Source organism: Pezoporus occidentalis, unplaced genomic scaffold (genome assembly GCF_034315485.1).
Source record: "Pezoporus occidentalis ecotype Australia unplaced genomic scaffold, CSIRO_AGI_Poc_V1 ctg128, whole genome shotgun sequence".
NCBI lineage: Eukaryota > Metazoa > Chordata > Aves > Psittaciformes > Psittacidae > Pezoporus > Pezoporus occidentalis.
Window position 1 is genome coordinate 1,193,960 of NW_026913082.1, and position 288,358 is coordinate 1,482,317.

At 40.6% G+C, this 288,358-nt stretch overlaps 2 long non-coding RNA genes across 5 annotated transcripts; one reads left to right on the forward strand and one right to left on the reverse strand.

The window, feature by feature from the left end:
* Positions 1–31,402: 31,402 nt before the first annotated feature.
* LOC134158248 (uncharacterized) lies at positions 31,403–45,752 on the forward strand. 2 transcript variants are annotated; one of them, XR_009962674.1, is made up of 3 exons: positions 31,403–32,133; positions 44,527–44,861; positions 45,369–45,752. It is a non-coding gene; the product is annotated as an uncharacterized LOC134158248 (long non-coding RNA). The 2 variants fall into 2 exon arrangements; XR_009962675.1 differs by lacking the exon at positions 31,403–32,133 and adding an exon at positions 40,051–40,331.
* Positions 45,753–52,372: 6,620 nt separating this feature from the next.
* On the reverse strand, positions 52,373–231,408 carry LOC134158249 (uncharacterized). Of its 3 annotated transcripts, none has more exons than XR_009962678.1 (10): positions 231,090–231,408; positions 93,085–93,202; positions 85,199–85,313; positions 75,427–75,473; positions 74,384–74,533; positions 60,273–60,328; positions 59,797–59,895; positions 55,985–57,717; positions 55,340–55,511; positions 52,373–53,755 (listed from the first exon to the last, which is right to left on the reverse strand). It is a non-coding gene; the product is annotated as an uncharacterized LOC134158249 (long non-coding RNA). The 3 variants fall into 3 exon arrangements; XR_009962677.1 differs by lacking the exon at positions 52,373–53,755 and adding an exon at positions 71,744–71,886 and having other exon boundaries at positions 53,764–55,511; XR_009962676.1 differs by lacking the exon at positions 52,373–53,755 and having other exon boundaries at positions 53,764–55,511.
* Positions 231,409–288,358: the final 56,950 nt, after the last annotated feature.

Here is a 288,358-nt window from a genome sequence, read left to right on the forward strand (position 1 = left end):
GTCCTAAAAACCATTAAAGTAACAAGCTATACTTTGCAAAAATGACAAATAACTTTGTCCTAGCACAACATGGAAACAACTTTACAAGCAAAGCAATAAAAAAAAATGCATTGTTATTGCTTGAGTATATTATAACCCTCATTTGAAAAGAATCTCAGTCTGGTTTGAAATAGCTCTGTGCATATGTTACAGAAAGTCTAGAGACATCTTGTTCTTTATTAATGAAGCATGAAGAAAATGGTACTGAGAGTGTTTTGTTAGAAGTTTCAGCTTTCTTATGCATGCTATACATTAAGTCTTCCTAATTAGACTTTTGTAAATTAAAAGGCTTAAGGGGACGATGGCACCTCTTGACTGTTATAAGCTGTTTCTATAACCGCATTGCTTTTTCCCTGAAAAAATATTCTCTGTTGTCTGGCACACTTTATCTTGAGATCATCCTTCTGGCAGCTGAATGGAGACAGGAGAAGGCTTGTGAAACAAATTGATCTATTTGCTTGCAAATATGGAAAGCATATTGGAAAGCATGCCATGTTCTGGGACTGAAAAGAGTGGTTTCTTGCTTAGCCCTATTTGCAAATACGTGATGTGAGTGAAAAGGAGTCTAGGATCTCTTAGTGCACGTTTGGCCAGTGTTGTGTGTCAATGAAGATGCTTGAGAAGCTCTCCTCCACCCTCATGCAAGCCAGCCCAGTTTCCTTTTGATGGCAGGCAGAACTCGTCATGCTGGGGAGTCTCTGTTGCTGTTCCTTTTTTCCCAAACTATCAGTTCTTCAAGATCATCTCTGTGCTCTTTGATAAGGGTTCATATTGTACTGCTGAGTCCCTTGAGATCTCTCCTTTGCTGAAATGACCCACAACTCAATACCGAGGATTTGGCCTTAAGACAAAAACCTAGCTCATTAGAAAGCTAGTGGCTTTGCCCCTGAAGAAGCCAGTGCATTTCTACTGTTACTCCTAATGTTTTCTCATGGTAAAATAATGAGAGCTTTGACATGATGCAGGTCAGGCTCAGCGTTATAGCCAGCAGCTATAATTTGGCAAAAAGAAAGCCCTATAGTGCAGTAGTTCAGGGCCCAGTTTCAAGCCCTTAGAAACATTTGGGGGTGAAAAGGTCTAATTTAATCTCCTCAAGAAGGAGAAACTTTTCCGCTGCACAAGCACCAGGACCGTGAACTCAGTGCAATGACAGAAACCAGAGCGTTGCATGGGCAGGTTTCCAGCTTTCAGGGTTTGAGGCACTGGATAAACATCAGATAGCTCACAAAGGCAGAACTCCACAGAGGAATGGCAGCAGCAGCGTTATCTGTAGAGGAGACAAAGTCACTTGTTTTCCAGTTGGAGAAATGGTAACTGAAGGATTTGCAGAGTCCAGTGAGCTGAGGAGCAGGAGAGGAAGTGACCGGCTGTTTTGGGGCTGCTGGCTGATCTCTGCTCCAGCGGCACTGTCCCCAGTCTCTGTGCATTCACAAGTTGGGAATTGCCACATATCATTTGTGTGCCTTTCTGTTTAGCATGTAATCCCCAGAAGCTTCTGCCTGTGTTTATTATTCAAACTATAATGAAAAAGGATATGAAATTCTTTTTAATTTATCGAAAGAATAAAAATTACATTGAGAAAGAGCAGAGAGGACGCTTTTTTCACTCTTTTGGGATTTGAGAAAATTAGTCCTGCATTATTTTTTCCTGAAGAAAAGGAATATTAGATATCGTAACTTCATTCTTTTGTTCTTTCCTCTTTAATGTTCTAAATTCTTTGCATGTAGGAAAAAATAGGTGCTATCCAACTATTAATCTGATACTGTATTTCTTATTCTGTAGCTTTTATAGTATTTTAATGCATATTTCATTTGCTCTGCAGAATATTATTCTCAATAAGAAAAGCAGGACTATTATAAATAAAAATAGTTGTTCTATAAAAAGCAACAGAAGTAACACACAACTAACCTGTGTGAAAAAACTTCACGTGAGTGAGAAGGGGGCAAATGCATGTGTGTATGTTTTCATCCATGAGCTACATTTTAACATTCTAGTTAAGCCAGTGCTTAATGGTTGTAGCTGCAAACATTTTTCAAATGTTGTTGGCTGATAAAAATGGCAAATGAATCCCTGAAAAGTGTGAAAGTTGAGATTTCTGAGTGTTCGGCGGTTAAGCACACAAGAAAATTTTAGAACTGTGGGGTTTTAAATTTGTTATTCCTCTCCCTTGTATGTTTTCTAACTCATTAATTCAGACAACTTTTATTGTTTATTATACAGACAATATGGGAATGCAACATTTGGCTTTGCAAGAGTGCGATGCTAGTGCTCCTGAGGCATCAGGGCTGCTGCTGCCCCTGGCTCAGGCACCTCTGTGTGCAATGATCCTAAGAAGCCAAAACTGCATGTACAAGGGGGTGGGAAAAGCAATTGTTATCCCTATTCAGCTATCAGCAAACTGAGACACTGACAAATTAAATGGCTTGCCTAAAAGAAATCTGTAGGAAAACTGAAGCTAGAAGGAAAACTGAAGCTAGAAGTCAAACTGAAGCTAGAAGTCAGTTTTCCTGAGGCCAGAACTGATGTGTCTGCCACAGGGACTGTCGGTGACTCTCAGGGACTAGTGTGATGTGTGAATAATTCTTGGTATTTACTTCCTCAGTGAGCTGGACCTGGGGAAGGAGAGACCTTCCTCCCCAGGTACTCAAATGTGCTTTGTATTTGTTATGCTGGGATTTTTGGAAGGTGAGGAGTGAGGAAGGGCAGTTCAGCAGTTGCATCAGCCATTGGTAGAGATGTTAAGGGGGCTGGGAGAATTAATGACCTTAATAAAACAATAGAAAGAACACAAAGATGGTGAAATGTCTGTCTTAGTGGTCCCGTAGCCAGCCTCTAACAACTTTTTGTGGGTGACCTCTACATTATGACTGCTGAAGGAGATGATAGTGGCTGCTAGTACCCCCAGCAACAGAGGGGACATTACTGGAGGAGAACTGGGCACTAAATAAAAAGGACATGACCTGCTGGAGAAGAACTTGGCTCTTTGATATGGCAACAGGGTGGTTTGAGGCAGAATGGGGTCAGGACATTGAGCTGGGTGCTGCTGCAGGTCTTATCACAGGAAGGTATGTGCCAAATTAACACGTCTTGGAGATAATGCGCAAGACATTTTTACGAGGCAGTTTTCAGGAAGCAGAGTCCAGTGGTTGGAAAGAGATGAAAAGTATCATAGAAATTTAGTGCATATAATCAAACCTTTTATTTCCTCATTTTGGAGCTCTCAATTTATGATCAGAACTGCCAGGAGGATGACAGAAGCTCTGCACATGAAGTAACCTTTTCAAACCTGGCTTTGAAAGTTTGCCTTCAGAGGGTACAGAAGAAATTCCCTTTTTTTACTCCTTGGAACTCTCTGATTGATGCTACTTCATCAAGGAGCTCCTTTCCTTAGTGTGATATTAGTATTCAGCAATTTGGTTCTCTGGTCTGTCTTACCACAGGGCAGCAGAAGTGGCTGGGCAGGAGAGGGACCAAAGAGTGGGGCTGGCACCCCTTGGTCAACAAGAGCAGGACTGTTGCAGGTCCTCTGATAACTGCCTACTATACTTGCAGGGGTTTAGTTTCCTGCAGATTTGGGTTGCTAAACTTACTTCAAAGCTCAGTTATTTCCCCCAAAACACAAGTTCTGAGTGGGCAGAAATTATACTCAGATTTGTGCTGAAATAAGTGGAAAGCAACAGCTAGAAGAAAATGTGAATGAAAGCATGATGGCTCATTTCAAACTGAAGCACTTTGAACTTTCCTTTTGAGGAAATACTGAGAGTAAAGTAAAATGAGATCAAATAAAAAATCACATTAGAAATAGAGGTTTCATTTTGGGTTCAATGTGAAAGTATTTTTAAGATCTCGTGAAAAGGTACGATTTGCTTCAGGTCAGCCCAAAATCTACAGTGATCCTCCCCCATTGTCTTGATCTAGCCACTGCATTAAGAAACCAGCTAACGACATCAACATTAAGTAGAAGTCCCTCTACTAGTTACTGTCAAGTCCACTTGTTCACGTGCAAAAAATACCTAAAGATAGCTATTTCAAACAGACATTCAGGCTTGCTTCAAAGGATCATAAATAGGCATTTTGCAAGAGCCTTCATGACACTTGCATATAAATGCTGGGTCTTTTCTTCATGCTCCGAGGGCTGTTTGTAACCTTTGGCCGCTTGCCTTCTGCTCACTTCCATTAGCAAAAAAACATGGAAGTCAAAAAGCACAGCGTTACCTGAAGCTGTCCAAATCTCAAAGGCAAAATTCCAGGTCAAGGCCAACTGCTCCACCATACTTGGATTTGAGAAGTCAGAAGGGACTAGGCCTTTTATATATCTGAAAACCAAGCCCAAGATTCAAAACCTGGGAAGAAGATCTCTGATCCATTTGAACCAGCTGGGATTTATCCCCGATTTCCTCAGATTAAGGCTCTTGTTCTTTGCATTTATGTTGTGTTCTTTTCCACAGGCCAATATTTCACCAGGCTTTGAGTCATTTCAAGCACAAGCTTAAAATTGAACATATACATTCTCTATCTGAAATAATTCTGTTCTGGTGGCAGGAACTCTTTTGAGTTCCTTTGAGTTCCTTTTGAGTCTTCTTTACTCTTTTGAGTAAAGAAGAATCAACAAAGATGAAAGAATAATGCTTTTTTATGACCTGAAACATTTAGTGCTTATACCGTTTTTTAGACCACCTTCTAAGATGTACACATGTCTCTGTATCTATGTGTCAGTCCTTCAGTAATTTAAACCCAATAGCTGATTTCAGCTGCATTTGGCAATAGAACTATGAGAAGTTCCTACAGCTTTTGTGGAAATAGGCAGCTGGCTTTAGGGAAGAAATTTGATTAATAACCAAGAGAGGAAATAGTTAATAAATTCACTTTTTCCAGCTATCAGAGGACCCACACATTGAAACTGGAGGACTTTAGCTTCATTGCTCTCAGAACTACTTCATATAGTGAATGAGACTGGATGCCTGGACTCATTATTCCTGATTTTGATCTTCCACAGCTTGTGTAAATCAGCCATGTCCTTTGCTTCTAGTAAAACTACAATGATGTCCACCAGCTGAGGATCCAGCCCTACTATTGTGGTGGTCAGCAAATATAGTTTCCCTTCTGCTTCCACCCAGCCAGCGTTGAGGGAAAACATTGGGACTCTCTCCCCATTTGGGGCCTATAGTGATATAGTGATAGGCTATATAGTGATGCAGATTTCCCAGCAGCTTTTGCATCGGTGCTTTCTCCTTTTGAATGGTAGTGTAACTCTTTCAGTTTTGGCTTTGCAGAGAGCTTATGTACTTGAGGCACTGTGCAAACCTGCAACAGCAGTACCTGCAGACAGAGAGTTTGGATAGTGCAAGCTCCTAAAAGCATTGTAAGCAAGAGCAGGCAGCTGTGCAAGATGATGGGAATCATCTGCTTTTGATAGCCTCAGTCTCAGTGCTAGTATTCTGCTTTCAAATGCTTGCTGCTTCTGTATAGAGCACAAAAGAAAAAACAGTACCACCAACAAAAAAAAGCACAAACTGTGGAAACACTTGGACCTTTCCTTGAAAACCTCTGTCTCAACATGCCCAGGGAGAAACCATAGCAAGCATGCCAGTGTGTGTGCCTGAGCTGTAGTGTGTTATCTGAATCCTGAGAACAGGGCACAGCACGGCAGGTATTACCTGTGTCCCTGTAGGAGATGCACATGTAGATGTAGTAGATGAGAGTGAGTGCACTGAGTCAAAATGCACCTGCAGGGATAAAAACATCTGAATAAAGCTGTTAACTTACAAATAAATGGAACAGTGAACTACCCTAAAAATGACATAATAAAGAAACAGTCAGGGACCACATTGCATTCAAGTAACTATTTTTAGCTTGTATTTACTAATTGCATAGGAGTACAAAAAGCAATTGTAATTATGAAGACAAATGTTCTTGGTAAATGGAATAAGCATTTTCTGCACTGTGTCTCCTTCAGAGGAATCCATATATTTATATCTAGGAGTTTTCAAAGAACAGAAGGGTAAGCTTACAGAATAGGCAGTAATTAGCATGAAATGGGCAGCCAGTTAAAGCTGAAAGCACTTGCACCCACTTCCCCCTTCATTATACTTTTTGTGTAATGTAGATCACAGAAGTGCAATAGCCTGACAATTTACTTGATTAAAAGTGACATTGTAAATATAGTCAAAGGCAATTTGTATTAGAAACTATTTTTGGTAAGAAGGTTGTCATCTGTAATGTTATTAGGCTTTATGAGATGAAAGACAATGAAACCCTAATTTGCATATAATTCAGCTTATTTTTTTTTAATAAGGTCTTGGGTATTATCCAGCCATGGGGTTTGACTTGCACAGATGGAACCGAGAGCTAGAACTTTTTCAAAGAATGGAAATGTAAGGTTTGTACTTTGGGCCAGTTTCACTTCTCATTTCAAGCACACTCACGCAGGCAGAGAAGAAGTAAAGAAGAGGTCAAGAAAAAAATATCCATGGGCTATATAATGCCCTCATACCATGCTCAGGTCTCCAACTGATTTCACTGTCTCTCTCCTGGCACAGGAGTTATTGAGCCAAGATGCACAATCTATATTGCTGTCCCTAAGGCTGTGTTCACATCACATCAATCTTTTTTATTTGTTTTTTTTTCTTAAAAAAAAAAAGAAGAAAGAAAAAAGGCAAACCAAACCCCACTCCCCCCCCCTCCCCAAAAATCATCAAAACTGAACAACCTGAAAAAAACCCTCAGGTGCTCACTTCAGAGACTCAGCTATTCCAAACTGCAGTCCAGGTTAGTAGCATCATCACGAAGAACTAAATATTAATCATATTCCATGTACTATTATGGAGACTGAAACAAGCAATATCATCGTCTCTGAGAGTGGTACTTGTGAGGCTGTGCAGCAAGTGCCTTTCTGTTGCTCCCTTATCAAATTTGCTGTGGTTATTAGCCCAAGGACATTTTTTCCCAACTGCTAGCACTTCTAATCAAATTGGGAAATATGAAAATCAGGCTAATGGACCTGACATTGGTTCTCATGGCTTGAGAAAGGCACTGCAAAATCCCTCTCTTTCTCCTGGGTTGTCTTGGTAGAGGTAAAAGGCATAAAATCTTCCTCCTGCCAGGAATATCAGATAATTCTGTTCCAGTTTTGCACTCTGGAAGTGCACAGCATATGTATATATACTCAAGACTTCAGACTTCCACATCAGTAAAGAAAGAACAGATCCAGCTTTCCATGGCGTAGCAGGTTACTTACTCTTGAACAATTTATTGACTTGACTCATGTTGTTTCTCTGCTCCCTGCAAAACCAGTCTGGGAAATTAATTGTATATAAATACATAAGAAAAACACAAGAAAAACAACAAACAAAATAGCTCAGTTCTCAATGTTTGAATAGATAAGCCAACGTCTAAAAGATACTCAAGGAACAGGTTTACAGAGTAAGTGAGGGCCGCTGTTACACTTTTCCTGGCTTTAATCATGCTTTAGGAAAGGCTGTTGCTATTCCCTTTGCTGTGTTTTTTAAAGGATGCCTTTCTCTTACAACTGGGATTGTGACATGGATATCCCGCTTAAGCACAACCACAGGACAGGTTTGAATGTTCACACTATTGGCTGTATCAGCTCTTCTGGCCTGTGCAGGCACTCAAATCCGAATCCAGCTCTTCATATGATTCCTACAATGCATAGGATTTGCATGGGGAGCTCTTCCAGTGCTCAGGAAAAATGTTTTGGTTTCTCAGCAGGGCTACAGCCTGAAGAAGCTGCTTTGGAGATGGACATGGAGGGGAGGACTCCAACCTTTCCACAGAGAGATAAACTGATTATTCCTGGAATGTGTAAGTACTCAAATGTGCCTATAGAAATTGGTTTGGAAAGATTTCCCATTACACAGATTTGTCATCAGCTGCCATTCTCATTTCTTCTATTCTTCTGCCCTTTGACACTCTGTGAACCTAGCCAGCAACTTCAGCAATGCAACTGACCCATGACCCATCATTATTTGCATGCTTAGAAGGAAAAAATAAATGAGACAGAAACTTTCTCATCATTTTCCTTGTCCCTATACTCTCTATATGCTCCTTTCATGGCAGCATTGTTCTATGCAAGTGACAGTGTTTAGAGGAGGAATCAGGCACAAGCGTGTGCAAATTTAGGTATGAGTTTGGTAGGACACAGGGGAATGGTCAATTCAGCAGTGCAGTATTAAGCAAATTAAAAAATGAGCAAATGTAGAAGACACTGAAAGGAGAACAATGCCTTGTGCTAAATATGCACTTAAAATGAATGGGGAAAATATATATAGTACTAAACATCTGCTGCTGGACTACAAATACAACGTCCTGTGAGAACAGCAATGAGCACCTCTTCAGTACACGATTCCAAAATCACCACCTGTTGTGGTCAGAGAGGTTGAATTAAAACCTGAACAAGAGGGAAAATGAATCTTTAGTATGCCTGGATTTCAAGGCATTGAGGAAGGATAATATCCAAGTCATGTCTGTTTGGCAGAGACTAGGAAAGAGAGACTGTTGGCAAGAGAGCATTGGTTCCTCAATTACCGTCCCAAGGGAGATGCCTCCAGCCTTTTGGTTGAGCAGAGCAGCCTCAAAATGTCTTTGCCCATGATTGCTAAAAGCTGCATCCCCTGAATTTCTGCTCTACTTTTTTAATCCTGGGCTGGTTGCTTCGTATCCCTGATATGAATATTGAAACTCAGTGATAACAGTGTGAGCTGGAATATATGTTGGGAATCTTGAAAGGGGTGAAAGAGGGTTAGGAACTTGGTTGGGGGAATGGGGGGGGAACTGTGAGAAGCAGCATGATGAGAAGTAACTGGGAGTGCAGATGGTGGTGCAAAGAAAACCAAAGAGGAAATTCAGGCTGTTCATACCCAGAAACGCTGATTGACAGCAAAGAGGATGGCATGGGGAGAATTCATAACAGAAGACCACTGAAAGACTGGATTCATGGCTGGACAAGGCGGTTCATTTTGGAGTTGTCGCAAACACAAGATGGTTAGATCATGGAAATATTTGTCAGTCAATGCATTATTTTGGGAAATTGTGAGGGAAGATGACAGACTGTGGGAAGATAATTGTTTAGAGGGGGTTGTAAAAGAGGAGGAATTGGGGTGGAAGATGCTAAATGTCAGAATCCACCAAGCAGTCAAAGTAAGAGTTGGAAGGAGGTGGAATAAGAGGAAGGTATCAGAGATATGGAAGCAGCACAGGCAGACAAACAGAAGAGGAGTATTTGTGAGAAAAAAAAAAGGATAGAATATGGATGAAAGAAGAAACTTTATGTTAAGAAAATACCATGCCCTTGTAAGGGTATTTGGAGAAATCTCAAAGGGACTTACATTGTATAGGACAGTCCTTATGGAGGAGAAAAAACCTCTTCATCTTAAAATATGGAATTCAAAAATGAGATGCTGGCCCAGATTTCTTACAGTACCTCCACACTGCAGTGTAATATCTACCTTAAGAATAGCTGAAAAGGTTTATTCAAGGGTTATGAAAGTTATGTTCCATTTAAAGCTCTTTAAACACTCAAAAATCATTAGTCACTTTAAAAAATCTTGGCTACTTTTTTTATACTACGTTCTTCTCTGAGTACTTGTGTATTACGCAAAATACACAGTGTTTCTGAGCCAAAGGCTTTTGGTATAAATTGAGTGGGTTCTAAACTAAAACAGAAGTATAAATAAATGTCATTTATTGCACATCTTATGCTTTCTCTCTTCCCTTCCAAACCTTAGTCAAAAAAATCTAGAACACTGAGGATTGTGTGCTCCAGGGCTTGACAGAGGAGGAATCTTGACTCCTGTGTGAAAAGATTTCTTGCGTTTCCACAATTCCCAATTTGTATTTGCAGGCAATGGTACTGGGCATCTGGATCTCTGGTCTTTGTGGAGACAGAAACTTTGAAGGCAGTGAATGACTTCCTATCTGCTGGAAAATCATGTCCATTCTCACTTCATGAATCTGCAACAGACAGTGAGTTCCTTCATGGCATTTCTGTTTATTCCATGTATAATAAGGCTCTGTTGACTTTTGAAGCTCCTGTTTATGAAGCCAGAGCATAACAAGATCTTTCTTGTAGCTTAGATCCTCCCTCTCAAAAGAGCATGTTGTTTGTGCAGGAAACTCAGCAAAAAGAAAATAAGGTCTCCCAAATTAGTACCTGTGGACGAAGAAATGCTAATCCTCTCCATTAGCTCTGCAGCCTCCAGCCAAACTTACAAAGTGTGTGTGATATGGACATGAAGGTGGTTTGGGTTGATGGGCATGTTTTCGTGGTTTAGGGTATTTTCTCTGTCAGCTGAACTATCCTCCCATGTCACAGGCTATGAAGAGGCACAGAGTAAATATTATCCAGTAGTATTAGACAAGAAATAGAACAAGAATAAAAATCAAGGAACATACCCATTTACAACACATACCAGGGTAAACACATGCTTGTAACACAGCTGCATGGTGGATATGTACCTTTAGGCCTTCTTAGCCGTTAAAAACAGCCTCTTTCTCCTCATAGTGAAGGTTCAATTTTGAGAGTTAATGTACAGCTCATGCATGCACCCAGATGGAAATACAATATGTTTTGATAACCATATGGTGCAACATGAAAGATAGTCAAGGATAAAGATTATAACAACCCTGAAATTAATTTAGTGTTGAGCCTGATCTAGATCCCACTAAAACCCAGTGTAAGCCTTTTCAGTGGCATTTGGGTCAGGTCTTTCTGTGCTCTTTGTGTGTAATTTAAGATTATTTTTCAAAGGTCAGCATAGCTGAGCATGAATAATAGATGGCCTTGAAGCATTCTCTCCCTTTAGGTCTGCCTCCAAAGTACCTTTTGGGATTTCAAGGGGTTTTCTACTGGTTGACTCTCCCTAAAACAATAATTAGATAATGCTCCACTTGTAATTTGTGCTGGCAGATAATGAATGGAGAAGTGCTCTTCTGTGAATGACCAGGTGAGGCTGATAATAGTATCTGCTGAAGTGAAAATATGGCATTTAAATATAAAATAAAATACAGCAGATTATAGACTGGGTATGATTCTAGGGCAGTCTGTATTCTTTGCAACAAGGAAAATAGCTCTGTTTATCTAGGAAGTGGATAATTTTTCCATAGGTTTTGGAATACCAGTCACTTTCAGATGACTTTGGATCCTTCCTAGGAGCAAGGTGGGGTGATAAAAACACAGGCCTTTAAACACAAAAGACAGACATGTTGCACAAGTGAAAGCAATTGCCAATAAAGAGGTATTAGCTGAGTACATATCACCACCCAGCTCCACTTAATTAAATGCTTTGCTAAACACATGCAAGTACTTTTATAGACACTAAATATTCAGGGAAATGCCAACTGACTGGATTTTTATTTAGTATTTCCTGTTTTCTGAGCTGAAGTGTGTGAACAGAGCTGCTTTGTTGCACTTTCTTGAGCTCTGTTGAATGCTAACGTTCACGGACCACAGCGTTGCTACCAAGCAGGCGCATGAAAAGCATAGCAAGGGTTGAGCAAAATGTGGTTTTGCGCTCCACAAGGCCCTCAGCAGCACCTTCTATGGACTTTTACAGATGGAATCACACTTTCTGTGCTTCTGCATTAGTCTGAGGTCAAGGCTATGGATGTCTGCCAATTCCTCTGTTTCTAATGCAACAGCTTCTGCTAATAGTCTGTATCTCTCTACTTACCAGTTCACTCCCTCCGAGTGTTTCAGAGCAGCAGCCTTTTTCTTGGAGAGGAGCATGCAGATGGTTGTGGTTTGGTTCTGCCATGCCATGCCTGGGGACCAGTGTGCCTGTGTTGCTTGCAATGACCTTGGCATTGCCTTTTACCTGGAGTACCTCTCAGACACGAGTTCCTTCTTTGTTTTTGCCTCCTGTCTGTTTTTAGCTTGTCTCACTCTGTCTGCCCAGCTTCCTCTGACCAGTGCAGCAGGTCAGGCATTCATAAGCCATTGCCTTGGATAGGAGCCAACTTTTTGACTAAGAAAGATCAATTTAAATGGATGTTCATCAGAGTTTAATGATGCTTGTTAGCTGTGTGCCACGGGCAAGACCGTCTCCTGACACCTCTGCGGGTATTATCACTCTGTGGAGGTAAAAGACAGCAGGAAAGATTCACATCCAAAATGCAGTTTGCAGCCTGACACATAGTCCCTGTTATTAATCACAGTTCACCCGTTTGCATGCAGATAGATTGCCACTCTTCACATACTTCTAACATGAGGCGTTCAGAAGGTCATTGGTTATTCTTTTCCCTAAAGGGAATTAAAGTTTTATTATGGGCATTTATTGTTTCTTAGGATTTCTAGTTTTTATTATGGATGCTTGTAATCAACCTGCATGCTCTCTGCTAGCTCAGTAACTAGCAGAGTTTGCTCAGGCTGCCTATTTTGGGAGAGCAGGCAGAATCTAGCACCCAAAACACACAAACAAACTTGTTCCCAGCAGGATCACAACCTGCAGCTTGGGGAGTCATTTTTTCTGCAGTAACTTCAGTGTTCCGTGGCGCCTCATTAATGCACATTTCGAAACTCTGCACAGATGCCTGAAGAGGCATTAGGAACCTGAGAAAATCCAACCTTTACTTTTGTACTCTGTGTGACTTGACTTTTTTGTGGCATACGATAAGGTGGTGAGACTAATTGCTGTCAGAGCTGAATTCATGGGAGCTCTGCAAAAACAGAGATTTGCGTGTGCTGTGGCAGTGGAAAATGCTATGCTCTGTGTGCAAACGCCTGCACATTCAAGTCTCATCAAATGTGTCACGGAATTGGTGGTCCTCTTGAACCTGAAAACTTTTCAAAGCTATTAAGTTTTTTCTGTTTTACATATCCATACACCAAGGTCATGTTCCCTAGTGCTCGCCTTTCTGCATCGGGGGTACGTTCAAAAGGGCGTAAGTACAGAAACGGGCCATAGGATTTGAGCACCAAAATTAGTTCCTTTGAAATCTTTACCTCCCACCTTCTCTTTTTTTTTTTGTGTTTTTTTTTTTTTTGTAAATCTTGGTAAAAGAAAGAAGCTGTAACAGTCCTTTTTTCCTCCTATCTTTTTTTTTTTTCAAATCAACAGTTGAACGTGATTTGCTCTGATTAGGCTCACAAGAGTGCTCTGTGTTACAAGATTGCTGGGTTTAAAACAGCAGATGAATTTTCTGTGCCTCTTAATCCCATCAGAGTTCACATTTTGCTTTCTAATCCTGAAAGACCCTTTCTCCCTCCCAATTCTCTGCTGTTGTCCCTGCTGCTGTGATGGCGATCTAAGCATTGGGTGGGAACTACTGGGACTTTGCAGGACTGCAGGTGGTATTTTTGGAAAGTTAAGTCAAGCCTTCATTCTTCTGAGATGAATGCATCCAAATTCCCCATAATTAATGGTGGATGGGATTTTCAGCTCTAATCTTAAAAGCGGAGAGGATCAGGGAGGGCCCTCCTGTTGCATGACTGCCCATCAGCTGCATGCTGCCTTTCTTACAGGAAGCATGCCTGTGTGAAGGGCAGAGGAGAGAGCAGAAGTCCCTGAGTAAACTGCCTGTAACAGGAGAATTGAGAAGCAAGAGGCAGTTTCCTCTGGGGTTTGCAGGTTTGTGATGGCGGTTCTCTTAGTACTGGGACAGTCTTGAGATAGTCATTTTTTACCCTGCTCTCCAGCAGGCTCAGATGAAGCCTGTGGCTTCTGTGTGGTCTTTTAATTCAAAGGGAAAGCGATACCTCAGACTTGCAGCCTGTAAAGTCCTTTATGATGTGACAACTGACAGCATGCGACTGCGTGCATTGCTGTCCTGAAGGTTGACAGTGCTGTCCTTTGCACCCAGACTGCTCCAGGGAGGTTTAATTTCTTCTGATAAATGAAAGGCATTAAGAAATGTCTCCTGCCCTTTGAAGATACAACCAGGAAATTTCACTTAGCTTAAGCACAATATAATGGGGTTGTTATTCCCAAAGATTACCCTCAAAATATGCCTTTTAAATGGCTTGAAAGTGCACTGCAGAAAGTCACCAAAATGGCTTGGTAATAAACAGACATTTCTCATCATCCACCAGAACAGAGAGGCTTAATTTCTCGGTGGTTAAATAGTAACATTAGAGATGAGCTACTCTGTGATTTCTGTTTTCAGGGTGAATGAATTTCCAAATATATTTTCACTGAGGACGAGCTATCTCACCATTACTGATAAATAAATGCAAATGTTAGAGTCATAATCTTCTTTAACCAAATAATGCACAACAATTAAGTTTTAAATTATTAATGTTATAAAAGGGAAAACAGCCTCTAGGCACAGGAGTTTCCATGACTTCAGTACCGAATAATGAAAACTCCTTTTTCCCTCATTTTGGTTGAGTGCATTATTAAAATGCAATTCTTCATGTTTTTTGTCTTTTGAACTTTGAATTCTATTTAAGCAAGGACACTGGGGAAAAGTTAATTAAAGTGGGAAAGTTAGCTGACATATTTACCATTTCAGGGGGCATACTGTATTTTTGCAGTGAGAGGTGAATTGAGTTTGCATTCAGAAGAATAACCTGTACAAAGTCAGTCCTGAACAGCAGCAAACCAGAGGGGCAAAATTTGGTTATTAAAAAATAGGTGGATGGCTGGAAAGGTTCATATTTTAATTTCATCTTTAAGACTGCTCAGTCTTTTTGTATATTGATAAATAGCGAGGAGAAGCCCTCTTGGGATTGCTTCTGTGGGACAGCACTTCCTGTACAAAGAAAAACAAGAAAGTCTGAGGTATAGTAGGAGGGGTTTTTAGCATAGAAAAACTGTAACAAGGTTCAAGAACTGGAAGCTGAAAGCTCACAAATTCAGACCAAAATAGATGCTTTAATTATGCAACCGAGTGCTGAGGAAAGGTCCAGATTCTCCATCTCTGTGTCTTCATGTCTGTAACACCAGACTGGGTGATCAAACCCCCCCCTAGTATGTGACCTGGACATGTGTGGGATGGGAGGGATGTGGGGCATCCAGGGAGGAATAGTATTTTAAGTTCTATGGTGCAAAGCTATACTTCGTAGCAGCTTGAGAAGGTGGGATCTGATTCAAAGCGTGATGGCATAAGCATAACCTTGCCTTTACAGGATCAGGCCATCAGTATTAACATGGCTTTTGGATGGTGAAAAGACTCAATGCCTAGAGGTACTGGGCACAGCTATGCATCTCTCACTAGAAATAAGTAACTTGTTGGGAATCTTTGACAAGTTTAACTTAGTAACTGTGCCACAACCTCGATGGGGGTTTTGCATGTTAGAAACTTGGTTTGGTTTTTTTAATTTATTTTTTTTCCATAAGTCTGCTAAATTATTTAGGGGCTGAATTTTAAAATTAGAAGATGTAGCATTAAAAAAAAAAAAAAAAAAGAGCTATGAATATTTTATGAAAGGTTCTGGGATTTCATGGTATCAAAATACATGTTGCAGCCTTGGAGACTCCAGTATGGAGCCACATGAGCCATTCGCTCCCTTCTGTCTGACCTGCAGTGCCCATAGCAGCCACAGAGGAGAGCAGAGGGGTCCCTGTGTCCCCCAGTGCAGGAGAGAGCCCTGTGTCACCCAGGGAGCCCAACTGATGATCCACCTTCCATCACGTTCCAGTAGTTTCCTTTTTTGGTGGTAAATAGAAAAACACTATTTTGTATCAGTGGAGTTCCTGCACACTTTGAGAGTGATTTGAGAGTGATATATAAAACAAGTGGGTCTTGTTTTATATATACAAAGGGAGAGGTGAGGGAACTCGCAAAAGCCATTTGATACTGTTCCCGGCAGCACTATTGGGTCAGCTGCTCCAGAGTACAGGGGATGCTGGAGAAGCAGGAGCCTTTGCAGAGACCACAGAAATGGGATGCACAGTCTGGTAGGGGCAGAGTCTCGGGAGGTTTCTCTGCAAAGAGAAGAGCAGCAGGAGTAAAATACACGAGCCGTTCTGGAGGATGACCTGAAGGTATCCCAGAGGGGTATGTCTGTGCCGGCTGCTGTGCACCAAGGTCTGTCTGTGCCTCGGTGGATCCCTTAGCAACCTTTCAAGTCAGACAAGATCTGTGGCAAGTACTAACAGCTACAGTCAGGCTTTCTCCAGCGTAATTTACCCGTGTCTAAACGTATGTAAAATAAGTCCCGATGACACTTTTCCTTATGAATTAGCAGGTCTTGCTGACACAAATCAGGAGCTCAATACAATATTCAGCAAGCACATTAAATCTCCTTCTAACATGTGGCATGCTGAGACACTCTTCATTATTACCTTAAAGTATTAGAAGCTGGAGAAATGCCAGTTCTCCCCTCTGATGGCAACAACAATGACATAGGCAGAAATAATTAGCTTTCTGCTACACAACTGGCATGGATGATGCTGTTCTTCAAAGTGCATTTCTCTCCTTTTAGCTGCTGTGCAGAAATCCTTGATAATTAATCAGCTCTTGGTGACACTGCAACATTAATAAATCCTCGAGAGTTGCATTAAATGTGCTGTGCAGATACACAGACCTCAGTATTGGCAAGAGGGTTGTGCTGCAGATTGAGTCTGAGCTGGGGTAACAGCGTAGCCCCACTGAGGTCAAAGGAGTTCCGAGGATTTAACAACACTGACATCCGGCCTTTGCTTGCAATGTCAGAGCAAGTCCTTACCCTTAAAATCTGAGAAAACAGGAGCCCTTTGGGTTTCATGCAGTCTTTGACTACAACAGTTAGGAAGAAAATATTTTCTGGCAAAGCAACCTCTTCTGATTCAGTGGATTTTTGAAGGAGCTAAGTTATCACCCCAAAATAAATAAAAGCTGAAACATTTTCTCTTCAAGTTTATAAAATCCAATATTTTGTTCATTTCCTGTTCATTATTACGCACGTCTACTTTTCCTGCTTTGTTTTCCAAAGCAGGACACCCTCAGCTTTGTGCAGGGCTGATCTTGGTGGGATGCTGTGGCAAGAAGTTCTGGCAGTTGTCTGGGGCACTCACCTGCAAGACTGCGTTACCCTTTGCTATCAAAGAGGCACCGAGGGCAGACTGCACACCTTTTCTTCTTCTTTTTGTTCTTTTCAGGAATGGATCCTTAACAAGACTAATGCAAGTTCTGCTCTGAAGGTTTGATTCTAGATAAAAAAAACATTTCTTGCTGAGAGGTGACTTCACTGAGTGCATGTCCTAGGACAGGTAAGCTAGTAAACTCGTAAGCTTGGGGTGAGAGAGCACCTCGCACTTTCCCAAGCGTGTCTTCATTATAGCTAAGGGTCTTCATGTGAATCCTTCATTACTTAATGCCACAAATCGAAGCATTATTTCATAGCACCACAGAACAATTCCCTTGACCATATCAGAAGAAGGAGTTAATTTTTTCTCACCAAACTACATTACAATTATAATCTGCACCAGAGAATAATTTATTCCTCCATTCCAATGCTGGCAATGCTTTCTCACTTTCACAGAATCAATTTCTCCTGCTATTGGCAAATACTGTAACAAAGAGCAGGAAATGGTATCAAATGTGTCCATTCTACTGACATGGATTGTAATGAGAGTAGAAAGCAGGCCAGCATCAGCACTCATAGTGTCAGTAGCATAAGCCTAAGTGCCAAGCCATTTTAATTAATTATGTGCTAATAGTCTCTGGGCTGATGCAGCATTCAACATACTCTGTGTGTACAAGTTATGCTCAGTTCTAGTTTTCCTTTTTGAATAAAAATTAGCAGTAATCCTTCAGTTCTGTGGAAGCCTTCTGTTGCAATCCAAAAGTCAGTGCAGCATTCAGGCTTCATATGTACTCTACCATTCCCTTAGGCCATTGTTTAGATGGCAGTTTTAGGAAAGTTAAACACCATTAGTATCCTGTTTTGCTTTGGCATGGCAAAGTCACTCCAGAGCTGCTATGGGTAAGGTTTACAACTACTTTGGGACACCAGGCAGCCGAAACAGCAGAAGGCAATGGCAAATAGGATCCTAATAGCCACAAATTCCTAGGGAAATGTTTTCTTTGGCAGATACTTTTTGGGGTTTGGGTGTTTTTTTAATGTCATCTCTTCCCCTATGGAGTGGCTGTCCTGGTCTCTCAGTCATAGGCTGATGGACGGTCCCTTATTGTTGTGAATAAAAGAATGTCCTCTGTGGACCTTTTTCACTGTGAAACTAAATATTTTAGAAGTGCCTGGACTGATCTGGAGAACTCTTACTGTGGTTAAATGACAAATCAGAGGGAACGCAAAATCTTCACATGGTGCTGTGGCGAAGTCCTGGAATTGATGGTGATTTCTCTGGTAGAAAACAGCCCTGGAGGAAGGCAGTTCACAATTCAAGGATGATTTGGAAGGGTTTGGGAATTTGCTGTTTGGCTCCTGATTTAATTGTTGTTTAGCTGTAAACACTCCCTCAACCCAGAGTGGATGGCAATTATCAAATTCAGAATAATTAAATGATTGTAAGTACTAATGAAGTTCCTAAATAACCAAAGATATTCTAATGCAATAGGCCTTAGAACCATGTCAGGTCTTTACATCTATGAGATTTCAGCTTAAAAATAAGAGATGCTTTTCTCCTAGCTTACCAAAGCACAGCTGTTTTCAGACTAAAATATCTCTTCTGTCCAGGCAAGAGAGAGCTGTAATATTCAGGGTATTTAGTAACATAACAAATGTACAATAGTTATGTTTATTTTGACTATTCTCTCTCCCAATTAGTATTTATTGTGAAAAGCCAGATCATAGCTTTCTGTGCAATTGCCAAAAGGTAATGTGTGCTATAGTCCCATTACTAGATCATATTCATAGTTTTCTCATGCCAGATCACATACATGCAACCCAAGAATAAATTCAAGCTCTTTTGGTGAGACTACTTTTGACTGTGAAGAACACAAAAAGGGCTCTGATTAAAAATCTGCCTTTCTGATTCCCATGTTATTCCATATAAAATAAAGTCTCTCTGATTTTAACTCACACCCTTGCCTCAAAGATCACACTTTGTCCTCTGGGTGTGCAAGGCCACAGTATTCTCATGAGCATATGGACCTTTCCGTAGAGGCAAGCATGGTATGTGCCAACGAGATCATGAGGAAATCACTGCCTAGCTCATTGATGGAGAGCTGTAATTTCAGTTAAAGCTGCTCTCTTTGCTGCTTGAAATGAAGATGAGTAGAGCATGAGGCTGACTTTGGAAGTTTCTAGTGGTAAATATCCGGAGTCTACTATCCCTGTCAAAAGGGATAGATGTTTCAACAGCTAGTCAGCCAATTTCACGCTAAAATTAAAGTTGTCAGTCATCAGGTGTCCTGCCTGGTAGATAAGTGATATTACAGTTTCACATACCCAATCTTTTTCCATTGGTCAGAATTTGATGCAGAATCCTTGCTGGCATGCCATTGACACATAAAATGTAGCAATTATTGCTAGCATTTTATTCTCAAGGTTTTTTGGCACATTGAGCTCAGATTCCCATTTGCTTGGTTTAATACATGTAAACAATCCAATTTTTCATCAGTTCTGCTCAAGAGCTCATCAGTGACTGCATATGGGCGTAATCAAGTAAGCATCGTTTACTAAATTCAAAGCTTAGTTCTTTCATTTCCATCAGTTCCCACTTCTTCTTAAATTTTCTAGAACAGCTCCACATTTTTAACCAGCGTTAGGCAGGATTCTTTTCTGTTTGTTTGTTTTACTCTTACCGATATAATTTCAGTTCTTTTTTTGCTGCTTGAAGTGTAATTCTACTTTCCCTGCATAATTCCTTTGCAAAGCCAGATGGACAGAAATGGTCCCATGCCATGCTGAAATCCTCTGTCTTATTTATACAAGAAAAATCTTGTTCCTAAACAATTCTGAAGAATGTGTTCATTATATAATATCTACTGAGTTTGTCATTCAACTCATTGTTATTTCATCTTTCATCATTCTGCCGTTCTCTATACACACATACTGGAAAGGGGAAAAAGATAAAAGCTGTAGAGGAGATGGTGACAGCAATCCTGTGAGATGGATGAATTTGTCTGTCACTGTTTTGCCTCCATGACAACAAGCAGATTTTTGCTCACCCTTTTCTCCTCTTTTCCCTAAAGTATACAGAGCTCCCTTGGTGCCACTGCTGGGGAGCAGAGTATAGGGCCTGTTGCTCAGTGTCAGAACTCCCTACTTGCTGATTTTCTGTGCTTGGGATTTCATGTGTCTGAATACTCCTGATGTGCATCTCTGGAAATGCATTCGTGGAAAAAATACATTTATTTAATTGGAAGTGTACACTGGACTCTTTAGGAACATGTATTTGTAGCAAGTTATCTGTGGTACATACCTTGCATCTTTATTCAGGTACAGCTCTTCAAAGCAGTCTTTCAAAGGGCAGAAATACCCAGTGTGGTGCTCAAAGACTGAGGTTTCATGGAAGAGAGAGTAAAACCCTCCCACTGCAGTTAGACATCTCAGGGACATCAGCATTTCTTCCTTCTTCCTCCAGTGCCTATTGCTGCACTGTTATGCTAATCGCACTTGTGGAGACAGCCTGTACATTTAATTTGGTACAATGGCAAAAAGCCATCAAGACGAAGACAGTGGCTGAGTTTTTACCCCTTTGCCTCCTTTGTCTGTCAGAGCTTTTTCGCTCACTCTGTTGTATTCTCCATGCCACCACCGATCTCAAAGACCAAGAGAAAAACCATTTGGGCTGTGCAGCACTAACAAAGCTGCACGGTCTTTCTGCTCACACTTCCATGCCAGCCCACGCGCCCAGGAGTGAGGCTGTAGACCAGAGCCTGTGCCCAAGCAGGAGGAGATGTGCTGGGGAATTTCCAGGAAATTTACTCTCTGGCACAGATATTTTCACGCATGCCTGGATTAGCACTGTCCTGAATTGAAATCATCCTGTCCTCAGTACGCTAATCCTACCCTTTGTGGGAGTTCCTTCCCCTCCTTGCCCTTTCTGCTTGCATGTTTGCAGCTGAGTGTCACTGTTACGGGAAGTGGCATGCTGTGTTCCAGCTTTTTTCTACCTCTTTGAACTGAAACAGTAAACCTTTTCCCCATAGGCCTTCCTATTTCTCCCTTTTCTTGCACAAATGCTTCATAAAGTGCTGAGATCTCCCTCATCTGGACCCAGGTACTTTGTGATGACTTTTAAATAACAAGTTCTCTCTCCTATTGCATAAAGTTTCTCTTTTTTTGCTTGCCTGGGACAGAGTGGCTCACCATTTTTACTAATCTTCCGGAGTTTAAGGTGCTTGAAATTCTGCTTCCAATAGCAGAAGTTAAAAATTGAGCTAGAAAAAGAACACCAGTTCCTCCTGTCCAGTAAGATCAGATTCTTTAGCTTACTTTGATCATTGTATGTTGATTTGTTTCACTACAACTCCTCATTTGATCTTACTATTCACGTTTTCCTTGCTGGGCTGTTGTGCAGGACTGCTGTTTCAAGGTTCACTTACAGTAGCAAGCAGGAAATTATGTTCTCTCTTCAATGGTCAGAGTTTCCAGCTCCAAAAGGTCATCTGTAGGAAAAGTCTGTGTGAGGAAGTACAGTAAAGGTGTGGAAATTCTTATCTAAACCAGTGCCACTGATTCACAGAGGGCACACAAGAATAGCCTTCCCTGTGGGTTTTAAGACGGAGGAGGAAAGACAGCGCCTAGCTCATGAGTTTCCCTATCAAGCAAGAACAGCGTTGTTTCAATTAGCAGAAGGACAAAACGAGCTTGTACTTTTCAAATTACTCATTTTCACCAGTCAGTCCTAAGGCCCTGATTCAGCAAAGTGATGAGGCTGAAATCATTCTCTCCCAGCAAACCTCGCCATCCCAGTTACAGCACAGGCACCTCAAAAGCACAGCTCTAACTCATGCCTTCATTTGCTACCATAAAGAAAATAACCTGATCCCTTTGGGTGCTTCTTAAATTAACTTCAAAGGGCTTTTTACATGGAGAATTTCTTGTGGGGGCACACTATAATGAAACAGCAATGAGTTTTAAGGTTCCTCATCTCAGAAATGTGGCCATGTTGCAGCATTATAGCAAAGGTAAAGTCTTTACTGTAATGGTCTAGAGGTCAGGTTGAAACCCCTGGTTTGCCTCTTAAATCCTACATTTATAACCCAATAAATAAGCATTTTTTAGCAATTTGATTTGCTACTTAAGTGACAAACCAGATAGTTAATTCAGCTTGAATGCTATATTAAGGAAAAAATCATATAGTCTACAGAGAAATACGTTTGAAAATGCTTTTGCAGTAAGACACTAACAGAGCGTTTATAATACTGGATGAGCTAGTCATGGAAAAATGGTGGCGTATTTGTAGAAAGCCACCAGTTTTGTGCTATTTCCTTCCCAGTCGTTATGTATACATCTTTTGTATTAGACTCGAGTTATTTCTTTAGTAACTGCATATGTTAGTAACTGAAGTTGTAAAGGTACCTTTGCCTTTAAGGATTGTTAGGTTTGGATTCAGTACAGAGTGAAACTAGAGCTTTTTCTGTTTATATGTTCTTACACCAATAGGTTAAGGCAGACTTTTTTTTGCCCTTCCTCATGTTTAGCTATGGAAAAAGGTTAATTAGTCACAAGAGGTGATGAACAACGCAGTGGAAAGTTTTTGTGAACAAACTCTTTGGAAAAAAATGTGACCTTAACAAAAAAGAAGCTGAAAGCATTAGGCATCTTGTAAACAGTTTGGTTTTACAGCTGCTAAAAGGGTAGAATAGATTGCAGTCCCTGAGCATTGCTCAGGAATGTAACAAGCGAAAGACATCTTAAACACCCTAACCAACATGTCAGGAGTCATTGGAGTAGGCAGGATAGTGCTATGGTTGCTTCCACACATGGCTATAAGTGTCTGTAAGCTGTAAGGCCAGTGTGCAGTGAGAATTGTTACAAGCAAATTCTATTAAAGTGCTAGGGACCAGAAGATGTTCTTGCACCATGGACAGTAGTTAATCAGTGTTAGAGTGTTAACACATTAATACAGTCTAGGTTTCTTCCCTGAGTTTCAAATATGACAGTGTAAGGTGGACCCTGTCTATGGTAAATAACACAAAGCAGTTGTGGCTGAGGTCTCTAAATGGGTAGGTCAAAATCCAGGAACTAGGTGTTAAGAACTGTGGCACTTCTGATCTTGCCAGGTGCCCATAAAAACCTGACCCCTTGCTGCGCAAAGGTTTGCATTGTTCATAGTCAAGCATGTGAGAAGGAAAGAGGCTGTTTATTTAATGGAGTTAAAAAATATGTTTGTTGTCAGGGCTTTGTTTAACAAAAAGTACAGAGAATTGTTTCCTAAGACTGTGCAAGAGCTGTGGTTTGATCCCGCTGATAATGGGTGCTTTAAAAGCCATTGGTATTAGCAATTACTTGTAGTTGCTAGGACCACTTGAAGAACTTCTCTCACGCAGTTTGTTGAGAAAGAAGGCTGTTTTCTTCTGGATCATTTGCCCCGAAAAGCTCTCCTCTCTTTTGAAATTTTCAAAATAATTATAAGTTGCAGATGCAAGAGGAAATAAAACAAGCAAAAAGGGGCAGTGATTTGTTGTCGTTGGGGTTTTTTAGTTGTTTTAAATTTCAAAATCAAGGAAATTTTGTACATTTTATGTTTAAAATGACACTTGTTGATAGCTATGGGCCAAGATTATTTTTACTGTTTTTTTTTCAGATTTCTTTTGTTATTTACCAAAGTGAGTTGATATTATGAAATTGCATTTTGACTTTGACAGAAATCTGATTCCTGCCCAAACCTGGCTATTCTCTCATATGATGATAAGGTTTTCATGTCGTTCCATTCTTTCAGAAACAAGGGTTAGCTCCCCAGTTTAGAGACAAGGATGTCGTGGGGGACAGTGTCGAATGCTTTACACAAGTCCACGTAGATGACATCAACTGCTCTACCCCTGTCCATCAGATCTGTAGCCCCATCATAGGAGGCCACCAAATTGGTCAGGCAGGATTTCCTCTTAGTGAAGCCATGCTGGCTGTCACCAAGCACCTTGTTGTTTTTCATGTGCCTTAGCATGCCTCCCAGGAGAATCTGCTCCAAGATTTTGCTAGGCACAGAGGTGAGACTGACTGGTCTGTAATTCCCCGGGTCATCCATTTTCCCCTTCTTGAAAATGGGGGTTATACTTCCCTTTTTCCAGTCTTCGGGAACTTCACCTGGTTGCCATGATTTCTCAAATATGATGGCCAGCGGCTTCACAACTTCATTTGCCAGCTCCTTCAGGACCCACAGCTGGGTTTCATCAGGACCCATGGACTTGTGCACATTCAGATTTTTAAGATGGTCTTGGACCAGTTCCTCTCCTACAGTGGGCCCAAGGTCTTCATTCTCACAGTCCCTGTGTCTGCCTTCCAGGACTTGGGTGGTGTGGTCAGAGCCTTTGCCAGTGAAGACCGAGGCAAAGAAGTCATTCAGAAGCTCAGCCTTCTCCAAATCCTGTGTAGCCAGTTCTCCTGATAGCTTCCTGAAGGGGCCCACGTTGTCCCTAGTCTGTCTTTTCTTTGCATTGTAACAATAGAATCCCTTCCTGTTATCCTTAATACCCCTAGCCAAGTTTAATTCTAGCTGGGCCTTAGCTTTCCTAACATGGTCCCTAGCTTCCCGGACAACATCCCTGTACTCTTCCCATGCCACCTGTCCTTGCTTCCACCTTTTATAAGCTCTTTTTTCATTTGAATTTTCCTCAGCAGCTCCTTATCCATCCAGGGAGGTCTCCTGGCCCTCCTGCTGCACTTCCTTCTGGTTGGGATGCAACAATCCTGAGCTTGCAGTAGGTGACCCTTGAATGCCAACCAATAGTCTTGGGCCCCTCTGCCCTCTAGGGCTATATCCCATGGAACCTTAGTGGGCAGGTTCCTGAAGAGGCCAAAGTCTGCTCTTTTGAAGTCCAGGGCAGTGAGCTTGCTGCAAGCTCTTTTCATTGTTCTGAGGATCTCAAATTCGACTATCTCATGATTGCTGCAACCAAGGCTGCCCTGGAGCATCACATTTCCAGCAAGCCCTTCCCTGTTGGTGAGCACGAGGTCAAGCGTGGCACCTCTCCTTGTCAGCTCCTCTATTACTTGCAGAAGGAAGTTGTCTTCCACACAATCTGGGAACCTCCTGGATTGCTTGTGCCGGGCTGTACCGGCGCTCCAACAGATGTCAGGGTGGTTGAAGTCACCCCTGAGAACGAGGGCCTGCGAGTGTGAGGCTGTTCCTATCTGTTTATAAAGCACTTCATCTACAGATTCCTCTTGATCAGGTGGTCTGTAACAGATCCCCACAGTAATGTCTCCCATTGCTGTTTTCCCTTTAACCCTGACCCACAAACTCTCTATTGACTGCTCAGAACAAAACAAGTGACAGCAGAATTGTGTCTATCAGGGCTGAGGTGGTGCTCTTCAGAAGGGAATGGTGTACGAAGAACGTCCCTGTGACTCACCAAGCCCATAACCAGCTGTGCAATCCAGAGCACAGAGAGCAGGGAAATCAGCTGGAACAGCTTACATACACTGAGTTGGACCTTGTACAAATTACTTTAGGGGGAAGATTCCTCCCATAAAAAAGATCAGCTTAGGCTGGAACACAACAAAAGCCTAATTTTTCAATGTTTTTAGTGGGTTTTGACAACAGAAACCTTGTGCTGGCTTGTTAAACTATGTCAGACAAAATCTGTATGGATTTTAAAGGAAAGATTCCTAGAGGCATTTACTGGATAACAACAAAACTCTCAAGGGGGTTTGAATATGCAGAAAAGAAATCAACTAAACCCCCCAAATTCATGGTTGGTTACTTACTGATCACAGCCCGCAGATGTTTCAGCCCTGCGGTAGCCTGGGAAGGTGGGAATGAAGGTGTGAATTTAATTTCTCTGACAATTTTGTTCCTGTCACAGTTTTTTCATAGCTGATGCAAATCTGAACTATAGGCCCTGTGATGGCAAGGGTGACTGAGCACTGGCATGGGCTGCCCAGGGAAGGAGATCAAAAGCCATCTGGACATGGTCCTGGACAGCTAACTCTAGGTGGCTCTGCTTGAGTAGAGTGGATAGACCAGATAATCTCCAGAGGTCACTCCCAACCTCAACCAGTCTGTGATTCTGTGGACTTGGAGTCACATCCAGTGCAGAACAGGCTCAGAAATCCCTGTTCACTCCTGCACTAATGATCTGCTCTGTGCACACATTTCCTGAAGTGAATCTGCTTTTAGATGGAAAGTCTTGGACATAAGTGACTATCATGATAGGAGGTAGATGGTTTTGGCACATACAAATGCATGTTGCTCAAAAGGAACGGAAAGGTCTTATTCTACTTTAACCTCTCTTCTTTCTCCCCATATGGGATGAGTGAGGGGTATCCAGCCAACTGGGTCACCTCTATGGATGTCAAGAGGAGGGTGAATAATTAGTAATTTTTATTTGATTCATTTTACATCTTTTCTCCCCCCTTGGCCACCTGTCCTGGGTTCAGCAGTAGCAGTCATTTTTCCCCTTCTTGGTAGCTGGTGCAGTGCAATGTTTTGACTTTCAGCTCGGGAACGGAGCTGATAACAAGCGATGTTTTGGTTTGGCCAAGGACTTTTTGAGCCTCATGCTCTGCCAGGGAGGAGGGGAAGCCGGGAGGAAGCAGAGACAGGACACCTGACCCAAACTGACCAAAGAAGTATTCCATACCACAGCACGTCATGCGCAGGATGCAACTGGGAGTTAGCCGGAAGGGCCGGGGACTGCAGGGTTGGAGGAGGTATCTGTCAGAGCTTGGTCGGGCTGGGGGGGCGAGTTATCGGTCGGCTGGTGGTGAGATGATGTATTCTCTTCCCTTGTTATTTCCTTTATCATTATTATCACTGGTGGTAGCAGTAGCGATTTGTGTTATACCTTAGTTACTAAACTGTTCTTATCTCAACCCGTGGGAGTTGCATTCTTTTCGATTCTCCTCTCCATCCCTCCGAGAGCGAGGGGAGGGCAAGAAAAGAGGGGGGGAAGTGAGCGAACGAATTACCTGACTGGGTTTAAACCACGACAGTTCTTCTTTTGGCGCCCAACGTGGGGCACGAAGGGTTGAGATAACGACAGATCTGACCGGATTAATAGTCACTCGTCACAATGCTGATTTATTGGCTCTCAGAGTTGTTTTGCTTGATCTCACAGCTTCAGAATGTTGTAACTTACGTAGAGCCGGTATTTGCTGTGATAGTGTTTATCAAGTATGGGGCCTGGGCTAAGGTTCTTGTCTCACTGTGCTTTATGGCAATGGCTTGTAATACGGGTGGGCTCCAGCAGCAGGGCGGGACGGACGTGGCCTTGGACTTGTACCTGGCCATCCGGCTGCTCTTCACCGTCCTGGCCCTCACCCTACTCTCCATCTTCGTGAGGCTGCGGGGAGCCGAGGGGGAGCGGCCTCGGGAGCCGGCGGCAGCCGAACCGGCCCGGGAGAGCGGCCCCGGGGACCAAGCGGCGGCGGGAGCGGGGCCGGAGGCCGCGAGGGGACGGCTGCCGGTGGAGGAGGTCGGGGCGGTCGAGGAGCAGAAGGAAGGGGCTGCCGAGCAGCGGGAGAAGGCGGCGGAGGAGCCGAGCCCCGCGGCCGAGCCGAGCCCCGCGACGGCCGAGAGCGTTTCCCGGAAGCCGCCCGCCGAGCCCCAGGAGGATGCAGGAGACCACGCAGCATTTCCCAGCAAGGCAGAGGGGGAAGAGCTGGACTCAGGAAAAGAGAAGCTGGCGGTGGGAGAGCCGGCAAGCACAGCAGCTACACCCGCCCCAGTGACAAGGCAGCAGCATCGTTTGAGAGTTCTGAAGGTTTTGAATGGCCTTTGGGTATCCTTGGGACCTGCCTGCTGATTGTGATGGGGATCAGCATGTTGGCACTCACACAGACTGTGTTCTACCCACAACCATTTTGTCTGATCTCAAAAGTTAAGCAGAGTGAGGTTTGGGTCTTGTCTGGGGTTAGACGACAATGCAGGGGGACCAAGAGATTTTCCCCAAGGCTGGACAGTGATGAGTGGCAGGGGGTGTGGGACAGTATGGGCAAGTATCTAGTCCACTGGGCCCCTCCAGTGCTTTGGAAGCATCGGAGATGGAAGGCAGCTGTATGGAGTCCCCAGCAACAAGCTGCAGAAACTGCTGAAGGGGACAGTGAATTATTTTGAGCCTGGTGGGCCCATGGCACTTCAGGCCATCAGAGCAGAGATGCAACATAGAGATGGACTCATGATCGAGGGGTGGACTTAGCAATGGACACTATTGCCCAGGTTATTCACGAGTGTGAACACTGCACACAGTCCTGCTCTGGAAGACTGTTACAAGAGATGAAGCCTGACATCATGGACCAGATGGACACAGAAGCTTTATAGGGACTGGTCCGTGCACTAAGTTAAGAGTGCACCGAGATAAGAGTGATGGTATATTGAAAATGTGGGATCTGAGCATGACGTGAATGGTATGGAATAAGGGGTGGATAATGTCCTGGGTTCAGCAGTAGCAGTCATTTTTCCCCTTCTTGGTAGCTGGTGCAGTGCAATGTTTTGACTTTCAGCTCGGGAACGGAGCTGATAACAAGCGATGTTTTGGTTTGGCCAAGGACTTTTTGAGCCTCATGCTCTGCCAGGGAGGAGGGGAAGCCGGGAGGAAGCAGAGACAGGACACCTGACCCAAACTGACCAAAGAAGTATTCCATACCACAGCACGTCATGCGCAGGATGCAACTGGGAGTTAGCCGGAAGGGCCGGGGACTGCAGGGTTGGAGGAGGTATCTGTCAGAGCTTGGTCGGGCTGGGGGGGCGAGTTATCGGTCGGCTGGTGGTGAGATGATGTATTCTCTTCCCTTGTTATTTCCTTTATCATTATTATCACTGGTGGTAGCAGTAGCGATTTGTGTTATACCTTAGTTACTAAACTGTTCTTATCTCAACCCGTGGGAGTTGCATTCTTTTCGATTCTCCTCTCCATCCCTCCGAGAGCGAGGGGAGGGCAAGAAAAGAGGGGGGGAAGTGAGCGAACGAATTACCTGACTGGGTTTAAACCACGACACCACCTTACTGAGCAGACAGTAACTTCCTCGGAAATGAGTCATCATAGCAAACCCTTCTGCAGTCAGTTTTTGGTACACAGATCATTTACAGCATTTATTGATCAAAATTATAATTGTTTCTATCAGACATTTCAGTCTTGGGCAATACTATAGCACGCTCACTAGAGGGACAGTAAATGCAGAAATCAGATGTTTACCATGATGAATCAACCATTATGACTTTTAAAACCTTTGTTTTCTGGAAGCTCTCTTTGCCTTAAACATATTATTCATGCCAACACATTTGCTAAGAAGTCTGAAAAAAAAAACAAAAAAGCCTGAAGACAAAACAGATAGAAAGGAGGAAACACATATGTTTAAAAATGGAAGACTCATTCTTCTAAAGACATTTGTATGTTTGTCTAAGTCTCCAAACATGAGCCATTTTTTCATTTTGCTGAGACAGACTTGCAGCTCAACTAGATTTGACATGAATTAGTGAGAAAGCCCTTCCAAAATCTGCTGCTACAGGCGAAACAACATGTTGCTGTATCCAAAACATCCAGAGAAGTATTATGCAAAGAGATTACTCATCACCGGAGCAAAGTCTTAATTTCAAGTTCCCGGCACTGATTTATGTCTGGGCCACAGCACCAACTTCTCTCCCTGTGTGTGTTCCCTTGTGCAATAGGAAAAGGCTTTTGCCTCTCCTGCAACTGGTGTTGGCCGGGACTCGACTCTGATCCAACCCATGATGAGTTTGCGTGCATCTGTGAATTGCAACAGCACAGAGCTGATCTGAGGGTGGTCCCATAACACCAGCCCAGGCTGGTGACCAGCAAAATATCAAGCCTTGATTCCAGAACCAAACTATACAATCACCTATCAGCTGTGATTTTAGTTTGCCACACTCCTAACAACACCTATTTTGCTGGATGGGTGTAAACTAAACACAGTCTGAATTCCTGCGTAAGTGGAGATGATTCAGGATAGCTCTGTCACAAACCTACTATGAACTTTCAAGTATGGACTGACAGCACCCATTTCTGGAGCACACAATAAAAACTGCAATTACACAAATGCTTTACCTTTGTGGTCTGAAGGTGTGACATGGGGGTACATGGAGAGCTGCGAAGCTGAGAAACAACAACAAAAAGTCAAAGGAACCAAAGGCTATCTGGTTCGTCTTAAAAACAATTCATGGCTTCAAGAGAAATTTGGGGATGGTCAAATTCTTGAAACAGAGGTCACTGACTCTGCTCATTTGCCTTTCTGGCAGTCGGTATTGACAACAAGCTCATGAAGTTGGACATAATTTTAGAAACACGACAAAAACATCATTGAGTACATTCCATAGCTTCTATTCATTATTTATGAGCTTGAAAACAACCTACAAAGAGTTAATGCAGTTGCTGCAGAGGTGAGTCCATTGTCTGTGCTTCCTGCTGCTGGAACCACTTCCTTGTTCCTCGATGTGACCGAGCTGACTCACGCTGTATCTAAAAAGCAGAGTTGCACATCATTATTGCCTCCCACCGTGGTTTAACTGTTGATGCACAGCACTGTAAGCTGCTCGGGGAATTCCCGTCCACCTCATGGTCCTGGCAGATGCCATGTCTCAGGCTTTGTGCTTCCTTTTCCCCCTGCTCTGCTCAATCCAGGGAGCAGCCTGGCATCCACAGGCATGGCATGGGGACACCTGCAGGCACAAAGTCACACACAACGACTGGCAAAGCAAAACACCAAGAGGGAATGGCAAGGGGATGCTCAACAGCCTGAACCCCCCAAGAGCTGGAAGAGAATTCATTAAGGAGGAAGAAATGGGAAACAAGAAACTAGATTTGGCTCTCATACTCCCCCAGCAGACTGGAAGGTGTTCCCAAGGGGACGTGCTGCTCCCTCGGGAAAAGGCTATTCTTTAAGGAGCAAAGAACTTGTCCCTGCATGTTGGGGAAGCAGGAGGGGTACCCTGGGGCAAGAACAGCAGCAAGGAGAAACGAGAAAAAAGGTGAAATATAGAAAAACAAAACTGAGAAAGGAAGCTTGAGAGGGAGAAACAATGGCAGCAGTGTGAGGAGAGGAGCTGGTGACCCAAAGACATCCATCTTCCCTGTGCAAGTGAGAGGGGATCAGGTAACACACAAGGTGGTTAAAAACAATGTCTTTGCACTCTCCTGTGTGTTCTAAGAGGTAACGAGAGATCTTAAACTCTACAGTTTAGATTTGGGGTTGTGAGCCCAAGGAGCTTTCACTTCCCATTCCTTACTGCCTAAGTGAGATGCTGGGAAGCCACAGAGCACAAAGCAATGCTGCTTATGCTGCCATCACTCCTATTTTCAGCTCCATGAGCTCCAGAGGAGTGAAACAATGTGAGGGGAGGATGGGAGAATCAGGCTGCCCGGACATCTTATCACAGCTGTGATTTGCTCTGCTCTAAGGCATCTGATGGAAGAGGTTATGGCTGGGTTGCTCTGCACAAGTACCATTTGGATGTGGAGAATTCACTGGCTTGGGTTTGTGTTTTATTGAGTAGCAAAAAATAACCCTTTGATTTTCTGCTGTGTTGTACAATCGTTTCTGAAAAGAGCTGTGGGGCTGGCAACAGACTGCAGAGTGAGAGACTGCACATACTCCATGTGGGATTGGGGTGGCACGTGCCTTTCGTGCATTGTTGCAATGGGCCATTTTACCTGCTTTTTGGGAAACAGCAGGGGGGGGTCTCTTCCCTGATTATGTGAATAATTAGATCTGTTTCAGTACTTAAGAGGGATTGTTATACAGTGCAATTTCAGGAAAGCCAGCTTGTTTGGAGTGGGGCACAGCCATACGGGTAGAAGAGAGATGCCATACTCTGTACCAGTAACCTCCTCAGCCTCCTTGAGGGGACTTAATCAGGCTCCTAGCTGCGCTCAGGTGGGCTCTGACAAATTCAGGCCCAGCTGCCTAAAGTCCTCCATTTGCAAAGGTATTTTGTTCTGAGACTGCCGTTTAGCTGGTCACTGTGTTCTGCCAGCCTCAAGGAGAGCAGTTGGTGGCAGCTGTGCAGGGTCAGGACCTCATAGAAAGTGTTTTCTACACCTAAATTAGGTGTCTGGACACTTTTGTGCTTCAGAGGTATGCTGCAAACTGAGTGGTGGTGGAGGCTGTGAAGTGTGATGGTGCATAAGGTAAGAGAGCTAATGCAGGTATATTTGGATGTATTTTGTTGCAGACTCTGCGTGTTGCTAAGGATGAACTGAGGAACAAAAAAAGCAATGATTTTTTTAAATTACTTCTGTGGAAATCACAGTGCATTTCTTGGTTTGGTCCTGCTCTTCTGAGGTTTTGTGTTGTGATGCTGAGTCCCTTGTCCTGCCTTGTGAGACAGAGCCATGGCTGTGCTTACAGACTTGTTGATGCAGTATGACCCACAGGGCTTAATTTTGAAGAGCCTTTATTGATTTGTTAGCTAAGAGAGAAGCGATAAACTGTCCTTCTTACCAGCTGAGATCTCTCTGGCTCCCTCAGCACAGCATCTGGGCAGTCGTGTCCTCTGCAGAAAGGCAGAAGTCGAATGTCTTCTTGGAGAAGTCTCAGGGTTCCCAGGCCAAAGCTCCTCTGCTCTTTTCAACAGGCAGTGAAAGCAAAATGTGAGCTCCTTAAGACTGGGATTTCCTTTGTTACTTGTCCAGGGCTGGGCACAGACCTCGGTATGCACTGGGGGCCCGATGCATCACTTAAATAACCAGGAGATCAGGGGCTGCAAGACTGATCCAGAGGTCAGCAATCATGCCTAATGGTCTGCTCAGCTGTATCTACACTGCTGTTTCTGTTATCTGTCCTCAGAAACATCCTCCAGCAGAGGCATTGCTTGTCCCCTTGGCGAGGGACATGACCCCCCAATCCCAGGTGCAGGGAGCGCTGAGCCAACCTCAGCAGCTTTTCAATATCAGCATCTGCTTCACTGGAGTGAAGTGTCTGGTGGAAATGCAGCCCTTATGGTGTATTTATGGTGTGATGCCAAAGGGAAAAAAGTCTGAGTTAAAGCAAAAGATTTTGTGATTGTTGGTTTTTTGCTTTTTGTTTTTTTTTTTATTTTTCTTTCAGACAAAAACTGTTTGAGGCAAATTTGTGAAACAGTTTCACACAAGAGAACTGGTCAAAACTTGGAAGAGAAAACAAAGTATTTTGAGTCCTTTTATTTCCAGTCCAAAACACACCATTTTTTTTAATTGTGTCCATGATATTTATTTTTTTTCCAGAGGATCAAAAACCAAAAAGTGTTCCAGCTTGGGGCTGAACAAGGAATCTCTGATTAGCCCCAAAGGATGTGTTGTGCTGCTCAGGATTTCATTTTCTTGAGGCCAGCAAGGCAATAATTTGGCATCAATAAAAACAAAAGAAAAAAGCTTTCAATTCTTTGGTCATTTGTGGTCTGATAGATCCCCTCTGCTCTCCTACCAGTTTGGTCTGTTGCACTGTGGGACCTCCATGTTTTCAGGGCTTGTGCCTCCAAGGCTACAACTGCTCTAGGAATAGGGAAGCCAGCGTTTCCAGATGCCTGAGGCAGTGGCTCAGTGCTGTCTGACCCTGATACCCAATTTGTTCTGACCATAGTTCCTCCATCACCCAGCATGAAGGAATCTCACCCACTAATACAATAGAAACATTTCTCTTTTCATCTCTGTAGGATGTAGTAACTTTATATATTAATAAAAAAGTATTTCTGAGAAGGAATTTGATCCATTGTTATTTGAAATAGTAGTAGCAATATTAATAATGATGAAAACAAATATTAATAATCAGACAAAGGCCAGTGCTAGGGGCAGGAAAAATTACTGCAACTGCTGAGAACAGCAAACTAGCTGTGACCCAGCTGGCTTCTGCCCTGGTTAGCAGATGCCTGCTTTGCCTGTGGAAGCTCTGGGAAGCCAACACTGCTGGGGCTGCTACTTCAGAGAGAAAGATGAAAGGCTGAGGAGCACCAGTGGCTGTGAAACCTCCTAGCCCTCTTGCCTAAGGGAAGTAAGAAACTGTTTTGTCTACTTGGCCGTGAAGCCTTGAGCTGCTTCCACTTATGCAGTGTTTTGCACTGGGGATGTTTATAGACTCGCATGATAATCGTCAGACATGAGAACAGTAAAACAGAGCATCCCTCATATGCATTTTGTAAATATATCTTTTTTAATCTTTCACTTTAACATAGGTAGTCATGTAAAAGAAGGGTTAACTGGCTGACCCAAATGAATCCACCAGGCCAGTGGCAAAGCTGGCTGTGACATTAGTCTTCATTTATAGAGCCATGAGAGCACCTATGAGTCAGTAACATTGTACATATTCCCATCTTACAGATAAGATACAGGACATCCAAAGTTTTTCTTTATTTGTATAGCAAATTAGAGGTGTAACTTATTTTTGGGTGGCATTTTCAGGGTGGGGGAAGAACTCATTTATCATCATCCAAATATTAGTGTGCTCAATGAAGAAGTAACTGGTCAATACACACAGAGGTCTTTGAGTAACCTAGAGCATGAGTGAAGAATGTCGTCATGCTACATGGTGGGGTGGAAGGGGAAGGGAGTTGTGCAATTAAGAGCAGTGTGTGATGTATAAGGGACTTTTCGGTTGTTGTTTTCTTGTTTGTGTTTTTCCTTTGGACATAGCAAAATCTCAATAGATGTCAGGCATGGGCAAGGCAAACAGCTGATGTCTATTTGAATTTTGGGTGTAGCTCTATATTTGCAGGGGAACACAAGTGCAGAAAGCTCCTGGGAGCTCAGCTGGACTATTTCACTCAGCTGGATAGACTTAACAAGATCAAATCCATGTGAACAGGATGAGAAATCACAGCCTTAAACTGCCTCTCAGGAAATCTTGGTTAAACATTAGGAAAAGCTTTAACAGTGAGAACCATTAAATATTAATAGAAATTGTCATGGGAGGCTGTGCACCTAATGTCATGAAGGTTATTAACAGCAGGTTAGAAAAACATCTGTCGGGAATGTTGTAGGCAGAGTTGGTCCTGAGTTGGGGAAGAAATATGAATCACATGGCCTTGCAAGTTCCCTTTTAGCCCAACTTCCTATGTTGTTGCAATGTTGCATAGTAGTGGTTGGCAGATAGATTATAATGTATAACATAAATACAGGGTTCAGACAGGAGATGTTCATGAGCAAGTAAATCTCAGAATTATTAAACAGGCAAGCAAGAGGAGCATCCTTTTTTTTATTTTTTTTTAATAAAGGCAATACATTTTCAAGGTGGGGAAATAGGGAGACAAAAATAGGCCCCAAAGAAGATGCATCAACTTGAAGATGTTCCTTGTTAAATTAAGGAATCTAAAATGAATGAAAAGTTCCTATCTTTAGGGAGAAAAGAGAGGCAAAGGAGAAGGGAAAGCACAGTTATCATTAGAACAAAACCTTAAAAGAGGAAAAGATCCTAAATAAATTAAATTATACATCTAATGAACACAAACAGACATCTACTTTCAAAAGAGATTTAACCCAATTCTTCAAAGAAAACCCAGCAGTAATTAGTAAGTGCTTTTATCTCCTCTGGATTAGAGTATCCAATAAAGCTGGATTCCTAGAGGTGATGTTCCTTCTCCCCAAATTATAAATCTTAGAAGATGTTGTGTAAGCCTTTTTCTGCTTTGGCCCAATAGGATACCCCTAATGTCTGACTGCTTGTGCTGTTCTTATTTTGCTTATCAGCAAATCAACTGTGACCAGACCCCAAATGTAAAGATGAGAAAAAGAACATGAGGAAACTGGGACTTCACCTTACATGTTCCTATGAGTTACAAATCAGCCCCCCACCTCCTGCTGGTCTCCAAGTGCTTTGAGACAATACTAAAGTGTTGTAATCCCTTCAGGAGAGTGACCTGGGATTGTAATGTGGGCAGGAAGTATGATAAGCAATAAAACTACTTTTCTGTCTCTGCTGGGGTGCATGTGCCCTGGCCACACAGAGTGAAACCAGTCCCTCACTTGTAAAGTGCACGTTGTGCAGCAGCCATGATGGGGAAAACCACGTGGCTGCAGAGTACAGATCTTTATTTCAGGTGACTTTAAATCCCGAGTACAGAGCTCTTGGGCAGAGCAGGATGCAGATCCCTGTTGTAACCCCAAGGCCTGGGGAAAGCCTTTATTTGCCTTTTGTGGGAAGTTTCACACTAGGGCTAATGCGCCAATGACTTCAGCCTGCCACTTGGGAGCTGTTTTTTATGATATGAATAAATATGCCATAAACCTGTAATGGAAAACTGAGCACATCTTGTGCTCTCATGCACTCACGCAACAAGTATTTCAGCGTGTATTTGATTCTTCTTTATGCCTTTGGGTTTTCTACAGCATCCCCTGACTCTGTAAGTGAAATGGGAGGCTGGTGGTCTAGGAGAGATTTGCCTGTGGGGTGAGATCATGGCATGGGGTGTGATCATGGTACATGGTGCTGCCTTTTTGCCATGTGGCAATAGCCAGCGAGGGTTGGAAAGCCCAGCTGGGGCAAAGCTTTTGCAGCCTGCTGCTCTTTGAGGGGACAAATAGAAAACAAAAATTACTCATCACTGGAAATATAGGTCAGGGTGAAAAAATACAACTCGGAAAAACTGAAGACCAGTTCACGTGCTGCTGCCTTTGCGTTTTCAGCCAGTAGACATTGTACTGGTAGCTCAGAGTCTGCTCACCGAGCTGGGTGGATGTTGAGCACCCAGATAAAGAGTGGCAAACATTGCCAGAAATTTTCTCCAGACAATTCCTTCAATCAGACATGCTCATCACTCTTCTATGGGTTTAGACATACCCAGTGGGTAGCTTCTTTTTCTTCAGTTCCTGTGTTTTGAAAGACTAAGTCTGTCTGTTTCAGCAGAGTTGCCCAGGCTCTGAGCTGTCAGCAAGGTTCATATTGGTAGCATTAATCATCTGGTAGTTGCTGTTCTTTCATTTCCTTTTGCTAACTTGTGTTCTCAGCTGCCTTTCTCTGCTTTAAAGGCAGAGGGCCCTCTGACTGACCTGTATGAGCAGGAAGAATAAGAGGCAGCCTTAGGCAGAGCGTGGGAAGAGAGACCTGCCCCTGCTGCCAGCGGTCCTGCTGGTCCCATTGGGGTTTTAGTTACACTTGAGATGTGGAGCAGCTCCAGCCATCACTAACTCCTCACAGAGTTTGGGTGTCTCTGTAGCAGACAGTCTAGCCGGTGGTGGGATGCTGCTTCTGAGCTGAAAACTTGTCACTTGCCCAAACTTACAGCCATGTAACCCCACTGATGTTCCATGGGGTTCCAGCCTACCCTCCACCAGCCCGGTAGCTCAGTTACTGACTACAAAGCCAAATACCCTCACCTTCCCAGTTTTTTAACTTGCATAAATACTTCATGTATAAGTTAGGGTTTGGTTTATGTTTTCATTTTTCCAGATGCATACCTGAGCAAGAAGGTACGTTTGTTTGTTCACCGCAGTTATCACAGAAGACATAGAGTTCTGTGATCCTTGTTGCACATCTTTCTTTTTCTGTATTTCTACTTCTAGTATCTTTCCTCTCATTATTGAGATAAATTCTTCAGATTATATGGGCTGAAGTTATCTTGGGAAAACTTATTATTATTCTTGAGATAAGTTCCTGTCATTAGTAACTGGGGTGGTTATTAGGAATAGAGTCATTGAATATTTATACAGTGTTGGGTGTGCACAGTACCTTCCAAACAGCAACAAACTATTGCTGTTATTTTATTGAGGAAAAAATCATGAAGTCAGCAGCTGTGATCACTGCCTGCTCTTTCAGGGTGAAATAAAGTTTGTTTAAACCAATATCCTCTTCCAAACTAAACCAAAGCATCATGCCACTTTCCAAGCCACAGGCACATGTAAGGCAATATAGGCTGTCCTGGAAGCACACTTAATCCCATGGTTTTTGAAAAGTATAAAGGAGGAAGAATGAATGAGTGAGAAAACATCACGGGAGGAGCAGGTTGGAGCTCAGTGCTGAGCCTGGACATGCAATGGGAACGTGCCTGCACATTTTTTCCTTTCCAAGTCAAAACGTGTAGCAGAACCAGCAGTAAATAATTAATTTCTTTCTATGCTTTCAACTCCATAGCCAAAGCAGTGAGAGTCACCGCATGGCCGTGTATGAAGGCTGTCTTAATGAAGCAGAGGGTTGTCTGCATTGGAAATGCAGAAACATGTCACAGCCCAGATGCACCCAGGCACAAGAAGCAGAGCCGGAAGCCCTGGGTCACCAGCCCACCGTTGGGCTGCTAGCACTGCTCCTCTCTCTCCTTCTCTCTCTTCAGGATGTACGTCCCTGTGATGCTGTGTCAGAGGTGACAGCCACCTGAGGAAAGGTGGGTGGTGATGTCCCAGTGACAAGCTGAGCAGCAAAATCAGAAGCAAGATTTAAAATGCCTGTCTGTTCTCTACAGCATGAGTACAACTAATGCTCTCTGCATATTGCAGGTATGTGTCTAAAGTAGGGCAGCATCCAGCTAGAGGAGCTCATATCCTTAAAAGCTATGTTCTCCCCTGTGACAAACTGTTGAGCTTGATACAGCCATTGATAGGGCTTGTTCCCTGCCATGGGTTATGTGTGGAGGCAGCCAGGACAGCCAGTGTTTGGTTTTGCAATTACAGTGTCTGGCATGGAGTGGTTGTCTCAAGTGGCTGGGATGTTTTTTTTTCATTTATTTATTTATATTTCTATTTTTATGTAAGCAATGTGGTAGCTCTCCCATGTATTTATCAGCGTAGTGCCAAAGTGGCACTATTTTTGCAACAAGAAAACTAGGTCTCATTTAACTTTGTTTGCAAGGTAAAACTGGGAAATAAAACTGTAACAGACTGAAAGCCATGAAGGTGAAGGCAGATTGTTGAGGTTTAGGGGTCAGATGTGTTTGCTGTAGCTACTTTAACTGCATGTCAAAAAAGTAGAAAGCCTAAGAATACATTCCTAAAAGTCTTATTCCTGGACCAGCTTCAGAGAAGCAGGACTTTAACCCAGCAAGAGGAAGTTCCACATTACTGACCTGCACCAGGAGCTCCCTTGTCCTGAGGCCACAGCTGGTCTCAGAAACACAGACCAACAGGGTTAAGCCTTCCCAAGACCAGCGTTTCTCTCAAACAACCTGAACTCCTCACAAGTGGTCAGCAGTCCTCGGCAATGAGATGCTGAGCAGTCGGACCACACGCTGCCTCTCTCTGCCACGTCCTTGCACTTATTATATCCTCTGCAGAAGGCAGCATTTCTGGCTCTGCTGCAGCATTAGATAATGCTCAGTGGCTGCTGTTGCTGCTTTCCCATAATTACCAGAAACATTGCTTTAAGAAGTTACAACTTCCTGGAATGATGTGAAAAATGAACCGTTTAGAACACCAGTGAGTAATAGGTAATTGCAGGCTGAGGCATCTTTAATCACTTTCAACCTTAAGTACATTTTTGAAGAGTGTAGCTCATTATTACCTTGCAGATCTTGATGGAGTTGTACATTTCTGGTAGCCTAGATTAGAAGTGAATAAAGGATTTTGCATACAGGGGGTACTGGTTGGCAATTAGAGCACAGTCTGACCTGCAGGGGCTCAATTCTCTGCTCTGCTGTGGGCTTTTGTATGGCCATAGAGAAGTCATGGATAGGTTTGTGTGTGGAGGGACTATAGTACTGCAGCACCTACTGTTTCAGGTCCCCTAAAACCCTGGTCCTGTGACATCTGATCGCTAAGGCATATAAATGTGGAATGAGGAAAAAGTGTGAGCCAGGACAGGCTGTGTAGACTCAGAATTATGGATGTTAGCCAGCAGAAAAGATTACACATCAGCTCCATTGCTGCCCAGAGAAAGGTGCTGCACTACTTCTGGCACTTCCAGCCAAAAACCCACTAAGCCCTGTTGTGATTGAGCTCTGCATTTCCTGCAGTACAATTTCTGATCTATAAAATTAAGAAGATCATCTTATGTACACAGGTAAGTGCATTGATACAAGTTCCTCAGCCCTCTCTTTCAAGTGGTGCATGTGTAGACATTATATAGATGTATAAAGAGTAAAATGAATGTTTTCTTTTTAATTAATATGCCGGTTTTCCAAGCTTGGGCACTCTCTGTCCCTGCACAATATGGAATCTAGGTGTAACCAGGATTAGTGACCGAGTTTCCTTTGCAGATGTTTCCCAGGCCCCCAGAGTAATGCCATTCCCATGCTTGTCCCAGTCTTGTCCCATCTGCTGGCTGCTCTTTCTCCCCCAGTATGACCATTGAACAGCATGTTCTCAGCTATAGCGATGCTTCTGCCTGTAACTTTGCAAGCAAAGAAACCACACCACCTGGCTGTGGTGAAGAGATGAAGCCATGCTCCAGCCACAGGCAAATACCATCATCCTTCATTGCATCTTCCTGAGAGGTATGTGTCAAGCAGCAGAGCATGCACAATCTGTATGCTGCATCCCAACTCACTGGCCTAACACCTCTGATGCTGTTCTATAATTCCCATTCCTGCCATCCATCTGCAAATGCCCTGAATTCATTACCAGCATTTTGATGAAAACTGGTTTTCTCCCACTTAAAGTATTTCCAAATACATTTTCCCACTGCATTCCTCCAGACATCTCCTGCCAGCAAATGGAGTTCTCTTTCCCCTCCTCTTGGGGTAGTGAAAGCCTGAACAGCAAGGACCTCTGCTGATAGCACGCTTCCCTGTGTATCACTACCTCACTGAGCATCTGAACCCCATATGCTGTTTCACAGTCACATTTTGGGGTAGCAAAGGGATGGACAGCATCCCAAGGGTTTGAGGATTTATATGTTTTTAATTTGGATTTATATTGCTGGAGCAGGGAAGGGCAGTGTTTAAAAGACTCCCTGCACCATCAGGAACCTGGCCACATCTATGACTGGCGTTTGCACTGCTAATGAGACCATTTCTATTGTAATGAACTCATTACTGGTTTTATTGCTATTGTATTTTGCATGTTTCACAAATCATGCAGGGAGCTGCTTTTTATTTCCACTTTCTCTGTCTACCTTGGAAACTCTCAGAGCAATCCCAGTGTCTGCATAAAACAGATGAATGGATTAACTCCTGTGGAGAGACCGAGGAGGGGTGGCTGCTCTTAACTGGTCATAGGGGGCAAAAGAGAGAAAGGGGAGGATTGAGTTGTGCCTGGAAACTGATAAAGTAAGGAGTTCTCGTGCTGCTCTGAAACCCAGTGACATTTTTATAAATGTATCTATCTCTTATTCAGGAATGTTTGCACCAAATTGGTCTGTTCCTAAGAGGGTGCTTGGCATATATATTATGCTCTTTGTCAACAGTGTCTTCCAAATATTGATTTGGATCAGACTTTGTTTCTCTGCCATTTTGCAGTATTTTGCTTTAATGAGCTTTGGATATGATAAGGCAAAGTTCTGGTTGTGCAGCAATGTTTAAGTTCCCAGAGTCACTCAGCTAGGCTGATTCATGGCCCTTGATCTACTCCTTTCCCTTTTTGTGCTCCAAATGTATGTGCAGTGGGGCAGTCCTCAGAGACAGCTCTTGCTGGCTTCCAGTGATCCTGTTGGCTTGCATTGCTTTGGCTTCAGCTCCTTATCATTACCTATTCCAGTTGGCTTCTCAGCAGCCACTGCATCAGCTTTAACTCTTAGTGAATAGCCAATATCCTGGAAATAATCCTCTGCTAACTTCAAGCCACTTAGCTTCAATAGTGCACCATGAGATGCATCTGAGAGAAGGAATCAAAATGGGTAACTCCACAAGGACCCTGTGGAAACTTCCAGAATCCTCTGGAGTGCAAATCACTGTGAATCAGCTGCTGGAAAATGATATTGCTAGACCGTATTACTGCCACTGATAGGTGTCACTGTACCAGTTTCTGATGGAGCAGAGAAGACATTAGGATGCATAGTTATGGTGGTGGTTGAGCCTCGCTCTGAGCTTGGGCTAAAGACTGCAATTCCATTGATCTGGTTAAGAGAGGGTGTACCTGAGGGTGTAACCTGGGATGTTCATGTGGGTATTTCTGTTCTAGAAAAGCATGCTTTATCCTCGGCAGAGGGAAGACGTATCCAATGTGGACATGGCTACCTGCCACACTGGATTCTTCATCAAAATAACAAATCTTTGTCCAGACCCATTTCTTTTCCTTGCCTACACAATTCGGATATTTTCAGCTAAGTCTTTTGCAAAGTCCAAGAATTGCTTAAGAAAATTAATTGCCGTGAAAGAACACAAACTACAAAAATGTAGGTGTGTACATCTGCTTGGTGTTGGAGCTACTAAGCAGTGTTTTGAATCTCAGGTTTGTTATTTTGTTAGTTTGAAGTTGTAACTCTTTGACAAGCTCCTTCTGTCTCACTTATTTCCTCTGCTGAGACATCATCACTCTTTCAAGCCCAGGGTTAAGGCTAGCCTGTTTAATACTCTGTAGACTTTGATGGCATCTGGCAGTAGTACTGCCAGCTGTTGCAGAGAACATAAAGAAGCAAGCAAGAAATCAGATTAAAATAAATAAATAAATAAACCCAGGTGACTGTGTTGTTCAAAGACTCGGTCCTCACAAATTCATATTGAAGGGAAATTTAGATGCAAAACTTCCATGCCTTTCAGATGAACCTTCTGCTACCTTGCTTAGATAGCTCACCAAGGGCACAGGAGACAGAAATAATAGATAGATGTAGAGGCACAGTACATACTGCTGCTCCTTCAGGATTTGAGTAATTATTTAAAGTGAACCTAAAGCCCTTCCCCCCCCCCCCAGCATCTTAGAAATGTCTCTGTGTTGTTGTTCTTTTATGAGCTTTGTGTTGTGCTGGTATTTTCTGTTTAATAATGTGTGGAGTGAAATAGGAGAATTAGCAAGAGTTTTGCTTCTGGCAAGATTATGCACACTACCCACCTCTGGCTGGCTGTAACAAGTGTCTTTTCTGCAGATGTCTGTGGGTGCTTTGGGGTTTGTGACAAGCTGCTGTGGGATTTGACTCCTGCTGCACAAACCAGCAGGAGTCAGCTGAAGTTGGTGCCTTCCTTAGGAACTTGTGAGAAGGGGAAAGAAAGAGAGTGGAGCAAACTGTCACCCTTTAAACTGGTTGTGTACAACCAAAATCTCAAGGGAATTCCCCCAGAATAATACAAATAGCTACTCATCAGTCTCTCCTTGGTGGAGCTGCTACAGGCTTCAAAAAGGAGCTCTTTCCTTCCACCTACTCTAATTCCACCTTCTCTCCATGAGTGTGATGCCTCTTGATGGGGTTCCCTCAACTCGTTAGTACTTTTGCAAGCAAGTAAGTGTTGGATACCAAGATCACTGTAAAATACACATATAATTTATCTCATGCTGCAGGTTAATAAAGGCTGCAATAGAAAAAATGCAAAGAAGAAACTTATCCAGGCTGTTTCTAGGGGGTGTTTTTGGTTTGATTTGGTTTGATTTTTCCAGGAACTGGCAAGTTTTCATATGTAGCTGCTGTACTGAGAACCTCAGTGTCTGATCCCAGCTGGAATCTAGGATGAGTTAAAATGTTGGGCATATCTTTTGCAAAATGCAAGAGGGTTTTGGTAAAGGGAATATCAAAGCAGGTTATGAGGATGGAAAACCCCTCATATTAGCACATGCTGGTTGAATCTTCCTTTTCAGAATTTCTTTGTATATTTATTGTAGCTATTACCAAAACTCCCTCAGTTATCCAGTCCCTGGGGTTCAATAGATCTCGCATTGCAACTTACCTGAAATGCTTGTATCCCACAGGGCACAGGGGTGATGCAGGGGATGACAGTGACAGGGTGGCCAGCGTATAAAACAGTCAAGAATTCCAATAATTTGATGACAGTTTAACTTCATTTTTAGGATGGGATGGACAGGTGATAATTGAGCAGTGCTGTGTCCAGTTAAACAATGGTGAAGACGCTGACAAACTGATATTGCTGACTGAAGACGATGTTCTGGTCCTGTATGGCGTTTCCGACATGCAGTGATCCAAGTGTCATCTTGTGCTCATTTTTTTTTTTTTATGGCTCATTTCTCTCTTTTCTGGTTCTTTTGCCTCTCTGCTCATGACAGAAGGAGGATAAAATGTCACCCCAGGTTACTTCTGTAATAGTTCCTATTGTGCTTTTCCTTTTCCTTTAAAAGAATTAAAGTGTTTAATAAATAGAACTAAGATATTACTCAGTAACTTCAGAAAGAGAAAGCTCCAAAACCAATCTAAGCACCAATATCTGTGAGTGCCAGTGGGACCTGATTCTAAACACTCCTACTGAAGGTGAGGGTGAAGATCAAGTCAAAAGAGGTTGACTGGAGCAACCATAGTTTTGCAAGGTCAGCAGCCCCTGTATTTTTGCAGTTTGTTTTCTTTCTTGTCCTTGCAAGTGGGGGAATGTTGTGCTTTCTCTATACCTCTGAATTACAGTCGAGAGTCAGCTGTGCTATCAGTTTGAATTTGGGGCAGTAGAAAATTACTGTGCATTAATGCTTATTGGACTTGACCTGATGACCCATTATCTTGCAGAAGATGGCTTACAGCTTTCATTTGTGACCTGGACTGGGCTAATTATTGCAATTCCAAGAGAAGCAGTAGTGTAGTTAGGGTCCTAGTTTTTATAGGTCCTCAGCAATGAAGAGGTACTGCAGTGCAGCATTTCCCTGGATTACTCTGCCACCCCTGTTGAACCAGAACATCAAAGGTACAAATCTTCTGCAAACTTTTGGCCTCATTTCAGCCAGTTTATGTGATATCTGAAGTACATTCAGCAGTAAATTGCACTGGAAGCTGTTCTTTTGGATTTTCTATTTATGCAATGCAAGTTGATGTGAATTTGAATTCAGATCAGTGATCTTGTCAGAGTTGCCATAGGTAACTATATGCAGACCTAGAATGTCTTCCTCTAGATCATATCTATGGATGGTCTGCACACAAAACTGAAGTTTAAATCCCACAGGTAAGTTTTGGTTTTTTTTTTTAAACATGGTCCTATGCTTATGGATTCTCCATTTTGCATGCTTAATTCAGCAATCAAAATCAAACGTGCCTTGAGCTCCCCCAGATAAAACCACCTCTCCAAATTGACTCATACTGTGATATTAAGTCACACTGGTGAATTTCCTAGCTAGCCGACTGTGTTGTTTAATTAGGGTGCCTTTCCAAATCACCTTCAATAGCATTGTTGTAACATATGGGCTGAGATTTAGCCATACGGTCCAAACACAGATACAAAGCACAGCACTAATTGTCTGAACACACAGAGAGCTGCAGCACACAGGCTGTGTGTTCAGATAGGCAGAGATGGGAAGACATGTCCTGCTTTGTAGGAACAGTGTATTTATTTATATTTTTTATATAATTTACAAGTTCATAATGAAATAGAATAAAATGAATAGAAAGAGATGTTCAGAGCTTCAAATCCACCTGCATTGCTCACTAATCTACTTGACTTGGGCTATCCTAGGAACTGTAGTGCTGCCTTTGAACTAAGCTCCAAAGTGCTGAAGGAAGGACGGACACACAGCAAAGGCTTTACTTTGGGTGGGCCATTTCTAAAATGCAGTTTCTTTCTACTTCAAAGTTTCAACTGAATCGGTGCTGCCAGGTTGCAAAGAATTATTGCCTTTTCCTGTATTCATGGCAGACCAAATCCTACAACTCTCTGAAAGCACAGGCTGCACTTGTAAATACACCTTAAAAGTGGACAGTTTATTCAACAAGGAATAAATAAGCCTCAAGCAGAACATTTTGTTTCCTTCTTCATGCAAAGGCAACCATTTATTTTCTTCCACTATGTAAGGCCAAGGGACTGCACTCCAGTCAGTCAATTTGATAGCATAACATAGCGAACAGGTAGCACTAGCAAAAGAGAAGAAGCTGCTACTTCAGATAAATTAATGATAGTTTTATAAAGAAGATGGAGCTGTATGAAGCACTAAGGTACATAGATCAAAAAAATACATTAATCTGAGTATGTACCAGTCTAGTTTCAGGGATGATTTGTGTGCCATACACAATCAGCTCTGAGGTTAAGAAAAACAGGTTAGTTATATGGGTTGTGGTTATCCAAGAAGTTGGAGGGTGTTTCTGTGAGACTGTCAGTAAATTCCTGGGAAAACCTATTCCTAATTTATTAATTCAAAGTAGTGTCCGTGGCAAGGACCATTTGTTCTTCAGTGTTTCCAGAGCTCCCTGGCAATGATGTTAATAACAAATACTTCTTTAACATTACTTATTTTTTACTAAAAGGCAACACAAACTGCTCGTCCCCAGACAGGAAGAGTTCATCAGAGTTTTAACATCAAAGAGTTAATCTTATCATCTCAGAGTTGCTTATTAGACTCCTTCACTTTAAACTTGTATTGGAAAGGGATACTGGATGCTTGCCATACTTCTCAGAATCAGACCCTGAGTAAAAATCTTGAATTGTGCATGCAACATTTGCTTTGGAAATCCCTGTGTATTCATCAGAGATTTTTCCCTGTTTTAATATTGATGTCCTTAAATGGATTAAGCTGAAGACAGTAAAGACATCCCAATTCAAATTCTTCAAGTAACTCCCTCTCTTTGTTTTCCCTTTGCTATTAAACACAGATACAAATAGGATAGGGACAAAGAAAGAAATTCAAGGTGGAAATTTTGGCCTTTCAAGGAAGATTAAATTTTGGTTGCCTGCTAACTGTCCCACATTCAAAGGACTGTGGGAACCACCAAGTTTTGGGGGCTGAAAATCTAAAATCCCCTTTTAGTAGGAAAATATATAGCACCACGTTCAGACCCCCTTTGCATGGGAAGTTTGCTCTAGCCTTCAGTCTCCTGAGACAGGTAAGCAAATGATTTTGCATGTGGCCCTGAGAAACAGAAAGCCCAGCAGGAAAAGAGACATCAGGGATGCCCTCCTGACGAGGTAAAAATTAATCTTTTGTACAGTTTTGGGTCATGGGAACCCTCTTTTCCTCTCCTTATTGCCCTGGAATGGAGAAACCAGAATTTTCCTACTCTTTTCTTAGGTAGTTTTTCAGATAAACAGTCTGTCTTTCTCCCTTTTGCAATCCCATTGGTGAGTTTCATTTGGCTAAGCAGGAGTTCAGGGTATAGCATGGGGCTCAGAGGGAGGAGAAGGGGGAGAAATCCTTCCAGGAAAAAGAAAGCAAGCAATAGGATTTCTTCCAAGGAGTTCCCTGAATCCAGAAAGCGTATGGTGATTTCAGTTCACCAACAGCTCAACTGAAGGACATCAATATTAACTTTTTTTCCCCAGGAAAATCTTTATGCCAATACTAGTGAATGTGAAGGTAGGATATAATGGATATTTTGATCAGCTAGTTACTTGTGATTCAATCCCAGGTCTTTCAAAAGTAACTAATGTGGAGTGCACAAGAAACCTTATTTGTTTCCTGCCATGTCACACTCTGGGCAAGATTTTCCTGCTTCAGTTCCTTGGCCATGGGAATCCTGCAGTTGTCAACAGATGGGGGTCTTAACTTCCCATTTCAGTCACTTCATTACCCTCCACCTGCCTTTCCAATCCATGCAAGCCAAGAAAGCCTTCCTGAATGTGACTAACATTTAAAACATAGCTGGATGTTTCACAAGATGTTTAGCTGTGAGCAGGATTTCGATTCAATTAATAACAGACCCCCTCCCACTGAGTTGTTTCCACTACCTAATTCAAATTTTAACCCTGTAATTCTGATGCTGTGAATTTTCTGACTCATTTTAGTTTGGTGGTTTTTTTTTTTTTGTGGTAATATATTCAAAAACAATAGATCTAATCTATAGATCCAAACTGGGATTACTGAAAAGGTCATGCACCCTCCCCTCAACTCTGCTCATCCTCACAGTATCTCATTTCTTTTCAACAGCAGCAAAGCCTGAATTTTCATGTTATTTGTTATATTTAGGGCAGATGACCTACCCAGCCAGAATCGGGGATTAGGAATTCATTTTCTAAGGCATTATGCAAAAACATAACTAAAATCTGACCCTGCCTCAAACTCTTTATGTCCACTTGTGTGTAATTGCAAAATCAAGACTAGAATGTGGAGAGAAGAAAATACAGTTGATGCTAGCACGCATTTGGGGGTTGTCATGATTTTTTAATGATTCTTCTTTTCTGCGTGAGAGCTTCTGTGCAGAGAAACCTTGAAATAGTGGACGGCTCCTTTGCAGATTCTGATATTTTGTACCAAACAAGATTACTCAGGAGTAACAAGAATGACCCCCAGCTGTTGTCTGCTGCTAGAAACCTTTTAAATGGATATGGACATAGAGCCACTCCGTAATTACAAGGAAGGAAGACCACATGGCTTAAAGTGACCCGTTAGTAATCAATTACTGCTGTGAAAATGTTCATCCTGGCTCTAGAGTAGGTGTGGGAAAATCAAAAGCATGTGTAAATCAAAAACCTCCAGCATTGTTTCCTATATGGAAAAAACAAAAGTTCACTCGGAAATGAATAGTGTAGCCAGCACATTCTGAAGTCCCTCTGTTTTAAAATACCTACCTTAATTGTATCAATCATTTAATATAATTAAGAATATGAGAGTAATCAATTTTCCTTTCATTGCAGAGCTTTTTGTGTGCATTTGGAACCATTTTTTAGCTGGTTTGCTTCCACAGCGTCAATTTTAAAGGTCGTCTTGTTTTATCAAGATATCATTTTGTGACAGCTTTTTTTAGTATTCTCAGTGGTACTAACAGCACGCAGCGGCTGATCTTTCTTCAGAAACGGTAAAGGAAGCAAGTGGTGTGTACATATAACCTAAAAATAATGGCTATTCCTTTCGCATTTGAATTTAGCACTAATTGGCTCGTATTTTTCATGTGTGTATTTAGAACACAAGGAACAGCTCTGGCTTTGGGTAGATTTTGTCACTGAGTTTGAGGAAATAAAACAACTCTCTAAACCTCAGAAAAAAAGGACAACTGAATGCCATAAATGCTGCAACAAATGAAATCATGATGTTAAAATTCAATGCTATAGAGTGATAATAGGACGAAACCATTTCTGAGATGTGAAAGAGCCCAGATAGTCCATTGATAGCTGCATACATGAAAAGACACAGAAACAAAATAGAACAATACTCATTTTCTGCATTAGTGGAAACAAATCACCCTTTGAGAAGAGGCAGGCAGCACTTAGTCATGTTCTCAATGGCTGCCCACTTGCTGTTGGAATTGGTGGCTGCAGAGCAGCATGCATTTTGCAGTGTTTTAAAAGGACATTGGTGCGAGGTCTTCTGCCTAAGTAGTAACAGATCTCCAGTTTCTCAGCAGTACTTCCAGCTGTGAAATTTATTTTTTTCCTTCTTTAAATTTACCTGCAATAGCGTTGTCCCTGCTTACAGACAATTCTTTCCATCCAATACCAATAAAATTGGCTGCAAGAAGGGTGGAAAGAGAATTAAGAAGATGGTGTCCCAGGGCATACTGTTGGTTTGCCTCTTTGAAGGTAAGAGAACAGGTCGGGAGTAAATGCTTTATAGCACTGGAAAAGTTACCAAAGCTATAGTTTGGAGACTTTAGCATAGTTACAGACCCAGGGTTGGACCTAGCTTTTGGGGAAAGAATGGCAGGACTGAATAGAGAATGTGGAAATCTTGAATCTGTTCCCAAAGCCAGCCAGGGCTCTGTGATTCACAGGGGAAAAACTCAGCCTCTCTCAGTTTCCCATGCATAAACCACATGAAACTCTTTGGAGTAGGAGTGGCCGCCCATGATTTCTCATTTTGTTTTTCTTAAGGGAGATTGCCCCTTGCTTCAGCTCCTATTATGACAGCAATATGAAATAGTTTGCTTCAGAGCAGTTCACTGACCCAAGTGCTTGTTTTTCCTTGTTCTTAAGACATTTTGAACATTTTACTTCAAAGCATTTTTTTTTTTATGAAGCCATTTGTTTAATGCTGCCATGATTTAAGCCCAGCCAACAACCCAGAACCATGCAGCCGCTTGCTCACTCTCCACCTTCTTCACTTTTTCCCGAAGGGATGGGGAGGAGAATCGAAAGAATGTAACTCCCATGGGCTGAGATAAGAACAGTCCAGTAACTAAGGTATAACACAAACCACTGCTGCTACCACCAATAATAATAAGTGAAATAACAAGGGAGGAGAATACAACCACTCACCACCAGCTGACTGATACCCAGCCTGACTCGAGCAGGGTGTCTGTCCCCAGTTTATATAGTGGGCATGACGTGCTGTGGTATGGAATACCTCTTTGGTCAGTTTGGGTCAGGTGTCCTGTCTCTGCTTCCTCCTGGCTTCCCCTCCTCCCTGGCAGAGCATGAGACTCACAAAGTCCTTGATCAGAGTAAACATTACTGAGCAGCAACTAAAAACGTCAATGTTACCAGCGCTGTTCCCAGGCTGAAAGTCAAAAACACAGCCCTGCACCAGCTACTAAGAAGGAGAGAAATGACTGCTACTGCTGAACCCAGGACAAATGTCTAAGAGCATTTCATATCCTCTGTTTTTTCCCCAAAAAGGCTCTCACTAAGAGTCATGATATAAATATGGTTTGTAAACAAACCATAGGCCTGGATCAACACCCTTCACCTTGCTGCCAGGTAGCATAATAACTGAAAGATGTTCTCATAATTGTAATGAGAACATAAATGTTTCATTTATGCAAGTGAGATGCATTGTTAAGTCATCTGATAAGATGAGCTTTCTGTACTTGTGGCAAAATGTGACTATTCCTAAAGCATCTTACAGTCAGCAGTTTCAGAGGACAGGTTATTTGCGAAATACCCTCCACATTATAATCCAGTGACACATAAATCTGCTGCTCCCTAACTTCCAGCATTGTCCTTTCCAAATCCAAAGTTAAATGGATTCTACTCCAAGAGCTGAATCGTCACCTAAACTGCAGCGCCTGAGAGATTTCCTGTTGCTGAGGAAATTGGTCTCCTCCATATATCTATTGAATAATTTCCCAAGGACCTATCTTCAGTGCATGGTAATACAGTATGTTGCAATGTTGTAGCTCCTGGATAGTCTAATGGACGTGAAATCTTATTTTAGCAGAAACCTGGATACTCATAGACTTACTCCCACACAGCAGTAATTTGCTGTACAAATAGTCCCCCTGAAATCGACAGGAAACCATGTGCAGGTATTAGTTAGCGTATTAAAGTATATTCATACCTAATTAGCTTATACCAATGGCTTCAGAGAGTTACTTCTTGACTTCTATTGCAATAAAGCTCAGTCTGTTTTCTGGTGGCCAACATATTTTCTTCTGTGTAATGGAAAAATGTGAAAATTCCATTTGGGCATGGTCTTTCCAATACATTTCAGGTCTCCTTCACCCATGTTCATAAAATCCTGCCTGCTCAAAGGATCTTAGTCACTATTACTTAATTTTATAGTTATTCATACTTGCAGTGAACCCTTTGGTGCATGAAACAGCACTCCTGCTCCCCCACAGTGAGCTGTTGGGCCAATTTTTGTCTTGGATCATTTTGGATAAGAGGGAAAAAACAGTAAACCACATATCTTACTAAGTGTAACTGTATTCATTTCTCAGACTGTGCTGCCCATTTCCCACTTCCCTAAGCAAACTGAAAGCCAGCAGCAGGCATCATTTCCCCTGCTTGTCCTCTTGCCAGCTTCCTTTTGATCCCCTGTAATTTTTTCTTCCTGAAACTTCTGGAGATTTATGGATTTGGGGTACACGTTGCTGCTGAACAAGATCAAAATAGACATCTCTGAAAGACACAACTGCAACTTGTCACTAGCTTTCATTTGTGTTAGAGGACGAAAACCAGGGCAGATGGAGTGAAGATCACCCTTTGCTTTGGCGTTTCCCTTACACTCAGCATGAGAGCTGCTAATGTGAGTGGCTTTTCTTTAACATTGCTATTGTACTGTGCAACACAGTTGTCATGTTCAAATGGTATCACAAGTACAATTCTTGCCATACCTGAACAATCCACTCGTATCAAAGAGGTTTTTCAACACAGATCTGCAAACAATCTCAAATAGGACCTTTCCCTCACATGTGACAAGTAAGTGCACGGATTGCCTATTGCATGCTAGGACTCACAATTGCCTGGGGTGCAATGCTTCAGGATCACCTTGGCCTATCAAGAAAGGCACTCCCAGCCGTTCCACTCTGATAAGCAAGGCCAGGGACCTTGTACAGCAGTCTGACTATTTGTAGATGCACTGCATGGACTCGAAACCCTGTGTATGCTCAGCTGTCACCCAGATAAAATAGCCTGTGATGAATTCCACAGTAAGAGCAGTATAGAGAAGCTGTGTGAACAGGGTGTGGAGGACCAGATCAAATAACTCTAGGGAGCACTTGAAGCAGCCTGTCAAGAAAATGCAGTCATGCACAAGTTTTAGTGAGTGTTCCAGCAGGCTCACTGGCCTCTCTCTTGCTCCTTGTAGCAAGCTATTGTCTCCCATGACAAACTCTCTGCAGGCAAAAGATGCCAAAGCAGGTCAGGTGCCAAAATCAAACCCCAATCCCTCTATTCAGTTTGCCAGATACAGCTGACTAAGGAACTGCATTCCTTTAGTACAAGTCTCTTGCCTCTGGTTTGATTTGATGTAATAGATGTACTATAGATAAAATAGGTGCAAATAGTACTTCACTTGAATCAAATGGCATGGAGAAGTCAATACGTTAACAATGAAAGCACTTTCAGTCATGTACAGATTCAAAACCACTTAAGGAAACTAAATATAAATCTCCTTCTACTTGCATTGGTATGTGTATTTTACCCTTATTTATTAGGTAAGACTCACACACGTTTGAGCTGTCTCTCTATTATTTATTATGACTTAGTCCCTTTATCATAGCCTCATAGTTCTATGGAAAGAACTCTTATTCAGGAAAAACAGAGCACATTAGGATTTTTGCAGCCCCAGTGTGTTGAAACAACAGCAACTCTCACCCCCCACCATACAATGCCACCTAACATTCACAAATGTCAATGAAGGAGTATTACCACCTAATGTATAGCCGATGATACTGTGATATTTTATGCCAAAAATACATGAGACAGAGATACAGAAATATTTCAAGGAAGATATAAAGAAGCTGGAAAGATAGGCTGCAACCTGAATGAATAGTGGCACTGTGGTCTTGCTGAAAGCCTAAACAGAGAGCTTTTTTTGGCTGAGTGCTAGCTCAGGGAGGCTTGGTGTTGTATATAAAAGTACTTTCTCACATTACTTGATTTCTGTGCTAAGAATTAGGATTTTATGTTACTTTCAGATAAATAGGACTACATCAAAGATACTTGACTCTCTCATCTTTTTTTCTTCTAAGAAAATAACAAAGTTTTGTCTAACCTTTAGGGGAAAAAAGAAGTGATGTTACGGAATACCTCACCATGTCAATTTCCTGTTTTGTTTGATGGGATGACTATGATTTAGAGGATTTCTTTATGAGACCCAATTAAACATAGAATTTATAATATTCATGCAGTTTCTGTGCCAAATATACATAGTGCTGATACAGCAGGGCTCTCAAAATATCAACCACCTGCTTGGAAGGAACAGAATTATGAATACATCTCCTTAAACAATAATTCATCATACTCAGAAGCTTAAAGTTAAGCTGCTCTAGAGCCAACACAGCTGCTTTATCATCTTATTTGGGGGATGCTGCTGACTTACTTACAATGCTGGATAGCATTCTTGCAACTCATGACTAAGACTAAATTCAGGGATTTAGAACCCTAGGAAGCAGCACTGACTTCGGCATGAAGGATCCTGGCTTTCAGAGAGGAATCCAGAGTTGTGAATGCATATCCACACATCTCATACAATGCACCAAGAAACCGAATCAGTCAGTTCAGGGAACCATTCAAAGTTAATGCATTCACAGTGTCTGTGGAAACCAGGAGAACGTTTGCATACCTCACTGAGGACTGTAGGGAAATACCCTCTCTCCAACATTCCTAGGTCAGCTAGGGTACCAGCTCAAGAGGCAAGAAGATGCATTTTTCCCTGGGGAACACTGGCTGCTCTACTCAGAATAATGAAATTAATTTCAATCTGCATGACTTCCTCATGAGATGACTTTGATCTCACATAATTTAGGTTTACAGTGTGGTTTTTTTTCCCAGACAGGCTAGTGCTATGGAAGTGAGACAGACTGAACGCACTCACAGCTGAGCTTAGACGACCTGCATACAGTCTAGGGACATATGTGTCTAGCAAAAATGAAATCTTGGGACCAGAGTGGGGTTTTGGGGAGATACAAAATAGCACCACAGCATGATAGAGACTTTAAGTCCATTTTCACTGCATGGAAGCAGAATCCTGCTGTGCCCATTCCAGACAGGCGTTACTCTAATTGGTCCTTTATAACTTAGACTTTACAACTTTCCTCAGCAGCCAGACTCAGTAATTAAGTATCCTTCGTTAGGAAGCTTTTCCAAATCTCTAATTTAAACCTTTGCTGCATGTGGAGCCAGGCACTTTTCTTGCCCCTTTGGTGACTTGGACAATATTTCAGACACCCCTTCTTTGCAGACTTTTTGAGAATTAGAAGACTATTGTCATGTCTTTCTATTTCCAAGCTCTTCAAAATCACCACTTTCAGTTTTGTCCTTATGCAAAGGAAATTTTTTCTTAACCTCTTTATGATGTCTGTTGCTGTCCTGGAACCTGGGATACTTCAGCCCTTTCTGCCCACTTCTCATCAACTAAATGCATTTCAGGATGACCGCTTCTGTGAAGTGGGCATCGAAAGCTCTCTTAATCAATAGCTGGGGTGTCAGGAGGCCTAATGAATGTTGCTAAACTGTTTAGACAGACCGGAATAAGAGCCTCCTGAGGAAATTGGAGTATGAGAAAGTCTAACACTGCATATACAATCTGTTGAGAAATATTAATCCCATCAGTAGTATCCATGCTATAATACAGCCACTTATAGCAAAAAAGGAAAACACAACAAAAAAAGCCCAACGAAAACCCATGATACCACCCTGCTTACTTTACCTCTAGCACACTCACATTATTACTCAGTCTCCAAGTCTTCCTTTTTGGAGCATGTTCCTGATGAAGAGCTTTTCCAGCCAAGTGATGGATTTGTAGGTCTAGCTCTGAAAGACCCAGACATCTTTGAGGGGATCATTACTAGCTAGCCTTTAAAAACAGGTCTGTTTATATTAAAGAAAATCTGTGCTATTGTGAAGGCAGAGACCACCCTCTTATCTTCAGGAAATAACCTTTAGGGTTTTAACAACTAACACTAAAGAAAAGTCTTTTCATCTCCTGTTGCCTGAAGCATCAAAATGCAGTGAGGAATGTTTTCAGAAATAAAATGCAAATGCATGATGGACTCAGGATGGGGTGAGAACACAGCATGAAAGCTTCAGATTTATTTAAGATTACAAGGAGATTTGCTTATCTCATCCAAAAAGCTCTTATAATTAGCATTTGCATCTCATCTACTGTCTCATTTTACCTTTTGCTCCCAAATAGTGCTGGAGGCTTGGTTCTAGGATGGCTTGCTCTGACATCCGCCTTCCCCATTTGACTGAAGCTCCATCTCAGTGATGCAGAAAATTAATTAAGGCATTTTATTTCCTCTATATGTAGACCTAAATATTATTTCAAAGGCTGCAAATATGGTGAGTCTGTGAATGAATAAAACCAAAATTAGACAAAATCATTTCTTTTGCATGATTTCTGGGGCTGATAGCAAAAACAACCATAAAAGAAGCTAAACACAGAATCTGCTATTTTAACCATACTGGAAAAAATTCTGCGCACCAATTAGAGAGATTACATTGCTCCAAGTGATGCAGAGAACTAAATAATCAGGCAAATATACTAACCAGATGTCACTTCATCAGATGTATTCCATAGTGAATGGAAGATGGTCTGTGGGATAACCATTGACTCATGCATAAATTTCCCATTATTCCCATAGTCACTTCTTCCGTAGCTTTTCCTTCAGCCTTTGCTCATGAATTCCTCCACTGTGCTTGGTGGAAAGAGCTGCTATGTGAGTGACAACTACTTGTTCAGCTGGGCAGAGGCCACGTGCACAGGGAATGTGGTGACTGTACACGCTTATTGACCCTGGGTCCTGGGCACCAGCACGCACCTCATATGCTCTGTCGATGCTCTGTAATGAAGTATTATAATGTCAGTAGCAGAGAAGTGGATTCATGTCTTCAGCTTCACTCGTTACAAATTTCTACAGGGCTTGTCATGGCAAAACTGACATGCCACTAAAGGTACAGAAAGAAATAAGACCAAAAAAGACATTAATAATAACAGACTATTAAGTATCATCACCTGTGCTCAGGTGTTGCTGTTCAAAAAGCTGCTGAAAATATTAGCCATGTTTGGGTTTTTAGAAGTCAGATATTTCATCAGATTAAAACCTTTGTGATATCAGTACTTCACTACCTAAAAAGCAGTTGTTCAATCTGTACCTAATAAATATATGTTTGAAGTTCAAGTTGATCTAATGTGAATTCATGTTCAGTTGTGCGTGTGATGTTTGGGTATAAACATCCTTTTCACATTGTACAATACACCCCACTGCTATTGAGTCTTTTCTCAGCCTCAGTTATGTATCTTTATGATATTTCATCTCAGTGGCTCATCAGATAACTTAAAATGCCTGCACAAAATCTGCTGTCTTTAAATTAGGCTAAAAATGCCAAACTTACTTATCTGTGTATAGTCCAGTTAAATTACTTTGGCTGAGCTAACTTGCTATGGAATGGCACCTTTTTCCAGAATAGGACAAAAAGTTTTCCACCATGTGTTGTTGATAAGGTTAAAACAATCAGACAGATGCCAGCCCCAGACATTGCTCACAGGGAAATCCCAGCCATGCACTGGGACACAAGTTTTACATTGCAAACAGTTCAAGACAGAGCACAAAGGAAAAAAACATCCTGCTCAGAAATTCAGCATAAAGCTCCTTTCTGCTCAACTTCAAACATGTGCTGAATGCTGCCCTAACATTAGGCATTACTTTGTCCTTGTCTGCTTCAAGACAAGGGAACAAATCTCAGCCCATTTGAATTATAACAGCTGCAATGACTTCAACAGAGTGATGAGTATTTATTCCAGCAGGAAGTCTTACCCAAAATCTTTCCAAACTGCAAGATCACTCTTATTGCATAACAGGATATTCCATATCACATTATGCTAACGCAGTAGCACGTTTTCAGCAAGCACAATCCAGTAATCCATCAACAGCACATGATGACAGTGATGACCACTATCCTCTAACTCAGCCTCCTATTCTATTTAGTAATTGTTACTGCATTTTTAAATGCTCCATAGGTACTTCTTCATAGTGACCACAGAATTAAGAGATCTTTTAAGCTCCATGAATAAGAATTGCATTCTAAAAAAGGTAAAATATTAGCTGTCTGGGGATATCTTAATCTATGAAATTCTCACTGTAGTGTGGATACTGTCCTGAATCATAAAGTGCTTTTAAATAACAAAAGGCTAGGTAGGGGGAGAAGAAAAATATTTCTATTATGTCTTTATATTCTCTTTATTAAAGATCTAAAAAAAAAACAAACCACAACCAAATCCAACCCCAATACAAACAACTTTGTATAAAGATGCCACACTATGGCAATGGAAGATTAAGCAAAGCAGTATTTAAAAAACCTAAAATATATGGGTTTTGTTTAGGGGGCAGAAGCCCTCTGTTCAATAGGAAGGTTCTTACTGAATGTCCTTGGGCTTCAAATCACCTTGCATTTCCATAGCCCATTTTCATGCTCCCCAGCCAGTCCACACTGGTTCCCTCTGCCCAAGCTCTCATCTCTCCATTCCCTGCCCAGCAATGGCTCTCCTTGTTTTCTGTAAAGACAGATAAAGCAGAAGGGTAAGAGTTGAGAGAAAATGCATCTTTGCAGTAAACACAGGCTGTGGACATCAGTTCCTCTCAGCACTGGATGGCAATTATTTCTGTGTAATAGGCAGTCACCTGATGACCCTCTCCTTCAGCATGCAATGCTTCTACTGTCAAGTGTTAATCCCTTTGTTAGCTACTCAGCTGCACGCTCATTTAGGGGGCTAACGATTTACACTGTTCTTTCTCTGCATGATTTCAATGGACATGTAATTAGAGGTGAATGGAGTCTTCAGAGGTACAGAAGCCATGAAAGCCATGGGCAAAGTCAAAGTATTTGTCTAATTTTGCAATCAGCTGTTGCAGTGAATGAAACCATGTGGTCGGCTGCACACAGAGGAAAAGAAAGTAGAAAAGGAAAAGCCAAAAAAAACCCAGCATTTAAAAATAAACTAAAAAGTGGGTTGCCTGGCACTGACAAAGCTCTGAGCTGAAAAGAAACGTGTTTCAAAATATTTTTGGTTGGAGTGCCAGAGAGCACACTGTAAGATAAATGCCAGCAAGGAGCCTGTTCTTTTCACACAGATTAGAAAAGTATCTGAAGGTGAAAACTTTGTTTTAAAGTGCTTGAGATCCTTAATCATTAACAGAATAACTGAGATCTGGAAAGAAATAGAAAAATACACGAAGGTGAACTGAAGAACTTTTCGTGAGCCACAGCACCGCCTTAAAGATATGAGCTTTTTTATGAAAGCTGCCCATATCTGCAACACCTCAGAAAATATCCTCAGCTCTTACACCAGCTGAGAATGTCCTTTTGAAGTCCAAGTGATTTTTGCATATGTATTAATATCATAGGAAGAAGTAGAAAATATAATAGGGAGGCATAGCCCTGATAGATTATAGATGAAATAAACCTTCTCAGCTCTGATTTTTGCATATGCACAAACTACAGAGAAGGTCCCATTTTGCTTCGAGCCATCACTCCCACTGCACAGGGGTTTGTGCATGAGGCCAGATCCTAGCAAGAAGTATTGGCTGCTGGCTGGTCTTTTATGTCACTTTTAGTCCTATGTCACAAGGACTGACTGTGCTGGCTGAAGCCATGGCTAAGCAGGGGAACACTGCAGGGGCTCAAGCACACATTCAGGTTATCATGTGATGCTGGCTGTGATGCTCTGTGCTAATTTCTCACACCTCCCATGGCTGCATATTATTTTCTGCTTTGAATAATTTTTTTGTCTCTTTCTTCTTTTAACTCCTCCTGTGCTTTTGGCCTCCTCCTCACTGGTTTCCCTGTGTGCTGCATAGCCACCCCTGCTGTCCCTGTGTGCTGCACCACCTCCCTACAGCACAACCTCTAGACAGGATTTTCTTCCTTTTGTCCATTTTGGAGCTTCTTTTCTCCTTATAGATCATGCAAAGTGCATTCCTGGATGAGATGGTGTTTGCATTAAATAACACCTACTCCTATTTTCTCAGTTACTCAGGAGCCAATCAGAGTGGTATTTTTCCAAAGTAAAATAACATGCCTTCACTAGTGCTTTGAATTCAGAAGCATAATTTCATTAAAAATGAAAGCCCAGAATAATAATTAATTAATAATTGTTTTAATTCAGTCTGGGCTTATGAGCTAATATCTCTCACACAGTTGTCTAATATAATTATAAACATAATTTCACGCTTAATGAAATATAAATGAAGCAATTGAATGGCATGCTCAAAAGAAATCTCCCTATCAATCAGTTGCCCTTCCAACCCTTCCTTCTTTCCTGCATGCTTTAGTTAGCTATTTTGTTTGAAATGTAGCTTGTGTTATGGAAAGATTCGATTTAAAGACTGCAAGCAGCAGATAATCCATCACATCCCTCAGGAAGAAGGTCTGCTGGTGAATTGCCGTCATGACTCAAACTGGGTGTCTTGTTACTAACATGAGGTCATTTTATTTTCCCTTTCTTATCTCTGGTAGCGCTTATAAAGTTGCAGGAGAGTTCTCCAACAGCAAAGTGATGCAAGCAGCCTCAGATGAGCTGACGCACTCTGGGCTCTGACCTCTCCATCTAAACAGGGATTTTCCTGCTTCTTACCTGAGTGCCCGGACACTTCAGTTCTTCATGAGAACTGCCTCTGGAGTCAGTGCAGTCCAGCCTGTCCTGTGGCCCTGCAGCAGCCAAGTCCCACGTTAACTGCAATGAGAACACACATCCATGAATGTCTCTATTTTCATTGCAAGCCGTTTCCCATCGCACTGGCAGAGACAGAATATTTTGCTGTTGGCAGCCTTGGGTAAGATGACTATGGGCAGCTGGGTGAGGATTATGTGATTTTTTTTTGAGCGATTTGGGATCTGCTGATAATCAAACACAGTAACTCTACGCTTCTGGCTGTTTTTCAGTTTATCACCTTTATCACTGAAACCACTATCCGCCTTTTGAATTATAACAATAATTTCTCTCACATTTTAACTGGCTGGCTGGCAATGCCCAGTGGTGTCATTGTGAAAAACCTTGTGTGCAGTTGCATGGCTTGCAGCTACAAATAGGTAGAACTGTAAAATACTGACTAATTTCTTATGCATGCATTCCAAGAGCCACAGTAATGCCCATCCTCACTGTGTGCCTACAGAGTGGGAGGGAGAAACAAAAGTAATCCCTTTTTATCAGAAATGTAATGATCCTGGCAGAAGTGTGGCAGGGGCTGGGAACCCACAGACTCCAAAGTGAGTAATGCTTGCTGCGGCTTGGGTGCAATAAACGTGTATTATATTTTGCTAGGGCTTGGATAGAATTAAATGGAAGTTTGTTGGAAAATTAAGTTTTGCTTGGTTCAGGTTTAATTATGAATAGTTCACTCAGCCTCAGTAATGACTCCTACTCACTAAGTATCCTGTATTTGAGATGCGACAAAAGTGTAGTTCAGGTACACAAAGTATAATTATTTAATGATGAAGTAAAGTTGCATAGGAAGCCTTTAAGCTATTACAATCTTAGCAGGGTATTTTGCAGTCATGGAATAATGAACATAATTTAATTTTTTAAAAGCTAGACAGCTCCTGCTGCTTTTGAAAATGATGTAGCTAACAAGTTAGGTTTTTCCCATTATAGAAATCTATATGCTACAACAAAGAGCATACAAAGTTCAGTGCACTGCCACCAAGAATAGGGGAAACTATTCTTAGTGACTATCCAGGCTAAATACGATAGAACTCACATAGCCAGTAACAATCATGAACCCGACAAATCAAGCTTGTAAGCCTGTGGTGTGATCTGAACACTTAACAAGCTTCCAAGAAGGATTTCTGGGTTTAAAATACATTCTTTCTTCCTGGATTTTTTTTTTTTCATGAGATGTGCAAGACTGAACAGCATGAGGACGGCTGTGCCATTGAAGGGATATATTTATATATTATGTAGCTGTGTTCCAATTATGAAATTGATCCATGGATAAAAATCCCTTTAGGGTAGCTATTAATGAGATTGCTTGCTCTGAGTGCATCCAGTAATAAGATTAGGTATACATTTATCCTGAGCAGAGATAAACCAATGACAAGTTTGTGCCAAGATAAGACAGTTTTGAAAGGCAATTAAACTGGGAACATAATGTGTGTGCATATGTCTGTGGGAGGTTGCAGGATGGAAAGTTGGTTTTCATCTGCAGAAGTGCTTCTGAGTGTAACAGGTAGGGAGTAACAGGCTTTTCACAGTAGTGAGATGAAATTTGAGCTTAAAAATCAAAATATTTGAATCTGGAATTTACAAACCAGTTTTCATAAAATGTGCAGCCTGGCCTTTCTGGCTTTTTCTCCACCAACAGAAGGCTTGAAAACACCCTTGACAACCACCAGCTGCCCAGTAAGGCAAGACTCAGTCACCACGGTTGGACTTGTATCATGATGGAGTTCAGAGAATGTAGCACCTGAACAGCATCCAGGCTCCTATGTAGCCTTATACATCGCCTAGATTAGACAGACCGGTCAGTGATGCTTTGAGAGAAAAGGTGTCAAGTATTTCTTACAGGATTTGCCATAGGAATACCTGTGCCATAGTCAAGGCATTATGTGGGTCTCAGGGTTTAAACCTAAACAGTTCAGGTACTGTTGGAGAAGCAGCCACAGCAGCATGGAGCTCTCTCCTGCAAGACAGCTGAAACATCTCCTAAAATATTCTCTTATCCTTCTTACACTGTTATTACTGCTGTTGCTCAAGACATTGTTTGGTTGCAGCACTTCCAATAATCAGTGTACACAGAGGGCAGCAAGGTCAGAATCCCTCCAGGAGCAGAATCCTCTCTGGTACATAAACAACTCAAGCTCACATCAAATTTTGAATTACTGGACTGATTAAATAGGCCTTAAAATCCTGCTTCTGCTTGCCACACTTCATCTACCTGAACCAGAGCCAATAGCCAGATCCTATGCCTGTGGAGCTGAAACCCCTCGGTATTGCTGTGGGCATCACCAGGCATCAGGTAAAAATGTGAAGGGGGAGGACAGCCATAACCCAGTTTCTGGAGGAGTATTTTGGGTGATTATGGACAATGAGTGGAGTATAAAGGGTGGGAATGAAGATGAATACTGGCATGATTTGTGCTCCCTTCATTTTTTGCCTGATCAGTCCAAGGTCACTCTGCTAGCACAAATGATAGCAGCCTGGAGGCTTCTGTAAACCACATCAGTTGGCAAAACCTTTGAACAGAAAGGTGTGAGGAGAAAGGGAGTGCTTCCAATGAACACGAGGCTCTGTCTCAGGACATTTGGAAACATTCTTAAAAGCAAGAATAACATTAATTTGTAATAACAGAGTATCTTCAAAATTCCTATACTCCAGAAATACTGGCATTTTAATGACATGTGAAAGTAAATGAAATAGTGTTGCAAAGGAAACTCCCTTCATTTTTAAAATATGAAAACCTTTTCAACTGTCAAATATCCAAATTCCTTAAATTAAATTACTTAAGAAATTTGGATGTTTGCCACTTCATCTAGGTATGAGAGAAAGGAATAAACAGACTTCCACCATATATTCGCAGACTTCAAAGGGATGCTTATAAGTTTTTAAAATATCCACTAAATGAGTATTCTGCCTATTAAGAGGTGATTGTAGAAAGTATATGCAGACAATGTGTATTCTTTTAAGAGCCTTCTGTTAAGAAGCTGCAAAAAAAAAATATGGCATGTATTAAGAAGTGTATTTAGTATTTTTCTTCCTAATTTATTCACACGTAATTATTTGCTTAACTTATTCAAAGTGGTCTGGAATCCAGTTCTTACGTGCTGCAGAAAGCTGTTGTATTTTTACTTCTCTTAAGCAAAACACCAAGATCCTTTTGCCTCCCCGTCTCATTTGGCAAAAGCTGTGCTTAGGCCAAGCAAAGCCACCCTACTCTTTCTCTCAAAAATAATTCACAGGTCTGCTTTACTGTTAAAAACCTTATTGCAAAGTGATAAGAAATCCCGTAATTCAATAAGAAATACTGGATTTAGCTGCTCCTCCCATTAGGCTGTCTGTTCCCTGCCAGGATAGCTGATTCTTCCAAAGCCTGTCCTTTGTGTCACATATGGACACACAGTGCTGAGCAGTGACATTAATTCTCCTAACAGATATTTTGAATCATCAACTTTGTTTTGCCTCTTGGGGTCCCTCCTTAAGAATTTTAAATAATCAGCTCTCTTCTAAATTAGCATCAAAGATTTGCTGGTTGGGTGCAAGATCTCTGAGCTCCTTTTGAAAACTCTGATAATTTTCCTTTTCTTTCTGTGTCTTTCCTTCACTGCTCCTTCTGTAATCAGGATCCCAAAATGTGTGCTTTCTGATGAGGATTAAGCCATGACCCATGCATGATTGCAGGAAATAAGCCTTTAAAATATGCCTAAGTGCTCTGCTTGTTTGAAGTTACTGATCCTTAAAATAGATGTCTGAAAAAAATTTGTAATTTCAACTGTTTCTGCAGATATTGTTCCAGTATGTGTAACAAGGAGACACATCAAGCCAAGTTACATCAGTTATGCTCCATTATATCATGAACTGAGCCAAATGAATCAAAACATACAGTAATACTTCAAATGAAAATGCAAGCCTTATACAGTTTCTTTCCCTAGTTACCACTTACAAAGCAGCAAAATATTCAGCTTGATTTGGGGATTTATTTTAGCTATTCACCAAAAATCTTTTCAGTATAGAAAATATTTTGTGCATTGTGAGCAATGATGAGTAATTGTTCCCTGGTTATGTTTTCAATATCACTCATGAGTCGAAAGCCCAGCAGGATAGCCAATGGGTCCAATGTTTGCTCAGCTTACCTCGTATGGAGCATTTCTTCCTTCCAGACCACACTCCTGTTTTCTTGCTCTCCATCCTTTCTTGTTCCCTTCTAACTATTTCAGAGGAGATGATCACAAGTGGGGTTTGTCAACTGGTTTATCACAGACTTATATAATCAAAATGAAGAAATGCCATTATTTTATTCTTCAGCAGTTTCCACATTATTCCTAGCGTTGTTCCCCTGCTTGATCACCTCTAAACTTTGGATGGCTTTTGCAAGAACTAAATGCAGTGACTCAGAGATCTGTTTCCTAAGTCAGTTTTTATAATGAAGCCATGTAGAGTAAGAAATCAGCCAAACCAGGATAATCAGCACAGTATAGTGGGGCAAAGAGTTCTTTCTTTCTCTCTTGTGGCTCAGCGCATGGAACAGTTCTGGGAAATTCCAGAAATCAGGGAGAATGCAGCAAGAACAGAGTTTCTTCAGCAAAACCAAATTTTCCCTTTTTTGTGACCTTTCTGCTCAGAAAAAGTGGGAAAAGAATGGATTTTTTTTTTCCATTTTGTTTTTTTTCAGGGACATTTTGTCCCTTTTGAGATATTGGGTATCAAGTGCCACCACTGGAAACTCAGCTAAAGAAGGTGCCTTAGAAACCCTAAGGTACTGTCTGGCATTTTCAGATCCCTGCACACTAAGCTTGCTAGCAAAGCTCTTTCACAGCCATTTAATGTATTGAGTATATTGATAGAAGCAGTAGAGTAATATTCCTCCCTCCTCATTAGTCTCTCAAGGTAGTTATAGCATAATTTCATCCTATTTAATGTTACTTTAATCCTAACAAAGTCAAGATAAGGTCAGATATTTCACCTTTACTGAAGTTCTCAGGCCTCTTATGCCTGTGTGCATACAAACTTATGAGAAAAAGATTTCAGTCATTTTCACAGCAAGGATCAAAGAAAATCGCAAATGCAATGGACTTCAAAGACAAGGGCAATGGCCCAGACCTAGCTCTGAGGCAGTGAACACAAAATTAGTGAGATCTGAGCTAAATTGCTTAAAAACAGCTCCCGCTTTGCAGCACTGGATATTTAAGGGAGCACAGACTTAAGGTCTGTGGGTACCTGCTGCTCACCAGTGATGGCAAGGGGCCGGGCTGCAAAGCTGGTCTTGCACTCATCTCTGCATGGTGAAGCTTCAGGCACTGGAGATTTTAGATTTGTGTGGCACCAAGCTCTGACCTCTCATGTCTGGGAATTGAGGATCAGTGGAAGAAACCAAGAAAAAATACAGTCCCAAGAAGAGAAATGGAATGGAAAAGGCATGTCATTCAATGCAACGCTTATCCCAGTAAGATGGATGGATGACCAAGGAACTATGCTTATCCCAAGGTCTTATTCTGGACCTGTAAAATCCTGTCTTCACCTCCGCCAAGAATGTTTATATTCCTGCCAGTGCTACAGGAGGAGGGAATATGAACAATAACTGGTCTGCAGGGTACTGGGAAGGTGGTCTGTACTTTCTTTTCCCTTCCTCAAGTTCTGACAGGTTCAGGGCTCGTAGCCACAACTCCCCAGAAATGGGGGAGGTGTGGGGCTCTGCTGCAGTTTGGCTTGTACTTGACACTGTCTACCAGAGGAAAATAGTTGTAGCCTGGAAACACACAACTACAGTCTGCTGTAGGCCAATGCAACTCCTCCACAGCGGCAGTTCAAATGCTTTAAGCTATCTGTTTGCCTAGGTATACTATTTAAATCCACCTTGCTAATGTGCATGACCAACAGTCACAGGCAATTTTCTGTAGGTGCTTGGGGAAGAGGGGAGATGGGAGAAGAGGATGCATTGGCCCCACTGAGCCAGCACCGGCAAGCTGGGAGGTGAAAACTCAAGAGCTGCATTTAGCAGAGTTAAAGCCTCTGTTGCACATTGTGGTGCCTGCACAATCATGGAGAAATAAATCTTAGTTAAATTTTTGATGAGCTTTCGGCTGCTCTAAATAATTAACTAGGACCTCTCTGAATTGAACACAGGGGCAACTTTCTATGTTTCAAAAGCTTCCCGCCTTAATCACAAGGGAATCGCTCAAGTTATTCAGGTCACTTCGTATATTTATTTATTTTTAATGTCCCTCATCAAAACAAATTCTGAACCTTCATGCAGGCCTGGGAGAAAGCAGCTTCCTTTTGATCTCACTCCAGGTAAACCCCCAAGAGAAATATGTGTCTTATTTCCAGTAGCTGGATAATAGAGATTGCCAAGTTCATCACTCCCAATGCAATTCAGAGTGATAGTGTGCCCTCGTAGCAGCCTACGTTTTGACATTCCCCAAGTCCACAGTGCTTCAAAAATGATGATGCCCGATATCATAGAATAGTTTTTGAAAGACAGATGCATTAACAAGGATACTTCTGTATCCCCTCACGTAAAGCATAGGAAATTGATCCTGCTTTTGACAGGCTGATTATATGACAGTATAACTACTGAAGTCAGCCCTGCTCCACCTCCATGCAACGGCATAGAAAAATGAGGTCTTAAAAACATTCATTCTGTCCTTTCATTAAGTGTCAAAAGGAGCTTGGATGTTGTTTTATGCAAAAACCAGGCTATCTTATGAGTATATAAACTGGGCATTAAGTGTATTAAATATTGGATTCAGTCCCTAATGAGGGGCTTTGATCTCCTATCATAAGACTCATACATGAAAATTGGACTCTGAAAGTAGATTAGTAAAAAAGCTCCTTCCTATCCACTCCACTCTACTGCTGCTCCAGAAGTCACAAGCCTGTGCCTGAACTCACACAATATGAAAATAGCAGCGTGCTGTCTGCAAGTCCAGTTTTATGCAGAGAAGGGGCATGCAGGTGAGGTGCTGATAATCTGGTTTCAAGCCATAACTTACATGTGCTACCTCTGAGCTTCAACATCCCATCCACAAAAATGGGACTACCCACATCGTTCTGTCTCAAAGACATCACAGGAAAACACACATATCTAAAATTACAGAGGGTTTTGAGAATATTATAGATGCAGGAGCAGATTGCACTCTCAGCTGAATTTCTAACAAAGACCTACCCAGAGCTTTCAAACCTGTCAATAAATCAAGGATTAATGATCTCAGCCTGCACCATTTTGTAACTCATTACTTTAGGCACCAAAGCTAGCGAGCAGTTTTAGTCCTGCATGACTTACTTTTTTTTGTCTATGGATGGTCACTGCAAAAATCTGAGGCAGTTAGTTATTTCCCAGGAACCCCGATTACTATTGTTCAGCCATTATCATAACCACATTTCTGTATATGCTGCTTTCACTAATTTGCCTGCTTTTTGCAGTGAAAACTGTCATAACTGCTTGATTTAAAATGCAGACTGCCTGAGAAAGAGCCTCCTGAGAAGTGATGGGTTCAGAGAAGTGCTACGTGTGGAGGAGAGCACTTTAAATTGAAAGCGGGTGCTCTCATGTTTCTGCAATGAGATTGGCAGGGCTATGTGTTATTAAAACTGGAGTCTTACAAGATTTCCTTCAGAAAATGTCCTTTGGTCCTGCCCATCTCTTCAGCCAGTTTCTCTGAATTGTGTATATGTGGATAGGCATAGGTCAAATTAATCTACTTTTTTTATTTGATGGTGTTGTTACCAATGCATATATTTGGCCATAGGTACTGACAGCACCCCTGGCGGTATTAACTTAGGCACATGGTTTAGTGCTGGACTTGGCAGTGTTAGGTTTACAGTTGGACTCCATGATCTTAAAGGTCTTTTCCAACCTAAATGATTCTATGATCTTTTTCACTCTTTTCCCAGCTTAATTCTTGTATATCAGCATACAATAGGTCATCTATTCTTTCTGTGGTTTATTGTATTATCATACTTTCTATCTCAACACCTCCTGAGTGTTAAAACGACAGACCACACTACAGTTTGCAATGCAGGGCTAATTCATCCCTACTTTCCAACACAATTCCTCACATCATTTCCAGTATTTCAGAGAATAAACACTTATTTTAATCACCATGTGCTGCATATATAATTTTTTTTCCAAGGTGAAATTTCCTTTCAATGGAGGCTGGATCATGAGAGAGCAATTATATGAGTTGTGTGCACGTTACAGAATAATTTAAAATCAACTTTCAGGTCAATCTTTTTTAATTATCTATTTTATCAACTGTTTTTGACTAGCAATTTAAATAATTGTGTTTGCCTAATACCTGGAAATGTAATTGCTTTTAGATGGCCTTTATTCTGATCTGAGTGTCAGTATCTTTCTCTTCATACTGCACATGTTTGCACCTGTCTGCATGGTGACAGATTTGTGGTGACAGCTTGTATAACTTATTTATAAAATGATGAATTATTTTAGAATTTCTTTAAGTTCACAGACTGGAAATATGGAGAAACACCTGCTTGCTGCAGAGAGCTGAAGAGGATATGCTAAGTCAAAGGGAAACTATGTGAATTGGTGAAGAGCACATTTCAAGTGAAACAAAACCCCACGGGCCATCCTTCTGCTGCTCCAGGTTTCAGGGAAGGCTCCACGGATGTAATTTTTTAGCTACACACTCCCTGTTGCTCAAGCCAGAGGTCACAAGGAAGGTTCTCAAAGGCTTTAGGGCATGGACTCCACTGGAGTCCAGGGGGAGCAGCAAACCCCTCAGGGTTGGCTCGGAGCAGAAGCCAAGTGGAAGTGCTCTGAGTAGTGTCTGGCAAAGCCCCCCCACTGAGCCTAGCTGGAGCCAAGCAGCCCCCTGTGCCCAAAGCACACGTCTCCTTTCCTGTGTCTTTCTCAGTCCTACAAGGAAAATACCTCACTGTCCACTTTGTGGTTACTTGAGCAAAGACTTCACCAAGTGGCCCAGTGCCATTTTGATCCCAACATTAAACATGCCCTGTCACTGTAGTCACAGTAGGAGTGTTGCTATGAAGCCATCTTGTTAACATAAAAGGTTCAGTTCATCAGCAGGTGGTTTCGCTAGGTAACGGAGTCTTGGATGTCCAGCTGATGTGCTACAGAAAGAGTAATGAGATCTTCTGATAGCAATTAGTCCTCATTCCCAGCAGTACAAGCAGAAATAAATAAGTGAATTACCTTGTAGGAGCTGTAAGTGAACAGAGCAAATACTACAGACAGAGATTGCATTGCACAACCAGAGCAAAAGGACCACTAAAGGAGCAGCACACGTACAAAGTACGCTCTGACCAGCTGTTAACAGCAGCAGTACCCAGAAGCATCAGGCTGGAAAAGTCTATGCAGGGCAGGCAGTTTCTGCACGAGTCATTATAATAACTAGCTGTGGCTTACATGTAAATATGCCTGAATAGGGGTCATCCAGCACAGCAGACACCCTTTTTCTGTTGAGTTTTTGGTATCTCTAATTTCTTCTGAGGCCTGCCAGGAGTACTGTTTGCTCATTTTAGAGAGTGATTCCTGGAGCAGAGGCCACAACTGACACTGCGCAACAGCAGTGCTTAGTTGATGCGTATTAGGACAATCAAAATAATCCACTATACCACAGCTGATAGAGTAGTACTGCACTTAAAAAGAGGTTATCACACGTGTCTGAATAAAGCCTACCTGGACACATCCTTTTGATAGACAGGTAATCCATTATGCATATTTGTCACAAAGTCACTCTCAGTCACTTTTGTACATAATGAAGATACTTTTCATCATCACTCAAAAAAAGACATTGCTTTGAATTTAGCATCCACCATGAAATCGTACTCATAGAAACATCCATTTATCAGCTACTTAATGGCCTTTAGATTGGAAGGCAGCTTCTTTTCTAATCTAAGAATGGTTTGAGTTGGAAGGGACTTAAAGCTCATCTTGTTCCAACCCCCTGCCACAGGCAAGGACACCTTCCACTAGAGCAGGTTGCTCCAAGCCCCATCAAACCTGGCCTTGAACACTGCCAGGGATGGGGCAGCCACAGCTTCTCTGGGCAACCTGTGCCAATGTCTCACCACTGTCACAGTGAAGAATTTCTTCCTAATATCTAATGTAAATTGTTTCATATTGTCCAGCTCGGTTCTTGGTTTCATTAAACCTGCAGCCCTGTGTAAGTCTGTATTTCTGGCCCATAATATTGTGAACTCTGTTCAGGCCACCAGTGAACATCAATGTTTAAGCTCTGTGCCAGCTCTGATTATTATTGTGTACTGGTCAGCCTGCTAGGTACGTGGCAAATGACCAGTCTGGTGTTAGGCCAAGTCTGGCCTGGGCCTGAATGTTTAACGCTTCAATACTCATAAGAATGCAATATAGCAGCATATCAATTCTTACAAAATTAGCTGCAGAATTGCTCCTGGATGTAATTATACATAGTATTGACATTTATTTTCCTACCAAGAAAGACTGAATTTTATTTTTGAGAGTGACCAAGATATTGGCATAGTGCTTTGTGCTTTTCAGATTGTCTCTATTTGAAAAATTATCTATCCTTTAAGGTAAATTAAATGAACCTTTTTCTTTGTTCTTTCAATCCTTCTGCTAGAAGCCTAATGCCGTTCAGCTGGAACTGCATGTAAGCCAGAGATACACAGGTTGCTCCTTTGAGTATTGATTTCTCAAGCAGAATATAGACAAAGAAAAACTAGCAGGAATAAACCTAGGCAATTCAGACTATCCTCATTGTCAGAAGAAATGCAGGTATTTACTGTGCTTATGAAGGAATATGACTTGGTCAGACCATGTAATGATGCACTCAGTGCAATTTCAGGAATAAGACAAGGGGATATGTGAATTTGCAAAAAGGATGGAAGCAGAGAGTCCCAACACCTAGAGATCACACACACACAGCTGATATCACACCCTTAGAAGGCAAAATTTGGTCTCCATTTAGACCCATTCATCCTGCTTCCAGCATTAATATGGTTGAACACAGCAGCATTTCCCAGCACCTTGTTCCTATCAGAAATAGGAAAACACTGTGGAATATTTCTCCATCAACACAAAACCTTCTTCCTGGCTTTATCTGTCTCAGTGAGAGAGAGCGCAGTGCACAAAGGGTAAATATAGCTACTTCCTAGCCCAGAACCAGAACTGTTGGTGTAGGTTTACCTTTACATGCCTACTCTCAGGCCTGGAATGGAAAAGCTGCTACTACGACTCCTGCTCGAGACACTTGCTTTGTCCCCAGTCCTTCTATGCAGGTTTATTTTCTGCCTCTTTGGTAATATTTTCTGCTTGCAGTCACATTTTCTGCTTGTTTCTGTTGGCATTGTTTATCTATGAGTATGAACATGCATGTCTGTGCATGTTTTTGTGCTTTTTTAATATATTTGTGTATGTGACTGTATGTTTGTATTTCACTTGTAATTGTTTCCTTCTGGCGGCACTGAAAAGCTGTAAATATCCCTATTTCTTCCGGCACGTACAAGCAGTTGTGATTACAACAGTGCAAGTTTGGAGATAACAGCTGACACATCCCTTTCTGATCACAACTTCTGTGGGAAGCCTGCCTTTTAGTCTGCATTTGGTAAGGAAAAATAAGGGTGTTTCACAGAAGATAAAACTGTGTCAGCTTGCACTCACCTAGGGATGTGCTGAGCTCTGAGACAGGTGAGCTTAATGTTCAGATTGAAGTTGCACATTGTTAAGCTGAACATTATATTTTTAGGTATGTTAGAATCAAGGCATCACATGGCTCTTTTGAAATAAATTCCAGAAGTTCTGCCTAAATAGTACAACTCTAGAATTAAAGTGAAAACCCACTGAAGTGGCATTAAAAAAAGCATATATATTCACGTGGAAAAGACTTCTTCTGTAATCACACCCTACCTTCACATAGATGTTTATAGCACTTAGCCCTGAAATGGTGCAAATCTGAAGAGCACCAAAGACCTCAGATTGCTTCATTTTTCTTTGAAATGTAGCTGTAGCAATATTTCAGTTAACTCTATGTTTTCATATCAAAAGCAGCACTGTGAATGGAGACAGGTCATTTGTATAAACAATTAATTGAATGAACCTCTTATTTTCCTTGTTCTTGTACTATATATGAACACAGTGTGGTTTACATGTATATAACTCAATTTTCATTGGGGAAAAAAATCCCAACAAACACACACACACAATAGCCCAAACCCTAAGCAAAAACCAAAAAACCAGCAGCTAAAACCCCAGCAGAACTCAGGAGCTGATGCTTCAAATCTGACACCTGAACTCGACTGGGAGGATATGGTGTGCCACTGAAACTCCAGGGTGGAATGAATGGATAGATGGGTTAAAAGAGCAGGTAACACAGATGATGGAGATTTCAAAGCAAATTGTTTCTTTGGCATTTAAAAGGATTCCCCCTTGCACAGCCAGTTACAGTGGTAGGACTTCAGAAGAGAAGCTGTTCCCTGCCTACTCTGCATTTGCACAGTGCTTATATTTAGCTTAACTTCAGCCACTGGACCTGAGACTGCCTCAGGCACTTGGGAGACTGCGAGATAAAAACATAGATTTAGCTTATCTATTTGCTTTAGTGTTCATTTTGTAAAATCAGGAAAACACGTGATTGAAATCAGGCTTCACTGGTTGGAAATAATCACAATTCATGGAGTGCTCTGCATTTACTGCCCAGCATGCAATCAAAACGTGTGACAGTGAAACGTCTCCTCCATCAGCACTGAAATGTGTATCTTGGTTGCAGGTCTTGAGAGTCTGAGGTTAGATAAAGAACTGGGCACTCCAGAGGTGCCCAGTTATTATAAGAGAGATCCTGGACAGCCAGCCTGGACCTGTGCTAGTAGAAGGGCTGAGATGCCAGTAGGTCTGCCTCACCCTGGGCAGACTTTTGTGTGGCATCTGTAAGTGTACGCACAAGCAACAGAAACGTGTGCTCCTGTGGGCAGCGACAGGGATCCAGGAGCCAGCAAGGAATGGGCAAGTGCCCAGGACCAGCAAACAAACAGAGCCAGCGATGCACTAGGAGCTGGCTTTGCCCATAGAGCTGCTTTTAAAACCACTCACCCACAAAGGCTACAGGGAAACAAGAGCCGCTGTTTCCAGTGCTGTTAGCTGGGATGAATCTCCTGGGTTTTGTTCTAGCAGGCACACTGCAAGCCTGTCCTTCCTGCAGGACCTGAAGTTATGCCAAAAGCTGCACGGTGCAACTGGAGCATGCACCAAACCTCTTGGATGAATAATAGCCCATCCAGGCCCAGACAGAGCCATTATGATATATTAAGTCAATACAGCATAGAGTCCTTCGCATTTTTGTCCTGATCTGGAGACGTTAATTGCATTCATAATAGCTCCAGGGGGCCTGCAGACTAAACACAATTTCAATGAACTATTAGAGCTCTTTCTTGGAAAGGACCATTAAGATTGCAGAGCAAGTGCTCAGGACTGAGATGCCATTTGTACAAACTGTGTCATCACAAACAGTTTGGGGACTTGCAGTCTCTGTAGCGAAAACAGTATGTGAAGCAGTACACAGCAAACAGCTCTTCTGAAATCCTTCCAGACCTTCTTGTTTCTGTGCAGTATTTGAGTTAGGACTCAAAAGTAATGGTACATGGACTAGTCCTGCTGCAAGAGCCTTTGTCAAACTGAGGTGGTTTTAAAGGAATGGAGCTTAATAATCAATCCTGTTCTATGACTGTGCTATTCATAACCATTTACTCCATCTCCACAGAATTACAAAAAATAGCTACCACCCCTTTGGGATTCAATATTCAAACACAAATAACTCGTAAGTGATGACATTTTTTAGCAGTATCAGAAAGCACTGGCACCGTTTAATCTTTTGTTGATTGAATTTAGGGTTTGGCTTTTAAAATGAAGGCACGATAAAGCCCTTCAATTCCAGCAGCACAAACAGTGGAGAAGTGCTTACAAAGCAGTTTTGCTTACTGATTGCATCAGGTTGGGTTTGCTGCGATGCACCACATTTAGGGACAAGAAGAAAAAAAACAGCACTGAAGTACTGGGGGAAACTGTATCTGCATCATCATAGCTTTTCAGATTTTTCATACCCTTATTTTTATGGAAACAGATTTATATAATGTTTATAAACTTATGTGGCTAATTTTCATGTAGTGCCTTGAGACAGATGCTGGGCAACCCTTGAAGAGACATGAAGGAGGTGAATATGGAAGGGCTGAACAACAGCAGGTGGTTTCATACAAGATACTGAAGGTGATGTTTCTTGCATAACAAAATGCTGGTGAGAAACTGAGATGAAGCTCTGAGATTGGTTTTGAGGCTTTAAATGAAGCAAGGTTAAAATCCCCCAGTGTTAGCTTTGTCATGCTAAACATGTTTCATATTATATCTCTGCATACACTTTTAATTAATTCTTATCATTTTCAGAGGCAACATGACCTTGAATAAGAGACGTGCTGTAAGACCATGGTAGTGACAATATAAATAATATAAAAGCAATCCTGGATACAGACAAGTTTGTATTTGCTTCTATCTAAAACTTACCTGGCTGTCCTTTAATACTTTACAGAGCATGAAGAGGCATAAAAGTTGTCAACTTTCTGAACTTGGAGCAATGTAGAACAGGGTGCATAACTTTGTGAAGTGCAGAAGAATCTGGGTTCAGGTAATGCTGTTCTCATCCCTGCCATAGTGCTGCAATGTAATAAACAGTTCAAAGATGGCAAAATCTGTAGTGAGATTAAAGGCTGGGAGCCATTCATATAGCTTGTAAAAAAAGTGGAAAACCAAATAAATCTGCTTTAGGGGGAGGATAAAGGAAGGGTCTGGTAGTTTTACTGTCGTGTTTTCTGTGCAATTTTAGGTCACATGAGCAACTTAATAATTTCTTCTGGATCTAATATAAAACCCTGGAGTTCATGTAAACAGGCTCTCTGTTTCTGAAGGAGCAGATTTCCCAGACGCTGGAGGGCTGGATATTCCAGACTGGACACCCACCATTAGAGACTGCTATTTAAAAATCAGGCACCAAGAATTTCTGATCTTGCTCAATACCCAACAAACTCCTTTGTTTGAATGCTTAATCCCACCATTAGGCACAAAGGTCTGTTAAAATAATGTGGCTTTGGGTGTTTCTGCCTTTTGCCTGTTTTAAATTATCTTTCTTAACCCTACAAAAAGTTACTCTCTGAGAATAACCCGATTTACATCAGCCTGGATATACTGTCTACTCCTCTGCAGGTACCACTCGCATAGGTATATCCTGTGCTACCCAATTACAAGTTTGGTCAAATATCTTTCTCTAGCAATCTATTTAATACCCAAATAAAGAACCAAACCTCTGAACTCTTCTGAGCTCTCGGTATCTGATGTTGTGCTGACTTATTTTGGAAGCAGCAATGCTCCTTGGAGGGCAAGAACATAGGTACAGGGTGAGGCATGGCTAGACAACACCAGGCTTCAGAGGCACGGTGGAACTGAGGTATGGTTTGCTATTACTTTATCCCCAGATATTCTCTTTGCTTGGCACAACTAGTGGGTGACAGCCTTATGTAAATACAAATGTAATTGCTGATTTGGATACTTACAGTCCAGGTAGAGATGTTTTTCTAGGTTTAGTCTAAATAAAGTGAATCTAACGAAAGAAGGAAAAGCAGGAATAGTCAGTGGTAATGGGAAGCCGAGTTTACTGCAATGACATTATTGCCTCAGCCATGGCTGGAACAGAAAGAAACAAATTCACTTGTGCAGCCTCCTACCACATCCTCAGGTCACCACCTCTTCATTCTGCCACCTTTCAGTATGTACTACCAATTCGTGTAAGACACACAACTTAGCAAATGACCATCACTGATCCACTGCATTTAGGGACAAGAGGGGTTAGGAGGTCGTAGTGACACTTGACACAATGGTCTGTGTCTGCATATCAATGGCTGGTGCCATATGGGCCTCTTGATTTTGGAGCTTCCCCCTTCTCCTCTTTTGGTAAATTCACGGTTCAGAAGTCCAGCTTTCTTCCACCCACAGCTATTCACATGCTACAGCCCATCGTTGCTGTCAGATGCCAGGCAAAAATCATTCTTTTCATAAAAGCTAATCTCTTTATAACAGCATTTATACATAAATTAATGATAGATCAAAATATAAAGATGTTCATTTTTGATTATTTGCCCATTTACAGGAAATTCAGTTAAAACTGTTTAGTTTTATCATCACTAGACAAAATAAGCATGACAGGATATTCTAGCCTCTGGATTATGTAGATAACACACAGAAATGTCATTTCCATTTTCATTCTTTTCACAGAGCAACAAACCCATGCTTGCAAGCGAATTAAAATTCAGAACTTAATTGGATTTTATATTCTCTTTAAACAGGTAATATTGTTTTTCGTCTTTTTATTATTCTATCTGAACACTGGATTTCATTTTGAGAGTGTGCCACTGAAGGTAAGAGGCCTTCTGTGCTAAATGGTTCATTTAACACCATTAAAATCTACCTTTCTTCAACACATTTGAGGATTTAGATTGTTGAATGCCAGTAGTTCAGTATTATTGTTAAACAAGAGAAGGTTATGGAAAATTATTTTCTTGCCTGTATGCATGAACATACATATGTGTGTATACATCCACACAAGCACATGCATGTACGTCTATATATTTGCATGCATGTGCACAAACATATGTGCACTCATTTAAATGTACATCTCTGCATGCAAACGTAGAGAAAATGTTCCAATAATTTACCTCTGCATGCCTTTATGTTTACCACAACTTGACAAACAATTTAGGAAAATTAGAAAAGCAGCAGCATATTTTGTTTGAGTCTTTCTGGAAATCTAAGTATGAAACAATGGAAATCATTCACTGTTTCCCTTTCTTCTGTTTATCATGAGCTTCACCGAGGTGGCACTGCCTGATAATGCATTTATGATTCTATCTCTGCTGTTGGTCAGTAAAGTCCAAAGAGCTTCTCTGCTACTGAGGATTATGAAGAACAGTCTTCCCACTACTCATGAATGGCATGCCCTAGCTAGGGAAAAGAGTCTTATTAGGGCAGAGTAAGAAGTATTCTGGAGAAAACCTCACTAAGCTGGTCATATTGTCATTGGAAAAGATACCAAGAATGGGACTTTAGCAGGAAACAGCACTTGTAAGGGTGACAGAGGGAAAAGTCACCTTGATGCACTCCATCCTACTTTACCACTGCTGACTCTCCGTGTCAGAGAGGAGCACTGCAGTGCCAGGCACTCTGCAATTGAGACCTCCTGACACACTTCTGTTTTGTGGCACTGGAAAGCAAGGTTTCACTCCACACAAGCCATTTGCTGAATGAAAACTCTGGATGATGAGAAAGCATTTCCTGGACAGCACTTCTCCCTGTGAGTGTTCCCAGCACAACAGGGGAGCTGGGAGGCAAGAGGCCATTCCTGTTGCATCCCCAGGCAACATGGTCACGCTTTATCCCAGGGTGACAAAGGTCTTCTTGCAAACATACATATTCCCATTCATCTAATGAACACTTCACGACCCTGAAGAATTCACTGAAGCAGAAGCCCAATTCAAAAAGCCTCAGTGCTGAACAAACACACTTGCCCTAATCCCAGTTCTTCCTTTACTCCAGTTACTTCTGGTCAATGCATGTCAAACATCACACCCACAACTGAAAACCTCCACACTGCAAATCTGTATGGGGTGAGGCATGAGCAGCAAGGCATTGCTAACTGAGGGCCTAATTATAAAACTGCCATTACCTTTGGGAAATAACTGACCGCAAATGTCAGCTCATCAGCAGGGGTAGGAGCATTCTTGCTGAAGTATAAAATTCTCTGTATTAAGTTTCTGCTTTTCACGCTGTATCATTTTCAAGTGCATGACTTAAAACTGATTATACCAGACATCTTCCCACTTCTTCTGTGTTTTCCCTTCATCAGTGATGCCAGCTTCAACACCTGCCACAAGCTACATAAGTGTGTAAATTAAAAAGTACCTTGCCTCCTCTACATTGACCTTCTTCACAGATTATTACCTGCACTTACATCCACCTAAGACGGAACCTCCACACGTACAATGCAGCAAAACCTCTGCACCATCTGAAAATGTACTCCTCATTTTATAAGTTGTATTTATTGTGGTTTGTAACTAAGTGAGGATATAGAATAACTTTTCAAAAATGAACCTTTTCCACACAAATGCACCCCTAAGTAATAAAGAAATAAGCAAGGAATAAGAGTCACATTTTTTGTCTGGCTAGATCTCTGTTCCCTGGGAGTTCAGAAGCAGGCGTATGACTCTGTCAGAAAGCCATTTCTGTGTTATTTCTGCCCAACCTTAAGTAAAAAAATTCTTAAATGAACACATAATGGGAAAACCTGCTCCCACCGGGATATCAAGTCCAGCTTTGTAGACATCAAAGTTCTGTCTAATTCAAATTGCTGTGGCGTAACTGTCAGAATTTGCTCTGCCATGCTTATTTATTTCAGCTGCGTGGCACTTTTCTCTTATGCTCAGCCCAGTGATGAACCTGGCCAGCCCCACTCACACGTGATTTCCATCACAGTGCCGAGGGATGTGAAACTCAAGCATAAACTGCTCTTCCCCAGCCTCTGTGTCAGCCTCGCTCTCTGCTCAAATGTCCAGAGGACATGGACATGAAAGGGGCCCACAGAAGCAGTCACAGAGAGCAATTTTTGATTTTGGAAGAGCTTTCTGAGGTTTTTTTTTCTACTCTCCCATCTTTTTTGGTTTCAACAAACGCATTTTCTGTTCCAGTAATAAGTCAAAGCTCTCTTTAAAGCACAACCTCCTATGAAGGTAAAAAAATAAAACACAGTTGGTCAGAGAATTTTTCATCTGTATCTCCTGTCTCCATGTGACGATAGCTGAAGACACATTTCTACCAGAGGTACTTCTGATGTATAGCTTTTGTTTTGAGTAAATAAATAAACTGAAGTACTGGATTTTGGCATAAAATTCTGACTTTTCTGTGGAATGCCAACACTTCCCACATCTGTAAGGCAACACACATGAAACAGAAGGATCTATTCCTTTCCTTCTGGTCCTCATCCTTAAAAAAAAAAACCACCAATGCCTTTTCCTTTGCAAGAAAACCCTTCTTTCTATCAGTAACAAGACTATTGCCCCTTTCAAATGAATAATGAATTTATATATAGCTGAGACCAATATGCTTCCATTCACCTCCTGCTTCAGAGAGTACCTGGTTAGCTACTGCCCTATAAATGCCATCAACTTGACTCACAAATATGATGGAAACAAATGCATTTTAAATGCATATGGGCAGGGTAGCTGGAGGGCTATACAGCTGCAATCCCACTACTCATACTTTTATAGCAGAGCAGTTCTGTGCTTCAGCTGCAGCTCCCACCAGCAGTACTGGTACCACAGCTGCATACTGCAGGTTAGGGGTGATGGAGATCCCCAAGGGGCAGGTGCCGATTGGAAAACCTCAGTGACACAGTGCTGATCTGTGTCATGATTAAAACCCCAATACCGGTGATGGGAAGGATTTTAAAGGTCTGTTTAAATTAAATAGAAATTACATACTCCTCTTGTATGTCTAGCTTTTCTAATTTTAATTTTTTAAATAAAGACTTGCTGAGCATATCCAGTATCTGCTTTTCTAGCTATGGTGCAAGCAGTTAAGACCAGCTCTTTTTATTCTATGCAAGTGACTGGACTGGGCTGTTGAGTACTCAGCATTACCAAAACATGTAATTCTACTCATGCAAGGGATACCCATCAGCTTTTGTCTGTCTGCTTTAGCTAATTGTGTGAGACTAAGTAAAATTCAAGTAGTTCCTGAAAGGAAGAGGCATTCATGAGCAAACCTCTGTAGAGCAGGAGGATGGTATTATTTCTACTTTTCAGCTGACAGGGAGGCCTGGCAAGGGACTTATCCAAAGTCACACCAAAGTCTGTGGTTCTCACTAGCCCCCCCCCACCTTGCAATGCTTTGGCAGCTCCGATTCCTGTGCATAAGGTAACTGTGAGCTCCACAAGGAGCCTGTGATGGTCAGCCCTGTTAGGGGGCTGTTACTGATCACTAAATCCAACTCCTAAAAAGATGTATGGAGATGCAGTTGTGTAGAAGGCAGCTCATCACTGGCACCAGCAGAGAGAGGAATTTGCTGCAAGACAGCAGAGCTAACACACTAAATTGTCAGGGCAGGATGACTACCCACAGGCAGAGTTAGGACATTTTATGGGAAAAGCATCCCTTCTCACGCCATCCTGGTATTTAGATGCAAACAAGCTCCTTGCTGGCATACCCAAGGCATGGCAGTGGCTCCCCCCTGATTTGATGAAAGAGAACTATGGGACAACCTATATGGTGGTGCAGGTGTGGGTGGGTGAGTAACTGGGGCCTTAACCCTTCTCAGAAACATTGTGGTTTGCAACTCTGGCTCTCACAAGAGGTCTCTTTGACCGCTGATGCTGTGAAATGAACTTTTGGGTAACTCGGATACATGCTTTTAAACAAAATCGTGTTTCTGAAGGCAACACGTGGGGAAAAAAAAATCCCTTCTTTCCCCACTTCACTTTGGAAAACAGGCTGTTGAAATAGTTTTCTTCTTAAGTATTTAATATCAATGCTTAGGGAAAAAGCAACAGCAGGAAAAGGTTGCCAAGAAATACCATCTTTCAAATTGTGGGTGTTGATTACTAGTAAAAGGGGACCTGGTGTTATCCTCTTTGCTAGAAGAAAAATAAAGGGGGAAAAAAGGAGCCAGGAAGATAAAACTAGTTTTATGTCATTAAATTATACTTTTGTCATTACAACCGATGCCAATGGAGTGGCCATAAATCTAGCTCCTCAAAGAGAGACAATAGAGTAAGACTGGTTTTAAATTACAGAGGTTTTTTGCATACAGATATATTGAAGGACTTCATTCAGCTGTGACTATTTATAGTTTTAAGGTTATCTTGGCAAGAAGTTTATGGCTTTTATATTACCCCTAGACAAGTCCAGTTTGGTCAAACATAGATAAATATTCCAGAGGTCCTCAAGTATATTTACCTTGCACCCATCATCTTCCCACCCACCCCACATACCCCAAACCAGAAAATACCATGCAATGCCTCTAACAATCTCAACACCTTAGGCACAACTCCTGACACCTCAGGAACATGCTACAGGAGATGTCAATGCTCCTAGCATTTATATAAATGTGGCCAGTTATATTAATGGGTCATTAAGATTTGCCACCTATCTGTTCCTGTTGCAGGGAGCTGTCGGAGGTGTGATGGGCTGAATGTGACAGCACAGCCGCTGTGATTTTTCTCTTGCTTGCAGAGATCAGTCTGTCGCCTCAAGCCTGAACCCACTTTAAAACTTGCTGCCTGGTGAATGGATTAATGTGTAGCAAGATCTAAAAGTCATGGATTTTCCATGACTTTATCTCCAGTCTAAAATATAAGCTCAATATCTCTAATGCTTGAGACACAGGAAAGATGTGAAACGTGCCCTTTAAAGGGTTTGTTTCTATTCTTTTTGCCGATTGCCGTTTGTTGTTCTGCCACCTTGCCGACTCACACAGCATCTTAGCAACATCCCTGGGAGCCTGCTATAGGGAGATAATACTAATTAGAGTTATCAAGTCCATCTTGATTTTGACATGATGCTGCACACTGCTGTGCAGACTGCAGACGATACATCTTCCCCCCCTCCACCTCCCAGATGTAGCACAGCTACAAATGCTCAGCTCAGCTCAAGTTATAAAGGAAAAGAGAAGGTCACCAGCCGCTTGCAGCAAATCTCCTGCTGATTCTGTGCCAAAACACTACTGCTTTTCCCAGAGTAAGCCCAGTTCTGGTAGATTTGCCAGGTTATACCTCTTTTCTTACACTGGATCTCAATAAAGTAGTCATGTATTCACAGTGTTTAGAAACTAAATTCATTTTCTATTGGACCAACTCTGCAAGCCTCATCAGGAAGCAGCGAATGAGCTGGAAATCAAGCTATAAAACACATTATATTCCTGTATTAGAATACAGAAATTGACAGGTAAAAAATACACTCAAAAAGTGTTATAACAATAAATAGAGCCTAACAGGAAAGGAATATTTTTTTCCTGTTCTCTGGATGTCTGACTTGCTATGGAAATGCTGCTTTAAGAAACTTCATTATGAAACAAGAGTCAATATTATCAAAATTTCACCTTTCTTTTTGGAAACCCAAACAAAAGTACAGCATGATTTCAAAGTATGAGAGATTTTGATTTTCCCAATAATTCTGTTATCCAATTGTGCCCCTTTAATTAGATATCAGCAGCACTTTATTTATTTCTAGTGTATTGTTACCAGGTTTTTACCTATCTCCCAGCCTATGAGAAAAATCAGGAAAATAGACCTACAAAAATTAATCTTCCTTTTCCCTGTGGAGAGATATTAAAATGGTAATTGCATTCTTTATACCTCTAAAACCTGGTTATACTTCTAGATACTTATCTGAAAGCCCAGTGAAATTGTGTGATAGCTGTTGTTGATGCTACTTACACATTACTGGAACTTATTGAGATGTGATAATAATCAGTGCATTGTAATAGCTTCACACAGTGATGCTAAAGTTCATTGGTGCCTTTGATTTCTACACTGAAGGGTGATTGTCTGGACAAATAAACTCCATTTATTAATTTCTAATGTCATACTTACCTTTATTTATTATAGTACCGGAAGAAATTTTGTCATCTCAATGACAACCTCAGCTTGCAAAGGGCAATTTCTTTAAAACCTGGAGCTTAAGTACAGAATGCCTCCCCATGAGCATGTAGGTTATGTGGTCAGATCCCACTTTATTCCTTAATGTAATTCACTGTCCCATAGAAATATCTTCGGCTCCCTCTCTCCCTTCCTCCCTTTCTCCCTCCTGAAAGTCCTCAAACTGGTATGACTTTGTTGTGGTTGGTTGCTCACTCCTTGTAAAGATCAGGACCACTTTGAAACATGTCCAGGTTAAACTGTTTGCTACACAATCCATGAAAGCACAGATTTCAAAAAAGTATCTCATAATTCAGGAGGATTTAACAGAAACAACTCAAAGGTTACACATTGTTGTCTCTTGCTCACTGAGGTTCTGTACATGATGGATTCGGGGGAATTTTCCACTTTGTGGCAGGGCTCATACACCCCACGAGGAGAGAGCAGGAGGAAGACGTCCCAGTTAACCCACTGCCAGTCCCACGCCTGTGATGTGCACCATAGGATGAACTCACCAAAAGGGGAGGTTGGCTGCTCCTGGGAAGGAAGTGGGCAGAAACCAGTTGCCTCCTCCATCATGGGAGTCCACCAGCAAGAGAGTGATAAGAAGACAGCTGCTGCCCTTCAGTGGAAGGAGGCAACACTGATTTTAGCCTTACAAGGCTTCTCAGAAGTACTGTGTGGTGTGGGTTGTGATAAAACCAGTCTTCCCTTATCGTTTGGATATAGCACCTTCACGCATCAAAGCCTCCTAAAATAGGAGGGATGGTGAAGGGTGATAGGACTTCCTTTTTTTGGTTTGTTTTTCTTTTTTTTCCTTTGTTTTGCTTTTAGATCAAGTTATTTGAAGACTTCATTTTCCATAGACTCAAGCATAGAAAGGCTAAGCAAGAATTATGAACAGTTTAGCTAGAGGCACCTTTCTTACTTGTGATCCAGACAGGCCCTTCAGGAAACACAAGTGTTCTGATTACTCATTCCAGAGCCACAACATGTGCTGAAATGGTGAAACAGAAGTTCTAGTTAAAAAAAAACGAGGGAACAGAAGTCTTTTCAAAACTCAGTATTTTGTCCTCTGGAAGAAGTTGTGTCAACGAGAGAAGGAAGTGATCAGGTTACACTGTTAAAAACTCCTCTAACATTTGGATTTATTTCATTGTCGTTTGGCAAGTTCTCACAATGGCCAGCTTCAAATGCCCTAGAGTAATTGCAAAAGAAACCCCATTAAGAGACCCTGATGAGGGAAACTATTAAAATTGAATAGACAATTTCTCTACCTCATTTTTGCAGCAAATAATATAGTTCCACAATATTTTTCTCTTTTCACTGGAAGTGTGAATTACAGTCCTATAAATTCACCCTTACTGTCAATTAAATTAAATAAACATTGTCTGAGTGCATTAGGAAGAGATAGAAAACAATTCAATACCAGGGCCAGTTACTGAGGAGGTTTTTAATGAACATAAATTGATGTAATTAAAATAAATCTGCTTTTCACGTTTCTCAAGAAGATGCCTTGTAGCCGTTCATGTAGAGCTCTACCACAGAATAAACACTGCCTATGTTACTATATTTCCTCAGATTAAATGGAAGCTTCCTGCTTTCTGGGGTTTCAGAGATGAGTAAGCCTGGAGGATGCTGTCTACTTAAATGGTTGTTAAAAGAACGTGAAAGAAAATATCAAAATTTATCTTATTTTGTTAAATTCTGCTTCCCCTCCCCCAGCATCACCTTCTTTTTACAGAAAGAAATGAATAAATAAAAGTGCCTTTCAATATCACTTTTCATAAGTTGTTGGTAAATAGTTCTATCTCCTATGAATTCCACATTTGGAAGGTTGTTTTGCAAGCTGTGATAGAGTCATATGTTAGGACCATATTCAAAACCAACAATGTAGGGTTAGAAAAGTATTTTTCTGTTACATGATCTTCCTCCCTCTCTTTCTTTATGTCCTTAAGATAATGACAATAGGATCACCAACAGTTTTAGCTGCTTAAGGATAGGAGGTATGAGTTATCAGCAGATACCAGCTATACCTATCAATAAACCATAGAGAGCTGAGGAAAGCAGGGAGCTAAAGCAGCTCATTTGGAGTACATTAGATAATTTTAAATTGACTGAGATTAATAAAAAAATTATCAAAAAATCTTTGGCATTTGAGTACTACACTGATGGTGATGATGCCTAATGTGGAGGTGTGTGCATACAAGGGGTCCCTGTTTTAAACTGCTCTGAACTCACTCCACAAGGAAGCTGTTTATATAGGTCCTACTGACAAAATAGAATCATAGAATCGTTAGGGGTGGAAAGGACCTTAAGATCATCCAGTTCCACCCCCCCTGCCATGGGCAGGGACACCTCACACTAAACCATATCACCCAAGGCCTCGTCCAACCTGGTCCTGAACACTGCCAGGGATGGAGCATTCACAACCTCCCTGGGCAACCCATTCCAGTGCCTCACCACCCTCACAGGAAAGAACTTCTTCCTTACATCCAATCTAAATAAAGGTCACTGGTCATCATACTGATCACTGCACAGTCCAGTTCTCAAGATTGCTCTGCAAAGAGCATTTGGGTTTAGAGCATAGGTAAGGCATAAAAAAAAATCCTCTATCTGACAGAACCACCATTCTTCCCCTCACCTTCACTTGGGTTCATCCAGGTTCTCAAGCTGAAGTCCCACTGTCTCTGTCAGATAAATTGTCCAAATCAACTTCCATTCCAGGAGTTCTCCTTCACATGGCAAAATCATTGTGGCTGGAAAATAGAGAACGGATATTTCTTGAGTGCAACAGTATCATTGACAATTAGTGCTTTTGGCATCCCCTCTACAGCGAGAAGAATTTCACTCTGTGGATAAACAAAGAGCTTAGGTCTCCAGGCTGTTAGCCTTTAACAAACAATAAATTCATGCAACACTGTAGAAGGGAATAGAAATCAGAACAGCAACTTGAAGGGCTCTTTTTATAACATAAAGGATGTTTATCTCCAGGAAAAGAAGGCCCAGCAGCTAGCAAACACCACAAAATTCCCATACACCATGGCATTGTCTATAGCTCTTAGAAAGGTAAAACATGCTTGAATGGAGGTTAGCGTTCTTAACACTAGAGACCTGCACACTTAGAGAAAGACAATCACAGCACACCATTTCTCCTGAGGCAGTACAAAGTACTCTTTCTTATAATTGCAAGCATAAGATTTAAAAACATTTCTATTGCCTTAATGAGTCATGTTGCAAACTGGCAGCATACCAACCACTGCTTTAGGCTGTGTGGCACAACATGTAAAGTCCTTAATTCTCAATGCACAGGTCTCTCCACCCTTAGAAGATAGTGGCTTTGATAAAGGCTGGGAAGCATGGGAGCTCATTTACAGAATGCTTTTAGGGTAAGGCAGTTCTGCTCTTTTCAGTGTATAAATCTTTCCTTCCCCCCCTTCCTCTTCTGATTTTTCAAGGTTATTATCTCAGTGCTTTTTCCTTAGTACCAATTCCTCTGAACTTGAGTGCACAATGACTCACAGCAGGGAGGCAGAGAGAGCTACCACCAGGAGCCTCCTCCCTGGAGAAGCTTCACAATGCTTCCTATTATTTAGGAACTTGAAATGCTGGCTTAATAGCACACATCTCTTAAACACCCCTTTCTTTCATTTGTTCACCCCAGGGAAAAAGCCAAGGATAGGTATCTCCACTCCTGCTATGCCACCCTCCCCACACGAAAGGTGCATGAAAGCAAGGGGGGCTGCCAATCTCCACATTGCAGCTGTGACTCCTGACACTGCTGTTCAGCAGAATAAAGTGATGGGCTCCAAAGCTCAGTTCCAAGTTGTATTCACCCACCAGTGAAAGCCATGAAAATGGTGAGAAAAAAACACAGCACATCTTAGGGGAGCATTACATTCGGAAGTGTTTTATTCATGATCAACCCTCTACCCCCAAAATCAGTTGGAGTGCAGGGGAGAAGACACTCCAGATGCTTTGACTGTGCTGGGATGGGGTGAAAAGCATCTCTGCTAATGTTTAGTAGAGGACCTTCTTAGTAGAAGTAAATCCTCTTTACCAGAACTCTCTTACCACAGTTAAAGTCAGCCATCCTTTCTTGCACTCCCACACAGTATTTATTCAGCACAAAAGGATAGATACCAGGGACATACAAACAAATTTCTGCAAGGAAATCAACTCCCCCACTGTCAGAGATGACAAAAGTGCAGACCATTCTGCCTCCATATAGGCTGTAGCCCTTCAAGCTTGAAGACAGTGTCTTGCAGGCTGACAACAGAATACGTGGCTATTGCATGGTATTGGCAAGCCCTCAAACTAACCTACCAGTCATTTAAATATGACTGTGTTATCTATTGCTCCTTCTAAATTTCTCTCCTCCAAAACCCAGGGCGAGTGAAATCCAATAGCATGCACTGACTCACAAATAGCTATTCATTTTCAAGGAATCTTTCACCTGAATCTTTTGTCAGAAGATTCTAAGGAAAACACTGGGTAACAGAAAGTATAGATGAAGTGACAAGCTGAACTGATAGCACACAATAAACAGTGTCTGGGGCTTCAGTATTGTTTGTTTGGATGAACAGGGTAATGGTGTGAGCCTAGCAGTGGTTCAGGAATACAGGCTACTAACTCCGTTGTAAGAGATTCACCATGTGATGCTGAGCGTGTCTCCTTGCCTCTCTTTTTTTCCTCTCCTTGACACAGTTGCTTCTACATTAGCCATCTGCAAAAGAAGGTCCTCAGAAGAAGGCCTGTCTTCCATCGACTTCTCCATCTCTGTTCTGGCCCTGGCACCATAATCCCTTGTCAGCATACCTAGCAATTGTCTTAAAGTGTATACAATTATAATGCATAGTAGTTATAAGAACAGAAATAACTACTGGTTTTATGGTCTTGTGGCCTGTATAGCAATTTGTTGCAGTTCAGACATTATTCACGCGAAGTCCAAGATCATAATGGTAACATCCAATGCATGTGATGACTAGACACTTTGGTTGACTGCTTACAGCAAAAATTGTTGTTTACAAGGCACTTGTAGAGATGGCAGCACTGCACTATTAAAAATGTATTAAATTAATTTAATTAAATTAATTGAATTCAACCAGCCACAATAATAAAAAGGAGGAAGTGAGACTCTTCCACGACAGTACTTAGCTGCCTTTGACAGCATGCAAAGGTGAATCCTCTTCATGAAATGTGGCATGCGCACAAAGGTGGATCAGGTTCTACTCTTGCTTGCTCTGTAACCTTCACAGGATGCGACAAGTGGAAATGTAGTAAATGGGGAGTTTTCCTGTCCTGCCCCCACCCACTTGCAATCCAAGAACAGCACAGATTAGAAGCCCCAATTTCCATTTGGACTGCTTCCCACAGGGATAAACACCTGCAGAATTCAAGTGTGATTTGGACATGCATGTTTCTAGAATGCCAGAAGATGAGCTTGTTCCCTTCCTTTCACCATGCCATATGCCAACCACGTTCATGTGCCCATGAATACCACAAATCCAGGAGCTCTGAGACAAGTGGAGGCTCAGAACACAGGTTCTGAGCTAAATGAAACCCAGAAAGGGTGAAACAGTTTGGCAAATCCCCAAATCAAACCATCACGATATTGAAAAATCTATCAAAAACCTAACTGCCTGGTAGAGGAGGTCAAGGTCTTACTGTGCAACTTTCTTCTTCATGCCACAGAGAAGTACAAATTATCTTTTCCTTCAGTACAACTTGTGTCACTTTCAGGTGATCACAGAATGGTAGGACATGGAGCTTTATCCAAAACAGCTGAAATTTCAAGCCTTCTACATCTCAAGAGTAACATGTGCCCAGCAATCTATTGGCAAAAGGCAGCTGGATTAGGCATCAATCAGATTAATGTTGGGTGGAGAAAGAATATACACCCTTCCCCGAGGACACCATGTTTGAAAGGCTTCAGAGTTGAGGGCTGAGCACACCCACAAGCTGCTAAATTGGGCCAGCTGCAAAGATATCCTCCCCATCCCCAGCCTCCAGCTCTTTGGGGCACTGATTCAGTATCCCATGCTGCTGCTGCTGCTGCTGTGCAAGAGACCAAAGGTTCATTAGGCATTTCTTCCTTCCCTCTGTAAGACTCATCTTGAGAATGTACTGCAGCCCTGAGCTGGCCTGACTGTGCTCACGTCTCTTCTGCCCAGCATAATCCCTCAGCTAACTGCTGCATGGGAGAGGCAGCTCTTCCCCATGCACGAGTCAGTGCTTGGAACATGAATATTTCAGAACTGAATACAGACTGCTCAAAAATTATTAACACATTTCTGCAATGCATGTTCAAGGACTGCTGTAAAATAAGAGCAAGCTGTGCTTTCAGGGTCTGTGCTTTCCACTCGCAGACTGATCCTGACAGTATTTAAACCATGCAGCTACAGCCTTATTTTGGAGCATTAATGCAACAGATCTGAAGGATATTTATTGACTGCTGCTGTTCAGAAACATTTTGGAATGGTTACTTGACCCCCGTTAGATCCTATGCTAAGGTGACATCTCCCAGGAGTTTATTTGTATTTCAAAGAAGAACACACTGACCATGTTCACTCTTTCCAACATTTCTTCCAGACACAAAGGATTATTTACCCATGCAAATATCTAATTCATTTTGTTCTTTTAAAATGCTGTTTAAATACAGCTTTTAAGGGAAATAGAGTCCGTTTCAATTTATCTTAGTTGAAACTAGGGCTATAAATCTCTTCAGTTTCCTTTATTGATCTTAGACAAAATTACAAATATAAATTACAGCTGCTGCAAATTAAATGTTCTAATGACTGTGTTTGAAAGCAAATGCAATAACGTCAATAACACATTAGATAAGACCAGCAAGAATAGCATAAAGATACCATTCACTGGTGAAATCAGAGATTTCTGTGGAAACTCACAGCCAGGAGGTCCCTTCTCCTACAACCAGATTTCTCTCATATCCCTGATCAAGTTATGAAATTAGCTACACCGGATCTATAGTACTTGCAGATGGCTTAACGCACCCACCAAGAAAACTCAGGTTTTCAATTGGTCTGTCAGGCACTGTTGTTTCAGGATCTACCAGCTGCTAAAATGCTGTTCTTGGAAGGTTTTCTTGTAAATGCACCATAAATGGCAAGCTTTGGCTGAAACTGTATTTTCTGTCTTGAAGAAATCAGAAAGTTTGTACACTGGACCAGGGCAAGAATCCAATACTGGCATATGGTGCTGAATCACTGTATTTGAAGAGGCAATACATATTCCATACAGCCCACGTTGAAAAATATAAATATATCTCCAGATTAACTGTTCACTGGTTTTCTTCATTCTTGATTTTACTAAAAACACTAGCCAAAAGGTCATGCTCTACAAGGGCAAATATCAAGTGATGCAGTTTCTATTTCACAAAGCAGCAGCAGCATCAGTTTTCTACACCACGGACACTTAGACCCTTAAGCACAAAGGTATCGGTTTACCAGGTCATGAAATTGCAAGTATAATAGCAGTGACTTTGCTGCACTTGATAAAACAGTAAAACATTTCATTTTGCTGCCTACTGAGCTTTAAAAAAACCCAGCATTGGAGAGGAGACAACATTCTTGTCACCATCGAAGTATTTCAAAATACCGACTTTCCTGCTTGTGATCTGTGGACATGCACTTTTCCTTCTCTCCAGTTCTGCCGCTCCTTTCTGGCACTGCAAATATCCAGAAAAAATGATTCCTTTTATGCTTTTAAAAAGTTTTATATGATCACAGAGCCTCTCTGAATACGTATATCTGTGCGTAGTCAGGGTATTAACATTTCTACAAATTTTATGAAGACATCTTAGTAACTAGACAAATAAGCTGTCCGTTTATCAGGAGATAAATGCAGGACACAGGGACTAGAAATGCTGTTGTCTTTGTAGCTCATAGAACTAATTGCTTCTAAGCAGAATTCAATTGGTTTGATAGACACCATTGTTTCGGGGCCTAACTGCTATTAAAAGTGTTGCTATTGGAAGTCTTGCTTATAAATGCACCATAAACAGCAAGCTTTGGCTGAAACTGTAGACTGTCTTTGGAAACCAGAAGGATTTTGCATACTGGGCCAAGGCAAGACTCCAACACTGGCAGGTGGTGCTGAATCACAGAATCATAGAATAGTTTGTTTGGAAGAGACCTTCAAAAACCATTTAGTCCAACCCCGCTGCAATAAGCAGGGACATTTTCAACTAGATCAGGTTGCCCAGAACCACATCCAGCCTGACGGATCCTCCTAGCCTGAGAGTTGTCCCATACATGATACCTTGTACCACTGGCATCTTTATGTTTTTGGACGAAGAAGCTGGATATTTTTTTCTTAAAATAAAAGCATTTAGTGAATTTCCCCAAGTCCTTGTGGTGATTCAGGCACCATTTTCTATTTTTATGGTGAAACCAGTGGGCATACCAGTAATTTTCCAAACCTAGCCTATATGGCTGGTAGACCTGTGTCTCTAAGGTGCAAGCACAGGGGCTTCCCTGGACAGGTATGGATGGCCTCTGATCTAGGGATAGTATTTATGTAAACTAGCCTCTGACATTCTGGTTTATCCTTCACTGTATATCAGTTTGTGAAATTTAATTAATGGTTTACTTTGACTTTTAGCTCTGTGTGATATTTTCTGGTACCAAAACTTGACACTTAATAAAGGAAATTTCAAGAAAACACCAGCCAGCAAGCTAAATATTTGCACAGGAAAGGCAGATTTTATAGAGACCTCAAAAATGATTGCCTTGCTGACAGCCTAGAAAGATTCTCCTACTTCAACCTCAAGATGCCCAAAGCAGAATCTTCTTCTGCCTTAACACTTTTTATACTGACTTCTTCTCAAAATAGAAAGGTCTCTTGTTCAGCTCTTTTGGGTAATAGTGCTGCCCATATCTGGCTTTGGGAAGATTTTTCTCCTCTCCATTAATGTTCGTTAGTCCAAGCTATTCTGCGTGTAGGCATTCAAGCATGTACAAATTTCAGTTATCTTCCATGGGAATATTCTGCAAAAATCATCTGCTGGATGCAAAAGTTCAGCTGAGAGAATTATCAACATCCAACAGTAAATGCTGTGATCTTAGTGCTAAATGGCAAAGAAGCAATTACAGAGATCAGGTTAAATACCTTTCACAGTGCCTGCAAGGCTTGAAATACTTGCTTTTATAATTGCACTTGGTAGCACAGGGTTTGTGTACTAGTGAGCCAGAGTGGAAAGAACTGATCCCTTCCTGAGCCTGGCCCCTCTTCTGCAGTTATTTGCAGAAGGGAAAAGCACAGCCTTTGCATTCAAAAATCTCATGGAGCTTTGCAGGCAAAAACCACCCGTGAAAATTTCTTTGATTATGTTTAAATATTTCAGAGAGGTGACCAGACTTTGAAAGTTTAATTACCTTAAGCCAAGAGAGGGCAGAGAATGAGGGCAATGACAAAGAAAAGGAGAAAAAATGAACTTTTTTCCAGGACAAAGGGAAGTTACTATTTATGAACCTGCAAGAGAATTAGAGCTGAAATAATTAGACAGAAAGAGAGATTTTAATTAATGATGGTAATTCTTACGAAAGGAACCAGATTGCCAGCCCTGGAAACTGCCAGTTCTTTTTATCCATAATGAACATACAATCTCAATGAAACTATTGCAAAGATCTTTAGTGCTGCACATAATCCTGAGCTGAGAAGTCCAGTGTCTGCCTGGTCATACCTCTTGTTTTTTTTCTGCAGATGAGCTTAGCAACATGAATAGTTCATTAAATCAATACTTTGGTGCAAGCAGACCACTTGACATGGGCCAGCTGATCTCTAATGACTTGAATCAGATTATATTGATGTCTAAGAATCATAAAATATACTGAAATCAACGGAGAGTCCCACAGGTTCAAATGATCACTGCATCAGGGTCCCAACATGAGGAAGTCATGGCAAATGGTTACCAGCTCCCTCCAATGCCTAAGTAACCCTTTAAAAAACAGGTACCTCTTCATTCAAATCACACTGCTTTGGTTAACTTCCTGTTATTCTGTTTAGAAACAAAGTTCACACTATCCCAGTCCTTATGAGCACCATATCTGCGTGGGCCATGAGGCAACACATTTGTGGGAAGCAGCAGCTGCAGAATTTGCTCCCGAACTGGAAGGTGCAGGGGAAGGATTGGTTTTTTAGTTATTAATAATATTCTGGAGTAATGAAATGCTAGCAGAAGCCTTTCACCATCTCCCTTTACATACTGTTCTCCATGCCTTTGCAGCAGATGGAGAATTCTACCTCCCAGAAGCGCTGAGCAGACAAGCAGATCTGGTGTACAAGTCCTCTGGTGGAAGAAAAACTAGCCTGGCTGTTCCCTGAAAAGTTAATTTCTAATCCCTGTTGGCTAACACAGCTGGCTTAAACTGAGTCTGAAAAGTAATACCTTGCTGCAGTTCCCATAACGTCCTATAGTAAGGAGAGCAATGATCTTCACTACTTGAGCCCAATATGAAATAGATTAAGTCACATGTATCAACTTCACTTTAACATGAGCATTTCTATTACCTGGGTCAGAGATTCTGTGCAGTCACTCTCCAAAACCTCCTGTTATTAATTCAGCAATTATAGCTTTATGGTGGCAGGGAATCTTCAGTGTTTGAGCTGGCACTGGAAAGCTGTAATTCTGAATGGGACATGAAATGAATTACTGGATTGCTGTAATTTTTCAGCTTTTCATGCATTTTCATTGCATATATTAAAAATAGAGCAAGTAATTCACCTTTAATTATGCAGATTCAAAGATAGTAAGACAAGAGACGGATGAGTTTTTAAATGCCTGCTCTGCCTGGCCACCTGAGGTTAACATAGAAAATACACCAGCTAATCACGTAGCCAGGCCCATCAAGATCCTGCTTGCCTGGACATACACAAAATTACCTCTGTTTAGTATTCAACACTATTACAAGAGCACAGAGTACAGGAAAGAAACTGCCAAGCTGAGGAAAAGCTGGGAAAAGGCAAACCTTCTCAACCTGCCTTCCCCATCTCTTCAGATGTTCAGGGCCAACTCACACAGAGCTGTCCTCACATCCGACATCAATATAAGACCTCAGAGGCTTTCAGGTATCTACATGCTTTCTAATTTGGCAATTTACTTCCTGACACTAAAGCTTGATTTTACTGGGACAGCATGCTTTGCCACTATTCCTCAAGGAAAGGGAAAATTTGCCCAATACCAATATAATGAATGACTTTTCACTAGAGTATTAAAATTAGGACCATTGCATGCATCTGCTTCCATGTTCTGCAGCTCTGCCCTTGGCTTCTTCACTGTTCCTTAGCAAACCAGCTCTTACACAAGTGTCCATACACAAGTGTGTGAGTTTGCTGTGAAGGAGGGAGAAGCTACACTGCTCTCAAAGACACTGTTGTTAAATTATAAGATAGCAAGTGCAAGTAATGAGGGCTTGTTGAAAGTCTAGTGGCTGTATCTAATAGTAGCAGTGTTCAGTGCAGTAATTACAGAGGCAAGAGATTGCTGAACATGTGTAAAAAAGGAAATAATTGGACTAGCAGTAATGCAAAAGCTTCTCCAAGCCTAGAGCAATTTTTATTTTGCCCTCCTACCGATGTGCTGCTTATCAAGGATACAGTGGTTAGAAACTAGCTCTCTTTAGTGAATGTCAAGTTTAGGCTTTCTATCCAGGAACCCCAAGGCTTCCCATCCAGCCATCCAGTACATCCACGGTTCAGGACACAAAGGTAAGATCACTCAAACACCTTACTGCCTTGCCCTGAAAGGATACATCTGCCTGTTTTCATGGAAGCCTGGAGAACTTTCAAGGGAGCAAACTAGCAAAGCAAATCTCCAGCAACCTACTGAAAAGAAGGTGCTAAGAAAGTGCTCACAAGATATTGCTGTGCTGCATTCTTCACATTAATATTTTCACACCAGGTGGAAACTTTTCATTTTCTGTAATCTCTTCCTCTTCCATTCCCCACCCTGAGATGTCACACTGCTAGCTGCAGTCTTGCTTTCCTAAAGGTGATTTCTCGCAGATTTCTCAGCAGCTATTCTGTGTGCTGGAGTCTTTCAGTGCTTTCCTGAGTGCCTATTGCATCCAGTTTCAAAAGAAAGCTTTCTGAAGGGGAGTGGGTGGTTAGTGTTATTCTGTTAAGTCCTTGGCATTGCTATTACAAATCTCACTCACATATGGTATCTGCCCTGAAACCCTGGAATTCAGCCTTAAACTTCAAAACTCATAGCTCCATTTTGGCACACCTGCTGATCACAGCCTTTATAAATCTAGCCAGAATTGAGCATTAACTTCACCTTACAGCATCTGTAGAAACCTTAGTCACACATTAGTCTTTTGCTGTCTCAAGTACTACTGCTTCTTTTAAAATTGTATTAAATTCCTGCTCTTCACAAAGTGAAGCACAGAATTAGCTGACTTACCTGTTTAACTGCTTTACTCTAACAGACGTGTGTCTTGTTGGGCAGGGGAAAGTCACTATTTCAGTCACTTACCCACATGTATCACCAGCTTGCTCTCTCGCAAGCTGCTGAGTCATTTTTCTCTCTGTCTCATCATGGAACACTTCTTGCTATATCTGACAAAACATCCTGACACACTGTTTCTATGAACTCGCCACCAACAAAGTCTGAGACCATAGAGCAAAAGAACTGAGATAACTGTCTTCCTATTGCAGTAGGAAAAGTAGCTCTTACTCACTGTGAGCAGCAGAGCTTGAACTTCTCTACTTCCCAGTCTTGCTAAAGGGAAAACTGATTCGTATTTAAATCAGAAGGAAACAAAGAGCACAAAAGAAGATGTTGACAGTGTCATTAATGATTTCTTTTAAATGGCAGAATAAAGCACAACTAATATCTTGGCTTGAGGGAGATAAAACACTTGTGTGGATTCTTCCATTCTCCGATATCTGATATCACCTGATGTCACTGCTATGTAGCAATGGTTCTTGTAACTCTCTTAAAATTAATTCTGCAATACACATCTGTTACCGGTTCTGCCAACCAAAGACTGTATAAAGATCAGCTTGTAATGAGAATCAGTTTAACCCCATTTACTTTCTTAATGTCAGCAGTATCACAGAGATCGCTTATAATCTTGCATGTTAAAGGAAAGCAGTTAATTGTGCTGCTGTACCAGATTTAGACATAAAAGGCAGAATTAATAACAGGTTTAAAGAAAAAGCTGAGAACAGGATTTCTGAATGCAGGAAAAAGCTAGTGTGAGTTAATATCAGCTGGTAAACAGAAAACACTGTTAATATTTGGTTAAAAGATAAGACTAAGAATGGTTATTGATCTGAATGACTTATACATAGAATGAGGGATAGAAAACAAACATTTTGATGAAAACAAGTGACAGAAGCACCAAGGTTGCCCCTTTGTTTAAAGTATAGTTCTTCTGAGCAAATGTGGCTGCCAGAATAGAAACAACGATTTCTGAGCTTGCCCCACAGGAATTCTCATATGGTTAGTAGAGACCAAATAGGCACCAGGTAGGTAATATGGGATGGTCTCATGCTACCTGGATACTGGCTGGGTATGGAGCCAGGGCCTCAAGTAAAATAACAGGATCCAGTTTAGAACTGTTGGAGGAACTTATGGATGCAATAAGGCATATAACACTTTTTGCAGAGGGCTAGAAGGGAACAGGTGTGCAGGACCTCTTGGTTTCAGTGAACATGAGTGGCCTACCTTCCATTTCTGGAGAAAAAAATAACCCAAAAGACTGTGAGCGTATTTGCATCCTTAGGCACCTGAATACCTTTATTCTTAATGGTCTTAATACCTGCGTAAAGCAAGCAGGACTGTAGGTTGGCAGGGAAAGATTAGAGCCTTTCAACTCATAATTTATTTCCCAGGCTGCTCTTAGGGCACAGCAATTATGCACTTTTCCTTACCCAGGACAGACTGTAAAATGACTGTATTGTCCTTAAAGACTAAATCAAAGTAAGCAAAAAGGTAAGTAAAGGTTTTCTACAGCTGCTACCATTTTATAAAAAAAAAACTATTAAACTTAAATGAAAGGTACCCATAGGAACATAACTTATCTTTTTTTTCTTTATTTTTAACAATCCAAGACACTGTTTAAACAACAATGCTACTATAGATTTACTTAGCTGATTTCTTTCTGAGTACACCAGAACCCTGATCCTTCAGACAATGAATGCCACAGAAAGCAGCATTAGGCAACTTACTGTGAGACCAAAGTGTATTTGTGCAGCAATAAAAAAGAAAAGAGTTAGGACAATAATGAGCAACCAAATAGTAACACAGTTAAGGGTGCTGCTTTGCAGGAGACAAGTGACTATTCTCAACTCTGAAGTGCCAATGTAATGAATCACAAGAGCCCACTAAAATGAGAGCAAACATATAAATTCTTTTTATTTCACTATGTACAAATACCAAAGCAATTCTGGGTTGTTAACCTCCACAGCTTGAGGACAATATGTTCATCATTATTGTATAGCACTTCTTTTTTCAGAAATTCTCTGTATATTGGTTTTGATGGTTTACTGAAGCATAATGTGTGCCTGAAAGGAGGCTCATTATCAGACAAAGCTGAGCAGCTGATAAAAAAGTGGACAACTTCTTAAAAAATTAACTAGGAAAGGAAGCAAACTGATACTGCACATTATTTCTGACAATGCAGATTGTGAAGAGATACTGAAAATAGTTGGATTTTTGCTTCTGCAAGGATTTCATAGCTCCTCTTTTCCTAAAGAGCTTAACAGTTCCAAGTTTATTTCCTTTACCAGCGCTGCTGTTTCATCTCTATGCACTCTGCTTCCATAGCTACTGCAGAAGTGCACCTGTTCCTGCCTTCTCTGCTCTGTGAAGAGTCCCTTCAAGGACTTCAAGCAAGTCTGCTGCCAAAGATGCCTAACTGACATCAACTGAATTAGAGTAGAAACTCCTGCAAAGAACAGCGAGCACATGGGAACTGTTTGTTTTGTGAGGCTGGCTGGGCACACGTCACTCTTGGTAACCACAGTGGACACTGCACTCTCCTCTCCATCCTGATCTGGCCAGGTCACCCTAACTCAGGATTTGAGAAATACCTTCCCTGATGCAAATTGTGTCTTTCAATATATTACAGAAGGATGACATTCCAACAGACAGACAATAGTCTGCAGTTATCTGCCTGCTCCCATCCCTACAGAGAAGGTCATAGTCATGAAGGAAGGCAGAGTAAGGTACTTCAATGTTATCCCTGTAGATGTGCACTATAAATAAGTCATGCTCCATAAAATCGCCTTCTAATTACAGCTCTGACTGATGCACCCGTGCATTGCTGCCATGTTTTCTCTCTGTATTTGCAGCCTTACCACTGTGATCCTGAACCTCACTTATATAGAACTTACCCCTTGGTATTCCTCACATGAAGCATATTGCATGAGTTAAGGTAAAAAACTAGGCACTGGACAAAGTGTTATACAAGTGGTAAGAAACTTCCCTCTCCTGGGAAATGCTTTCTCAGTTTACTAAAAGTTTGAGGAAACAGATGTATTATTATCTGGGTATGGAAATGTAAGTAGCAAAAAAATACCTTTCCTTCTAGACCTGTTCATTATCCGTGGAGAACAGGAAGCAAACAAACAAAAATGTTTAGAATTCTTCAACAGGCAATTGAGTCTTTTAAAAATACTGCAAAATATAAACAGCCACTTCTTTACTTGGAGGACGGGAAAATACCATAAAGCTTAGGCAGCATTTTGTTCAGGAAATCACATCTTTCCCCATTTTCCAGCTGACACATTGCATTGCAAGTCTGTCACAGCACATTACCGTGGTGATGTGATGTAATGCAACACTGCTGATGCAACCCAATCTGATGTGTCTAATGTGATACATCAGGTACAATATTTGAGAAGATTTTTCTGAAAACAACATCCATAGCAGAGAGGTTTTTTCCCCATCTATGCCAATTAAAAAACCTTCCCAAAGAGTTGTATCACCTGGAGGTAATTGCTTTTTCACAGGTAATTAACAGATACCATTAGGTGTGGGAAAGATTTGCTTTTCAGCAACTCACGCCGAAAACAGTGGGAAAAGAGATGATCATAGCTGACATGTAACTGCTTTCCACAGGAGGAGGGGAGGGAAATTCACCTGGATAGATGTTATTTACAGGGCTAGACTGTGCCATCAGGTGACTGGTTCCCCCCTCCCACTACCACTAGTAAGTGAGATCCAGGGTTTGGAGCTCTGTGCTTACAGTTCCTCATTTAGGGCCCTGAATTACAGTTATGCTCTGAGGGAAAATAACAGTCACCCATTTATCCAGAGATGCACCAAAAGTCATAAAATAATAGCATAAAAGTATCAACCTTATGAGCTCTTCAGTTCATAAACTGACTGGCAGTTATGTTCACTAATCTCTGTAGCAGATAAATATTGCTGAAAGTGGAATCAAATAGATACCAGCCTCAGCAGATATTGTCGGAAGCTGTAGTGAATTCAGAGTGAATTATTCCAATGTAAGCATTGGACACTGCAAATTAATGTAGGACTATCTGAAAATGTGTTTCCAAAACCAACACCAGCTATGGAAAACTGCTAGATTTTTACATACAGAAGGGATATGGTCCATGTGATTTTGATCAGCTGAACAATAAGAATCAGTGGACAGACTCTAAATAGTCCACTAACATGGTGATGCTATTTGTCAGCAGAGGGGGCTTCAGCTGAAGTGATCGAAATGGTATTGGACTGATACCACACCTCACGCTGAAAAGCTGGCAGGAGAAAGCTATAAGCAAGCCTACAACTCTTTGCTGTATATCACTTGACCAAGCCAGGGTAAATGAGAGCTAAAATCCTCACAGGCTTTTAAAACAGGTTTTAAGGAGGGCTTCAAAGGAGGAGAAAATATTAGCTCTTAATGTTTTCTTTCCATTTACTCACCTGTATCCTGCCCTGACACTGTCACACACCACTCAAGGTACCTTGTAAATGTAACTTGCTCTGGCCAGGAAGAGAGCAACAGAGGACTGGTACAGAGACAAAATGCCAGGCCGTTTCACTCACCGCTCAGACTGATTTTTCAAGTGTAAAATGTAATTTAAATCTCCATAAAAACCTATTTGCTCCCGAGTCTCAGGATTCTTACCCCAAGTTCTGACCGTGAAATCCAATTGGAAAAAGAAAGAAGCCTTATGCTCAAGGTCTGAAAATCCTGCAACAGCCTCTCAGACTCAACTGTATCTTACACAGCATCTGACCAGCTACGTTTCTCTTCTCCAAAGGTATGGGATAGTGCCTTGTCTCTAAAAGCCAGGCTTTCAAAGCCAAGCATACACAACCCATTAAAGTGCAGGCATTTACTGGCTATTTGCACATCCATGCAGCTATCCCAACAAAAGGATCAAACATGAGCCCTCTGAATTTTGAAAATATGGCCCAAAAATGCACATGGCAACTGTACAACTTCATCTCTGAAATTCAGAGGCCATGTAGTCCCTCAGGGCACTTAGGGCATGACAAGCCTCCATTATGGAATCATAGAATAGTTAGGGCTGGAAAGGACCTTAAGATCATCTAGTTTCTACGCCCCTTCCATGGGCAGGGACACCTCACACTAAACCATGTCACCCAAGGCTGTGTCCAACCTGGCCTTGAACACCGCCAGGAATGGAGCATTCACAACCTCCTTGAGCAACCCATTCCAGTGCCTCACCCCCTCACAGTAAAGAACTTTTTTCCTTATATGTAACCTGAACTTCCCCTGTCTAAGTCTGAACCTGTTACCTGTTGTCCTATCTACAGCTGCCATCCCCCAAAGGGTATTATTCCATAGGAAAACAAACATATTCCACTGTTCCTAATCCACCAGTGCTTTTCTTGCTGATTTAGATTAGCAGATAACATGAGTCCCAGCAGATTTATTTCATGATCTGGACTTTCTTTTTCACTGTTTAATCTTCCCTCCTAGTACATGTGAAATATTTTTCTTTTATAGAATCTTCTATTTAAAATGATCCTAAATTACTGAAGGATTAGCAATGGACAATGAGATTTAAAAATGTTTGAAATTCGGTTTTCCTTCAGGATAAAAAGTTGGATACAAGGATGATCAGGGGACTGAAGCACCTCCCATATGAAGATAGGGTGAGAAAGTTGGGGCTGTTCAGCCTGGAGAAGAGAAGGCTGCTTGGAGACCTCATAGCAGCCTTCCAGTATCTGAAGGGGGGCCATAGGGATACTTGGGGTGGACTCTTCATTAGGGACTGTAGTGATAGGACAAGGGGTAATGGGTTAAAGTCTAAACAGGGGAAGTTTAGATTGGATATAAGGAAGAAGTTCTTCACTGTGAAGGTGGTGAGGCACTGCGGGTTGCCCAGGGAGGTTGTGAATGTTCCATCCCTGGCAGTGTTCAAGGCTGGGTTGGGCAGAGCCTTGGGGGCCATGGTTTAGTGTGAGGTGTCCCTGCCCATGGCAGGGGGGTTGGAACTGGATGATCTTAAGGTCCTTTCCAACCCTAACTGTTCTATGATCCTATGATTCTGTATCTATATATCTAAGTTTTCCAAATCTCTTGATTATGAAAATTTATCAAAACACTTTGGAACACAGATTAATATTTCTGCCCCTAGTTACCAGTGAGTCATTTCGGAACAGCTTTCTTCATGTTCTAAGATTTTCTAAATCAGGAATTGCAAGTGGAGTAAAAGTACAATAATTTTTGTGTATTTTAATCCAGAAATAGGTAAACCATTCCACTGTCACATTTTCTAACCCCTCAGCTAGCATCTTTCATAAGAAACAATACAATAACTATTTCTATTTATATCTGTGTCTTGCTCCAGTGCCTTCCCACAGGCATAGGATTAGGTGAAAAAAAATCTTTTCTTAAATACGAAAGAAGTTTCTCACTTCTATTATTATATTGTAAAGCTTGAAAATATGATCTATGAATATTCTGAAAGCTCAGAAATGAGACTTGTTATCTATTACATCATTAGTTACATTTCATCCTTTCTTTTCAAAAAGATGCTAGATGGTTTGGGAGGCTTGAAATCATTCTGAAGAGCCAAGAAGTGATTTATGTGTTACACATGTGAATTGATCCATATACCCAACCTGCTGCTGTGCCTCACCTGTCAGCTTGAGCGCACAGACTATTTTATCAATGCACAAGACAGAATTTAAAGGAGCTTTTCCCAATCAAAACCTCTCTTTGGATTTTTCTGAGTTTTCCCTCTTGATTTCTGCTGCTATGAAGTGTGACAGCGTGCTGCTCATGAAAAAAAACTTCTCAAACTTTCAGCTGTCCCATATATCAATCATTTTTTGCCTTTTGCTTTTCAACCCAGTCCACATGTACTTCCGGGTGAAATCAACCACTCCATTTAAAAAGCATTTATTTCTCTAAAGAGCAAAGTTCACCTGATACTCTGCTTTATGTTGGAAGAAATAGTGACATGGTCATCTGCCTTCCAATTAAGACGACTTATATCTGAGAGACTGGGAAACCTCACCTGTACCTATTAATGTATCACATCTATGACTAGGGGGGAGAAAGAATATCTCTTTTCTACTCATGGACTTACCTTAGCAGTTTGCTGACATGAGAGTTAGTTATCTGCTCCAGTATCAGGTAACAGCACCACCTTCTGCCAACAAGTTACCATCTCTTTAGAAAACTATTAGATCAATTTTCTCCTTATGATTTCAGTAGCTTTCTCAAACATTTCTGATGTAGACAGCAAACTTTAGACCAACATCTGTAAGGCTCTTTTACAACACTCCAAGCTGTCCAGAAGAGACATAGATGCAACTACTGAAGTTTAACACTTTTACTTACAAAAATATAACAAATCTAAATGCTTTAAAGCTAAACACACTCTGCTTCAGCAAAACACTTAAATGCTTAACTGCACAACACTTTAATAAATCCTCAAACATTTTCTGCTGAAGCAGGGCTTGAAATGCCATTGCAAGATTACCAGCCCAGATCCCTGAATACCTCCATGGCATTTTCAACACGATTTAGGAGGCCAGGCAGATCACAGTACCTAGCTCAGTCTGAAAATACCATTTGGGCCCCCGAGTCATTTGGGTGGTTTCAAGACTTTAACCTGTGAAAAAGGAGAAATGACAGAAACAGTGGGAGAGAAAAATGGTGCTCCCAATACAGGCACAAGGGGATAGGTTTCTCCTATGCAGCAAAAGCCCCCAGGAGTGAAAGAGAAACTCCCAGGCTGCAGGTTAGACACTGAGCACTTTACTCCGTGTTTGTGTGGCACACACCACATGAGTTTGCTTAAATGGCTGCAGCCAGAATCCTACAGTTACACATGCTGTATGCACACATGGATACATATGCACCTCCTAAGATACCTAATGATATAAATTCACTGTCAGGTCCAACGCATGTATATATATGTATCCATCTGATATATTAGTAAAAATCCACTTCAATCTTTAAATTAGAGCAGTCTTACACTAAAATGAACCAGAGCAGACTGCCAGGTCAGCAAAATGTCTCTGATCCTTTGCCCATCAGTCCCAAAACCCCAGGCTGAGGCAACCGCTGAGGCAAAGAAAGGCTGAACAAGGTAGCAGCAATGATGAAGAAAGGCTGCAGGCTGACTTGTTTCAAGACAGCTGTTTCCTCAACTCCTCCTCTCCAGAGAGCAAAAAAGAATAGCAATGCACCTTCCTGCCTCTGCATTCTTCCCCCAGCTCTGATCTCACCTCCCATAACAGGAATGACCAACATTCATCCGGCAGTGCTGTCAATGGAGAATTTGATTTTGCACACACTGTTGGGAAGCCTCGGACAATGTCTGCTTCTCAACATTACAGCAGTACATAATGCTACAACCATCCAGTGTAAAATAGGTTTTCTCAGCCATTTTCACTGAAATAATCAACTTTCCCTAGTGCTATTGGTGGAAGCACAGGAAGGAATTAGCAACAGGCAGACTCCTGCACCTGCCACGCAGGCACATATACCGCAAGATGCGAAGCACGGTATTAAGCAAACATCTGCCATGTGTTGTTCTCTTACCGGCTTTCCCAGGGGAAAACTGAGAGGAGAAAGGGTTTGGTTATGGATTATGATCATTGAGGGCTGCTTATCACATGAGCAGGAAAGTTTTTTCCACTAATTCTTGCATCAGTTCTGTAACTGCTGACTGAACTGACAGATATCATTTGGAATGCAAATAGGGCCCATCAGCAAAAAGAGGACTGGTGGCTGGGAAATGCAACACATCTCCAAGGCAAACTGCTGTAACTATTCTCTCTCTAAAGAAAATTTTGTGTTTCTAATATTCTCACTTCCCTTTTCCTCAATGTTTTCCATGTTTCCCCACACACACACATTTCCTCTTTAACCCCATGCTCCTGTGAGTTACCATCTAGGATGCTGAAGAGGTTCCATGTCTGGTGTAAAACTATTGGCACATGCATGCAGTGAGGATATGTAGAGCTGAATACATTTACACCAGTTACAAAAGGGGATGCTCCTCCATCTTCTGTATATCTTCAAAATATTCCCATAGACTTCTAAGGGAAAATACCTTAATTCAAAGTGTGTGCAGAAAGTCAAAGTGGGGTCTTTTAATAGCAGGAAACCTGCAGGGAGGTAATAACCTCCTACCCAACTAAAAATTAGTCGTTTGTATCTTAAGGTGTCCATCTATGTTCTCTTTCTACTTTACAGGCTAAAAATGATATCCCCACCTTCAGCTTAGGTTAGGCGTCTAATTTTCAGACAGCTAAGGTTCAAAGACATGAACCTTGCACAATGTATATAGTTACTTTTAAGAGTGAAGCTGTGCTCTAATGACAGGAAACATCATATTTTGATGATAAAATTGTCCCTCTGTGGGAAGCACACCTAGATGCTACTGGATTGAACCGAGGGATCCGGGAGTGATGGTGTCAGTGGACACAGAAATAAAGAATAAGGCAGTAATTAGGACTATTTGGCAGGGTGAGGGTGTTTTGGGTTTGATATTTGTGGATTTCTTTCCTCTGGATTTAAAAGAATTTGGCTTATCTAAGTTTCAGAATCACTTAAATGAATTCCAGTTCTGTTCAAATCAATGAAAGCCTTTGTAAGACAGCTGTAATTTTATGTGCATGTGTTTTAGTAAATTAGAGGGTTTAGCCTTAAGGATTCACTTTAGTGTAATCTACTAAAAAGATAAGTAGAACCAGATGTAGTGTCTTTTAAACTGCTGGACAGTTGCAACTGGAGCAACAGCATTGAAAGCAACTTAATAGCATTAGGAGCAGATTTTCTGACTCAAAATAAATAAATAAGTATTTTACAGAAGTAGTTGTAAATATTTTATATTTACAATGTAAGGAAAGAAGGGTGCAAATAGGTAAAAAACCTAAATCCTAAGTAATTGGTTTTACCTTGTTCTGTTTGTGCACATCCAGGGAGAAATACAAGCTGTAGTATAAACCATTTAACTAAATTAAATTCTAGTTAGCATCTGGGTTCCCATCAATAAGAGTCTATATTTCTGAGGCGCCACAGACTGGTGGCAGTAATAGACACATAAAGATTTTAATAGGTAAATAAATTTGCTGTAGCATTTCTCCTGTTACCAAAACACAGCTTAGCAGAGTAATTAGTGGTTAGATATCCGACTATAATGAAGCAAATTCTCTAATCATTAAAAATTCTCAAGAAAGAACATTCATATCATCAGTAATGTTTACTTATTGAGGCACATTCAGCACCAGAAATAGTTTTCACCTGGTTCCTCTCTCCACATAAATCTTTAAGAAGTGATTTTCATCACCATTAGAAAGTGATTTTCAGGGTCACCATCAATTTCTGATCATTTCTTATGTCCTTGGCCACTCTTTTTTTTTATTTTTTTTTTAAATAGGTAATAAAAATCCATGCAGTTTAGCTATAAATCCACCAGATCTGGGCTGCATCACAGTGTCTTTATGTCTTAGTCCTGAATTCTTATTTATAAATCTCCTAACTCTTTTGAGTCCTCAAGAGGGCTGTGCATAGAATGAGTGACTATAATAAATCTGAAGAGATAAGCTTTTACCCCAGCCTAACCAGACTTATTATGTTTCCCTTTTTTTTATGTTTGGGTAACTACAAGTTTGACTATCTTGTTATTAGCACCATTTCACAGATGCACACACACACATGAGGCAAGGAGCTGAACATGTGGTCCTAAGGCTTGTACGTGTGTCTGCTCATCTTTAATGGATTAGGTGAAGCTGGATCGAAAGCTGGAGGCTTGCCAGCACATAAGAAATTGAACCCAGATCTCTTGACATTACATCCAGTGTCTTACTTATGCAAAATCATTTACTTCTGGTATGAAGTTTGCCACTTCTGAATGGTTTAGAGACCAAATTCCCCTTGAAGTCGGTGGAAGTTAAACACAAACAAGGACTGATGACAATGCAACTGTATTTTGGAAACTACCAAGCAAAATAAATCTGGTGGTGCATAACATTTCAATTTCAATGGCTGTACCTCAGGCTTTCTCATCGCTATTAGGTCTGTAACTTCCACAGATGTAAACTTGCCAAGCTCAACGAGTAATATGTAAAATACCGAGCCAAATCTTTTTCTGATTATAAACAAACACAGCTAACAAACATCTCTTGGGATGAAGAAAGAATTGTAAAGTCACTGCAAAGAGCTGATTCTAGCCCTGTAGACTATCAAGTGTTCGAGAGCAAGTGGTAGGGATGGACTGGAGAGGAGAGGAAAATAATGAACTAAATTACAGCCCTGGATCCAGGGGACAGGCAGCCCACAAGAGTTTAATTTTTGTCAGTACGGCACACAGCTATACTTTGGGACACCCTGGAAAGAAGGCATTCCTGTTGAAAACAAACCCCAACAAACAAACCTTTTCTGCTCATAGCCAGATGGTGAGAGCTACAGGACCTCTCTTTTTTTGGCTGCCAGGGAGCAGAGCTAATGGAATGGTACTTGTTCCATACCAACAGTAAAGAACTTAAAGTTAACCCAAACAGCAGAGACTAAATACAGGGTGTGGGCTCAACTGCAGCTCTAGATCTACAGCAACAGGAATTCCTCACAAACAGACTGACATCTGGCAAACACCTGAATGGGAAAACTACCAGCGGTGACACATTCACTGAAATGCTTCTCTCATCCTCTTTTTCTATTATTATTTTTTGACTCTTTCCTGAATTGGCAATAAGATTACGTCTTCTGTATTGCCCTCTCATTGATTTGCTCCTCAGAAGAGAATGACGGTGTTTCTGAGAAATAAATAAATAATCGAATAAACTAAAGCTCAGAGGCAATCTGCATGTAAATCAGCATTAGTCATTGACATTTGAGACTTGACAATAAGCCATCCCAGTCCCAGCTGTCCCCACAAAAGCTGATCTCCTTTGTAAGACAGAGAACACTGAAGCAAATGAAACCAAGGATGAATATAGATAAGATGTAAACTCTCTTTGCTTGAACTTTATCCTAAAACCTCCTTTGTTCCTCAGCACTTAGGAATACTTTTACCTACTGCTGGTATTGATGTGAATTTTGTCTTTGGTATTTTCCTTCCAAAGATATACTACACTTCTCACCAAAGTTGTTTATAATGTATTTGCCCACCTGTGCAGTTGCATCACTGAAGGAGGCTGCTTAAACTGGAGAATATGTTCACTATTCCATTCTCTGTACTATGCTCCACCTGTAGTAAAACCTATTAGCTTAAACTAGGTCTTGTTACCACTTTTCCAACTAATTTCTTTCCCTTTCAATAGCCTAGCTCCATTCAGACAACCCTGCTCTTACTAAAAATCAAGAGATTTGGATTAACACAAATATTACTAGAGACTGAACACAGCTCTGAATAGCACTAAAAATATTCTAGTGTTATTTTGCCAAGTCAAATTGTTTAGCTCTAGCTCTTACCAGTATTTCTACTGAAAACTCAGCTACAGGTATGTTTCTGTGCTGTTTTGACCTTTCTCATCTAATACTGCTGCAAGGAAATGCAATGGATAGCAGAGGGCTGCCTGTCCAGGGAGGGAAGTGTTTCAGCATGCTCTATGGCAATTATCCAAAGCCAGGGCTGGATTTCTATTGCTGTCAAAGCCCTAAAAAAGTGCAGTCAGTTACCAGCCCGAAAGGCAGTGGGAGATGCTGCACACTATGAGAACGAAACCTTTCCCAGCATTTCATTTAATCTATTACACAACAGAGAACATCATGTAACTATTACACCCAAAAGCAGTTCACTCAAGTGTGCCAGCAATTAAACCTAGCTAAACGTGTATAAATGCAGCTTATAATTCCCTTTTGACAGGGGGTATTACTCTTCTCCAGGATATATGGCCCTGATCCCACTAAGGTATTTACTGGAAGAGCTATCCTGGTTTCATCTGGAATCCTCCTCTCTTTTGATGCCTCCTTTTTTTGTTAGAAAAACTGAAGCACCTCTGCGTCCTTCCATTTACAGGAAGGTTGGAAATGCCAACACAAGAGGCTGACTGACATGATGCAATGACAGTTTCCAGGAAAGTCTTACTAGATCTGGGGCTGATTCTTTTTTGCTATGCTTTTGGGTTTATTCTTTTTTTAACAAGAATGCAGAAAACCATAGGAAGCAAACCCCTACTCTTGAAAACCTTCATTAGGTTTTGGAAAAGGTTTTGAAAACCTTCAAACCTCATAGTTTACCATCCGTAACCTAATTACGGGTAAAACACCTCCAAATTCCCAAAGCCCTAATTATGTGCATAAGCCTCAGCATAATGTGTTGCTAAACAGAGCAATGAGGTTATGGAAGAATGAAAATATCGATTTTCTTTGACAGAGACAAGGAGGGCTCAGCTTTGGGTTCTTGCAGTGGTGTTATCAGCTTAACCAAGTCTATTTAGCTTAATTCACTGTGGTCAAGTCTTCATACAAGGAGAAAAAAAGTCCGATCAACAACCAAGAACATCACCAAAGGCTTAGACACACTGGCTCATATGAAGTTTCCCTGCCCTTCCTATGCACAGAGGCAGCCAGAGATCTAAGTCCTTTAATCCCCTAAAAGTAATACATTAGAAAAGGCTGGAAAAATCCACCCTTACAAAAGGTTTATTAAATGTCATGTACTTTATGCTAAGAAACCTGCTGGAAGATGGTGCTTCAATCCATGGCTGAAGGAGTTTGGGCTCTCTTCTACCAGGTGACTGTTCAGGACACAAACGAATGTCACACACTGAATGATTTCATCATCATCAGGTGGTATTTGGAAACTAACTCTTAAATGGCCCAGCTGGTGTACAAGATCCCATGATGGAATTTACTGCTTTCTGTTAAAAACAAAATTCCTCCTCCCCTACCCTCTTTCTCTTCCAAAACCCTGCTGGCACTGGATACTCTAGAACGCTTTCTCTAGCAAAACTTCTATATCAAAAGTCAGTTACTGCAGCACATGAAACATTACTGCTTCAGCATGCCAAATAAATGTCAGAACAAGATGGAGCATTCTGAAAAAAAAATGTGCTATTCTTCCTGGGTTTTCTGCAATTGTAGCTATACTGTCACATCACATCAGTTCATCAACTCCAGCGCACACAAAGACACTGTTTTCTCAAGTGGTGAGAAAAAGACAAATGAGCGTACCCTTGCAGCGGGCAAGGAATATTGCTCCAGTTACAGAATGAGCAGCAAACTTGCTCTCCCAGCACAGGTGAGCAGAGAGCATCACAGGCACCTTTCCTGCCCACATTCCCATTGTCCTTTTGAAGAAAAGGCAGGTTTCGGCACAGAACCTCTGGTCTTCCCAGCAAGGAGCCAGGATGAGCCTGGGGACATCCTCCTTCCCTGTCCTGCAGTGTAACCCACCCCCTAGTGATGTAAATCCACTGGGTTGAAAGCACTTGCAGGACCTCCTATCCTGCACTTTTCACAAGAAAGAAGATCCAATCTGTACTTGATCCCTGCCCTACCTAAAGCAATCAATATTGTTTGTCAACTGATTTAGAAAAACAATTCTGCCAACATGTCCACAACGCCTTGCTCCTCCTTTCTTCTCAGTTTCATTGCTGAGCAATTCCCACCAGTTAGTTACCATTTTTAAGAGAGGTTTTCACAGCACAGCACTGGTAATTTAGTGTGTTATACTGCTACGGCTGATATAACTGGTGCTACCAGAAAAATTGAGAAATCAAAAGAATAAGTATCTCCTAATATAAACTAAGCAAGTTTCTTTTGGGTCCTTTGGCTACCAACTCTCTCTCTAGTTCCTGTGTGAGAGAATCCAAGCAAATAATACTGTACATTACCAACCACTCTGACTACCAGCAATCATTTTGCCTTCTGTCAGAAGATACCTGCTATGATGGAAATTGTTTCACCTGTGTCCCAGATCACAGAATATCTAGAAGCCTGTAATCCTTTACTTTGCTCTGCACTGCTCAAAGAGATGTTCATCACCAGTCATAAATCCATAACATTGTCATAGGAAACCCTAAGGGAATCTTCTAACAAAGTCTCGCTGGTGTTAGCAACTGATAAATTGCCATATATTAGAGTAATTCCCTCTCCACTTCATTTCCTCCTGAGGCATTTATAAGAGCAGCCATAACCTGGCTTACTGTAGTTGTGTAATTACCTGATAATTAATAGATTAGTGGTCCTCCAATTTGTAACCATTACTCTCACCTCTGTGCAACATCTCCTGCAGCAAGATCCAGGTTAACTCACTGGCTTAGCCTGCTGTCACTTTGCAGTGATAACACAATGACAAGGGGTTGAAATGTACTCAGTGAAATACCCAGGATCTGGGATAGAAACAAAACCTGAGATGCTCCTTGCACTTGAGCAGTTGGTCATTGCAAAGGATCACTATAGGAACAGGTGTTCCTTAACACAACCTGGCAAGCACAGAGGTTGTGAAATGCGCTGCACCAGCTCTATCTCCGAGTACCAAAATCCTGCCAGGAGACTCCTTTGAGGTCTGATTCTCTTTGCCTTGCTCTGCTTCTGGTTTTGCTTCCATTTTTAACACAGAATAAGTATAGCAACACTGCCTGATTTGATGTGAAGGAATGCAAAATTCAGGCTCAAAATGAACTTCACTTCTGTCTATGGTCATGTGTATTACTCATATGCTGCTTGACTCTTTTTAATTTCTTTTTCAAACCCAAGACAAAGCTGCTCATTTCAGCACCTTGTTCACTTGTCTTTTTAGCCATCTGGGTGTTGCATTTTGCAAGGTCCCAATTTAGCTGTACTTTATTCTCTCTAAACTAAGCAACCAACATAAGAATGACATCAGCACCCATTTCTGGTGCTAAAAAGAAAAGCATCAAGAACAAAACAGAACTTGTGCTGAATAACTTCTAAATGCTTCTGGCTCTGTCTACTCAGCCACATGCATGAAATCCTGCTCCTCACTTCTGAACTGCTGTGGGACTTTCCACATGAAAAATCAAAAGGACAGAGTTGTGCATCTGTCAAATGCAAACTTCAGTGACAGTCAGCTATAAGGTATCTGAATCAAACAGAAACTTCCTGGCTTGGTTTGGATTGCTTACATCCACAACTTTAACTTTCCCTAACACTGCGACCATCCGTACCATTTTGCCTTTTAAGGCATTATCTGGACGCCTTCAAGCCCAGCCAATGAACCTTGCCACTTCAAAGGAGAACCTCAAAAATCTAACAAAGATGTTAGGATGGGGGAAAGGTTAGTTCTGTTGTTTACTCTTTGTCCCAAGAGACCACCTAATATGAACCAAACATCTTCCATCCACCTAAGGAAGCCATTCTCCCTTGTCTGAGGCATCAGCTCAGGCAGCAGCACAGTTGCTTCTTTTGAGATATTGAGCAAAAAAAGAGGGGGAAAAAAGAAGCTGGCTTCTGAATAGAAGGTGAGTCAGTAAAAGGACATGCAGAAGGGTGAATGCAGCTCCCACAACAGCCATCCTGTGTCAAACCCCAGAAGGAGCAAAGCAGCTGCAAGTGAAGCTCCGTAATGAGCCAGGTTTTGATGAAGTGTCTGTTGGAGATGAGGTTTTTTCATTTCAGTTCAGAACTTGTCATCTGGGTTATGAAGCTGAAACTGAAGGGAACCTTTTGGGTTTTTTCTAATAGTAACAGCTGCTCTTGCTAACAAACACCTGTACTTCCCAGAGATTTCTGGTTACCTCTGGAGCTACTGCTACCAGAAGTAAAAGTGGATAGTTTGGTAGTTTTCCAATAGGAATTAATTAGCTTCACTTTAAAAAATAAAGACCACAACCTGGGCTTAGAAACACTTGAGCCTTTGCCTGCTTTCAGCTGGTTCCTTTTGTCTGCCTCATTCTAAATGCAGGGAAAAAAACCAAACCCTCGCCACACCTTTCACCATTGCTCCTGCATCCCTTTATGGATCTCCAACTGCGATCCACACCTTTACATCCAGTATTATGCTTATCTCATCACCCTTCAAGTGCCAGTTTCCTTTCTACTCCTGTAGCTCTCCAGTGCTAGGTGCTCACCTGCCAGGAGTAAAGAACTGTAACAGATGGACGAAATAGCTGGAGACAGACGTGCTGTGAATATGTACTCATCTTCCCTGCCCCAGCGGCTCTCGCTGGGGTCTGCCTGTGTTTTATTGGCAGCTCAGGCATTGCACCATGGGGAGGTGGGCAGTGACCAGAGACAAGACTCGAAAAGGCCCAGCAATGACAGATGGATGCCATAGCTGAACTACCCGCAGTCCTCAGGACTTTGGAGTATCATTTAAGAGTGAAAAATGGGCAACAGGAACAAAAGATTTTACAGCCTTTGTTTTAAATTCAAGTTTTTCAACACCATGAGTACACATTGACCTCTGTGATTTAAAGTCCATTTCTGCAGGAAAACTGACATTGAAACTACTATAGAGCAATAAGGAGGCTTTTTACAGCACAGAGGGGAAAAGTCATATTTCTTTAAATGGGTCACGAACCCTGCCCAGACTTTGCAGCCCAGAAGCTTCCAGAACCATCCCAGCCTCAGGATGCATCTGCCCAAGTTGTCTTTGCTTCTGCACTGTTTCCCTGAAAACACAGTAATATATGTGCCAGCTGTGACGCTGCTGTTGCTTTTCTTTAGTATTTCTTACATTAACTGTACAATATGTACTGATTCTGCGTTGTTTCAAATGGACCTCTTTGTAGAACCTGTAGTTAGAAGAGGGGGCTGACCATCTACCTTTGAAAGCCACCACGCAAAATGAGAAGAGCTCATAATGTATATGTGAACTCCTACCCTGCAGAGCAATTCATCTTGCAAATCAGATGAGTACAAGGATAGAGTGCCTCTGAAATACTCAAATTCCAAAAAAAAACAAAATAATTAACTAGACTATATTTGTCCTGACAAGCATCTGCTTTATTATTACTGCACAGCTCATCCTGGTAGGTGGATGTTGGGTATCAGGTACCTAACTACTGAGTTTCTTCTGATGTCAAGATGCAGTTTGACAGATAGTTGATGGCAGAAAAGTCACTGATCAATTCCTGGTTTGGAATAATTTCCACGTGCTAATGATGAGCTATTCCAGTCTTTTCATTTTGATTTGCAACATTTCTATAAGAGGCTTTGATTCAGACAATACCCATTACTGCTTCCTGCTGATATATACCCAGAAAATGCAGGAGATTATATTGTATAAGCCTGAACATGAATAGTATAGGTTAGTTAGAGCAGCTCTTGGCAATAGTTCAGATACTGGGGGGGGGGGGGGGGGGGGGGGAAATGCTGCTAATATCCACTGGACATAAATTACCAGTTTAAAACTAGCACCAGTTCACAGATTTAAATGGATTTTTAATGGACTCCAGCCTCGCAATTAAAGCAATAAGAGGATATGATTCCTCTATCCTCAGTGGCATCAGGAGGGCTTCATTGACATGTGCCTTGGTGATTTATGGTTGACTGCCTTAATCAGAGCTCCAAGCACTGTGGGAAAATGTCCAGGCAGCAAAAGACAGCTCATGCAAAAGTGCATGCTAATTTGGCTTTCTGACCAGTGTTCACAGGTATCAGCCTGCTCGTGCTCAGACTGACCCTGCTCCAGAGCCTGCAGCAAAGTCAGTGGGGCCTTCTGCTGGTTGCAGTGGAGTCAAATCATTCCTATGTGTATCAGTCACACCAGTTTTAACACCAAAATGTCAGTCATCCTGTAAGCTGCCTTTTCTTTGAGTTTTCTTTTGTTTTGCAGCCCTAAGCTCTGTTTAATATCCTTATCAATGATCTGGACAAGGGGACCAAGTGCACCCTCAGTAAGCTTACAGACAACATCCAGTTGGGCAGGAGTGTTGGTCTGCTTGAGGTTGCAAAGGCTCTGCAAAGGGATCTAGACAGGCTGGATTGATGGGCTGAGGCCAGCTGTATGAGGTTCACTAAAGCGCAGTATCGGCTCGTGGACTTGGGTCACAACACCCTACGCAATGCTACGACTTGGGGAAGAGTGTCTAGAAAGGTGCCCAGAGGGAAAGGACCCATGGATGTTGGTCCACAGTTGCTGAACATGAGCCAGCTTGTGCCCAGGTGGCCATGAAGGCCCCACTTTTTTCTTCTCCCAAGTAACAAATGATAGGACAAGAACTAACAGCCTCAACCTGTACCAGGGGAGGTTTAGACTGGATATTAGGAATATCCAACCCAAAAGAGTTGTCAAGCATTGGAACAGGCTGCCCAGGGAAGTGGTGGAGTCACCATCCCTGGAGGGATTAAAAAGACAAGTAGATGTAGCACTTAGGGACATGGTTTAGTGGTGGAGTTGGCAGTGCTGGTTTAATGGTTTGACTCTATCTCAGAAGTCATTTCCAACCTAAATGATTCTATGAAACGGTTAAACAGAAATACCGCAAATACAGTTTTCCAGAAGTTTATCCTTGCTTTTGCTGTTACAACCATTACAGCACAATCATTTTGAAGCATTGTGATTTCTTTCAAAAATCAAAATAATTCCTACAGTGAATCTTTCTTCTTTTTTTTTCCCCTCTCCTCCAGAGGTGCTATGTCATATCTGAGCTTTGTCCCTCATTGGTAAGTCAAACTGTATCTTAGATGTCACATCCTGTCACACTTATCTGTGATTTCATGCATGTAGCAATGCTGGATTTTAGCACACAAGCTCTGCTACTGCCCCTACCTTTTTAGGCTGTGGCTATGGTAACTGTTCCATAAGTTGCTTCTAAATAACTGTAAAATAAAGCAGAGAGTACAAGAGATCTCGGTTATTAATACACCTCAGTTCACTCTGTAATGACTGCAAATTAGCCTGGAAGAATCAGGAATGCTACCATTTACACTTAGGTGGAAATTTCTAAACCAAAAGAAAGTAAAGTCAAAATAAAGCATACATTGACTTCAAAAGGTTTACTATCAAGAAGACAGAACTGATGAGGGTGAAACAGTGAAACAGCTCCAGCTTCAAAAATCTCTGGACTGGCTGTGGCAGAGCAGAGTATTTGCTTTCCTTCCACACAAATGCATGCTAGGACTAGGGATTCCCAATTCATGATTCTTAGCTTGTTTTTTTCCTTCCCAGGTAAGCCAGTCTCTGCAATGGTGTCAGCCACCACTATGGTCTCAGACTGAAGAGAAACTCTGATTAGTCTGATGAAAACTTGACCTGAAGGATTTTGTTTAGTGTTTTGCTAACAGATCATGCAAATTACAGCACAACTATATAAAATTAATCCAAATGTCTAAAATCCTGGATTTGTACAAAAACCAGTCACTAGGCAATTGATATCAAATTAATCAAGAGCATTATAAATAGCCTATGAAACACTGTTACACTTCCCAGAGTCCCAGTACATCAGCACTACATTTTAGAGGTGATCAGCTCTGAGCTACCTGCTAGCAGAAGATAGAGTAGGACAATGCATATCCCACAAGTTCTGACAATGGAGCACTGATTTGCACGCTGTGGTTTAATTCAGAAAAGACCTATAAAAGCACAAGCCCTGACCAAGCAATGTATCTCTACACTGTTCCAGGCTTTAATGGTATGGCATTATATGTGCTGCTTACAAGATATCCTTAAGATGTTTTGGTTTTTTAGCTAAGAAGCTATACACAGGCACCTGACAGAGACCTGATTTTACAATTACTCTGAGGCTTCCTTAAACTGCCCAAGTAGCAAAGGGATTTCCTTGAAAACAATAAGCTGCGTATCCCTATTGTCCCCCAGGGATGTAACTTTAAAATTAGTTTGCATTCTTTATGTAAGGAATAAATACTCAAAACCAACATCCTGACTGAAATTTGAGTGCTATGTATGTTTTATAACAGTCATGAAAAATTGCTCTTCCTGATGGTAGGTGTCTTGAAAGAGTGGACTGCTCCCTCATTGTCACCTTTCCTCCTTATGAGGAAAATGCAAATTAAAACACTCTGATCTTCTAGGACAAAGACTCTGTTGTTAGTAATTAGCAGGAATGCTGAGAAATACAGAGATCTTAATTACATGGAGATGTATCCTTTTCTATAGCAACATTGTGGATGTCATTGCTAAATGGGTATGTGCACAAGTAAAGGTTGAGAGCCATGGCAGAGACTGGTGAGCAGACACCCACCCAAACCTGAGGAAGGTTTTCTGCAATCCAGTCTGCAGCATTTCTAAGCTCAGAGCATTGGTATGTCATCTTGGATTTCTCCCCAAAGTGAAAATAGATGAGAAATATGAGAAAAACCACCCACTTTGTTTTAGCTAATGGTAGTATCATTCATGAGCAAGCTAGAGGCTGAGATTGAAAGGCTGACTGACAAGTATCTGATCATCCTCACTTTACCACTACAAGAGAGCATGTGAGTTAATATTTCAGACATGATCTGAGGTGCAGTGGGTAGGCGAGGTGCTGGAAATGACACTAATGCTATTCTGACAGCCTATGACTTTCTAAGTGCATAACTGAAGGGTTAGGCTGAGCCATGACATGAGATCCAACCATAATGGCATTGCTACAGGTTGCAACAAGGGAGCTTTGGAACTAGTTGGCTAAAACTCTTTCCCTTTTCATATACTCTTAGCTTAGTACACCTGTAATCTTCTGTCAGGTTCATGTGTTCCAGGAGGAGATGGATGAGGAATGAGGATTTTGGAGCGTGGCAACTTCAATGCATCTGCTATCAAGGAAACATGCTAGTAAAAAATGCAACTACAGGATTAAAACCCTTCTGCTTGGAATCATCCAATACACGAAATAGAGACTGAAATCCTCTTTAAAGTTTCATACTACACAAACAAGGGATTGAGAAAATGGTCTGAGATCCCCACCATGTTTATCTTTTCCCAGAGATACTCGGATTTCCTTTTTTCTGGCCCTGAGTTAATTATAAATGAATATATCACACATCTAACTAGTGCTTCCTCTAGCTATCAGGGCTAGAGAAAACAGCCTGAAACTGAGCTGGAAATTCTTCTTTTGGCTTCAGTGGTGAATAATTCATTCTAGCACAAAATTTGAACTCACAAAGCATCAGCAAGGACCTACAAAAAAGACAAAGCCAAGTAGTTTCTCAACCATGCTAATCGCTGTGAGTCTCCTTACTTGCATCTGATTTCTAAACATTTATTTTTTGCAGCATGAACCACTACGAAGCACAACAGCTGCTCCCAGCTGGCTCCACACAGCTCCTGCACAAGCAGGATGAAAAATAGAGAGCACCGCATTTCCCCCTTCTAAGCATCTCAACAGCCAAAAGTAAGTCTTAAGTATAACCAAAAACTTCAAGCAAAGTCTCCTTTTTATTACAGATTCTCAGCAATGTCTACTTACTTAGTTATGCCTATGGGATATGAGCCATGGGTCTCAGACAGCCTACTAGATCTCTTTATACCATGCACCAGGTCTCTGTTGTTTTCACAAGCCGTTGATACTGATTGTGAAAGACATTTCCTGCAAAAGTAAAAATTCAGGAATGCTTTCTACCTTTCCCCCTTCCTACATGGCTTGTGTAATGGACTGAACAACCCATGAGAGGTCAAAGCAGAGCAAGCAGAAAAAGGCATCTGGTCCTGCAAGCAGAATGAGATGCAGTCTGCCAAGGTACAGAAGCACTTCAAAAATAGCAAACCCGCTAATTACAGCAGGAATCAATTTGCTATCTTTACTTTTGAGTACTACAAAACAGGGGTAGTAAATTAAAGCCACCAGTGCCAGAGCATGGTTTCACTTGTCATGAACCAAGACCTGAGGCAGAAGAGAGAGAATTACCCAAAGGCAGACTCAGAGAAACACAATAGGACTATAATTTGAAGTAAATGTATTTCAGAGTAACAGAACAGGACTGTTTTTCAGAAAAACAACACTTGATGAATACAAAACATGTTTGCCACCCAGTAACAGTTTCTGAAATACACTGGCTCAGTGTGCCTAGTACAATATTCCTGGATGACCCAGGCACAGTCTAAACTCCAGTTGAAAATGGCACAATATTTCACACCACTTCCTACTCAAATATATTCATGGGGATGAAAAGTAAATTAATAGTCAGAAACGTTTTCCCACTGTTGTAATGAAACTGCACTTGTGAGGAATCTCATTTTATAAAGTTTCATGAATTTATGAAGCAGAAGTCACAAAGAACGGAGGTCCCAGATTCTGCCATAGTCTCTTGAGCATCTTGAGGCAAATCAGTTAATCCTATAGAGGGTTCAGTTTACCATCAATAAAATGGAAATACTATTATTTGACTATTTTTACTGTAGATGTTTTGTGTTACTCAAAAAACTATGGAGACACTAATTAGATATTTAGATCCTGGTATAATAGCAGTAATATCTGACCTAAATTTATTGCCAGAATCACAAGAAACCTGAATAGCCCCTAAGTATTCCCAGCAGAGTATAATAACTAACTGTGAGAGCAGCAGGGACAGTAGTTAAAATAAGAAAATGAAACATGAATTTCAAAACCCAATTTAAATGCAAACTCTTTAAATGTGGTTCACAGAAGCATCCTACAAGGGTCCTGGAGATCGGCAAAGCGGATTAGGAAATGCATTCAACTGCAGTGCCATGACCAGAGCATTTCATCTGCTATGGAAATGCAAAGCCATCTGGAGTGACAAGCTGGAGAGAGTAAAGGTCCTTCAGGCCTCTGCCAACTTTCTATACAGTGCAATGAAAACCATGAAACGGAATCATGGAATCGTAGAACAGCAGGTTGGAAAAGGACCTCAAGGATCATCTGGTCCAACCTTTCTTGCCAAAAACGGGATATGAATCACGTAAAAGCAAAACTATATTTAGAAATTAATAAGCATCCACTAACGTCTAAACTGAGCAGATGAGACTAACATGGTTAATGATTTAGTATGGGTCAAATTAGGCTGAGAAACAGATCTGGTTTTTCTACCTTTTAAGTACAACCTCTGAATGGCAGAAAATACAAACCCAGGTTACTTCCCAACTCTGTCCTCAGCTGTTTACTGAGATAGAGGTTTCCATCCAAATCAGTGAGATCCAGAAAATGAAGGTTTTTCCAAAGCATTTACAAATATTAGCACCCAGCAATCTCCAGACTTTCTGTGCAAGGGCTGTCTCTCATTTGAGACAACTGTCATGATTATTCCAAAATAAATCCATGGAGAACCTGGATCTCTTTTGTTTGAGTAGATGCCTTTGTTCAACAAGGACACTGAAAGTAAAGGTGATGGGCTCTGGAACAGCACAGCCACAACATTTGGGTAACAGAGCAACAGCTGATTTCCTGATGCAGGACACATAGACAAAGCTTAAATTCCTCAGGTGCTTTTGGCCTTTTCTTGCAAATACCCTAAAAAAGACAACCAGGACTTTGAGATAAACTACACAGTCAGGACTAATTGTTACTGGAATGATCAGCTATAAATTGTTGCACTACATAACAATCAAATCTCATTTGTGGAAGCAAAGAACACAGCTGGGTGACACAGAAGAGTTGTTGGTAAATACACAACCTCCCCAAAACCAAGCCTGAGAAAACAGGTAGCATTTTGTCTCTGCTCAGAGTCAGAAAGCTCAAACCTTCATCTCTGGTGCAATGGACAGCAAGGATCTCACATGGCTCTGGAAAGGAGAGCTCAGATGCAACTAGGTTGCGTGGTCAAGTGTTCATCTTACCAGCATCCAGATGCAGCTCCTATACAGCTGCTCTCTAGTGGGAAAATTTTGCAGCAACAAGACTTACCACACAGAAGTCACAGATTCTCTTTCTCAAATGAAGACATAACAGAAAGGCTGTATCCAGAAAACAAACTGCAAAGAATATTTATCCCAGCTGCCGGCAGATGCAAGAGCTTCACACTGTTAAGAGTGAAACCTCCCAGTACATGGAGGAACAGACAAAAACAGACTGTGGGCTCTAGCTGGGATTGCTTCCTGAGGCAAAACTGTCACAGGGAGGGGGAGGACGAGGAGGGAGACATAGTCTGCATCAAAACCAAGTGAACTGCAATTATCAGCAGGTCTGCAATGCTGGAAGGAAAAGTCTCAGTGTGCAGTGCACAGAAGCACTGTGGAAAGGAAAGACTGACTGCAAGAGGAAAACAGAACTTCAGGGGAAATCCCCCCTCAATCAGAATTTAAACAAAACTCAGAAAGCCAGTGTCAGGCAGCATCTGCTCCACAAACCCCAAGCACATACACATGGTATGGTGCACCCTCTGTAACACTGAGCACAGACAGCACAGCTGGGAGATGACCACAGCAAAGGCACAAGGCAGCCAGGCACCACTGAAAGCCTTCAGCTGCAGCCGCATCCCCGAGAAGACTGCAGCTGCAGGGCTGAAGAGCCTGGACCTAAGCTGCAAGGAAACAGGGAGAAGGCATGCAAGGCAGCAACTGACCCTCTAAGTCTGCTCTCGTGAGACCCCACTTGGAGTACTGGGTGCAGTTCTGGTGTCCTCAACATAAGAAGATGTGGAACTGTTGGAACAAGCCCAGAGAAGGGCCATGAGGATGATTAGGGGACTGGAGCACCTCCCATACAAAGACAGGCTGAGAAAGTCGGGGCTGTTCAGCCTGGAGAAGAGAAGGCTGCGTGGAGACCTCATAGCAGCCTTCCAGTATCTGAAGGGGGCTGCAAGGATGCTAAAGAGGAACTCTTCCTCAGGGACTGCAGCAATAGGACAAGCGGTAATGGGTTCAAACTGAAACAGGGGAGATTTAGGTTAGGTATAAGGAAGAAATTCTTTACTCTGAGAGTAGTTATACACTGGCACAGGTTGCCCAGTGAAGCTGTGGCTGCCCGAACCCTGGCTGTGTTGCATGGGGCTTGGAACAACCTGGTATAGTGTGAGGTGCCCCTGCCTGTGGCAGGAAGTTGGAACTGGATGATTGGTCCTTTCCAACTCTAACCATTCTATGATTCTATGAAATAGAAAGCAAGAGATACAAGCAGAAATAAAGCACTCCCTCTATTCTTCACGCCATATACCATAAAGATCAGACTTCTCCTGGTAACATTAATACAACATATGTTACAGAGAAATTACTGACTCCAGAATTTCGCACATGGAATTACTGCATTTTTTCCTGGGGTGCATCTAAAATGCATTTGGTGGAAACAAATGTGGAAGGAGACAAATTCAAAGTAAATATGTCTGATACATCCCACATGCTCACAAGCTCCACAGCAGCCCAAGGCTTTGTCTGACAGCAGCCACCCTTCTGCACTCTCAGTATTTGTGCTGGATCAGGCAGCTCAAAACAAAAGGGTTCTAGTCATTGAAAACCAGCACCATATATTTATCAGTGGCTATGATGACAATGTTAGTAATTCATTTTCTGGGCTTTCTTTTTTCTTTTGGCTTAAGATCCAACTATCTTGGGGGATGGTCTTCAGCTTTTTAAGCTCATAAGAGTATACTTATGTTTGTACAAACACTTATGTTTATACTTCATTGATAAATTGTTGATCTGGAATTTTAAAAGTGTTCCTCCCCCAGAAATTGAAAGAGGCTTTTGACACAATTAAAGCACTTAATCCCTTGGGAGATTTTTTTTTTTTTTTAGTAAAAAGAAATGTAATCCAAATTGATTTTCCAAATATTGGAGAAAATGGGTTTATAATTGAACAAGTCTTTTTTGATAAAAATATTCTCAGCAGTTCCCAACCTCTCATTTGTTTTCTGGTGCTCTTTCTCCCATGAAACAGAAAAGTGTGTAAAAACAACAAAGCATAAACTAATATTCAAAGGACCAGCTCTTTCACAGCTGTACTCTTTGAAAGCACATTGTCTTCTAACACACTCTGTAAAACCATGGCCTTTCCCAACACAGAACACACCACAGCTCAGGAGAAAAAATGACTGAAGACACTAAAAAGTCTCTTAAAGGTACTTCAGAATAACTCTGACATAAAACCCCCAAAATGTGCTCCTAGCAGAGAAATATTGCAACAGCTCTTCAAACTCAAGTTTAACATGCCACAACACAGAAGCCATTGATTTCTCTCCTGTTAGATCCCCAGTTCCAATGTCCCCACAAATCACTGTCATAATGGCAAGGAAAGCAAACAGTTTTCTCCTTTTCCACCAAAATTTTTTTCTTCTTCCCTTCCTCCCTTCTTTTTGTCTTTCATGTCATCAGGTCAATTCCCATCTCTTGTGGCCTGGCTGCGCTGCAGTCACTGAGCCCAAGTGGCAGCTGGACTGCAGAGCCACAAAGATGAAATCCTTAGTAGAAACACTGCACGCACCATTCCTTGCTTCTTGTGCTTGTAGATGAGGAGGCATGAAGAGTCGGGCACAAAGCACTGCTGAAGGGAAATGCTGGCTGTCTTATTACTGCTCCCTTTCTTTTTCTAGCATTACTAGCAGTAATGATAAAAATGTAACTAGATGTTTCCAGTTACTAAGTGTTTGAAATAACAACATGGCCCTGAAGCTCTTCATCAAACAAACGTTATTAATCTGGCTTTACACATGGGAAAACTGAGCTGCAGGGAGAAGGGATTCACCTCCCTTTCCTGAGAAATCCTGAATCTGGTTTTCCAAACAGAGAAGTAAAAGTGAATGTTTTAAGGACACTTTATGTAGACACTAAAATACATGATAAGTACATAGGGAGGAAGACAGCCTTATCTTTTCAAGAAGCCATTTCTTAACAAATTCACTTTTTCTGTTCATTTTGACCTTTCATCTTGCAATCACAGACACTATCTCTCAGGAGCTGAAGTTGCCTGGATTTGGAAGCAAATGTTCTCAACTCAACTCTGTTGTGAGCTTTGCCCCTTTAAAATTCAGGCAAAGTAAAAATTTTATCAAGATGATTTCTTATTTTCTTTTATGGCTGGTGCAGAAACCTGCTGTTACGCCAGGCTCCAAGTTCAGCTTCACTCCTGGCTGTCCTGACAAGAAAACTGCTGCAGTAAGAAGCTGACTTGTCAGGTGCTGAACCTTGCGGATGATGTGGAAATACTGAAAATCAGAAAATTCAGTTCAGGAGGGATTTCAGACTTTTCTGTTTCTCTTCCTAGCAGGAATCTAAGAAATCTGCACTGAAAACCACCTTACCTAGGACTGTATCAACTCAGCAAAACTGCTTGAGACCACAGAACTTTTTTGCTGATTATTCTGTGGAAATGTCTCTTCTCCTGGGTTCCCAAAGGTAATCAGTAAACAGAATAGGGATTTTTAAATATACTTTTCTGCTTGGCTGCTGAACCACATGCAATTGCTCTCTGATTTAAAGTCTGCTCCTGGAGACTTGCAAGACTACAGTTTTAGAGCTCCTCCCCAGGCAGCTGCTGTTCACGCTCAGTGCGCTGGGCAGCCTGATGAAAAATACCCACCTGCTCCATAGCAATTCCTTGAGAACTTCTTGTCTTCCTCTTTACCAGTCAACATTCAGATCTTCAGCTGGTATAAGTGAGCACTGGAATCGATTACAAGGTATACACATTTATAAGAGCTGAAGATCTTCCCCACTTTTTCCTACATTCATTGATATTTTGGGATACCACCTCTTATTGCTTTAAAACAGTCCAAATTAGAGCTGGTCATCAAGGCAAGCTACAACCTGTGATATCACAAGATGTCCTTTAAAGTGCTGCGTTCCCCTCTGAAAGCATGAAGTTCCTTTTATATCACCTAAAGCAGACTTAGCATTTTTCACAGCAATGAAGCCTTACTCAATCTAAGTGATGGACATAACTGAAAAAAGGCCTGTGCACTAGAGAAGAAGCAAAGTCAGAATACACGCATGCTTTTGCAGATGTCATCAGAATGAAGCACAGTCTTCAACACTCCTGCCTTACATCAGCCTATGAAATACATTCAGAACAGTAAAGCCTCAATATTGCATGCATTAACCATGGTTAAACTCCTTTGGTTTCTTTTCAGAATCTGACCCTTGGTGATAATTAACCTCTCTCTGATATCTGTAATTTCCTATAAATTAACCAGTCTAAACCTGCAAAAATTTGAGATGTCCAAAATATTCAAGGGGAAAATAATGCAATTCTGGGCATCTAAAGCTCACAAACAATACAACACAGCTACACACAAATAAATGACATAATAAACATTAGTCAATGAATGAGAATCAGGAAAAAAATATTTTATGCTGCTCTAAGTGTTAGCAACCAATTAAAATCATACCTGTGAAATACAGGTCACATCAGAACAGTATCTGTCAAACAGAAATCATGTTTTAGCACCTGAATGCCTAGTCTCAAGGTCACAGAACACAAAGTATACTTTAATTCGCAACTGAAGTCACAAAACTACTGTTTCTGGTTCAAGGGCTATGTTTCTGTATGCTGAACCAGTGGCTGGTACCAGGTTGTACCACCTTGTTTGGTAACAGCCTCTAGATGCAGCTATGCTTTGGAGACAAGTCATTAGGTAATAAAAAAAGATAGGCAGGACTTTGTATTGTTTTGGACTGGTGTCTCCTGATGGGAGACTGATTGGTCTGTGGTAGGAAAAGAGCTGGCACAGCATGCATTATATATTTGAGCCAGCTTGTTTTGGACACACAATGTGGAATTCAGTTTAACATTTATACAGTAAGAATTCAAATCCCTAAAGGAAGATTTGGAAAGAGCCGGCTGCTTTCTACTAATCAGTGCGTTAACTAAAAGCAGTCACTCATAAAATTTTTGTGATCTGCCTACAGCATCCCAGACGCTGCTTTCAGCACCCAGGAGATCTCCCAACAGCTTATGTCAGGTGTATCTGCATGCAGAATATGGTGTAAATCACGTAAATCTTGTAAAAGTCAGTTACAGCTACACTCCACTGCAGGGAAACTGGTACACATTAAAGGGGAATCTCAAACCTGTACCTGAATTCTGGAAGATTAAAATTTCTAGGGGTGCACTCACCATCCACTTGGTATATACATGTTGATGCAAGCCACTCTGGGAAGCATTTGTAAGGGGAATTCTCATATTCATCTTCACCTTGGATATATTCCCATAAAACTGAGTGACAGTAATCTGACTACACCACTGAGATTCAGTACCTCTGCCAGGAATGACTCACAGAGCACTTTCTTCTTCTCACTGCATTTCCTCTGTGACAAAGGAGCTTGCCTTGCCCATCTCCAAGATGAAATATTGGAAGAACCAATATTTTGCACTTCCACTTGCATTTCTACCCATTCAGAGTTGTAGCAAGTGGCTTAAGTGCCCCAGATAGGCCCTTTTACCCTCTCTATAACCCTGTTGACTTACAGCATGCAATGTAGACACTTGAGATAACTGAAAAAGGCAATCAAAAGGATGGAGAGGAAAAAAAAAAAAGAGAAGCAGATAATGGTTCCAGCTCCCTGGAAGCTGCTGCTGGCTTTCTACTTTCTACCCACAAGGGGAGACATGACAAAAGTCTTCAAGGTAACTACAGAAAGGAAAGGACAAGAAATACCAAGTTCAAATAACAATAGCAACAAGATAGATTTAAATTAGATAGCAAGAATATCTTTCTATTACTTCTAGAAACTGGGGATTCTGCATCACTGAAGGATTTGAAGAACAGGCTGGGAGCTCCCTGTCACGTACAGTTTAGTTGCAGTTGAGTCTTCCCTGGAACACAGACACTGGCTACGTGACCTCTGAATGTTCCCTCCTGCGCTATTATCTGCTGAATAAGAAACTTAACTATAGCCTCAAAATACAGCAATTCAGCTGCAAACCACAACTTTAAATATTCTTTCGCATAGCTGCTCTTTCAAAAACAACTGTTACATCTATTCTCTTCCCAGAAGACCACTGAGGGCTCCTTAGACAACATAAAAAATCAAAACCATGAGTTCATCTCTGAACAAAGAAGGTGAACATTGGCAAGCTTATCCTTTCTGGTTCCCATTCACATGAAGTCCCTGCAGGTTCACTCAGCTTTTCTAGTTAGATGACTGTCTCCCTGCTATACCCTGGGGTAACTATACATGACCTTTTCCTACGATGATGCTTTTCCTAACATGCAGTACCATCAGAAGTTGGGAAGAACAATTCAATGTCAATACCACCTTCTACTTTGGCAATAATGTTAATAAGTTACATAAATAAATTAGTTAATAAGTTGTGCTATTAAATAGCATCCTAGGCTACTTATTTACATGATTTCAAGGCTAGAGTGGTAACTAAGGAAGTTTGCCCTTTCTTCCACTTCATATTAAAGCAGCAGGTCTGAACTGTTGCACTGTTTCATCCAGACATGCTATGGTTTTGTGGCAGTTGAAGAATAATCACTTTCAGAACATCTGAAGTACACCTCTTGTGTCTGTGTTTGCATATTATGCGTACAAATCTGTTAGTCACTACACTTCAGTTTATCCTCTCACGAAACCTTGCCATGAACCGTACACAGTCAAGGAAATTCACACTAGAAGACAAACACCTGAATTCTTAAGACCAGCGGCTCTCTGGCAATCCCATATTCTTGTGTGACATTTGACTACGAAGCATTTGGTGCTGTATCAAGACCTTAAAGTTCTTTTAATGCAGAGTTTCTCATCTGAATTTCACTGGGACTTATTAAACACAGGGGTTTTCTTTCCCTATCTCATATTGACATGATTACAGTAACTGTGTAATTACATGCATAGGGTAAATACACTAATTGCATAATTGCAACATCAAATAAATCCTAGCAAACAGAGAATGTTTTTAGGGCAGGCAGGACACATACTGACAGGTATAAAAGAACTAGAAGCACTCTTTCATTTCCCATTATTAATATTTAGAGATAAAACAGAATACAATTCACCTAGCATTGAGGTGACCCTTCCATTCCAAGGCTGGATAGTGAGTCCTGCTGGCATAAGAATGGGAGTTAATAAAGTACCTGTAACAACTGCAGAACATCTTTGTCTAGTGTTATCAACCACATACTGGAAGCAGGACAACTGAAAGGTTGTCTACTTACTAAACTTCTCAAATATATAGAAGGCTGCTTGGAAATGTAAAACATTACCAGTAATTTTTTTGTCTTTGTGGAAAAAATCTATTAAGAAAAATGAAACCAAAATTGTACTCAAATATCGAGAGGAAGAGAAAGATAGAGACACAAACCTTTCCATATTACGATGCTTTACATTTTAAAGTACGAAACAAGAGCAAAGACAGATAAGAAAAAGGTACAGATTTTATTTCTGCCAATGAGTTGATGTGTGATGTTGGATTAATTACTTCATGTCTTTTGTTTCATTTTCTCCCTCTGTACTTAGATTGACATCTGTCGTCATCCATCTGAACATCAGCCAACAGATTGGGATGTATTCACTTGGGTGCCCCAGTGCTGTTGTGAGTTTCATTCACACGATGTTAAAAAAAGGAGCTGAGATTTGTCTGATAAAGGTAGACATGACCTTCAGGGGAGACTGGGGAGAAGAGAGGGAAAAGGGATTTGTGTTTGTCTTTTAAAAATGACAGGATTCAGCTGGGATGAGTTTCCAGTTGATTAAAAGCAAAAAGCAACCTCCCAACTCTTTAGAAAGGAACGAATGGAAATGATGCTGTCAATAACTGCAGTCCCATTGGGAGCTCTCGGAACACTATTCAAAGACCAAACCACCAAGGTTCCAACACAGCATTAGAATAATGATGAAAGAATTCATTTATGAGACAGTATGTAACAGGTTGAGATAAACCTGAAACTTAGCATCCCTATCTGTTAATAGGAATGTAGATTTGTGTCCGTTCTGACACAAGATGAGATCATTGGACTTGACCTCAGTGAGACTGCTGTCAACAGTCCTTAAGATAAGCAGTTATGGCATTCACACCTATTTTGTATGCAGAACAGATAACACCAGCTATACTTCACATTCCTGCGCCTGTGATGAGGAGCAGACCCTACAGTGCATATGAATTCTTTAAGTAGATAAGATGTGCAGGTTCAGTCAGGTACACAGAAGTCCTGCAGCTCACCAAGAAGGGCCATAATTTTCCTTGAGGAAAGGCCAAGAACAGGTGCATGAACTATAGAGCTTGGTACAATAAAGCCCTACCCACATATAACAGTCAGTAAAGAATGTAACACCTCAAAGAACCCAGTTATTGGTGACTTCTCATCTTGAGGCACTCAGTTTTGACCATCTTTGATTGAACATTGAAATAACAGGGCTCAGGACCTCTTTGAATCAGACCAAAGTCATCCTGAACCACCTGTGTTTAGCTACAGCCTTTTAGACTATTGGCTCCCACTGCCCTGCGTTGGCATGTTGCTGGTTTGTAGATACAGATCCCCTAGTAGTGCGGGTGCACTATATACCTGCATCACAAAAGATCTGAGCCCATTTTTAAATTATCACTTATATTGGGTCACACGTAAATGACTTTTTATGCTCTACCAGTTTCCCAGAAACCTGAAGCGCTACCCATCAGAAAGAAGTAATTATAATCCCTGGGATTCAAGCCAAATTCTCTTATTGAAAACAGATCCTATGTATTATACTACAGATCCTTCAGTGTGGCTGACCTGTTTTCATAACACTTGGCTTACAAAAGCTCAAAAGAAAGCAGAGAATGGAATTGCCCGATGACCTCTTCTGCTGACAGCCCCTGTTGCTCATCTCAACTCTGTTTGATAGAACGCAGCACATTCTTTTAAATATTTTATCCACTCAGTGATCATGGGTGAAAGAAAGGACTAACAAGAAATGACAAGTGAAATAACTACATTTCCGGACCAGACAACACTCTATTTTTAATTCTACCAGGGTTGTGGATAAGATATTAAGGTACAACTTTGACAAGAGATTAAATAAGTGAGTATAGCATTTGAATTATTTTATACCCACCCTGATCTGAAGGTTCATTTGGAAACAGGAGGAAGTAAAAGAACACGGGGCAAAAAATGTTGTATTTCCTTACAGGGCACTAAATGCTGTTTTGCTTCTGTGTGAAATTTTTCTTGTGAGAACGCATTCATTTCTTCACAGTGCCACCTGAACCAACCATAAAGAAGCAGACTATAGTGATGACAGCAAAAGGTATCTAACTAGGTTAAACAATCTAAGGTGAAAAGTCCCAGTAAAATATTTTTAAGAACAGTTTTGTACTCGTTATCTGAAACGCCTAAATGCAGTAGTGTGTGAATTATGAAAGACTAGTATCATATTGTACCTATGTTAATAATGCACCTGTAATAGTTTTCCAATTCTATTATGTCTTTAGTCCTTTACCCTAGAGAGAAGAATTTCCTTCCCCTCTCAGGAAAAAACTGTGGGTCAGACAGGTCTTAATGCTCTCTGTTCCTGCCTTAAATGGGTTTGAGCTGTGTGCAGAGCTGCAGAGGTGCAAATGACAGGTAAAGCATCACTCCCAAGTGCGCAGATTGTCTCTCTTTGCAACCAGCTCTTTCATAAAGACACAGGGATCCTTGTGGTTTGCAGATAGCCTCAAACTGAGATTCTTACAATAGAGTGAGTTCCTTGAAATCAACTGTCTGTCAGAGGCCCCAGCAGCACTCACCATCAGTCTGACACAGAATTATACTCCGTGGGAAACAATCCTGGTATAAACAGCCCCCTGGTGCATACACCAGCCGCAGCCTGTGAAGATACAGCATTTTACACCGAAAAAAAGAAGAAAAAGGAACAAGGAAAAAAGAAAAGATTTCTGGACTATGAAGTCAATTAATGCAACAAGGAAAAATTAGGAGAAGCTCCAGGCATACAGCAAGTGGCTGCTCTGGGTGCGTCTGCACTGCACATGCAATGACAAATCCTGTGCTTTGGCTCTGATTCTAACAATCCAGCCCCTTTTTCCCCCATCGCAATGCCCCACAGAGAGATGAGATTATGATCATAAATTGATGTTATAAAAAGCAAGTGTAATGTGAGACAAAATTAAGACAATGCTTCCTCGGTGGTCATGCTGAGAATGAACTCCTGCTACCTTCAAAGAAGCCAAAAAGCTACCTAATGACCTGACAAGCTAATCATTAGCAACATTTCACCTAGGTCTTAAAATATTTTCATTGCAAATGACTCTCCCATTAGATGAATGGCCATTGCAGAAAGTAATTACCCTTTCTTTGAACTTGCATTTCGGAGATTTGAAACAACTAAAAATAAAAATGACAGAGAAGAATAAGCACATACTTTTAATGACTCCCCCTCTCCCCGCTGCCTCTCCTGGTTCCACATCAGTAATAGAGTGAGGGGCAGGGGAACAGCTTGAATTTTCAGCAATAGAGTTCAAGGAGACTGCAAAAGATGTCATGACCAAGAGGTAGCTCTCACCAGCCATTTCTTTAAAATTGCTGCTCTGACATATATGAATTGACAGGACAGCGTAAGTGAGCTGCCAGGGCACTTGGGTCCTGGCTGGAAGCGCAAAGCTCTGAGGGCACTTGCCAAGGCACAGGTACAGAACTGCTGGCTCACTGTAAATGCACTCCCCATACAGAACAGCGGATGGCAAAGACAGATTCTTACAATTCGTTTAAAATACACACCCTAACTGAAGGCTGCATTTTCCACAAGGTTTACTTGTTATGTGTCCCAGCTCAGCTGAGTGTGAAAGCTGACAGGAGAGGAAGCAACGGGATCTGGGATGCAACTGACAAGTTCTTAGGCTTTCAGAAACAAACATCCACTTGTAACTGTGCTCACCAAATTATTCATTTGTTATTTTTCTGCATGTGTATCTGCTGAGACATACAGGCTAAAATTAGGGTGTATATATGTATATGCATAAATGCATGTAAGCACACAGTCATTTAAATGGGAAAGGAAGAAAATGGAACCCTAAGTATCGTAATTCTTTGTCTTAAATTCATTTTGTGATTGTTCACCTTGGGTTTGACTCACAATAACAAGCCCATCTCACTGAAGAAGATGCTAATATCAGACAACAATACAAGACCATGCTTTTAAAAGAAAAAAAGATTATTCTCTGCACTAAGAAGTCAATATCTCTCTTCTGCGAAAGAAATTGTGTGTGTGTCTCTCTCTGTAGGATTTTTCTGGTGTTGGGAGAAAGCTATTACAGAGGATGAATCAAAAACAAAGCAACGTTTACCAGTGCTTTCTGTAAGGGCAGAGGAGAATAAAATTGGCCCTATCATTAAATATTTACCTGGGGTTTTTTTGTAAATCACAGCAGAGAGACAATAATAGACAGAAAAGACAGAAAAGGAAGATGATGTTCAAACCAAGACTGTGAAAATGATTTTCTTCAGTAAAGTTTAGGTGAGAGGAACTGACACTCCATGCATCATCTGATTATGTTTCGTTCCGTGTGCTAGCGAGCAGCACACCCTATGACCTTCCTATCAGAAGCTGTAGCTGACATCAGACATCCCCAAGGTACAGCGCAATGCTTTCCAACCCCACTTCCACAGGCATAAACACCCCCTGAATCCCATGGTTACACACCTCAATGCAGGTACTTGTGTGGGAGCACAGGGGTGGGCATGGCCATGGGCACAGACAAGCAAAACCGAGTCCTGGGCTCCCTGAGCACCTCCCATGAGAAACTCAGTGCCTCCAGCACAATGCAGTACAAAATCAATAGCTGCGTGTAGCAGCCTGCCTTCTCCTCCTCATGCCACTTAACCCAGCATGTCTCGTGTCATCTGCACACATCCATCCATGCTTTGTGACATGTGCATATCAAATTACCTCCTTACCTATGTGAGCTGCATGGCCTTGCACGTGCTGGGGACAAGTGGCTCCAGCTAAACCCCAAAGGGAGACTCTAACCCCTGGCAACACAAGCTTAGGGTCCCTGTGGTGCTCCTGACCCATACCTCTGGGCACAGCTGCGGAAAAGCTTATTGAACTACCTATATCTTATAAATCTAACATTTATATTGCTACAATCATAACCAGTTCGGGATTTTTTCAGTAGGGGTGAATTGATTTCCATGTGTTTAAAGCTAAGCACAGGTATCAGTTACTGCAGGATTACAGCATTAATTCAGAATCAAACCCCTTTGGATTTTAAGCAGCTTCAGCTTTCACTATGAGTATTGCTACCACCTCTACTAATTGCACCCAGTGGAATTTTCTGAAAGTACAGCTTTATTTTGGAGGGGAGAAAAACACATTACATAGACTTTGTAGAGGTCTGAATTTAAAAAACCCCACATAGTTTTACTTAGAAAACTCCACAAGTTTTTCTACTTAGCCACTTCCAACAGTTTTTTTTTGTTCACTTTAAATCCTGCTCAGAGCTGCTATTTTCAGGAAAAAAGCTGCATATATCTGATGTAATTCAGATATTGCACTGCAAAAAGTGTCTTTAAAGTGCAGATTTGGTCAAGGAACATCCTGCAGAGATTTGATGAGAAGCTTTTATACTCAAGCAGCAGCCTTTGTATTGTATACAAGGAGGAGGAAATGGCTATTCAGACAGAAAAACAGTGATCTATTATTCCAGAGAAATAAAACTCTGAATATGACAAAGCTGATCAGCAGCACAAAAAGCACAGTGGATCACTGACATCTCTCATCTGCCAGGTAACACATACTGAACACTACCAGATCATGACCGGTTGCAGTTTGCACGCTATGATGGATATTTACTTTCTCTCACCCCTTAAGTCTGCTTTCCAACCCTGTCCTCGATGACAGCACTTTGTAAGGGACAAGCAGAAATGAAAATCAAGGCCACCATACAGATTTCAGAACTTTTAGTAAAGACTGAGTATTTTCCAAGACTTGCACTTAATTAGAGTTGGAGTGTGTCTCCAGAAAGGTGCGTGTGTTCCCTCCTCTCTATTATCTGTCACATTACATTTCTGCTCAACATAATGCAGCAAACCTTGGGAGTGATTTGCAGAATACATTAACATAGTTTAACACAGTGTGCATAAGATTTACATGCTAGTGTTAAGGGAAGGTGATAGGTTAAAATAAAGCGGATGATTAAAAAAAGTTGATTAATTTCTAAATTTTCAAAAAGATATATTGGCACAGAAAACTTGACTTATTCCTTCCAAATATCTTAATTATGCAAAATGAAATGTACAACATTGAAGCTGTGATCTTCCCTGCACAACCAGGCATTACTCGCACAAAGCTGGTGGAACAATCAGTGATTTTTGTAATGTGGGGCTACTTTTTAGCTCTCATCCTACACACCCTTGCTGGGTTCTCCAACTCAGCTGTCTCATCCTGTACCTCTCGTCTTCCTTTGTTCAATAAGGATGGAATTACATGTAAAAATACCTTTTTTCTTGGGTTGGCACCCAAGGAGAGGCACAGTGGTTTTTACCTGAACATGTCAAGGCTGAATACATCCAAATATCTGTACAGGATGAGGCACTGCAGGAGGCTCTCGGTCCCAGTGAGGCAGATGGGATTCTGTTCAACTCTCACTTCCAGCGGGGCCTAACAGAACCACGAAATCATTAGGGTTGTAACATGGGTAACCTAGAGCAGGTTATACAGGGATGTGTCCAGGTGGGTTTTGAATGTCTCCAGGGAGGGAGATTTTATAACCCCCCCTTGGGCAGCCTGTTCTGGCTCTCTGCCATCCTAAACATAAAGAAGTTCTTCCTCATGTTGAGGTGAAACTCCTTGAGTTTAGTTTATGGCCACTGCTCCTCATTCTGTCACTGGACACCACTGAAAAGAGTGTGGCACCATCTTTCTGGGACCCACCTTTGAGATATTTATATGCATTAATGAGATACCCTCTCAGTGTTTAAGCCAAACAGGGCCAGCTCCCACAATCTCTCCTCAGAGGAGAGATATTTCAGACCCCTGATCATCCTTGTGGCCCTCCACTGGACCCTCTCCAGTAGCTCCTCATCTTTCTTGTACTGAGGAGCCCAGAACTGGACACAGTACTGCAGATGTGGCCTCACCAGTGTCAAGCAGAGGGGGAGGATTTCCTCCCTCGACCTCCTGGTCATTCTTCCCTATGCACTCCAGGATACCCAGGGATTTACCCAGGGAATTACAGACCAGTCACTCTCACCTCTGTGCCTAGCAAAATCTTGGAGCAGATTCTCCTGGAAGGCATGCTAAGGCACATGAAAACCAGCAAGGTGCTTGGTGACAGCCAGCATGGCTTCACTAAGGGGAAATCCTGCCTGACCAGTTGGGGCTACGGAACTGATGGACAGGGGTAGAGCAGCTGATGTCATCTACCTGGACTTGTGTAAAGCATTTGACACTGTCCCACATGACATTCTTGTCTCTAAATTGGAGAGACATCAATTTGATGGATGGACCACTCGGTGGATAAAGAACTGGCTGGATGGCTGCACACAAAGAGTTGTGGTCGATGGCTCAGTGTCCGTCTGGACACCAGTAACGAGTGGTGTCCCTCAGGGATCGGTGTTGGGACAGGTCTTGTTCAACATCTTTGTTGCTGACATGGACAGTGGGATTGAGTGCGCCCTCAGCCAGTTTGCCAATGACACCAAGCTGTGTGGTTCGGTTGATACCCTGGAGGGAAGGAATGCCATCCAGAGGGCCCTTGACACCCCTGTGAGGTGGGCTGATGCCAACTTCATGAAGTTTAACCATGACAAGTGCAAGGTCCTACACCAGGGTTGGAGCAATCCCAGGCACAGCTACAGGTGGGACAGAGAACAGGTTCAGAGCAGCCCAAGGAGAAGGACTTGGGGGTGCTGGTTGATGAGAAAATGAACATGAGCTGGCCTCAGTGTGCGCTCACAGCCCAGAAAGCAACCGTATCCTGGGCTGCATCAAAAGGAGCGTGACCAGCAGGTCGAAGGAGGTGATCCTGCCCCTCTACTCTGCTCTCATGTGTCCCCACTTGGAGTATTGTGTGCAGTTCTGGTGTCCTCAACATAAAAAGGACATGGAACTGTTGGAACGAGTCCAGAGGAGGGCCACGAGGATGCTCAAAGGACTGGAGCACCTCCTGTATGAAGATGGGCTGAGAAAGTTGGGGCTGTTCAGCCTGGAGAAGAGAAGGCTGCATGGAGACCTCATAGCAGCCTTCCAGTATCTGAAGGGGGGGCTATAGGGATGCTGGGGAGGGACTATTCATTAGGGACTGTGATAGGACAAGGGGTAACGGGTTAAAACTTAAACAGAGGAAGTTTAGATTGGATACAAGAAGAAGCTCTTTACTGTAAGGGTGGTGAGGCACTGGAATGGGTTGCTCAGGGAAGTTGTGAATGCTCCATCCCTGGCAGCGTTCAAGGCCAGGTTGGACAGAGCCTTGGATGACATGGTCTAGTGTAAGGTGTCCCTGCCCACGGCAGGGGGTTTGGAAGTAGATGACCTTAAGATCCTTTCCAACCCTAGCTGTTCTGTGATTCTATGATTCTAAAGCCAGCCATTGGCCCTCCTGGTCACAAGGGTATGCTGCCAGCTCATAGCCAACTTAGTCATTGGCTGCCTGGGGAGGGAACAGCACTGCCACAGCCCCCAGTCCTGGGTGAGACCGCCTGGCTTTGCCACAAGAAGAGCACTAATTCATAAAGGTAAAACATCAGTTTGGCCTGAATCTCAGTCTCTCTCAGCTGTGCGTAGCTCTGAATAAAGCACCAGTCAGTCACCCCGCAGCATCCATCACAGCGTTGCTGCCATTTCCCAGCAGGTTACTTCTTTCTGGTGGAACTAATTGACCTCTGACCTGTTTATTGCTTTACTGCCACCAATTTAGCACCAGTTTATTCATCAACATCTGGTGATCGGAAAATTGTATTTTACATTATTAGTTCTCAAATGGATAGCTAATGTTGCTTAATGGGGCAGTTATGTGCTATTATGGATTCATTTTTTCTCATTTTGCAAATGAATGGAGAATCTTCATCAAATAAATATTTGCCAGTTGGCTTAATATTGAAGTCACTAATTAAAACCAGAACAAATGCTCAATATATGGAGGGTGGAATGGTAATGGCATGTGAGTTTTAAAGAAGTAGCATTTCTACCACACTGTACTTGCACAGAGGCCAAATTGGCAACCAAGTGATCAGTGTGAGGAAGGTTGAGCTGTATTTAAATATTGTCTCAGTAAAATGCTACTGATTTATTTCTCTGGTGCCAGAGACACAATATGGGCATAGCTAAAACTGGCTTCTTTTCCTGGCTTTTACAAAAGACATGGAAAAAGAAAAATATGGAAATAAAAAATCTTGAACTCAGTCCTAAAAGAATCTGATTCCCTCCACTGACTAGCACAATTGCATTTTACAATGGGAATGTGCATAGTCGGTGTGACCTGGCATGCAGAATTCATGAAACATCTCTGCATAAACATGTGAATTTGGAGTAAACACATTTCAAGCTGACAAAGCGCAGCGCTGAACTGAGAGCAAACTACACTCCAGCATATGTGCCCCAGGGCTCAGTGCCTGGCTCAGATTTGAGACAGTTCAAGTCAAGGCATTTAAATGAACTCCCAGTTTTAAAGGCCTAATAGTTTATATAGATTAAAAGCTATTTTCCTTTTTTTACTACATACAAACACGTGCATATCTATTACTGTTCAATTATTTGGTTATTTATATAGTTTAAAAGCTTTTTCTTTTTTTATTATATACAAACACATGTGTGTCTATTCCTGTTCAGTTGTTTGGTTATATATCAATACCTAGTGGTGTCTGCTGGTAGTATTCAATGCACAGAAACACTTCAGTTTTCCTTACACTAAAACTCTTTCCTCATTCATGATCATACAAAAGATCTTATGGAAGCAACCAGCTACTGACTTTAAGAATGCAGAGGTACAAGTACATTTGGTGTGCAGGACTGGAAATTGCTGCTAGTCCCATATTCCATGTGCTTGGAAGTAACTGAACTGAAACAAACACAAGCACTCACAAGTCTAAATTCACACAGAAATTCAAGTGCTTTTTTTTTGCCACAGTACAAATATAAATGTGAATGAAATCTAACCTGCATTTCTTGCATGCTCATTCTATGAAAAGGTGCTGACAGACTGCTGAGAACATTTCTGACTCGTACAGGTGATGTCTAATAAGAAGCTATACTTTAGATTTAAGAAGCCTGCAGCTTTTAGCGTAATTCACCCATGCCACCTTTTCACTACAATCCACATGCATCTTGAGGGTAAGTAATAAAGGCATAAACACATACAAATTATTGTAATAGTGCTACTAAAACGTGAAGACCCTTGTTTTCCCCAAACCATATAATTCCTGTCATTTCAAAGAGAACATACTCTAATCTAAAACTACTGAAGCACAAAGATGTGCCAGCTCTAACGTATCTATTGGCTTTATGGACCATTAAAGAACACAAATGGCACTATGAATTATCTCTGAAAATGTCAATACATTTCTAATACCATAGGCACAATCCTCCTAATCTTTGGATGCACCATCCCTGAGCCTAGGTCCCAGCTCAGCTCCTGAACACCCTCTTTTCCCATTTCGCTTAGCAGATGCTAGTATCTGAGAGCAGACACAGCCCACAGACCCCTGGATGCTACTCCAACTTTACTACTGTGGTTTCAAAAAACTATCAAGGGTGCTGAAAGCATGGGCTTAGCACTCCTCTAGCAAAAGGAAAGTATATCATAAAAAGTAAACACCAAAGCCCAGGAAGCCATTACAAAAATGTTTCTTTCTACTTATTTTTAGAGCTCTAATGCACTCCTGAGTGAAAAAAATAAACTGAAGAAAATAGAGAAAGAGTAATGAAAAAAGCTGTGTCAGGCAGATACACGTGGATTTGTTCTGCTACTCTTTATGAATCCATTGGCACACATATGATAAGAGTGCAAAAGAATTAGTGATTCATTAATACACATTATTTAAGCCTAGTGTAGAAGAATCATGAACTTGCCATTTTTAAGTAGTCAGAATAAAACTAAGATGTATGCCAGGTTTAATATTTGTAGCCTGATGCTCAGGCACACCAATATTTGTCATGGCCTATGATTAACACCTCTAGCTCCAAAATCCTTTAGGCATTAATACACCTATCCATTGAGTAAAGGGATTTTTTACCACCCTTATTTTTACTTTTGGTACTAAATTTGCTAATACCACTTCAGTTTTCTATTCCTCTGTATTTTATATACAGCTTTGTTGTGGCCAGGAGAACGAGGTTTGGAGAGTTAAGAAAAAAGAAATAAAGGTGGGTTTCATTTCAGTGGACATCTCTGCTTCAGTGCAAGCAATAAGGGTTTGTAATTGCAAAACCTTCAACTTCTACAGTAACTTGTCAAAGGAGGAACTACTCAGATGAGAAACGTTGATGGTTCTGCACTGTCAATACATTCAGACTGAATTACATCTATGTTAAGATCCCTTCTACCTGTCTGACAATATAAAAGGGTATGAATGTTCTCCGCTCATGGGCTTTGCACCTCATCATCTTCTTCCATGGAAACAACTGAAACACATTAGCCAGCCTCATGAGCCCTCCCCATGCCATCCTGAAAGATGTGCTATAGCAGAGTACTCCAGGCCATCTTTTCTGACGTTTATATGAGGCACCAGTCTGAAAAGAATCTTAATTTGTGCCTCTCTGCATGCACTTTAAAGACCCTTTTGTCACAAGGAAAAGTAAAGCTAACTGTGGTATTCACAACTTATCACAAAAAACTGAATTAGCAAAGATGGATGGAAACTAGAGCAGGGTTTCCCTCTTTGGAGTAGAGTGATCTTGCCAAGGAAAGGTCCTGGACTGTTTGATTTTAAGTTATGTTTTAATACATCCTTAATTCCACTGCAGTTTCAAATCTCCTGCAACAGACACCCTCAGACTGCTTTTTAATGTCTGATGCAAAGTACATTTCACTCTAAACCTCTATCTGATTTCCCCAAATCTGATGTAAACCAAGGTGAACCAGCCAAAATTTGCAGAAGGGCAGATCCAGATTGATTTACAATTAAAGGGCAACTTCTCTTGAATCTTGTGATGGTTCAGAACTACCTGACTGCAATTTTTTTCCTGAGTTTGGAATCTGTAATGTCATCTCATATGAGGTTTTTCTTGTAAGCTTTCTGAGGAACAGCTGTCGAACTGTAAAGGGAATCTCTATACTGCCTCTTTTCCAGTGGAAAAGAGGGAAAAAGGAAAGAAAAAAGCAGTATGTATTGAAACACACAACACTTTAGCTAGGAAAGAGCTTTTCTCTATGGATATATAAAATACACTCTCTCACAAGAAGCTTGTAGCTTATTTATTGTTCTCAGGTGGCTACTGAAAACTCCTTAAATGTTGTTTGATGGAGTATTGATTCTTCTCTGCCTTACCGGTGTAAACTGAATATATCTAAGAGGAGAATATATTGGTAATAAAAAAGGTTCTTTTTTTTTTTTTTTGAGATCTATCAAAATAAAATATACTTGGGAGGCTTTGAAGTTAAATGCAAAAAAATCTTTGGGAAATTGCCTTTCATTTCTGAGAGCACAATTGAAATTCAGTGTGAGGGCTTGCCTGAGACACCTCAGGTGCTCTCTCTGTTCCAAATTCAGTTGATTAATGTTGCCTTAAAAGATTTGCTGAAGAATCAGGCAGATGTAATTAGAGGAGAGCTAGCTAATACTATGCATAGATCATCAAAGGATAAGTATGCACAAAGGACATAAAAATCTCCATACAATTGTAATAATCTCTGCAGATTAAAAAAATAATTAATTACAATCATAATAAGAAGAAAGTAATGAGAGCTTGTGTGAGTATATGATCCAGGTTCCCCTGCCCTGGTGCCTTATCACCAGCATTTGCTGGGAGGGAACCCTGTTCAAGGCAGTAGAGCCATCCTGCACAGGGAGCTGTGGAAAACAAGGCAGAAACTTAAGGAAACAGTCCAGGTCCAAGTGTGCCACAAAACCTTGCAGAGATATTTCCCTAATGGTTCTGGTCTGACACCTCTTGAAGCAGGGATTTTGTTTGGACCTCTGTGGGTTAAGAGGAAGCAAGATGTCCCCAGGGCTGGTGGATAAGCAGAAACTATCCCAGCATCCCCAGAGGAAATGCCTATGGGTCTGGCTGGAGTGGACTTGAACAATTGGAGTAGTTGTCCAGAGCACACAGGGTGTTGCCTAAATCTGGGATTCCTGCATGGAGAAACCCTGCACGAAGGTTTTGCATTGGGCACAAGTCTGAGTTTTGACTACTGAAATTCTAATGGCAGGAGGTGATTCAGCTTAATCACAGGTCTTTCAAGCAAATACTAACTTCTGGAGGCACCGCTGTGCTCCCCGAGATGGAAATGGCTATGTAAACACGAGAATGACTCAGGGCCAAGATGACTACTTTGGTATTGAAATGCAAATTATGTAAAAGGTCTTTTTCTGTTTAAATCTGCCAAAATTCACCTTTTTCTCTTTAAACACAAAACACCTTTTAATGCAGTTACAGACAGGCCATCACGTCTCCTCTGAGGCTGGTAATTTATGTTAAATACATGGTCAGAAAAGCAGAGGGCTGTAAGGCCACAGCTAGAAATACAATAAATATTTTTCCAACACAAAGATAAAAACAGCACTTTGAGAGGACACAAACGGCCTCATTAGTGCATGGGCACACCTCCAGATTTTATTATTTTTCCTTCTCACTATGAAAAGTAGAAAAGAGGTAAAGAAAATAAATAAGGTTCACTAAAGCAGTGTCACAATATTGTAATAACTACCAATATGTTTTTATTCAAGTAGGATGAAAGCCAAAGTGGACTGGAGGTTGGTCAGCCTCCTACGGGATACTACATTGCTTGTGTTCCCTTATGCTTCATTTACTGCTTTGGAAAAGCAACACAGGACCAGTTTCTACAGATAGTTTCATGCCTGCTGCCATTTTCAAGCAGTAGGTGTTAGCATTGCCTAACCTTATTGCACTAATTCCTGTAGCCACTAATGAGAGACAGATACTTCTAAAAGGTGGCTGCCCCATCTGCCTTAGGACAGGAGGGATCGTCTTTTCTGGAAGAGCATTTCTTACAACAAACAGTTCTGCTGAGCAACTCGCTCAGGCTGGACACCAGCATTTCAGACAGCAATAGACAAATCTCAGCCCAACTGTAAAACAGCATCACATGCCTCAGAAGATCAGTGTAAGGACAAATATCTCAAATACCATGAGCTCAGTTGTATGTAAAGAGATTATCGGGTAGGTATTTGTAATAGGTGGAAGACATTGCGGTACTGAATGCTAAATGTCACATCTACCATTTGCAATGAATGGGCTCATTCAGGCTTGGTAATGTTAGAAAGGTTTGCAGTCAGGTTATCAATACAGACACCAGTAAGTCAGTAAACGGACTTGCATATCATAGTGACAGCCTCACAGCAAGCCCCTTTATCTGGATGCATGCCAGCACCAGTACCAGACCTCGTCTGCCCAAATGCAATGTCCCTTTTCCTCTTTTACTGGGGAATTCAAACTCTAACGAGGAAATACAACTCTGACCTTTCAGTCAGACAAGGACTGTTCTTGCTAAGGGAGCCCAGACAGATTCATACGCTGACATTACCTTCAACTGCAGAGCAGTTAGCAGTTCTTCCATACACGTTTTGCACAGATCTAAGAACTCCAGGAGGAAGGTTCTGTTCATTTGTTTTCACATCACTGACCTTTGTACTGACAACTCCAAAACCCTCAGAGCTACCCATCCATGCAGTCATGGCTGGAAAAAGGTTGACAGATATTTTCATACAAAAGACCATCACCTGTGAGTGGCAGCATGCTTTCCCGTCTCCATTTCAACTGAAGAGTGTGTGTCTAATTGAGATGTCTGACAGAAAGGAAATCAGTGGGAGTAAAAGCCACTCCTTTCCCACTGTAGCAGGGCTCATTTTCACTGCAGCCTTCCAGATTTCTTCAGGATTTAGTTCCACACATATTTAGGGGTGGAATAAAACTGTAAAAGCCTAAGAAAAAGACCCAAGAGCACTCAGCATTCTATTCACGCTGAAGACCTTCTTGCAATTTACACAGACCTTGAAGCAGGCTGGAAGCTAGGGTCCCACCATCACCAAACCATGATTTTCCTCCCTCCTTCCCAATCTTGAACCTTTAATTCATCTATCTAGAACAGAACATCTATAGGCAGGTAGTGAGTTACTGTCCAAATACTGCAGCTCAGTGAGCTGGCTGCTCTGTAGGGAAAGAGGGACCTCCTCAAATAGAAGTAGGTGAGCTTAAACATCAGCTCTGAGTGCCACCATCCCTGCTGATTTAGCTCTGAAGAAAATAAGGTCAGGTTAACAAGAAGAGGCAATAACTTTCATTAACTTGATATACAGAAACAGGCAAGCCTGCAAACACACTACAGGCTCCAGCTATAGCAATTATGTCTAATAAAAGATAGCACCTCTGCCCACAAACCTTAGTTTTCCTCTGTCGCTTAGCCCATCACTGCCACCAAAGCCCTATTACTGTTGCAACATCACAAGAAAACAGCACTGATCTGGGTTGGCTCACTAGGGAAAAATAGCTTCCCCCCCTCTAATAGGTATGACCAGCTCAGGATAAAGAACAGGTATGGTCTTCAGCAGGAGGGAGGGAGGAAGAAAGGAGGCAGAGATGACCACATAGAGGTAGCCCCAAGCCAGGTAACAGCTCAAGCATGGGCTAAGCAGGAGGTGCAGTTGCAGTTTCACTGCAGAACATGGGTTTGGATTACAAAGTCCTGGGTTTGGATTACAAAGATACTTCGGTATCCAAGAGTACACTTGGCTGCCTTATTTGAGTTTCAAAAGAAAATAAGTGGATTAGGGGTTAGATTTTTTAAGGGATTTAATTTCCTAAAGGAACAGAAAAGTACCCAGTGGGAGAGTATTACAACTCAATTAGGATTATAACAAAGAGCTTGTATTTGTTTTTCATATTCACATAATTCCTAAGCGGTAGAAGGGATTTTGTACAAATAATCAAATTACAGCAAACCTAAAAAAAAACTTGCTTTCTTTTGATAGAAATCAACTGTACAAAACACTTTAGGCCAAATAAAATTTCAGAATGCTATCAGTACCCAAAAGAAATGTGGATCCAGGAAGAAGTTCTGCTGCAATGATTACCCCAACTGCTGGGGTTTTTCTGTTGAAATATTGGTATTTCACTGGAGGCATTTACCCTGAAACTCTAAAATTGCCAAAATAATGACAATTAACTTTTTTTTTCCTCCTTGTTATAAGTATCTCAAAGAAACCTCAAATTCTGGTCCTGTTTTACCCTCCTCACTGATGAACGTTTTACTATGTTCTTCCACAGTAAAGACCGCCTGTCTTGGTTCTCCAGTCTTTGTTACGTTCTGAAAATACTTTAGGGAAATCTAATGTCCCAAATATTACCTCAGTGAATTTGGAAGGAAGAAATAACATGCGTAATCCTGCCTTTTCCCCCCAAATCCTAAATCTTCCATATTTCTGAACAGCTGCCAAAAGTGAATTCTACAGATGAAATTATTTTCTTCTTTGGCTCTTTCTACATTTTCTACAGAACCATTCACCAATAGGAAAAGGTAGCATTTACTAAAATTGGTTCCTGTACCAAAAACTTTAACTTCAATAACAGACTGAGACAAGTCTCCCTCAGAATCAAGTTCTAAGAGCTCTCACATCCTCCTGATACTTCCGTCTAAAGCAGAACTGTTACAATCTAACCCTTTATTTCCTAATGAAATACAGATTAATTGGGAGGAAGCCAGGTAACAGAAGCCTGAGCCAGGACTTTGCTTCATGGTTATTTAAAAACTATAAGGTCTAGTTAAAAACTTTCATTACATTTGTTTTGAATGTATGTTTGTTAAACGCTGTAAAGCAATAGCGTAACTTTTGAAAGAATACCATTTACACTGTGGAACGGTGTGAAATTCCTCCCCGGAGGTAGCTATGTTATCTCATTGCATTTAAAAACAATAAATTGAAAGTTAAACATAAAAGAAAGGAGGGAAAGGTGGAAGAAATAGGTGGAAAGGCATTGAAGCTGGAGTTCTGACAAATCATCTTGGCAGATAGTCCCAGCGGTGATGAGAAATTGTTCTGTGCATTTTATTTATGTTTTTAGATGCCAGAACAAAATATGGACTTGAGGCAAAGTTGTAGAATATTGTTAAAGTAGAGGGCTTCTTTCATTAATGCCCATGAGCATGCAGTGATGAAAAAGGATTATTCTAATACACGACCAGTGTGGGAAAACATAATACATGTCCCTGTCCTACAATCTGTTACATGTACTTTATACTGTGAGTAATGACTTGAGAATATCTTAAAGATACTTGTTCTGTACTTGGAATTACCTACATTGGTTTTATTTCCTTTAATGAATAAGTCTAGTGACCTATATTTACAATACATTACATCAAATGCAACAGACTACTCCCCACATTTTGGTCTTGGAATGAAGCATTCAGCTCTGTGCCTTCTACCTTGTCCTCTTATGAATTAAATAAATGACTTAGTGTCAATTAAATATGTAAAATACACTTTTTTACCAAGGCGTATTCCTTAACGGAATCTGAACCTCACTGTCATTCATTCCCAAGCAGTATTTGAAGCCAGGAGAAGAAACCTAATGCGCACAATTCTTCTGATAAGAAGAGTGAAAATTAGAAACATGGAATTTTACTCAAAGAGCTGTGAGTATCCCTGGAAACAGGTAACTAAAGCCAGGCAAACCTTGCATGCTTCAGTTCACAGTGGCTTCATAAACTAAATTCTGTTTTGCTGTTCTCAGGGCTTGGACTCTTGCCTGAAGAGTCGAGTTTGATTAATTTAAATCAGTGAATTAAAAATTCCTATGTAAGACAAGGAGAGGCTGCTGTGATATGATGCAGGACAGAACAGATGTGAACAGCTCAGGTTTAACTGAAAGATGTAGGTGTGCATGTCAAGTCACCTTCAAGACAGATTTTCTACCCATCTTTAAAAGATTCTGCAAAGGCTACATACATACATGGAGGACAAGATCTTATAATATGATACCAAGTCAGGATGGATTTGTGTGCTCAGATGAGATGCTGTTTATGGTTTGACTTTCATAGCTAAACCCAAGCTCAGCTGCATTTTCTATGTTCTATATTGGCTGTTTTAAATTTTCTGAAGTTTTGATTTAGGCACAAAATGCAACGGGAACAGAACTACTGTGTGTTTTCACTCACTCTCATTTTGTTTCCAGAGGGAGAAATCATCTCACAGACTGTATTATCTGCTTTCATACCAATGCCATTAGTAAAATGTCATTTTGATTTGAAACAACTACAACCTACTTCAGAAAAAAATAAATCCCATGTACCATACACTGTATATCACTGTATGAGAACTTTTCACTAGCTGATTAACTGTGTGTTTATATAGGAGCATGGCTTAATTAGTTACACAATGAAAAAAGCAATGAAAATGCAAAAGGGTTAGGAAGGGCTAAGCTGCAAGAGGAAACTGAACCTTGACACGTCTTGGGAATACTGAAGTTTCTATAATAAGGTCAAATTCTCACCTCACATTGATAAATAGACCATTACATAAATAAAAGATTATGTGTGTGGTCTTTATTAGACAGACTTGCAAGTTCAGTGAAGAAGACCAGAATGATGAATAGTTCCTCAAACAGCACTGAATTAGCAGCACTGCTCTGCAGAGAGCTAGCTCTGGTCTGCAGCTTAGCTTGCCTTGCATAAAAGCTTGCCTGCACCCTTCTAAGCCACTGTACTGGAACAATGTTTTCATAACAACATATTTAGGTGTTGAAAAAGCTGCCCCAAGGCACAAAATACTGTCTATGACAAGCATGAGGGAAAACAGTATCATCTTTTAGTTCAAACTAGTAGTTTCTAACATGTGCTGAACGTGAAGGGAGCAGTTCACTTACAAGTGAAGATTCTGCCTGCTTACAGCTGCAACTCCTGGAGGAGAAGATGATGCAGCTCAGGAACTGGTCCAGTGAAAGTAGGTTTACCTGGAAATGCTTTGACAGCAATCCGAAGACAGTCCCACATTTTCCATACAAAAAGGTATAGGTACATAACAAAAAAAGAGAAGAAATCAAGAGAGAAAGTAAGAGACAGCATAAACTCAGCCACAGCAGCCAGAAGAAATTGTCTGGGATAAAAAGGATGAAAACAAGAGCAAAACAGCATCAGCAGTGAACCATGCCTGTAGCTACTAATTTAAGAGCACTGCAGTGCATGAGGGCCTTTCTTATGCGATATTGAACATTGGCCAGCCATGGTCAGAACTGCTCATACAGAGTCTAACTTGACCCCAACATGTTGAGACTATGTGCAAGTTCCCTATTATCTGGCAATCCACTGGCCACGCTGGCTGCAGAAGCAAACGTGATCACCTAAGCCACAGGCTCTTCTGGGTCTACCTTGAGAAACCAATTAGCTGCTGCACAGAGATAAAGAGGTCTTTCAAGTTCTTCAGCATCCTATTAAAAGTATCATAAACTCTTCAGCAATTACCTCAGTACATGGAAGAAAACCAAACAAAATCTGAAACTCAGCTGTGTATTTGCTAACTGATTGAATTATACAGGCAGGATGCAGTCTTTCGTTGAATGCATCTTCTTTTTGATTAGAGATACCTTCTATAAACTGAGATGCACTGGCTAAGATAAACATCTGACTGAGATTTAATTCTAAGTCTGGCTCCTTAACTGATCTTTCATCTGGTTTACTGTTGTATATATATTTATACAGCACATAGCAACTGACTTCCAATTAGTTTAGAATCAGAACAAAGTTTCAAGATATTCAGGTACTATTGCACTGGAGTCATAAATCATGTCTCTGCCTTAGCTGCCTTCCCAAGCTGAGCACTCAAATTCTTTTCCATTAACTCCTCAAAACCTGGAAGACACCAGTAGACCACTCCTTTACTGTAAGGCTCAGCAGGACTTCGCAGAAATAAGGCTATTTCTAAAGTAATTTAGAAGTTTGACAATCACTTTATGAATTAGCTTTCCACAATCCTAATGCATAACTTGGTAAGCTTTTCTAAGTTACTTAAAAAAAACCCCAACAAAACAACTACCAAACCACTAAATAAATATGCACCATTAAATGCATAGCAACCCCACTGAATTCTGTTCTCCCAGTATGCCAGACACTAATTCGGAGCTGGCCCTCATCCCATAATGTGGATCCAGACTTGTACTTTACCAAAACACAGCCAAGTTCCAACCCAGGATTTCATTCTAGCCTATCCTAATGGCAACAAAAAGCTGCACAGTCGAGACCTGGATCAGATTCAAAACTTTCCCAAAATGTGTCTGTGTTCACATCCTGATTTTTGATTCCAGCTCATCTCTAATTATAATTATTACACAGTGTCAGATCTCAGGTTATGCTCCTTAACTTTCTCCCTATAAACAATTAATTAGCTTGCTGCAGCCTTTCTATAAATAGCTTGTACATAGAAATCTGTCGCATCTGCTCAGACAAACAAAATCCCCGCTCTGTTTTTTGCCTCCTGACTTTCCCTAGTGGACTGCAGCTGTGCAGCAGTCAGACACGTGTGCTCTTCACATTTAGAGCTAAAAATAAGGTTATGGGGCTAAGTGACAAAGTTTTTTTGTACTGAATTAATGCTTGAGAAATCAGGTTTTCCCCAGAAAAGGCCTGAAAGCAGTATTTCTATCAACTTAATTTGGAGAGAGAGCTGCCTCCCACGCCAGCTGAAATGCTGTTCAGTAAACAGCATGCGTTCTTGTTTTGAGGCATCATGCTATTATGGGACAGGACACATATGGCTGCCCAAATTAATTTTGCTGACAGGTTTTCCAAACTCATCCTATAGGTGCTGACAGGCAAGATCAGGCTATAGCTTCCTCCAGCAAGCTGAGAGCTACCTCTTCTCTCAATATGTATTCTTTGTTTCCTACCAATAGTGTAGCCGCTCAAGTAAAACAAGTAGTTACCCCTCTGTTGTGTTAGGGCATAGTCCTGTAACTTGGCTTCACTTACAGATGAACTGGATTTATACAAAGACAATCCTTTGCGATATGCAAATGTGAGGTGGGCTGGTATAACCAGGCTGCTAGAGCAATCAGACCAAAAATTGCAAGTCACAAATATATAAAGTGAACATATATGAGAGTATACCAGATACCAAACCATTCCTTTTAGCCTGAATGCATCTACCTGTGAGATGTGCATACTAATAGTCTTGTGTTTCATCCCTGTGTTGAGATTGAGTAAGGAGTATTGGTAAAGCACTTTAGAAGATTGTAAACCAGTGCAACGAAGCATTATGATCGTTTTGAAGCACTAATCTATATGATTTTCCCCACAATCTAGCACACAATAATCACTGCACCCAGCCAGAGAGGAGAAAGCAGGATTATTGGAAATTTTAATGTTTCACAGCATAATGCTACTGTCACAGTGTGAACAGCAAGGCACTGAGGAGATTGCCCTTGGTTTATGGCCTTCAAGCTCAAATAGGAACCACTCTTGTTATCTTCCCCAGATCCAGCAGACAGAGCCCAGGATGAGCAGAGTGTTCCCAAGCTTGCTGCAACCATGCTATTTCATCAGCCAAGTTCCATGCCAGTGAGCACATCACGCCTCTCTAAGCTCCACAGTCCCTCCACATACTTATTATTACAGAAAGACCACCACAAAGCATAAGTGTAGGGGGGGAACCTCTTTACCAGTAGTGCTTTAAACAGCCCCCCTTTGTGGGTGCGTGGCTGCCCGGGAAACAGACTTGGGTGGCCTGAGTTCTGGTTTTGGCATGATTTGTCAGGTGTCCTGGGGCAAGTCACTTTTTACCCTGTGTCACCTGCATAAAGTGTCATAATTCTAGCTGACATGAAACATTACAGGATCACCTCTGAGGAGCTAGATCCTATTGTATAAGAATACATCAGCAAATGTTAAGGATAATGTCCCACTTGTTTTTATTTGGAAAATCCATTAGCCTTTTCCCTTCCCTCTGAAAAATCTTTCTTGTACACATATTTTTTTACACGGTTTTGCTGTTCATAGCTGGGGGAAACTAACAAGGTGAGTTTGAACCCCCAGAATTGTCAGACTACGCTGAAATATGCTGTCAAGTATCTGCAGGTGCACACCATATGGCAAAAATGCAGTTATAAGAAGGTACAACTACAAACTGTAAATACATTTGTGTCAGTGTGCTCAGATACGGCTGGATATGAATGCAGAAGCAGGGATTTTTTTCTAGTCTTGGCTTTGTCAGATGGGCAAAGTTTGCTCAGCTTAATGCCTGTTGAAGGAGAGAAGCTTGCTAAGTGCAAATAGGGAGGTTTGGACTAGTCTGAGTAGGTCAGCAAAGACAGAGAGACACAGGTATCTCTGTAATCACTCACCAGACTTAGCAATCACTACTACCCCCTTTTTTCTTGCCTCACTACATCAAAATTTCTTGGAGTAGGAAAGCACTTTGTTATAGGAGGAAATTAATATATCACAGCTACGTTCCTTGTACATATTAAACAAAATTAACTACCAAGCTGTCTAGCCAACTGAAGAATAGGTTCAGGTTTGGTTTCTCATATGTTACCAAACCTATTTAACTTTTGCAAAAAGTAGACTTGATGACTCCTGCTTTGTTCTCTCCAGTATTCATCAAACCATTGCAAACGGTAGTGTAAAATGTAACCAAACTATGTGTAAAATAAATACAGTATATTTGCTACATAATAAATACAATGAAAAAAGACAGTCTTTTGATGTAGGCTTTGGGACCAGTCACATAAAGGGCTTCAAAACCTGAAGCTCAACTCCATTTTGTGTTAAAAACTTCAAGGAGAAAATTTAACTGATTGTTGCCCCTCATTCCAAACAGGCTTGGCTTTTTCAGATTTATAGATCATTATTTTTTACAATATTTGCTGCAAATAAGTTGTTTCCAGTCTAATAGAAAGGGAAAGAAAGAAAGAAAACTGCAGTGAATATTACGAGATGAAACTAAGCAGAGTAAATTTTGAGGCACATTACTAAAAATCCAAAGAAGAGTATTTTGAAATACTTGTCACACCCCAGGCAGAGAGGTGGTTCTCCATTTCCACAGCTTGTGTGAAAAGAAATGACACCTGGATATCACTGCTAAAGAGCTGACAGGAAGACAGGATTTTCAAAAGCACTGAAAATTGGTCTTATTACTCCCAATGCAGGCCATTATCACAACCCAAGCTGGATCAGGACCGAACACTTTGCAACTATAATAAGCTCCACTGAAAACACAGATTCCATTGAAGTCAATAGTTGTGGAAAAATGAAAGCATAGTAATACTTTGATCTTATTTTAATAGAATTTTGCTGCCTCTATTCATCCACTCTCCTGGGCTAACTAGGTTTTTTTAAACAACTGAAAGTGATTGAATTTTATTCAGAATGTGTGTGTCATGAAGAACAAGCAAATATATTTTAGAGTCCAGCTTTGAAAGCGGTAACAAGGGTGGGTTAGTTACTGATACAGGTTTCTTAAATATATGCAGTACCATTGTGTTTCAAGCAGCTTTACTGCTTTCAAATCTCCCTCACATACAAGATGTCTCTGACACATGTATTTATTTCTGCTTTGTCTAATTGGTTATCTTTTGACATTTTACATTTTTGTATTTCATGAATACCCTCAAAGCAGTAAACTCTGAACTAAAAACCTGCTACTATTCTGTAGGTGAAAACCTATCTTTTGTGTTTCTACTCCTTATCACTCAGTAACATGAAATGCCTACTTGACCTGTTGACTCATAACCCCTTTGCCTTCAATTATTTAAATGGCTTAAAGACTTGTGCAATAAAGTCTCATAAAGTCTCGAGTTCTTCATTTACCAATACTAAACCGTTTTAGTCAACAATTGACCTTGATTCATTATGAGTGTCATTGTATCTGGTCATATTTACTCTTGGAATTTATAGCTCTTCTTTCATCCACACATGACCAATACTTAATCTACTCCGGTTTTCATTTTCTAGGCATCCCACACAGTTCAGAGCATTATTGATATTCTGGATTCATATATTCTAGGTTTTTCCTAACTATCACTGAAGTCAAAGGCAGCTTTATTGTAGAACAACACTTAACTGGAAATGGAAGAGTGCTACTTCCTTAGATTGTTTTATGAATTCCTCTCCCTCTCTCTCTAACACAAAGTTGTTTTGTTATGTGTTTTGGATTATATACTGCAGACTAAAACCTGCACATATTTGAGCCTCACCAAACAACAGCACAAATCCCAGGCAGAGACCAAGATTAGCAGCTGTTGAATTCGGATCAACTGATAACCCAGGTAAAGCACATCACTGCCAAGCATGGTTTATCTTTCAGTACAGCCACCAAGGTCTGAACTAAACAAGATCAATTTTGGTTTTCCAATTAGCAATAAGAAGGATGCAATGGGCTGCCATTCCAGGTGCTTTTCTGTGGGGATATCATATGGAAGTGAACACAGAAAGCAGGACAGCTTGCCAGGGACAGAGAAGTTCAAGCAACTGAGACACTGACTACAAGATATTAACAAACCAAACCAAACCCTGTGTTTTGTTTTGTTTTAATCCACCAAGCCCTTGTGTTGGTGAAAATGGGAGAAGATGGGGTCACTGAACCAATCCTCTGCTCTAGAACCACATGGCCCAGCAGAGGAGGGACTGCTAGTGCCCACACATCTGTCTTTCATCCTATTAGAAAGGAATTTGGGATTAAAACTATCCTCCTACCCTCAAATGCGGCTTGTGCAGAGTTTGAGCTCTGCCCTCTACAGCCTTTGGATGGGGGAAGCCTAATTTCTTACCAGCAACCACAGCAGAACAACAAACTTCTAGGGAAATGCTTCATTATCAATAACTGTAGGCTCATTATTGCAGCTAACATTTTTATAAGTGTCCTTATTAGGAAAGTATAAATTCTGGTGACATTCTGATTTAGGAAAAAGTCTTTGAAACACTGATTTTTCCTTTCAAACACATTTTTATTCTTAAATTCAATGTTCTACTCTATTTTTAATCAAGAGTTCAACAGTAATCCACTTGTAATTACTTACACATTCTTCTATATGTTTTTTCCCCCCTAAAAAAAAAAATAGGTTTATAAAAAATAGAAGTTCATTTGCTTTGCTTTCTCCATTATGAGGATAAAATCCCATCTAGCTCTAACTGATGTTTCTCATCGTACATCTCTTATCACCAGCAACCTTCAGACAAACTGTGCTCCAGCTGAACTGGTTTCTATAGCATGTTATAACGTACCAGTACGCCACACTGAGGGCTTGCTGGGTATGTACAGCACAAAGCCAACTCGGTGCTCCTGCTCTATTGCAGCTTGCTAACACAACTGAAAAAGAAATGGTAAATGTAAATTAAAATTCCACTTAGCACAGTTTGGGAAATCAATGGCCATCTTACAAAATTAAACCACCTGAACACATGGATTCTCCATGCAATACTAAGGATTACTTGGAAGACCTGTGAGCACATTGTCTTATCTGTCCATACAGAGCTTAGCATTGCTGCGACAGGATTGAATAGTAACACAATAAAATGCGAAAATCAACTATAACAACATTACTGCTATTGGGCTCCTCCTGCTCAGGACCTGAATTGTATTTTCTCAGCTGCACAGTCATCCATTTTTATCAAATCAGTATGTCCACCTTAAAATCCTTCATTTGTTAACAGATTTATTTTCTCCATAGTATTTTTCCTCTACTATATTCCTACATGTCTTCCCAATGTTAAGAGTATTTTCTATAGTTTGACATTTTCTTTGCTGTGTACTAAATCAAGAGACCTAAACCCTAAAGAATTCTTTAATGACTGTTTATGTCTGAGGGAAACTAGTGCTAAAGTGTAATTTTTCAAGTAAGCAACATGCTGACGCTTAGTAAAGTGATACAGATTATTTTAGATAGGAGTAACTGAGCTGGGTAATTCATCTAACCTACCTGACCTGACAGCTCCTTTCATTATTTCAGAACAGTAATTGAGATGCCAGAACATGTGATGATGATGACATAAGATGACAATACTGGTCCACTTCAACCAGCCTCTGTGTCTACATCAATGAGTGATACCACAGGCTCACAGCTTAGTCACAGACAAGGTCCAAAATGGTTATCCTTGTCTGCCTTTCTTTTCAGAGGATAAGACAAGGATAAGGGATCAATGTACGAATTAATTTTAACTTCTTTTCTGGTTGCCATAAGCAATGAAGTGCCCCAAGAACAGTGCTGCAATTGGCTAAGAGCAACTGGCCACCACTCACCCTTTCTCTGCCCCCTGTTCCAGAGTGAGAGGACTGCTGGCTCACTCCACCTCTTCTATCAGCTCTTTGTGTTTTGCAGCCTGGGCCCCCTACTCCTGTTGACAGACAGAGAAGTGGAGGCAACGTTCTTCCTGTCCCCTTAAATTCACATATCAAGGGCAGAAAAGGGTGAGCATTTAGGTCATCTTCCTCCCCCTTTACTGCCTGCATATTCCAGGCTTATGGTTCTGCAACCTCTTTAACAGCAAACCTCTCCTTCATAGACTTCAAGTTCACCCTTCCTGGTGACCACTTTTAGCAGCTTCCCTAAAACTAAAAATTAGGTTAGACAAAGAGTGTTTTGTCCTTCTCCTTTGTCTGATCAGATACTTGCTTTCATCTAAATGAGTGCTAAATCCTTGCATTAAGTCTTCTCTCCTAGGGTCATTTGTTGCAAAATCACCTCCTGTTTTTTTTTTGGCAGAGAACCACAGCAAGGACTACAACTACAGTGATGCTCAGAGCTTATAGCAGGACCTGTAGTTTAACTCAGGGATGTATGAATAATGTATGATACGAAACAGAATGAAAGCAGCAAGTAGAAACACATCAACCAAGCATCACAGTAGTGAATTGAAAAGCCGGGGGAAAAGCAATAGCTGTAGATAACACACTGCATGTGCTGGAGGGCCTACAGAGATTTCAAAGATAGTTTCAAAAAAAAGACACTTCAGCATCTCTAGATCTAAGACACTCTTAAAGATATATTCTCCAAGCAGAGTCTAAAAAGAAGCACTTCAGCATGAAAATACCTATTTAGCATTACTGTTTTGGAAGACTTCAGTATCTCCAGAAGCTCACATTCTCCTCCAAAGCATCACAGAACAGTAGAAATGAAGAACAAAATCAAGAACAAGACTTGCAACTGCTATAAAAATATTACGGAGTTAATGGGGATCTACTATAGACATAATACTATGGAGAATCCAGCTGCTCTGCCCTGCGTGCTGTAAATTCTTGGCAGTACCACAGTGGCAAAATACAGCCATGGATATTCAGAATAAACAACACAATGGTGAAAAGTTTATTTCAAAGAGAAGAAATTTGAGTTCCAATGTTGTTGGAGCTATAAACACCTTTAATTAGAAAGCTTATTTCACTTAACTGCACAGAGAACTACACACTGGTTTCAAGCTAGTTTCATTTTCCAATCTCATAAGACAGCAGGAGCTACACATAAAATGACAAAAAAAAATTATATTAGCGTGTTTTGCTAGAATGAAAACTGAATTCTTCGGGGGTTTGGGTGCTAAAGGGAAGTAAAAAGCTACTGGCAGCAAACTCAGGCTATTCTTTTTGTCATTAGAAGTCCAGGAGCCTGGACTGATGTGAAGTAGCAATGCTCCAGCAAAGCCAAAGACAATTCCCTAGTGATAACGGCAGATGCTTCAATGGGCAGCAACTCTGGGTTATGCGCTCAGGGCCTGGTTGAAGGGAGATAAGCACAAGTGTTTCATTCTACTCCTCGAGTTAGTGGGATAAAGCAATTCCTTTCAGTACCGTGCAAGAGGCATCAAGATTCATGAAATCAGCAAGAGGATTTTGTGATTAATATCTCTGATCATATATCACACCGCCTGATTCTTCCCTGCTTTTCCCCACTAGAATCTAGGTTAATTGAGGAACTTTCTACTCCATTTCCTTAAGGAAATGAGCAAAGAAAAATCACATGCTAAATACATTGACAACCTGAAGTTTTCCTTTTGCCCCATTACAAAAAGGAATTCATTCCACTGTTCACAGAACTGCTCCTTGTTCTGGAATACCCAGCCCAACAACACCTCTATTTCAGAGAGGTTTCATCAGTCAGTTTTCTGTTTTCATCCATTTTAAAGGCAGAAACATGAAGAAAACACTCATCTTCACTCCATTAGGGCTTGAGTTCCAAAATTACATCATGACCATCACTGTTGAGGTCTGAATGAACAAAAAGTGACTACAGATCTATACCACTGAAATGCAAATCCAAATTATATCAGGTCAATAGAGAGAAATTGCTTTTCTGAAGTCCTGTCACAAAGCCATGATGGCTTAAAAACAAAACCAAACCAGCAACCCCAGAACACATACATCATTCTATGTTTACAGGCCTCTAATGTATTAGGCTAAATGGAGGAAGGGGATGGCTTGTTTTTCTTATAGTTTGGAGAGAGAAAAAAAGAATCCTACACTATCGCTTGATTTCCACCATACAGGTTAAATACCTGATGCACCCAATGCTGGAATGGCTTTCTGAAAAGAACGCTAAGTTCTTCAGATTCGACATGCAAAGTCAGTGATTGGCATTTCAAAATGGAAAAAACAAAAGGCTGGAAAGAATATAAACCCCAAGCAATAAAACTTTCACTTAAACACATGGGTTTACTTCAGCTGTATTGTCACAAAGCTCTTTCTCTTCATCAGGGTGATGCCAGGTATATTCACTGTCTCCCCAGAAGTTTTAGATAATAACACAAAGGGAGAAAAGAGAACTTAATCTATACCTCACTAGGACAATTCTTAGCACTAATTTTTCTTTACTGAGATCCTTTCAGTTGACTTCCAGGCTGACACAACTGATGTCCCTGGCTTAAACTAGACCTTTGGAGTTTTGAACAAAAATTACTTTTCTCATTCAATCCATTTTTGCCTCAAATAGAGAAAAAAAAAACCACATATTGCTAGACTATGCAACAAGATATCCATAGAACAGGAATGGGGATGTGGAATTGCCTGGTATAGCTTCTGAATGCCAGCAAATTAAAGTTGACCAGACAGTGACAGTTCCATTTTCTGAGAACTTTCAATGAAACCACAACAAAAATGGGGAAAACATTTTCCAAATGTTTTCAGTTTTGCACTGGAACAAAACTAAACCCATTTCAAAATCCTGCCATGAAAAAAAAAGAAAATCATGCAAAAATTCCCACTTTCTGAATAATATCTGAGATTTTCCATTTAGAAAGAGGATTCAAGTGTGTTTAGATGTTATGAAGCAATATGGAAAATTCAAGCCCCGTTTCTCACCCCAGATCAGCACAGCAGTAAGCCAGCTTCCCCAAATCCTCTTGTACTCCTTCAAGACTCACGCTTTCTCAGTGAATCACTGAAATACTTCAGTCTCCACAAAGCACTATACCTTCACAGAAATCATATTGGACAAATGGAAACTCTCTGGTTTAGCCAGCACTAGTAAAAAACTGTTCTTCCTCTTCCAGAAATTTCACAAAGTTGTTCCTATAAAAATGAATAATAAATGTGAGTAAGCAGAGTTACTTCTGTGCAGAAGCAACACTGGACTAAGCTCTTCCCTGTAACTGCTGCTGCCACAATTCTGTCTAAAGTACAAATGACCACACTGCTTTCAAAGAACTTGCTGTAAATGCTATTTGCTGGAGGAGAAGATAAGCGCTTGCAGCTATAATTCAAAAGCAACAAAAGCTGCACACATTCCCTAGCAACACAAGAAACGTGAGACAGACCTACACTTACAACAACAGATAGCTGGAATGGTTCAAATTGTTCGTTCCTCCAAGAAAAAGGGAAAAAAATATCTGGTAGCTCTTCAATGAAACAGGCTGAGCAATCATGTTAGGCAATGCTTTTGTTTCTTACTATGTCAGTTAGGATGTGGACAAGGGATTATATAGAATAAAATTTCTGCAGCTCAATGAGCATTGTAACAGGACATTTAAATAGGGACGTGTGACACATGATATCATTCACTCTACCCAGCTTCAGTGAGAGTCCTGTGTCCAGCCTGGAGCATCACACCTCAGCAAACATGCAGACCAGTTTGGAAAGATTCCACCATAGCGCAGTGATGATGAGCCTGAGTGTGGACATTTTATCCCCCTGACACAAAACAGACAGAATTAAAAATTTGGCAAGTCTTTAAAATACAGAGATGTGAAATCCTGGAGAATGAAGGCCTGAGTAAGAGCTTTGCCTTGATTCTGCCTGTCAGTGGTGCAAGCCACTGCCTGAGTATACTCAACAGTCTGAAAGAGAACATTATTGAAAATGTATGAGAAGGTTTTGCTCCTGTAGATCTTAATTTGTCCAGTGAAGTCAGTCTTTGCAGTGAAGTTTCCCTCTTGGCATCTATCTCAGTGGATCAGAGGATTCACATTTAAATTTTTCATCCCAGACAGAGGAATATCCTATGTAAAGCAGGCAACAATAAACCACCCTTTTAAATTTGTGAACCTGAGACTTCCAGAACTCCATTAAATATACGGTCCCCTTTCTAAATCTTGGTATCTGAGACACATCCCCGCAATGGATATGTCAACGCTCCAATTCAGCAAACATTCAACTTTCATTTAACTGGTTGCAAGTTCCGTAAGACTGAATGGCTTTAAACATACTTCCTTGAAGTGAAAATGAAAAGTAAAACTCCCATAATTTTGGAAAAGTTCATTTGAACAAAATATGTAGGGAGCCTACAGAAGTGATAATATAAACAATTATCAAAGTCCAACAGAATTAAATGTGGCATCTTTCAGATAGATTTCTTGAATCATGCTGCACTGTAGCTGCAAGAAATGGCAGAGTTTTGCATGCTAAATTTTATGGCTGCATTCAACAATTTACATAGCGAACTGGAGATATGTTATTGACTTGAATTGGCTACAGTTAAGAAGAAGAGTGCAAAATTCACAAGCGCAAGAATTAAGAAGAAACACAGGACCATGTCAAAGGAGTCTGAAATCTTGTGCAGGAGTTTATTCAAGTCACAAAGTAAGTTTTAGTTTACCATGGCTGTTTGCATACCTGAAGGATTGTTAAAGCAATATTGCAAATTTGATAATCTCCCTCTTCTCTGTCTCAGTTCTCTGCACTTAACTGAAGGTGTTACATTTAAATTGATTGCTCAAATCTGAACCAAACTGGAGCAGTAAGGTGATGAAAACAACCTACATGTTTCTCAAGCTTAGACATCCAGGCCAAACCTGAAGCAGTCTTTCACCTTTTGTAGTTTAAGGATAATTTCCACCTCACTTAAGGACAATGCTTGTCAGAGCTCTCCCTGGCCACATTCATGCTGAGTCTTGTATCTCCTGGACTCCAACCAGAAGGCAGGAGGTTTGCACTGAATATCACTACACATAACCCAGAGAAGACTTTTCCTCAATTCTACCATTGGTGATCAGGCAAGCCTGGAGGTAACCCATCATCACAGTTCGACAGAAATCAGTTATGAAAGGATGTGGAAAGGTTTTTCTCAGTTGAATACCTTACAGGAGGACTGCGCCTATTACAATTATTTACTTGAGTGACAAAGGAAGAACTTTGAAATTTCCAATCTTGGAAAGTTCAATCTTTGGCTAAACCAAAAAGTGCCTTAATTTATTTCTTGTTCCACCTCCATAGGTTTTCACAGACTTCAGCAGAATAAAGATGATTTATACCACCGAGTACTGACTGGTCCAACACAGAATCATAGAATGGTTTGGGTTGGAAGAGACCTTAAAGATCATCTAGTTCTTGCCCCCATGCCATGGGCACAGGCACCTTCCACTAAATCAGGTTGCACATGCAGGAAAAATTGCTAAGGATTCAGAGATTTTGTCTATACCTTTCCTCTTTGCAATCACTAAAACCCTTTTTATGCTGATCTCTAATACACCATGATAAACCTGCCCGAGACAACAGCTAATAGTAGAATACAGGAGAACTGCTGTGAGCTTCAATTCCAGTTCATCATAATCATGCAGGCAACTCACAAAATTACCCACAGGTCTGGGAGGAAAAGAAAAAACCCTGATGCAAACATGAAGGATGTCACACAGTATGAACAGACACGCTGGCAGAGATGGACTGGAGGGAATATCAGCACCTCCTTTGCCAGCTCTGCTTAGAATAGCTTGGCAGTCTTCAACTAGGATCCTTCCGTGATCTGCAGTGCTACTGAAATATCACCAGAGGATATTTTGCTTTCCTTTCATTGCTGTTCTTTGTAGCACAGCTCAGAAAGTATAAATTATAAAGCAGCATGGAAATCACATTTCCTCCCTGCCTCTGGAATGATTTCATCGTATCTTTTTCTATTCAGCCTGTGAAACAGCTAATGCTCTTCTCTTCAGTCCCTTGGTGGATTTTCTGTTACCTGTACTACTGACCTGTTTACAACAAAGTGCCAAACTAAAACATAGCATGGTGACAGCTTTAGTAGCCCTTGCCAGACTGCAGAGATTAAAACCAAAACAAACCCTGTCCATCCCAAATAAAAACAATCTGGGTTGTTTTGATCCCCCAGGGACAACATTTCAAATCTGAAAGGTTTCTTGTAGAATTGTTCCTTGTCTCTTTGATCTATAAGCTGTCCAAAGTGCCTCGCACATGTAATTAAATATAATCTTCACTAACACTAAATAATATTCAATGTAAACAAACAGGAGCAAGTACTTACAATGAAGTAGGGGAAATTCAATACAATAAATCAATTACAAAATATTAGTTCCCTGGGTGATTAGCAGAAAGTCTTGGAGAGAAGGATTAAGGAGGCATTTCAGATATATGAGCACCGTTAGCCTGGTGCTTTCCTTACAGGTGAATAGGTTTTAGAAGACCATATTCATGGTGTAAATATTACACTAGGAAATGCATAGACATGCAAAGAGTGAAATGAATGGGATTCACAGAGATCCCACCTTTCTTTCCAATGATGTCTTTTATAACACTTTAATGACGCAGAAATATTTTCTTTGGAAATGGAGTGCTATATTAGATAGGACCATAGGGAACTTAGAGTGAAACAGGTTATTATTAGAAGAAATTAGGAATCTATTACATCTTGCTATTCCCAAGCACACTAGTTCACTTTTTGCTATAGTCATTTGCAATGAGACAGTCAAAGCCATCTTGTTCACTGATGTGCTGACCTGTCCCAGATGCAATGACTCCAATCTTTAAATTTCACCATGATTTTCTCCCCAGATTTAATTAGGATACGCACATCAAGACACTCACTCCACATGTCTGCATCTTCCAAAAATGACCTTTGATTTGTTGATTTCTGCTTGCTTAAACACATTCCAAAACACATTTTGCAAACTGAATTAATTTTAATTTGCACTTTACCATTTCAGTTAAAACAGGCCAGTGCTCTGACTGTCTTTGAGGATACTGGCTTTTAAAACATGAATTCTTGAAGTTTAATTCATTCAGTGTAATGTCTGTGAAATGTGCATAATGATTGTTATTAGGAGTCATCATCTAGGGAAAAATACTAAATACATAAAACCACAAGAATTCACAGTAACTCAAAATATAATTTTCTTCCTGGAGAATCCAATTTTAGCTACTAAAAGACCATCATAGCATTAATACAAATGTTTCTGTTGTACATGACCTAAACTGTTGCTCAGAAAAACCCCAGGCAACTCACTTAAAAGCTCAATTGCTCTCCTTAGATCAATATGAAAAAAGCAAAATCCAGTAGAAAAGAAAACAAGAAGGGAGATACAGCTTTGTTGTGTGCTCTACCTGCAAACTGAGCTCATGGGGGTTTGTTCACTCTGAAGATGTGTTTCATAGCATCCTCCTTCACCACAGGTGGAGATTTTCCCATTTGCTCAGCAGCATGTACAGCAGGTTTCTCACCTCCTGCAGTGCCTACATATTCTGTACATCATGGTGGGGTGCCATAGTTGGCTGGGAAAACACAAACTGTTCACCTATACTCTTCCACCTTCTGCCATGTTTCCTCCTCAGCAATTAACAGAGCTGAAACATTGCTCATGACAGAGTGATCTTCACAAAACCCAACTAACTCTTCAGAGAACTCAAAACCTCAGAACCATTTTTTTGTACTAACACAACATCAATAGAAGCTTTTATCTTCCATCCACATGCTCATCAGATATTATGACTTAAGGGGGATTTTAAGAGTTCTTCGTAAGCAAAATACATTGCTTAGCAAGCACACCATTACTTTTCTTAATACAAAGTGACTCCTAAAAGCCATAGTTGGAAAGGCAGAGACAGGAATGTCTACTGCCTATTTTTTTATTGCAGACTGTAAGTTTTCTTTTGCATATGCATGTCTTTATCTGTGTGCCTGCAAAGAGAAACACGAACCAGACACTTCTCTCAGGCAGGAAAATCAGCTACGACTTGACTCCTAATGCCATTGAGAGGACATAGCCAGCCACCATAATCACATACCCTGATTTGCTGCGCAATGACAGCTGCACTAGCTGCAGACAGCAGTGCAGTTAAGTGTCAAGTGTTAGAGATTTTCATGGATACATGGAGCCCATCATTTTTAAGGCAGACAAGTGCTCCTGCACATTTGCACAGCTTCAGAGTCTTACCAACCTGATTTACAGCTCCTGTCACACAGCTGCATTTCTGCATGGGCACTACTACAAGCTCATTTAACTGACCCTAGCACTCTGTAAACTTAACCACACCTGCCAAATGGCTTTCCTTGCAGAAGGCCAGTAGCACCCTGATCCGAACAGTGACTGACTGTCGGGGTCAAGGAGTGCAATGTGTCAATGGGAGATACACACCACCAGACATTCTCTGGGCCTATAGTGTTATTTCCGAGTAACTGGGTATGGACACCAAGGGCTATACCAACAGGCAATGCCTCACAGAATAGTTAGGGTTGGAAAGGACCTTAAGATCATCTAGTTCCAACCCCCCTGCCATAGCCAGGGACACCTCAAACTAAACCATGTCACTCAAGGGTCTGTCCAACCTGGCCTCTGCAGTTAGTGTGTCTGCTTTTGCATCTGCAGTTAGTGTTTCTGTGTTCCTATCACACAATATCTGCAAGGTGATTCAAGATAGCTTGACCCTCAGTCGAATGGGGGAAGAAGAGCTACCCCAGGCAAGGAACAAACAGATGGAAAGGTCAACTTGAGCTGTAAATATGCTAAAAGGTCTCAGCTTTATTCAGCCTAAGAAATTCTCATCACATAACCATAACTTCAATATAAATTTAGAGCAGTGGAGGAGCATCATTCTTGCACTTACCTTAGGCTAGCATTATTTCCATTATAAATGTATAAAGCATATAAGCAGTTTTCTTTTTACCTTGTATCCATTTGAAAAATAAAACTGGCATATTTGTTATTTGATGGATTTTTAGGAGCTAGAATGAACAGTGTTTACATGAACTGAATATAAAATCAATTCTATCTTGATTACATTTGACTTCAATGAGTACTAAGTGATGCTTCTTCCATTTAATCAGGGAGCAGTGTTGTAGCTACACTATTTGCATTTTAATAAAAATCTCTCAAGATCCTACCAAAAAAAGCAGCAGCACAGCTAAGTGCCTAGACATTAGTGATTCATCTTTCATGATGAATAGTAAGATTTAACTTGTTTAGATGTTATTTCTCTTAATTTTAAGACTTATTTAATAACTAGAACAAGGTTGAAAAATTGCAAACTTTATACATGTGTTCAAGACAATTAAAAACCCCTCCTTATGCAGAGGCTTCCTCCCTTTTCTTGTGTGTTCATGCCTATATATATGTGTTTACACCTATAGAAGTACACACTTATATATGCACATCTCAACACAATGTGCTGTGGGACACCAGTGAATGTCCCAGAAAGACTGAATAAAATCCCTTAAAATAGTAAAGGCATCTTAGCTGCTATAAAAATAATGCAGGGCATCATTACCTTCTAACATTAATAAAGAATGAAGTATGAATTCATAGAAGGTGGTGTCAGAATTATTTTACCTCACAGGCAGCATAATATGATTTTTTTTAGTGTCTAAAAATTCAAAAGTGGGCCAGAACTAATCCTGATATAATTCCATTAATTTAACGGAATAGTGCTAGGGATGAATTTATAGCAGCAACTAGAATTATATCATTCTCTTTCTCATGCAGTAGTTGTGTTCTGAACAGTCAAAAAGAAACAGCAGCAAGAGCACAAGCAGCAATGAATTTTAAAATGTGTCTTTCCTGAATTACCTCTTAAATTACTAAGCCATGTTAAAACTGAAAACTGGAAAATTTATATTACACTGCCCTTTCTTAGCAATCATAATTTACAGGTTTACTAGCAAAGCATCCAAAATTTCTATCATGATGATTACAATTCAGACTATTTGAAGAAAGGGAAAGTTGCCGATTTCTGGTTAAAGGTAAAGTCGACAGGAACATAAAAAGCAGTAAGGGGCTGAGCAATGGATCTGTATAACAGGTGACTGCACTCTTCCCGCACCATGGAGCTGAGATCTGGAAGGCCATTTGCGGGCTTTGAGTGCCGGTTTCCATTGCAATTAGCATTCAGTTCCCCTAGGTAGCTTTGACAATTTCAGTGTAGGTGTATACATAACCTACATTATTACTAAATCCTGGAACAGTTCAAGGAACATTAAATTTTATGTGCCATGTTCTCAGTTGATGTTACTCAACAAAGCCCCACTGAAGTCATTAAAGTGCTGGTGATGGCTATAACAGGGTCTCTGACCTGGAGCCTTCAGTTGTTATCCTTTTTTCATCTAGTTTGTACACTTTGGATCAATAGCTTCATTACCAATAATGATCATTTGTAGATTCTTCACAACAACTACAAATTAATTAGATGTTGCAAGAGTTCAATTGATTCTCTTGCAAATCAAAGAATTACTGAGCTGCACCTCTACAGTAGTCTTGCCAGTAGTTGTTAACAATCAGCATGGTGGACTTCCTTCAGAACAGAGGTGCAAATACTGATCTCTTGAACCTTAATGGAATGACAGTGAAAAGCTTGCAAGGCTCCTTTCTATTTTGTATTTCCACAGCTTGCTACCAGGTAAAGGATAATAGCCCCACTGGCCCTACAATTCGATGCGGCCTTCATACCGAATAGCAAAAACATGTATAGCTATTCCTTCAGTATAAAGCACTGCCACTGCTTTGCCTGCATGCCTTCGTTTACTCCAAACTGGGCTGCAAATACACCTGTTTTACTGGAAGAAGAGTTGCAGTGTCCTGGACGGATGTGGAGGCATGACTTCTTTTGGAAGACAGCAACAGAAAGCAAAATAATTTACTCCAGATCGTGAGGTGAAAGGTAATGGTTTTGAACTGCACCTTTTCATCACTAGACAGTAAAGGCAGAATATGTTTCTCAACACATTTTTACCTCACCCTCCAACCCAGTTGCATGTCTGACCCCTGCACAATGGCTGCAAGCAATCTGTTCCAAAGAGCTGTGAAGTGCACCAGCAGCGGGGAGAAAGCGTGTGACTACAGAAGCCTTAGTTAAAATGCACTTCAACTCAAAAGCAACAGCATGGTGCTGAAGAAAGGACTCAAAACAAGAAGTCAAGCTGGGAGTTTCTTCTCAGTCTTTGCTTCTCCCTGATCTGACAGCTAAGATTTAGCATCACTGCTACCAATAGAACTTGAACAACTGTTACAGAGCACCAGCATTTTGTCTCTATGGAAATTTAAACAAGGTGTAACATTTTGCTGTGCTAATACTTCCTTATTGATGCTGTCTTGGGAAAGTATGGTGGCTTTAAAAAGATGTTTCTGGCATTAAAACTAGACAGGACCCTAGCCATCATTGTTTAATCCAGCTATTTTTACATAAGCTTTGTTTCAGTGGTAAAAGATTTCCGATTATGACACCTGTGTAAAACAGTGACATTTCATTTAATCAGCAAGTTCAAGCTCCAAACTTGTCTTTTTAATTAAACACCACGGAAAGCCTGTAAAAAATTCACTCACTTCAGCAATAAAAGGAATTTTGGAGTAACTGAAGTATGCAAGAAAAGAAATTAAGGCATTTAGTCAGAAGCTGACCCAATTTTTTTGAAATCTAAGTAACTTGCCTAATTGCTAAATTTGACCAATACAAAAGATCTACTGCTGTCACAAACTAAAACTAAGGAGCAGAAGCTTCCTGATCTGAGGGCAGCCATCCCACCTCACAGCAGTTCACGATCTGGTCTTGTTAATACTGATCCCAATTTATGTGAATCTCTTCAGCCCACACTGATTTCAGTTATATCATTTAAAGCTGACAGACATCTGGAGATGACTTTACAGCAGTGATAATATGGGACCAATCATTCTATCTCCCTGGAAGTTCTAGAAATGGTGTTAGAGAAAACCTAAAAAAGAAATGAAACATGCATTTGTGTTGATGGTACAAGCCAGGCTAAGTGCCTGTAACACAGATGTATCCCCACGTAGCGGATCACACAGTATTCTGCTCAATGCCTGTGGGGAGTAGGATTTATAGTCTTTCTTTGTTGCTTTTGCATATGGAACGGGGTGGTATGGGGTTAATATTTTTGTATTAATATTAGTCCTTCCTCCCTTTGTTTCTCAGCATTTCCCACATAAATGAAGATAGAACTTCACTCTACTCCTTTCATTTGTTATATCAGAGCTCATAAAGAATCCCAGATACTGCTGCTGGGAAGAATGAAACAGTGATTGACTGTAATCTTCCTAGAAATGCTGGGGAATGCTGCAGAGCATTTTTAATCTGTTGTTTTACCCAAAGAGGTGTGACACATCCTTAGAGTACCAACAAGAAATCCTCAGGACAGGGCGTATCCCTAGGCATCTCCAGGGCAGAAGCTTTGCAAACTCATCACAGCATTCAAGAGGACCAATGCAGCTGCCACAGATGTCAGGGTCAATAGCATCATGGGCAGGACTCCCACCACAGTTGTATTTTGTTGTATCTGTGATTTTTATCATTTTCTCTCTTTGTGCACATCACTCTCACAGATACTGTTTGAAGAAAACATGAAGCCATTTTATCTGCCATAGAGTTGTGCTCCACTGAGCCTGCTGATGATGTTAATGACCCTGCTGGCTTCTTACCATTCCACTTCTTTATGCCCTACATGCAGCATTGCTATGGCAACATGTATCAGATGCTCTACAGCCTTCATTTGAATATAGTATACTTTGTCTGGTTTTACTCTTCTTTCTGAAGCATAGAAAGTTCGTATAAGTTATTTTGGATGCCATTCCTGAAAGCATATACACCACAAGACAAAATTGAAAGCAGCACTGCATATCCACACTTAATCTGGCTTTTCCCCAAAACAGGATTTATCTCTGGCTATTCTAATAGTCTTGGTGAACCAACTGCTCCTCACTGGACTCCTGGACTCTCTCTGATGCATAACTCCTGTCAGTCTATCACTGGACAAAACATGTAAACTCTGCACCAAGAACCGTGTGCACCCCATGTCTTGCAACACTGCATAAAAAGGTTTTTCTCTCCCTGCACACATGCGGACTCATAAAACCTATAATCAAGCCTTAAATAAATGTCCTCTGCTAAGCTTTAATTTGTGCATTCAGAAGAAACATTACTCATTAATAAGAGCAAGTTAACTCCAAGTTAAGGTCACTGTTTCTGATTTTTTTCACTAGTGTTTTTAAAGCACTGTCTGATAATTGGAAATTGATTTCAATGCCCTACATATTGACCCATTCAATGGTCTTGCCTCTTTCTTGATTCTCCTCCATTAAGGCATTCATGATGATAGTTTTAATTATTTTGGAACATTCCCATTTCAGAAGGAAGAAGAAACACCATCTTTATTGAGCCTTTTTTTTACCACAAACCAAATCAAAAGGATATAATTACTTCCATGCTGACCAACACCATAATGGTTTTTACTTTAGTTTCTATCATGAAACACCCCACTGTAATTAACAACCCAGAAACTGATGGTATGAAGAATATGATTCATTGCTGTACAATTAAATCAGCATTTTATACACCTGCCCCCACTTAACTTCATGGCAGTACAATAACCTCAAGACAAACCACAGTCTCTGTAACACAGACAGGTTGACCAGCAGCTATGCTCAAGAGCTCCAAAAGGTCAAGTGGAGGCTGCTTCGTGCTTCAGGTGCTGTTACATGCACCCAGACCCACACAACTGTAAAAAATTTCATATTCTTTTATGTCCCCAATGATTTCATCAGTGAGAGCGAGACATGCTCTTACTATGTTAAGAAAGCACTACGGGTTGTTGCTTGTGAAGTGGAATTTGGTCCCCACATTAAAGGGCTTTACTAACACACAGTGGGATTCCCTGCCTTTCACTTATACAACACTGGACCCTAGTACTGAACAGCAAGTCTGAAATATGAAGGGATATCACCAAATACTGTGTCTTGAAAGTCTCAATTCCCTAATATCTGTCATCTGAGTGCTACATGGTATTTTTCCTATTTCCTTTCGTCTTTATGATTATATCCTCAAACACCTCCACTGTTTTGCAGCTGAATGCTAGCTATAATATGTGTCTGCCACCATTCCAAGACGCTTTAGAATTAGAGAACTGTGGGGCATCAAGGGACAAATAACCATTTGGCACACTCCCTGTACAGAAGAGGGATAAATATCCTAGATAACAGGTTTTTCTCTTTGACAATATTCTAAAGCAGAAGAGACAAAACTTAGGATCCTCAGGGTGTGCAAGGGTTTTCAAGGCTATTTGCTGACTACTCCCCTGCCAGGGTAGCTATTCCCACCTGACCCAAGCAGGTGCACACTTCAACAGTTAAGCCACTGATGACTGTATTGCATTCATACCACTTAGGTCCTAATACCAACAGGTTTTTGTCAAGAAAAAGGTAGCAAGGTCAAAAAATGACCCTACAAAGACAGAGGGGTGAAGGTGAGCAAAATTAGCAAGAGCTACAGATCACCTGGGGAATGAGCAGATGAGAGGGATACTCTCTGTAGTACATATGGGAAGTCCAGGAACAGTCAGGATGGTAGCAAGTTTTCCTGCTGGACTCCCAAGAACTAAGATTAGTTTAATAGTCCTCAACTGCTGTGCAGAAACAGATCATACACAGTTTTCCCCTGCTCACCACTTCCATTCCACGCACCTCTTCTAGCCGTGGTGAGCAGCTTCTCCATACACTGTAAAGCCATGCTCAGTGTTGGTTTTCCTAGAAGTAAATTGAGCACTTACCCAAATTCCCTAGAGAGAAGGTCCATCAGATCAAGTCACAGCAGGAGTCACGGCTTTCCCCAGCTATTTGTGTTTTTCAAAGCACTCTACACATGTGCTGCAAATAAAGAGTATGACCTGCACAGACATAGCAGGGTCAGGGACATTTTTCACACTGTTACCCCATATTAGCTATGCCTGTCCCTACAGACTTGTATAGACATAAGAGTGCCTCTTCAGCTGCAATACTAAGAAACAAAATGTGTTAATTCCCCTAAAATTTGTTCTTTACCTCACTCTTCACAAACTAATTATTTTAAATTGTGTTATCTAATATAAATATATTAAATCTCCAACTTTCATTACAAATCCTATTCTTGCAGGATATTTGTAATTTAAATAATATAAATCCCTGAAATCAGGTTCACTATAATCCCTCTGACGGAGTGCTGTAATAGTGATATCAAGTCATTAGGCAGCAGAGGGACCTTTGCAGCCCAAGGTAATTGCAGTGTTTACTGGAGCTGCAGGGAGGTGGATGGCTCAGGGCAGCTGCCAGGAACATGCAATTAAACATACCTTGTTAATATTACCTCAATGTGCCGGGGACTGCAGGCTTTCTATGATGTTTTCACAAGCACACACACCCCTTTAGCACACCTGTACTCTACACAGATCCTTAAATCATTGCTCAGATAGAGATCACACAGTTCACAGCAGGCAGTTTTAGAGATCACACAGTTTACAGCATGCAGTTTAGGCATCACTCCATAGGCTCCCTGACACTCAGAGGAAAGCCAGACCCTCCAAGAGAGTAACTCAAAGGAAGAGCCTGACTTGTAATTCCCCCTTCAAGGTTGCTTTTCTGCTACTACCAAGAGCTCAGGGACCAGCATCCCCGTACGCGGTGTCACAACTCGGGGAGCACAAACATCCTCTGCTGAAACTAACTTCCTTTCTCACCTGTAGATGACAGATGCTACTTAACACACACACACACATACACAACAAATAGAAACAAACCCTACAGTTATTAGCACCATTTCTGCTCTGTCTGGAGTTATGATTGTGCTCAAGTACCTGGAAAACTCACCAACAGCAGGATCTCTGAGCAATGCACTTTGTTCTCTGCAAACAGCTGCATTTTGACATACAATGCATTGGTTAGTACTGTGTTACCAGGTTAGCGGCATGTTAACAGGGACATGAGCAGGGACTTTGCTGTGACTACCATCACTGAAGTGTGCATTACATTTGCCAATGTGTAAAGCAACCCATAAGAATTCAGCACAATGAGACACACACTTTCACATTTTAATATGATTTTGTAGTTGCAATCGCCACATGCTACAGTCACGTATAACATGTATGTGGCAGACAAATGTAATTTTGATCATTCCAAGACATCACTAACCAAGTCTGCGTGTACACCTATCAGCACATACACATGAGGGACAGAGCAGTTATTTAAGGATACTTGTTTCAGACTGTCTGGTGCCTGATCTTCCATCACACCGAGTGAATGCAATACTCGCATTTCTAAATGTCTGTGCTTGAACTGTAGCTAAGGTTAAATATTTTTCATGTATTTTTTGTCCAACTTTGTGTAACTGTCTTTTGCTCAAGCTTGTTGCATTAACATGTTGTAAAATGTTGTGTCTAACCTGCTTGTTGGGGATGGGAGGAAGGAAGGCACAGGACAATACATGACTAGAAACAAATTAAATTACAAAAAGCCTTTCTGTATCCAACAGTAAAGGTGTTCATGAGAAAAAAAAGTCCAGTTTCAGACGAGTTCAAATCTGACACAGGTTTTACCAATTCACACTGGACTTAACTTCCAGACTGGAAACAGGAATGAGCAAACAGACTAACAAATTTCCTGGCAGTGGGAGATGTTCTGTTGCTGATTCATTTTGTTCTGGGAAAGTGTTGCATACCCGTTAGACAGCAAAGAACAAAAGGTTCATCAGGGCCGGTCTCTGGAGGAGTAGACTTCATAGGGACAGCAGAGCTCAGAGTGAGGTTCAAGAAAAATGCTGTTACACAACCACAGTACTTTGTCCTCAAATCAAAAATGCTAGAGAAAATGCAACTACCTAAAGGGTTCTGATGAAGTGAATGGATGGCCCCAGACAGGTTTGCATTAGAAACATTAATAGCACATTAAAAAATAAAGACTGTTTATGGCAGGAAGCTCCTTCTTAAAGGAACTTCTGCCTTGGGAATCGAGCCAGTTCTTTTTTTAAAAACCAAAACCACCAACCCTGCAATGTCAGTGAAATGCCTGCTTCAGTAACGGAGGCTGGAAACACCATCAAGCAGATACTACTGCTGTGCCAGCTGTGCAAAGCCAAAGTGTCAGCAAACACCAGGAAACACTCCATGAAAGGATCTCTTCACTGCCTCTTGCTGCCCAACCCAATTAAAAGCCTCAGATACCATGAGTGAAGTAACATGAAAACACAAAATAATTCACCTCTGGAATTCGGCAGAGGGCTGGAGTGCAGGCTTTGGGGAGCCAGCAGCAGGGGAACATTGCTTTTTTCCAGGCACCTGCTCTGGAAAAGCTGGAAAGCTGTGGGGCAAAACCCAGCTTCGTGTAAATGCCTCAACTACTCACAACCACGGCAGTGCCAAAACTACAAGGACCTGCCTCACAGCCATGCTGCAGCCAAGCCTTCTCTTTCCCCCACATCCACACTGCTGCCAGGCTCAAGGTATCTCCCCAGGAGGACCCAGCCCTATCACTGCAGTTTTACAGCGTGCTCAGAACTTGCCTGGGGCCTTCTGCAGGACATTTCACTGCAGGAGGATTTTGGCATGCCCTTCTAGCTCCCTCTGAAATGGTTTCCAAGGAACAGAGGAAGAATGAGAGACAACTCAGGCTCTTACAACTCGGTTGAGGAGAAGACTGAAGGGTTGTAATGACCTAGTCTGACTCTGGGAGATGGTCGTGGTGGTGATAAGCACTGAGAGGCTGAAAGATGTAATAGAAAAGAATTTGAACAAACAAAAAACCACATGCCTTGCAGCACCTTACCAGAGCAAAACCTACCTGGCAGGAGCCAGGCTAGCACTCAAATTGTCTCAATCCCCATTCCAGTGCTCAAGAAACAGAGTATTATATCTAAGAAGTATTACTAATGGCACTTGCAGTTGCTGACAGATGTATTTTCCTAGGAAACATGCATACGTAAGAATGTTTATCAAAGATATTTTCAGACATAAATGTTACCTTCCTACACCTACATGCAAAGTGTTTGCTCTCTTACACAGAGAAGCACAGATGCTTTCACTGTACAACATTAAGTAGGTAATGAAGTACCACATAAAAATCAAGATACCACATCAATCTGCATGGAAGAGTTGTACTGATATATCTGGGTTCACATCCAAGCTCTTCTACTAGCTACATAACCCCAGGCAAGGCAGCTCTTTTCTCTACCTTTCAGATCCAGGAAGTCATTTTTCTTCTGTCTTTTATCTGCTCTCCATTTAACTCTTAGGGGAAGCTGATTTTGCAATCAGCCTTTGTGCAACATTGAACACATAAAAGAGACATTCTCAGTTCAAACACTACTATCATACAAATAATAAACAATCATCATTAAGTCATTAATTCATATAAACTGTCTCTTTGTGCAAACACACTTTCTGAGTTGGAAAAGGTTTCTTTCAGCAGGGAACTAAATTTGTACACTCTTGTAAATGGAAAGATCACATGCCAGTGTATTCATAATATTGTATAATAAACGACAATTCGATAAATTTCATGACAAGCCCCACAAATCTTCCCTGCAAGTAATGGCACATCTTAACAGCCAGCTCTGTTCAGAGGACTAGAAGCAGTTACAGAACTAGCTCAGGTGCCTACAGGTTTCCACTGATGATCAAACACTGTAACCTAAGCACGCTAATTGCAGCATCGTACCCATTGTGCATGTTATCAGACATGGGTAAATCTCCTCTCCTCAGGGACAGCTGCTGTGGACAGGGCACCCTGTAACACTGCAGCTGCATCCAGTTGCAGCTATCAAAGGAATTGCTTCTTGCAGTAAAGAGGAGCGAGTATTCTGAATGAGGAAGGGTTCCTGAGATCATATTGGCTGCTAATATTTTATTTTATTGCCATTTAAGGGGATTAGGGAAATCACATCCTCCACCAGAGACTCTATTTCTGGCAGGTGAGAGTTTCATGTTTACTTTGTGCTAAGCCTGAGGGATCATTTAAGAGCGCTGGTAGCGAACAAACCCATCCCCAGAAAGCCCAGGGTTTATTCACATTGCCTGGTTAATCCATACAAAGCAACTCCACCCTGTGCAGTCCTGGGAAGCAGCACTCAACTGAACTGGCAGAGCAATATATCCTAATAAGAAACAGGTAATCGGAAGAAAAAGGCAGCCATGCTTAGCACTGCAACTTCTGTGGGTTCATAAATCCAGCACAGAGTGTGCTCCTGAGATAGCTGAATGGGGGCTCTGATACCTGTAGCTAATGCCAGGCTAACAGCACAGTCCATAAAAACAGAGGCAGGAAATTTTCTTAAACTGTCTCACTAATTTATACCTCACTTATGAAGACACAAGCTTTCACAAGCATTAGGGTGGCTGTAACTATCTCCTCATTATCCTTCTTACGTCAGCTACAGGTAAGAGCATAAAGAGCATCATGAAGTTCAGTTTCCCTTCCCTTGACCCTAGCTCTTAAACAACGGCTCACTATTGTATTCGTGGCATAATTTCTCCCTTCTTGGGTTTGTCTCCATGTCAATGCGCTTAAAGAAATAGCTTTTTAGATATTGCTAGTTCCTTTTTGCTCAAAGCCAAACTCCTCAAAATCCCTGCTGTTCTCCCCAGTCACATGGACACATACACATACAAAATATGTGTAATTTAAATCTCATAATGAGTAGAGAACAGAAAATATCCACAATCTGCTTGCCCAGCTCCTATACACATGAAGAGATTTATTGCTTCTTACACCACCTCCCCATATCCCTGCTGCAGAAGCTGCCCTGGCACAAGTGAGTTTGGGATCATCCAGGCTCACAAAGCACGTTCTCAGTGTCCCAGGAGCAGACCCAGAGTTAACACTTTGAGAAGCCACAGATGTTCCACATACAATAGAGTACACTGAAATAAAAGCTTTTGTGATAACACAGTGAGAATTAAAGACCTTCTACTTTCAGGAGACTTTTAAAGCAGCCTCTGTGCAAAGGAAGGAATGAAGGCAGAACACAGTATTTCTACTATCTGTTTTGAACTTTCAGTTGGTTTAACACAATATCTGAGATCTAGTGACCCAATGACATATTGGCTTTATGCTTTAGGCATGGGAGACACGGCAGAGGGGAGAGCAGAGTGACTCTCTCTTCCAAACAGAAGCCAGTCTTTGGTAGTTGTTGGTTTTGTGTTCCAGTTCCATCCTTAACAAATTCAAAGAAACTTGCATCTCAAGTGAATTCCTGTAATTAGATTTCAAGAACTGACTGGTACTTGGGTTTCATTTACAAGTATTTTAAAGTACAGAGATGATTAGCAGCATTATCTGTGCTACTGCTTTAGGGGGAGTCTTCAGTTTTGAAGAGGCAGAAACCCCACAAAAGGGTAAGGATGGTAGATAATGGTAACAATACACTGTGCCTTAGCTCACTGCATGCACAAGACGAAGGCAGAGACGCTCTTGGCTGCGGCTTTTTCTGCAGCTTGAGGTGTATACCTGGAAGGTTGAGAGTCCACAGACAGTGTTCAAGTTCATAATCATAAGGAAAGGTCAAGGTTAACTTATAGGAGAAGCACATGGTAAGTAGTTTTTCACCAGACTGGATCTGCTATTTGCACCCATACCCTGCACCTTTCCCAGGATTCCCTCCAGGCTCCTGGTCCACTTTTCTGCTGTCAACTCTTCACCCTGTCATGAGCAGCTTATTTTCCCGAGCAACTGCAGAAACAGCTAGTGAGGTTCAAACTCCCCCATACACATCACAGTCACCCCATCTTTCTCCAGCTCTACCCACCTAATTTGTTTAGATTCTGAGAAAAGCAGACAAAGCAAACAGCTAGGGGAAAAATGTGCCCCATGGCATATCTGCCTGAGAATTTGGAGGAGAAAACAAAAGAGACAAAGGAAGAACTGTTCTGCTGCTTCATTCCTGCACACGTTTCCAGGCAGCTAACTCACTGTTTTCTCTGCTGCCATCCACCATGTGCTTAAATTTATCTCCTCTGCTCCCATCAGTTTATTTCACATTCGTGCCCAGTTTTGCTCAGGTCACACTCAATGCTCCCAGATTTCAGACTCCAGGCTCAGACTGCACAGGTTGAGGGGTGACTCCTGTGATACACTGAGGGTTGCCCCCCCCCCCCTTCTGGAGAAGCAAAAGAAGTACCTGAGTGAATCAAAATCAATGCACAATTGAACAGGGACATGGAAATGCAGCCCATTCTCAGCTAACTGGGGCAGGCCATGCTGACAGCAGCACCCCTCCCCGGCCATCACTCCTGCTATTCTCTGTCAAGGGAAAAGAGTGTGATTTTGTATTTAATGTCAGTTATTTAAAAATTATTATCATTCATAAGTGTGCACTTCCCAAAGACAAATAATGCTGACACTGCTGTAAGAGCATTGATTCCATAAAATGATCAGAAGGGAGTGCTTAATTATTCCCCAAGGAAAGAAAAGATGGTAATACCACAGATTGATTACATAAGATCATTTTGAAGACTAAAGGTCATGTCAGTTCTGAGTCTTCCTTCATTCATGACCTGATCCATATTCTTTAACCAGTTTGTTACAGCTTCTTATAAATCCCTTTTCAATTTTAATGAAAACTACCCATTTTTACTAAGCATTTTAATTCGAACATGGGTTCTGCATTCTCCAAGGCAGGCATAAGCGTGAACTCTATTGTGTGTCTCCCGAGTAATAATTACTTTAACTCACACTAAAGCAATAACCATGGCAATTTTTCTAGCCTACAACTTGACCCCCAGTTACTATTTTTCTATGCAAATCTTCATGTTACTGTTGATGTTAATTTTGCTTATTTTGAACAAACATGGTAATTGTCAAAAAAAGTATGTTTTAAAGAGCAGACAAGCCTAACCATTAGAGGGTAGAAAGAATGTGCTTGAGAATAAGCATGTGTTAACGTTCCATCTTGATCCACAGAGCAGTCCTGCAGGATTCAGTCTGTATCTATTCACAAAGACAACTCCTCAGAGGTGCACAGATTTATTGACTACAGTTTCTTTCAGATAGGCAGCAACACTGCTCCACAAAGGAAAACACACAGCCTGGGTAGAGTTAGATTTCACCATTCTCAGAGCAACTTAATTAAAAATCTCCAAGCGTCTAATGAACAAGAATCTCATTGTTTCAGGATCAGCATGGGAATTCTTCAGGGATGGCCAGCTAATAGCAGGAGAGAGACAAGATCCAGTTTGCAGGGTAGCTTTGTCTAATTTCTGGAAAATATCAGTCTCAGGATGTCAATGATATCTGGTTTGAGATGGTGTGTGTGTGTGTGTGTTTGTGCTGGGAAAGTTGCAGGGAGTAGTGTAGCCAGTTTCTTAGGTTTAGCATGGTATCATGCAAAAGTAATTAAGTCTTTGATTTGAAAAGATGGCTAAAAATAAAAATGGTCTTAGAGTAAAAGCATCAGGTTTTCACCCTTAGCAAGTAATTAAGAAAAAATGCTCCCCAAACCCAGGAGCAAATCACAGTACAAATCAGTATGAGCAGCTCTTGAATGACAACATATAAAGTACAAAGAGATGAAAAAAGACTCCAATCTGATTTATGCAGAGAGAACTCAAGCTGCCAGAGTTAAATTGTCCTTGCAATTGCTAAGAAACTGTGGATGATCTTAACTCAGAAAAGATGCATCCAACACAGATAATTCTATATTAGAGTTCATCTGTGTGATAAAGAGTAAACTGATCACAAAGAAAAAGGCATTATCCAGAGAAGAAGTGATCATGACTTGATTGCATTTTTCAAGTGCAAACAGAAGACTCTTTACTTTGCCAAAACTACTAATACACTGCTTAAAAAGGATCAATTTCATGAAGCTGGGGGAGGAGGGCAGGGAACAGAAGGGCCAAACCAGTTGGAAGAAAGAATTTGAGAAGAAAAATGTTACAATAATTGGGAACAGCTTACAAACATTTTTGTGGATGTCCAGATAAACCACAGTCTGAGTCAAAGCAAGCTGTAGCTGTGAAAAAAACATGCTGATTTAGGGGTAAGCAGGTATAAAACATACATATAACAAATGCAAGAAAGGCAAAGTTCTTAGTTTTGACACAAATCAGAATGCAGAATTGCCACAGATTTCTCCTTATGTCCAACTGTGTAAAAAAAAACAAAGAAAAAGCCAAAGAAGGAAACTTTAAGATATAAGAGGAATATAAAGGAACTGTATCATGATAATCTTCATACACAGATTAAAATGTCAAATGGCCAAAAACAACACAGAAAAGGAAATAGATTCATTGCCTCTAAGTGAAGGAAAGCTGGACAACACAGTCATATCTGATGAAAATGATGGTGAATAGTTTATTTTAACAGTAGGCAAGAAAAGCATTAAGCAAAAGCTTTAATAGAAGCAGGCATTTTAAGATCAGTAAAACTAAAACCACTCCTACACACATAAGCTTTAAATAGGTGGTAAAACTGTGGGAAAGGACCCTCTTGTACAGACTGTTCAGTAAGTTTTAGAGCACCACAGCACTTCTAGAGGGCTGCTGAAGGCTAAGGGCACTCTAATATTTAAAATACAGAGCCAGGGAGGCTGATCCCAGGCACATCCACCAGTACTGCAAAGGATAGAGGGAGGAGTATCAGGAATAGCTTTCAGAAGTAGTAGCATAATTAATGCATGTGGGCTTGTGGAAAACAGCTCAAAATAACCACTTTCCTATGGTCAGCTGGTGCAGACAACAGTGTCTATGTAGGGTCCACAGTCTGCTGTGAAGCTCTCATCTTATGTGACGTTTTGATTAAAATACTAGAAAATATGTCACATGGGTCATATTAAATGGTTAAACCCCAGCTACTTAGACCTGAAATGAAGCAGAAACAACTTTCAAATAATTGCTTTTGTTATGGCAATGTCCAATAGCTGGTTTCTTCCTCTGCTAGTAAATATTTCTAACAGTCATATTAATGAAGACTTTACCTCTAAAAGTTATTGGGAATGATTAAAAATAAAAAAAAAACAAACAAACAAACACCAAACCAAAAAAAAAACACACCAAGAAAAACAAAGAACAAATTGGTAAGAGGAAAAGAAGGAATTCCATATAGGGGGCTTTCTGTATTGCCTGGTAAACTGAGCACAAAGCGGCTATTTCAGTAAAAACATGTTTAACACAGTAAAGAGAAACAAGTCCATACTGAGAGAGATTAGAGTCTTTTCTAGCAGCACAATCCCTGTGGAGGTTATGGTGCAATATGACCCACCCAGCCCCAGGGCAAAAACCACCTCGTGTTCTTTGGAGATAAAAACACAAGATCAAGGGAGGAGTAGAGAAATTCTATCACATTTGGCACTGCCATAACTACCCCCAAATCCTGTTTCTGGTTTTGGTATCCACAGATAAAGAAACGTGTGTTTGGGAAAGTTCAAAGAAGAGCTATCAAATTTTAAAGGTAAGAACACTGTTTAACAGAAAAAATACCCAAACAAAATGAAAACCGCAACTCAGTGAGCCCTAAATATATGTTCTTGGGTTATTATTTACCAGTATGCTTACTGGGTGTATTATCAAAAATGGGACGAGGCTATAGACACATACTGGATCCAACTAAAGCAGCAAAAAGTCTTTGAGCCATAACTAATTCTTACTAATTCTTAGTAAGGATCCATTCTGCCTTTCATTACATGCACAGGCATAGTATTGTTACAACTGTTAGCATGAATAGAAGTCACATGTATATTCATTGCTGTATGCATTTAGATGTAAGACATTTTATGAGTTGTTTCCGCCTACATCAAATGCTGGGTAAGAAGGAAAGGCTAATAGTAATCATTCTTTACTACCACAGTACAAATCTCCAAATTAGTGCATTCATACACACACACCATGAGACCAGTGTAGTGATGATATAATGCTTGAAGGAAATAGAAACACAAGTATTTCCAACGTTTAAGAATACATGTATCTCCTGAATTTGATGCCACTTGGTGTTTGCTAAAAAGTTCAGTGCTGGGATAAGAGATTTTTACAGTGAGATGTTCTTATTTATGCATGCCATCCTACACTCATTGCCATGATAACATCAAACCTATGATGCGAGGATCAAATTCCCGTTTACAATGATTTATTTCAGCAGCAGGTGTAAAGCAGTCTTTTACAACAGCTCATTTGCTGAAGGAAAACTTTGTAAGGGCAAACACTTTCTAAAGGAATTTGCACCATCATAAAACTGAGCTGCGCCATAGATTGCAAGTGAAAACTGAACGAGTCCTTCCTATTGACTCACTGATCAAATACCTTGCTGAGAATAAAGCTTTCTACTTTGATTTGTGGGTGTTAACAGTCACCAGCAACAATAACATCCTTAGAGGTATCTGTCACTGTTGGAAAAACGTTTCTTTGAAAGTTTGCATTACCAAGAGAAGACTTTCTAGACATGTTTGTAAGAGGGATAAACTGATTTTCTAGAAGACATCTCATTGCTATTGGCCCACTGCTGATTCTCCATCAGAGATGCGTTATGAAACCAAAAAGAGATTTCGCATCATGTTTTATTTTTTTAATTCAGAAGATATTAATATATTCATGGTACACCCAGCTGCCTATTTTGGTAAGGTTTGCCTGTTCCTGCTATCAAAAATGAATATAGAGTCATGAGGAAGCACCAAAGTACCTCTGTTCTCCAAGTGATGGCATACCTTAAACAACACCCTGCTTTTCTTTATGCTTCTCAGTCTAAAAATTAGCTTTATAAGTGACAGCTGTGAGGCCTTCCAATGACTAAGTTCAAGCACAATAAATAGTGGAGACCCAGGCAGAAAGTCATTAGTCCTTCTCAGGTTCTTCCTCTAGTGATCACTGAGTTTTTCAGACTTCCTTTCATATGTGAGCTCAATAAAGGCATGAACAGAGGATCTGAGCTTTTCTCACATGCCTATCAAAGGGTGTTTTTTTAAATTAGCACTTCTCATACTGAAGGGCACTGGAGAACCTGAAGACCTGAGCAGCCACTGTTGTGGCGATTTCACAGCAAGAGGCCAGCTGGTGATCTCCAAGCCTGTAAGGTCTAGTTGACTCAGAGCCCATGCGTGTTGTATGGGCAGGTAACACCTTTCTCACATTGTTTGTACAACATAATAAAATCCTGAGTACACAGGACCTGGGAAAGAGTAATTGAGAAACTATTCTCATACAGCCTGTGGCTATAATTTGCAAAGTATTTGATGTGATCTGCAGTCTACAACTACTATACTTCTGTAACTAGAAGCTTCATTTATGATACCTTCTTATTTACAGTTGCACACTGCAAATGCACGGTAGAGATTCTTCTATTTTCATGGCATAGTATGGTTTGAATGACAGTATAAAGGATAACTGTTAAGGTACAATTAATCTGCATATATTCTACTGACAATCTGTAGAGTTTATTTTCTCACCAGTGTAGTTCTACTGGTCAAGACATGCTTCCTTAATGTGAGACACCTTAACATAAAAGATTTCAGTCCATGTTATTCTTATCTTCGTGTTTAGGTAACAGAGAATTAGATCTACTGAGTTTTAAGCATGCTTTTTTTGGCCTATATATGCGTAATAGCTCATTTCATCAGCAAACATTCCACTCTTGTCTGACTTTAGCTCATATTGAAAGTTAGGTTCTTGCTTTCTGGTGACCACAGAAGTGCCTTTTTTGAGTAATGATTAACTGGTGTTTAAGCAAGCTATTAAATACTAATATAGGTCTTACAAACATAAATTTCATCTGCCAGGGTCTAAGACAGATATTTTGATCTTCAAATAGCAACTATTCCCAACAATCTCTGCTTTAAACAATGACACCTTCAAAAATTATACCATAAAATTGAAACACATATGATCACAGCATAGATTTGTTGGCACTTCTAAGAAATAAACAGAAGGCTAAGCCAAAATTGAAGAAGACCATGCCAATAGATCCAATACCATTAAATTAGAACCATAACCATTTTCTGGGGATTTGATCAATACCTGGGATTGCATCAACCAAGAACTCGTCTAGAACAAAATCATGCAGCTCCCCAGGTAGAGTTAACTCAGTTTTGCAATGAAAATCATATCCAGGAAATTGGATGCTAATCGCCATATTCCACCATTCACTGGAGACCCCCACCTTCCCTCCTCTCAAAGCTAGCATTTTTCCATCATTGCTAAATACTACCTGTCAAGAAAGAGTTGCATTTGACTGAGATGCGGAGGCATCAATAAAATAATTGCTGATGGCAGATAGCATTCTTTGGTTCATGCTCATCCCCCTGTATGACTTAATTGACAATGCCTTCACACCAGAATAAATCAGCTTTTTTTTATTTACCTGATGTCTTCAGACAATTTTATGACTCTCACATAGGGGTTTCTTTGTTATTTCTTCCAGGGCACTAGGCAGGTGAGGGGCACAGACTCAGTTTAAAACCAAGACCCCAAAATCGCTGCTGATATGACAGGGGAATGGAGGCCAAATGGTGTTTGAGCCAGTGTAAAATTATGGAGGCTTTGGAGATATGGCTAGTGTGACAAAGGAATTAGACAGCAGCTTATTTGAAGTGCCACAGCACAAAGAAAATAAAACCTAGCAAATTAGACAATATAAGCACATTAGGGGCATACAAAGAAGAGTCAAGACTGACATATGAACCATTTCCTTAGGACAAATTGTAGCAGTTTTTTGAAATGAATGGACAATAAAATATATCCTTTAAAAATTACACTTAGAAAAGCTGCTTAAAGTTTAGTTATGCTCCAGCATAACTTCAACTTACAGCAGTTGAGGACACCTGGCATAGAAAGCAGAACAAGAAGAAGCCACACTTCTATGCTTACCTATGTTCTTACCAGAATAAGAACAGCAGATTTTCCTCTGCAAAGCACTTCAGCAGTCAGACAGCAATCTCATTTATACCTATGCAAGCTCTAAATGACTCTCTGATGCTAACAACGTAATTCCAGATTTCTGTTCCTGTATGCAAGATCAACTGCTGGGACTATGCTACCTTTACCCAGCAAAAGCACTTATGCATAACAGCCGATTCTGCAAAGCATTTTTCCAATCTCCTTACACAAAGTATAAACACAAGCTAGGAAAGTCACTGTGAAATTTGCTACTCAATTTCTCATTTCAAACAGCAGCTTAAACCAGCAGCTCTAGACAACAGAGTAGATAACCAAAATGAAACCCGATGCCGAAAGCAGAGCCATTTCACAAAGTACAGCAGAATGAAACCTGTGTGCCAGTAAATCATCCAGGTAGGAGCTAGTACAAGACACAGACATTATTCATTAGGCCCAAGCCAGACAGTATTAATACTCATAGCAGGGTCTCTACTTACTTACAAGAAAATTGAAGTGGTGTCATTATTTCTCAATTGTAAATAAAGGATACGGAAACAGAAAATCAAAGTTCCAATTATATTCAATGTTAAGCGGTATCAGTACTGCATGGACATCATCTGAACAGTTGATTAGTAAAAACTACATTTGAAAAACAAATCTTACATTTCTGAAGGACAAAAAAGCCATTGTCTCATCCATACTTTAATCCTCACACTGGAAAGGATCAAGACTTAAGCCTTAGAGAGCATACAGACATCTTACCAGTAAGTCCAAGTTCAAGAACAGATGTGAGGCTTCCAAAACACATCCTTGCCAACTCCCTCCATGCCCCTCAGAAGCAGAGACTGCTCAGAAAACCTCGATCCTCCCTGAGGGGCTGATAACTACGTAGTTGCAAAGCTGCCCATATTTTCCGTATTTATGACATGCTTGTCAGTGATTGAGAGGACTGAAAAGGGCCATCTAATGACCCATTTCATTTTCTCCATTTGCCATAGAAATTTCTCAGTTTAGAGTAAACCCAGAGAAGGGAGATTTTTCTCATCTACCAAATCATCTTACAGTGTTGTTCTCTAAATAAACTAGCAAAAAGCCTCCAGTTCAAATCGAAGAATGAAACCCTTTGGCCCCATAGAAGCAGCAAAGAAGAGTTTTCTTGGAGACATGCTAACATCCAAGCAACCCAGTCCTCCTAGAAATATTCCATGGGATAGTCTAATTTGGGTCTGTGACTAACGTTATAGTCACTTCTCATGCTTCATAGGCTTCCAAGTTTATACATCCTATACAGCAACAGTAAAGTCTAAATAACTTTTCTAGAGGTTCATTTATCTTCTTTAGAAACCCCAGACACATGGCTGCAATATGTCTGTGTTCATTTTATTTAAAAAAGGGGAATAAAAGAAAAGAAGAAAGGAAGTGCTGAGGTTTATTCCTCATAGTAATGTTTAAAGGTGGCAAAATGAACTTAAGCGTTTATAACAGCTCTATTGTGACAAATACACTGCAAGTTTCTTCCTTTTGTCTCAAAGGCTGTATTCCAGTCACATTTTTCATGAAAACCTCCAATGAAATGACACCCTCATCCATTTTATAACAGTTAATATTGGCCACTGAAGCATTCATGCTGGCTGCCTGTGGCACGCCTACAGCCTGCTGCTTACCTTACTGCAGCGGAAGGAACTCGGGAGAAACTTCTCAGGCATCAGTGAAATTACATAAATCCAAGAGAAATCAATATCAGAACTGTTGCCTCATCATGCCACTTTCAATTTATGCCATCCAGCAGGATCATTAAGCATCAGTGAGTATATGGCCTATTAAAGTTAATGAAAAATGCTTCAGATTTCCAGCAGAGTTTTGGTCTCAATTTACTGCTTCTCTGCATAACTATTCCTTTATTCTGGTCACGGGAGCTATGGCTTTTGACTTGGAAATCCCAATCCTGGTCAGTATCAGTTAAACTTCCAGCCAAGCCTGACAAAGCCAATTAGGGTATGGCATCAAAGTGCATTTTAAGCATAACTATTTAAGCAGATTATAGGTCTGTTGTTTGCTACAACCAAAAGTTTTACTTCTGGAAGTAATGTTAATTCAAGACCCATACTCTCCCTCTTTTGCAGTTTTGAAGGAAGCCCGAGGGTAGTGCTTTCACTTATGATGACAGGCAGGGTTCTCAGCATCTGTTTAAACAAAACAGAACAAAGGGATTATCTGTTGCCATGCAACCAATAAAAATAATACATTTTTAATAGCTAAGACCAGAAAAAGCAGCTGCCATGTGGGCTCAGAAATTTTCAAAAGAGAAAGAAGGGTTAATGCCTTAAGTCAAGTTAAACCACTTTTCAATAGCAGGGAGGGGAACAAAGCTTTTATGACCATTATATGCTCAGCATGGTTGGAAAGAGCATTGCTTTCAGCAAATTCTCCCAGTAGGTACAAAAATTATTGTTCTTATACAAATAGGGTGGATTTTTACTTCCCCTGACCTGCTGTGCTTGTTTCCCCTGCCTTTTTCTATATCATCAAAGCGCTTCACCTTTCAGTCTGTGACAGTCCAGGCTGTTACCTGATCTCAACACTCAGAGATCTCCACAGAGTACCTAGAATTTCATATATGCTAGCACACTCAGACATACCTAGAGAAGACAAAGAAAATGAGGAAAAGATCTGGAGCAGGATCAAAGAAATCTCATTTCCTTTTCAGGAATTAATGTGATCATATAGCTTGGGCACAGTATCTAGAAAACTCTTCAAGGAACAATTTTAACCAATATAACACACAACTTGTACAACTTCACTGATGCATGTAGAGCAGCACCAATCATAGTGAGGTGATCCGGTTTGTCTGCCTGTCTTTAACAGGCAATGTTAAACAGCACAGTTAACGACCAGCATGACCAGCAGGTCGAAGGAGGTGATCCTGCCCCTCTACTCTGCTCTCGTGAGACCTCACCTGGAGTATTGTGTGCAGTTCTGGTGTCCTCAACATAAAAAGGACATGGAACTGCTGGAACAAGTCCTGAGGAGGGCCACAAGGATGATCAGGGGACTGGAGCACCTCCTGTATGAAGATACGATGAGAAAGTTGGGGCTGTTCAGCCTGGAGAAGGGAAGGCTGTGTGGAGACCTCATAGCAGCCTTCCAGTATCTGAAGGGGGGCTATAGGGATGCTGGAGAGGGACTCTTCATTAGGGACTGTAGTGATAGGACAAGGGGTAAGGGGTTAAAACTTTAACAGGGAAGTTTAGATTGGATATAAGGACGAAATTCTTTCCTGTTAGGGTGGTGAGGCACTGGAATGGGTTGCCCAGGGAAGTTGTGAATGCTCCATCCCTGGCAGTGTTCAAGGCCAGTTTGGACAGAGCCTTGGGTGACATGGTTTAGTGTGAGGTGTCCCTGCCCATGGCAGGGGGTTGGAACTGGATGATCTTAAGGTCCTTCCCAACCCTAACTATTCTATGATTGTGAATGGCAGAGATCTGCAAGACCATAAGGTATAGTTAACATACCCATATATCCCTAATGCCTTTCAATGTCTCAGTTACTGTTACCCGTCTTAGGAGTTCAATAATATTACGAAAAAAAGAAAGAGCTTTCTTGAATATTAATCCATCTGGAGAGACAGAAAAAACCTTGAAGAAACCCATTTTATAAGATGAAACTGTTCCCAGGAGAAGGAAAAAAAGAAGTGCTGAAGCTCCTGTTGCAGTAATTATTCTCCAGAGGATTTCAGCAGAGGTTTGAAGTATCTGGAAAATTAAGCTGTTTAGAAAAGTACAAGACCTCATACTGATGTTTTGCTACTATACGTTATCTATAAAAGCTAAATTGCTGTCCCATCCTCAGCTGCTGGCAGTGACAAGCATCTGGTCCCACCTCACACACTGTTCCTATGCCATATACATTTAAGCCAGCTGGGGAACAATGCCAGGGAAAAAAGTTTCACCGCCTTTCTAGTTTCTCAAAGCAGCACCTTCAAGGATTTCATAGATATATTTCTGCATTTTAATAAATAACTTCAGATGACAGTCTCGATATTAGCAGTGTACAATGTCACAAAACTAACCAGTAAATAAAGAGCACCTCTGTTCTTCCAAAATCAAATCATTCCAACCTCTCATCACCAGGTCTGGTTTTGCATTTGCAAGAAATGGAAAGCAAAGCTTTCCTAATCTCTTCCTGGGTCTCAGTAAAAGCTGAATGAAACCAGCAGGAGCTTTGCTTTAAGATTAGCTGCTTTTGGGTCTAATCCATACTGTCTAGCTTTCAACATCCTTTAGACATCTAGCTCAGGCAGCATCACATCGGAAAAGCCTGGACACACTGCAAATCCTCCACTTGCTTTCTACGACACCAGCAAATGCTTGTCTGGAGATGAAGCCAAATAGCTTTGAGACAAAATCATCTTGGAATGGTTTTGTCTTCAGTGCCATGAAAGTTTTGTTTAGAAGCAGTTAACAGTGCAACAATAGAAGCTTATGTCTCTGCTGTTGTTTTCCAGTTGTTAACCATGCCACTTGGTGTGAGCGATGGGTCAAGGCAACATGAAGTAGACTCTTCTGTGTGAAATAAAGACTGACATGGCACAAACCATTTAGATCTCAACATGCAACAACACTGATTACAATCAGGCAATTGAGTAAGATCCATTTCTGCTTTTATCATTTGTGTCAGATTAAAGAAGTGATCTGTTCTTATGAAGATGATTTACTTTTTTTTTTCAGATTGCTAATCACCACCACCAGGCACATTTTGCCTGCTATGGAAATCATAAAACAATTAGGAAACACTGAAGGAACAAATGATTTATTATTAATACATAATGATCATCATTAATATAAACACTATTTAAAATTAATTTAGAAGAATGGCTACATTGAGATAACTGTGTTGCTCCAATTAAAGGGCACAAACATTCTCCACTGAATCTACTCAGAGTTATTAAGTTATTCTTCACCTTTGGTGTAACTCCTACAGAGTTGCGATTTCAATTTTTCTTCTCTTTACTCTGCAACTTAACGAATTTTGTAAAAACTTAGAGAATGATGCAGAATAAAGGGAAGCATCCTTATGATAACTTGTTCTGTCACGTTGATAGCTAGAAATGAAGATAAAGAAAGGAACTCGAACAACTTAATTATCTTGGAGGTTGGTCCAAGCCCACAAAACCAAACTAACACTGTCGGGATGGTCGCCCTTCCACATAACATGTGAAGCAGCAGTATTTTTTACTGGTTCTACCAGTTAGCTTCCTTTTGATGTAACAGACTTCATTGACTTCAGGGTAAAGGACAATACAGAGCCACTCGACAGAATGGGAATGGGAAAACTAGAGTAGGAGCAATAGGGTCTAGGCAATACTCACTGCACTTTAATGAGAAACGCTGAAAATTGTTAGAAGTTGACAGACAAGAAAAATGTCACCTTGTAACTGTCAGTGATTGTTATAAATTGTAATAAGCAATTCACTAGGCACAAAGAATATAATCATAGCTTAGCTAAAATCCTTGGGAATCTTGTTATTGCCAAAAACAGAACCAGAAGACATGATCCACAGCTTATGCCACGTGAATGGTGGGAATACTTCCCAGCTTGTAGAACTATTGTCTTTAAAGGACACACTCCCTACCATTTAGGGAAATCTTTCCATTTACTTCTGCATTCTTCAGATCAGGCCCCAAAGGAAGCTTGCATGCATGCTCTCCTATTTTGCAAGGACAGCTGAAAAGTGCTGGGTGCAGACCATTTCACTTACAGTTGGTTATCCCAACTGTACCAGTATGCCTTCACAAGCCACAAAACAAATGTTTTCTATGTATGTGGTGATGTTTCATTCCAGGGTTTTTGACCATTTTTTTTTCATGTAGATGCCTGTTCTCAAAAAACCTTCTTGAACACACATTTTTCTTCCTGATTTTGAATTTTCATGCACCTTCATAGAATTTGTTAAACATTTTTTAATTTTAAGTGCACTTTTCTCATCAACAGACAGGCAATTAGTCCCCTCTAGAGACAAAAGAAAAAAGAAGAATTAACTAAAATCATTCTCTTTATTTGATCTTGATGTCTACTCACAGACATTAGGATCATTGTACTAGAGTCACATCATTGTAGCACAGCTGAATTCAGCCCTGTGTTTTATATTGACAAGACTTCAGGTTAAGCAGTCATTCAGATGAGAACAGTGCAAATGTTTCAGTTTGAACACTTGCCTCTTTGGAGGCTTTTCAAAGCTTTCCTTCAATTTATTAGTGGGCAATTCCTTCCAGAGCTTGAACTGCTGCCTCCGGGCAGACTGGGCTCTTCCTGGCCTGCACACAGCCGCGGTGTGGCAGTGACTGAAGACCCATCGAGTTCTGCACTGTGGGTTTAGAGGCTTGTGCATATAAATGAACAGACTCTGTGTTAGAGCTGTGTGTACATTTCTGCTCTGCAGACTTGCTGCTCCGGGGGCACAGGCAGCCTGCAGCAAATACACCAGAGAATTTGGTGCTAAAATTAGTTTGCATTGTACCAAATCACTTTAGGCTTCTCTTGTGGAAAACTGCTGTATGTTTAGTATGTTTAGAGAAAAGATTGTCGATCTTTTGATTTATAGACCCTAAAAAACCGTTCTAGTGAGAGCATAGAACATTCACAACTGTAGACTCTGCATGTAGACTTGATTTTCCTGAAACCCTTACAAGCAATAAAGAAAACTCAGAAGATCCATAGATACACAACAAAACCAATTTGCTTAAATTAGAAGATAAAGTAGTAAATTACCTATTATCAGATTTTTTCTCCCTTATTCCACACTCAACTTTCCACGCTCACCCATCACAGAGGTAATGATACAGAAAACAGGACTCTGCAAATTATTGACATTTCAGTTGCCATCCAGACCAAACATTAAACAAAATACGCAGGTTTATACAGCTTAATTTTTTTTTTCTCACTTAAATGAAAAAATCTTAAGGTAAACAAAGGGCTGACAAAGCAAAATCAGCAGTGCCCTCCCTGTGTCACCAGTACCAAATCATTAATCTGGGGAGCAAGCAGAGATCCCTACTTTGCTGAGACCTTAGCACACCAGAGATAAGGATTCATCACAACTACCCACCCCACCTCACTGAGCCATCTAAGCAGGCTCAATGCCTAATTAGAAACTTACTGCCCTCTGCTTTCTGGCTTCATGAATACTCCCTTGCTTTACACAAAGAGAATAATCACTTAAGAGCTGTGCCAGCATCCCTCTCCTCCTCACTCTGGCTATCCCACAAGATGATGGCTAAGACATCTCCATGCAGAGGGAAATTATATGGGTTAAGCCTTCTTCAAGCTGAAGAAAGGTACATACCACATTACTACAGTGTTAAATGTCGAAAATATTTATGCTTTTCTCATTGAGATACAGTTCTCCTCTGAATGTTTGCAATTTCAAGTAAAAAAGTCCAATGATAGTGACCAAAAACTGCTGTTCAGCTTTATTTCCAGTTCGCTTACACAACCCAATCACTGCCATTGCAAACTTTGTATTCCCCTATAGACATTTGTAAGTATCACAATTAGTGATCTCAGACAGAGTACCAAGTGGTATGTATGGAAAACAGGCTCATAAAACCAGGGGATTTATAAAAATAAAAGTCTTCTTTTCCCTTTCTAGGTCACTTTGCCCTTTGCCTTAACAAGTGCTATTTCCCTGCTACAGATTAATCACCACAAAATGCCAGAAATCCTGGGTGTTGATTACTCAAAGAGTTGTGGTCAATGGCTCAGTGTTCGGCTGGAGACCAGTGATGAGTGGGGTCCCTCAGGGATGGGTGTTGGGACTGGTCTTGTTCAACATTTTCATCGCTGACATGGACAATGGGATTGAGTGCGCCCTCAGCAAGTTTGCCAATGACACCAAGCTGTGTGGTTCAGTTGATACCCTGGACGGAAGGAATGCCATCCAGAGGGACCTCGACACGCTTGTGAGGTGGGCTGATGCCAACCTCATGAAGTTTAACCATGCCAAGTGCAAGGTCCTACACCTGGGTCAGAGCAATCCCAGGCACAGCTACAGGTTGGGCAGAGAACAGGTTCATAGCAGCTCAAGGAGAAGGACTTGGGGGTGTTGGTGAATGAGAAAATGAACATGAGCCGGCTTCACTGTGCGCTCGCAGCCCAGAAAGCCAACCAAATCCTGGGCTGCATCAAAAGGAGCGTGACCAGCAGGTCGAAGGAGGTGATCCTGCCCCTCTACTCTGCTCTCGTGAGACCTCACCAGCAGTATTGTGTGCAGTTCTGGTGTCCTCAACATAAAAAAGACGTGGAACTGCTGGAACAAGTCCAGAGGAGGGCCACAAGGATGATCAGGAGACTGGAGCACCTCCCGTATGAAGATGGGATGAGAAAGTTGGGGCTGTTCAGCCTGGAGAAGAGAAGGCTGTGTGGAGACCTCATAGCAGCCTTCCAGTGTCTGAAGGGGGACTACAGGGATGCTGAGGAGGGACTCTTCATTAGGGACTGGAGTGATAGGACAAGGGGTAATGGGTTAAAACTTAAACAGGGGAAGTTTAGATTGGATATAAGGAGGAAGTTCTTTACTGTGAGGGTGATGAGGCACTGGAATGGGTTGCCCAGGGAAGTTGTGAATGCTCCATCCCTGGCAGTGTTCAAGGCCAGTTTGGACAGAGCCTTGGGTGACATGGTTTAGTGGGAGGTGTCCCTGCCCATGGCAGGGGGGTTTGAACTGGATGATCTTAAGGTCCTTTCCAACCCTAACTATTCTATGATTCTATAGTTTGAGGTTTGCAAGAGTTGCTATGATCAACAGCTGTCATGAGAGGGGTCAGAGAGGGCTACAAAAAACTCATGCTCAATACTGCAGGGACAACCTATTTGACCAACAAACAACTTGATTCAGGAAAATAATGCTGATCATAACGATGCTGTCAAACTGAAGTCAGAAGTAATTACCACACACTTAATGATATTCTTAAGTGTCTTTACTTAATGCATGTCTACTGAATACATTTCAGGGTAAAAACCTGTAGTGTTGACCACATTATGTTTCTTCCCATTCATCCTCCACACAAAAACTACCCAGTCTCACCTTAAAGACTGTAAAGACTGTAAGGGAAGGCCACAGCTATATGATCTAGTGCTTAATTAACCTTCTTTGCTATTTGAATGTCTTCTGTCCATGACATCACAGGAGTGATCTCCCTGTCCTTCTTTCAACCCATGAGCCTTTTGTTCTGTTCTCTCTCCTCTGCCCAGCTGTGGAGAGAGCAGCTGATAGAGCAGCTTTGGTGGGCACCCAACATCCATCCAGGGTCAACCCACCACACATGGTGATTTAGACAATAAGCATAAAGTTCTAGTCCTAAATCACAAGCATCAATTACTGTTCTAGTTGGTGTATATTCAGAGTCCATCCTTCTACACTGAGCACATTTACTGAAATACAGTACGGGAACCAAGAAAAACAAAGGATTTGTGAAGGGAAAAGATCACACTTCATTGTCCAGTGGAAATTTTAGCCAACTGCAGGTGTACTCAATTAACATCTCATTAAAAACCCCTCTTGAACTTCAAATAAGCCGTCAGCCTTGCATAGTGTAAATGAAAGGTATAATTGATAGCCACAGCCGCACGAGGTTAAGTGCTTTAATAACATTCTGGCTCTCTGGAGAAAGTCAGCTCTGTTCCATCAATATAAAGAATCCACGCCAAAGAAGTTTCATAGTTTAAATGAGTTTTCTGTAGCTGCAGCAGAATAAAAGCAATAAAGTCAGGTGGAAACTCAGCATAATGCAGCATGAGCTTTTCTGTTTGCTTCCCAAATGTTTTCTTCTATTTAGACTGCTTTCAAAGCAGAAATACAGCACACACCTTATTTACTTCAATGGGTAATGGGTACAGATTATCCATACAGCATGAAATACAAATGCACTTCCAAACATGTGGCTCCAATTCTGAACTCACTTATGAATCTTGCCAGAGGCAGATTTGCAAGGCTGATTTAGGACACTGTAATCCTGCCCACCAGCAACTGGCCAGCAGAAGATGGTCATATCCAGAGCACCTGATGCAGCTGCAAATACATTCCCTTTAACAGAATTACTTCAGAAGTGTTAGAGATCAGTATATCATCCTCTCTGCTTAGTGCAACCAAACCCAAACCATGGGAAGGTTTGAGTATCCAGCAATGTCATAAATCTAGACCCTAGTATGTTGATGGATGAGACATGGAGGAGAAAACTACAACAAGCTATTTGATCCCTGGCCTTTTGCTCACTGTTATTGCTCTGGCCTTTGTACAGCAGAGGCTAACCAGGTGCAGCAGCTGTAGAAAAAAGGATCATATGGAAAATGGATGCTTTTCTGTCCTTCATGGGAAAAGAGAATTACACAGTTCTGCTGTACTTTAGAAGGGACAAGTAGCTGCAGTCTCTTGCACCTCAGTCAAGGTTTTCTCCAATTCTACTGGCACATCTACCCCAGAGTAGCATGGCAGCAGCATCAGGTCTCTGGAGCTGGTAAGCCTCTCACTGGGTATCTGCAAATTACATCGAATGTGCTCCAGAAAAGATTATTAACAAAAGCAATACTTCAGTGAGTTTAAATTTGGTCTGCACGCTCCCTGAAAGTACTGGGAAGTCCACAAGAGAGCTTAAAACTAAAGACTGATACCTGGAGAGATCTTCCATCCTGGTATGTCTCCTTACTAAGCATCTAATACCATCTGGGAAGTTGTGATTATGCCCTTGGTTTTCCCTTGTGTTTTCTGTATTTTTTGGCATCTTCAATGTAATCAAGTATGCTTGTGTCCTCTGTTCCTCCTCACACTTTGTCCTGGTACCTACAATAACCTCCAGACTATAGTTCTCTCTTCGACATGCCCTGTGTTTGCCAAGTCCCTTTGACCCTCTTGGAATAAGGAGCACTTACTTGAAGAAAACAGTCCTGCTACTGTTCCTCCCCACCATCCCCTTTGGTTACTAAATGACTACTTTTGCAGTTCCTTGGAATTAAGATCTATTTAATCACAAGGAATGTTTAGCATTCTCATAAGCAGTGACTAATACTGGGTTTACTCTGCAAGCAAAGAATCTCAAAGGAGTTTCCAACCAGTCAACTCTCTTGGTGCATAAGGCTCCAGAAGAGGTGGATTGATGACAGTTCCTTTCAATGCTGGCAATGGCTGTTGAGATAATTCTGCACCTACTCTATTGTGTTTTTTAACCAAGCTAGCCTTTGCAGCTGCCTGTCTCAAAAGCAGCAGCTTCTCAGATCATTATGGTGCAAAATGACATGATCTTATACTGAAAGTGAAAATGCTATTTCTGAGAATTACATCCTTTCAAGCAACTAATGCCAAAGTTAAAAATAAAGATTTCATCACTTTGGACTTTGCATTTTATATTAAAATGGGCCCACCTCAAAGAATACTTGTGGAGTAATTCCTACATTACGTATGCATAGGATACTGAATCAAAAGATCATTTCACCTGCAGGAAAAAGATCACATCATGAAAACTATAAAATAAAAAGCCGCTAATATTCAGCTCCTGTGTGACTTCCCAAAATCTAAGGTTGCAAGTGTCAAGTTCTTGTGGGTGAAATCATTAAAACCATATAATTAACTGAATGAAAAGTCCAAGAATATAGTGGGTTTTCCATACCTATGGTCTGTCATTCATTTCATTGCAGTGGTTGGCAACAAGCAATGATCTTGAGTTGACAGAAAAGCCTCCCATAATGGGAATAAGTTTGGGATCAGTTCCAAACCCCACTCTGAAAGTCAGCACAATAACAGCAGCTGCAGGAGATGAGGCTCTCTCAGGAGGCAAGAAGTCTTTGAACACTTTCAGGCATACTGCAGAAGATCTCCTGCCTTCTCTCTTTTTCATTTTTACTAGCAAGGATCATCATATGGATGAAAGGCAGCAAGATTTACGGGCTTTGACCATGTACTTTATCATTTTTTGATCATCCTATGGCAGGCAAACTGTACCTTAGAAGTGCTAGTCACATCATGGGAATGAAATTGTGCTCATTGTAGTTGTCACAGCTCTGTCTCCTGGGAGACAGTACTATTATTTTTCTGCTGAATGCAGCCTCTCTGTTGTTTTAGACTTTAAAAAGGAAAACAGAGGGGATTTTATATTTGGCACTGCTGGAGTTTGCTTATTTGCTTGTCTTGAGAGTATTTGCCCTTTTCAACATTCCTTTCATGACACAGATGTTTTTCTCCCATTTAGCACAGCTTCATAATCTGCTCTATAGGAAGAACCAGACAGAGTTAAAAAGAAAAGCTTTTTCCAGCGCCTCAGCAGTAGCTAAAAGACTGGTTCTGAAGGTGCCCAGTTGCACACAAACCTGCTCAGAAATCTATCTCCACTAGAAGGAGAAGTTCCATAGAAAAAGAAGAAAACCCAAATCCAAAACCCCCAATTTGTCATTGAAGACAAAAAAAAAGCAGCACATGAGCAGTTCATTAGATCTCAGGTCTAACAAGTGATACTGGAGCTGCTTCACACTGGCCAGCTTGTTGCTACCATCACCAGCTGCTCCGCATTCCTCTTGCCCATCTGAAACTATCAGTTCTACTGGAGTTAGGACATTGGGCCTAAAGTTTTAGGCAAAGTTAGGGATGAAATTATAATTAACTTGATATATAATCCATTAATAATTCTAGTCTCATGGTAAAAAAAAAAAAAAAAGAGGAGGGGGAAGGAGAAGGCAGAACTTCAACAGGAATTCTGGAGATGCAAACTGCAAAGGAAACCCAGTCTTTAATTTTTAATGTATGAGAATTGTGACTCAATTTTGCCACTCAGCCAGAATTTCAAAGAGCGATTTAATAGGCATTAAATTTTATATTCCCAAGAAATGTCAAAAAAAAACACTCCAAAACCAAAGCATAAATATGCAATTCCAAACTCTTCCTGGTTGGGAATTCCAAGGCAGTGGCTCCTGAAGTTTTTACTACTGATGATCTTTTGAAAAAGAATCACATAGTTTATGTTTCTCATGACACAACAATTGTTTCAAGTCTCGATCACTTTGACTTACATGTTGGGTACTGATTCTCTTTGAGCCTGTCACATTCAAGCTTAAACAAACTGTCTTTAATTTAAAATTTAATTTAAATTAAAATTTTAATTTAATCTTTTAAAAATTAAATTTTAATTTAATCTTTTTTTTGGACAATGAAAAAGGTGGGATTCTGGACCCAAGAAAAAAACAAACACAGAATCCTTAACTGAAATCCTCCTGCATGATTTTACTCTTCAAGTACTCCACAACTCTCCTGTACCACTGTCAAATACCTGCCATGTCTCACCCTTGAAGCAGGGTGGAACACACTGGAGCATCCCTCTTAGCTCTTCCATGATCTCAGCTAGCTGCTTTCCCCACAATGCAACAACAGTTTCAACGTCAAAAGGAAGGCTGGGAGATGGGAGAGGGGACAAGGTAGGTTAGAGAATTAAACACCAGTGGCTTTTAAGCTCCCTGATTAAATGCACAGGGCACTGCATCTGTGAACTGAACTGAAAGACTTTGGGTCATATGCTTTATTAAAGCCTAAATGAGATCAGGGATGAGTGGCATGTTTTTGACAGACAAGGTTCCTCAGGGTAATCATTAGGTGCAATCATTCAGAGCAGAACTGGAAGTGTGCCCTTTGTTGCCAGAAAAATACTTAGAGAGGTTTATTCCCTGCTCCCGAATCCCCTTGAAAAAGGATCAGCTGGTTGGCATTAAATGTCGCTGCTTGCAATTAAGACCATTTTAACTACAACAGAACTCATTACTCCATTTGAGGCAGTGTCCCAACCTCAGGAAGCCCTCCTTCTTAACCAAAACTGCACCTATGTGAATTATTAACCTTTCAGAGCTCTGATAATCAGTAGCACCAGCTTCATGTATAGTATACTACGTCTATCTTTGCTACTGCTTGACATCAATGACAAGTGTCACACAGGACTGCGAAACTGCAAAGTTACCCCTTCCAAAACCCACCTAGATAGAGCTCACTATCTAATGCCATGTTACACCATCTCCAGCACTAGTACAGCTCTTCAGTTGCTCTTCATTACAGATCTAAACAAGCCTGGCAGAGCACACACTTGACTCTACTTTGCTTCACAATCCTGAACACAGGACCTATTCCAAGAAAGGAGACCACACACTATTAAAGCAAGTGTTAATAACAAAACAAAGCAAGGTTGCTTCTGCCCGGAGCTATCCTACAATAGGTTGAAACTGAGCACCATGGTATCTGTTTGACTTCAGTAACAGTAGTCATTAAGATGCACCACTACCTGTAAGTCAGATTTGGTCTCTGCATTTGTTTTCACAGACAGTTTTGGGGAGTCATCACATAACAGAGCCACAGATATCATTTCTCCAGATTCCCACTACAGTAAATGGACAGAGGGAGCTGGGAGAGTTTCTCCAGAGGGCCAAGCAAGTAGGAGTCTGATGGGGTAATTCAGTCTGATTGGGTCTAATTCAGCTTTATACATGGTGCTGATACTCCACATGGAGACCTTCAGTTGCAAATCAACGACACAGAGGCAGAACTGCCTATTTTCCCAATATGCCACCTACAAGGATGGCATTTGGGATGAATTTAGCCTTTCCAATTTAAACTATGTCAAAGTAACTGAATTTAAAAAGGTTCAGTGATGAAGGTACACATATCTCCTATATACACTACTTTGAATAACAGTAGAAAAACTTGATCATTCTTTTTGAAGAGCAGTTTGGTAGGACACACACAGGGAGATCGATGCAGCTTAAGCAGGCAGTTCACCACCAAACTTGATGCCCAGCACCACTCACTCACAGGCAGGATACAAGGGAAAGTCTTTGGCCTTCAGACCATCAATCTACTTGCTAAGGATTTTCTATCCTGCTGTTGAACAAGGTTAAGCACAAGGGAAAGGTTTTTCCATGAGAACACAAGCAAGAGGGAAGGAAAAAAAATAAAGAAACCCAAGCAAACAATAAAATGGGATATCTTCAGCCACGATTTAAAATTGTTAAATGAGTAAGTGTTCTGCCTCTGGCCATGGAAGGCTTAATAGAGCTTACTATGAAGCCTCACTAAGGCTTCAGGTTGGCACATGCAGGAGAAAAGCAAGAAACAGTCTAAGGCATAAGCAATCTGTCAGGAGAACAAGTCGAGGATTTTGTGACTCACCAAGAATATCAATAATAAATAGCAATTTATGCCATCATTCCCACTTTTAAATCCCACCACACATTGCTCTATGTTTTATGCCAAAAAATATGTTTTGGACATTGATTTTAGTCACTTGGAGTCAGAGAATTTAGTGTAGATTCTAAAGGGACCCAAAATGCAAAGTCATTCATTTAAAAGTATGTGCTTCATTTCATCTTCTTTTGACCTGTTACATGGATCACTGAGCTCAATAAGGGATTGGCCCAGAAAGTTTCCTCCTTCCTGGTTAAACTTCTTTGAAGCCAGTGGGAGTCAGCATGTGTACATGCAGGTATATTCATAATAAAAAACCCCGTAGTCAATCCCATCTGAAAGCTAATACATCCTAAAGTAGAAAAAAAAAACCTAAAAAAATAAGTGTATGTATGTTGCAGATAACTACTAAAGAACTCTTTATACCTTTCATATGGACATATGCATATAAATGTTGCGTTGAGGTTTCAAAGGTTCAGGAAACATCTCCTTACGAAGCTGTTCTCTCACAATACCAAAGAACAGCCAGCAACCAAGTTAGACTGTTGACAGTTTAGCTGTAGTCCAGAAGCTATGCAGCTGTGCTCTTATACGAAGCTTAGAAGTATGTTGATCTTATAGTAATCACCACTGAATAGAGTTCATTAAGAATGTGGTTTGCCTCTTACCTGTCTCTTATTTACAGGCCTGTTGAAGAATTTCAGTTTGACTATCATTAGAAAAGCAGGTATGTTATACACTATCCTAATTTATCAAGCCAAACACAGCAGTGGAGAACATGTCCCTTTCTTACACCCTTTAAAGCCTAGAGCTAGTCAGAGCTCAGCAGCTTTCTCTCCTGGATAGTAAAATATTTGTTCAGGGCATTACCTTACAGAAGATAAGCTGGCAGGTTTTCTGCAGTAGTGATTTCTCACAGCAGATACACAAATTTGAATGCAGCTGGCTTTAAATAGCAATAATGGATAAAAATTCTCTTTCGAAAGTTGAAGCACTAATTTTCTTGTAATATCAATATGCTCCTAACACCTATGGATGACCTATTGCCAAAAAGGGTTCAAACCCACTATACCTGAAGATCTGTTTTGCTTTCTTGGCTGTACCATGTGCTAGCAGAAGTAGTGTGCTGGCTGCATTTTCAGCACCAGCTGTTTGTGCAGTGCACAGATCTTCTGCGAGCAGCGTTCTTAACTGCTCTCTGAAAATAGCGTGCCAGCATCACCTCTGTGAGCATTAACTGGCATAGCTCTGGCTTGGGAACATTATCACAGGTCATATTTCCTGGTTTTATTTATCATCTTAGAAATAATATTCTGGCCTTCCAAAAAAAATATTTTCCTGAAGACTGTGTCTTAGCACAGCAAACTAACACATGGAAATAGTCCCTTTCCCTACTCAGGATCCATAAAAGTAATTTTTTCCTGGCAGTACAAAGGGATTAAACATGTTTTCAGAATAAGCATGCTGCATTTTTTTTTTCCTTCATATTATACAGACAGTAATTCCCCAGCTCAGTATCTCATTAGCTAAGTTAAATATGAACAGGTTACAGAGCTTTCCCAGACCCTTTTACAGGGGCAAAGGGCAAATGCATTTTACAGGGTGAAGAAATGAAGAGCAAAATCCACAAAGGCACTTAAGGAACTTTTGGACTCTCATGTGTTTCCAAGTAAAATGCAATTTTTCTAACTCTTTCAGCATCTCAATATTTTGACTTACTAACATGGTATTTAGAAGTGCTCCCAAATTTACATGGCCACCCTAACCACGACACCAAGCATCGTGACACATGTGAGCAATACAGTGAGTGTTGTAACTCTGCTTGAAAACAAGGGGCACCTATAGGTGGATCTTAGGCCACAGACATGCAATAGAGCCTCATGTACATGAGTAATTTCTTTTATAACACTCCATCTTAAAAAGAATCAAGAGAAAATCATCAACTGCTTCCGGATTCAGTCAATGTCCATATTGACCTGACTGCAGGATTAGATCAGGGTTTAGTTTAGTTGCAAGTTTTATAATAATTAACAAACAACTGATTCTTTCAACCACATGCCTGAGGAACTCCCCTGTATTCCTCCCAAAATGGATTGTGGAAGGCATGGCTGTTCAGTTCTTTAACTTATGAAAAACATTGAAAATAATCAAGTGGGAAACTGCATCCACAATGAGAAACACAGAAGAAAACACTAGAAAACCCTTCATGTTTTATATGTTAACATATCATGGGAAACACAGGAATCTGTGGCTTAAATCAGGAAAGAGCACAGACAGATACTTGAGCATCAGGAAAAGTTTCCTCACCAAAAGGTTTGTCAAGCACTGGAACAGGCTGCCCAGGGAAGTGGTTGAGGTATTAAAGACCTTTGTGGTATTTAACAGACATATAGATGCAGCACTGAAAGACATGGCTGAGTGGTGGACTTGTCAATGTTCAGCTTACGGTTGGACTCTTCAAGTGATCTGAAAGGTCTTTTTCATCCTAAAGGATTCTATTAATACACTTTAGAGGTCTGAGTTGAAGCTGTGTTGTAACAGCTGTGTTATCAAAATAGATAAACAAAAAGGGAAAGATCACTTCCTTATTTCCAACAGATGTGCCCTTGTTTGTGCACATCTCAAGCTTCCCAGTAAAGAAAGCATACTGCAGGCAGGTAAGAGCCTACAGGACTTTCACTTGAGGCAGTATGGATTCCCTCTGCAGCTTTAACTGCACACAAGATGACAGAAAATATATTTCTGGGATGAAACCACATAACCCAATGCACCCATCTTAAACATGAAGAACACAGTGCTTCAAAAATACTCATCTGGCTTCCTTAGTATACCCTGCCTTCAGCAGAGGAGAAGGCAGATTCCTGCAGCTTGCCTACAGGAGTAATAAAGTGGTCGGAAAAGGTAGACCACTAATCAGGAGATTGGCCTGGAGAGCAAGTCACAGTCAATAGGAAAGTTAAAAAAATAGTAATAGTCAAAGTCGGCATCTCTGTCAATACTACTAATTACTGCTCATTTCCATAAGTCTTTTCCCCAAATCCATTATCAGCCACAGAAAGTGAAATGGATTCTCAGCGAAGCCATCAGTGTTTCTATCTACAGAACTAATGAAATCACTGATCAATAAGACTGTACAGCTTCTGCCACCCAAACCCCATCCCTTCGATATGCTCTGGCCCTGCTCACGCAGAGGGCAAAGTGACAGAGCTGCAAAATGAACCTGAGTGCACGTGACTACGAAGAACAGTGCTGCTGACCTCCATGGCTCTCACACCTATGTCTGTGGACATCACCAGCCTAATCAGCTGCTGATTTTAAGGGAAAAAATAAAAGGAAAGTAAACTTGCCTGTACCCAAGTCCAGACAGTTTTGTCTGCAGTTTCAGCAGAAATAAAAATTCCCCTGCCTTTAAAATGCAGTGTGCTTCTTGTGGATCATCTCATTCTCATGGGAACAGAATGAAAGGGCTTGAAAAAAAGCCGTAGCCAAGGCTCTGGAGAATCCCCAAAGACTTACAAGCCTTCCTGATTCCTCACTGCACACGTACAGAAAAACCAAAAGGCATACCAAAACCAGCAGCACTCACTGTAGTGGGCTTTGCCCACCATCTGACTGCACACAACTCTTTTGTCCTAACATCTTCCACCCCAAAGCATAACATTGAGTTCGTACATGTCAGCATTTACCATGGCAGGATGACAGTAAAATTTTACAGCATATTATATACAATGCAGAAACAGATTAAATTAGTCTGTACAATGCATTGTGTTAAAAAAGTGACAGAAATCTCATCAACTCGGCTCTTCAGTGTGTTGTGTACATCAAAACCCCAGCAGACTGAAAATAAAGAACAAACTGGAATTAGAATACAAAACAAGCATGGCTAATTCTTTCAACTAGACAAAGATGATGAATTAAGTTTGTCATTAATGGTACAGTCATGGTTCAAACATAAGAGGAAAACAATCCCATCTCTGGCTGTGTGTAGTGTTACACGGTAATTCTTTTTTTTTTTTCAAGTAGTAGTGAACACCCTGTCCACAGTGTGAACACCATTCACAAGAATTTAAATTCTCTAACAAACATAGAGAAGAATAACAAACATAGAGAAGAATGGAAATTAGATACCTCATGCTTCTGTAACTTAAGATCCACACTGACACCACGTGCAGCACACTGTTAGCATTACCAATCCTCTCATCACACTTGCACCCTCACTTGAACTTCTTTCCTCCCCAGTTGACAGCTGCAGATATTACATATCATTGCTCAGATTACATTAGTTGGTTCTGGCCCATGAGTCATGACTTACAAAATGGCCAGGGTGCTGCAAGATATACCTGCTACCTTCTCCAAGGGAACTGCTGGAATGAAGGAAGCATGCGGTATAGCAAGCATCACTATTTAGAGAGGGTAAATACAGATTCTTAAACATACCAACAGGTTTTTGTACCGTGAAAGCCCAAGACATATCACAGTAGCCTCATCACAGCACCTGCAGAGATGAGGTCATAAGACATCTATCACACAGAGCATAGAACACGCTAGAAAGCAGATATCACTCGTTACATCTATTTCCAGGGAAAGGAGAGGCAAACACAAAAGCTGCACATCTGAAGGACATGCTAGAGACACTACCAGTGGTGTGGCCAGGTCATTTTCACATCACAGCTGCCCCACCAGTAGTTTTCAGGGCATGCAATATCCTCCACAGCCCTGGGGTTACTACAGGGCTTTGTGTTATGGCAGAGCTGTCAGCAGTCTTAGGGAATCTGAACTCTTTGTACCATAGCAGAGAAGCAAAACTGACCTACTTCTTGAGTGCTTACTGCAGATAAGTCTATACAACTCTGATAGTAACAGAGGAATTTCACTACTTTCCAATCCAGTGAAAAAGCAATGTTCAAAATTTACTTTACAAATAAATAAATAAATCAAGCTCTACTATAGAGCTATGCAGAGATTCTGAAGTAGCTTGCAGCAAGCATGTCGTTTCTGGGGCAATAGAGTATTTCTTTCCTCATAAACCTTGTATTTTAAAGGGAAGATGCTGTCCCTGTGCAAAGCAGTGCTGTCTCACACACCAGTGCGCAAAAGCAGAACTGCATTCTTTATTATTTACAGTAGTGTTGCTGTATTTGTTGGTTTGACTCCATGTGTCTACAAAAGACAAAACTAAATTGTATTTCAGAGATAAAATTACCTAAAGCTGCACACATAGGCCGTCCCTGAAAATTCATGTCACATAAGTTGTTAAAAGCTTGGGCAAGGAAGCAATAAAGAGGAAACAAGATGAGGAGAGCCATCTCCAGCAGACTCTGCCTACTCTGGACTATCACTGCTACTGCTCCCTATCCTGGGAACAATGGAATAGGGCACTACAAGCATGTCCTGAGGCATTAATAGGGTGAATGCATATATATTATTGAAACAATGCCTGTTTATTTTATCAGAGGAATGACTGCACATTTCCCCCTTAAAGGGAATGAATCCTCAGATAGCTGCAAAATACAAGATCATAATCTACTACTGCATCTGTACTAATAATGTAATATAGAAACACAGTATATAGATCTAAGGTACCCCACCAACTCAGCTACTGAATAACATTCCAGGGCAAAGTTTCCTTGGTTTATTTTGTCATCACAAGACTCCAAGCTTTCACCACCCAAGGAGTGTACTTCACCCTGGGCTGGACCACATTACATACTGGAGAGCCAGCAACAGTCAAATCCACATCTCCGGATCTAGTTCTGGGTCATATCCTTCAGACAGCCTTCAGTCATCCCATAATGCCTTGTCCCACTAACGGGGCTCAGGTAATAGTGGATGTTCACCTTGTATGAAACATACCTCAGACAAAAAGAGCAGCAGTATGATACATAGCACTTGCTTGAGACTGCAGGTTTTGTAACATACCACGCTGTAGTTAGGACTGTGGGCCTGACCACAGTGGTGTCAGTGAGCCCACACTGCTGACAAGGACAGCTTTAGGAACACATGCTGAAGAGTGGGACAACGATGGCCATGCCACCCAGAATTTAAATAGCAAAGTGACATGACTCCAGCATAACCTATGAGAGGAAATGCAGGTAAAATCCTGCTGGCTAATTTAATCATAGCAGTTTGCAGGGCCAGGCAGCAGCTATCAAGCTACTGAGAAACCTATGCCTTTACAGAGGCATCAGCCCATACAAACTCCTTACAGTGAGCTTCATATATTTGCAAACAGAAGTGAGGACATTCATTTGCATCACCCTCACTGCATTTTAAAAGCACTTTCCAGTGTAAATTTCACTTCAAAGTTCAATGCAAATTAAAGCTTCCTGATGCAATAGAGTTCTGTCCTTTTCTCTCGCATCCGTCATTGTGAAAGCCCTACATCAAAATATAAAGTCACTTCAAATTATTAACTAGATGTTACATATTTCTCACCTCACAAGATCAGCTGCATCTTTTACTAAATGCTTGTTTTATATTTACCTCCTGCATGTTGACACTTCATCACGATTCCAGGTAGCAGTGCATTTAAAAGACAACATTATACATCAGACTTTTACCAAGCATGGCCAATTATGCAAATTTCTCAGAAATTTATTTTTGAAGAAAAGGAAGATTGATTGCAGAGATTAACCATTTACACAGACAGTGATTTAGGAGGGTATTTCAATTGCTAATGCACCTAACAAAGATGTGGGATTTGTTTGTAAACTTCAGGCCTACAAAATTGAATGTCAACACCAGATAATTATCATGTCCTATCCAAAATGCTAAATTTAGTCGAAATACTCTTTGTACTAAATCAGCAGTCAACATGAGTCTTAATGAAAGTTGATTATGATGCTGCCTATATGTAAAAAGTAAGTACCAGTCACACAAGTAATGGATACCTCAAGCAAAATCAGTGCATCATTTCTCATCATTACTGCTTAGCATGATAAGTATGATAATGGCACCGCATTTGATTGGCTTCATAGACGTTGGTGCTCCGGGCACAGGTATCAAACTCATTTGGATGGCAAATTCCATATTTAATTATGGCCTATGGGCTTAAATATTAATTCAGAACAACATACTCCCTTCAGCTCCCATGTTCTTGAAGAAGAGACCACAGCTTTCACAATAAATGATTAAGTATTTATGCAGCAACACCTTATGGTATTTACCTAGAAAATTTTCAACACCGCTTCCCAACTTTTTCTTCTTTGCTCCATCCTTCTCTCCATCCCACCCTTTCTCTTCCATCTCTGCATCTCTCCATCGTCTTCCCTTCCTCTATCCCTGTTCTAATCTTTTGACAACACTTCAGACATTAGAAATCTGCGCATGGAGACAGCCTCTTGCAATTTCATCCTTAAGCATACACCGAATCGCTGTAAACCAATTTCTTGCTCCTTGTATACCCTTAGGCCACCCTAACTTGGAAATAAAACATCTCCGTTTTGCTTTGCACAGTGCCTGTCCCACCTGTATTTGCTAAACTCTCTCAGGTCTTAACATCCAAAGCAGCACAGTTTTAACTGTTGTAACATAGGAGCAATCATATATCCTATTTCCCCGATTTCCACAGCAGTCAAATCCTAGTTGAATGCAGATGTACCTTTCCTGGGATATTCTTATTTCTTCCAGTATTTTGAGACTCATACCAGGAAACAATGCTGTTTAAATTGTGAGGAATCACAAACATTTTAGCCAATACTCGAGATACTTTGCTTCTCAAATGCTTTCACAGAGACTCATAGGACCTATTATTTTATCAGTCTGCATTCCCAATCCCTTTACAGTGTGGTTACTGGGAGATGTCTCTTGTGTTGGACTATGGAAAACTTAGAAATCATCCAGTAAAATTTATATTGTGCAAATCTTGATGTGTAGTTTGTGACTCCCCAGAGCCTTCCTATTTACACTGCACTTGAGTCAGACCAAAGGAACTACATAAATCTCAACCTACATGGTTCTTGCCTGAAGTGGACAGGAAGAAAGATTCCTTTTGCAAGATAACCAATTTACACATAAGAAATATTTCCATAATCATATCTCAAGTCTTTCAAAATCTTCTGTCACATCTATGACTGGAATATCTAATCTACTAGAAGAAGAAAGGCTATGCACAATCTTGTGATATTTACACAGCTCTACCACCCATCTGGAAGTGAAGTATTTAACTCCTGGAATAATAAATAATTTGTAAGTTACTTCAGGAATAGTGACTGCTGAGTTAGAAACTGAACTGGACTCAGTTTCTTAAGTAGTTAGACCATAACACATAAATAGGTAGCAGCACTTTAAGGTATGATATTTGTATTTGTTCTACCATAATAAATAAATTTTCTGCCAAAAATCAAACTCCAGGAAACCACTGCACTGTAATTGGTTTAGTACAGCTATTCTGGGAAGTAAGAACATTGTAAGTTTGAATAGAAAAAAGAAAAAAAAAAAAAAAAATCAAAACAATACAGCTACTGAACTGTATGTCAGCATGCAAATATTGTAAACAAAGGTTTCCATGCTTTCATATTGGGTTCATTTTCTGAATAAATTACCGGGGAACATCATTAAGATATCACCATCCCTTATTTTGTGTGCAGTTCTGGTGTCCTCAACATAAAAAGGACATGGAACTGTTGGAACAAGTCCAGAGGAGGGCCACAAGGATGATCAGGGGACTGGAGCACCTCCCATATGAAGACAGGCTGAGGAAGTTGGGGCTGTTCAGCCTGGAGAAGAGAAGGCTGTGTGGAGACCTCATAGCAGCTTTCCAGTATCTGAAGGGGGCCTACAAGGATGCTGGAGAGGGACTCTTCACTAGGGACTGTAGTGATAGGACAAGGGGTAACGGGTTAAAACTTAAACAGGGGAAGTTTAGATTGGATATAAGGAGGAAGTTCTTTACTGTGAGGGTGGTGAGGCACTGGAATGGGTTGCTCAGGGAAGTTGTGAATGCTCCATCCCTGGCGGTGTTCAAGGCCAGTTTGGACAGAGCCTTGGGTGGCATGCTTTAATGGGAGGTGTCCCTGCCCATGGCAGGGGGGTTGGAACTTGATGATCTTAAGGTCCTTTCCAACCCTAACGATTCTATGATTCTATGATTTTAAAATAAATAGTTATTTGAAAGTTACCCTTTATAAAGTAGAGAAACAGCTTTAAAACTACCAAGTCAAAAATGACTTAACTCTTGGGATCTGAGGGGACCTCTACTTCCACCCTGCATCTCACCTGGCGAGACCTTGGGTGAGGCCTACTGGGACTTGAAAACAAGTTTGGGTTGCAATCCATTTTTTTGAGAGTTATGTACTCCTCTCCATGCTTGTCTCTCCCTTCCCACTATGCTGTGCCAGCATTTGATCCTAATACCGCTCCTGGGCCACATCCTGCAAGCTTCTTGCACATTTTATGTTTGATAGATGCTGCTCTTCCTGCTGCACACCATAAACAATCTGTTCATACTCAAAATAGTTTATTCTCCCAGTAGGAGCAAGACAACAAAAAGACAATATTAAAACAGACAGTGTTAACATATGTCTCTCTTACTTGAAGATTACAGTCTCCTGGGGATAATCAAGGCAGCCTTAATTTTCCAAGAGACCAGAGCGTCTGCACATCTAGCACTGCTCCCATCAGGACTCCATCCTGTTGGGTAAGTGCTCTTAATGACTGTCCTCAAGAGAGGGACCAACACCCTTCATAAACATCACTGCTCATGGTTTTCTCCTCCTCAACCAAAGTGGGATGAATTCAACAGAAGGTCAGTCTAGAAACTCTAGGAAACTCAAGACCTCTCTTTGTTTCACAGCAAGCATTCACCATCTCAAGCATATTTTTCTCCTTCCATCCTTTAAGTAAACTCCTGTATCCATACAGTAAACACCCACTGCCATGGCCAACCTGCAGTATTTTCTAGTTATTACCTACTACCACCACAACTGTCCCAGAACTAATCTTATTTTTTATGTCTCTGCTGAAAAGGGTCAATCCCCAAACTGTCTTTTCCAAAACAGGATATGTGACAAGTCTCTTTCTTCCACAAAACTTTAGTATCCTGCGATCCAGACTTCTCCTTTCAGCCTGTGCATCACCTTCCTGAATTGTGTGTGCGTTTTAGCACATCAATGGAAAAACTTAACATGCCTTCTCTTTGCCCTTAAGCTATTTACAGGTCAATTTTAATGATGGACATGAGAACCAAGCTTTTGCCCAAGGGTTCGAGTTCCCAACTCCATCTGACTTCCAGGCAGTCCCCAACCCCTTTGAAATTTGCAGCATAGTTACCATTTCAAATAGTGTTTCTAATATTCTTTAAACAGAAGTAATCACACAAAAGTCCTTAAAACCAAGTCAGTGACAAGTAATTTATGCTAGTCTCAAAAAATGGAAACCCAGTGAAAATATAAATAATTGAACAGAACTCTGTTTCCTAAAATCTTGTGGAATACTTCCTTTGTCTGAGACTCCCCAGGGCCTGTGCTACTGAAAACAGTGTCAGTTAAAACACTCCTGTTTCCATGAGCTGCCTCAGAAGTAACTGCATATTTATTGCTGCTGTCATACACCATATTCTAAAAGCATCAATTGCTGAGAACTACTCTCCTCAGTGCCACTCAGTTTGGGACATCTGAAGGACCTCACCGTAACTCATCACAACAGCAAACAAAGGAGGAAACAAAGGCATTAGAACAAGGATGGGGGAACAAGTAAAAGATTCTCTCTTGAGGATTTCCTTGTAAGGACCATGTAAGAACCAATCTGAGCAATTTTGCATTCTTCAAAAACACAGAAGGCTTCACATGTACGTTTCTATTGCAACACAAGGACTTTAAAAACCAGACTCAACTCTTCTATGAAAATAAGCTTTAAGAAAATTAATTACTCCTTTGGGATGCCTATGTTATCATGCCACAATACTGATGTGCCTTGTCATCACACAGTCATATACCATTGCCTTAACTCCAATTTTATCAAACTTGTATTTAAGCTAACATTTATGCCACATAAATCTTCAACAGGAAAAAGAACCAAAGTAATAAATGAGCAGCTAACTTCAGCTCTTCCCAAGCAACCACACACTCTTGCTCAGACACAGAGAAATACACACAGAACCTCATAAGCTCCCAACTGGATCAAAAAACAACCCCTTATTAGAAGGGAAGGATTTCCACTATGTGGTTTCTGAAATTCAGGCGTTATTACACTCAGTATCATCTAGAAGTGATCTACAAACAGAAAAGCGAAGTACTGGCTGGATTCCTTTATGATGGCTGAAGATGCAGTCGCCAGGTTTTATATCTGTCACCAAATTAAAAAGTCAGGTACTCCCAAGCAATTTCTACTGCAGTCCTTTTCAAAAGTGACAATCCTCTTACAATTAATTTTTATTTCAGACTACAGACAAATTCTTCCTATGGCATTAGTGTTTTCTGAAGGTCTGAATTTCAATATGTCACTGATAATTCTTTTGATAAAGCCTTCAGTGAGTATTTAGAGGGGAAGAGATTGTAAGAATGAAGAATGTGAAACAATCGTTATTACCTTAATGCAAGCAGCTATACACCATTACTTAGCTTAGCAAATGAACTATAAAAATACGAAAAAGATAGTTATAGCAATAAAGACAATTTGTGAAACATAATTCTACGTACCTTAGACACAACCCTCTTGGATAGAGCATTACTTTAGCTTACTCCATTACATTACTTACTCCTGAGTACACCCTAAATGTCTCCAGGAAAAAAAAAATGTATGTGTCTCCAGCAATATTGACATAGTTATTACTAGACAGTATATGGAAGTGGCTGCAAACAACCTAGTATGACAGAGCATCCTGATTGTGCACACATTGCTACAGAAAAAAAAAAAAACAACAATGCTGATTGTTGTTTTTGACATTTTATGCTCATTTCTTTCCCCTTTATTGAAAAAACTTGGCCTCAAATGATCTTACAAGCTACTTAAGCATACACTTAAGTCAATGGCTGGCATATTCCTAGGATTCATTTGCTTTCAAACACATAGTAATGGAGCAGAGGGCTATGATACCTAAGGAGGTTATAAAAGGCACTTCACTATCTACCTATCGTGCACTGATTGGCAGAAGAAGAGGCAATGCAATGCTCCCAGGAAGATGTGCCAGATTACCTTTTTGTTTTGCAAGGTATAGATTAAGCAGAAACTGGCATTGCTCACCTGTTTTCACCCTCAGAGAAATCTGTAAAGAACTGAAGTAAAGAAGTTTCCTCTTCAGCACATCAAGTTTAGTTGCTTTTGCTCTGCTGATCCCTGTCTGGCCCTCACATAAATGTATCTCTATGCAGGAAGTTGGCAAAACACCACAGGGAATTAGCCTGGGTTTGAATGAAGAGCACTGCTCCAGGAGTTTCATTTCTCTAATCAGGGAGCAGGATCTCGGGTGGCACAGGTGAGCCAAAATTGCTCGAATTATACAAAGTGTGTCCAACTTACCAGGGAGCCCCCAGTGAACAATTCAACTTTTTAACTTCTCTAAATTATAACTTCTCTGAATAAGAACAAGTTCAAATGCTTTCTAGACTATTGCCAGCTGCTTGCAACAAATTCCTGAGCAAATAGGAAGTTTCATGAATAAATTATTCACTACAAGTCATCTGCCCATTGCTTTTCATTCGTTTCAGTAAGATACACTTTCATCTCTTTCATTTGCAAAATCCTTTGGACAGACCAAGCTTTTCATTCAATATATTTTAACTAACCAGTAACAAATCCCACGTAACCAAGCAGTATTTATGCTAAGATATCGGTACCTGTCGTAGACTATATAGCAATCTAGGTTTCATTTCTTTGCCCAGCACATCCAATTCCATCTCCTAAATGCCGTTATTGATATTTGACATTTAATAGGCTGGGATTCTCTAAGAATTTATATCTTCGAAATAAATCTTGTTGACTCTAACTCTTATAGAAACACTAGCTGAGTGTGCTGTGAGACACTTTCAATATCTACATGCCAAAACACCATTTCCAGTTTTGTGACAAAGCCTTCCTGAGCAACGTTGAATACAGTCAATCGTGTGACTGCATTAAGAAGCCTGTGTCTGGCTGCAGTAAGCAGCCTGGGTTTCCTCTGGCTCTAAACCAGCAGAATTAGCCATTGACTCCATCTCTGTTACCTGTAATCTTAACACCTATGTGTGTCACACGAGGTAGTACAGTTTTGGTGTTACAAGGAAATATATAGCTAACTTAACTAAGCCTAAACCAATATCAATTTATTTATGGGTCTAAGTGTGTGACAACTGAAGTCCAAAGGTGCTGGGCTTCAGTGAATAAGCTATTCCTCACTGTAGCAAAGAATAAAAGGTGAAACTCAGCTCTGCTCAGGGGTGCACCTGAGTCCAAAGCCCAGGGAGTCACGGGCAGAGGAAGAGGGAGCAACACTTACTCATACATCATGATGCTGTTCCCACTAAAAAGCTCTTAAAGTTATTTATCATCTCGTAAAGTATTGGGCTTTATGACAAAGCCTAATCATGCAAAACCTAAGTTTCATGAACATTTGAAATGAATCTCTTATCCTTGACACACAAGCCAAGAATCTGTGTACCCAGCCACTATATTTGCCTTAAGTAACTCACCACAAATAAACAGTCATTCATAATCAGTTAAGTACCTATGCTTTTTTTTTTCAGCTACAGCCTATCCCATCCAGAATTAGTATTTCAAGTCAATCAGGCTATAATAAGCAACTGTCTCCCTCCAGCTGCAACATGAATTAGCTGAAATTATTCAATATAAATCAATTATTTTGAACAATAGATACAAAGTTATTACTGAGAGCACTGTCCAAGTAACAGTCTACTCCATTATTTAGATGGCATTCACCAGGACAGGAATCCAGCACTCCATTCATGACTGCTCTAAAGAGAACACTACACCATCCTCTACAAATACAGCCTTAAACCAGGATCTCCTTCTACAGCAGTACCTCTGGTGACTCAGCTTTATATGCCATTGTTGTATTCAGTAACTAGAATTTCAGAGATTTATAACAAATTCTCTCTCCTCATGGACAGTAAATATTAGGCATGAAGAACCTTTTGCATAACTCATACATCTGCTCTATTTCACAGCGTTTCATCTGTTCACCCATATGGGCTGCCTCATTTTTATAAGGAATTACTCAATATTAGAGATTCATGCACTGGAACATTCCATACACTCTTGCTTATGATGATTATAATTAGATGTGTGCACCAAATTGATGCTCATGAAACCCTGAAAAAATAATCTGTGTAGCCCTTCATGAGCTTCACATTTTAATACATCCTAATTTATGTTCAGAGCACTAAACCACTAATAATACCAAGGAGTAATTGGCTGACATTTAAAAGACCTATTAAACTAAAATATGTTAACATAAACCTGTGTTAGTAGGGAATAGCCAGTTGTCACCTAAAACATTTTATTCACTGTTTCTCTTCTATTTCCCTCCATTTTTTTCTCTGATCTGAATTTTCTGGTAACAAATAGATCCACTGTTTGGGAAAACCCTACCATACCATTGGCACCTCTGGAACCGATTTTATTATTTAGTTTTTTTCTGCAACGCAACCAGCTTAGTACTTTCATTACCCATACTTTCAGTACCACAGTTTGGCCTTTCTTGCCCAACTGATGGCTTGGAAAAGCCTTTGCCTCAGAATATCCACATAGTCTATGCGCAAGTAACAAGGCAGCACAGAAACCCAGGACAGCTGCATTCCTATCTCCTGACCCCCGGTGACTCTCCTTCTTGCTCAGTGTGAATAGAAAAACATGTCGAACATCAGCTTGAGCCAAATCACACACAACCTCTGAGAGTGGTCGCAGGAATCACAGAGCGCTGGCATTCACACAGCACTGAAAATATTTTGCCATGAAACTGTAGCTGTGTGGTCTGAAAAGTAAGAGGCCAGAGGGCTTTCCTGTAACACCCTGCCTGCCAACTCACATGGACACAGGCCTCTAACGTGCTACCAGCTATAATCTCATGATTTAACTCTTACTTAGATCAGTCACTGCGCCTAATGGAGCATCTTTGCGACACTTTCTAAAGAAGTATAATCTCCAGTGCTTTTTAAAAAGAGAAACAAAGCAAAAATAATCCCTCAAAATTTACAGCTTTGACTCTCATAGTTTAAAGGAAACTTATTTTTCACTCCTTTAAAACAACTTCAACTTTTCTGAACTCCACACCGTTACAGAGCAAAGGAGAATGGTGACCAGGATGACCACTGTGTTTAGATAAATCAAGGGCAGCTATGACTGGGGTCATAATTCTCTCTCAGTGCCCAATACTACTTTTGTAAAACCCAACAGAAATAAAACTAATGTCTTTAAACAGAATTACTTTAGTAAAATGATTTCTTTAAGAAGAGATCAACCCCTCTGCCTCCCGCTGCTGGATCTCAGGAGTAGGTAACACCCAGGATACACTTCTGCAAGTTCCTCAAGGGAATCAATCCATCTTTTATGGACAGGACCTTTCCCTGAGCTACTTTGAAGTCCAATGCCTTCATTTGCAGGGTGGATTCCCTTCATCACCACTGAGAGCAGGAGCAGCGACCTCCCGGAAGTGCCCTTCTCTCACCACCAACTGCAATGGCTATGATAAGCCTCAGCAAGGCCAAAACATCAGATATGGAAACAGAGTGTTTGCCTTCTAAAGGTGAAAATTTATACATTCTTTTGCTTCTCTTCAACCTCCTCCCTCCAAATGTCTGCCTCCATTCCACCAAATCCTGAAAATAGCAACAGCCCGTTCTTAATTATACACTACAGAGCAAAGCGATTCCTTCCAAAAAAAGGAACTTCTCTAGAAAACATTTACAACTTTGGAAATGTTTTGTTGTGCAAAACATCATTGTTTTAGCTAGAGCTTGCAAATGTGTAAAACAAATCAATATTATTATGATCTTGCCTTACAAAAAAATAAGATACAGCCCCAGGGCTCTGCACAGACTGGGAGGACTGCTTATTCTCCAGCTGGCTTTGCATACAGGGCACATAGCTCCTCAAAAATGGAGGAAAATCAGAATGTGGCCACATAAGTTTTGTAAAAGATGACTTTTCATAAAATTCTACATCATATTAAATATAATTAATTCATTCCTTTCACCAAAACACTTCCTTTAACTATGAACAGTGTAACTGAGTGTTTGTCATAAAGCACCAGAAAGTCATTTCACAAGCACATCCTGAATCAGGACACAAGTAACTGAATCCTTGAGAGAAGCAGAAGCGATTGTGCTTTCTGACTTTGGCTCAGTATATCAAAAACAACACTTCAAAACCAGATCTGCAATCAGGAGGCTTCCCAGACCTCTTCAACTGTCAGAGTCTGCACATCATGCATAGTCAAACTTCACTAATTTGCAAGAATTGGATAGTAAAATCATATATAAATCTGTTCATCTTATCTCTGAATAGGGTTGTTTCTAGTTCTCTCTCAGGTCACATCCTGTATCTCCCAAACTACTACGTGTTCTCTGAACTTTCAGCATGAAACACCATTGACCCTTTAAATCCTTCTCAGCCAAACCAGCAATTGCAAATAGGTCACCACAAAATCCGACCTTAGAACTGAGAAAAGGCAAAAAGATAATAATAACAAAGCATTACTAAAATGTTTATATTAAGCATTTTATAGGTAGCATCTGCACATTTAACATTTCCAAATCCTTTACAGACATTATATTTAGCATTGGAGGAACAGCAATTACAGTCATGGTTGCTAAATACTAATCTCACAGCAATGATAAATTGTATTCATAGGATTCATATGCTTTCAGGTATAAAATAGAGGTCTACAGCATCAGGAGCTTTCATTTGTATCAAATGAAAAGAATATTCAACTACAGAATGAGCCGCTACAGTGTTACAACATACTATACTCACCTTTTCTTAACAAAACCCCACCTAAAAAAATAGCATGCTAGTTGAAAGAAAACTATTTTAACAAGCTTCAATAAACTTTTCTTTAACGATGCCTACTAAAAACTAGAGAAGCTTTGTCCAAGCACAATTTAAAGGCTAAAACAAAAGAAGAACAGACACAAATAAGAGATTGATTTTCAAAGATTCATCCATAATGTCTATTATTGATTTTCATAAGCAGCTTGCTAACTGGCCAGATCTTCTGATCACGTATACCTTCTAGTCTCCAGCAGGATAATGACAAGTAACATTGTAAATAAATGTTAATAAACATAACTTAATAAACAACATAAATTAATATTTTTGCCCAGGAGAAAACACCATACATTCACACCCAACTCAATGGCACTAATGCCATCTTGTCCGTGGTAGCCTGGTGCTCTTTTTTGATGACAACTGACAGGCAATATAAAAGCTCCATGTTGTTAGAAATCAGAGATGACTCCCAGCTTGGTGAAACTGGCTTTTTGTTTCAGTTACAAAGTATCACTAAAAATATGTGAACAGCAAGAAAAAGTGTCCTGATGAGTCACAGCAAACAACTAATTATGGGATAGGAGATAGATCATACCTGATAAACATCCTGAGAACCTGTCATATTAATTAGAGCTACTGGAAACATAAACCCCATCTTTGAATTCTAAAGGAAAAATACTTGTTTGGGTTCTGGGTTGTTTGGTTTGTGGTGGGGGTTTTTCTGGGGCGGGGGGGGGGAGGAGAGTTGAAATCCTCCTTGGTGCTTAATATAGCCAGATGTCTACCACCTTCTACATTAGTTAGCTCCTGGTTTGAGTAATAAGCATATTGATGGGTTTTGTTGGCTTGACAGTGAATCATTGTGTTTTAAAGTCGTAAGAGAAGCAGCTGCTGGCCATCCACATCAGGAAATTCATCTATGTGTTATTCACATCGCATCCCTCTGGCGAGCACAAGCTCCAAACAACCAGCACATCAAAGACTTCAGGGAGGCTGAAGGTAATTTGTGCTGCTCCATATTCTTAGTGATAAGTCTCCAGCAATTATTTTTGTAGAGAATAAAAAATGTTTCATAGTAATTAGGCAGTTAGCTTTAGGAATTTGAGTATAGAAAAGAAATATGGGAATCAACCTACTCTCAACCATGACTTTTTAATTATATAGGTCTATACTTCTATGTATATTTTCACAAGGGAATTTGGGTATTCCTTGTGAACACATATATGCATATGCATATAAGCATGTGTGTGATAATATATCTATATTTTCACAAGAATCACCATTGCAGTACCTTGACAAACCTAAAAGCTTTTAAATTCCAATGCTTAATCTCGTACTGACATTTTAGCTTCCTGTAAGAGGTTTTGGACGTGACAGGAATTTCAGCAGTGTAAAATTGCCGAAAGGCTTTTACCTGCTCCAGAAAGAAATAACAGAGCCATTATTGTCTAATAAACAACATCCCTGTAACCCAGATAGCTCCTCTGAATGAAATTAATGTCCCAGAGGAATCTGATTCAGCACCATTTTTAGATGACATTTGCAATTCTTCTCATCAATGAGATAAACCTCTTTTTTGTTTTATTTTTAAGCAAGAGATATTTAATTGGATGTAATTAAATCACTCTACAGCCAAGAGAGGTTTTAATAGCAGAGTGCTCCTTGATGAGCTTCATAAAATATTGTTAGCCAAAAGCCTCTGAGAAATGCAGCAGGTGATGGCCCCAGCTCTCAGGTGCACACCGCAATTTCCACATCAGCAGGAATTAGGAATAACATTCAGGAACGATGTGATGAAAGTTTGTGTTTTGTGGTTCTTTATTTAAATTGCCTGTCTAGTTCAGGTGAGACTGATATGTATTAATTCCTCTGGTTAACATTACTGCATGTAATTATGAACCCAACTAAGATTTGCACCACTACCACTTTTATTCTGACTCCAGCTACAGGAGAGTCCTGCTAACTTGTACTTTTTTACTCAGTAACTGTCACCAAAAGACTTGTGTAATTTTCATTACACTAACTCGATAGCAATCAACACACACAAATCTGTCCCCAGCTTTCAAAGGGGACATCTAAAACCTTAATGCTGCTATGTCATAGGTGTTAACACATGCAGAAGCTTTCAAAGAAGCTACAACCACATCTTTTTTGCAAACATGGCCTCTATATTGCATTTCTACTTATACATAGAAATCCTAGCAATTCAGGTACTTGACTCCCCCACTACTGGCCCAGACCAAAATTCAAGTGTTACTCACAGCCTCTTGCTCTCCTTCCAGAAGCCTAAAACTTGATGTCCCCAACAGAGAAAACCCAAATGCTTCTTCAGTCAATCTACAGATATTAAACACCAATCCAGAAAGCATTTAGCTCATTGTTCAGAGTAGAGCAATGAGACTGACTCCAAATACATTTTAAATTATATTTTAATGCAGGTCACCACATTAGGTGATTACATTACAAGAACAGAGTGCTATTGAATGAAGTATAAATACAGATACCTGGCATCTCCACTTAGTGCCGGATTTGATTCGATATTGTATGAGGTCATGATTTATATTTAATAGAAAAAGTGACATTTAATAAAAAAAATCTGAGCATTTCTACATAAATAAAGAAGATACACTCCAGGAAAAATAATCTAAGCTTGAACCTGACTTCCAGAGCACAACAGCATTTATGTCATTCAATATTAATATGCTCTTTGGAAGATGACAATGGGGTTTTATTTGCTTTGCATACATCTAACCTGCTAACTGCACTTTTGAATGTATGCATTTATTCCTTTGCAGACACCCAGGGCAGACTGAAAAGCCCATGGGAGTGTTAATACTGAATTCTGATCTGTATGGACCATCACAATAGTTACAGGAACAAGTCTGGCAGACTACACAATATAAGTTAGTTACCTTTGAAATATCTTGAGGTCAGATCAAGAAATAACCAGAATTGGGGTTAACAGTCCCTGGCTGGGTAAATCACAAACAGATTTCAGAATCCTTCATAAGCACTGATTCCTTTTAGTCAAGCCTGCCTGTATCTTTAAATTCTTTTTAGCAAAAGCAGCTTTGCTGTTCTGGTTTAGCTTTATATTACTTTTTCTTGTAGTGCACATTTACCAAAAGAGAACCTGGATGCACGAGGACAAATGATGCAAGCTTGGAGAAAACAGCCTGGTGTGAGGACAGTTACTGCCAGTAAACACCAGTTTAGTGAGCTTTGAATAGAGAACTATATGCAATACCCGGGAAGTTTGGCTTTTTATGACAGATTGCACCATAGCAGCGTATTTTCAACTAAACCACAGCTTGGTCCTTTGCCATAAATCAACAAAACTTGAGAGAAGGATAACATTTGGGATTCTGTTCAGATCTCCCATCCTGGCTCTGTTTGGAGATATGGTGTAACAACTTTGAAACTACTCATCCATTCTCAGCTTAAGGCTATTTTGCTACAATGCTTTTTTTTATGGTGGCACTAAAGTCTCCATGTACTAGCAGCTTCCACAAGTGTTGAAGTTTTATTACCAAGTGAAAAAACGCTGATACACAAAATTACTGTAGGTTTAGCACCTGCTAAATCGGCATTGCTGTATCTGCAGCAGTTCCAAGTCTGTAGAATGGGGAGATTGAGAGAAGTGATATGACAGGTTTGATTGATTTAAGTGCTAGGCTGATTTCAGCAGCAGTAAATGAATCAGTCTCCCTCTTCCCTACCCAAGAATAGGATTTTTCTAAAACGAATTTCACAGTTCAGTACTATGACTTGGCTGCCAGTATGGGACAACTGCAGAGCAATTTTACTCTGTTTCTTTTCAATGGGAAAAGATCTTTTCTGATGGACCTCTTCCTAACACTAAGCACTCATTCACATAAAGTATTTCATTTCATTACAAGGAAATGAAAAGTCCCAAATAATACGATCCTAAAATGGAATCACATTGAGATGATTAACATCATCATAATAAGGCATTAAAATAGGGTTTTTTTAAAGCTGGATTTCATTTAAATGAGTTTAGCAACCTTTTTAACTTACGTTAACCCCCTTGGGAGGTGATACACAGATAGTTTGTTCATAGACTTAAGCAGAATGTAAAAATAAATAAATAAGAAGTCAGAGCAGAGTGCAGAAAGAGCTCACAGTTACCTAGATCCCAAACAGTGCCGGCTCCTGCGGTGCTTGACACTGCCCCTGGAAGTTTTTTAACCTGCCTATAGCAGTAAGCATGATGAGGTAGGTGTCACTGACACCTTTTTACAGCAAAACCACACACAGGGCCAGTGCCCCACCCCAGGATGTGTTCAAGGCCAGGCTGCTCTTTGAGCAGCCTGGTCTAGTGGAAGGTGCCCCTGCTGTGGGAACTGGATGAGCTTTTAAGTCTTTTCCAACCTAACCCATTCTGTGATTCTACAATTATAGAAGGACACTGTTAGAGCACATTGGACACCTTGCCCATGGGCAGAGAGTACTTAGTTCCCTAAAAATCACAGTGTTTCCCTGGTGGAGTAAAAATATTATCCCTATCTTAACGATCAGAAGTAGAAACAATACCATGTGGGAAGTCTACAGCAAGGCAAAAACCACAGAGCATATCAAGAAACTGTGCACATCTCTGCCAAGCAATAAGGCAGCACTATAATCAAAGCAGCATCTTTCCTTAGCCTGAGGCTTCAGCTCCACAGTGTTGGAACTGTTACTGTAACGTGTACCATAAGGATTCACACAGCCAGAGCTCAGTGCAGCTCTCCTGCCATAACAAAGGCACTAAAACTTCCGCCTGCTCTCCACTAACTTGGGCATTTGTCCCTGACAAAGAGACATAGATCAAATCCTGTAAAACCCATAAGACTAGAGACACCAGGCACCATACCCATATAATTTCTTACAAGTGGCAAAGCTGCCAAATTATTATCCTACCTAGCATTGTTCCAGTACTGCACCGGGATTAGCATGAGGCTGAACTGCATCTGCATTCCAGCATTTTTTGGATTCCTGTTTTCTAAAAATCAAAACTGTACAGAAATATTTTTCTAGCCTTATTAAATGAAACATACATGCAGAAGAAATAAAAGTACAGATGTATCATCTGAATACACACAAATACAGTTTCCGCTGAGGACTGCGAATCTGGTTTCTTCTGCTGTTATAATTTACAAGTACTTATCACATTAGCTCCTAATTGTCTTTTCAGAGTGCACTCAATTACAAAATTAGAATCCTTATCTCACTGTAACAGCCACCTTCTAGACAGATCCCCATAAAATGTGCCCATTGACTAGAAGAATATTTTTTTCTTACACTGTTCTTGTTCATCAAAAGGTTGTCCTAAATCACAGCTTAAGCATGCTTTTGTTTTCCTGGTGAAGAAAGCAAACCAGCTGCTTTCTGGACCTGGCTTATTAGCCATTTGGTTATACAGAGACCAGGTGGTGTCATGGATTAATTCTTTTCCTATTTCACAAAATGCTAATTCATAGTTTTAGTTTTTTAAGACCAACATAAGGCATTCTTATGTAGCAACCTTTTTAACAGACAGCAAATGTTTGCTCCAAGAGGGAGGAAACAAACATCTTTTATTTCATTCTTTCTTTCTCTCTTTTTAAAAGCAGGTGTGAAGTCTCAATGTGTTGTTCAGCCTCATTGTTTTGTGAATTTGGCCATCCCCTCTGAGAATGCTGAAACAGAAGCAACAACAGTTTCTTCTTTGACTGAACTATGAATACATATTCCTAGAGCTCCAACACCATTAACTCATTCTGAGCAGGAGGGTAAGACAAAACCACACCAAAACCACCTCCAAACTTCTCTATAAAGCCAAGTCTTCCTCCAGTTACTCAGGCAGGGTGAAACACAAAGCCCATTGCAAAGCCCAGGCTGCCAAAGGCCCAGGGCTGAATACTTCTTAGTTGTAAATGTGTCTCAAATACACTATATGTATTGTGAGCCAGCAAATAAAATCTGAGCACCTTTCAAGTCTGCTAGGATCAAATCTGTCTTGTCCAAAGCAGGAAAGCTTTGACATCCTATAAATTCAAATGGTAATAGCCTGTGAAAGAGGACAGTTAAATATTAATGACTACACAAATAACAAGCCTCATCCATTTGCAGTGCCATTTATTTCCCTCCTCCACACACTCCAGAATGTATTTGACTTCTCTTCTTAGAGGAGACCTAAATAAGGCTTCTGACACCAGTGCATAAGCAGAATACCACCAAGTTTTTAATGTTGCTGGCATACGCATGAATGATCAGACAGGAGGACCTGAATGCTGACACTGTGTCACAATAGCTTAAAGACTTTGAACACAGATAAGCACATTAGTGCTAGTTTCCTGCTGTAGGAGCCCCTGTGCCTTGCTCAGACTCTGCTCCTCTCCTGGACATAGCCCCCAAAGGAGAGGTCCTTACTGCACTCCAAAATGGGTGCAAGGCTGAACATGTCCACACACTAGCTGGATTAACAACATTTAATTGTGGAACTGAGGTTCCAGTCACCTCTGCTCAAAGACACTTGCAGGCCCATCCCAGTCCACAGCAGAAAAGATTACTTTTGTCTAGGCTCAGTTCCCCTGGCCATATGCAACCAAGAGGAAACAGCCACTGAAAGCAGCCTGCACTGGAAGCTCCCAGGTTGACACCACAGTGCGTCTAGATTTATAGCTTAATCTCCCAGTAGTACCAATTTCTCAACATCTATTTTTGGTTGCTTATCTCTGAAGTCTCCCATGGACAAGCTGTATTTTAGGAAAGATTAAAGTGAAGACAGCCAGGTAATTTATGAACCAGTTCAAAGACACTGGGAGTCACTTACAGGGCTTCATGAACAGTGGTCTTAACAGTGAAGAGCTGATGAAAAGGAACTTTTAGAACAGTACACATGAATAAGCACATAATTTTGTCAGTCTGGCATTGTGGGTTGCAAGAAAGGCGTGGGAAAGATGAATGGAGCCGATACCAGAACTGTGAGCCTAAATGACAAAAAAGTCCTTTGGAAAGCAGGAAAAGAAATCTACAGTTTCGGGCGTGTCAAGTTTCCATCAGTTTTCAGATGTGAACAGAGTTGTGGTTGGGCAACCCTTCAGAACAGAGACATTGAATTCATTTCGTTTCCGTCGCGTTTTTGTAATTCTCATAATTTCAAGGTAGCTGCATAATTTTACATGCACTTAAAGTAAGTAGTTAATCATTATTAATTCCACTGGTATTCTCTGTGTTAACAGTAACCATTATTAGCCTATTTGACAATATTGTGGATTCTTTTGGCATTAATGTAATTGTAATATGTAAATCCATAGGAATTCAATTGTAAATTACCATTATTCAATGTACTTAGTTTCAATGCATAATTCTGCAATTTGTGCAGAAGGAAATTACATGCTGACTCATGAGACATAACTTTTCAAGGCTTCATAAGACCAAATGTGAACAATTTGTACCTATAATTACATTAAAACATTAGCGAAATATATAGTGCAGCTACAACACATTAAAGGAAATATACTTACATCCTTAGCCATGTTGCTTAAAGGAAAACGTTTCATATTAAACTAGCTATTTGCATTAACTACTCACATAACATAGATTTATTTAAAAGCTAGCAGTATGTGAGCAGTAGTAAAGGCCTTAATCTAAACTACATTAAAAAAGAAGCTTTGACAATTTGAGTTTTAAACATATTACTTCTTAATCTAAAGTAAAAACCCCCAAGGGCCAGTTGCAAAGGCAGTAGTTAGCCTCAGAGTGCATTGGGTAACAGCCTGGCATAATCCTGACCTTTTCACAGACAGAACTTCCTTAAAGTCCAAATGACTTCACAGGACGTGGGCCAGGTTCTAGGAGAACAATTTGAACTCACTCCCAGCCTGAAGCAGAGCAAGAACTTGGGTCTGTGGTCTATGCCCTCCTCACCTAAAAATTGATTCAGTTATTTCTACGGGCTTTGTGTGCAGCAACTGGAAGGAGTCTGACAATACAAGGTATCAAAATGTCAATCATGTCCAACCAAGATTTCATCCTCTGCTCTCAGAAGCATCACTGAGTTCAAACAGAGCTCTGAGAAATGATCAGAATTTTATCTGCACACTTTAAAGGACTGATATTTTAACAGTTATTCACCTGGGTAATATCACTGATGTTTAAATTTAATAGAATTGCTCATGTATACATCAGAGGTTTGCAGGTTAGTAGTCAGTAAAAGCCTTTGTATCAGGGTAGTTCAGATAAGAATTCAAGAAAAGGAGAATTTTTGCTCCAGACTATAAAGCAGCATAAAACTGGGCTGAAAATCTCATGAGATGAGGCTTTTATGATCTGCTCATTTCAGCCAGACATATTGTGAGAACAATTTGTGATTATGAAGACCAGAGCTGTGAACTGAGTATTCTGCTCTTTTGGGCACTAAATTAATTTGAAATTCTAGAAATAAAGGAAATTTGAAGGAAGAGATTCTCAAATTTACAGCCTGAGGATTTTAAGGGCCAATTCATGAACCCATTCCAGATAGAAGTTAAATTTGCATCTGTCAATAACCAGTTTCAGAAAGAGTTGCCCAAGTTAAATACTTCCGTCCTTGAGTCATTAAGGACTGAATCTTGGTCAGGTTCTTAACAGAAAAATACCACATCTCCTTAGTAATAGCCTTCAATTAATTTCATCCTCTTCCTAGCATTCATTCAGTTTCTCATGGTGTTATTTCAAACTCTCAACAGTAACATTACTGAATAAGATGGGGCACATGAACAAGTAGTGCACCTTCTCTCATAATACAAGCAACAGACCCTTACTGTCAAGGTGGCTTTGGCACCTTTCCTTGTTAGGGAAACCTCACAGAAATAAGACAAGTCATTTCTGAGCCTCATTACATGAGAAAAGACAACAAATGGAGGTCACTGAAATCTTTTAGAAAGAAATCTATCCATTTCCATGAGCACTGGACTACATTCGAGGACACAAATAATAGCAGGTGGAAAGCAAAGTGATTGACATCTCTTTCCATACATCAACAGGCATTTTACTAACAAAACTACCCCTTTGCTCTTTCACCTGAACTACCTTCTTTTTCTGAAAAGAAGGGAGAATCAGGAATACATCCTCCTGAGGGTAACACAAGGATTGAAGAAAAATCTCTACCGAACTTAGAGACCCTCAGGACAACTGCACCTTATACCAAAATTTATCAGATATGGAGCAAAGCTGCTGGTTTTTTTTTTCTTGGGGGGGGGGGGGGGGAGGTGTTCCCCTCTAAGGAAGAGAATCACTTTCAGTATATTTTCCATCCAGAAAAACAGACAAAATTCTCTTAGAACTGCTGAAATACTAGAGTTGTTTTCTTGCTCAAAATGTTAGTGTAAAACTAAAAATCATTTTAAAAGGGAGCAAAGACATCAAAACCCCCTCACAAACTTCAAATGCTTTTTTAAAAGCCTCCATCTAGCACAACCAGAAAACTTTCACCTGAGCTCCAGTTAATTCAGTTTATGATTTCAGTTTTTCATGGTAGTTTCTCAAGCTCTCAGTGGAAGAAGACCTAACTTTCAGTATCCTGCAACTGTGCTAGATCTGAAGCCTCTAAGACAGCAGTCCAAAAGGTTTGGAGAAATGAGTTCCTCATACCACTGTTTGCTTGGTCCACAAGGGTTCGGACAGTCATTGCTCTAACATCACATCCTCCAGCAAAGGCTGAGGAAACCCAAAAGGCGAGGCACAGCCCGGCATCGCTGGGCACCACACTGAGGCCAGTCCTGCAACTGTAACAGTACTGTTACTCCAGTCCTGCACTGGAGTAATGTCACAACTCTTGCTCCCTCCTGCTCACACTGTGTGCACAAGGATCATACCTGCATCCTCCAGGTGAGAGAAAACCACGTTCTACCTTCCTGTCTCTGCATCCAATCCAGTAGTTAAAAGGGCAGGGGTTAAGCGACCTCTCTACACAAATAGGATAAAATCATGTTCAGTACATTCCTAACTAAACCTAGCATTTCAGGGTAGCATTACTTGTGCTGCAGCAGATATTCAGCACCCTTACATCTATCAATACAATTGTGGTGAATGTTAAAACATACTTTGCCTTTTCTGCAGCAATATTTGGCTTTGTTCTGCTCTTTTCTTTTAATGAGCGCAGGGACCTCAGGTGCTCTTCAACCTTTATAGTCAACAAAGCACCAAGTCCACAATTGGCTCAAAACCTTCCTGTTCTTCCTGCAGCTACTGCTGCCCAAGTGAGATTTTTGTCATCTGGACTCAGGGTTGGTTTAAATTATTGATGGTAAAGACAGTTATACAATATTTAACAGATTTAGCTATCTCCAGACTGTGTAAAGTTTTAATCCTCCCTCCTCCATTTATAGCGCACAGACACAAGTGAGCAGCTTAATACTTCTTTAGCTTCAAACTGTGTCATGTTGGCATTGCTGCAGTCTCACAGTGAGAGGATACAGATGTACACACAGCTTCTTCAGGGGAAAAAAAACCGTGCTGAAGTGTTCTACCTACAGAACAAAATATTTGACATGTCTAAGAAATAGAAGGGTAAGAAATTCCCCAGAGAGAGTGGGGAGCATGACGCGCAGGCTTCTGCATTGCTGATCACCTTTTGATATCACATTGGTTTAGCTGAAGGACTGACAGCAGCATTACCCACAAAGAAATGGGAAAGGGAAAGTGTTAATGAACAGCCCAGTGAGCTCTCTGCAAGTATGATAGAAAACTGGAAACAGAATAAGACTGAATTGTAGATTAGTCAATGCACACGCATTTTGCCAAAGGGAACAATCTTCCCATAGAACAAGCAGCTTTTTTGGTTTTCACTTCAATGGCCTCATTGAGAGGCTTTAACATTGACTTCATCTCCCCTCCAAGAAACTGTGCAAAAAAAGGAGCAGTGACAGCTGTTTGAGCCTGTTTGAGCTCAGCACTAACTGACGTTAATAGCAAGCCCTGCATCGCATGCTCATGTCAACAGTTCTACAGAAAGGATCATCCAGTGTTAAATACTTAACACTGTGTAAACCTCAAAAAAATCTTAACTTCCACTAGAAGCAGAGAGTAGTGTTTATTTTTCTACCCTATTAGATTGCCCTTTCAACTTCCAGAAGTTGGACTCGCTATTTATCTTTGTAGCTCGGCAAAAGCCTTCCTTTCCCGTTGCCTGGAAGAAATACACAGCACAAGCTATCCTGCACTTTTTCTGTTTAATCTTTATCAATTCTTATTATAAGTATTCAGGAAAAGAACTTTGAGGTCAATAGATTTTTCGGAGTGATGCTGCAGGGCTTGGCACCCCAGGCTGTAGCCATCAGGCCCACGGTAACACAGTTCAGCCCAGGACCTCTATACTCATATTTCCCCGCATTGTTAGACCCCTTCAGTTTTTAAAAGGGCTGGATTTGATCATATGAAATGGCCCAGAAAACTACTGTCAGAGCAGAAAACCTTTCCCTGCTGCTGCAAACCCATAAACTCGCCTTTTACAGCAGCAATGGTAGCTAGAGCCCTATCTCCTCCCAAATGTCTTCTGAAGGAGACTCTGCTGGAAGAGTGTTTGAGCCTTATAAGACAAAGGGAATGAATAAGTGAAAACACATCAAGGGCCTGCTCCTAGAAGACAGGATCTGCTTTTGAAGAAGAGATAGCAAATAATCATCTGCAGCAGACTCATTGCAAGAGGACATTCAAGTGTGACCCTCCTCTGGCAATGCCTATCTAATTAGAGGAAACAGAAGAGCTCAACACAGTGACCCAAAACCGAAGTGTGGAAAAATATAAAGAAGAAAACTAATTCATTTGTTTTACAGCTCTGCCAGGCTGAATTCAGCTATGACTGTATACTTTTGCAAGTAAAAGACAATGTAAAGGAAAAGGAAAGAAAAAGGGCTAATATAATTCATGCATTCACATGAACTGAATTGATTCAGTGGTTCTTTGCTTCATTGAAACCAGTTGGATATATGTCCTTGCTGAAGGAAGCAGTCCAGCTGCACGCAGACTGCTTTCCCTATGGTTCAAACATGCATAATGTATGTGCCTCTGACAGCTTCTCCCAGTCACAGAACTGTGTGTCCTCATTTATTAGGACACAGAGATTTGAACTGGGACTGGGAGTCAAAAGCCACAGGGTCTATGGCTAATTACCCTGTTAAAACAGGCCCAAGAGCCCAAAGGAAGATTAACTGCTCTGCTTGAAATGAAGATCTGCTTGTAATTATCTTCAGTGTTGTTTCCTACTTCACTTGTTCATCTCCCAGTATATTTCCAATTACATCCAAGAACTACAATAAAATGGCATTTTATGGGTAAGCCAAGCACTCCAAAATTAAAAATTGCTGGAATTAGAACTGCCCATGCAACTTCAATTTGGCCCCACTATATATACGCATGGTTTTAATTCCATGATCACACAATATTATATCCCCAGGACCCTCGATTAATTTGCATTCTGAGCACACTGCTGGGGAGTACAGGACTATCAAAAAAAAATAAAAATAGTCTTAGATTTTAAATACCAGCTCATCCACTGTTCTGAAAATAGAAAAAAATATTTCAAGACAGCATCTAACCTCATATTTTCCATGGGGAGAGAAGTGCAATGGTCATGACTGACACAAGGTGGTCACCCACCAATGTGAAAGAGTGGTTAGAACAGAATTTATACTGTTCTGTGGCATATATACAGACTATATGGCATCACTCAATGAAGAGTCATCAAGTGACAACTTAGGAACATGACTTTCTGCTTCAATCCACAGTGTAGGAAAGGGTTCCCATGAAGACATCCACACACCAATTTAGATAACACCATTTCCTAATGCTGCCACTAGAACTGCTTCAACTTGGTATCAGTGGTTAAACATACCATCCTTACATACACCTATTATTAGACAGCTCTTAACAGAAAACCTCCAAGTTCCTCAATGACTACTGCTCCAGAACCAGAACCTGGAGTCATTTCTTGCATCCACATCATCTACTGCAGACACAAGCAAGTTCCCTCTGCATAACTGTGCTCAGCCATGCTCTAAGCTGTACTCAGGTGCACATCATCCCCCCTTTGGGGCATTAGTTCTGGCCAGCTACCACACTAATCACGCTCCCATGATCTCTCATCAACTCACAATGGTGAGAGCTACCCACATAAGATGGACAAGGAAGATATACTCCAAACTTCACAATAGGCCAGCTAGCTTTTGACCACACCACCAAGAAAGTAGCAATTTAAGAATGAAATCTTCACTGCCTCAAAGCCAATAAGCATGAATATTTCAGCTCCTGCTTGCCAGTTATTCTGGTACATTTCTGAATACAGGCAGTGCAAGACAATACTGGTTTGACTGTGTTCAGATAGAATAGATGGAGGAAGCAGCTATGGAATTCAGTTCACACTGTACAAAAAGTTGATTTATCAGCACAGGATTTTTAATGGATACCCACAGGTAACAACGTTTGGGGACTTTATTACTCACATCTCTTACATAGATGACCTGACACTCTGGATATAGAGAGGATGCACAAACTGGTAGGTTAAACTCTTTATTACATCCCCGCCCTGCTTAAGGGGAAAAATGCCAGGTTTTGCCTCGGAGCACAGCAGGTACTTTAGCAGTATGCTATTCACAGACAAGTGACAACACACTGTATTATATACGGTCCTCAGGAGACTGCAGGTCACACTCATTCTGACATCAACCTGGAAAAAAAAGTAAATTTCTAAGTTCAGCTTTATAACAAAACAGAGCTGAGTTACAGCATGGCTCTCCTGCAAAGCAGAGTGGACAAGTGATGCTGCAAATCCTTCTGGAGTGAGAAGGGCAGAAGCACAAGTATGGCTCAGAAAATCCCACCCAACCTTCTTTTGTGCCCACTGTCCTTCACTCCAGTGCATTCCTGGGTGATAACAACACCAAGTCAAATGGCGATTGGAGGGCATGCTGCACACTGTGGTATACCCTGTGGGACAAGCTAAGTTGCTAGCTTGCCATTACCTCCTCCTTCTTCATCCATGTAACACATTTAAACTTTAGTTGGGGTTGTCCTCAGAAGAGAAGTTTGCTCCTTTATGGGATTACAAAGGCAGTGGAGAGCAAGGAGTGCATGAGAGAAGGGTTCCAGTTGTGCCCAAAACACAGCCTTACTAGGGCAAAAAGTCAGGAAAGTGCTGAGGGGGACAACTAACAGAATGAAAGGGCTTTGAGGTTAATGGACACCTTTACTGAATCTTTGAATGTGAAAGGCATCAGAGCGTTATCACAAAGGAGAAAGCACTGACAAGACCACAGACTGCAAAAGCCCGCTATTGCCTTTTGCTGTACTGATGAAAAAGGGTTATTCTTATTAAGTAATGTTTTTAAATACTAACCTTTCAATGTTTCTTCTTCTTTTTTGAGCCAGCACATGCACTCATTGTAGCAGCAAACCCACCAGAACCAAAATATACATCATTTTTTGTTTACCATGGGGATGTGGCATAAACACTTGGACAGCTTGTATAAATGACAATAAAAGCCATGACTGCAAGTTTCTCATCTAGAGCTCATCAAAATGCCAGCTGGATCATTTAGCACTGGCCACAAGAATTTCTTGTTTAACTGCAAAAGAGTCCACACTGTTCTCTCGTCTGAAATAAGTCTTGGGCAGATATTTATAACCTGTGGTATTCTGTCTACATGCCTGAGAGCTTCTCAGTTTGTTTTACTAGCATTGTTAAATACAGCTTTCTCTGTTCGTAAAACATCTAAAATAGACTCTCAGAACTGTAAGTAAAGAGGATAGAACCTTGTCTTTTCAGTCCACAAACTACCTAACGTTGCTCTGTATAAAGCAAACAAAAGGCTTACAAAGACAAACAGCAAGATTATATAGGAATTGCAACAAGGAAAGTAAGGAGCAGCTATTGCTAATGATTTAGGAATAGAAAGTTTTCCAAAGATAATATTTAGATTGCTGTCATAAAACACAAAAACTACTGTAAAATTGTATTTTTCAAGTACGTAAGTTCAAAAAGAAGTACACAAATAGTTAAAAACACCTTGAAAAGTTCGCAGTTATGCAGAAACAAACTACAAGAGTTTATACTTAACCTATACTTAGATCACTGTTGGATTCTGAGTTCTAGTTTAGGCATATTATAAAATATATTTCACCCCACAATGCTCAAATAAGAGCTACAAAATTGAGGAGAAAGTAGAAGAAATGCCGAAACTGAGATTGCCATTTGGATTCCAATTATACTCTTCTGTGAGGTCTCCTCCTTATTATTTTTAATTAGCTCCTCTGACACCATAAATCACACACAATAGTGAGGGAGGTTTGGGTTGGGGCTTTGTGTTGCTTTTTTTTTTCCCCTCTAAAAAGCCCTCATTAAAAACCCCACCAAGTACGATGAACACACTCTACTGACAACTAAATATTCCCAGGGCTAGGAATGTTCTTTGGTTTTAGGGCAGAGCAACGAGGACTGAGATGACAACAACAAACCTCACAACTTCCAGAAGCAAGGCAGAGACTTCTAGGACCTGTAGCTGCTCACCTCTTACACAACATGGGGCCATAATCCAAACTTGCATATAGGGGACTTGAAAGGAAGCCCCTAAGTGAGAGCTCTCTGAAAGGAAGCCAGGAAATTCAAGGCAACCTTCTGCAGTGATCTCTATGATGTATTTAGAATTTACAGGAGTAAATCTATTGCTGTAGCCAATTCATACTTTAAATAATTTCTGACCAATTAGACTCTGCTATATCTTCTGCTAGAAGGAGGGTACACTATAGCTTATGGCTCTGATAGTCTGTGGAAGTACTAGAAACAGCTGTTTCTGTTAACTAGATCACACCACTGTTCCCCAGGCACACTCCACCAAAGGAGTTTACTTTTACTGCAGGCAACATTTGCAAAGCAAGCCTTCTCTAACAGAGATAGGACTACCTAAATACAGTATTTGATAGGTTCAAGCAACCAGTAAAGGCCTTTGCATTAAAAACATGGTGGTGAAGGAGCAGCAGCAGCATTAGTAAAGGCACATACTGGTATCTACTCATTTTAGCCCACTATTCCTTTTCATTCTAGTGGACATCTTGCCCTGTAGCATTACTGTAACATTACTGTTCTCCTGCTGGGATCCAGAGACATGAATTCAACACTTTGCAATGCACAACAGGCTTTCCTTTATTCGTTTATTTAATAAGACATGATCCAAAATGTCACAAGACAAGAACAAATATCCTTCATGCTGGTCAAGCAAGTGCTGATGGGAAATTAAAACAGCAGCTGATTAGGGAAGGGAGAGGAGGACATACTTTTTACTATGATAACTTCCAAACTTTAAAAGGTAGAGGCAAGATGAAAGAAAATCCAGTATAATGTTCTATAATTATAAAAGTACAACCTATTATAGCAGAGTATCTTTTCTGTATCACTTTTACCAAAACACTGCTGAATTAATTACACTGCTACAAGATGAATAATATTCAACTGCCCTCCCTTCACATCTCACAGCAGTCTGAGAAATCATGAAATTGCGTGAGGCTCTTTGATTGAATCAATACAAAGGTTAATGACACCCTGAGGAAGTTTTGATCATGTTTTCCATAGGATAAATGATTCTGAGCTGGCACACGACTTTTCCACATTAGTTTACTGAATGACTTAAAGTAGATGAATAAAACGCGTAAGAAGCTAGAGGGAACACTTGAGGAAGAACTATGGGGTGTTCTATTTCCAACCAAGCAGAGGCTACTCTGACAAGGGCTATTTTTTTCTCCTCCTTCCCTCACTAGGAAAACCAGAGCTTTGCCTGTGTTTTGAGTCACACAACTTGCTCTCTGTGGCTTCCAGTATGTAAAAATTTGGGGCACTAGAGCAGGAGAAAGATTAGTATTTCTATAATTTGAAAGTTAAGGGGAGCTCAGCCAAAGAAAAAAGTCGCAGGATTAGTGTAAAACCTTCCCTGGAAGGAAGAATTAAGAGAAAATATGCTCTGCTTCTTAACATAGGTTAAGAATTAGCTCCATTTCTTTGCTAACTTGAGATGCACAGGATTGCTATTACAGCCAGCACTGGATACAGAGTGTTGAGCATCTAATCAAAGAGTTACAACAAAATTGTTTCAGCTGTTTGAGTTACTGGAGCCCTCTATATTTGAGGCACTCATTACTTTCATGTACTGCAATCTTGGCAAAGCTGGCAGACCAACTCGCTAGCCATTCTGTATCTAGAATTAAGTCATCAAATTTACATTACAAAGAATAAACGTGTTTTAAACAGTTTAATTTCTGCCCTCACTCTCTTAGGCAGCAGACAGCACGAGAAGCGCCCACTGCAGTTCTTTCCATTGTTTGTAAAGACTGGAAAGGGAAAAAGCGTAAATCCACTAATTAACAGAGAAACAGTAATATGTGGAATCTGGCCTCCGCTGCAACCAACGGGACTTCTGCCAGCCAAGTTCACCCACTGAGTTTAACAAGTTGTTGGAAAAAACACGAATAGCTCCATTAGGAGTTTGGAGGGAGAAAACAAAGTCACTTGGCAGCTGATTACAGTGGAACAGAATGGTCGGTCAGTGAAACAGAGGATATTTACCTGGCACACTAAGTTTTGCAACAATAACACTGTCATCAGTGTAAAGATGTGGAAAGAGTAGGACTATGGAGATAAACTAATGTTTCAGAAAAGACCTAGCAGGAAATCATAGAGTTTAACTGTGGGAATAAAGCCTTTAGATAGCATTTCATCTTGTGTTTTATTATAAAGGGCAGAAGGCAAAGGGCTCCAGATCAAGTCAGGGGTCACTCAAAGAAAGCTCCATTCTACAGGCACATACCAACATGTAAGCAAACTCCTCTTTCTCAAATGTTCAACCTCAGTCTCCAACTATGCCAAACCACTCGCCCTCATCACCTTCCTCTCTGCAGGGTGGGGGAGTTGTCACAACAGCAGGAACAATTCACCTACCTTTAGTAGACCAACCACACCTACTGTCCACATGAATCTGTTGTCTTTGATCCAAAGCGATATGGAAAAGCTTTCCAGAAAGACATGCTTCTGACTTCCTCCCCAAACAAGCTGTCTTCTTTTTTTACCCTCACCTCTTGCAAAGCAGATACCTATAATCCACTTCTGGTTTGATTACATCACAGATGTGCACAGTCTCATGGTTAACCCATTTCTCTTCATTACCTTTCAGCTAGCAGCAAGAGGTAAGTTAACCCCTACTAGGATGAAGCAGATTTCCACACTAAGTAAAGCTTTTTCTGTTGGACCAAGTATTAACATCTTAGCCCAGTACCCCTTGCCAAATACCCACATTCACCTACAGCAACAAAAAAACTGCCTCCCTGCAATTCAGGTGCCTTCCCCACCTCATCAGAGCTTTTAATAGGTGATGGCACACACCTGGCCTGCTCTTCCTGGTTCTCCATCTTTCCCTGCACAAGGGAAACAACTCCTGCCTGATGTCTCTTTGTAAGTTTTATTAACATGTGTCCTCTCACTAGCATTGTGCTTCCCTTCACCAAGGGAAGTCTGGACATCCTGGGAGTATGTTCTTAAAGTTATAAAAAGTAAAACATCTCTCACCCTCCTGCTACTGACCATGATTGCTTCCTTTCCATATTGCCGCCTACTGTGACTCAGGTAACTTCAGCACAGCTGACGATGCTTTGCTGCTCAACACTAGGTACAGAGGTAGGTGTGCACTCACAAGTCTGGAGAGAATCAGAAACCTGAGAGTCAATTAAACACAGATTTTTCCTTCCAAAAAATATAGCAAAGATTTTTAACCTGCACCCCGTTACAACCCAGTCTTTCAGTGGAACCAATAGCAAGACTTTTGCGTAATGTATGTGAGCAATCCATAAATAATATGTAGTTTATAGCTTTCTGTAATAAACCCCCAGTGTTGTATTAAAGAGGCAGGAGGGTGTAAATTTCACAACGATATCACCAGAAAGGAACTGAGTTGAAGGAAACCTACAGACTGCAGTAAGTCAAGGGCCTAGAAACTTTCAGATATTGACATAAAAGTAGAGTGCTGAACGTGGCAGGATCTGCCAGCAGAGGTAAGGAAAAGGGGGCCAAAGGGAGCAATTTCAGCCTTGATGAAGCAAAAGGTAGAGCCTGCCTCACTATAGGGGTGACATTGCAACCCCACCTCTCACTCCAGCCTCCCAGACATCTCTCAGACAGACTGGGTAAGACACCTAAGGTATTTCTGATGATAGACAACTTCATCTGATTTCATTCTAACAAAGGAAACATGAGACAAAGCCAGCAAACATCATGTCACTTGACAGCCCACCAAAAGGTTTGTAATGAAGTTCCTGTGCTTGGTGTCAGCAACAGTGATGAAATACTGACATTAACAGTAAGAATTTGCTTGTACCAAGGAAATGGCAAAGACTGAATTCAGATACTTGACCCCATTGGTTTACAGCCTTCATCTTATTTTGGTCCCAAGATTTTTTCTGAAGAAGCAAATAATCTATCCAGCTGCACCACAGGATACAAACAGCAAAACCAAGTGGTGGGATGAGGTAATGTTACATAGACTGTTAGACACAAAATCTTTTGAAGGCAGCTCAAGCGGAATGAAAAGAACCGTGATTAATAATTGATTTGTTTAATGTTTACTGTTAGACATTTTATTTGTGTTTCTGCAAAAGCACCTGTTTTGTTTTAATATTCTGCCTCTGACAAGCTCCTTCATAAATATTTCTACTTTGCAGTACAAAAAATTTAAGCTTTTAATTGAACTGTCACTGATGTTTTATGGCACTGAAATAAATGACAGCATTTAACACAATGTGCACATTTTCATAGAGATGATCGCCGCTGATGTTCATGGCATAGTGTGAAGGATGGTGGTGTCTTCACACTGCTCACAAGAAAAGCCTTTTAATCACTGGGCTCTCAAGATTATTAGTTAAAAACTGCTGATGGAAAAAGAGGAAGAGAAAAGAGTAGAGGAGGAAAAGGATTAGCTGACATTCTGCATTGTGAATATTCAATATTTGAATATTCAATATGTGAATATTTGAGTAGCAAAATGCTGCCTTATATTACTTGGTAGACCCTCTTCCCCTTGACCTTAGATACTTTCACAGTCAGAGTTCCAGTTCTTTGCATAGTTATTTCTAATGTATTTTAGAATTTAGAATAGTTTTTTAGGATCTACAAGGACCCTGGAGTTCAGTGTAGTGGGGAAGATTATTTCACTACTGAAGTGCTTGTTTATAGGTACATAGATTTATCCACATAAAGACCCAAGAATTAAAAAGAAAATGAAGTCTTAAAAAAGACAATATTTTCATAGCATATTATTTTGTACAATGAAATCACTGAGCTGGAAAGAGTGGCTTTGAGGGGGACCAGCTGTCAGATAAAGGTGCATGTTAGAAGGCACAAGGTAACCTTCTCACAGTAATTCAAAGACATCTCTTAGGAGCAGAAGCACTAACCCTTGTATAAATTAAAAACAAGATTTCATTTTCATTTAAATATGTTCTATTTTTGACATGTACATGAGAGCTCTTTAGAGTGAAATTGGCTGTGAATAATTTAACTTTATGGATGCTAAAGAAAAAAGCATCTGCAATATACACTTATCAGGAAAATATACAGAGGCACAATATCTGGTCCTGCTTCACTCAGCTTACTTCTGTTCTTCCAGCAACAAGAGAATGCTGCAATATTGTGCAAACATCAGGGAGAGGGACTGCAGATGCACTGCAGATGGGAAGGTGCTGGAAGTTTGCAGTTAGTTTACACTCTGAAAATTTGCTAGCCATATTATAACCCAAAAGAGAAAGAACTGCTCTTCCATGCCTCATCCCTCCCTCCAAGCACCCCTGGGACCATTCATCATAAAGAAAATTAGAAGCCTTTAACCTTATGTTCCAGCTAGCCTAAATATTTCCTAAGGCCATTTTATGTTGCTTTGTTTCTATTCAATGGCAAGGTAATTAATAGCAAGGACAGGTACACACCTGATCCTTTTTCTAATTCACATGGTGCCCTGGAGATTGATGCCATAAACACGTCCTGTGAAGTATTAAGTGCCTTTGACTCCTATGGTGGTATGGAGCAATCAAGCTGAGAGTGGTGGCAGGCACTCCCCAGTTCCTATCTCTAAGGGCTGTGGTGTGATGGGAGAACAGCTAACATTGTTCCCACTCTCCTCTATACCTGGTAACTAGTAGTTATTTTCATTATACTGCCTTTGTTTGAGGAAGAGGAAAGACAGTGTTTTGAATCCAAAAGTATATACATGAAAGCAAATTAAGTTTCTATTACAGTTAGAGCAACCTTGATCCATTAGGAATATCGTCCAGACTGTGTGTAGATACCTAATGAAGTGGAGCAGCCAGAGGCACTTTGTGTTCAGCTGAGACAAATCTCACTGAAGTATCCTGGAATATTACAGCAGGCCAGCGTTGCACAGCCCACTTCTTACATCTTGTTGTGGTTAATAATAAGCCAGCTTCTCCTTCCTGACTACTTGACAACAGAGGTGTGCAAGCCAGGGAGTAACCCAGGTTCTGCAATGTCCATTTCACCTGCTGAGGGAGTTCTTCCAGGTCTGAAAGGGCAGAGAGCGTGATCTGGATGGGGCATCTGTTCTGTATGACAGCACAGTCCAAACTGAAGGGAATGTTCAGGTAAATGAGTTCAAACCTAATAAATAGGGTTATAAATCAACCATTTTTTATGGTAGGAATTGAGGTTAAAGAAAAAACTCTCCAATTGCATAACCTTTGCCCACTCACTGACTACAATGCCAAAGGAAACACTCTTTACTGGAAAATGGCTTTTTTACACCTTCTCTTTCCCACCAGGTGACTCCTGGGGTTTAAATGCAGTGTCAGACTGTATGTGCAATCCAATATCCCAAGGTTATAGAGTATCATCCTCTTCCACCCTAAACTCAGGTCGTATTTTCAGGACACTCCTGAAGGAACAAGAGTGTCTTAGGAGACCGTGACTGAACATTTTCCAGCAGCATGACTAATTAAGCCTGTTGCTGATCCACATGGAATCCCCACAGACTGCTGAAAAGGTATTTACTCTCTCCTAAAAGTTTCAGTGAAAATCAAGATCCAAGTAATTCTTCAGGAGCCCATGAAGTCGAAATGACATAGGGAGAGAGTTGAGCCCACACTGAATTAGGAGTTAGTATTTCGTGTTAATGTTCAAGGAACAGTCCTCCTTGTCTGACCTTCACTTGCTCCCACTGGTTTGTTCCAACATGCACAGTTCCACTTCTCTTTGTTAGGAAAATAAAAAAGAAAAAGAAAGAAATCTGAGAAGGGAACACTCTCCAGTTTTGTTTTCATGTGAAAATCTCTTTCGCCAGCTATCTCCTACTGGCTGCTTTTGCATGGTTCCAGCATGGCACATTAATGTCCATCTTTGAAACAAAAGTTATTTAGATCATTTTAGGATCTAAGCAGAGCTCAGCTGGGGCAGAGTAAAGGTTGAAGTAATCTTCCAAAGCCCTTTTTAAAGATTAGACATTAGTTTTCTATTCCTCTTCTGCAGATAACTGCAGCACAGAGTGGTGGAAAAAGTAGCACATGGTTGGCTGAACTTCTCATTAGTAAGGACACTGCTATCTGGATGCTCTTACTCCCTTTCTCTCTTGCTGAGAGGGAAGGACACCACAGCAGACATGAAAAGGTAAAATAACACTTCATACAGCATAACAGCATTTTTTGTTAATCAGTAACTGTCACTGGGCTGTATATCTATTAGGTTTGCATACAGAAGTGACAGGAGCCTTGTTGTTAAGATAGAGACATGCGACTGAAGGCAGAAGGGTTTTCCAGACCCACCACAGGCTGCCTGGGTGATGCTGGGTGAAGTATTTAATGAGTGTGCTTCAGTTCCCACATTGTTCAAACAAAGCTTCCTACCTCTCAAACATCTCAGATATTTCCAATTGCAGGAGAGGGACATCTCTCTATGGGTTTGTCCAGTAACAACCATAACAGGCTTCTGATCACTGTGTAAGTGCTACTACCTTCATAAAAATAATCACATCGTACATACAATTAGGGCAGAAAGCTACTCAAGGTTTTGTAGTTCAGTATTTAATGTTTGTTACAGGACTAGATGTTTGGGCATGTAAATCAATAACCAGATTTTCTGAGATGATAAACAGGAAACAGCTTCCCTGACTTTTAACACTCAATAAGTCTATCACATCCAAAGACAACAAGCAGCACGAGTGAGACTAAATGGCAGCCTGGCCAGAAGCTAGGAACACGGCTCCATCTTGGGTTTACTACTTTCTAGTCCTGCATGACAGCAAGCAACTCAGTCACAAACATTTAACTCCTACAGATTTCAACCATTTAGGGTGCTTGCATACCTCATTTTTCTCTGTTTCAGTTACCTATAAACTTTCCTAACACAGGGACTGCAGACAGAAATTAAGCTAAGGGCTGTGAGGGACTCAGCTATTCTAGGGAATAGGACTGTGCAGCTGCCCATTGAAAATAAAAAGAAGTTGTCAGTCTATTAAAATTGGCAACCAAAAGCATTGTCTGAGAGGAAAAAACACCATAAAATGGAAGTCATGGAACTCTGTCCTCCACCAGCTGTTACGGAACAGAACAATCAGCCCATGCTGCCTTAAGTGAGGCACTGTCATGTACTGCTTTGCATTTGTTATACTTCTGATCTTGAAATAATGTATCAGTTACTGCAAGTACCTCATCATTCCAGCGTAAGGGAATATTTTTACCCATTCCTACCATTCTGCTTAGTGCTTCCCCCTGCTAGGCAGCAGAGGGTGTGTAGGAGTTAGCAATCCCCAAACCAATGTTTGCTTTTAATTAAATTCTTCCTCTGTACCTTGTTCAGGACCTGGCAGGATGAGGACCTCCAAAATGCATGTGCGGTCCATGCAGTGAGGAAGCAGGATTTATACCACACAGCAGAGGGGATGAATCAGGTTCATAAAACATGTTATTTCCAGCTGTGATGTTATACATACTGCTTTTGAGAAGCAGCAGGAGCTTTCCTTTCCCCATTCAGCTGCTTTCAATATGCAACAAAGTGGTTTAAAAGCCTGAGAAGGCACTGAGGCTGTTTTAAGAGACTGTCACAGGAAAGATATTTTTTTAAGAGCGGAGACTGGAAGAGGAGTACCAAGCAATAAAGATGCCTCCTTGTTAGCTATGAGAACATTAGCTGCCAAAATTGTTCTCTGCTAGTCTTGTCACCAAGAAATACTCTTCTCAGAGTACCTGTGGTACTCCACAGTAAATTTATCTCATCTTTGCTACAGATTTCCTTATGAGAAATCTGTTTCCTGAATCATAGTGTGGTGATAGTGGATGGTAGTCATAGAGGGAGCATAAGAGACCCGCTCCATCCAAGCCATGCAAAGCTTCCAGCAGAGGTGACAGGAGCTGCTGTACACCTTCAGAGAACACCACCTTTCTGGTTTTGCTGATGAAGACAACTTCATCTCCTCTTCAGTTTCCAGTAGCTGAGATTTCTGAGAAAAACATCCTGCTCTGAGGATGCTTTTTTGTGCTAAGTAGGTCCTAGACAGCAGCTGAATCTTCTCAGCTGGCTGTTTCCTTGTTACTTGCAGTACCACCCCCTCATCATTTGTTCAGGTTTCCTGACAACAGGACCTAGAAATAGCTTGTGCAGTAAATAGGCAGCCCCTAGGCTGGGGGTATATTCTAATGTTTTCCTTACTTTTGCCAGTCCTACCACAGAAGGAGAACCCAAAGAATTGCTTGCAACTTGCAAGCCGGCAGCTTCCTTTCAGAGGAACTTGCAGGAGCTGAGATAGGGCTGAGCAGCCAAACTCATCCAAGCCTGTCCTGACACAATGACAACTAAGGACCAGACCCAGACAGCCAAAACAAAAGGAACCTTCTGCACTCTGTGCTGGACCAGGAGGGCTGACACTAAAGATCTCAGAGCCACAAGTCCAGGTGGGAGATTTTCTAAGATGTGAAGACCTCTCAAGAGCCTGATGAGCTTCTAGATCAGATTTATTCTATCTTTGCAATCATTTGCTCTTTTCATCTCAATATGATTTGTTTAAATAAACAACCAGCATGGCTTCAAGTGCCATCTCACCCATTACATGTGCAGCTAGACAGCTGAAGAGGCAGGAAAGAGAATAATAGAAAACTGATGAGAAGAAAATAATAAATAAGACCAAAAGAAAGAATAAGCACCCTTAGGGCTGTAGTCAGCATCCAGCTGAGAGGTTTGTGGGTACAGAAAAGATTATTTACATTGAACTATGAATTTTAAAAATAATATTATAGAAGCCTTCCAGCTTTAACAATTAAAGAGAAAAGTAATTATAAGAATTGCCCAAATGTTAAATGGCTTGAAAACAACTAAATTATTTCTCTCTCCCTAGTGGAATGTTTTGCACGACAAAACATTTCTGAAAGATGGGTGGGAAGGGGGGTTACAATTCATTTTAAAATACAAATATTTTAATAAGTTTCTTTTAATATATATGATAATGAGCTTATAGATGAGACACAAACCACAGGCCAAGTAAGCAGATGTCTTGTCAACAAGGTCTAGAATTTAGAATCATTAGGGCTCTTTTAAAGAAACATACTTTCTCTGACATAAAACTGAAGCACATTATAATATTTCAAATTCACACTGCTCTGTGTGACATTTCTTCCTCATTAAAATGAAGAATGACACAGCCAGAGAGAACCCTGTCTTTCCTGCTTTGTATTTGTAGTTCAAAAGATAGCTCTAGAAAATTGTCCCAGAGAGACAAAATATTAAGCACCTTGAGTGCTGTTCTGCATGCAATTAATTTCACAGCCTTTGGAAGGTTTTAATGTGTTGTGGTGACCAGTGAAATAATAATTAGTTGCTGTTCACTGTTCCCATCTTTTTCGCCTTCTTTTTTTTTGCAACCTGTCAAATCCTGTTTAACTCTGCTTGTTTTTATAGGTGGCAGTTTCTTTATGTTGTACAGCTTTCATGATGAGACTCCTGAACTTCTTGGTTCGCCCTTCAACTTTGAAAAGCAAAGAATCAGATAGACTAGAGCAAAAGAAACTCAATAAACACCAACAAATGCAGAGTGTTTCTGAAGCTATCGTAAGTAAATATGATCAAATACCACAAAAATTAGTTAATTACCTATTGGGTTGGGGGTTTGTCAATCCGCTGAAATCCACAGAAGGTCTCCTATTGCCCTGAGACACTTTCTATCAAACCTTAAATTATGTTTTCTTTTAAATGTATCTGTCTTCCTTTGGTGCCCACGCATATATATCCAAAGGCAAACTTTGACTCTCATAAAGTAATGAATTAATCCAAAACACCAGCACCCACATTAAATGCTCCCTGTGACTAAGTGCTGTTGAGAACCCTGTAATGTCTTGGGTAAAACAAGAAAGGACATGGTTATTTGTCATAAAATCTCAGGAAAACCGTAAGTAAAAAGGAGGAGTGTTGTAAACACCACCACTGGTACAAACAGAGGAATCTGAAATATGAAGTAAATTGTCTTCAACGCAGAGACTTTGATGCTACATTTTACAGCAGTAGGAGACAGTCTTTCAGATCATGCGTTTAAATTAATGATGTGGTTTGGGTTTTTTTAAGAATAATGTAGAAAGTAAAGAACTAAGCAGGAATCCTCAGTGCAGAGGTTTGATGCTACATGCTGAAGATCCAGAAGTGAGCATACAGTCATCCTAAGAGACCCAAGAATTTCTCTGGAACAGAACATATAACCATCAGTGTATATAAGCAACCAGTAGCCTCAGTAAAGACCCTCTCACGTTGTGCACCTCACAGGGAGTCAGATAACTCAGAATCCTTATGTCAGGTGGGACTTGTGGACAAGGCAGATACAAAAGGGTGATACGAGTACCAGGGAGGCAATTACAGTGGACACAAAAGTAGAAGTGGCAGATTATTCAGGCATAACTCTGATTTTATCATCCCAGTTCCATTCTCTAGATACTTTTCCAGCTATTTCTGGCATTTAATAGCAAGACCAAGGTAAAGGAAATGGGTATTCCTGACAAGGTATACAGTATTCTGTAAAAAGCCCAACAAAATACTGTGCAGGTATCCCGCATATTAACTAGTTGCAAAACTGTACTCATAATTCTAACTTTTTAAAAGGAAAATAAAAGTGTAAACCCCAGCACTTACTATTTTCCATATTTGTTTTCAAAATCTAGCATCTAGAATAATTGTAGTATTCCTGCATTCAGCAGAAATCTACCATAAAAAAAGCACTTTTTCAATCTGTAATACTGTCTTTGTGCTCCTGGCTTTCAGTCTGTTTTCTAGTGCTTACAGAACTTTAGATTCGTGTGATCAGCACTAAGTGTATGATCCAGTAAAACATATAAACATAGTCTTAGATTAAAGCACATTAAGTAGTGATGATATGTAGTTAACTTGAACACGAACTCAAATCTTCTCCTCTGAGCAGGGTAACACAGGTTTAAAGTCTCCTTTGTGCCACTGGAACAGCATAAGGGCAAGAACAAGAATCTCATCTTTTTTATGTTAAAGGCATAATTTAAACCATTTGAAATAGAACCAGCTGATTGCAAGTTTATAAACAAAACAATGTTGCAGGCCATAAGGATGAGGGCAATAGGTATTCTGGAAACCTCCAAACTGCATGACCATGCTGAATGTCAGGAAAGGTTATTTAGGGCAGGAGAACGTCACTAAATTTCTGTCATTTTTCAAGTTGAAACCAAACAAATAAACAAAAATAAGTGTATAAAATACATTAATTTTGTACACATTTTCAGGAAACAGTAATACCTGCAGATATACAAGCTTATTCCAAACCCCATCAATCATCACAGCCCTGTGCTTCCATTCCTCTAAACAAGGTCACTGCCTGTAAGTATCAAATTCTATGGACTCAGAAAAAGATTGAGCCCCGTATGAAATATTTCCCAGTTTGCTGTCCAAAGACAAGACACAATTTTTAATGTTTACATGTTTGGTTGGCCTTAATGAAAAATATCCCATTTTTCAAAGGTTTTATTTCTTCTGTAGCTGCAACATGTTCCTGTGGAAGTTGTAGCAGAGATTCTATGGTTTTATAATAGAAAAAAAGTTTAATTGCTTGGGAATTTTAGTTATTGAGCACAAGAAAAATGAAATCACTTTCCAATAACAATTCCTATGTGTAAATTCAGTATGAACTTTTCAATTAAATAGGCAGAAATGCACTAAGAGAACATTCCAAGATTACACAGCACACAGGGTAGCAAGTGAAATGAATTTCTCTATTGGTCTTTCCACACATGGAAGAAACTACTTTAATTTCAGTAGTTCACAACATATCCATTTCCAGAGCTTTGCACACTATACCCAAAGAGAAGGATAACTAAAGATAACTTTTTAGCACTTTCAGGGGAAAACTCAGCAGGAACATACAAAGAATCTACAATCTGATGTTAAGATCATACAGTAGAGGACAGAGCCATACAGAGCTAGCTGTTACATTACAATAGTAACACAGGCCTTTGTCCTTGTCCTACTGATATATCCTGCCTCTGAACATTGTACCACAGATACAGATATTGCACCTACACAGTGTCTCACATCACTGGGAGCTGGGAAGTCCCAAGTCACCCAGCAGCTTTATCTTTAGTAGTTTTAAATCATTCCCATACAGAGTTTGCCATCATTTTTTCTAGAACAAACAAATGAAAACATTGGTATAGCTGTAAACCCCAATGTACTTTGCCTTTCCAAGTATATTGAGTTTTCATTAGTCTTTTTTACTGGTAAAAAGAGATCTAAGTCAACTACTTCCATAGCAGACACTGCTTTCTCTGCCATGTGTGCTTTTTGGTCTAGTTAATGCAGCACGCTTGGTGGGCTCAGTGCACATATACTGTAAAGTCATTGGGTGCATGTACTGTGGAAGGAACAGAAGATCCCCAGATCAGGACCTCTGCAGGTCAGGTTGAATTCATACACTGTGCTATTTATTATGAGATAGACTATGTGTAGTGTCACAGAAAAGAGGACATCCTATAGGGAAGCCTGGATTGATATATAGTCTATTTCTAACAGATGGTGCTTTATTTTCCTGTAGTATTCAACAAACTCTCAACAGTAACAGAGCAAAAGTAATGAGGTAAACATTTCACAGCTTTTATTAAGGGCAAAGCAGTGCTTTTAACGCAGTGCATCCTTTTCCCACCATCCATTTTCTATCTTCATTTGGAAAAAAAATAATCCCTTGTTTGTCAATTTGAAACACTAAAGCTCTTGCTTACCTAGCCTTAAGTTTCACTGATAGATATGGAACCATTTTATTGCTACAGAGCCCAGCAAGTGTGAGATTACATGTATAGGAAAAGGATAACTGGTTTAAGAAATAGCCCATATTGCTTTGCCTTCATATAGTAGCAATTTTGTTACACTAAAAAATTTCATAAAACACCTCCTGGAAAACACATAAAAGTCATTAACCAACAAATGAAATAAAAATATAATGAATTTCCAAACTAAAACCTGCACAGAGGACTCACACACCATAAATCCTCAATGAGAAACTATCATTTTCCCTTCACTCTAATGAAGTTCGTATTAAAATCCCAAGATTTTGCAACATTAGCATAGTAAAGGTTGCACAACTGCCACAAGCCCACAGAGAGACGAGACTGAGATTTATAGCAGGAAAAATCAGGCTGAAATTCAGACTCAAATGAGCTTGGTCCTGTTACCAAAGAAATAGAAATGGAAGAACTTTGGCTACTTTCCTAGAATCTTTTCCTAAATAATTTTCTCTACTGCTGTGAGGCCCTTGTTGTAGTCCCATTGTTTCATTTTGGTGGTCATCACAAATTATGATGATCATTATTGCTAGGGTTTTCAAAGGAATGCAATGTTACAGTAAAGGCTGAAATCCACCACAACTGAAGTCTCTTTGTCTCATGCCAGATTGTAAGATCTTTGTCTATTTTTGGCAGACAAGAGCGGAATGATGCTGTACAATGGCACAGCAGCCCCTATGCTCAGAAGTACACAAGACAAGACAAAGGTAGGTAATTATTTGATGGAAATACAACGTGTAGCCCAAGCTCACATAAGCCTAGGTTATTATGAAGAACTTGGTACTCGGAGATAAAAGAACTTGATACAGTTACTTTAACTGTAAATTCTGTAACTTGTAAAAAACTAACAACTTTGATCTGTGAAAAACAGCGAAACCTGTATTATTTTGTTGCATCTGTACAGGAAAAAATGTTATCTATGATCTGTACTGCTTTGTCTCTCTGGCCCCGGTAAACCTGTCGGAACAACCAACTTCCCAGATGATTATTCTGTGTAGGTACTGAGGAGGCTCAGTTCTGTATATCTTGAAAGTATCCCAATTTAAGAATAAGCAGAGCAGGCACTCCTTTGAAAAAGTCAGAGGTCTTTTCAAATTGACATCACAATTATGAAAATACTGTCTGTATTAGTAGAGAGCAAAGTTCTGTGCTCTCACAGAGCAGCTGAATCTATCACATCCTTCTCTCAATTATACAAGTCAATTTATCTCTTATTGCCATACAAAAAGGCTCAAGCCTTCATAAAAGCAGACAGTTCAAATCATTTCCTTCATGAACATAAATGAGTCATGAAACACAGAGATAAAGTTGAGCTCTAGAGAAAGCTGTGCATTTGATTTTGTGGGTTCTAACTAAAAAAAACACATTAATGCTGACTAGAAGGAGGAAAGGAGAGAGAGGGGGGAAGCAGAGAAAAGAAACCATGAAAGAGGCAACCCAATGAGGCAATGAAAAAGTCAATCACATTTCCAGTGATGCTGTATTCTGCAGTCGCAGGCACTATGGTTTGCCACTCGTGCACAACATTCCTTGAATGAGGCAGTGGAGGGCAACCTGACTTTTAACTGGTAGGCAATAATTTTGGAATGTGGGAATGTGAACAATAAAATGAAAACCTGCCTATTCCTGTAACTGAATTAACTGACTTTCACTCTTCAGCAACGCTTCTTGTAGGCTGACAGTAATGCACTATAGAAAATAAATACATTCAATGTTAAACTGGGCTTCACTGTACTATGTATCAACTTTAAATTTACTCAGTAGGACAGACCATCATGCAGTGCGATCTTTCTTATCAAACCAGGTTTTGAGGGAAGGGTAGTGAGAGAGAAAAAGCACTAGAGATTCATCACAGACAACTGTTTCGTGTGTTTCTAAGATGTAACTCATTTGCCCAATCACCACTAGCATAAAAGTTATGATCAATCTACCACAGAACAAAGTCAAATATTTTAAGGTTATTAAAAATAAGATAAGGCATTGCTTTGAAAGGTTAAGAGTGGAAGGAAAAAAGTTCTTAAATATCTGATTCTTGCTTTTCAGCTGAAAAGTGTGGTTAGACCAAAAAATACTGCAGGTGACAATGTTCAATGGAGATATCCTTCAAGAAAATGCTGACAGCTAAGAAAAGCAGAGCCATGAAGAGACACAGAAATGGCTGTACTCATTGCTAATGTCTTAGTCCAATCTCAAAGATAAATATAGATAGGCTTTCTCTTTTAACACACTATTCCAGAAGCACTGCTTTTTACTATTTCTAGAGAAAGAATTCTGTTCTGGGGAACACCTGAGAATGAGAAATAAACAAAAGAAGTAATCATTCAAGGGAAACTCAAATTTAATTTGGAAATGGTTCATTTTATTTCATTAGAAATGTGGACCACAGAGAATCCTAGTACACATGTGCCAACAGCCATGAGATGGCTAAACTATGGCTTGAGGTTTACCTCAGACCAAGGTAAGTGAGAACTAGAATCCCTGGATTTGGTGATTACTTGCTTGAGACTTGTCTTCTGAATTCATTATCCATTATGGGAACTCTAATACACCTGTCTGGACTCTGTCTGGCAATGTTGCCCCAGAAGTAGAGCTCAACAGTCAGTAAAATCTGGAGAAGTCAAGAAGCCTGATAACAAAACAACTGCATGGGCTGATCAGAAAACATTTGGTGTTCACTTTCATCAGCTCCATAAAACATTTTGATTTCCACATGGCAGAGGAAAGGAAAGCCCTGAAGGGTATCAAAATGGCCATGAGCCACTAAGTTTTGTCATCCCTGCCTCAAAGAAATGGCAAACTAAGGCTTAGCATGAATTGGGAAAATAATTTCCAGAAATGAGGGTCATATTAGAAGGTTTTGCAAGACATTTTCACAGCATTATTGGTAATACTGAGAAACAGTTGTGTTCATTCTTCTTCAAGATAGAAGAGGGCAAACTGGATATATAAGCATGATTGGGACACAGACCTCAACTTACATGAAACAACTATGAGTTTAGCTTGTTTAGCTTAGCACAATGAAGGATAAGAAATAATGTAATTTCATTCTATAAATATTCCTAGGGGAGTAAGCATTATGGAGGCAGAAGAACTATTTCAAATAAGGGAAAATGTTGGCATAAGTAAAAACTAGTGTAATACTTAGGCTGAAAATTAAAGAGGAGAGCCTAGAAAGAAGACTCAACCAGTATCAGCAACTGGAGGCAAGCAATCTGACTACAGACCTGTGTGAAAAAATCATGTCTTAGATTTCCTTTTCAACAAACACTGGAATGTTTCAAAAAGACGTTCATAGCTTCACAAAACTGAAGTGCTACTTTTAATGGAAAGCCTTCAAGATTTTTAAAAACTGTTTTCCCCTATACAACTCAGCTAAAACCATTCTAACATAATTGCTTTCCCCCAAGCTGCAGTCTTTATGAATAAATGATCTAATATGAGGAAAAGAAGCAGCGATACCTATCACCCAGCATGCTGGCTTCAATACAACTGAAAGATATTGCCCTGTTTGGACTTCATGTGCAATACAAAAAGATAAAAACAAAAGTGAACAGGTCAGAAAAGAGGAAAAAAATGCCTCCATCTCTTTATAAAAGTTACATAAAAGAATAAATTTGCAGGCACTTGTTTAATAACATCCCAAATTCTAGTTGGAAATACGCATTTTATCAGATTTTTGAAGTATCATCTGTTCAAATTATTCTTTTATGTGTATGAGTTCTGTCCTTGGTGAGTGAAAATTGTTTCCTGCATCAAATACTGGTGAATGGCCTTACATTTCAGGGTGAATGTGACAGATTTCAAAACAGTATTCATCTTGTCCTTTAACACAGGACTGTGCATGTGCTTTAATGAAAGGAAAGGCCTGACTTACATATGAGTCCCTGTAGTCTTCACAATATGATTCAGAGCCATACCCAAAGGAGACAGGGGAGAGAAGGAATTCCAGTTAATATTTAAATCCAAATCCTCTCCTTCCTTCCTTGTAGCTTACAGTTGAGGTGGGAGGAAGTATATTCAGTCACTTCTGAATAGGTAAATAAGGAAATTACTTCTGTGATATTTTAGTCCTAGCTTAATCCAAGGTCCCCATTTAAATTTGGGTAATTGACACTTTCAACACACTTTCTTAGACAATATGGTACCTGACAAGATGACAGCATGTCTGGCTGCAGGACTAGGCCTCAGCAGATCATATACGGAAAAGGCAGAGCAGGCAAATGCTTTAGGAAACGGACTGCTAAAGGAATGACAGGAGACCTGCCTTCAAGGATTCTGAAGGTGGCAGCTGCTGCAGAAGAGCTGTCACCACCCTTTCCTAGCAGCAGTCTCCAGAGCTCTCCCTCCGCCTTCAAAAACAAGCTCACCCTCCATTTCTAGAGCCAGCCCAGCATCCACAACAGTGGTGGCAAAGCTCCGTTTTACACCCAGCTAAGAACCCGTAGCAAGGCCACTCCTGCTCTGAACTGCCCATAATATAAATAACTGCCAAAGTGCAAATGCCCTGTAGAACGACTTATAGGGCACATGCCATTGTATTTTAATATCCACCAAACTTCTAGGGAGTTATTTGCTTTCCACTTATTAGTGTTAATGCCGGTTTTATTTAATCCTGTACATGTTTATACTCCTGTGAAAGCAAATTATTCTATCACAGGACCAGCACACAGAGTAACACACCTAATGAAACAAAGCTGGCCCAGCCAATCTCATTTTTGTTCGTGTGGGTTTGCTCCCCTTTAATTCATTGAATAAAATATTCTGGGCCACACTGACTGATGCACAAAGAATATAACAACCTCTCTGATAATAAACAACTCATCTCTTGGTTTTAGCAAATTACCTTCCTAATCTATAATCTTAACTTGAGAGGAGACAACAGCCCACAGCCAGAGCCAAAGTTGCAGCAAAGTCCCACGACAGACAATATGGGTTCAGATTACACAAGATCAGCGCACACTATCTAAGTGACGTTAATCACCAGTGTGGCACCGCTTTACTCACTACATGAACCTTACTCAACAGTTCTGGCCTCTGGAAGACTTTAATGGCCTTTTAAGAAAAATGATTTTGCATTAAAGTTTATTCCCAGGGTACTTAACCTGAAGAATACATAAATACAGGATAGGCTGTGCAACCTGTATGTACATGAAGCTGCTGAACTGTGAATGTGTGTCACTCAGAGCACTGAACACATGGATACAAATAACAGTTCCATGGGTTTCCATGTCAGCAGGCTGTCCAATACCAACCCCCTGAGATTCGTATATAAAACCTCACCTCTGTCATTCTAAAAAGTAGGTGCATTTGGATCAAACTTTCATTGAGGTTAATCTCTTATGGTCAAGCTGAAGAGATGCAGGAAGGACAAATCACCTTCCCAACAACAAAAAATCCACTGCATGAATTTGAACTGTTTACCAAGAAGATAAGAAGTCTACACATGTAAGACACTGTCCTGGGTTCAGCAGTAGCAGTCATTTTTCCCCTTCTTGGTAGCTGGTGCAGTGCAATGTTTTGACTTTCAGCTCGGGAACAGAGCTGATAACAAGTGATGTTTTGGTTTGGCCAAGGACTTTGTGAGCCTCATGCTCTGCCAGGGAGGAGGGGGAGCCAGGAGGAAGCAGAGACAGGACACCTGACCCAAACTGACCAAAGAGGTATTCCATACCACAGCACGTCATGCCCAGGAGGTAACTGGGAGTGAGCCGGAAGGGCTGGGAGACTGCGGGGTTGGAGGAGGTATCGGTCGGAGCTTGGTCGGGCTGAGGGGGGGCAAGTTATCGGTCGGCTGGTGCTGAGGTGTTGTATTCTCTTCCCTTGTTATTTCCTTTATCATTATTATCATTGGTGGTAGCAGTAGTGATTTGTGTTATACCTTAGTTACTAAACTGTTCTTATCTCAACCCGTGGGAGTTGCATTCTTTTCGATTCTCCTCTCCGTCCCTCCGAGAGCAGGGGGAGGGCAAGAAAGGGGGGGAAGTGAGCAAACAAATTACCTGACTGGGTTTAAACCACGACAGACACAAGCAAGTATTCTCTTGGTGGCATTGTAATTACATGAGATAGACCCATTTTTCAGAGGGATTTGATGCCAAGTTCTTTTATATTCCAGTTGCAATAGCTGAGTGCCATCCAAAATGCGACTAAGCTGAAAGAGGCTGAAAAACAAAAGCATCTCCTTTGTCCCAAATGAATTCAGCTTCATTAGTTTTGGCAGCTTTTCAAAGATCAGAAAAAAATATTTGTTTGATCTTTCCCTTCTTTCCGCTTAAGGTCAGTGATGAAAACAGGATCAGCTCAGTGACTGCACTTGTAGTTCACAGCCTGTTGGATAAACCTACTAAGTACCATTTTGACAGCTTTGGAAAAAAAGTAAAAAGATACAGAGACTTTTTATAACATCTTTAGAGAATGGGGAAGATCATTGCTTTCTCAGGTAGTTAAAAGCCTGGACCATGAGGCATAACAATCCTGTCCTAATCTTTTTGCAATAGACCTACTTCTTGTCAGCCAGCAAGCCGTTCACACCAAAACTCTCAGAGACATATGTCACAAGCTTGACACACAAGCCAAATTCAGTCCCTGTAAATAAAAACATTTGCAGAGTAGCTTGGGATCGGTAGGTTCCCTGGTGGCAAGAACGCATGGAAATGTGAGAAAGGGGTTCTTCATGAAATAAGCAATCAGACTTGTCTAAAGAGTTGCATCCGATGTATCTTGTCCTGCTATTACTTGAGGTGTGATTTCCAAAAAGTCCAGACAGATACAGCAGTCCTTGAAATGCACTGGGCTCCCCTCTGCCTTACTGCTGCTGAAAAAAAAGTAAATCCTGAAGAAGATGAACATTTAGATAATGTGAAGCGGGAGGGGAATATTCACCTGCTTCAAACCCTATTTGGATAATTCTCTAGAAAGGCTTAAGCAGACGGTACTGTGGACTGGGAAACACATCCGATTATCAACTTCAGAGATCTAAGGATTAGACTCAATAGAATCATAGAATAGTTAGGGTTGGAAAGGACCTTAAGATCATCCAGTTCCAGCCCTCCTGCCATGGGCAGGGACACCTCCCACTAAACCATGTCTCCCAAGGCTTCATCCAACCTGGCCTTGAACACCGCCAGGGATGGAGCATTCACAACCTCCGTGGGCAACCCATTCTAGTGCCTCACCACCCTCACAGTAAAGAACTTCCTCCTTATATCCAATCTAAGCTTCCCTGTTTAAGTTTGAACCCATTACCCCTTGTCCTGTCACTACAGTCCCTAATGAAGAGTCCATCCCCAGCATCCCTATAGCCCCCTTCAGATACTGGAAGGCTGCTATGAGGTCTCCACGCAGCCTTCTCTTCTCCAGGCTGAACAGCCCCAACTTTCTCAGCCTAATACTCTAAGATTATTTAAAAAAAAAACAAACCCAAAACAAACCCAAATTTCCCTGTGCTCTTGTAATGGACTAATTCAATTTAGAAAATCTTTCGCAAAAGAAGTATAAAATTTCTTTCAGGGAAAAAGAAAATAATTCATAACAAAGCAGGACAGCAATGGGAAATATTGTTCAGGGGGACCTTAGAGTGGCAATGATTCACTGGCTTCCTTACAGAGCCTTCCAGTGTTTCATTGGGGGAACAAAAAAACCTGTCTCTTGTTCAAATATTGAACAATAATGAGCAATTCATTCAGTCTTATTAGGATTTCAAATATTCATCCCAGACCATCGTCATTCTCTAAAATAAAACCAATGTCTGTTTCATAAGAGAGGTTTTGTTGTCTGACAGAACTAGAAGTGAAGTTTTCGCCTCCAGTCACACCCCAGTACATAGTAAAACTGTGACCCTGATGAACAAAGGCGTCATTAAGCCATCTTTATGTCTTCTCATTGTTAGGCTGGCTGAAAACCAAACTTCTTCCCATAGGATAAGGTTGGAATAGTTGGAAATAAGCCTTAAAACAATTGTGGTTCAATCCATCAAGAAAGTTCATATGGAAACCTAACCTGGCCTTGAACACCGATTGGGAAGGGGCAGCCACAGCTTCCCTGGGCAATTTGTTCCAGTGCCTCACCACACTCACAGGGAAGAAACTCTTCCTAATATCTAATCTAAATCTATCATCTTTCACTTTAAAGCCATTCCCCCCCATCCTGTCACTACTTACCCTTGTAAAAAGCCAGGTTTCTTGCAGGCAAATTAGTTGTATGCAAGCTTCTTACAAAAACACTAGCTATTAGTCCAACCCTGTTCCCATTTAAATGGATGGGAAAATGCTAAACATTTTTTTAACCAGAAGTCAGACCAAACACAAATAAAAATAACCTAAAAATTATTACTGATTAGCTTAGTGCTTAGTGGGAAAAACCTGCTGTGCTGAACACCATGTTTTGGTTTAGGTTTTAGGATCTGGAAAACAGCCTGGTTGTCAAAGACAGTTATGACTATCACAATATTTTGGATTCATCCTGTATGTTATTTGCACGCTGCTTGATGACACTGTACATAATAACTTCTGAGTTCTGCAAGAATTTCAAAGAGGTATCCAAGAAACAGCATACATAGAACTTCATATTCCTACCTATAGCAAAGAATCACTGAAACGTCTAAAAAAAAATCTTATCTGGGAGAAAAAAAATGAAGGAATAGTTCTTTTGGTTCCCAGACATTCTAGGAAATAAAGAGAAATAGGACAAATTATAAGGAAAACCCCAAAACACCACATTTGAGACACCAAAACACTAGGCTGCTTTGAGTAAGCTCTTGAGAACCCAAGGTAAAAAGTTCTAATAACCAAAAGGAAGCCTGTTATAGCAAAAAGTGTTATGATATCAATAACTGCTAATGAGCAACTTCAGAAGCTACTTGCACTAAAAATAAATCTTCTGTCTCTTTTACAGGACTGTGGTGCAAGGCTATCTGAAAAGTAGTTTAATATTATGGGAAAACTACTTGAATTGCTAGCCAAACCTTGTCCATCAGGTTACTAATGGAGTATTTGAGATAATCAGGATGTTCATTAGTCAATAAATGTCTCACGCTCACAGTGGTTTTTGCAGTCACTGACAAATGTTGCAGCTGGAGTATCAAATCCCATTCACCAGTTAACAGGAACAGCAACTCTAAAGTCAGCATATCAGAATGATACGTGGTATTTGGCCTCAAGAGATAAACAGGCTCTGACCTAATTAGTGCTTAGCTAGGATTGATTTAGATTTAACCTAGTCAAAAATGGAATCAGCTCATTTACTTCCAGCTGAAATTTACTTTCCAGCTGAAATTTACTTTCAGCTCAGTTTGTGTTACTACATTTATATATATAGCAGGATGTGCAAAGAAGTACCTTCTTTAAAGCAGCAGAGTATCTTCTGCACAAAAGATAAAACCTTAGCACAACCCTGCCGCTCCCCATACATGCACCATTTGGCTTTAGTACAATGTCCTGCATTTTGCTGTGCTTTCCCTACATTTGGAACAGCAAAAATCTCATGGTCATCCTGAGAAAGGAAAGAAATGCACTTTGGTAGGTCTTTCTAGTGCAGTGCTGTATGTATTCCAGCCACCACTATTTCAAGCCTGTTGTGTCTATCTGACTGGTCAGTGCCTCTTCTTGCAGAGCACCTTTGGGAGGTGTAGCTACTCCTTTCAGCCCACAGGAGGCATGTTTGGAAACAGAAAGCCAGGAAGTAACTCAATCTCTTTATGCAAGTACAATTGGTGAGTTTAAGGGAGTGCTGCTGTAAAACTATTTCCCTGTGACCTATTTTTATAACCAAACTGCTGCACAGTGAACACAAGAGAGAGTGACAGAGAGAAAAAGAGCAGAAACACAAAGAAAACAATTTAGAAAAACAAATCAAGAAAATACCCTTATTCCAGCACACTTAACAGTTGCTTGGGTTTTAGTCAGGAATTTCATATATTACACTGCATATAATTGAGACTTCTATAAGCATTTGAAACACAGCTCAAGTGTGGAAATATCTCCACAGAGACAATGTTTCATTACACTTGTACAGAAACACAATTGGAAGAGAATTCCTGGATCCCAAGGCCAATTTTGGACAACTGGTGACAACCAAGTCTTTGGGAGGAAAATGCCAGTTTTCTAAAGTGAATTCCCTAAGACAGCTCAAGTCTGGAATGCGTTCATACACAACAGTGGTTATGGATATCCACTAAGAGACCAAACTGATGCTAAAGGAGCCTGTGAAAACATTCAATGATTCAGTATTAATCTTGGTTTGGGGGTTTTGTTTAGATCTGTGCATTTATTAAAACAGCCGGCTTTCAGCAGCATTCAAGAATAACCACTTCAGCAAAGCTGATGTTAAAGAGCTACTGCAGGTAGAAAATGAAGAGACTGCTCCTGCAAGTCTTTGTATTTTTTGTTCTTTAAGACTTTTTGACCCAAGAAAAGCAGGTTATCTGCCAACGGAAAACATCCAAGGACATGACAGATCTCATTCTGTTTGGGTTCTGTTGGCTTTCAGAGAATTCTCTGCTCCAACAGTCAGCTTATATTAATTTAAATGATCTGAAGTACTGACTAGATTTGAGAAAACAATGTCATAGCCTCAGAGAGCTGTCTTATACCAAAACACGAACCTTTTAGATAGTTTTGCAAAAGAGAGAGTTAGAATGCATGAAGCATCAATTCCATTTTCAAATTAGTGCATGTATTGAAGGTAGCGGAAATCTTTGGGGATACCTGTTAGTGCTTCCAGCAATTGTTCCTGCTGTTTTTAATGCAATGCCAATATTCTGTGGCAGTTTTCTTTTTCTTTTTTACTGAGGATTTATTACTGTTATCGATGCATTGCAAAATAATTATGTGCCAATTACCACTACATTATGAATAAATTTTTTAAGATGTTGTAACAGGCATCCCTTTATTCGATCCCAATGCTGTCTACTTTCTGAGCACAGGAAAATCCAACTCATCCCCTGACTACAAATAACCCCATGGCTTGGATTTAATTTCAGAATAGAATCACAGAATCATAGAATGGTTTGGGTTGAAAAGGACCTTAAGATCATCTGTTTCCAGCCCCCTGCCATGGGCAGGGACACCTCACTACACCATGCCTCACTACACCATGTCGCCCAAGGCTCTGTCCAACCTAGCCTTGAACAACTGCCAGGGATGGAGCAGTTACCACTTCTTTGGTCATCCTGTTCCAGTGCCTCACCACCCTCACAGTAAAGAAGACAGGGAATTGAAATCTTCTATGTATTACTATAGAAGAGCCAGAGGGCTATCACAGGTCAGTTTACAGCAATGCAGTTCTACGTTCTTGCTGTGTCTGCACACCTCACAGTGATGCCCAACTTACACCAAAAATAAAGACAATGTGGAAGTCACAGTGGCATATCTGAGTATTTCACTCTCTTTGAAGGACTAATTTGAAAACAGAGAGGTTTGTCTTTCTATTTTAATTATGTTGAAAAAATCAAGCTAGAGAGCCTTTAATTATTATTTTCCTGGTTTTAGGAAAACAGAGGTTTACACAGTGGCCAGGCAGAACTCAAATTTCTAACTACTTTTATTTCCAAGGAGAAATTACAAATATTTATAAAGCAGCAATCTTAGTGAAACCCTTTAACATTATTTGGAGGATTTTAAAAGACTGCACTCTGCAGTATAATAAAGACAGACAAATTAATGAAAATATATGCAAATAATATTAATGTGCCCTAAAGATGCTTTAAATTTGGCATCGATTACATTTGTGTATTTTTATGACTACTCAGACGCTGCAATTTCACAGAGATAAAACTAATTTCCCAACCAATTGATTTTTTTTTTTTAAATCTTGGGAAGTCATTAGTATTTGTATTTTTTAATCTTTATGGCTCACAGTATTTAAATGACCGTTTAAAAAATGCTGATTAGATGAAGACTACAGAAACGGTTATAATGTGTCACAAAAACCAAATTGTTAAAAAATAGATAAAATAATTACTCTTATTCTTTGTGACTAAGTATTGCATTTAAACTATGAAAAGAATCTTTACTCTTCAGCTTAATAGCTCTTAGAGCACAGGCTGGGAGATGAACCATGCATGCATGAAATCCTTGGCCTTGCTGCTGTAACCTTACTGGACTTGGCTAAGATCACTCAGATCAAAACTTCCAGTTTAGCCACAAGTAGTGTGGTTTACACCTTTTTGAATGAAGACCAGTAGCAAGTTAAGAAAGCAAATATCAAAATCAGTGCCCCACCTTTGTATTAAGTATAGTATCACCTCCACAGGAATCCCTGACATTACCAGTAACTGCTGTGATATGAACCACAGAACTTATTTTAACCTGCAGTTCCAAGTTTTATTTCCCTGAAGAAAGCATTTGGCAGCACTGGAATAAAAGATGGCACAGTTATGGAGAGACTCCAGTTTCATGACCCTTTTATGTCTTTAGTTTACTGCACAATGGATTTGAGATTGCAGGAGCTTTTCTTTTGCTGGATAAATGAAAGCTATTAACTAGGTCCTTGTAGTGGAACACTTAGGAAACATCGTGGGCTTTTCATTAGCATAAATGCCAATATATAGCACAGCCACTAATGCAAAAAGCAAAAAACTTTTAGCGAGAAGGATGAGGGGAAAGGAGAGAATCAATTGTTTTTTTTTAATTTCTGCTTCATTTAATTTAAACATTTTATGTCTCTCATTTATGAAGTGAACACTAAGTGAAAAACCTCAGCATTAAACTGTACACATAGATCAATCGAGTAAACTGCACGCTCATTTACACCTTGTTTATAAGTTTTTTCCTGAAGTCAAAGCTACACAGATGTCTCTGAATAAGTCATTTGGGGAAAGTCCACACTTAGTCTACCCCATGTATGAATCACACACAGTTTCTTCTTTCACCCACAGGAATATAAATGAAGAGTAATACCAGCAAGGTCAATGTGAAAAGAGAATTTTAGTCATAGTTTGCATATTTGGGCTCAGCTTTCTGATAGCTGGCACTACTGCAGAGTGCAGCAGGAAGTACTCAGGAGCCAAGCAGTGCTTAAGATTGACCAAATTCACTTCTTTGTTCCCTCAATGGAAATTATGGATGGCAGGAAGCTTTTCAACTCATCAAAAGACACAATCACAGCATCCAGCCCTTTGAAGGCAAAGGTAGCTAGAGAATATAGATGAACAGAGATATAGTATCTTCGCAGGTGATGAGCATTCAAGGGGTCTTGCACTTTACGTTGCCCCGCTTGTAAGCAATACAGATCATTTTAACAAATGCATGGTGCCTATGCCATTGAATTTTACTTGCCTTATCATTTCTTTATCACTCTTCTCTTGGAGGAAATTGCTTCCCAAATTGTTAACCTTGCAGGTTTCTCTGGGCCACACCGTAGTCACATCAGTAACATGACCAGTGTCATTCATGTCTTCTGTAATCGAATTCTCCTCTTTGCAGACAGCTGGCAAAAGTTTATGCAATTAAATGGTAGCTGAGCAGTGCAGAATAGCTTTGTGAAACCCCATACAACAGAGAATGTATCTTTCCCCAGTAAATAGCTCTATTGATTTCTTATGGTCAAGACAACCCCTTAAGCCTAGTTAAGTGAAACATTTTTCTTAAACAGCTGTCTATTTTTCTTTATGCTGTATTTTAAATTGAGAGGAAGTGGGATTTGTATTTATGTAGGAACCATGTATAAAATATGAAAAATAGGGATATAAATGAAATACTTTTCCCTAAGAAAAACAATATCCATGTAAAACATTCCTTATGTTCCCTTTTACTTGAGTTCCAGTGCAGAGTTTCAATAAATTTATTCCATGGTATGAATACAGAACTAATGCCGAAATATTTATATGGCCCATAACTCACAGACCCAATTTCAGCAGCTAATCACAGTCGTTAGGTTTTGATTGCTGTGACAACAAATTTGACAGCAGCACTGAGGACCTTAAGAACAAGAAATATTTTGCACATTCCTTGTTGGCTCCACTTCATTTTTCATAAACCAAACAAATGACAAGTTTACACTGCGTGCTCTCTCCTGCGTGTCTGTCCACACCACACATCCATGTGTTAGTAATGCGATTGGTGCTTTTAATCAGGGGATAGTTTTAACATTGTAACTCACTGAGGAAAGAGAAAGTTGTATTAGGAAACAGTTGGATTTAGAAGCAGTTGGGAAAACTGCTTCTTAGTTTGGGACACACTAACAAAGCTCAAGCAAGTATTTTCTGTAAACCAGATTTAGCAGGCTGATTGTCTTCTAGTTTTGCTATGAACGCAGTTAAATACAGCAAAGTAATAGAGACAATTCTGAACAGAAATAATTTTCCTGTTATAATGTCACTTATTTAGAAGTATCTTATAGAAAAATCAGTGCAACTCCAAGCACAGCTGAACCTCTGAATTAGGACAAATTTAACTGCCCTCTTTTGACACCTTAAACGATTCTAAGAAGTTACATGAGCCAACAAAAAAAAACAAAACCCACTTCCACTTAGATTTTTGAGTTTCAGTATTCTTTTTGTGTTCTGTTGTAGAATTTTTTAAAAACATTTGAGAAATGGCACAGAACTCTACACCCGTCATAAACAGAGGGACCTTGCATACAGCCAACAGGCTGATGTGCTCACTGGAATCGTGAAATCACAGAACGGTTTGGGTTGGAAAGGACCTTAAAGCTCATCCAGTTCTAATCCCCTACCATGGGCAGGGACACCTTCCACTAGATCAGGCTGCTTCAAGTCCTGTCCAATCTGGCCTTGAACACTGCCAGGGATGGGGCAGCCACAGCTTCTGAACTGAAGATGACCACAAAAAATCTTTCAATTCTTTGTCTCAGTTCATTCTGACTTAGATCAGAGGCTTAAATCTGTGCTATTCTGCTCTCTGGAACAGACTCCCTTTTAGCACTCCTGACTTTTAAAAGGTTAACTAATTCTGCCCACTGGACTCATCCCAGTCCAGCAACCAGGAAATTCCCACAGGACACAGGATACCTGTGCTTAGTCCTGGTTCAGAATTTGCTATGATTCACTGTTTTTTCTGTTTTTCCAAAAAAAAAATGCTGGTTAGGGCTGAGGAAATCTTTGTAGCAAGGAGCATTTTTACATCTCACAAAATACCTTTGCTTTCAAATGAACAAAAGACAGAGGGTGTTGTGGATGCTTTCTGGTAACTTGATCCATACATTTTCCTCCCTCTAAGAAAACCCTGGGGCACCTCACAGTTAATATGAAATAGTTTTACTGGAGTTTTATTTGCAACAGGGCATGTCCAGGGAAGAGAAGGAGATCACGTATCTCATGGGTAACCAGGCAAGTTCTTTCTTTTCAAACCACAGCCTGTTCAAGACAGCTTTCCAGAGAGACTGTAAGGTGGGCATGTTTCTAGGGAGGGTGCAGTCCCATGTTTCTTGCTTTGTAACTGTTAAGATGATGCGTTATTCTTAAAACAACACTTCCGTGGGCAAAACCTGATCTCCAGGTAGTTAGATACATTTTAACCTGGATAAAGAGAGAATGAATAAAATCAAAATGCCAATGACCTAGACAAATCGAATATTCACCTGTCTTTAAAGCTCCTTATTTCCTCCGCCTATATAATGATGATATTCTGATTCTGAAGGTGTTGCAATTACATTGTACTGCATCCTGCCGACTCACCTCCTGACATGGTAATCTCATGCAGCAGTACAAGGATTTTGAGTTCTCTGTTTCCATTTCCTCTGCCACCCACAAGTGCAGCTTTGCCCTCTGCATTTTCTTTCCACCAAATTCTCCCATGTATTTTCTTATTGTTGTCGTTGGCTTGTTTTGGATTGGAACTTGATCCCACATAGTGGCTGACTTTAGAAGACACTTCTGAAGATGAGGGAATGTTTTAAGACCTTTCCCCACCCAGTGAAAGACACTGCTTTGAATGAGAGTCTTGTCACCAGGAAACATTTAAAGAGCTATTATAAAAGTTACAGGTCCTAGCCTCGAGAAGGGGAAACAAAGAAGGTAGAGACATAGCTAAAGAAGATTTTCTTAACCTTGAAATTTCCCTTACCAAGCCATATGCTGCAGTTTCTCAAAGGGTATTGCAGCAGCATAGGGAGAACAATGAGTATTAGTTGAATAATCAGGATAGATTATCAAAATATATAAAATCAAAGTCTGTACCCTACAGCAAGTCATAAAGAAAAGCAGCCATCTGGATCTTAAGAAATGGTTTTAGCTTTGTCAGTAAGACTCTATTATAAACACACAATATCAGCTGCTAATTACAAAAGCTACAACTAAGCATTCTCTCTCTCTCTCTCCAGGAATTTTTTTCCATACATGCTTCAACATTCAGAATTGTGATCTTCGTAAAAAGATCTTTAAGCCTCTGGGGCTACAGGAGGATGACTACAGGGGCTCTGATTTCCTTATTTGCCTCCTGTGTCTAGAACAAGTCTGGACCAATAAGTGCTAAGAAGTGTGTGTTCAGTTCTTGCCCAGTTATTGTTTTCTTGCCAATTTCAAGAACCTTCTACATGGCATAATGAAAACTAACAAAGACAAAAAATCATCTGGAAATTACGACAAGGAGCATGGAAGGTTCCTGAACCACACATGTTTTTCTGGGGTTCTCAATCCCTATGATTTCTAAGTAAGGCAACAGCAAAAACAAAGGTACATAAAGGACAGCCAGAGAGAAAGGTACTGAAGAATAAGAAAATCCAATCAAACAAATCCATCAAATTATTTTCCATTTTCACTTTGAAAGGAAGGAAAAATGCATGGTTTTGGTTTGTTTTTTTTTTTCACCTGAGAGAAATTTTTCTTCTGCTTTAACTGATGATGCTGAAGTTTTATGTTCAACTTCTGGTCAGGAATATGCTTTCAAGAACAGCATCATTCTGAATACTACATGCCTTTTGTATTGCATTTAGAGGTTTCATACGAGCAGCCATCTTCATAAACACTTATACGAAGAATCAGGCTAGTATCCTTGCTCTTCTGAGCGCTACTAAGCTCATGAGCACCTAGCATGCTCTTACACACAAGTTTCTTCTCATTACTTGCCTAGACAAATGTTTTCTTTTGCACAAAAACCTTCATGTTAAGATTTGGTTTCCATTCACTTTCCTACTTTCCTTTACAAACGTGTACCTCCAAGAATCTCACAGCTCTCTACTTCTTCAGCTGCAGCATTTTTAAACAGCCTGTGCTAGAATAACCTTCAGCCATGTCACAGAGCAGTTACTGGCTAAGCCAAGTTCTCAGCTCAAAAGGCCTGAATAGGAAATCTGTATTTAGTCTGTGTCTTTGATCAGCAGGTTCTTCGGCCTGAAAAGATAACATAGGCCCAAGTAGTCAACCTGAACCTGACTGCATTGAAAGACCTCAAATCTGTATTCTATACCAATATGGGAGATCATTACAGAAAATACAGCTTTTAGAAGTTACTAATTATAAAAGCTGGCTTTTGTTTGCTTTCTCTTTCAAACACCAAAAGACAATCTTCCTAAACTCAATAGAAGTGGAAGAGATTTAATCATTTTAGCAAATTAGACCATACAGTCTTTCTAAATCAGAAAACTCACAATGTTACTGAAGGCATTTGAGATGCTGCTGTTCAGACTGTTTATATACACATGCATATAGAGGCACACATGTACATCACACACCTACCTTGCATTCACATAGCATTAATCTTCAGTGTAGTAAGCACACTGGAACACATTATAAGGCAGCGTTGCTCTCCCAAGCCATGGTCTACCATGACCAAAAAAACCCCCAACAAGCCACAGTGAGCTGCACATGGTGTGGACCTTTGATCCGTCTTCTGGATGCCATAGACAGCATTATGAAATGGATACTTGCAGCCGAGATAGATCTGGGACTGCTCAAAGCCATCTGAAAGATGGCTTGCAGAGTTTTTCACCTCTTCTACCAAGAGATCTCAGCAGTGGCCAGCAGAAGAATTCTGAAGGGCCATACCCCTATTTCCTAGTATGCACAGAGGAGGCATATAATTGTATGGTACCATTATATATTAATTTACCCATACATATTTATAGGTTTTTCAAACCCAGATGGTGCACCATCATTTCTCTTGTCTAATATACCAGCCATCTCCAATAGAACAATAGACAGCACAAACAGCCCATCTTGCACTTAGGTGTTCAAATATTAGGTGTGATAAATGCTTTTCAGAGAGATTTCAGCAGATAAAGTTTCTCCACGATGTGTTCAAGTTTCCAGTTCAGGCTCTAGTTTAAATAAAACCCTACTTTGTTTCACACTATGAAAGGTGCCCTACTTACTGAGAAGACAAGTTACTTTTTTGCTCTTTTGATTTCCTGCTGGCCAGGATGTACAGAGGGGTTTTGTTTGAAAAAGGGAGAGAGAAAAATAAAAAGGGACAGATGACACTGAAGTATAGAAGAGATTAACAGGGTCACTGGCTTGTACTCCCGGGGTCTGGCTGAAGGATTCCTGCTTCTTAAACCTGTGAGAAGCGAGAGATGACGGACTCATCACTCAATGAAAAGTGAGTTACGACTTTGCAGTATGAACTCCCTTGGCTGCTTTCCATTGCCTTGGCTCTTCAGGATGTGAAGGCTCATGCCAAAGCACCACTTTGATGTTTTGCTGAATTTTTCTGTGCAACATATTAGACATGAGGCATATCAGATAAAAGTTCAAAGCATTTGGGCTAAATTCACAGTTGGTATTGATGATTTTCTGCACTGCTTCAGGTGACATTTTCAGCAGGTTATTTAATGTGCTAATAAGCATATAACCAAGACTGTCTGACTGGGAACAATAGGTCTTTTGTAAAACAATGTAGAACATGGAGTCACACTAAACTTGACAGATATTAGGCTAAGATACACACAGAATTATCCAAGAACAGCTGGGAAGCGTGCTAGCATCTTCATTATGCCAATAAGACAACAGAAGCTGTGCTAACAATACAGAAATGTGGCAAGAGCTGCCAAAACATGTGTCATGTGAAATGCAGGACATCTTACATCTGGCACGAAACTGGTCCTTGAACAGAATAACTGCAATGCAATATGGTGAAAACAACCTTTATAAAACTGGCATGGAAAGACACCATACTCACAGGGAAAAAAAGTAAACATTAATCCTGCATTCTAGATTCTTTTTTGTCTTGTATTTTGTTATGCTACCTTTGCAAAGAAAGGATTACACTTACCTATATTCAAATCCTACTGAATATCAAAAAAAAAAGAAAGCAGATCATCCAATTGGTTGCTGCTTTGAAGAATAAAGAATAAATTTTATTTCAGGCCTCAATTTTTAATTATAATCATGTCTTTTCTAGGTTTTTACTATGTTTCTTGGGGTAGAGAGAGAAATCCAGGCTTCAGAGAGCTTTTGGTCTTGCAAAGGGCTTCATGGCACAGTGCTACTGGGTTCATGTCAGTTCATAAACAAAATTGCAGTCTGCTCACAGAGGCAAACCAACCTGCTTTCAAATCCTACCATCCTCTCGGTTGCTGCCTGCCTCCCAGTTTCTGTGCATCATGAACTATAAGAGAAGGAGGAAAACTGGCTCTTTTTACCTCCAAGAATCTCTTCGGTACTGGCTTTTGTCTTCTTTTTCCTGTTTAATTGCCAACCTTGTCATGGGAAGGGCTCATCAAGTTGCAGAGACAATGGCATCTACTGGGATGCTCCAGGCAGGGAACCTGAGGGCCTTACTTTCCAGCATCCTCCCAAAGCCCTTCAGACCAGGCTGCCATCCATGTAGGGCTCTATCCTGCCAACTGTTATGCAGGAATGCTCACAGCATTCTTTGCTTTGGACACAGGTAGTTTGGATGGTTAAGATGAGAAAGAAGCATCCAGGTTTGGTACAGCTGTTTGCAGTTTGGCTTTTCGCTTTTTGCTCGTGCTGTACTGCTGCTGCTGCTGCCATGGAAACATGACCCTCATCAAATTAACATACTGTCTGTATCTTTACACTTGCCATCTTGCAGGAAAAGCCAATGAGTGTCAGTCAGTAAAGCTTGTGATAGATGAGATAGGAAAGAAGGCACCAGACTGTTCTGATGGTGAAAGAAGGCACCAGACTGTTCTAAAACCCTCTGCTTTTAGACACATCTTATGACTGTACCTGCAAGGCTGTGGCAGTCACAGACATGGAGAAGTAGTTAGAACAGGCTGTACCAACACAGACAAACTAAGTTTGTGCTTTAAATTTGCACATTTAGAGGGAAGAAAAGTATTCTATACTTCAAAGAGTGAGAAAGTTAACGTCTGGTTTGTGATCTCATCAACTTTGAAAACAAAAGCTAACCTTTTCAGAAGTTTATCAAACACATATTGTTTTCTTTGAGGTCAGAAATTCTCTTCTGAGCTGCACATAAACTCCGGCTAAATATGAAGTCTCTGACTCACTCAGGTGATGGACAAGAACTTTGTCAAGAGGGTTAGCAGAACCAGCAAGAAACAAGCCACTGCCCTAGTAAGCAATTGATGATCTCTGGCCAAACACTGTAATCAAATGTATGAGTATGTCTCATCTTGTTGACTTTGTTGCAAAATAATTCCATGGGATTCCACAGAACTCTCAGTGTGAGTCCACCAACAAAATGAAAGTCAGCATAGACGATAAAGACCTAGCACAAAACACCCTAAAACAGCCCAAAGATACGAATTCAATGACATTAAACAACTGTACATCAAATGCATTAGCAACCACCCTGCTGCTGCAGTTTACCACCTAATCTCTTCTGGTTTATAAACTTTCATTAAAACACATACCTCCATATTTTTTTCTGTGCCACGCGAATACAGGCGTAAAATGTGGGACAATGTGGGCCAAGTGCTGCTGACAATGTCAAAGTCAGTGATGAACCTCCCTTTGGTTTAGAGATGGAGAATTAGAAGCCTAAAATAATACAAAGTAGCAATAGATCTCTTGAAAAACATAGTATAACTTCCACTTGCAAAGCAACTTCCAAGAGATTGGTTGATATTGAAGTCAGAATATAGTGTTTAAACATCTCTCTGTGTAACTGAAGCCTCACACAGAACTGCCACATCTCTCAAGAATGGGGATTATATTTCTTTCTTCATCTGAAAGGTGATTTCATGCTTCAGGAAGTAAAGAAAGTTTGTGCTTTGACAATATAAATGCAGATGCCTCCCATAATGATTGACACCAGAGGTCGTGCAAGTGGAGCTTCATTTCTACTCCCAGTAGATCATGCAGCCAAGTGAATTAACATCTTTTCAGGAATTAGTCAAAGTTTTGACAGCTGTGGCTTCCCCCCTTGAAATGGGTTCAGTCCAGGAGGCCTCCTTGAGGTCTGATCTGCTCCTCACAATTATCTCTTTTAATAGATAATATGAAAGCCAGTGACACTCAAAGCTTACTGTCATATAGAGGCGAATTCCCTTCCCTGCAAAGGACATATGTGGCAATGAAAGAAACTATTACATACAGCAAGCAGTAATACACTCTGTCATAAAGAAGTATTAATTTCATAAAGCCGTCAGAAAACTATCTCTGGCCCAAACCTAAATGTACATCTCAAAATGAGAGACCTTTTCCAGCAAGAATAATGCTGTTCGTGTAGAAGATAAGCAAAGTATATTCCTAGCAAGTTGCTTTTGCAATTTGTGCTGTCTTACCAAAGTGGGAATTTTCCAGTACAATGGAAAAGCTATTGAGCTACAACCCAAATATTGTGACAAATAGTAAAAACTGCAGCTCAGCATTTTCCTGTGCTGTGTATATTCAGACAGCTGCTTAACTCTGCGTGAACAAAGGTATACTGAATACGACACACTACTGGAATATCAATAGGGTAACTATAATTCTTCTGTTCTTTTTGCCTGATGGCAAGTCCATTTACCCCTTGCAGGCAAGTCTGTAAGATTTGAAGTAGATTATCCTCATGCTCACTTTTAGCCACACCAAGCCCAGCCACGTCTCTGCTAGAGCACTGCTCAGTCAAGCCCATTACTTGATGAATGGATTTTCTACTGTAGCCCATGCAAGTTCCAGTGGGAAATCCCCCAGTGTACACTCTCCCACTGGACAAATGGTTTTGTTTACAAACCAGTTTCTACAAAAGCCATCAGAAGCCCACTTGGCAGGATTTTCAGAAATCACTCTCTGCTATGCGAGATAGAAAAACTTTTCTCCAGGCACCACAGTAAACCTGATGTTTACACTGAGCCGTGACTTGCTATTCATCTGTTTCTGCAGCTCCTAAATTGTACAAGCATATTATTTCTAACAGGGGATGCCTTACCAGCTCTATCTTTAAGACAGCCCTTTGGAGCAACTGCTACCATGGAGCATGATCAGCACAGCTATTTCATTCACCACTTTTCTAAACTGAGTACCTTTGTATCATGTAGAAAAGATTTGCCTTTTCTTTTCTTCGTTATATTTAAGTGAGAATTCAGACAAATCCATCCTATTTATAGCCCTTTTTTTCACTTTCTTATTTACATAATCACCAGCTTCTATTTTCAAACCCATAGAATATCACTGGTGAGTTCATGAAGTCATCACTGGCTCAATGATGGCAGTGCACTACTATATATAATAGAAACTTCTCATTTGATAAGCAGCTGGTGACTGGGAAGAAAATATCAAAATGGTAATACCATAAACCAAGAAAAGTGCATTGCCTAGGAGTGAGGCAGAGAAAAAGAATATCAACAGGAAGTCTAAAAGCAAACAGAAGGAAAACCAGCATTAAGTCTACAGATTTCTACGTGACAACATAAAAATGACAGCGTCATCCAAAAACACTACAAGAGCATAAGCTTTCAATCTTCATTGTCAAGTGTGAACTGACATGGGCTAGAAAACCACCCTGTACAGGTTGCCATAGCACTGTCCATCTTCTCTGCAGTAACTGGTCCCTGGCATTATCAGAGACAAGATAGTGGATTTGCATTTCCCTGAACTGATCTGGCATTTTAATACCTTTTTCCTATATACCTCATTTTTTAGCCAGCTTCATCCAAAAATATTTACTTAACCCTGACCAACATGTGATGCTGATTACAAAGGAAGTCTACACATAAAAAGAGTGAGTTACCTAGAAAGAACATTCAAGTGATCAGACACTTGTATAATATACAATCCCCACCTTGCTCCACAGCTTAATTCACTGTTACTTCCTGACTGTCACTGTTGTGGAGCTGTGCACTGCAACAAAGAAAACAAGATACTACTCAGTTTGTTGGTGTCTCTCTCTCTAATTTCCAGGATTATATACTACACCATGACAGGTAGCGCTGACTGTTTTCAAAGGCAATTTCTCGATGGTGAAGTTTGAGCAAACTGAGATTTGACAGCAGGAAACCACCAAAGCAAATATACACACAATATTCTCCAGCATACATGTAGGCATTTAGCATTGCTGACTTGCACAAATTCCTACCTAGCCTTATACCTGTTACATCATCAACTCCAAAGTATTTTAACAAAGAATATTGTGACTCTTGCTACAGTGAAGATACAGAGATCTACCCCAGCTGAGGATCTGATCTTTTTTTGCCTCTTGGGCAGTGTCCAAGGCTTCCAGTGACCTATTTGGGAACTATTGAAACGTTTGCATTCCTGGGTGGAATATAACTAAACAAGAAGGAACATAAAAACATTCTCCCAAAGCCAATTTGGAAATACTTCTTAAGTCACACTTGAAGCATTGATCATTGTCCAGCTGACTTAGACAACAGACTTCAAGGTTAACATTTCCCTTGACCTACTGTCATTTTCTCAAAGATAAAAATATCTTCAATTTCACACCGACCAGGACTCTCGGTTAGGGAGATGACAGATAATGATTTAACATGTCTCTCTTTTTATTGGATCTCTTCCCTTCTCCTGTAACTTTTTCTCATGCTCCTTTTCAATCAGGTATTGGTTGAAGTATGTATGTGCTACATTAAATAGGACATCAATCTTCCAGCTAGTGAAAAAGTGCCTATGTTGAATGGAGCAGCTCTAGTCTGACTGAGAAGTCAACCAAATACATGCAGAGGCAGATTCTGGGGGAGCAAGCTTCTCTTCCAACTTTTCTGAACCTTTTATGACATCTCTTCGTAGAAATGATTTTCCACATGAAAGGCACAATGTTTGGTGCTCTGCCCCTTGAAACTTATCACAAGAAACAAAATATGCACACAAAATTGATGACAGGTATCTGAAGAGGGAAAACAGAATTCCATAAAAATGAACCATCCTGGTTTTCATGCCTCTTTACCTTTTCCTTCCATTCTTGAGTGCAGCTTTGCTAAAGCATTTAAAAAATAATGAAGCATGATAAATGGAGCTGTTCTTAGCATAGGAGCACTACAGCATCTTTTGATAGTAACAAGCTTTCAACAAATAACAAAAATAAGATATATTTAATCAATATATACTCCAGACAGCTGAGTAAACAGACCATACAAGAATAACAATACTATTAATACTCTACTTGTACTAGTCATGGAAAGAGACCTTCATCTTCCTCTCTTTCGTCCACTTTCAAGGCAATAAAAATTAAGGCACTTCCAAAGAGAAGCACTCCGTCCTCACAAAGGCTTGTACTAAACAATGAAGTCAGTCCTATGTACCTATGAATATGTGAGATGAAGTTTAAAAACTCATCTAGGCATTCACTGGAACCAAGGCCTTGGAGGCTGTCACCAATGCCCTAATATCATTGGCTCAAGAATATGGTGCAAATGGGCTGAGACACTGGGTCTCAGGAGTCTGTGGGGTTCAGAGAGCTTCTCAGGGGTACAGCGTGGCCACAGCCATCCAAAGAAACATGAGATTATAAGACGCTTAGATCCCCTCAACTCAAGGAAATTTCAGGGGTGTGTTCTATACCTGAGACTCTCTAGGTTTGATTTTAACTATTTCAAATTAATTAGAAAGTACAGAACATCTGGACAGTGCTTCTCAAGCATCAAGTAGTGTATATCGAGACAAAACCATTTATGTACACATTTCCACTACACCTTCATGAAGAGTAAGACAAATACATAACTACAGAGCACCACAGCTAATGAAAAATACCATCCTCCTTTCAAAACTTTCTAACCTCTTTCCTTTGATTGTGGAAATAATGCCATTATAGAATCATAGAATCATAGAATAGTTAGGGTTGGAAAGGACCTTAAGATCATCTAGTTCTAACCCCCTGCATGATGCTGCTAAAAAGATAATGAAAATATATTTGAAAACTGTGAGGGTTTCTGTTTCATTCTGCTGTCAGTTATTTCTAACATTGTTAGCATTACTTTACCTTTTCTTTCTTTCATGTTTCTTTTTTTTGTTACTCATTAACAGTCTTCAGCAAGATTGCAAATCAGACTCTCCTCCTTTGGTTTTCCCAGGGCACAGAGAGAGAACATGATTGATGTCCTGATCACTTGCTTATAGCAAAATACTAACCTTTTGTATTGCTAATTTTGATCTGAGATGGGAAAAACGCCAACATTAGTTAATAATAAAATAAAATAGTTAATATTTTCATTTCTTTTTCTTCTTGCCATAGTAAAGATATTTCAGATTCCATGTCAGAGGAAGGAAAAAAGGAGATAATGAGAGTATTAGTTAATTACAAATAAATAAATATATAAATACAACCATAGTTCAGGAAAGGTGAATTTCTGCCAGTGACTACAGGGAACCACAGGGGGAAGATTCAGAAAAAGATAGAAGGGAAAACCCAAAAGAGCTATATTTGAATAAGGAGTGCACCACAGTGTCATTCCTGTCAGTGCTAGTCTTCCCGTTCCTTTTGCTTTCTCTGTGTTTTACATTTTCATGGCAACCAGGAGGAAGGCAGGTCTTAAGGGGGCTGGTAGAGTAGCTCAGCAGACTGACCCAGAAGCTCAGGTCTCTGCTATGAGCTCCTACCCTAAACTGTATTTAGTTCTGAGAAAGAGCTCACAAAACAGGGAAGGAAAAAGAATATTAAAGCAATGCAATAAGACAAAAAGAAGCAGGAGAGATAGATATTTCTCATACTAAAATGAGAAATACAGCTGTCCAAGCAAGTTGGCCTTTCTAACCTTTTACATGCTTTAAACTTGCAAGTTAGCTAGTTACTGTTAAGAGAAGCAACAACACTAGGGAAAGAATTCTCTTGTGTGCCAATAGATATCAGGGCTCTTTAAAAAAGTCCACACCAATTGCAAAGGCTGAAGAGACAATAACATATTTATCAGGCTACCAGCTACCTAGCTTTGCACAGCAGTGCTTAGGCAGGGCCTTGCAGACAAAAACATTCTCCTGGAAATTGTACAGATTTCCTTCCAAACTCTGTAGAAGCCCCTCAGCTTCTACCTGAAAATGGTTTGGGGGTTGTAAAATGCTTCGAGCTTTCACAGGGTAAAGGGGCATAGAGGAGTATGTCAGCTCCTGTCACTCATTCAGTGTGATGGTGCCATAGGCTAAAGGAGCAAACTATAGATTCATTCAGGAGGCACTGAGAAAAAAGGAATTCACAAGAGCAGGAACCACAGAAATTAACTATATTAGCAAGGAAACAGATTTGGTAGTGGGCACTTTCCCAGTGTCTGGACATACCTGAATACACTGAATCAGAGTGAATTCAGTGAATCTTTGAACCTTCTATATGCTAAGCAGTAAGCTTCAAATTTAGGGTACTCTGGGAGGTGACTGCTCCTCCTACTGGAGATGACTCAAAGTTGTAGAGAATACAGAAACGTTCACCCAGCCTGTGCTCCTAAGAGAGGGGAGACTTACATTCAAGCCTAACAGACAGAAGAAAGAGGTTAAAATCTAAGGCTTGAATAACAAATGCTATGATCCCTTAGCTAGAAAAGGGCTCCGTTACATTCTCTAACAAACTACTGCAAATTTAGTTACAACATACTGTATTTACCTCCTGATTACATCCTGACTGATGTGTAGTCTTGGGGTGACAAAAATCACATCACCAACAAATTCCAAGCTGCTCTGCCTGCCTCTCTAATTGTCCACTTCTGGCAGACATCCATTTTTCCATATGATGGGATTACCCTCAAAGACTGAACAGTGAAAGGAAGAAGAAAAAACCCTTGCACCTGTTTAATCGTTCCATTTTATCTTTTTTCTCTCCAGTAATCTTTAGGAAAGAACATAGACTGAAGAGGAAAAGCAGCAATAGCCACAGGCAAATACATGTCCCCATATTTTTGCAGGATGGAAGATGACTGAGGGACTACAGAAGTCAGATATGGAATATACCCACCTTTCAAAATCCAGGTCAACCCCTTCTCCGTGAATAGTTTTCCATGTTTTGTGCATTTCCATCCTCACATACCCACCATCTGGAGAGTCAATTCTAAGGGCAGAGCTGGGGAATGCCATCAGAAGAAACCAGTCCTTCTGGATTTTTATATGACTGAACTGCTCAGAATCTGAAACACACTTTTATTGCAGCACAGTGAAACCTAGTGACAGATGGTAATAATCACTTAAAAATAAATCCCCTTTATGCAATCAGCTTTTACATTCATTGAACAAATCATTAAATTTACAATATATTTGTGTGTGTCTTGCTTTGCAGAAGAAACCCTGCAGGGCATTCTTCTTAAAAAGCCAACATTCACCTACCTATCATTTTCCTAGATACAATGGATAAAGTCTTAGTTCTTACAAAGTCAATGACAAAACTCCACTCCTTCCTCAGTGAGGACCAGGATTTCACATGAAATAATTACTCAGCACAGATATTCTTAAATTTAAAAGTATACATTCAAATAATTCAAACTCTGAAGACGTGCAGTTCAGGAACTAATCATTGTAACTACAGTTGTAAAATGGACCAACATAGACAAATATAAATCAAGCTATATTCTTTGTATCATCTGTGAGATCGCACATACATCTTGGTATGACAAGCCTTCTTCCAACATGCACAGCTCTGTAGCACATGGGGTGGGGTGGGAGGAAGTCAGTGTATTTGAATTTATTTATCCAGTCCATACTTAGGAACCATCAACCTTAAGTAAATAATTCTTTTATATGAATTAATAGAATAATCCTAAAGATACACACACTCATTAGGTTAGTCTTAACACAGGGCCCATCAGTACAGTACCTTTATTCTCCTTTCATCTGTGCTCAGGAAGTACATCTAAAATGGGGGTACTGTGAAAACAGCCAAGAGGCTGTGACTGAAGAACAGGAACATTCCTGCATAACACTTGCAGGAAGAAAGAAAGAGAAAGAAAGCAAAATAACCAAATGTAAAGCTTTGGTGTAGTTCAGTTTGATTGAAGTAAGGCATCAAAACAATAAAGACTTAATCTGAACCTCTTTAAAGAGGAAACAGCATTGAAAAGCCCTGTAAAATTAAATTGATTCAGATGAGTATTGCTATAAAAAAATCTTTTCGTGTATTTGTAAAGGCAGGCCCTGCTGGAAGAAAAAGGGAATGGGTAATGCCCAATTTCCTTTTAACTTCAGAAAATCTCAGCTAGTATCTGTTGTAGGGCCTGAGGCTCCAGTTTTGGAGTTGGATCTGTTTCTCATTTTGTCCTTACCCAGCCTCAAGTATAAAGAAGAAAGTCCAGACCACATCAGGTCCAAGACCCTGTGCACATCCTTCAAAACAAAATGTTTTCCAAAGCAAAGCTTCCTCCTCATTCTGGTACAATTAGATGCAGAGCTCTGGAAGTACTGTGCTCACAAGGTGAGGTGACGAGCACCAGACTGTAATGATACTGTGCTTGCTCTATTGCAACTCATTGGACACCAGAAGAGGGACAGCTATTCTGTCCCCATAGACATTGCTAGTAAACAGGTTTTGATTAGCCACAGAACTGTTATCAAGGCCACGCTTATGCTGACATATACTTCAGAAACACACATTCAACCGCCACACACCCTTGTCTAAGATAATGGAAATGCTCATTTTCTCATGAATGGGACCTGTAGCTTACCCTGACTGCTGACACCACAGCCCCTCCTGGCAATACTGAAAAAAGTTATATGTACATATATATACACACACATATATATACCTCTAATTGAAAGTTGTGTATAGAACTTTGAGGAGCTACACTTCCTTATGAAATTTTGCAGAATATAACAGAATTTGACAAAGTTCAGTTGACACAGAGTCTAGAAATGTAACCAAGCACAGAAAACGAGGCAGTAGAGAATAAGTCATGTTTGCACAGCTACAAACATGGCTTCAACACTTTGTGTCAAAGACAGATTTGCCCACAGAAACTCAATAGTTGATTCAAACACAGAGATAGATCACTTCCCAAAACTGTTCTTGTAGTACCAAGTGAACCATTTTGGGTGTAAAGTCCCTCTCGCAAGGTAAAGTACCATATCCATGAGCAAGACCATGTTACCACGTCTCTCTCTAAAAGAATTAAGAAAACTCTTTCTCAAGGAAAGAGTCAGCACTGACCCGAATTGAAAAGGAAACAGTCTGTTCCTACAGACCAGAGCCCAGGAAGGAGATGATGAAGCCAACTGAAACACCAAAAGAAAACAAACTCAGCAAAACTGATGAAGCAATAGCCACAGCAAAGCAGTTTTTCAACAACAGTGTGTTCTGCTTCCCTCTGAAACTAAAAGCCTGTCAATCCCTAATGATATGTGCATGTGCAAGCATTTACACACACCTCACTTTATCCTAGATGTATACAGCAATGATTAAAACACAAGCACCATGTATCTCAAAATATCAGTAAACAACTAAAGGAAGCATTACCAAACCTCATGTCACACAGAGGCTTTCTTACATTCCTGAAGCCTCTTTCCTTCTTTCCTATTTGCTCTGTTGTGGTGTGAACAGCTCGTTTAATCAGGCAACAGCACTCATAATCTATATGGCAATGTATCTTTACTATCAAAACACAGGTGAAGGAAACAAAAATAAAAGGCATCATATTCTGGAAGAAAATCTCCAAACACTATTCCCTTGAAAACAGACGCAGGAAGAAAACATATTTAAAGATATGGCAGAGAAGATTGCCAGGTTGTAAGTTTTCCTCCATTCCCCACATCAATGGCTCTCCAGTATTGTGTTTGAAACAGTTCATTGGCAAGAGGGTCACAATACTCCATCAAACATGGCTCTCCCTTCATAAGTTTTCCTGCATATTTTGCAAAGATACACTCTGCTGCTCCCAGGGGGGTGCAGGAACCAAGTGCACACTTCACAAGTAGTTTTGAAAACAGATATACCCTATAAACACCCCATAGCTGATTTTCTAACTCAGCCTCCTGGCACTATGATGTACGATTGCGCAGGCTTTGAAAACAATACAATTAAAAAAGCAGTAGCACATATTCTAGAGGGGCACATATTTTGTTCCAAGATCCTGTTTATCCCAAAGTCTCATAAAGCACTTACAGAACAGCATAATGATAGACATGCAAAGAGGGAAAATTCTTTTCTGTCCTCTGTGGCTTATATTCTCAAGCATTATATTTGATAGAGCTTTTTTAGCTTGCATAACAACAAATTGCATTATTGTCCATAAAAATACATCCTGACTGTATAATGGAAAATCCTACAGCAATTCCTGAAACAATGGGGTTTGGCCAAGCTGGTCTTTCTTACTTGAGATCTGCCCAGATGGAGGCAAGACTCCCTGTAAGCAGAACAGAAAGTCTCAGCACCCAGTGTACAGATCACACTGGTCAAGCAGCAGGTGAACAGTTTGCAGACCAGGTCATAGGATTTCTTTTGCCCACGTGAGTATTTTCTACTTTTGAAGCTACAGAAGCACAGTCTCCTTTGTGATTCTTTCTTTCCTACTGTTCTTCTTCATCCAGAGGGTGAAGAAAACCCTTTTCCACCTCAGCAGAAAAAAAATCATTTGAAGGAGTTTCTCCAAAGGTGGAAGAAGTGTGGATTTGAGCTCTGCTCAGGCAGTAAGTATGGGTAGCCCTTTCATTAAGTTTGTAACATGGCAACAATTGGGATTTAAAAGGCAAGGGCAAGTCCTGCTCAGTAGTCTGAAAGGTTTGCTCTCCAAACATGATGAAGAAAAGGTTTCAGGTGAAGAACCCCAGCTGGACAGCAAGGCTCAGAGTACTCATCTTCAGGATCTCACCGTAAGGATCTAATGTACCTTGGCACTATGAATGGAACCTCTCACAGATCCAAAGGTCAGGCGCCTGATCTCCCTCAAAGGTAGGAATTTACAGGCTTCTTTTTTCTTTAAATGCTAATCATTGGGAACATTTACAGCTGGCTCTAAATAAGCACAGAAGGCAAATGGCATTGCAAGCTGTGTGTTTGTATTTGCACTGCAGAGGAGCAATGAGCAGATTGGCAAGTTTTTTCCTAAGTGATCTTGAAATGCAATAACATTGATGCCACATGCATTATGCAAAAGTGGATGGATTGATTAGTGGGTCACACAATTCCAAAGACCCATACAGGTTCCTTTAAATAATTAAGCACAGGAAAATGTATTACTCCTACAAAGCTAACTAGGATCATCTTTCTCCTTAGAAGATTCACCGTGTACTTCATTGCTGAAGAACTAAGCAGGTTCTCACTGCCTTGGGGCATTGCCCTCAGTTTCACAGGTACGATCATATTCCTTCAAACACATCCTCATACAGCATCGACAAGTGCTGGCTTCCCAGTGCCATTGCTTTGTTCTGTGGAGTCTCTTTGATTTCTCATGGATTTGGCAGCAATTCATTTGCAAGTGTAAGCAGAGAATGCAACTGATTTGGTTTTCTAAGCATTTCCCAAAGATCCAGGGCTAGATTTCGTGCTTTATTTCTTGGCAATAGCACTGCACATCCCCCCCCAAAAAAAATCAAGCAGTTGACAACAGAGAAAATGTTGCCATTTGATATATATATATATATTTATTTATTTTTTTTTACCCAGAACTGACCATCAAACCATGAGGAGTTTTGTTCAAATTCAGCTATTTAGAAAATGTGCTTTTCATATCAGGTTTGCTAAAAGCCTCAAAGATTGCCATATATAGAGAGAGATGCTGGGGAGGGACTCTTCATTAGGGACTATAGCAATAGGACAAAGGGTAACAGGTTAAAACTTAAACAGGGGAAGTTTAGATTGAATATAAGGAGGAAATTCTTTCCTGTTAGGGCGGTGAGGCACTGGAATGGGTTGCCCAGGGAGGTTGTGAATGCTCCATCCCTGGCAGGGTTCAAGGCCAGGTTGGACGAGGCCTTGGGTGACATGGTTTAGTGTGAGGTGTCCCTGCCCATGGCAGGGGGGTTGGAACTGGATGATCTTAAGGTCCTTTCCAACCATAACTATTCTATGATTCTATGATTGCCAAGTTTTAAGTAGGTTATGTAGTAGCCCAAGGAATTGAATTATTTAAAGCTTAAAAGACAGAGCTATTAAGCAGCACCTTTCTCACACCAGTAGGTTTAAGGAAGTCAGTACACATGAAAGAGTGATCCTGCTTGTCACTTTAGCAACATTTTTACGAGGGCACAAAACGAAGGGCACATTCTCTATCTTCCTAAAAGGTACACTAAATAAGTATTGTCATTTTTAAAGATAATTCCTTCAGAAACACACACTGTGTTTCAAAAGAATTCATTTGGCTATTAATAGCACAAAAACAATGAATCAACTGTATTCCACTAACCAACAGGTCCCTTAACAATCTCAAAGAACCACAGAAAAAAAATGACATGGGTTCAATCTTACATCTAAAGTGACTGATCTGGCCTCTGTTAGCTAACAAGATTTGGAGGGACTTAAAAGATTTTCTGTATTTTAGAAGATGTATGTCAATGTGAAGAGTTGGCTTCTGTGTTTCACTTCTATTTCTCAATTAGCTTCTTTTGAAGTTATTGTGTATCAACATATTTCAGTTTCTCATCACCTCCTAATAAGATTGCTATCTTATCACATGATGCAGAAATAAAACACCCAGAGAAATCAATAGTCAGAGCAAAGGATGAGGTAGAGGTCAGCCCTGGATAGCTGATATGTCTGTATTACTCATATCATGGCATGAGATCATCCTCAAGCAATGAATCTGAACAGCCAAAAAATGGACTCATGAGAGAAAAAGAATTTGACTTAGCATAGCCAAGCAAGTTGCATTAATTGCTTAATAACTACATTAGCTGAAGTTTACTGTTTGCCATCACTATTTTGAATTTCAAAGAAAAAAGGACAAATAAATTGTTTTGATGTTTTTGGATAACATTCCATTTCTCATCCAGCTCTGCAGAATAAGATATCTAAATCACAGCTGCTCTTTTCCCTTTCTTCTAACAAATCGAGTGCAAAGATACACATGGCTGGAGTCTGTACAGATCACCCCTTCCTCTGGGAATCTTTATGCATGTTTTATAACCTGCAAGTAAACCACTTCCCATGGTTGAGGAGCATACAAAAGGTACTTCTAAGGTTTCACCCATCTAACAGCATCTATTTTCATGAAAACACGTATGAACTTTAAATACTTTGTACATGTCCACCTCTCCAACAAATGTGACAGAAATCAATCCCTAGGTTCAAAAGTTTTAAGGCAAGGCATTATCCTCTCCTATATATGCTCAGAATGTGACTATAATCTCATTTCCTTAAGGATACACCAAAGGCTGCACTTCCAGTAACACTGCACATGTAACACCTGCGTACATCAGCCACAGGAGATGCTGAGACTTGATGGGGGTTTTCTGAAGAACTGTTGAAACAGTTTTTTCCCTCACACAGTTGTTCTGAAAGCATGTTCATTACTAACCCAGAGCAACCTGTTGTCAATACACGCTTCTGCAAGGAGACAACTTCCTTAGGGATTGAATGTAACTGTAATGGCAACACACCTGTGAGAGAGCAAGCTGAAGACTATTTCACAAGTTGCTGCACTGAATCATTTCCAGGATGTTCTTTTAATCTAGTGTTGAGGTCTTTTTTCAAGGAGAATGTTCTTTCCAGCTGAAAGAAAATAAATGGAACCCCACTTCTCTGCCTTCCGCTTTGCCTCACCAGTGATAACAAAACAGAGCAGCCCCGGGCCACCACTGTGTTATATCTACTTTTACACATCACTGCAAACTGTGGATACACAGCATTGAATCAATAACTTTTCTATTTCTTCTATCAAGTTGTGCCTCATGTTTTGTCCTGGTTTCAGCTAGGATAGAGTTAATTTTCTTCCCAGTAGCTGGAATAGTGCTGTGTTTTGGATTTAGGATGAGAATAATGTTGACAACGCACTGATGTTTTAGTTGTTGCTAAGCAGCGTTTACACTAAGTTGAGGACGTTTCAGCTTCTTGCCCCACCCCACTAGTGAGAAGGCTGGAAGAGCACAAGAAGTTGAGGGGAGACACAACCAGGACAGCTGACCCTGACTGGCCAAAGGGATATTCCAGACCGTACGGCATCATGCTCAGTATATAAACAAAGGGAAAAGCTGGCTGGTGGCTACTGCCTGGGAACCACCTGGGCATTGCCCAGCAGGTTGTGAGCAATTGCATTGTGTGCATCACTTGTTTTGTATATTTTATTCTTATTATTATCACTTCCATTTCTGTCCTATTAAACTTCCTTTATCTCAACCCACAAAATTTACTTTGTTTTTCCTCTCTCCCACTCCACTGGGGGTAAGAGGCTGTGAGTGAGTGGCTGTGTGGCATTCAGCTGCCTGCTTAAACCACCATGCATCTGCACATGCAATCACACTAGCCTCTCTAACAGATGTTTTGCTATTGTCGTCTGTGTGAGTTCTCACTGTTCAGCAGGAGAAAAAGGGACAGAGTGATCCCACAGTGTCACAGCAGGATCAGGTTCAGAGTGAAATTAAATTTGCCTGTTATCCTCCCACTCTCTCCTCTGCTATGATGCATGTGCTCATTTCCTGAATTCAAAAGGCAGCTCTGCCTGCATGGAAACCAATCTGGTTGTAGGACTTCACAGACCTGGGCTGGACAACTTCAACTTTTAACAGTTTTTTACTCCAGAAGCATGAGCAAGTCAAAATTCCCCTCTGTTTCCCTTCTATTTAACCCCTTTCACGAGACTTTAGTGTCTGCCTGCATACAGATGGGCCGATCTCCAGACAAAGAAGCTTCAGCTCAAGATTGCTCATGCTGCCAGAAGGTCAGTATGTGACAGTAGGAATTCTGACATATTTGAAAGCTTGTGTTTCAATGTGATATTTTTTTAGAAAACTGTTAATGATAGCAAAAAAAGAACAACTCAAGACTTAACAATAAAAACTTGGAACAAAACATTCAGCAATCGTTTCATTACTATTTCAGTTTAAGAACGACACCTGCACGTGGGGTTGCATCTTCCCCAGAACATGAAGATGGTTTTGCATCCCCTCTGAAACACCACCTCTCCTGCATGCTTAAAGTTAAGCAGGTGCATAAAGCTCATTGATTTCTCCACCACCTGAGCACAATTAGAATGCCTTGATGAAATGCATCCAAAATGCTTTTTTACAAGAATCCTGTGATTAAGGACTGCACAGGCTAAGTCACAACGAAATGATTGATGAATAAGTTAGCCTCCAGCTCTACAAAGGAAAAAACAAGGTCAGTGTAAACTCCAGAGGTCTTTTATAAGCTGTAAATAATTATGTGTTACCAGATGCTAGGCACTTCCAGGAAACTAAATGCTATAGCACCCATAATCATCCATTTCATATGTCATTCACCTTTTAATTAGACATGGTCCTCTTGTAAGCTTATTGTTTATTGCCCTGTGATCTCAGCTCCTCTAATCTCAGACTGGAGATCTTGTGTGCTGCTTTGTTCACCTATACAAAGGGAAGAGATGATGCCACTTTGCAGACCCTGTTTGCTATTTTGACATTGGATGAAAACCCAGCATTTGGAAACTCTGTCTTCCAGGAAATGGAGTCTCAGGTGTGGACAATGTCCATTGAAGTTTTCCAGCCAACACTAATATAAAATGTAGCCTGACTTCTCTTTCACTGTCAGCACAAAGTGACAATCAAAATCTGAGTTGACAGAAACCTGTCAGGCAAATGAAAGAGAAAGGTGGGGAGTTTAAGCCCATTAACCTCATTGGTTCATAGAATGAATTTGGATAAGGCAGCTGAGTAGTCTTATTTTGAAACCACTGTAGGCAGTCACATCCATAGCTGGTTCTCAGCCTGAAAACTCAAGCTCTCAGCCTTCCTACTTTACCTTATCCATCACAATTGTTATGTGTTTTGCCAGCAACTGAAATGCGACCAGATTCAGCTCAGTCACTGTGGCATTTGTCATCAGATTATCACCTCAATGACACCAAATAACCTGATTAAAGAATGCACATCTTTTCTTTCCTTATGTGTTTAAATAAAGAGAACTGCCCATTGGATAGCAGGAAGATGACAAAAATCTGGGAGAGTTGAATGATGGCTGATACATACAAAGAAATTTTGAAATCAAGGAGATCTAAGGTATGAGAGACTTGATTTTCATTTAATACTAGTAAAGGATATTGTTTCATATTTTAAACAGCAGTGATTTTTAATATTAGCAGGGAGTTTCCAGGCAGATGACAGAATGTGTACTGGGGTGCTACTTAGAATTTGGTGAGAGTGTGGCATGTCCAATAATCACCAAAACCTGTTTTATTTCCTGCTGCAAACTGGCCTCACAAGTGAACAGACCACCTTTCTCTGCAAGACTCCTTGACAGCACTTAAAGGTTAGGTAGGGCTGAAGTCTGTGCAGCTCAGGCTTAGTTATGATTTTGAGACACTTTATTCAGCTGTTTCAAGTGCTCATACTAGAGGAAAAAATCCAGCTTGCTGGTGCAGACCTATTATAGCTAAAGAGAAAAATAACTTTGTGGGAACAGAGCCAGAAGAGAAGAGTGGTACTCATTCAGATTTGGCCTGAGAATGTCAAGTAGCTTCTCTCACCTCCCCATCTATAATGCTGAAATGAGTGTTAGCGGAATTAAAGGGATGCTGTGAAGTTAAATCCGCACAGGTTCTAAAGCACCTAGAGAGCTTAAGCTAGAAGACATGACAGAAATGAAACACTTCTTTATTATTTTTCTCACTCACTCAACAAAATATCTAAAAGGAAAGCCAACATTTTATAGACCTTATGAAAATATGAGAAACCTGACTCATTTCCTATTCAGGTCAAAAGGAGTGTATTCCACTGGCTGTCATGTGAGCAAGATTTGGACTAAAAAGCCTATAGCAATTACTTATAAACAAGGTCTCTAAAACAGCTTACAAATAGATGTCTGCTATTTGCCTTGGCTTTCACCCATCTTTCACCATAGAGACAAGAAGAGGAAGAAGACAATGAATCCTTCCGGAGAGAAATGTCTGCATACTGATTTCTGCTGTTAACACTGAGAGCAAGAATGATTGGTACCTTTGTGGGCTGAACTTTGTGGGCTTTTCAAGTAGAATCAGAAAGAAAACACACCACAGGCCCATCTCTGTCTACAAAGGTGCTCCTCAGCTCCAGAGAGATGAACATTTCAAATTACTGCTCTACAGTATCTTCAAGTACCACACTTCCATCTCACGGTACTTAACTGTTTTAACTCACTTTAGCTGATTTCAGAAGTCTGGTGAACTAGAGGATGTGTTTGCATTTCAGATGCAAGTTTATTTCCCAAACGTTGCTTGCCAGCACTGGAAACAGAAGCCCTGCTTTCTGGAAGTAGGCCAACCTCTTGGTACTTGAACTCCATTCACAAAGTGCTAAAGGAAGTTCAGCCACTGCATATATTTGCTTTGAATAGTTTTGCTGCTGCTTCAGCTGGGAAGGACTCTACACGGTTTGAGTATATAGCAAATAAACATACTCTGCACTGCCCCAAAAAGCTACCACTGCCCTGTCACACACACTGTTCTGCATTATCTAGGGAGTTTTTCTGCCTGAAGAAATATTTGTGCCTCCTACTTCACTCCTGCTTTAGCTAATGCTAAAAACACCACTAGTTGTTCTAATGGTATCAATTATTCCCCCTTCACCTTCATCACTCACCTACCAACATGACAAAAGCAACATCTCAGCATGGAACAAATATTGCCTATGCAGAATGAAATCCTCGAGGGTCCTCCAAACACCTCCTGACTTAAAAATGACAGAACAGCTATCCTGGTTCACACCAGAAGATGATCTAGCCCAGTTCCCTGAGTCAGTGTGGGGGAAAGGTGACAAAAATCACTCAGGGAAGGCTCAGCCAGCGTCACTATCTGTCAGGAAAGCACTCAGAGCAGAGTAGGCAACTGGGTTCAGTCACCTCTGGGAGGAGCAACAGAGCCAAGACTAGAGATGGAGGTGAATGAGTTCGGACATTTACACCTGCAACATGAGGACTTCATCCAAACACACATCCTGAGAAGTGTTCCTTGTCCCAGAAAGCAGCACAATCAGTGGGATGTTGACCAAGCAGCTACAGGTAACATGGCAGGGGCTGAACAAGCCCAGGTAGAAACACAGCCTCTGCCTCCTGGGTAAAGACGAGTAGAACTAGCCCTTCACAGAAAACGTAGAGATAATCAAGACTAGCACCAGTTTGTGAAACCCAAAGAGTTTCCATCACTTTTACCTCCCCTCCTTTCCTCTCTTTGTATCTTGCTTGGGTGTAACCATATCACTCAGTGTTGCTCACTGAATAACTAGTTTTAAGAACATCGCTAATAGCCAGCTGCTTAGAAAGAGGATAAAACCAGAGTGAGCATGTGATGGTGTTTCCATGGAACACTGCCCAGCCTTGAAAAAGCAGTAGCTCAGCAGCAGAATCTCTGGGCTTTGGAGCTCTTCATAGATATGCTTCATTTAATGAATTTAGCTACTCTCTTCTCAGTCCCGTGCAGGTACCTAAACACATTTTAGAGCAAGTTTGTGTGACTAGTCATTATACACAGAGGCTAAGTGACACTCTTCAAAAAGGAAATTCCTCTCTGCATCCGGAGAGCTAAGCAAAATGTCCAACTCAGGTCTCCCCTCCTCAGGATAAACCATGTGGAGACCTATAGTATCACAGCAGGAGGAGACAGACACTCACTGGGATATCACTACACAATGCAGTGTGGTTATATCCACAGGTCACTTCCCTTCTCCAGCTTCTATGATTCTCTGTAGTAACCCAATTTTTACTTCAATCTGACATAAGACATACAGGAATGCCTTCACTGTTAAGTAAAACATACTCTGAAACACAACCAAAATATATTATTAAAATATGGTTCAAGATTTCTGCTTTTCCTATACTTAGCTACAAATTATGTCTGTCTGTAAATTTTGCTACTTTAATGATTCATGATCACAGAATGTGTCTTGAATGTAGGGGACAGAAAAGGATTAGTGATGAAAAGGAAAACATACATAATATTTTTCAGTGTCTTGAGTTTTAATCACCAGGAAACAAAAAATAAATGAGCTATGGGCATTGTATAATTGCAATAACTTTGGAGAAATTAGAAGTGTCCAGAGAAACCAAATTAAGTTTAATTTTGTGCATCAGAGACTTGGAGGATGAGGGAGGAGTGATATATCTAACAAGTTACTGATTAATATAAAGTTTTCAACTGCAGAAAACAATGTTTAAATTACTATGACCCACAGTGATACTCCGGCTGCCTTTCCAATTGATTCTTCTTGATAAACCAAGAGGAACTTGTGCGCAATAAGTGACTGCTGAAGGGCTATCCTTTGTACAGAGCTAACAGGTAACTTCAGCCAGGCACACAGTGGCTTATCCTTAAAAGAACTGTCTCTTTTTTAATTTAGTGGGGCTTTGCTCATGGGTTTTCTGGCTTAAGGCCCAATGTAACAGCAAGCAATAACCAAGGGATCACAGTACTCTCCAAAACTCATAGCCACCAAAAAATATAACCTCTCCTTGGATCCCATGCATTACTTTCCCCCCCAAGTGAAACCTGGAGCAAATGCTCATGAGACAATAAAGGAAAAAGTCAAGTATATTTCTCTATTCAACAACAAATTCTTACACACACCTTAGTGAGTATCAAGTCAACAAATGGAGTAGCTTACATTAAAGCACTATCCAAGCCAAGGAATTCTTGAAATACTCATTGCCAAATGTGAAGTGTTTGATTTCATTAGGTTCTACAACAGAGCCCTGATTTTCAAATCACTTCTAAATTAGGTGTATAAAACAGTACGATCCCTTTGCATGGAGATATATAAAGAACTTCTGAGCTCCATCCTACAAAGTTTGTCTTTAGTATTAAAATCAGCAAACCCCAACAGCTATTTCTTTAGCTGTTCTCCTGCCTCTCCAGAGTTTATTTATTATTATTAGAAAAAATATATTTCTATCATTTGGAATTCGATGATCATTAACAAAAGCACAGTGTAACAATTCAGAGGTGTCAAGAACACATCTGGAATATGACTCAGAAACAAAGTGCCCTGTTCAATTCAGTGAAGTGTCCAATGGTGATAAATTATATGTCAGCACTTGTGATCATGTCATTCCTTGTACAGCAAAGGGAAGGAAACTCAGGTATCATGAGCCCAGAACTGACAACCAAGAAACCCGGTCAAGTTTTATCACTCTCTCTGCCCCATTTACTGTCCCTAATAGCACAAATTGACACTCAGCACAAAGTGAAAGATCATTTACTGTAACATTATTTGAGAAAGCTGACATTTAATTTTACCTTGGGAAAGCTCAGGAGCTTGGCAGAGATCAAGGATGTGGCACCTTCACAGAAGAGAGCCATGTTTGTGGGCACAGAAAACTGCACAAAGATACTTTGAATGTCTGTAGTATCCAGTAAATGCTACATCTCATTTTAGCAAGTCGGGTGGAAATTCTTCATCTAGGGAATAAACTTTGAAAAACATTCCTCTCCTCCCCTTGCTCAACTTGTAAAGAATTTCCCATCTAGAGAATGTATTTGGACCTTCTTGAGCACTTCACTTTTTTCTAACATGTCTGCTAGAAGATGACACCTCATAGTGAATTATAATCAAAAATATATAACCAGTGTAAATTGGTTTTATTTTCCCCACTTTACCAAAGAAAAGCTGAGACTAACCTTGAAGCACATAGTAAAACACGCCACTCATCTCATCGTGCAGCTCAAGGAACTGCAAGATGTAGTTCCTTGCAGTCAGATCACTGTTTTAGCCGAATTTCACCAATCAATCACTGCAAATCATTAATTACACTTCTAAGAAAAAATAATGAGAAAGTTACTAGAGCAAACCTGTAATTCAAAGTGACCTGCTTCAAGAATTATCAACAATCTTCCAAGAAAAAAAACAATATAGAGAAATCCAGAGTTAAACTCCAAGTTTTTATGACACTGCGAGAAACTGGAAAGTTGAAGGACCAGGGAGTAGAACGCTTTCTCAGTAGTAAGACATTACACTTGGATGCATCCCAGAAGCGTCCCAAGCCACAGTCAGTCCACACTGAGTGCTGTGCCCTACATCAGAGTTGGAGAAGTAAGCCCACCCTGGAAAGGTTGTTATCTTAACAAAGCAAGAGAGGCTCATTCTTTTAGCCATGGTTGTTCAAAGTTGCATCCCTTTTGACCCTGTAATAAACAATTTTATCAGTTCAGATCCTTGTATACGCCCGCTGTTTCTTCATTCAAAGCTTGTCAAAAGGCTTTACACGCAAATTTCATTTCGAAAACTTAAAAGGGGTGGGTGTAAAACAGGTTGTGAAGAGGTGCAACTGCTCCAAGCACTGTAAAGAGGTCATTCAGTTTTCCTGACCTGTGTGGGCAATATCTCTAGACCAGAAGGGTGATAGTAATTAAAACAGTACAGAGAATGTATCTTTTAAAGATGAAGAGTTTGCTTCATATCTCAGAGAACACAATGCTTTATTGCTACTTATCTGTTCATGAAACGCTCCAGGCAAAGCACTATCATTAAAAAAAAAAAAAAACACCAAAAAGCAGAAAGCATGTTGATGGTGGTATCCGAATGAAATATTCATTGACTTAGAAGAAATAAATAGGAACCTTTCTTTACAAGAAAATCCAAGTGTTATTTTTATCCTTCCATGTTTCCATCACACACTTTACATGTGATGTTGGCAATGGAGTCCACATTACTTCTCCATATCCATGTCCTTTTTTTGCATATACAACAGAGAAAAAAAAACTTAAATATCTTAGTATCTAGGTATTCAAGATCTGCAACTTTAGACTGCACTTAGGTGCTATTTTGAGCAAAATCATATATTAAGAGGTTTTGTATAACTACAGCTAATTAAAAATAAGATTTCTGAAAGACTATTGGGTTATTTTCACGTATGGGAGGGTCCAGAGCTGAGAAGAAAGAGGATGTAAGAGGATGTCAGGTAGGTTTAGGACACTAACAATAGGAAGAAGACAAAAGAGGAGCCAATTTCTTTATGGTGGAGCATGGACAAGGTACGCTATGTTTTTTCTCAGCTAAAATTAGAGACATTACCATAACTGTTCTTTAATTTTATGGTCTGTGTTAATTATTTGGTATATAGGACAAAATTATGTTTTGCATGCAAGTTGAAATGCATAACAACAAAAGGGGAAATTCACTGCTGTTCAGCAAATTCTCTGCTTCCTATTGTTGTTCAGTGCTGGATTTTAATTGTGTAAGTTACAGTACCTTAACCATTTTTCACTTCACCTTTTATTTTATAGCTTCTGTTCTGTGGTAAGGAAAATGTTCCTTTCACTGAAGTAGCAGCAGCTCCTGAATCGGCAAGATAAGAATTCTCACCTGACTACTCATAACAAATGAGACATGCCTTGCAGAATTCACCTAGTTTATTCCAGGAAGAGAAAATGTGTGCACAGGGAGACAGAAACAGAAATGAGAAACGCCAGGTGACCTTGGGCAAGTCACTTCATTTCTTTGTTTCTCTTTGCTGCCATCTTCATACACTCACAGAATGGTTTGGGTTCGAAGGGACCTTAAGGCTCATCTAGTTCCAACCCCTATGCCACAGGCAGGGACACTTCCAGTAGACCAGGCTGCTCCAAGCACTGTCCAGCCTGGCACTGAACCCTATCAGGGATGGGGCAGCCACAGCTTCTCTGGGCAACCTGTGCCAGATTCTCACCACTCTCACAGGGAAGAATTTCTTCCTAATATCCAATCTCAACCTCCACTCTGTCAGTTCAAAGCCATTCCCCTTTATCCTGTCACTACCTGCCCTTGTCAAAAGCCCTTCTTCAGGTTTCTTGCAGCCCCTTTAGGCACTGGAAGTTGCTCTAAGGTCTCCCCGCAGCCTTCTCTTCTCCAGGCTGAACAACCCCAACTCTTACACAGCCTGTCTTCTTTGCTGCTTTGGTTTGTCTTGTCCAATTAAAGAAATCTGAAGCAGAAGTGCTCTTTGCATTGTCAGCATATCCAGCCAAGAAGGTACCAACCACACTTACATACAATAGTAATAAGCATGATAACAATTTACAAGTGATGCCCTGCATTTCTAATACTCTGGCTAGAAGTGTTTCAATAACTTATTAGAGCACATGTGTTAAGTTCTCCTTTGCAATGGGAAGCTGCTCTTGACTCCTGTCAGCTTTAATAGAACTTAGAAGCTTAGATTTTCACCCTGATGATTTCTCCTGGAAGGCTGTTGCAGGAGTCCACTGCTTCACTGGTCTGAGAAAAACTCTTCTAATTACAAACCCAGATGCACTCCTGGACAACTCTCACCCTTCGCTCTTATGCCAGGCAAGGTTTTCTCCTCTAGTACTCATGCCTGTGCTATATTTAGAGACAAATCACAACTCTTCCAGGCTTCTGTTTCACTAGCTGAAAGAGGCCAAACTATCTTCTGAATTACATGTTAAGCCTCCAATAGAACCTCTGCTTTGAGTTCTAAGCCATCACACATGTAATCATTATAACCTAATTCTGGACAAAAATCCCTGGTACACTGGGCCCAAAACCTTGCCATTCTCTACAGCCAGACTGGCAGAGTGACCAGCCCAAGGTCTCTGTACACTTCTCCCCAAAACAGAATAAAGGGAACTGTATCCTTACTCCTGGAATCCATTGATCAGTGCTATCCTTACCTGCCAACACTCAGCACCCATCCCAGGAAGAGAGTAGATGGAACAAGCTCTCCTTTCAGGATATGCTCACTTCTTTCCAGCTCAGGATTGTGTGCATATACCTGCGTAACTATGTTTAACTGGGTCTAGGGTACAGATGTTCTTGGGACTAAGAGGAGCCAAGTAAGAAACTTCAACTTAAAAGAAAATGCTGCAATATGTTATAAATTTGTAGTAAGAAGGAAGACTTTCAAATGTCTACTGGAAGGAAATGTATAATAAGATCTTTTCTTTCTTTATCCTTTTTATTGACAGAATATCATTTTCAAACATCCTAATTTTGCTGGGTGAAAATGTGTGCTCTCTTTAATACAGATAAGTCATTTGCCATACATAAGCCTTGTCAATTTAGGATTAATGTTGCTGAAGTAATTGAAGTGACTTTATTCAAAACACATGACTATAACTTCACACTGAAGTCCTACTGGCTATCTGTAGGGCTAACTTCAGTTCAGTGGTATTAACAGTTGGGTTGGCTTTAGCTTTACAGCTTCAGAGGTCTCCAAACCCCACTTTAAAATAAAGGTCTTCCATTAAATCCTTCAAAGACAAATGAATGTCAGTTGTTTCCAGCAGCTCACTGCAAGAAGCACAAACCCTTCAGTAAGGCTTGAAGAGTCAAAGATCACAGACAGAAGCCAAGGATGCAGAAATCATGGTATGCTCCCCTCTAATTACAACAGCCAACAAACTAAGTAAACAAAACTGAGTCAGTGGGTAGAGGTGGCATTTCAGTTGCTATCAGATACATACTGTCACATGCATTAACTTTGAAGCTGGTATGAACTTCTTTGTCTCTAAACAGGAGCTCAAAATAAGTCCCTACTATACTGCAGAACAGCACTTTTAGTGTGGGAGAGAGTTGTTTAGCAAGCAACTGCTGCCAGATTAATAATTTATGAACTACAAAACTATGGTTATTTTCATGTGGATTCTATAATTAAAAAAAAAAATAAATAATCTGCTGGGAAATTTACATAAAAAGAAACATCATAGGAAGCCAAATCCTACTGCAAGGGCAGGGGTATAACATACAAAAGGTGCTTTTCTCAGTAACACTTTGGCCTGGTGGTCATTGCAAATGTTCTTCATGCATACAGCCAAAGATCAGAGTCACAGTGGAGACAATTACAGAGCACAACCTGAGAGCACGGCAGCAATCAGTTGCTAAGGCTAGAAAGTTTACTGTAAAAGAGCATCACACCAATAAAGCCCTCCTGATTTTCATACTGAAAATTACTGTACCTTCCCCTAGGAACAGGATTGTTGTTCCAAAGAATTTCCTCTTGAACATACAAACATCAGCTTTGTCCACTTTTGCAGCTGACCCAAAGCCCGTTTGATAAAATAGTTCCTTTATTTGCATATGGTTTCCAAGGACTTTGTTCAAAACAGCTCACGGTATAATAAATGTCAGCTGATTTTGTCATCTGCTTTTCTGCTGTTCATTAAATCTGTATTCATTCACTGCATATAGCACCTTTGTTCACCTTCTTGTTACCAACAAAGCTGAAGAGGGATGGACTGACCTCGAAAGGAGGCTACATTATTACAAATTTCAAAGCGGGGGTATTTCAAAGACTATTGCCTAAGGTCACTTCTGATATAAATTCCAGACATTCATGTTGAATTTTGTAAGAAACTGCTATTCAGTCAAAGCCAAGTTCAAAAGAAGCACCCTGTTATGTGATATGTATGCTATTTTTGATACAGAAGTCATTATTGAAAGAAATGTACCCAGCAAGGCACTACAGAACAAGAACCAGCATTGTACAGTTTTGCAATTAAAAGGAAAAGGGGTTTCATCTTTTCCAGCAGTTGCCTGTATGGATCGAGGGACACAGGTATCTGAGTTATGGGATACTCAGTACCTAGCACCTGACTGGCTACAGGAGTAGAGATAAAACCAGGATAAATCCTGGC